This window comes from Perna viridis, chromosome 7, assembly GCF_037379345.1.
Source record: "Perna viridis isolate PV_CMFRI_1.1 ecotype Kerala chromosome 7, ASM3737934v1, whole genome shotgun sequence".
Classification (NCBI taxonomy): Eukaryota; Metazoa; Mollusca; class Bivalvia; order Mytilida; family Mytilidae; genus Perna; species Perna viridis.
Window position 1 is genome coordinate 26,216,714 of NC_142451.1, and position 273,398 is coordinate 26,490,111.

General features: G+C 32.2%; 11 protein-coding genes and 1 long non-coding RNA gene across 25 annotated transcripts; 6 read left to right on the forward strand and 6 right to left on the reverse strand.

Annotated features, from left to right (window-relative positions):
• The first annotated feature begins 58,898 nt into the window (after positions 1–58,898).
• LOC148612026 (uncharacterized) lies at positions 58,899–66,115 on the forward strand. Its single transcript, XM_088593112.1, has 2 exons — positions 58,899–59,496; positions 65,342–66,115. Exons 1-2 carry the CDS (start codon positions 59,070–59,072, stop codon positions 65,839–65,841), a joined length of 927 nt encoding a protein of 308 aa, XP_088449238.1. The 5' UTR covers positions 58,899–59,069; the 3' UTR covers positions 65,842–66,115.
• A 27,031-nt stretch (positions 66,116–93,146) lies between these two features.
• LOC148612027 (intraflagellar transport protein 54-like) lies at positions 93,147–114,261 on the reverse strand. Of its 8 annotated transcripts, XM_088593113.1 has the most exons (17): positions 113,984–114,261; positions 113,047–113,115; positions 112,323–112,371; positions 111,732–111,844; positions 110,996–111,094; positions 110,109–110,402; positions 109,288–109,842; positions 107,057–107,119; positions 106,088–106,151; positions 104,835–104,861; positions 103,024–103,105; positions 102,351–102,437; positions 101,696–101,807; positions 100,529–100,549; positions 98,426–98,542; positions 97,861–98,084; positions 93,147–96,843 (listed from the first exon to the last, which is right to left on the reverse strand). In XM_088593113.1, exons 1-17 carry the CDS (start codon positions 114,110–114,112, stop codon positions 96,687–96,689), a joined length of 2,262 nt encoding a protein of 753 aa, XP_088449239.1. In that variant the 5' UTR covers positions 114,113–114,261; the 3' UTR covers positions 93,147–96,686. The 8 variants fall into 8 exon arrangements, with proteins under 8 accessions (XP_088449239.1, XP_088449243.1, XP_088449241.1 ...); XM_088593117.1 differs by lacking the exon at positions 109,288–109,842; XM_088593115.1 differs by lacking the exon at positions 104,835–104,861.
• A 26-nt stretch (positions 114,262–114,287) lies between these two features.
• LOC148612028 (uncharacterized) lies at positions 114,288–118,300 on the forward strand. Its single transcript, XM_088593122.1, has 2 exons — positions 114,288–114,369; positions 117,037–118,300. The coding sequence occupies exon 2, from the start codon at positions 117,062–117,064 to the stop codon at positions 117,968–117,970; it is 909 nt and encodes a 302-aa protein (XP_088449248.1). The 5' UTR covers positions 114,288–114,369; positions 117,037–117,061; the 3' UTR covers positions 117,971–118,300.
• A 4,768-nt stretch (positions 118,301–123,068) lies between these two features.
• LOC148612029 (serine hydroxymethyltransferase, mitochondrial-like) lies at positions 123,069–144,956 on the forward strand. Of its 2 annotated transcripts, XM_088593129.1 has the most exons (13): positions 123,103–123,120; positions 123,995–124,017; positions 128,692–128,841; positions 129,975–130,054; positions 131,027–131,227; positions 133,133–133,214; positions 134,112–134,234; positions 134,945–135,084; positions 135,756–135,918; positions 138,281–138,380; positions 139,979–140,134; positions 140,574–140,681; positions 141,414–144,956. In XM_088593129.1, the coding sequence occupies exons 4-13, from the start codon at positions 129,996–129,998 to the stop codon at positions 141,539–141,541; spliced, it is 1,260 nt and encodes a 419-aa protein (XP_088449255.1). In that variant the 5' UTR covers positions 123,103–123,120; positions 123,995–124,017; positions 128,692–128,841; positions 129,975–129,995; the 3' UTR covers positions 141,542–144,956. The 2 variants fall into 2 exon arrangements, with proteins under 2 accessions (XP_088449254.1, XP_088449255.1); XM_088593128.1 differs by lacking the exon at positions 123,995–124,017 and having other exon boundaries at positions 123,069–123,120.
• A 1,751-nt stretch (positions 144,957–146,707) lies between these two features.
• On the reverse strand, positions 146,708–153,320 carry LOC148612030 (GATA zinc finger domain-containing protein 1-like). The gene is made up of 4 exons (XM_088593131.1): positions 152,901–153,320; positions 150,091–150,153; positions 149,418–149,598; positions 146,708–148,754 (listed from the first exon to the last, which is right to left on the reverse strand). The coding sequence occupies exons 1-4, from the start codon at positions 153,198–153,200 to the stop codon at positions 148,441–148,443; spliced, it is 858 nt and encodes a 285-aa protein (XP_088449257.1). The 5' UTR covers positions 153,201–153,320; the 3' UTR covers positions 146,708–148,440.
• Positions 153,321–154,882: 1,562 nt separating this feature from the next.
• Positions 154,883–200,806, reverse strand: LOC148612031 (uncharacterized). 5 transcript variants are annotated; one of them, XM_088593123.1, is made up of 9 exons: positions 200,722–200,806; positions 198,533–198,620; positions 181,031–182,750; positions 166,820–167,412; positions 163,404–163,509; positions 161,268–161,359; positions 160,196–160,342; positions 159,484–159,565; positions 154,883–158,108 (listed from the first exon to the last, which is right to left on the reverse strand). In XM_088593123.1, the coding sequence occupies exons 3-9, from the start codon at positions 182,673–182,675 to the stop codon at positions 157,918–157,920; spliced, it is 2,856 nt and encodes a 951-aa protein (XP_088449249.1). In that variant the 5' UTR covers positions 182,676–182,750; positions 198,533–198,620; positions 200,722–200,806; the 3' UTR covers positions 154,883–157,917. The 5 variants fall into 5 exon arrangements, with proteins under 5 accessions (XP_088449249.1, XP_088449250.1, XP_088449252.1 ...); XM_088593124.1 differs by lacking the exons at positions 198,533–198,620; positions 200,722–200,806 and adding an exon at positions 191,109–191,601; XM_088593126.1 differs by lacking the exons at positions 198,533–198,620; positions 200,722–200,806 and adding an exon at positions 187,062–187,091.
• Positions 200,807–204,177: 3,371 nt separating this feature from the next.
• On the forward strand, positions 204,178–208,091 carry LOC148612032 (uncharacterized). The gene is made up of 3 exons (XR_015924298.1): positions 204,178–204,255; positions 205,840–205,947; positions 206,853–208,091. It is a non-coding gene; the product is annotated as an uncharacterized LOC148612032 (long non-coding RNA).
• Positions 208,092–214,148: 6,057 nt separating this feature from the next.
• Positions 214,149–230,273, reverse strand: LOC148612033 (sialin-like). 2 transcript variants are annotated; one of them, XM_088593133.1, is made up of 11 exons: positions 229,841–230,273; positions 229,370–229,622; positions 225,713–226,032; positions 225,089–225,322; positions 222,653–222,740; positions 222,378–222,473; positions 221,381–221,517; positions 220,576–220,725; positions 219,578–219,710; positions 218,240–218,481; positions 214,149–216,957 (listed from the first exon to the last, which is right to left on the reverse strand). In XM_088593133.1, the coding sequence occupies exons 2-11, from the start codon at positions 229,608–229,610 to the stop codon at positions 216,763–216,765; spliced, it is 1,836 nt and encodes a 611-aa protein (XP_088449259.1). In that variant the 5' UTR covers positions 229,611–229,622; positions 229,841–230,273; the 3' UTR covers positions 214,149–216,762. The 2 variants fall into 2 exon arrangements, with proteins under 2 accessions (XP_088449259.1, XP_088449258.1); XM_088593132.1 differs by having other exon boundaries at positions 229,370–229,666; positions 229,841–230,272.
• Positions 230,274–234,828: 4,555 nt separating this feature from the next.
• Positions 234,829–239,089, reverse strand: LOC148612034 (glutathione peroxidase-like). Its single transcript, XM_088593134.1, has 3 exons — positions 238,703–239,089; positions 237,799–237,942; positions 234,829–235,718 (listed from the first exon to the last, which is right to left on the reverse strand). Exons 2-3 carry the CDS (start codon positions 237,910–237,912, stop codon positions 235,491–235,493), a joined length of 342 nt encoding a protein of 113 aa, XP_088449260.1. The 5' UTR covers positions 237,913–237,942; positions 238,703–239,089; the 3' UTR covers positions 234,829–235,490.
• Positions 239,090–241,271: 2,182 nt separating this feature from the next.
• On the reverse strand, positions 241,272–244,234 carry LOC148612035 (glutathione peroxidase 6-like). The gene is made up of 3 exons (XM_088593135.1): positions 243,901–244,234; positions 242,859–243,002; positions 241,272–241,768 (listed from the first exon to the last, which is right to left on the reverse strand). Exons 1-3 carry the CDS (start codon positions 243,931–243,933, stop codon positions 241,556–241,558), a joined length of 390 nt encoding a protein of 129 aa, XP_088449261.1. The 5' UTR covers positions 243,934–244,234; the 3' UTR covers positions 241,272–241,555.
• Positions 244,235–254,396: 10,162 nt separating this feature from the next.
• On the forward strand, positions 254,397–260,840 carry LOC148612036 (uncharacterized). The gene is made up of 3 exons (XM_088593136.1): positions 254,397–254,544; positions 256,909–257,229; positions 258,418–260,840. Exons 2-3 carry the CDS (start codon positions 257,071–257,073, stop codon positions 259,105–259,107), a joined length of 849 nt encoding a protein of 282 aa, XP_088449262.1. The 5' UTR covers positions 254,397–254,544; positions 256,909–257,070; the 3' UTR covers positions 259,108–260,840.
• Positions 260,841–262,989: 2,149 nt separating this feature from the next.
• On the forward strand, positions 262,990–265,294 carry LOC148612037 (uncharacterized). The gene is made up of 3 exons (XM_088595440.1): positions 262,990–263,179; positions 263,673–263,992; positions 264,408–265,294. Exons 1-3 carry the CDS (start codon positions 263,170–263,172, stop codon positions 265,128–265,130), a joined length of 1,053 nt encoding a protein of 350 aa, XP_088451566.1. The 5' UTR covers positions 262,990–263,169; the 3' UTR covers positions 265,131–265,294.
• Positions 265,295–273,398: the final 8,104 nt, after the last annotated feature.

Sequence of the window (273,398 nt, forward strand, 5' to 3'; positions counted from 1 at the left end):
TTGTAACAAAAATAAATGTGATGATTAACCACTTGAATTATACCCCTACAAACAAAATTTGGGGTGGTATGTAGGAATCACCCCGTCTGCCGGTTCGTCCGTCCGTTTGTAAACATTTTTGTAAGTGCATCTCCTCACAAACCGCATAAGAGATTTGATGAAATTTTATAGGAAGGCTTTGCATGATATGTAGATATGCACGAAGCAATAAATTTACAGCCAGAGCTCTCAAATGAGATGTTAATAAACTTAATATTAACATCAATAGTTATCTCCCTTAATTTTGAATTCTACAGTACATTCTATACAATTTTTATCTTCTAAGATGAAAAGCCACATGTTAATTTCTGTTTAAGAGCAGTGCTCCAGGTCCCCCACCTCGCAACAAAAGTAAAATTTAATGTAATATTATTTCCTTACCCCATAAGCTTTCGACTGTTCAAGTATGTTGAAATTCTATGAAGGCGTACAAAAGCCCCGGAAACCAAATTTTGCCCCCATTATTTTATTTTGTTAAGTACGTGTGACCTTGACCTCTAACCTACTGGCCTTAAATTCAATAGGTGCATTCCTTACCCCATAAGCCTGCAACTGTTTAAGTTTGGTGAAATTCTATAAAGGTGTGCAAAAGAAACTACCCGGAAACCAATTTTGCAACAAAATTATATCTTTTAAGTCCGTACGAAAGAGTAATCAAGGGAACCAAGTTTCTAGCGGAAATCAAAAGAAAGTTATCCAGCAACAAAGACCAATCATGGAAAACAGACATACACGACAAAGAACATTAAGTAACTAAAATAATACATACAAAGTAACAAAAGCTTGACCTTTCACCTACTGACCTTTTATTCAATAGGTGTCTTTCTTACCTCATAAGCCTTCAACTATCCAAGTTTGATGAAGTTCTGTGAAGGCGTTCAAAAGTTACACTCCGGACACCAAATTTCATCTCAAAAATTCTTTTTCATGAAGTCCGTATATATGACCTTGATCTTTATTCTACATATTTCAAATTCAAAAGGTGTCTTTCTTAACTCCTAAGCCTTCAACTATCCAAGTTTGATAAAACTCTGTGAAGGTTACGCTTCGGAAACCAAATTTCATCTAGAAAAAATCTTTTTCACGAAGTCCATGCGACCTTAACTTTCAACCTCTTGACCTCAAAATCAATAGGTGTCGTCTTTCCCTAAAAAAACCTGGTGAAATTCTATGAAGGTGTTTAAAAGTTACGCTCCGGAAACCAAATTTCATCTCAAAAATTCTTTTCCATGAAGGCCATGGGACATTGACTTTAAAACTACTGACCTCGAATTCAAAAGGTGTCTTTCTTAACCCATAAGCCTTCAACTGTCCTGGTTTGGTGAAGGCTTATGGGTTAAGCCTTCACGAAGTCCATGTGACCTTGACTTTCAACCTTTTGACCTCAAAATCAGTAGGTGTCTTCTTTACCTCAACCTTCAACTTTTTTTTTAGTTTGTAGAAATTCTATGAAGACGTTCAAAAGTTACTCTTTGGAAACCCATTTTGGACGGACGCGGACGATGCCGAATTCTTTACTCCCCCGCTTTCTGGGAAGGCGGGAGACAAAAATATGTAGGCTTTCCAACCATGAATCATATTTTGCATGATTTTTAGCTGGAGTACTACTTGTACTTCTAAGTTGGACGAAAAGCACTCTTGTGATTTAGCTGGTGACAAGAGTAAAAGATGTAACTTATATTTTGAATTTTGTTTGTTTAAGGACTTGGCTGGTGACAAGAGTAAAAATGTGAATTATATACATGAGTTTGGTTTGTTTAAGGTTTTCATCTTACTGTTCTAGAATATAGCCTATTGCTGAACCTGAAGCATCACATGTTGGAATAAATGGTTTTGTCATATCCAGTAGAGCCAAAATTGGTTCAGAAACCAACGAATCCCTCAATTGCTCAAACGAGTTCTGACACTTTTTGTCCAAATGAATTCCTCGCCTTTCTGAAATAGATTGTTTAATGGAACTGCTATTTTTGAGTTATTGAGAATGAAACGTCTATAAGTTTTGGTGTTTCTGTCCAACCAGTAGAAGGTATGGATAAAACAGCTAAACAACATATTGACAATTTGATTGATAGATTGAAAATTGTTACTTGAAAAAGTATTGCAAAAACATCAGTCGAGAATTCCCAAAAATAAATATAAAACCAGATATGATAAAAAGGCCAAGGCTCCAAAATTTAGAAGTGATGATTATGTAATATTACAGTCAATGAAAGTTCCAAAAGGTCTGTCACCAAAATTGTACCCAAAATGGGATGGATCATTTTACGTTATAAATGTAAGACTTTTATTTCTAAAATATCAAGTTTAATTCCATGTTATTTAGGCCAATAAACAAAACCAATCACATCTTGTACTCAGAACTAAATTTGCTTATTAATTTGGTTTGAATTAACAAAGTTCCAATTAAAACAAGGTGACTTCTAACCTCTAATCACTACTTATGGTTCAATTCTATGTATTTAGCCGTCTAACCTCTTATCGGTACTTGTGGTTCATTTCTATGCATTAAGCCGTCTAACCTTTTGTCGGTACTTGTGGTTCATTTCTATGCTTTTGGCCGAACAGACCTGTCATGTACTTTCGATTTTCTAGTTGTCTACAAATGTTAGACGCATAATAAACCATTTAATGTTAAGCTAGGTAGGAATCCCATATGAAATTAATAAAAATCATCTATCCTAGAAAGGAAAACATATATAAAGGGGTGTTCTGAGTACTAATCGAAAGAGCTGTCTTCACATTTCATGCGGATGCGCATATACAAAAAAAGGGGCAGTAATTTCGATAAAGAAAAGATTTCCAGGCTATTAATTGCTCATTTTAGTCAAACTTTACACAAACGTATACACTAAAGGGTGACCAAACCCAAAACCATCCTGATAATTCCGTGCACGGTTGTCGCCTAGTGCCATCAGAAGGAAATGACAAAAAAAAAATAAAAAAATAAAAAAATAAATAAATAAAACTTTGCTTAGACGGTGATATATTCATTTTCATAATGCAATTTTCCCTGTTATGGTGTCAGTATGCTGTCTGTTGTTATTGCTGTTTGTAATAATCTATATCAGTGTCTATGTACCATTTTGTAGCACTTGAGCTATAGCCAATCAACTGAGAATTAATTGTTGCTAGTTTCTTCAACATTTTAATTTTTACCCCAACAATCAATAACGGCATGGGATTAAGGGTCCCATTAAAAGGGTAGTACGTGGTATTCAAACATACAAATTATTTGGTATTGCATTAACAGCCTGACAAATTCAGGAAAAAAAACTGTAAATTGTCCTAGCATGCTAAGATGTAATATTGATTTATTGCTTGTGCCAAAACCTGTAAACTGATTTTAGTTTCAAATTCTGCTTTTCAAAATTTTTGAATGGAATATTTTTTTGAGAGTTCTATTCAAGTTTTTAACCCTCTTTCATAAGCTGTCGCTCGGTGTTAAATAATCGAATATAAATGCCGTACCCATATTAAAATGAGTACAAATCTACCCCCGGAAGACATTATTTCTTTTCTAATATGACAAATACGGTGACAGAAATTTCCCTAGGCATAACCAAAATAACGGCTGTTCCGTTTAACCTCCCCCGTATGGAAGTTGGATTAAATTTGTATATTTATGTAATCGTACGTCTTAAATGTGTGTATTTATATAATTGATTTCAATTAGATAACCTCTCATCCGTTAAATCTTTATACTTTATTTCTGCTAAACCTATGTAGAAACATTGGGGCTGGGGGAGTCTCATCACGATTCACGAGTTGATTTTTTTTGTCAATCATGATTCACAGAAAATAAATTCCATGATAACGGATCACGAAAATATAAAAAGAGTATCCCCAATTAATCTTGATATTAGAGATTCAGAAGCTGGTTGTTTGTGTTGTTGGTTCAATTAAGCTACAATCAAATCTATTACTGGCTCATTACTTGTTTACGTGTGGAATTCTCCCAGGTTCTAAATTAAATCGCGCCACTTCAACTTTTTAAGCCAAGAAAGGCAACTCAATGGAACTCTTTATTTCCGTAATGGAAAAAAATCACGAGAACGAAATATACGTCTCAATCACGAAGAACGAACATAAAACTTCAATGAAAACGATTCACGAACAATGCACTTTCATCACGAATCACGAAAATAAATCTGTAGAAAAACGGATCATGATAGCGAAAATGCGCCGATCACGAAGAACGAAAATAATCCATCGGGCCCCTCATCAATCAATCTATCTATCTATCTATCTATCTATGTATCTATCTATGTATCTATCTATGTTGCTTTTAATGTATGTTAGATTCATTAAAATTATCCATGGCAAAGTTTTAAGAAGCACTAATGAGTTCTATTTTTTCCTTGTTTTTCCTTGTTTTTCCTCTAAAAGGTAAAATGTTCTTGTCATAATTCTTTCAAGAGGAACTATAAAATGATTGCTGTTGTTATTATTTAACTTTATGAAATATTATCTCGAAGTCTGACTTTGTTGAACTTATTGGTACAAAGTGCACTGAAAGCTTTGCACTTGCCATTGTTGTGTACTAGTTGACTGAACTTGAACTGATAGATATTATGAACATTGCAAGCTGACATTTTAGCTACAATTGATAACATTTCTTAATAATTATCCGAATTCGATAATTTATGATTATTGAAACAAGTGCATTATATTAAACAAAACAAAAAGTTGTAATTAAAATAATCAGGTGTGTTTTTATAACTATTTAAAAAAAATAATAATAAATTATATTGCCAAAACTTAAAGCATTTTATTTCAAATATGAAATTCAATATTTACCTTCAAAAAAGAGAGAAATATTTTTTAATCTTTATTGCTTTAACGTACTATTAATTTTTATTGCTAAATTAGAAAAAATACATATTCCATCCTACATTTTAAAAAAGTTAATAAAATTATATTGCAAAACATGAAACAATTTTATTTCAAATATAAAATTCAATATTTACCTTTGAAAAAGAGAGAAATATCTTTATTGCTTTAATGTGCCATGAATTTTCATTGCTAAAACAGGAAAATACATATTTCATCCAACATTTTTAATTGGAAAAGGTAAAATACAGTTAAATTCAAAAATCGAACCCTTTGGAGGACCCCGTGAAGGATGTCTTTCGCAATGCTATGATGCCATGTAAATTTTTGTGTAATATTTTAAAGATGAATTAATTGTCATTCGTAATCAGAATGGTGAATTTAATCAAAATGTAAATACGTTTGAAGTCGACTCTGGTTCTTTTATTATATCTTATCCCTTTTTACAATTTGGCGATATTATTTGAGGGAAAAAAATCAAACGAACGATATATAACTTTATTCAGCACATGCGTACTTTGATTCGTTACTAAAACTGATCTAAAAATCAAACAAATATTCGATTTATCAAAGAACCATTTTATTAGACATGCGACTTTTTGTGTTTATATAATTATGTGGGAGTGTAGTGTATAGGGTAGAAAAATCAAAACTTTGAACGGGTTTGAAAGATACCACATGGGCATGTAAGTAATCAAGCACTTCAAGCGATTTTTTTACACTTTTTTTCAAAAGCTTTGATACAAAAAATAATTAAGATTTTTCAGGCTATCAAAAACTACATTTACTGAAGTGGAAGCTTGTCTATGAGTGGTGGGTCACAATTCGATCCCATATTTGAATGCCGACAGTTCATTAAAATATGTTCTCCTCACAGGACATATATGTTATAGATTAAAAGTAAGATTTCTGCAAACATGAATTCTTATTCATTTTGGAAAGTGAGACGACCTACATATACATGGTAATAACCAGCATGTATATAAAGCTGAAGACAAAGAAAACAAAACAGCACATAAAACCAAACCAAACAAAAAAAAAAAAAACTAAAAAAGCTAGAATACTTGCAATGGTTTAAACAAAAAAATGACAGGGACATCTGATGCTTCAGAGGGGTAAAAATTTCCCGCTCCACTAGTGGCACCAATCTCATTTCAAGTGAGTAAAATCTGATAAGTGTCATTTTCGGTGGGTTGTCAATCCGGTAAGCCGTGAATTCTAATCGAAAATATCTTGTTTCATTTAAGAAATAGAAACTTCATGTCGGTAAATCAAATAGTGATTATACAATGTTTCATACTGGATCTGCAAAATGTACCAACAAACCTCTTTCAAATTTTTTAACTTCTATACTCACAGCCGTCAAAGAGGGTCTGCAGTCCTATCACAACACTTGTTACTCCCGTAGTGGTATTAATTCAATGTGGATCCTGAAAAATTCGAAAGATCTTTTGGAGACAATCAGTTCAAGACTATTATCTGAATATAATAGCATTAAAACCTATGATTTTTCAACACTGTATACTTCTATTCCCCATACTCAATTAAAATCCCGACTTAAAAACATTATACATCGTTGTTTTTCCAAAAAAAGATGGTACACCTAGATACAAATATATAGTTCTTGGTAGAGATTCCTAATACTTTGTAAGAAATAATTCCAAATCATCTTCAAAATATACAGAGGAAGATGTTTACAAAATGCTGGAATTTTTAATCGACAACATATTTGTCCAGTGTGGTGGACGTGTTTTTCAACAAACAGTCGGCATTCCAATGGGAACAAATTGTGCTCCTTTACTTGCTGACATATTCCTTCACTCTTATGAGGCTGACTTTATAGCTGATCTGATCCGAAAGAAAGAATATCGTTTGGCTAGATCCTATAATCTCAGTTTCCGCTATATAGATGACGTATTATCTTTAAACAATCCTAATTTCGGGGATATGATACATCGCATCTACCCAAAAGAACTAGAGATAAAAGATACTACAGACACTGTGAAGTCAGCCTCATATCTTGACCTACACTTAGAAATCGATGGTAAAGGAAAACTATTGACCAAATTTTACGACAAACGTGATGACTTTTCATTCAGAATTGTCAACTTTCCTTTCATCTGTGGCAACATCCCTTCGGCTCATGCGTATGGAGTGTTCATATCACAACTCATACGTTTTGCCAGAGCTTGCCGAAACTACGCAGACTTTTTGCATCGCGCTAGAACTCTAACAAATAGGCTTCTGGAACAGGATTATGTTCCTACAAGATTGAAGTCATCACTACAGAAGTTTTATGGTCGTCATCATGAACTCGCGGATCGTTATGGTGTATCCATCAGCACCATGAAAACAGATTTATTCAACGGGTCATAGTTTTCCTTTCCTCGTTTGTCTACCCCGGACTTGACTTTTTATGAACAACTCGGCGGGTGTTTCTAGAAAAGCAGAGGACGTTTACCCTACCGGTGCACCTGGTCCATGCTTCTAGTTTTTAGTGGAGTCCGAGTTGCTCATTTACTTTTGTTGCTTTGTATGTATGGTTTTGGTTACTTTATGTTCTTTGTTGTGTATGTCTGTTTTCCACGTCTGGTCTTTGTCCCTGGATTACATTCTTTTGATTACCGCTATAACCTTGGTTCCCTTGATTACTCTTACAACCATAAAACTGCTATAATGATAACATCTACAAAGGTTGAGGCCATTCTTCTCTTAGAAGCTTAATTCTAAGTACCCTCTCCCTGCAGGAGAATATTAGTGTACAAATCTCATGCACAACAATAAGGCACCGACCATTTTTATATTGAGGGGGGGGGGCTAGGATATTTTTGAAAAAAAAATATTAATTTCACCTTGAAGAAAGATAAAAAAAACATTTTTGCTGTAGCAAGAAAAAAATTAATGAAGTTCCTTAATGGTAGAAAAAAAATGTAATCTGTTTTTCATAAAAAAATAAGTTTAGGTAGAAAAAAAATTAAAAAAGAAAAAGAAAGGAAAGGAGAAGAATCCCATGTAAATATAGTGAATGTACCATAAACTGCCATTCAACATGTTATATTATGTATGAAGAAGTATGTAATAAATGTCTTTGATATTAAAATTTTACAGTTTATAGTCGAAAAATTCATAATGTTATAATGAACAACTAAATGGATATCAATATCCAGTGACTTTTGTGTTATATTAATCCAGTTTGTTAAACAAACTATTAGAAAGATGCAATAAATACACGAACTGTCACTAAACATTATAACCAATTTAGATTTTATCTCCACAATAGAGAAAAGATAAGAATACCACGCCGTCCGATTATTTCCCGTTGTGGAAATTGCATAGACTTCTTGACTATTTTTTGCTACCTATAGTTAAAGACCAAGGAACTTATGTACGAGACAGCTTGGAACTTTTACAGTTTCTAAATGACAAGAAATTTCCTATGTACTTATGACATGACAAGCATGTATACAAGCATGTTCAGTAATGAACCAATTAAGGCGGCTGAAAACGTTCACTTTGAAATGAAAAAAGAAGTCTATGCTATACTTTTGAGCAATAAGAACTTACTTCTAATATTATAATTTGTTCTATTAGAATTAGTTCTTAATGCGTTGTGCAATGAGGATAGTCCCTAGCCCTGCCATATGTGACATACAAGCGTAAAACTTATTAACTTTATGGTTGAAAAGTTCCCAAACAAGCACAACATAATTAGCTTCGATATGGTGGCTTTATTGTCTTTAATGGGTCTTTTGATCAACTTCAAATGTTATTTAACATCGTTAATAAGAACCTGAACTACTCAAATTTACTTATACGTTATCTAAGTCCACAGTACATTTCTTAGAGAAAGTGCAATTAAATCCAAATGGAATAGGGTCAAACCTTACAACACTTAAGACTTAATAGTAGTCCAATGTGCCTAATGCACAATCTCAAAAGTTTTAATTCATTAAAAAGTTACTCGACTGCAAAATATACAGATTGTGCTGCCCACTAGCGGAGCGTGTGCTTTCAGACTTAAAGTCAATAAAAAAATTTAATAATAAGTTATTAACATTTGTAACAAATTGTATCCAACATTTTACACACAATCTCGTATTTGGTACGAAAACACTAGTCTTTTATAATTAATGACCCTGAATACTCTCAACTATTAGAACCACCACTAAAGCACACTCTGGTCAAACCTTTATAATGCACGTCTTTCATGAAAATTAAACTATAAATGTTATTCAATAGCACTTTTTTATCTGTTGAAGATAAAATCATCACATGTATATACCCTTCTTTATACATGCATCCTTTACATAATACAATTAATTACAAAACTAGATATGATCTGAAACCAATGCAACGTTTGTGAAATATACTCGTGATATGTGTATATGTATTACAAATTACATTCGATTTCACTTAACTATGATTTTTCATCCGCCGATGAAACTTTTCTTCCTTAAGACTGCCTCAGTGATTGCAAGCTGGAGCGTGGAGACATTATACGAAACCGGAAAAGCTGCCCAGGCTGCAATAGAAATGGAACGCTACAACCTTGATATTTTGGGACGACGTTAGATGGACATCTTCTGGAGCGGTCATGCTATCTTCAGGGCAAACTCTACTGTACTCTGGACCGCCAAACGAGGACGGTAACCATCAACATGGAGTAGAAATCTCACTCAACATGAAGGCCAAATCATCATTCATCGAATGGAATCCTGTGAGTGAAAGATTTATAGTGGCAAGATTTATGTCAAAGATACAAAAAATATAACACTCATTCAATGCTACGCTCCTACCAACGTAGCAGAGGAAGAAGACAAAGAAGAGTTTTAAAGCCAGCTCCAAGCAACCCTATATTTATACTTTAAGCCTCTTGATTGTAACGGGTGACATGAATGCCAAAGTTTGAAAAAATAACACAGGTTGAGAACTCATCACGGGGAAGGAATGAATTGGTAACATCAACGAAAATGGAATGCATATTTTTGCTCCCAGAACGATTTGGTCATAGGAGGTACGACACTCCAACTCCCTAACAAGGATATATACAAAACAACCCGGGTATCTCCAGAGATGAAAACTAGAAACCAGATAGACCACATTACAGTCGGCAGGAGATAGAGAAAGAGACACCGCTAGAGCTTATCGAGGTGCTGATATAGCATCCGATCATCTACTTGTGGTGGCTAAATTTAAGATCAAGATAGCCTTGTTATTTAGACAAGATCAAATTAGAAGGCGAAAGTATAACTTAAGGAAGAGGCGTAGTTGACAAACAATGGGAAAGGGTAAAAGCCACATATAACAACACATGCCAAGAAGAGCTCAAAGAAGGAATACAAGCCATGGTTATCTGACGATACAATCGAGACAACTGAGCATCATACGGGTAGGTCTGTCAAGATATAACTTGACCAGGTCAAGACAAGATTGCAGAAAGAATGGTTGACGAGCGAACATATAAGCATTAAAAAGAAGTAAAGAGAAAGGACTTGACAGGATAAAAGAACCTACATAAAAAAAAACTCGCTTCAAAACCAAAGAATGCAATGGGCAGATATGACACGAAAACTGCGTGCAACATCACACGACAACTGGCAGGTAAAAAGACAAACACATCAAAACCAGTGAAAGACAAAGATGTGATAACACACCTAGATCGACCACTTTTAAATGGAGAAGATATATCAGATGCTTCTGATCTACCTCCAGGAGAAGACCTTGATGTTGATACTGGCCCAATCTCGAAAGATGAAATCATAAAAGCCCTACGAATAAGGACTGGAAAAGTCCAAGGACCGAACCAAATTTCCACCTGAGGTCTTCAAGATCAACCATGAAAAACCTACAACATCTCGAATGATTAATTGATCGTTGGGGTTAAACGCCCGAGCAGCAATATTTCATCTATTCTTTTGACACTCGGACCAGCACCTTGCATGACCTGTTTGAAAACATCTGGGAAACAGTGGAAATCCCTTAGGAGTGGAGTTTAAGCTCCATCATTATGCTTCCAAAGAAGGGCAACCTGCTTTTCTAGAAACACCCGCCGAGGTGTTCATTAAAAGTCAAGTCCGGGGTAGACAAACGAGGAAAGGAAAACTATGACCCGTTGAATAAATCAGTTTTCATGTGCAGATGAATACATCATAACGATCCACGAGTTCATGATGACGACCATTAAACTTCTGTAGTGATGACTTCAATCTTGTAGCAACATAACCCTGTTCCAGAAACCTATTTGTTAGAGTTCTAGCGCGATACAAAAAGTCTGCGTAGTTTCGGCAAGCTCTGGCATAACGTATGAGTTGTTATACCCAGGTGCTGAAGGGATGTTACCACAGATGAAAGGAAAGTTGACAATTCTGAATGAAAAGTCATCACGTTTGTCGTAAATTTTGGTTAATAGTTTTCCTTTACCATCGAAAAGTGTAGGTCAAGATACGAGGCTGACTTCACAGTGTCTGTAGAAATCATTTATCTCAAGGTCTTTGGGGTAGATGCGATGTATCGAATTCCCGAAATTAGGATTGTTTAAAGATAATACATCATCTATATAGCGGAAACTGAGATTAAATGATCTAGCCAAACGATATTCTTTCTTTCGGATCAGATCAGCTATAAAGTCAGCCTCATGTAAGTGAAGGAATAGGTCAGCAAGTGAAGGAGCACAATTTGTTCCCATTGGAATGCCGACCGTTTGTTGAAAAACACGTCCACCACACTGGACAAATATGTTGTCGATTAAAAATTCCAGCATTTTGTAAACATCTCCCTCTGTACAATTGTAAGGTGATTTGGAATTATTTCTTACAAAGTATGAGGAACCTATACCAAGAACTATATATTTGTTCATAAGTGTACCATCTTTTTGGGAAAACAACGATGTATAATGTTTTTAAGTCGGGATTTTAATTGAGTATGGGGAATAGAAGTATACAGTGTTGAAAAATCATAGGTTTTAATGCTATTATATTCAGATAATAGTCTTGAGCTGATTGTCTCCAAAAGATATTTCGAATTTATCACGATCTACATTGAATTAATACCACTACGGGAGTAACAAGTGTTGTGGTAGGACTGCAGACCCTCTTTGACAGTTGTGAGTATAGAAGTTAAAAGTTTTGAAAAGGTTTGTTGGTACATTTTGCAGATCCAGATATGAAACGTTGTTTGTATGGATTTTTGTGGAGTTTCGGAATCCAGTACATAGACGCTAAATCACAATCATCGTCCTTGATAGAGAGACCAAAAGAGGATAGCACAGACTTATGGTTTTCCACAATCTTTCCTTTGGAGAGTGTGGTAGCAGTATAGGTCTTATCACTGATATTATTTTTTACGTCTACATCTGATAATAAACATTGGATGTAAAACGTTTTGCAGACAAAAACCATGTTGTTTTGGGCTTTGTCTGCTGGTACGGCAACATATTTGTCATGTATAGTAGAAAATGTTTTTGTTACATCGGGGTCTTTGAAAACCGATGTAGCCTTGACACTCATTGACCTACTTAAAACTTTCATTCGTTTCAAAATTAAAGACCTCACGGCCTTTGACCACTCTGACCTAGAATCAATGTCTTTTTGTTTTCGCTTTATCCATTTTTTTGCATAGTCCTCGACGACATCCATAAGAACTTTAGTTATAATTCCAATTTTAGGAGCGCGGTTCACGGTCTTGGGACCTTTAGAAAGGATATTACGCAGAGATTCGTTTTCGATGATGGTTAAAAATCTTCCGTAACGAAGTGTGAATTCAGAAAAAAAAGACACTCAACATACTAGCGGTGGATGGATTTCTACAGAAAACTGAAATATTTACAAAGAAATAGGATAGATGCAATTAATTGAAAAGTAATTTACTATATTATTTGTATATTAGACAAATATATAAAACATATGTTCGTTTTACTGCCTTCCGGTCCTCAAACAAAGGGCGATGTATTAATTACTAGCCAAGCTCTGAAACAGCGTCTAACATTTAAAATTCAATGTACAAGAGAGAAAACGAACGACTGCCAGTGCGTGGAGCCTGTGTATTAGATTCCTTAATACTTACCCATAAAGCCACTTGAGTACTTAAATAAGATCGCCGAAATCGAAATGTATCATCAAATTATTAGCACCAATACTTATTTTAAACACAATGAGGTATAATATTTTTTATATAAGTTGTTGAAAAAATCCTTTGAGGAATTTTTGAATTGCAAAGATGTTTTTAAAAAATCTCAAGTGTACAATGTAATTGAAATTTTACAGTATTGAAAAGAGTAATCAAGGGAACCAAGATTCTAGCGGAAATCAAAAGAATGCAATCTATTGAGGGATAAAGACAGAAACACACAACAAAGGACATTAAATAAAACAAAACAAAAAACAAAACAAAACAAAAAAAACAAAACAAAAAAAAAACCACGTGCAAAGAAACAAAAGTAAATGAGCAACCTTAATTCCATTAAAACACTAAGTATACACCAAATGCACATGAATGGTAAGCGTCCTCTGGTTTTCTGGACATCCGCCGAGTTGCGCATGAAATGTCACGTTCGGGGTAGACGAAAGAGGAAAGGATTACTATGACACGGTGATCAAATCAGTTTTCGTGGCGCAGATGGATACCCCGTAATGATCCATGTTCTCATGTTGCAGGAACACAATCCATGAGTTCATTACATCCGTCTATGTATAAATGCTGTGCGCTTAATTGTAACTGTATAGTGCACCCTAACCCTGTTCAAGAAGGCTTGTTGTAAGATGTCGACCACACTAAAAATAGCATGCGTAATTACGGCAATTTATGTCATAACGAATTAGGTGTGATATGGAAACTTCTTTTCAGGATAAACAAAAACATAAGTATTGTTCTGCACTACATGATGTTACATGTAGCTATTACTTTAGCAATTACTTCAAGTTTGTAAAATATCCTAATGTTATGTATTATGAACACGATGACATGATAAAAATGAACACAAATATAATTTGAAAAGATGAACAATTGTGTTTAAACATAATATAAGTGTTAATTCAAAAGGTATGGCGGCGTTAATTTCACTAAGGTATAGATACAATTAATTTGGCTAACATCCTCCATCACAAAAACGTCACGAACAAAATTCCCACGTATTTCAAAGACAAATAAATACCAATTATTTCATATTCCTATACTTCACCTATCGCCTCCAAAATTTTCAATTATAAAAGGCTATTGCAGAACCTCTAGATTAAGGACTTCAAGGCTAAACCACCTGTTTGTTCTTGCTCCATTCAAATATGGCCCTTCCGATCACGTCATTACGGGAAATTTAAACATTATCGAAACAAATCTTTCGTAAGGCCCTTTTTAAAGGTCCCAAGTGCCGTGAAACACTCTCCATAAATTGGAATTATAACTTCAAAAGTTCTTATGGATGCCGTAGAAGACTACGCAAGAAAATGAATAAAAGATAAAACGAGAACAAGATGACATTGATCCTCTGTCAGAGTGGTTAAAGGCCGTGAGGTCTTTAATTTTGAAACGAATGAAAGTTTTACAAAATGCTGGAATTTTTAATCGACAACATATTTGTCCAGTGTGGTGGGCGTGTTTTTCAACAAACAGTCGGCATTCCAATGGGAACAAATTGTGCTCCTTTACTTGCTGACCTATTCCTTCACTCTTATGAGGCTGACCTTATAGCTGATCTGATCCGAAAGAAAGAATATCGTTTGGCTAGATCCTTCAATCTCAGTTTCCGCTATATAGATGATGTATTATCTTTAAATAATCCTAATTTCGGGGATTTGATACATCGCATCTACCCCAAAGAACTTGAGATAAAGGATACTACATACACTGTGAAGTCAACCTCATATCTTGACCTACTTAGAAATCGGTGATAAAGGAAAACTATTGACCAATCTTTACGACAAACGTGATGACTTTTCATTCAGAATTCAACTTTTTTTCATCTGTGGCAACATCCCTTCGGCTCCTGCGTATGGTGTGTTCATATCACAACTAATACGTTATGCCAAAGCTTGCCGAAACTACACAGACTTTTTGTATCGTGCTAGGACTTTAACAAATAGGCTTCTGGAACAGGGTTATGTTGCTACAAGTTTGAAGTCATCACTACAGAAGTTTAATGGTCGTCATCATGAACTCGTGGATCGTTATGGTGTATCCATCAGCACCATGAAAACTGATTTATTCAACAGGTCATAGTTTTCCTTTCCTCGTTTGTCTACCCCGGACTTGACTTTTTATGAGCAACTCGGCGGGTGTTTCTAGAAAAGCAGAGGACGCTTACCCTACTGGTGCACCTGGTCCATGCTCCCAGGTTTTAGTGGAGTCCGACTTGCTCATTTACTTTTGTTACATTGTATGTATGGTTTTAGTTACTTTATGTTCTTTGTTGTGTGTGTCTGTTTTCCATGTCTGTCCCTGGATTGCATTCTTCTGATTACCGCTATAACCTTGGTTCCTTCGATTACTCTTTAAGTAAGTCAATGAGTTTCCAAGGCTACATTTCAAAGACCCCGATGTAGCAAAAACATTATCCACTATACATGACAAATATGTTGTCATACCAGCAGACAAAGCCCAAAACAAGATTGTTTTTGTCTGCAAAACGTTTTACATCCAACGTTTACTATCAGATGTAGACGTAGAAAATAATAGCAGTGATAAGATCTATACTGTTACCACACAAGAAAGAGATTGGGGAAAACCATAAATCTATGCTATCCTCCTTGTCTTGTAAGACTGGTGTCCCCAGATGGGAATCCTAGCACGTTCACGTCTTGTTTGGACAGTGCCCCGACCATCCAACAAAGTGTACCCTATCGCACGTTCATTCTGCTGACCATCTATTCCAGTACAAAATTTCGGAGTATTTCAAATTAATCAAAACATGCCCTATCACTTCAAGTGATGTATTTGACTTCAACGATGACGAACCACATTGTACTCTATCAAAATGTGGAATTAAAAATTGCAAAAAATGCAAATAACCGACTCTTTCTTCCCTAGTACCCTTACGAACAAAACCTTTCACACAAGAAGTCATGTGACTTAAGTTGCAAATCGACGAACTTAAACTAAGGACTAGAATGCAACTTATGCAGTCTAGTATGTATCGGTGAAACACAAAAACAGACGAATGTGCGGTCATCGTTTGGGATTTATTACCACAAAATTTCCAAGAGTTTATCAACGTATTAATCAAAGGATCATTCAATCCTCTCTATGAAAGTTCGTATTCTGGCTATCACAGGGAAAGAGAGAAATACTGAATACTCACACTAGGTATTGCAATATCTTACGGGTGAAATGACAACATCAAAAGTATAGGAAACCTTTTAAACAAATATGTAATAGAAAATCATAATGTGATGAATTTATTTTACAAAATCCCAGACTGATAAGGAGTCATGACAATCGTCACTATACATCACATAAGATGCATGTCTCCATAGATGGTCTTGTTCCTTTTATACAAAAACATCTTGGACTTCATCAATGGACTCTCCATATATATATTTATTTTAAGCCTACACAAACTGTACAAAATAAGTCTTGACACACCTGTTTCTGAACCCACTTCATCCTTCTACAGACTTGTGGCCATCAATTTGGATATTGGTTAGCACAGACTCTTTAAACAAGTTTGTGTTAAAGGTCAAGATGAAGAAATGTTATCATTTCCTCCATTACTTGCTAAAAACTTTCAATTCAAATATGGTCCTTCCGGTCACGTCTTTACGGGAAATTTAACATCATCGAAACGCATCTCTCCGTAAGATCCTATCTAAAGGTCCCAAGTACCGTGAACCATGCTCCATGAATTGAAATTTTAACTTTAAAGATCTTATGGATGCCGTAGAAGACTACAAAAGTAAATTGATAAAACGAGAGCAAGAAGACATTGATTCTCTGTCAGAGTGGGTAGAGGCTGTGAAAGAGTAATCAAGGGAATTAAGATTCTAGCGGAAATCAAAATAATGTAATCCAGAGACAAAGACCAGATATGGAAAACAGACACACACAACAAACAATATAAAGTAACTAAAAAATACATACAAAATAACAAAAGTAAATGAGCCACTCGGACTTCACTAAAAACTAGGATCATGGACCAGGTACAACGGTAGGGTAAGTGTCTTCTGCTTTTCTAGCAACACCCACCGAGTTAAGTCTAATTTTGAAACGTATGGAAGTATTATGTAGGTGAATGAGTGTCAGTGCTACATCAGTTTTCAAAGACACCGATGTAGCAAAAACATTGGCTGCTGAACATGACAAATATGTTATCGTACCAGCAGACAAAGACCAAAACAACATTGTTTTTTTCTGCGAAACAAATTACATTCAATGTTTATTATTATCAGAGGTAGATGCAGAAAATAATAACACTAATAAGACATTTACTGCTACTTCACTCTCCAAAGAAGAGATAGTGGAAAACCATAAATCTGTGCTTTCCCTGATGATTGTGATCTACCGTCTATATACTCGATTCCTAAACTCCACAAGTATCCATATAAACAAAGCTATATAGCTATATACTCACAAATGTAAAATAGGGTTCTCAGTCCTATCATGACACTTGTTCCTCCAGTAGTGGTATTAATTCAATGTTCATCCTGAAATCGAAGGAACTCCTGGAAACTCTCAATTCAAGATTATTATCAAAATACAATAGCATTAAAACTATAATTTACAATTCTTTATACTTCTTTTCACAATACTCAGTTAAAATCCCGACTCAAAAACATTACCCATCGTTGTTACTACAAAGAAGACCGTATACCTAGAAACAAGTATGTAGTTCTTGGTAGAGATTCTTCATACTTTGTAAAAATAATTCCAGATCATTTTTCAAATATACCGCAGAAGATGTTTTCAAAATGATGGAATGATTGACAATAAATAGTCCTATATTTGACAACTTTCGTCATCTCATATATCTTTAAGTGCTTGAAATTAAAGACACCTGTATCTTTAGGTCTCCCCGTGCAGATATTGAAACTAGTAAAGCTTTTAACTGAATATGTAAAAGGAAGTGTGCTTTTGGTTTTCTTGATCTTCAAGTTATATACTGTTACAATTTATTCTGTGGACTACATTGTGTTTGTAGATCATCTCTGTTTATTTATTTTCACGCTATCTGGTCATGTCTTTGGATTCTTACGTCTTCAGTTAGTTCTTCGGTTTTGATGCTTCGGTATTTTACGTTGATGATTTAAATAAAATTTCAAGGAGGCTGCAACATATCTAATGGCGAAATGTTGTAGATACGAGACAAAAATGGCATTTAATTGAATAATTAAGTATGAATTATTCTCTTAAAGTTCATTTTTTTGAGAACATTAAAATAACAGAACTAAGGTGATTCAAAATCTTTGACATTTTGGAGAAACAGAATAAATAAAACAATTAAAAAAACAAATTCTTGTCCTATGTAAAAGCTATCGTAGGGGAAGAGAGGAATACTAGATACACATACTAAGTACTGCATTACCTTACGGGTGCAATAAAAATATCAAATGTAAAGGAATAATTTAAAGGAGATAGACCTAGCGTAACTCTTACAAATTATTGGGTTTGTATTTAGCATTTTACTACAGTCTCATGTAAGCATCACAGTACCTTGGGCTAATTTCATTCTATTTCAAATGAAAGCTTGATTCGCTAGGGTGCAAATGAATATAATTAAACATAATACTGATTTCAAGAGTTATGTCCCTTTCCCTAGGTCTACCTCCTGAGATCAATATACTAACAATGTAAATGTGATGAATTACTACGACAATATTCGCCAATATACATTTGCTAAGATACATGATGCCTCCTTAGATGGTCTTCCTTTCAAATATATAAAAGCCTCTTGGACTTCATCACGTTCAAACTAAACTCTACTTTATATCTTTCACTTTGATACACCCCCTTTACAAAACAAGTCTGGACACTTCAGTTACTGATCCATTATACAGACTTGTGGCGATCATTTTGTATACTGGTTTCCACTCTTTAACCCAGTTCGTGTTAACGGTCAAGATGAAGAAAAAAGTTCATTACTTCTACTACCTTAGTCAACAGAGGTATAGATGCGGTTAATTAGGCTAACATCATTTAAACGTCACGAACAAAATTCCGCCGTAATTCAAAAATAAATCAATACCGATTATTTCGTATTCCTATACTTTTCCTACTTATCCAAAACTTTCAATTAAAAAAAGTATAACTACAGGACCTCGAAATTCCATAAATTGGAATTATAACTTTTAAGTTTTTATGGATGAAGTGAAGGACTGTGCAAGAAAATGGATAAAACGAGAACAAGAAGACACTGTTTCACTATCAGAGTGGATAATGGCTCTGATAGCTTTAAGTTTGAAACGTATGAGAATTTTCAGTAGGTCAATGAGTGTCAATGTTACATTATTTTTCAAAGACACCGATACAGCCAAAAACATTGTCTGATACGCATGACACATACGTTGTCGTGCCAGCAGACCAAGATAACAACATTGTCTGCTAGAAACATTAAATCCAATGCTTGTTATCGGAGATAGATGTAGAAAATAATAGCAGTAATAAGACATATATTGCTACCAAACTCTCCAAAGAAGAGATAGTGGAAAACCATAAATCCGAGCTATCCTCCTTTGGTCTTTCTACCAAAGACGATGTTGTGATCTACCGTCTATGTAGTTGATTCCTTAACTCCACATGAAACGATACAAACAACGCCCCATAGATGAATCTGCCAAATGAACCAGCAAACCCCTTTCAAAGCTTCTATACTCACATATGTTAAAGGGGTTTTCCAGTCTTACCACGACTTTCGTTACTTCCGAAGTGGTATGCATCCAATGTTGATCTTGAAAAAAAAAACTCAAATGATCTTCTTTAAAGCCTCTATGTAAGATTATTAATAGAGTACAACAGCATCAAGACATACATTCTCAGTGAAATCCTGACTCAAAAACAGAATACATCGTTGCTACTCCAGAAACGATGGTACACCAATATACTGATACATAGTACTTAATAGAGATTGCTCATACTTTACGAAAAAACGATTCTAAATCATCTTCTACATGTATCAAAGGAGATGTTTGCAGAATGCTGGAATCTTTGATTTGTATTTGCATTTGTCTAGTGTGGATGTCAAGTTTTCAACAAACAGTTGACATTCCAGTTGAAACAAATTATATTCCTCTTCTCGCTGACCTATTCCTTTACTCAAATGAGACTGACTTTGCAGTTCCAGTTGTTCCGGTGGTGTAATATCTATTTGGTCAGATTTCTTTTGGACTTGACTTGAATATGTACCATCGGAACAGTGTTCTGTAGTATTGTTTTTACCTTTATTTATAGCTAATCTGATAAAAAAAAGAAGGAACATCCATTGGCAATATCCTTTAATCTCAGTTTCCGATATATAGAGGACTAATTATCGTTAGACAATTCTAATTTCGTGACTTTTACACATCGCATCTACCCCAAAGAACTAGAGATAAAAAGATACTACAGACACAGCCTTATATCTTGACCTTCACTTAGAGATCGATTGTAAAGGAAAACTATAGACCAAACTATACGACAAACGCGACTACTTTTCATTCCGTATTGTCAATCTTCCTTTCGTATTCGGCAACATTCCTTCGACACTTGTCCATGGAATTTTTATATCTCAATTCATAAGTTATGCCAGAGCTTGGCGTAAAGAATTTATACGCACTTACTTGACCAGATTAAATTAAAATATAAAGAACAGATGGCGTTCCAGACGAAAGTAGTGTAAATGACCAATTCTGCTCAAAAACCTCTGTAACAAATATCGATGGGAAGTTTTCAGAGCATTATATGCTTACATTACCTTTCCTGTGTCAAACATGATCCGATAGAGCAGTGATCTAAATATAGTCGTCATATTCTGGGATGTATGTATGATAATTATTTGTATATATATACAACATACGAGGAGGAATCACCTGGCCAGAAAAAGTTACATTTTACAAAGCTTAGATGACCAAGTGCATGGACTTAGTGCAAGTAGTGCAAGCAAGGTTACCATAAATGTCACATGTAAAAACAATCTATCTTGTGAGGTGGCTAAAATTAAAAATCAATATGAATAATGAATTTTGTGAACAATAGCCACGTTTAAATGTAAAAATACTCACCATAACCCTATTTTCAACTGCTTTTCGTTTAAGCAATTTTCATCTTGAACTAGATACATATCTCATAATGTTTAAGATCAGTTTTGAAGGGCAACTTGTCTCTGTGGTAGGGATTGACAGTTTTATCTTCAATACTTTTTGCCCCTGACGAAGACCGTAAGGCCGAAAATTTGGGCTCACATTTATCAATTTGTTTATATGTTTTATTCATATTTTATTTGTATTTAGTTCCTTTTTTACATTTTAAACGTGGATTTCGTTCAAAATTCATTATTCCTAAATGTCACAGTTGTACGATTTTGTGTATAGTCTCACATATTTAGATCGCTGCCTTTAAAATATTCTCTAATGTTTAACACGAGTTACTTTTCTTTCAATATAAAAAAATACTTACAATTGATCGAATGATTAATTTTTTTATATGAGCATAGGGCTAAATATAAGAACTTTAAGCAGTCGTCGAAGTCGTCAAAATGTTAAAAAAAATCTTGAAAGAACATAATGTTTCCATCTACATATGCTTTAATGTCGCAATTGAAATCTAGTTTTGACATAACTTGAAGAATAAACAAAAGAAAAACAAACAAAAAATAAGGTCTTCAATGAACGACGAGGAAATCTTCATACCACAGTGCTGACTGCAGCTGGCCCCAAAAATTCATTATACACAGGTACAGCAAAATAAGTCATATCTACTGAAAGAGACATTTGGTGTATGTAATCCATCAATTTTAGCAAACAAAAAATGAGGTATGATCAGAGTGTTTTTGTTTTTTGATTTGGTTTTGTTAAACAGATAGTCCTTTTTACCACATAATTGTAGAGACGATTTTTGACACAAAGTCTTTTTATTTTCATGGAAGTGCATGGTTAAAATATTTTGTCCTTAAAACGTATTCTGCATTTTCGAAATATTTTGTTCAAAAAATTTCAACTACCACAACTTTCATTTGCATACAGAATCAGATGCTTAAGTTCTTTTATTTACATAGCTAGACGTTAAAATTATACTCTCAAGGTTTGAAGTCCTAATTGAAAACATTTGTAAATATTTCTTTTAAGACACAAGTATTATTGAAGGCACAAAGGCTATTACTAGTATCGCTATGAGATGTGATAATAAACATTATGAAAAAAAACAATTTGATTCACTATTTAGCAGATCAATGTTCTCAATCGTTTTAATAGATAAAGTATCCGATAGGGTCAAAAGATTTCAACCTTTTCAGAAATTTACAATCTGAAATCTCAGTGTAATTACTTGACTGATGCTAACGATATTACTAATGAATGGCACAAGCCTCCAATTATGTTCTTCTCGTTGCCAATATTCTGAAACAATTACTCTCAAGTCTTGATTAATTCATCAGGTTATAGACAAGGCACCTTTTAATTTTCTAACAATTTAGACTTATTTGTTCACTATCACATTGACAATTCTAGCTTGTCATCTCGTCTCTCTAACTGCGCAAGTAATTATCGGTAATGGTTCGTTGCTATTTTAGATTCCTCAGAGGACACTGAAATAGAGAAAGGTCCATATAGACTAATTGACAGAAAAAAGCAACGATGTAACTAGAAACATTGAGATTATCAGAGAAATTAAACCACACGAGTTTTGGATGTGTTAGAGCTATCTGTTCACACTGGTGTCATTAAAGAGTAAAGGTGATGAAAATTCAGCTGATTTATTTTAATTTGGTAAACATTTTATAGATTCTAATTGATTATTCTGTGTATAACCTTGTTTTTTATATCACACATTCTAAGATAATCAAAGGAACTAAGAAAATTAAAAGAATAAATTCCAAGGATAACGGCTCGACAAACACAACAAATAACACAAAATAACTAAGTAACACTCACAAATAAACAAAAGTAAATTAATAACCCGGACTTCAGTAAAAACTGGGAGCATGGACAAGGTGCACGGGTAGGATAAGCATTCTCTGCTTTTCAAGAAAACACCCTCTGAATTCCTCATAAAATGTCACGTACAGGGTAGACGAAAGAGGAAAAGAAAACTATGACAAGGTGAACAAAGTGATTCTCATGGTGCAGATGGATACACAATAACGATCCACGAGTTCAAGATGAGACCATAAAACTTCTGTAGTGATGCCTGTATTCTTGTAGCAACATAACTCTGTTCCAGAAGCCTGATTGTAAGAAGTCGAGCACGAGACTAAAGGCCGACAACCTCTGGCATAACATATGAGGTGTGATATGACTACTCCTTTTGCAGACAGGAATATGGAAAACTTATTATTCTAAATGTTATATTTGTGAAATATCCTGATATGTTATCTATTATAAATTGTAATGAACAAAGATAAATCTGCAAATATGAAACAAATGCGGGTTAACCTGACATGAATTTTGATTGAAAGCTGCTTTAGCTGTCATTTTCGTAAATCTTTTTTCCTGTTGAAATATGTCTAAACTGAATTATTTCTACTAAATTGTACCTTTTCTGTATAGTTTCATTTGATATCCACAAATAATAAAATGCATTAAATACATGAAATTGGTATCGATAAATATATTGTCTTGCCAGACAAAAAGTCGACCCAGATAAAATTCGTATGCATATAACTTCTGGTTACCTTAATCAGCTCATGTGCTGTAAGAGTAATTCCTAAAAAAAAACAATCTGATTGTAAGACGAATGTGGTTAATCAACGGCAAGGAAGACCCGTTTCTTTGACGGACTCAAGTCGTACAAAAAAGTCGACTGCAACGCAAGGATCCTTTTGGTATTTACGTACAGTGATATAATGTGGCACAAATATCGACATTTATTCCTTCAATTGCATTACTAAAAACTTAGTTCTTTGACTTAGTGGTCTAGGGCGCTGAACTTAGTGCAGGCGGTGTTGCCATAGATGTCACAGCGGTAAATAATAAATTTTAGTTGGATTTATGATTTTGTGTATACTTTTCAATTTTGTGTCGTATGTTTCATTTTAACGCCCTTGTTGTCTTGGTTTTCACGGCTATATTTTTTCCACGTTACCTGTTTGAAACATCATCCAATGGACGCCAAGGAAATGGTTCTTGGTGAAGAGTTTGATGTAGATGATTGTTGTATCAAGTATGCTCAGTTTAAATGGTAAAACATAAGATGATGTGATAGTTGATAGCAATAGTAATTTAGTTTTGCAATCTAATGCAATGATGATGATAGTGATAATTATGATAATGATGAGAAGAATTATGATAAAAAAAAAAAAACAATCGACAACGACTATTTGAAAACGAATTTTCATTATTTACCTATATTATACCTTGATAATTTCTCTATGAATTAAGTAGCACTCCAGCTAAGGATCATGCAAAATGTGATTCATGGCTAAAACGCCTACATATTTTTATTGTTGATATTTTGTTTGAAATGTCATAGTAAACAGAAATCAACATGTGGTTTTTCATATCACCCGTGGTCTTAGGAAATAAAAATTATATAGATTACACTGTAAGTTTCAAAATTAAGGGAGATAACTCTGTAAATGGTGCTCAAATACAATAGAATCTACTGTATTTTCAATGTTGATTATCTCCTAAGAGCAGGCAGATCTGAATGAATAATTACACATTTCATAGTATAGACCTATAAAACAACTTAATTACAAAGATAAAAATATGTAGCCTTTTTTGGGGTGTGTCACATTTTTCAGATTTTGCATGATTCTTACAAAGACAGCTACTGAAGTTCTTTCTTTGTCACGATATACAATCTTCCTGTTTTGGAACACATTTTGTGTTTGTTTGAAAGAAACAATAGTCAAATTTAAGCCTGTTAGATTTGGAGATTAAAATATATGTTCATACTAAAGAATAGATTTCCCTGAAGAGAATGAACAATTAAGCAGGTGGTGATTTCCTCATACATAGTTTTTAACAACATCATTACCAAATAATTGATCTATCATTTATTGAATTTTTCATTTTTCTGAAACTGTACAGAATTATTTACAAAATATAAAAGTGTCTTGCAGTTTGATTCAAAAAAATATTTTACAGCTAAACAATTAGTTTGATACTAAACTAATCATACTTATGGTTGACTGATTAGACTTTGCCATTTTCAACATGGTTTATCCATGGTTGGTTGCTATCCTGTGGATGATCCTGCCGGGAAATCATCTTTGTTTCATTACTCCTCGATTCAACTCATTCATTTGATGAACTATTGTGGTAGACTAATGGTCAAAATAAATACTGCATATCACAATAATGGCAATAAATCTTCTTACCTAATCTCTTCGTTAAATAGTATCAGTTTTCTAGATACACGATTTTATATTGGGTTATCATTTCATTGATACTGATGGCATTGCAAACCAATTAGAGAGAAGAACTATGAATTCGAGAGGTGGGGACTGCAATATGATACGCCTGCAACGATATTATTAAAAGTGTAGGTAATCTTTCCAATCCTTGCTGTAGTTCTGTGAATGTAATATCGCTAGCACAGTCTTGGACATAATTGTTATAACCCTCCATCCATGGACGACATATATATTTATGGTTTGCCACTATAGATGAACAAATCACAGCGTATTCATCACAATAGCACGATGATATACACCTTACCTCTTTCAAAATTAAATTTTGTATAAAGATTCGCTTGGATATAAATTGGTTTTCATCTTCCTACATATTGAAAAACACAAGAACCATTGGCAGAAACCCAAAATGAAACAGAGACGTTCATTCTTGAAAGAAAACTTTGCTAATTAAAAGGCATTGCATGAATTCCATCCTGATGACCTTGAATTCAAACCATTGAATACGTGTGTTCCTCTTCGCCCTTTATCTATAATCTTACTGGACATATCATAAAAGATGACCTTAGTATAAGATATTCATGTAAAAGGTAAAAAATATCTATAGCTTCAGCATATCCACTGGAAACATTTATCGGGAATTAGATTGAAGCAGTTAAGGAACATGTAAGAAATTGGACTTTAGAGAAAAAGACGAGACCGAGCACCTTTTTATTGGCTAACGTTTATAAAATTTACTCAAGCGAATTATGCACCTTAAAAAACTAGAACCTTATTAGCAGATCCAAATTATCGTCGTTGTAGCAGACAAAGCTCCTGACAACATATTATTTTTATTTATTATAAGTGACTATACGTTGACTGTTCTTTCAAGGGAATTGGACCTTTGGCAACAAAGCATATCCCTTAACAGGACATAATGAACATTCTTTGGTATTTTAGGTGAAAAAATATGGCTCTCCTATCTTTCTATTGGATACTGAAACTTCATACAGGAGTGTCTTTCTTCTTGCAGCCTAACAGTATGTGTGAATTATGATTATCTAGGAGTACTTGCATTTGATCAACCAAGATGATTCTTTTAAAAATTAAAGAAACAACTGATACATCTTTTTCGGCTTTTTACTTAGACTTTACCCTATAAATAGATCATACAGAAAAACCTGAGATCGGAACTGTATTACAAGCATGACAATTTTAGACTTTCCAATTGTAAACTTTCCATTTCTAAGTGGCAATATACGGTCTTTCTTTGTAGAATAAGGATACTATTAAATGAGCGTAGTAAGATAAGGCAAATATCGTCAGGCAGATCGCACGTCTTACCGGACTGTACTCAGTTGCAAAGTGACGGTTATCATTGATTGAGCAGGACGTCTTTACATTTCCAGAGCACCTGATGTTGCTCCCATTTATTTTTCAGGAATTGATATTGCAAATGCTTTATTTTTTTTTGTGTACTACTAGTTTTTGTTCACCTTATCTTCCATTGTCCTTTCAGTTTGATGCTTCTGTATTTTTGTCGATATTTATCTAATATGAAATTATGTTGGTCCGTACTCACAAATAACAGGTGGCATTTTAGTTGCTTTATGATTGAAATGATCCGCTCGAATCGTTGATTCTCTTTATTTTTGTACTCTGGACTCATCAAACTACATTCGTGTTGTCGTCCAATGTATTTTGAATATTCCACAAATTTCACTTTTTACTGCCTTATTTGAAAGTTAAGTATAGATTGGATGCTCAAGAAAGCCTCCGTAAGGAACTTTGGAACTCAAACCCCAGAAAACAAAGATAGGACAAAGATAACGGAGAATAAAATGAAAACAAAAACAGAATACAAAAACAGAAAACAAAACAGAAAACTTAAAGTAATCGGGACACAGTTGCACTTTTAAAACTTAAGACTTGGAGACGGTTAATCGTAAAGAAAAGGATTTTTTTCTGTATATGTCACCAAGTTCACTTCACATTTTGAGTAGTGAAGAAAAGTAGGGAAAACGACGAAGCTATTAAAAACATTCTTATTCAAGAGACGGGAACAACTCACTGTTCGACAAATTCAAAATGACGATCGTAGAAATTGCAATTATATTCTTTAAATTAACATCCTTTTTCAAAGCATATCTGAACAGAAACACTGTATACAAAATGTTAGAGGCGGAAAGTTATCAAATATAATATGAGTTAAGAAGAAAAACTCCATTTGCACGTAACAGTTAGATTATCTAAATCGTTGTAAAATCTTTGCCCCCACCCCCCTCTAAATAAGTTAAATTTTCGATTAAAACCTAGAATATGCACCCTTTGCTACATTTTCACGTCATATGATATTGTTGCTGAATGATAGATTTTTCAAATGTAACGATAAAGCATACTGAATATTTATATGTAGATTTAGATATCGCTAACCAAATGGTCGAAATGAATATCCGAAAAGTTTTATCCATAAATAAACTCGTTTACACTTATACTACGAAAACGTAGCACAGTGCGTCCAATTATTTGTACCGCAGTACTTATGTTTATATACCCGGTATATCAATTTTACAGAATAATCGTGTAAAACCGTCCATGATTTGGTTCCATAACAACAAACATTGTCCTTGACTGGCATGGAAAACCGTTTTTTTTTTTTTAATACTTCATAGAAAATTTATGAGTAAAATTCGGAAACCAAAAACCTAAAAAATAATTAAAGCAAAATATTAGTAGAGTGTGATGTCATTTTAACACCGTGTTTTCTTCCTCGACACCATCAGAAGTTGTCCTTTATCCTCAATCGTATAAATACATATTGCGATGCTGTTTGCACTCTAGTTCCTTATATATTACAATGCAGAAAAGGAATCTGAATTAACCTTGGAATTACCAGTTACTAGAGGACGCTTATCCTACCGGTGCACCTGGTCCATGCTCCCAGTTTTTAGCGGAGTTCGGGTTGCTCATTTACTTTTGTTACTTTGTATGTATGATTTTAGTTACTTTATGTTCTTTGTTTGTATGTCTATTTTCCATGTCGGATCTTTGTCCCTGGATTAGATTCTTTTGATTACCACTATAACTTTTGTTCCCTTGATTACTCTTTCATATTAAATTCAGACACTGCTCGTGGTAAATAGATTCATGATGTCGAAAAACCCATGGGCCAGACAATGCTTTTTGGTCTACATATGCTATATTCTGATATGACAATAGTCCTTTCTGAATTCAGATCAGTATTTTTGAGAAATCTACACTAAAATGAACCAAATCAAACCACATCAAGAACGATAACTCTTGCCAAGTGCTTATTTTATGTACAATGAATGTAAATTTTATTTCAACAGCGCAACCCTCGAATAAAAAAAAACTAAGACCGGTTATGTGATCTATAACGGTTTGTGAACAAGAAATCAAACTGAGTTCCTTGGGGTTTTTTGACATGCATGAATCACTTCCTCTCTGATTTTTTTTTATAAAGACTGCCGCTGAAGTAGGTAGCAGTCTTCATAAAAACCAGACAGGAGGTGATTCTTGTATGTCAAAACCTACGGAATTTACTTATTTTTCTTATTCAGTATCACTTACCATGACAACATAACCAGTCTAATATTTTTATTTGCGCTTTTGAAAAAAGAAATTTCATAGATTGTACATGCATGAAATTAGCACTTGGCAAGAGTTATCGTTCTAGATTTGGTTTGATTTGATCAATTTCAGTGGGAGATTAAAGTGTAGGTTTCTAAAAAAGCACAGATCTAGATACAGAAAGGCCTTTTGTCACGGAAAAATATAGCATATGTAGACCAAAAAAGCATCGTTTGTTCCGTGTTTTTTCTACACCATGAATCACCTTACCATAGACTGTGTCTGAATTTTATATGGACTGGTACTTCAATGTCTTCCACTAAGATTATGCCAAGAACAAAACATTACAAGATTTGGTGGTGAAGGATGTAGTTACCATAATGAAGTATGCAAATAATCCCAAGGAAATATATAGGAAAACTTCTGACAGGCATATATTACCTTCAATAAATCATGTGTCGTCAATACGTAACATGTTAATTGTACCATTTAATTGTACTAAGATCAAACTCTCTCGACACTCATTACCATGTCAAATGATATCTACATGGCTTATTTCCCTTCCCCTGCATAACGAATTAGCCAGTAATGTTACTTGATAAAGTTAGGGGCAAAATAGATGGCGAGGAACTCGTTACCATAAAGAGGAAGTCGTAAATCCCAGATCTAACCCGTAATAATAATTATTGTATCTGATATTGTCAATTATCAGAATTAATTCGAGTGTAATTATACGAAAGGAAATAATATTCTAATGTCGACATTTACTACGTAATCGGGTTTTTACTGCGAGAATGGAAGTACTATCATAATGAGCGTAAAGGGGAGTTAATTTCAATATGAAAGGGATTTCCCTTTATGTGGTTAGATCGATTATTGCCGGGTTTGATTAGGCAGACATTACGGCGTTGTAGAAAAATGAAATTAATATAACGGCTGTGACGAGTTGTGCTGGTGGATTTGCATAACGCATTTAATGTGAATTTTTCGTTTTTCGTCGTTTTACCATAAGTTGATTGAACGCATAATAGAAAATGAATTTAATGCCGTTATAACAGTCGTTGATTGATATTAGGCAACAGCGGTTGATTTTATTTTTGACTAATAAGTAATCTCTAAAGATTATAGATATGCATTGATAACTAGTATTTATATAACGGTGGTTTCAAATGCAGTGGGCGTGTTTAGAGAGAGATAAGATCATTGTAATTTAATATTATATCAATACATATATATGTATTCTCATTTTATTTTAAGATCGAACTTAATTTTCACACAAACATTTTTTTTCCGTTTTGCACCAACGACTCACCGACATACTAATATGAAAATGTCTCTATTTTTTGGCAGATGGTCTAATTTGTAAGAACATGTAGGTGACCGACAAAACAAAGTTACATTCTTTCTTTTTTCTCATTCCATCGCCATTGTTGTTTTTTTTAAAAAGTTTGCTAACACTTAGAAAGACTCTTTAGTTTGTCTTTTTATCTTTGAGGAGACATGGTTTCTCAATAAGCTGTGATTTTTTCTTTACCTTTCAAATTTGACCATTTGAATTACAAACTTACTTTATCATAAAGTACACTTATTCTAAATTTTTTTACTTTTTAGTTTTTTATACGATTTGGGGTGGGGGTTTGCAAGAAACACGGAAAGGCGTTTTATCGAAAACTTTTTTAAATCGCAATTTGAATGAACAAATGAGAATTGAAGCATTTGTATATTTCATTTCGTACAATGGAGTCAGTTATCAATGATTTAGTAAAATTCTGACTAATGTCCGTCAAATATTCCTACAAAATTTTAATCCGCATTAATTTAACGAGTTTTTGTTTTGTCCAACAAAATACTTTTATGACGATTAATCACTTTTACAGCCAGGTATGGCATAAAGGTTATGAAATCTTAATAATGATTATTGCCGTGCTGAGAGTTAGGTTTGTGATGCACTTAACTCAAATAAACTACACGATCTGTCATTTGACTAACTATTAATTTCACTAAAAACGTCGATTTTTAAGTCTCAGTGTTATATTTGAGCTAATTATATTTGACAAATTATTAACCTTTTCACCATTCAATTTAGACCTCTTTTTGTAACTCATCTTTTAATAGGATCTGTTAATTATATACCACTCATAAGGAACAGTTCATTTAATTCACGTAATCGATTTTGGCTGAAAATTTTACTGTTAAAATGTATAAAACCATCAAAGGCGTGACCAGAATCCTACAACTGCCATTTTGTGATCAATCATTAGAAAGGATTTTCCAATAGTTTCACTTGGATGATTGAAACTAATATTTCTAAGCTAATTGAAGGATCAGATTGATTTAATTGGCGTCAGTTTATTATTTTAATCAGGTTTCTTAACGCTTCAACTTGCTGACTTCAGCCGTGATTATAAACGATATTTATATCATAACCAAACTGTGAGAAATCAACCACTTTTATCATAATATCCGAACGAGTTTCCGATCCCAATGTCCGAACGAGTATCTACATGTTGCTGTGAGGTTTGGTAGTGGGACAACATATGCAAAACAATGATATAAACGTATGCTTTTTTGTTTTCCAAGACTTTTGAACTACTGTCTGTATTTTTTTTTACATTTGTCAATAAGGTCTTTTACGTCAAATTTGTTTCTGTCTTTCGTTTTGTGATCGAAAAAAGTTAAGAATGTTTGGCTATTTTGCCATTTTGTTTTACATAAAGACAATTTGACGGTTCTGTAATAAACATATTTCTTTTATATATCAAAAAGTTATTAAATACAGTGCAACATACATATCGCTCAACTGATATTATTATCATAAAAATAGTTTTCGATTGATTTGATAACAGTTGAATTCGCAATACAGATAGAACACGTGGAGGAACATGCCAAAACACAATAAGAACAAACGGCAAAGAACTGATTGAACAACATAAAAAATATGAGGTTTAGACAGAAAAACTGTATGAACAGCACTAAACTTCAGGGTTAAACTCAGATTCTTCGGATATCTGAGCAGTTCCTTCTTCTTGCAAAAAAAAAAGCTTTCACCCGACTTGTAAGTTATATTCATTTATATTGAAACATATATGCTTATGTGTATTTGAAAATAGGCTATAAGAATTAAACTTATATCAAAACATATGTATAAACTCGAAAACTAGTTATCTAAGAAGTCCTTTCACTATTTCATTTATAAATTGACCATTTCATTTCTGTTTATTTTAGAGATACGTCACAAGACTGATCGAACTAGTTTAATTTCTAATTATTTTTCTTGAAATTGTGAGTGTACTACTCGTAATTAACACAAATTAACTAGCATTCTAATTTTATATCCTGCATGTTAGTGAACACTTGTAGGTTACAACTTACTTGCTTATAAAATGTATAAGATTACATTTTAACAATACCTATCTTTATATTTATTTAACTATCAATCTTGGTACATAAATAGTGGCATGTTGTGATGAATGGAACTGATTCCGTAAAAGCGTGTGTGTGGTTCTTGCACTCGAGAATCTTTTTTATATCATATTTATAACAAATTAGCAGAAAATGCAAATAAATACAATAAGGTTATTTACTTTTTGTTGTTGTTTCATAAATTTTCATAAATTACATTTTGGAAATGTTACATACACAGGAATTCCTTTGTATGCTGGTAAATTCCAACTAAGTGTCCTATATTTTTATGAATTTTTTATTATAACACTTTTTGAAGGAGTAAGCTCTCATCAGCAGCATTGGAATGAAACATAAAAATTCGTTATTCAAATATAAATTCTTTATAAGAGGTATTCAAAACCCAAAATATCGAAATAAGAAGCCAAATCTAACACTGATAAGCTATACCCAGTTCATTTGAAGGAATGAAGCCTCAATTTTATAAGTTTTTTTCAGGTTATACAATATTGGAAATATATGTAAGTAATCTATGAAAGAAATCAGACAGAGTAGTCTGACTCCTGGACTGGTGAATAAATATTGACATTAGTCAAAATAATCATACAGATTAAATTGATTAAAATGAAAAACTGCTAGAACCATCATAACGAATATGTTACTGTAAATGAAATTAAGATATCGACTTAAGTTTTACAAAATTTTAGTATGTTGATGCTAGTCTAAAAATGAATTTTACTTTTATAGCGTCAAAAGTCTTTTTTGATGAACTAAGTTATATTAGTTTAAAAAATATTCTTTAAGATTGTTCATGTTCAGACTTGCAGACAGTTTTTTTTAACATTGAAGTCATGTCCTGTCACTTGTCTAGATAGAACTGACTCAATGTGCATTTTTTTTTAATCCATTCGTATTCCTTTTCGTGTGCATTTTTTGACGTTACACCTAAATTGCTAAGTTTCATGGGTACTTAGGCAAAGAATAATTAGAATTCAAATCAACACTACGCTTAAATCTTGGTACAGTGTTAAAGCAAACACGTAGCAGCTGGATTATCCATATACTTTACGGCAAACAATTTTGATATCGTGCAACTGCTTGAGTCTCTTAAACTTGTAATTCCCTATCTAGTAAGTAAATATTTAAGTCATTGTTATGAAATTACGAACTACGTTTTCTGTTCAATAATTATTTCTTTTCCTCAGGAATGTTAGACTTATTTTAAAACCAGATTTGTCTTGTAAGTTTATTTGGAGAACAGTTTTGCATTTGCATACTCATCCTGACGAACAATTATATTTCAGGCACTAAAATAAATTTTCGGTTAAAAAAGCAACCTAGATGATAACATCAAACTTTAACTCTAATAAGTAACTTAATTATGTCTTTCAAATTTTCGGAGGTCTTTAAAACACGTACTTGTTTTTTTTATTTTTTATAAATGTTAATCGAAACAAAACGTTTTAGATTTATTTAGTCTGTGGATGTAAAATGATATGGTGTTTATTTCTAAAACAGAACAAACAAAATATATATAAATAATTTCCGACGATATACAACTGGAATCCAAAGATTTCATGACGTCTGTGTGAGTTGAAAATTGTTGAAATCTTATATCAAAATATAATGTAATTACCAGCCGTTTTTAATATTTATATGTATTAATCAATTTCATTATCACGAAATTCAAAACATTTATTCAGAGATTTGTTTTTCACACGATAGAACATCGTCTATCTTTTGATGCATTTGATTTTGGACACTTGTTGTACAACAAGTAGTTTTTACCATGATCTTCCTATGTCTCATGTTTTTAATGATGCTGACGAGAAATTATCCTTGAAATATTTTTACAGCATGCAAAGATATGTTTTAAATAGAAACATTTAGCCGGGATGCACTCGTGTAAATAGAGTTTTATAGAATGATGAATGTCAGTCGACCAGGCGGTCGGGGAAAATGTTTTTGTAACAGTTTTATCACACCTACTAGATGTTTAGTATTAAACTTCAGTATGTGATGCCATATCGTGAGGTCTGATTTCAGGATTGTCGCACTTTCTATTTACGGCAACCCGGTCGTTACTGTCTTTGACCAATATTTCTATTTTGGTTTAACTGTCAAATTGAATTACCATGTAAAAATGGTCCATTGATTAATATTTTGATTAAATTTATTGTTGGTAATAAGACACAATAACAAAAATACACAAAACAATATAAATAAGGATATCCCTATCAGTACACCAAACTCTGTTGTCGTTTATAGATTATGACTCAAAAGGACAGTAGGGTTTTTTTATGAGTGTTTCCTTTAGTGACTGTTGTTGTTTGCTCCTCCATCATTTGCTGTTTTTGATTGATGATGAAATTTTTGTTAATTTATAAATATCAATCATTGAGTTAAAAATTTAATTAAGTTATTTCTTATTCCTCTTTGGTTTCAAAAAGTCAATCACTCTTTTTTGCATTAATTTTGCATTAATGCACTGTGTGTGAAACAAATTGCAAACGAATCAGGCGCTAACAATGAAAAAAAAAGATTTTTTCGGGATTTTTTATCATAAAGAGCACAGTATACATGCTATTTCTAATTTTGGCAATATAATAAAATATTGCTTCTGGTATGGAGTACTCTAATCATTATAAATACGATAAATGCTGTGTACTGATCTTTGAGCTTTTTGATATGGTTGATACCAACATTTTATGCTTGATTTAATTTGTAAGCATCAGGGTAGGGTCACTTTAGATGATATTCTTTGTAAAGTAGGTACAACTTTTTGAATGACCCTTAATTGCTTTTTAGTAATCATATGTGATAGTTGCGTTAATGGTGCACATCAACATAAAACAACGGGAGTCCTACTTGACAAACATTTTCATTAATATTGCGAACGCTCCTAGTGTACAATGATTTTTTACGATTCTGCCAATCCTACATCATACATATACAAACTTCGATATGTTATGTATGTTATTCACACGTTTCAAGGAGTAATAGTAGCATCAAATATAAAGGAAGATCTAAATCGAAAAATAATTGTATACAAGTACTCAAAACCCAAACTATCGAAATAAAAAGCCAAATCAATCATCGAGAGATTCTACCATGAAGCTGGGATTATCAAATTTACCATACAAACATCTATGTCGTCGTATGAAGCTTTGTACAAATAGCTGTATTGTATTCTAATTGTCCAGTTAACTTATCTTTGTGTACTTTTTGGTTATTTTGAGTTGTATATTGTTTGTTCATCTTGTTTTGATTTTGGCATTCCCGTTGTTGGCATGTAGAAGATTTTCCTCTTTGTTTGCACTTCATAACAGTTAAAAAATGTATGCTTTTGTATTCATAATATAGTTAAAATGTGTAGTTTGAAGGTCAGTTTATCAAAGCTATCCAAAATTGCTCCTTATACAGAACATCTCAGAATAAATTATAGTATGGAAATTTTAGCATGATATCTAAATATTAATCAGTATAGACGACATAATTTATGTCGCCTCTAACGAGCTGAACGAAACAAAAACTTGTTTCACATATTTCGTGGATCGTTATGGTGTATCCATCAGCACCATGAGAACTGATTTATTCGACGGATCATAGTTTTCCTTCCCTCGTTTGTCTACCCCGGGCTTGACTTTTTATGAGCAACTCGGCGGGTGTTTCTAGAAAAGCAGAGGACGCTTACCCTACCGGTGCACCTGGTCCATGCTCCCAGTTTTTAGTGGAGTCCGAGTTGCTTATTTACTTTTGTTACTTTGTATGTATGATTTTAGTTACTTTATGTTCTTTGTTGTGTATGTCTGTTTTCCATGTCTGGTCTTTGTCCCTGGATTACATTCTTTTGATTACCGCTATAACCTCGGTTCCCTTGATTACTCTTTCATAGAAGTTAAACATATAAAGTAACATATTATTAAATATATTATCAATTTTTTTTCTTTTTTTTGTAAAGAAACTGTACATTTTAAAATATTTACACTACAGCTGTATAAAAATATTTTGATTTTGATTTTTTTTTTATATTCATGCACGAGAGACGATATCACCAAATGATAAGAAGGTATGAATTCAATTCAACAGTGATCATTGAAAGAGAGTTTAAAAGTGACACCACAGAGACATTGAGTTTAGATAGAGTTAGCTCTATTTTCAGACATATCAATAGGTATCCTAGAAAACAAATAACAAATTTGTGACGTTTCCTAAGGCTTGGGCGTCGCCAAGGTTAATTGCTTCGCTTTGTTTTTTCTGCTAAGTGGAAAATGATATGTAACTAAACTGAGGCAGATGAATTGCCTATAGGGTATGTAAGTCTTGTCATGTGACCCCTTGATTTCACGAGAATGAGTCCTAGTCTACCATTCAAAAGCATAGAGATTTGTCATTTAGAGAGCGTTGATTTCAGTGTTAAGAGCAAAAACTTTATGTGTAAAAATATCGATAAAAATGACTATAAAATAACTATTTCTATATAAATGTGGTAAGAAAATACATAAACAGAAGATTTTGCATTGTTATACAGCGTTTCAAGTACCCGGAAGTAAACAATAAAATACAGATCGGTCTTCGGTTTTCAATACATTCCACATCGGAAATTCCAGTAAAGAAAATGAAACCAGAACGAGACTTACATACCTTATTCAAAGATAATTTTAAAGTCCTGTATCAGTTTGTAGAAATCTGAAAGCAATACTATTTATTTTTTTTAAATATACGTATGATGTGATCAACAACACAACGTTCGCTTTAAGTTTGGTAATATAGAAGCTTATTTATCTTTAGATGCTCTATGCTACATTTGAATTTTGCAAATTTGAATATGACTTTATAGCAGGTATTGTTTTTTTTTCTCTTCTTTTGAGCGTATCATTATGTAAAATTGTTTGTTTTAACATTTCTTGTGGGTTAAATTAAATTCGATCACAATCAATGTCATCGGTGCATGTGTGGGAGTTTTATTTAAAAAAAATTTAAAAGACGTTTGATTTATCTAATTATACTGTCTTTGATTCGAGCGAAAATCCAAAGAATATATTCAAATTGTAAAGACTAGAAAAGGAAAATAGACAAACACACACACACACACACACACACACACACACACACACACACAACAAAGAATATGAAGAAACCCATAGAGCATGTAAAAAGAAACAGATGTATAATAAGCAAATCGGACTCTATTGTCGGACTCTGAAAACTGGGATCATAAACTTTTACGTAATGGTCATTCTTACTATTGATAAATACGATAAACATAATCGATAAATAATGTGGCGATCAATGATGTTCTTTATTCAAAGTTTGAAACATGATATTGCCTTGTACAAATATCACTATACTTGGTATGGGAGCAATATTTATTCCTATATTCATAATTTTTATTTCATGTAGACACAAAAAGGTCAACCCGTCTGATCCAGGTGCAGAAAGGACTGTCTGAACGACCTAATTCTTATACATTTGTTACGTAATGTTCGATTTTGCCCCCCAAAAAAGTGTCCAACAGTAATTGGATGACACGTTTTAAAAAACAATGGAAACATTTTTGTATTAACTTTTAAATGAATTTCTGGATTTCTTTTTGAAATACGAACAAAGCACTATTGATCCAGTAATGTGTTGCTTCAATACTAACGTACTAAGTACTCTGAGTAAAAACCAACATGTAAATTATAAGTCTTTAAAAATAAAACATTCATTAAAAAAATCGTTCAAGTTAATCGCATAACTAAATAGTCAATGCATCAAACACTGCATGTTATTTTAATAAAAAGAGGTTAATTTACATGCAGGGTAAACATATGTTCAGTGATACATCTGTGCTAAGTACTTTTTTTGCGTACGCATTTTTGTGTTCAACATTCGCCGTATTTTCCAAATACAGAGAATTTTTCTTAACCTAACTCCTTTTATACTTTAAAATTGGTTTGGTAATACAGGTGTTTCGTTTACCAAGGTTCAAAACACATTTAAACTGATTAATTAATATAAAGGGACTTTAAAAAGTATCTGGTTTGACCAGGTTTTCGGATTATTCATGGTAAGGTTTAGATACATTTCACTTGTCAGTCGGTTTATATATCTCTTTATACTAGTACATGTCGGTAAACTTATTTTTGTCTTTAATTATTAAATCTACAAATGGAGATCGCTCGTAGTAACAAAAAAAAATTCATTAGACCCGGATCTTCATTTTCTTTGCAAAATTGCAAACAGATAACTTAACTTTTTGTAATTCATATATATATATCAATATAATGTTAGCAATTTTTTTTCATATTCTCGGGAAAAACGGGCATTTGAGCACATACGTTACTGCATCTTGAAAGACAAAAAAGATATCGGCAAAACATTACCGCACCTCACAACAGAAACCAAAATTCAAGTATATATATACATGCAATGTAGACAACAGATAAAAATACAATTACATATGTAAAACTGCGGATAGAGAAAGCAAGACAGTTACACAGAAAAATAAAGTTCTTGGAAATTGAACTGTTACAAATAGAAAAAAGAGGTGACATCAGGTGGAACGATAAGCATGACATGCTCTCTACCGGCTTTAGATACTGATTGACTAAAGTTATCAAAATATATATATATACGTACGAAATTACTCATATATCTTAATAAGTTTTAAACACATTATACTTATTCATATTATATAACATATAATGTCATATATATACAGTTTGCACAGAATCAGAAAATCAAGCCAAACACTGCAAAGAATTTTATTTATTTTAATTCATATTTGAGGTCAAGTGTAATTGAAGTGTAACCAACCACTTAACATAAATGGCGTCGTTTTAGCGGCTTTTGACGGATACATTAAAATGATAAATATTGAGTCTAGTCTTGCTGTTTAAATGGACCGATTCTGAACATTTTAAAGGATTAGGCAGCTTTGAAGTAATTGAATCTTCGTTCTCCCGAGTAAATTTGGAAGTATGAATCAATTACAATATCAGCGGGTGTTTTATATACCTCTCATATTTACTATCTCATTATAAACTGCTTATTTTTCCGATTTGTTTGAAAAATATATTTAAATCTATTTTCAAACGTAGTCTTATGTTTTAAAACAAACGAACTATCATATAGTAAAGAATGCATTGTTGTCTGTAAAGATGTTTAATTCATATCCAATACATATGTCCACAGGAACAACTGCCACGTATATTTTAAAACATATGGAAACAGATGTTTATGACCGATATGGGATCCACACATAGAAATTAATTGTTTTCATACATAAAGACCTATGCTAGTCAAATAATCACCATATGATATTTATTTACTTGTTTTGCGTGAATCATTTGTTTGTCCCAAACATGTGTTTTCCTTTGTTTTTAATAGTGGTCTTAACCCTATGAAAAACGCTAGAGAAACAGTGTTTCGAGCGTTTTTCACTTAAAATGAAAAACAAATGTTTCAATTTTTCCTGTGTATATATTAACTATACATCAGAGAACATTACACATAGTGCGACTATTGTCTTCGTATTTTAATTACGGGCGTCTTTATCTACAGTGATATAACCGATTGGAAATTCAAGGGGCCAATGGTGGGAAAAACGAAACCTAAAAAGAAAATAATAATATGAGAGCACATAATTTTTCCCAAAACTGTAGCTTTAAGTATTAAGAAGTTTAGTGCTCCTTCTTTAGAAATTAAAAAAAATCTTTAATAAAATTACCCGAATAAGGCCAATTTTCTAGAGGATTAATTTAAATACGTAACAACCCATTAAGACACAAAAAGAAACTCAAATCAAGCAATGCTAAAATGTTCAAATGCACATACAAAATACAAAATACCTGTTATTTGAATATTACAAATCTAAGTATGTTGTACATGTGTAGTCATTAACAGCATTTGAACTAATACAGAAGTAGATGTAAATTCAAAATAAAGTGTTTATAAGAAGTACTGACAAACAAAAACATTGAAACAGGAAGCCAAGCCTAGCAGTGATACTTTCTGTAGTGAGCAATACGAGGAATGAAGCCTCCGTGTTTTAGGTGTTTCAAAACAAATTGCGGGACATTTTGAAAATAACTTGCGAATACTTTTCTAAGAATAACTCTATTACACCTTTTAAGTCTTAAAAGAAAATACTTAAACTTATTTATACTTACATACATAAATATTTACTGTTTAATTATTGGCAAAAGTGGGATGATTCGATCTACATACACATATTTGATATGTTTGAAATTCAGATTATATCATCCATTTTTTTTCATGGAATGTTTATAAGAAGACAGATCTATGTGCATGGAATGTTGAATCGTGAAACAAGTAAATATTGATACATATAATAAATTCTGTTTTACTTCAAGTATTTATTGGCCAAAAGATGCTTGGAAATGACGCCTACCGTACGCAATGCATTCACATACTGGTCGAGGGGAAGTTGTTAATTCATTTTTTCCCTCAATTGTGGAGAGCAATAAAACATCTCGAGAAGCATATAATGTATTACTATTTTAATCAATGAAACATTTAGTAAATAATTTGTAGATATGTTAAACATTGTCAATTATTACATATTTATACAGATTACTCCATATCCATTTATCGCATTTGCAAACAAGGATCACGTGATTTACATGTGTAAGAGTGTTTCGTGCTCAATATATGTGAATTTAGTTTTATGTAAAATTCAAATGAATATATCATTTACTATTGTGATTTTCACGTAAAATTGACTATTCACTATAAAAACCAGTTTACGAAGATCTTAATTTCTTTTTATACATCAATCGTGTAAAAATGTCTTATATGTGTTATCAGTGGAAATTAATAAATTGTCTTCTGCTACTCGCTCACATGTTAGTTCACTCTTGTCGGACTGTCTTTTAGCTGGTCCTATTCAAATGACGGAATGTAGTTTAAAAAGATCCTTCGATCTCAGTTTCTACTACATAAATGACGTTTTGTCTTGAAATATTCATAGATGCAGTTATGTCCACCAATACGTCATTTCATAACAGCTGGGTCGATGCCACTTCTTGTGGACCAAAGTTCCCCGGGGTATTCTCCATCCAATGAATTAGACTTGTCTGACTAAGAATTATATAAAATTTTATTTATCATACTTACTCAAATTTGCAGTATTACAAATGTCAAAATACCTGACAAAAACACTAAGGCTTCCATCCTTGTATTGCACATGGTAGAACATGTTGATTTTGGCTTCCATATTCGATGGTTGTGGTTTTGTGTACATCTTATGTACTATTTATCCAATAAAATTGATTATAATGCTGCTGGTTAGAGCACGTGAATAGCATATCAGAATTTGCAATATATATGGTTTGTACTTTTTTCATTCCTTGCATTGCATATGGTAGACCCTCTCGGTGATGGATTTAGCTTCCTCTTTCGATAGATTTGGTTATGAGTACTTCTTGTATACAACTAATGTTTTGATTATGATCTTCCTACATATTTTATTTTAATGCTGCCGATGAGAAGTTACTCCTTGAAACACGTGTACAGCATATCGAAATTTACAATATATAAAAATCTGGTACTTTTTGCATTTTACTTTAAGACTTGTCGAAATTACGCGGACTTTTTACCGTGTTATTTGTTTTTACAATTAAGCCTCCGGAACATTGATATATTGATACAAGATTATCACGAAGTCTTGTGTTGTGGTCGTCATCACAAACTTACTCGTTGATCATTTTGATATATCCATCTGCACCATGACAACCGATTTATTTAGGTGACATAGTTTTCCTCTTCCATCTACCCCCGGATGTGAAATTTTATTAACAACTCCATGGGTGTTTCTAGCACAACGGACAAAGCTTGCCCTTCAGGGACACCCAGGCATTGATCCTAGTGTTTATTGAGTTTGTGTTGATTATTTTTATTTCTTTTTCTATGTGTGTGTTATTTTGGTTACTTCATGTACTTGTTATGCGTGTCTTTGTGTTTTGTCCAGTCTTTATTGCTGCATTATGCTCTTTTTTATTACCGTTCAAAATTTCCTTTCTCCACAAGTGAGCATTGATTGTAGTTTTTGGTGCAGTTTATTTGATAATTAATATTGATTGAAAAGTAACTATCACGAATAGGAACATGATGTGTGTTTGTTGTTTTAAGTAGCAATATTTATTACAATCAGACAGGAGGTGATTCATGTATGTCAAAAACCCACCAAATTCAGTTTTATTTCTTGTTCAGAAACTGTTATAGATCACATAACCAGTCTTTGTTTTTATCTAGAGTTTGCGCTTTTGAGATAAAATTTATATAGATTGTACATGAAATAAGCACTTGCAAAAGTTATCGTTCTTGATTTGATTTGATTTGGTTGATTTTAGTGGGAGATTAAAGTGTAATTTTCTCAAAAGTACAGATCTAAATACAGAAAAGACTATTGTCAATTAAATATATGGTATATGTAAACCAAAAAAGCATCGTCTGATCCATGGGTTTCTTTACACCATGAATCACCATACCATGGGTAGTGTCTGAAATTTTTATATGGACTGGTACTTAATATTTGTTTCTCCTGTGATTTTATATTCTAAGCCATTGCCATTTGAGCATTTGATGTCATTATAACAACAGTTTCCCTAGATATCCAAAGAAATCTATTATGGATTTAGTAATTTTTTTATATGGGTATTTGTATTGACTTTTCATGACAGTATATTTGGAACACCTTTCTTCATATATATAAGTATTGTTACATTAAGTCAATGAAAAGCGCTTCTCGCTTTTTGTATACAAACCAAGTTGTATTAGACCTGAAGTCAACATATAACAACTCGTATTGACACAATTAGGGCAATCCCCTGGCAACATTTACACTGCAGTCTCATCTCATTAGTGAAACAGGCTGTACCATATGTGTTTCTTCCACAAAACCTATGATTATTATGCACAGGTTGGCTGACTTGAAAACATTTTACCCCCATCTGGACTATTATCTTCTCGACATTACGTCTGAAAATTGCAAAGAATTTCAAAACAAAGCATTTTACTAATATAGATGTGACGTGCCAATTTAATCGCTCCTAATTGTTTTGACTTCCGCGAGCGATATGTGCATGGTTAGTAGTTTTGAATGGAAATTTATGCAGGGATAAAAACATGTCTGCTGGTTACTGCCATACTGAAATCATTCTCTGTGTGTCATCTTCATAAATTTAAATCTTTCCTGTGACGATTTTGACAATGTGAACAGGTTGAATTGAAGGCTGAATTTATTTTCTTAAGTAATTACAATATCTTATGTTTCTTACCTAAAATTACCCTGTCTCGCATAGTGTTAATCATTTGGCTTTTGTTTCGACGTGTTAATCATATTTTTTTCATGTAATACTTTATTACATCTACCACTGGGATGACATCATTAGCATATGTCTAATTTACAGATAACGGAAAGCTCATCTGACTTGTCTCCAAACTGTTGCACGAGAAATAAATTGCTGTTTTAATAGTAAAAATCAAGTCGATCAGAATCTGTAAAAGGAGAGTTTTGAAAGTTGTTTCACATATGCACATATGTACCATACTTAATTATCTGTGACCGAGAATGAAACATTTGCCAAGATTGATGTATACGTTAATTAGACATGAATGATCAAATTGCAATGGTTGAATGGTTGTCTCTTTGACACAACAACCCTTAGAAACTGCAGAAAGCAGCTAAAGGCAGTCGATTTGCCTTAAATGGTGAGAACATTTACACACCATAAATCTTCCTTTGACTCACCCCATAGGAAATAATACCAGCTCAGTGAAATTAACCTGAAACTAAATCAAAAACATATTTAGAAAATTAACTTTAACAGATGTTCCTGACGAGACAGGCACAAAAGCAACGGGGTTATTTGATGGGACCAGAACTGCTTCTACCTCTAGCAAACTTAAAATATTTTATACATAAAAATACGATAAAACTCAATTCAAAAGAAACCTATTCCATTGTAAAGGAGTAATCAAGGGAACCAAGGTTATAGCGGTAATCAAAAGAATGTAACCTAGGGACAAAGACCAGACATGGAAAACAGACATACATAACTAAGAACATAAAGTAACTAAAATCGTACATACAAAATAACAAAGGCAAATGAGAAATACGGACTCCACTAAAAACTGGGAGCATGAACCAGGTGCACCTGTAGGGTAAGCGTCCTCTGCTTTTCTAGAAACACACGCCGAGTTGCTTATAAAAAGTCAAGTCCGGGGTAGACAAACGAGGAAAGGAAAACTATGACCCGTTGAATAAATCAGTTTTCATGGTGCTGATGGATATAAAATTAGGAAACATATCAAACTAAGCACAAACCAATTAAAAATAAACAGAGGACTACTAGGTATTACTGACATGCTAGCTCTAGACCTCTAGAATTGATCGAAAGTTTACGCCTGAATGAAACACCTAATCATAATGCTTCTTAATTTAGGGTTTAGTTTAATGATGTAATAAGTATATCATAAATGCAAAAACAGTCATGCCAAAGATTATGCTGTTAAACAAAATTTTCAAATAACTTAAATCTGATATTTTATGCGACTTTTTTTAGTGAATTTCTTGTTCGGATTACTGCAAGTTAAACTCGTTAAGCATTGATTTCATATGAACAATATTTGCCTATTTTAATGAATAATACAGGGTAAGCATTGTAAACAATTTCAAAATATCAAAAAATGTACCTTGCCTAATTTTGATGCAAAGCTCAACGGCGATAATCAGTTTTCATTTTTAAAATGCCGATGCCTTCTGTTAAAAAACACGTTCACCACACTGGATAAACATGTTGTCGTTAAGAATATCCAGCATTTTCACATCATCTTAGAAAATCATTAACAAATAAGAAACTCTGCCAAGTGTCACGTATTTGGATTTAGGTGTTTAAACTTTTTCTTGTAACAAGACATACAATATTTTGAATCGGGATTTCAATTAAGCACGGGAAAAGGTAGTACAAAAGAGCATAATCATGGTTTTAAGGCTATTACATTACGGATATAATCTAGCGTCTCAGTATTAGTATTACCTACTTTTTTAAATTTTCAACTTCTAAGTATTCAGTATGCTTGCACTTTAATAACATTTTTCATAATACACCGATAGTTTTTTTTCGCAGATTCCTCGACCAACCTGTTTTATGACTTCTGAGAACAAAGGATATAGTTATGCTTACTGTTGTACGCATTGTACATGTGGTAATCTGACATATAGCTTGTTTCAATTTCATGTTAAAGAAAAGAAAAAAAAAGAAATGGGTAGATAGATGCAGGATAATGTGTATATTTTCAAATTTCAATCTTTGAATCGTCCAGAATTCGTAATAACTTAGCGGTATTTTGAGCCACACAGGTTGTCTCCAAAGACACTTGTGGTGACAAATCCAAATCTCCCATCTTTAAGATTTAAAGTATTAACTTCAAGCTATTTTGTGAATCAACTGCCAACTCTATCTTTTGTGTCATCTTTCTAACCGCTAGCCTCAAATTCTTTATCCCTTCATGAAAGTTCCATTATAGAAAGGTAGTCCAAATCTCAACCACCCCCTTGCAACCCTCTTCCTTTTTACTGACATATCAATAGCTGAATAAATAAGATGAGAATTGCAAGGTCAGAGGAAAATTGGATTCAGAGAAAGGGTTGTCACTGGAAAACAAAGAGAATATTGGTGTTCCAATGAACATTAAAATTTTCGTATGAATATTATTTTCCTGATAAATTTTCTATGTCGTATTTAGGTACTAATTCAGCTACTTTTATTGCACTAGAACAAGAATTAAACCCGAACAAAACAGTTTTGTCTGGTAAAATCAAAAAGCGTTGCTAAAAAAGGCAATCCTTGTGTTTTCTTAAAAAAAATATTATTTTTCGTTGGCTGTTCAACAAATCTTCACATGAATCTACATTTAAATAAAAATATTCTTTTACAAACACATTAATAATATAACAATAAAATATTCAACAAAATTTCATTTGAACATACATGTATGTCAGTCGCCCCATTTTACATTCAATGGGTTAAATACTAATAATACATAGTATTGAAATGTATTTCTCATTTTTCTGTTCCGTTATACCTGTATTTTGAAATATATTTTTGTTCCAGAAGAGCAGAGAGGCAATGCAATTCTAACAAGAATGCTACGCGTAGCCATATGTCCCCCGCCGCTGTAGAAAGAGTTGAATTACAAATGTTTGACACTTGTATAAATAGCAGATTCAAAACTTATGTGCTTTCATAAGTCCATGTGGCGATTCAAGCAGGCATTCCAAAACAACAACGATGACAACAAAATGATTTGACTTATCCAAGAACAACTGGGTCCCATCCATATAAAAGCAACTTGGAAGCAAGAGATGATATACTTACCTTCAGCTACTATGTGAAAGATATAATCTTCTACTGGCACCTCTTCATACAACAACAAAAAATTCGCAAAAAAAAGTGAAAAATGAACAAAGTCCCAAAACGCCCATAAAACTTGACGAATCAAAATGGCAGTTGAGTATAATGAACTACATATGATGACAAACAAATTCCGTTCAGTGGTTTCTGGTTTTTATACCATTTGTGTACGTAAAAATGTTGGCTATGTCCAAGAAGTACATGCTCCTGATAATTATTATTATTTACAATTCAACAATGAACAAGTTTTAGATTTCCTATCAAGTCAATAAATCATGCACACTACAATAAGTATTTTTAATGTTTAACTTTATGTAATGTGATAATATGTTGAGCATTGCAGAGGATGCAAATGTATTAAACTTATAATGATACATATATTCATTGATTTCAGGTGCATTCAGTTTTATCCATTACTTCAAATTGTATAACGTGTTAGTTTAGGCAAAAACTATTTTTATTATTCCATACATGACTTTTTATGAGCAACTCGGCTTACCCTACCGGTGCACCTGGTCCATGCTCCCAGTTTTTAATGGAGTCCGAGTTGCTCATTTGCTTTTGTTACTTTGTATGTCTAATTTTATTTACTTTATGTTCTTTGTTGTGTATGTCTATTTTCCATGTCTGGTCTTTGTCCCTGGATTACATTCTTTTGATTACCGCTGTAACCCTGGTTCCCTTGATTACTCTTTCATGATTTAATATTTCTTCCATAAAACAATGTAGATTTTCCATTAAAATTTTCTTCTTAAGCTGCTGATGACAGAAACATTTTGCGCTGTGTAATACATTTGATATTTTATTAAATAGCATTATAACAATAAAGTTGAAAAAGATAGCACTTTCCGTATATCCGTCATACCCTTCATTTCGTTTATTATAAAGCTAAGACAGCGTAGCTTCGAGGATAAAATTTTACTGCCTTCGATGAGATAAACCACAAAAATCCCCAAAAATATGTCATAACTCAGTGTTAACCAATCAAACGCATGATATGAGTGACGATCAGCTGACTGTTCCTATTTGGTGTAATTGCAGTTTCCGTATTAAGAATATATACTTTATATTTTGCCTACGTGTGGTAATTATGACCGACTGAGGGATTTCTTAATGTCCTTGTATTGGTTATTACTTTTTTTTAAATATGGAAGAAATGTTGCCCCCGGTCGTACCCTCTCTTACTCCCTTTCTCTCTACATCGTAAAGCAGTATTCGCATCAGTTTATTTTAATGGCGAAGTTTCTTACCTTTAAGAGCAGTTAACAAGTTTTCGACTTTATACATCTTTGTACTATTTACAACACATTAGTCAAAATATTTTCTATTAAATGAAACGTTGGGACCTCGCGGTACCCCTGTCCATCCGTTAAAACAATCAGATGGAGGGGTTATATAAGTTTACACTATGAGTAATATCTTGATATATATATATATACATTTTATATATTTTTGGTATTATATCTCCTAATATTTCGTGTGATGTACGATTTAAAGAGAGATACTAGATTTGTTAAATATAAATCTAACTGTATTCCTTCGGACAATTGCATATTAGCATACACCCTATAATTATTTTAATTATAGGTCTCTGATACTAGAATATTCCTATTTTTCACGTTCAGCTGTTGAGTGTAGATTCTCTGCACCAATATAGATGAGTCTAAAACAATTTTAATAGGGGTGTTTATCATTTCTTACAATCAAATTGATGGTTATGCGTGTTTCATTGTTTCTCATTTTTATGAATTTAAAAGAAAATAATTTGAAGATTAAATAAACAATAAAGTGTTCTACGAACAGTGTAAATGCAGTTTAGATTGTTCAACATTGTAAGTCATCGGTCACCTATATGTTAGACTAACCCAATCTTTCGCGGGAAATTAGTGTCGTCATTGCCTGAGAAGATGATGTTACGGGAAAATTATGCAAGTTATTTTATTATTCAAAATGTGTTTAGTTTTGCTAGAAATAAAAGTTTTAGGTCTTACATTGTTCTACAAGGCAGGGGGTTAATTAAGTCATTACAAGGATTTATTTCCATTTAATATAAACATTAACTATCAAGCAGACATTTTTTTATAAACAAGCATTCATAAAATACCAAAAATTCTCCACATATTGGTGCCATTTACTAGAAGCAATTGAGTGACCCAGATTCGCAAGCCTTAATTAATAACAGCATTTGAAGAGTACATGTATTATTTTCCTCTCTGTACATGTATATACAAAAAAAGAGCTCTGAATAGCCTTAATTACTCAACTGGTAATGTTAGAAATCTCGTAACTATTTTATTTATTCCCGCAGAAAGTTCCAGCAGAAATTATTTTTTTCACCTTACAGTGGCCTTTCCTAATACACTCGACATTTTTTAATATCCAAATTGCCCTATCATAGGAATCATATTATCAACTGAATGGGTTTTCTATCTATGCATGAAGCTACAGCATGAACTACAAGTATTATGCATGGTTTTCAAGATAAAAAGTTGAAGAACCCTGTCTTTGTTCATACAATTTCACAACAACAACACACAATTTCTTGAAAACTCTTCCACAAATTTTGATAAAACTTGATTGTGTTTTTATTCGACTTAGAAAAACTTACTGTCACATAATGATTTGACACTGTTTTCTGGTCAAATTCTCATCCTGTTTCAATGCAATCAAAATTCAAAGCTGTATCAATCTTGAATATAGTGTCCGTACTTGCCCAGTCCCTACTTTTTCAAGGTCAACCTTGCGGACATATGAAGCTGTCATAGAAGACGTATTTTACTGTTTTATGGGATTTTCTATTTTTAATTTTTAGGGTGTGTAGTTATCATTATGATACCAGGTCATTTGAGTAGAAGTTAATCCTGACATAGAGTTCTACAGAGGTATGTTTCCTATTATACTAGGGCACTTTCATATTTTCAATCAATTAAATTGAAGTACATTTTGAACTAAATTTAACCATATAATACTAATTATATTTTTTAATTATATATTATGTATTACTTTCAAAACATTTGTAGTAATATTACCAGTCCAATTGGCACCGAGTGCATGGTGAATTTATAACACAATACTGCTTAAGGAGGTAGACCTAGGGTAAGGGACATAACTGTTGAAATCATTGATATGTTTGTATCATATAGAATTTCACCAAAGCCTATCAAGCTTTCATTTGAAACCGAATGAAATCAGTCCAAGTCACTTTGATGCTTACATAAGGTTGATGTAAAATACTGAATACAAACGTTCCAATGATTTGTAAGAGTTGTGTCTCTTTCCCTAGGTCTACCTCCTTAAAATCTCAACACAAAACTACGACATACATGTACGACTCATGGTCACAACGTTTACACATTCAATTGTTATAGAACAATATACCATCTTACACTAATTTTATCATTTATTTTGCTGTCTCCAGTACTGAGGAAATGCACAGGAAATTGTTGCTTGAAATAAATTATTGCTTGTAAGTAGTTTCTTTGCGTTCTTTCTCCTAAAGATACAAAATGTCAGGAAATGGCACCAACTTTATCGGCTTGATTTTATGCACAAGTATGTAGGAAAAGTTCTAATACATGTAATTTCATGTAATCTATAACAACTATGCAGTTTCCTTTCAGAGTTTCAGAGTTGTGGGACTTAAAAATTCAGTACAAAAAATATCCTTATTCAACGTACTGATAGAAACCGCACTCTTAGTTTCTGTTAAACAAAAAAAAAAAACATTTATAGGGTCCAGATTTAGAGCAACAAACCTACATCAAGCGAAATGGTCAACCCTTAACATTACATAGCAAAGTTCATGTAAGCATACCCTCGGAAAAGAAGCATTGTAATGTATATGTATATAACTTGTCTCATATAATATATAAATCTAAATCGTAGTTTCTGAGGAATAGGACTTAACTCTAAAGAAAAAAAAGTAGAGGAAATATCCTCAATTATTTTATCCCCAATTTTAGTGGGGGTTATAGTGATAGAGGTGTCCATCCTTCCTTCCTTCTTTTAGGGAGAGGAGTTCCCATATCTTAATCTTACTCCTCCTACACCACTCTTACAGAAACCCTTATAAAAGAAGTATTGGATTTACACCCCCCCCGGCATCAATTGCTATAAAATACCACCACATTTTGTGTTCTACTCATTGCAAACACATTCAATACAAAAGGTATTTGTTCTTCGGGCAATCCCAGTATACATTCATACTTGCCCATAGGGCAATACCAGTCTGTGTCCCTGTGTCCACACTTGTACGACAATGACAATATTGATCCATTACCTTGAGCGCATACAACACCTTTTTTATATTTAGAGTATTTTCATTCAGTTTTTATGAAACTTTTTTCCATAAGCGGTTGGTATTTATAACTTGGATTTTCATCTTTTTCGTTAATATTTAGGTATCAGAGTTACTGTAGCTAGCAAAATTATATATAATACGTATAGCGAAAAAGAACAATATCTACATTACATACAAATGAAATATCATATGTATTAATTAAAGTTTTCAGGAAATAAATTCATGATTTAAAAATATCGGTTGATTTCCTTCCGCCATCAAGTTTATGCATTTTAACAGAAATATTTTCCCAGCAGAAATTATGATGGTCCACAGTTTTACTTTATTTAGCCAAAAAAAAAAAAACAATAATTCAAAGGTATAGCTAAGTTCCAATCCTGTACTTTCTATTCAATTACACGTTTCTTCACTTTTTTCCGATAAGCAGATACCCTACTAGGGTGTTTATTCTACCTTTTCTATCTTTGAATACGGAAATGTTTATAGCAAGTTCGAAAACTATTTGACAATTTTATAATTTAACTGAAAAAATGTTGCATTGAACTAAGCTGGTTAAGTGTATTAAATCTATTTAAAACAGTGTTAATATATAGACGTCTTATTTACAATGCTTATTATTAGTTTAAGGCTAACAGATACAAACATGAAAATTATCATTCCTTGTATTGCACATGGTAGAGTCTCTCGGTGATTGAATTGGCTTTCTATTTCGAAAGCTTTTATTTTTAATAATTCTTGAATACAATTAATTTTCGAATTAAGATCTTCCTATATATTTGATTCTAATGCTGGTGATGAGAGGTTATTGTTTGAAACACGTGTACAGCATATCTAAATTTGCAATAGATATGATTGATATTTTTGTATTTACATCAAAACTAACGTACGTTTACTGTACTTGCACATCGATTTTAGCTATTTGATAGGTTACATAACACTAGTATGTATACGTAACAACTCAATAAAAATACTTTGACTTTCTTTTAGATTGTGGAAACTCTTAACGATAAGGAAAGTATGATTTTTAATACCTGCAGAATAATGTTGTATTTACATAATTTCCAAAAATATGAGCAAAAAAACCAAAAAAAAAAGAAAGAAAATGGTGGTCTTTCTTTGCCTATGTTGTCTATTGTAATTTTCTACAGATTTTGTGTTTAGGGTGCACTATACAGTTACATTAAGGCGCACCAAGTTAACCCGGTCAAATTTTGTAAAATTTAAATTAAAAGTTGAATTTTGTTGAATATATTGTTTAAATGTAGTTAAGCATTTATACATAGACAGATGTAGTATATATATGTAATGGTAAACAGGTGTAATTTAATGGAAGAATGGTATCCGGAACGTTTCAGTCCCCTGCCGTATTAAGTTCTCTCCTCAGCATCAGATGGCTGATTTTCAAAATACCATAATTCGCACGAACTTTTGGAACTAAAATTGTGAAAGAATGCATCGAAAAGGGTCTCATTATTTTTACCCTTTTCCCACCTTCTCCATGCATGCTTTCATCCTGTGGTAGTGTCTAAGTGCCTGATATTTTATAAAACATAGTAATTGGCTGTTAGTTTTGGAAAGGCACCCCTAATTTGTACTAAAACTCAGTAATATTTTTTTCAGTATGTTACCATGGCTACTGGATTTTATAACAATAATCACTAAATTACTTATAAATGACTTGAACCTCTACACATCAAGGATTTAAAAAATATGCATTTTTATGACAAAACACTAGAAATTTCTGTGCGGACTGCCTCAAAACAGCTTTATTTCAACAAAATGAGACCAAATTTTCAGAAATGACCTAACTGTATTGTACTACCTTTGGAGTGATACTTATAGACTTTAAAAAAATCCGTTCCAGTTAAAAAAATAAAATGTTCATGTAAAAGCTTGAAATTTATGACATCAAACGTTTTTAGTATTTTTCTTCGCTGTTTTAATAATTGAAAACGAAGATTTTATCGAATTTTGACATGTAAATGTTTAGGGCCTAACTCAGCTAGTGCTTCATTTATATTTTGGCAGACGGCAGAAATCTTTCAAATACATTAAATATGACTTCTTATAGGTCAACAAAGAGGGGGTAGTCTCATTGTTTACACTACCCATTAACCCTGTCAATTTATTGCGAAGATCTGATTGTTTATTTAAATTTTTTCTACCTATTACTGTGTGAGTGTAATTTTTCAGCTTTTAAATTTGCAATAAATACTTCAAAATAGGATTATATATATATATATATATATACACAATGGTTACATGACTTAAAATGAGCATAAATTTTTAATTAGATAATAATGTATGGTAAAAATGATTAGTATCAGGTAAAAACTGAAAGATTAAAGCAGGGGATATAAAGCATCTGTTGTTGCAGAGTTGTTTGTGTTTGGATACCGCATCTTTGAGCACGGAAAACAGATAAAAGGGTTGCAAATGAAACTTATTCTGTAAACCGGTAATGAAGATCATTAGCTTTTGCTCAATAATTACTCGTCATTTAGAAACATCAGAGTCTACTTCTGAATTAATAAACAAAAGTACACTTAGCTTGTATCCTTTCGTTTAAACTGTTATTTTATAATAAGCAACTACTGGCTTCAATTTTAAGGTGACTTGATTGAGTCTATGTTCAGTCATTTGAAACCTCTAACAGCCGTCACTCTCAGTGTGCAGTAAGAGACTCCTATTTTGACATAATGAAACTTCATTAAAATTCTTCCACGTGGCTAAATGTGGCATAGGTCTTTTCAATAGAGTGAAATTAACGCAAATATGGCATTCAAATTTCAAAGTGAAGGATGGCAATATAATTTGATTGATAAATATTATAATAACAGGATAATGACATATCAATCAAGATGATGCTGTGTTCGTCCAATTAACCCCCATTCTAACACACTAGATGATCACTAATTGTAAAGTTTTGAAAAATAAAGTCAGTCAATTAAATAGTAATCATGGAGAATTATATCCACAGATAACAGGCAACTTAAATGCTTTTGATTTTTTTTCTCACATTTTCAAAAATTTAACGCAAATATTGTAAACAAGATTTAATTGCAAAACAATTAATCATATTTTGGGAACGCTTAAAAACAATATAGGTGACCATATACACTAAAAAAGACAAACGTAAATAAACCAAATCAAGGAAAGACAGATTATAAATACAAAAGTACCTACAAAATGAAGTTAAAAATATACTTTTAATACAATTGATGTGGAAACCTCAAGTCATATTAACAGAGCCAAATGCATAGTCGAGTTTCCACGTTTTATGAGATCCTTGGCTGTTGTTTCTAGACAGGCAAAGGATACTTACCCTACCTGTGCATCTGGTTCATGCTCCCGGTCTTTTTTTTTATTTGCTAATTTTAGTCCTAGTTGCTAATTTACTTTTGTTTCCTTGTGCGTGTTTTCAAATAAACAAAAATGCATATATGATAAGACAAAAACCATTTGATTAACGGGGCTATGGATTTTTTTTCAAAAAAAGTTTTGTTTCATATTTTTGGTGAACAAAAACATTAAAATGATTGCTTCCTAATTACATGCATATGAGTGAATTTAAAAACTGAATGAAGTTATTGATTTTCGATTGTTACATGTATGTATTAGAAATAGAAACGGTAGCAAATTTTGTTTGAATAAAGTGTCACTGAATCGTGAAACATTCAGGTCAAAGTTTAAAACCATGCACATTCCTTTAAAATATGTTTGAACCGACGCGTGCCGGTCATTCTGTGATAATTACTTCGATGAGATGATCCTAAGACAGCCATTTAGTCGTCCTAAAATTAGGATGAAAATTGCGACTCGTCTTAACTTATGAAGGCTTCGTGAACACCACTTAGGACAGAGACGATCCTAAGATAGCCTTAAGACACGTCTTATCCCTAAGATAGCTTCGAGAAACCCACCCCTGTTTTCCGTGTCTGGTCTTTGTCCCTGGATTACATTCTTTTGATTACCGCTATAACCTTGGTGCCCTTGATTACTCTATCACTTCAGGACTACTGTCTACCTAGAATGTGTTTAAATTTACTATTTTTTCTAGTTTAAAATGTGTTTATATTCAGATTTTGTGTTTAAAGTTTCATATTTTCTCCTTACTTTGTTCAAAATCAATTTCTTGTGGTAAGATTTGTCTTGTTGAAAAGAAAAACAACTGTGGTTTAATTGTAGTATTCGGTTCTTGGTTGTCATTTTGTACTTATGTAAGAGTCTGGGGTTAACAAAACATTGAATTTAAATCTTTTATTATTAGTAATATTTTTTCTGGTTTTGTTTATTTGTTAGTGTGCCTGATTGATTGACTGGCTTTGTTTTTTTTTTTTATATATTTTTGTTTTTGTTTTGGTTTGTTTTCATTAAAATGAATTAATTTTACACGTAACTTTATATGATAGGCACTGTTGTTTTATCCTAAACAATATGTTCTCTCTTACATACTATATATCTACACATCAAGAAATTTTATATTCCCAATTGCGTTGAAGGGTTCAGGTAGACACTATTGGATTTATTTATGAAAAATCGAATGTTACTTTAAAACTGTAGTTATACACTAAATGATATTAAAGCGATATCACAAAATGTTAATAAATGTGTTGAAAAATTCTCCATTCAGATAATTTCCCGTATAATGAAAATTAGAACATGTAGATTATGCACATTGCGATATTATTGTGAAATATGCTTATATGCTTCTTCATATTTTTGTATTTAAGTACTTTCTTGTCTAAGAATCAGGCATATATAAGGTATGGCACATGGAGAAAAAAAACAGAGATTTTATTGCATTAATTATCCAAATATTTATACTTTATAAGCTCCAGAAATTATCATGGAAGTGTTTGTAAAGTTTGCCTTTTTTAAGATATTGATAGGTTAAATTTAGTTGAAATGCATAATGGAAAAATGGCGGGAAATTTTTTCTGTACTTTTTCCCTATATAACCAATTAAGAATATCGACGTCACAGATGTTTCATGCTCAAATTAAATATCATATCGTGGTTAACTAGATGTATTGAATATATTTGAGGCAAAAAAGACCAGAATGATGTGCCATTTATTTATTGCCTGATTCCAACACAGAATGGTACTTAATTAGTTGAAAGGTTTTATACACAGTTCTCTTTTGAAAATTGTTAATAAGGTTCGAAATAAGGTAGCTGTTTTTAGGTATGCGTATAAAATGAAACGTGATTGATACTTGTTTCTCTATGTGATTAAGGGACATATCGTAAGTATTCTAAAAAAAAAAAAACGTTTTAAGACATGTTTTAAGACAATCGTTTGAAAGACGTCTGAATTCAAGGCCAAGGTCAAGTTGAACGAATCAATATAATTTTCAAACATGATTGTATGAAAAACAATGTTTTTGGATATCATTATTATAATAAAATATTTTCTTAAAAGTTTTAGTAAGTTTTCGCATTGATTACTGTTTTATTTTGTAAAAACATTTATGCATTAATAAAAATATTTTGATACATCATCTTCAAATGTGTTGAACTTATAAATGGCCAGGTGAATTCCAAATAACAAGCGGAGATGAATATAATTCAAAAAGCAATCATTGAATACGTATTTAAATACAGAATTATGTTCTGATCAAGTGAACACTATACTCAGACACCTTGTTGTTGACTACATTAGCGACCTTTCGTAAGTTAGAGTCTTTTTGAAAATACAACTTTGGACTACAATGTAAATATAGATATAAATGTAAATATAAATATATGTAAAGATATAATGCAGAAAACTATATTTAAAAGCAGTTTTTTGTCATTACATTGGTGGTGTCCTTATTGTATGACTTATGATGAACCATGATTCTCAACCCCGTTTGGGAAGAATTGGGATTGATTTTACATTCGATGGGGACATACATTTTTGTAGATTTAAACTGGTCTGGAGCTGGTATGTCAGTTAAAAATTGCCTGAAGTCCTTAGTTTGTACATTTGTGTAATTCATATCCAGTTTCTTTACTTCCGATGTAACACAGAACTCAGACTATTTTCAACTGATTTTAAGGTTTGTTTAATTGTGTAATATTTTTCCAGAGTGGCCAGACTTTAAAGGGGAGAGTTGTGATTACTTTAACCCCGCCGCAAGTCATGATTTCTGGCCTCCTTATGTCTTGTTTCATCTTCACCTTTAGTTTATTTCTTTCGCGATTCTTTCGCTGATCCTGTATATAATGATGTTTTGGGACCGGCTGCATCCTGCCTTATGGTATGAGAATTTTCTCGTCTTTCAATGAAGACCAATGAGTGGCTTTGGGCTGACATTTTCATCCCAGTGGGTTTGCTGTCTTTTTGACATATACACCATGCCTATTCTCGTTATATTGTATAACAACGCATCCAAAACTTAGAATTCCCTTTTAAGAAAGAACACCCATATTTTGGTTTAAACAGGTTTCCATTTTTTATGAGTTTCAGTTACAGTGCCTTTTATCAGGTCGTTTTTCTTTCCTTTTTTTTTTTGTCATTCCCCAAGATATTAAGGTTTTATTTTATGATACCGTTTCAGATTTTTATTAAAACTTAGCAAAACTGTGATTTTATGTTGTGTTTATATCTTGACTTCTTTCTTTACGTTTTAAATAAGGTCAGATAAAATTAAATAAACAAAAATTTCCTATTTGCTTTTCCTAAATATGTATAAATAGTATCCGTTCAAAATCTTTTAAAATAACAGAAGTATATTCCTTTCTAGTAATTTTTAAAATGAGTATTTCTATGCAACATCTGCATGTTCATTCCTCTAATATTGCATAATGTGACGATTCAATAAGTTGTTAATCTTTTGTCTTATTTTCTTTTACATGATATTTTACTATATTTTGTGTTTTATTTGTTTGGGTTTTTTGGCTTAATTTTTAGGAATCTTTTTTCTCACAAAAGCGATAATTAATTGCTCGGTAATGTTTGTTTATATGCAGATTTTTGTTACCATAGTTTATCATCTCGAAAGGAAATTTAGTTTTAAATATTTCAATAAGTCAATATTTCCTGTAGTTACACAATCGTTGTAAAGATCAAGCATTAATCTGATAAATAACAAACGCGTCAATCAATGTAGCTTCTTTTTATACTTCTTATTTATATATTCATTGTAATAAATAATAATAATAATAAAGTATAAATCAGAAATATATATCGTTATGTGTGTTTTGATGGTTTTGTTTGTTTGGTTTTTTTTCCGAATACTTATAAATTCAAAAGGCTATGTATAACAACGTATGTCTACACTTTTAAGTGTAACTTCCCGTCATTAATAAAAATTTAAATTAAAGCAATGAACTGAAATGAGCAATGAATTAAATTTGACCTCTAAACAGTTGTAAATTTACAAACCATTAATTTCGCACATTATCGGCGTAATATCGCTATATATTGTAAAAATTTGTCAGTTAAAGGCAAGTACTTAAATCCTTTTATCAGTAAATTTTATTCCTCTTTGTTTTAACTCTACCTGTTGGTTCAGTTTATAATTTTCCGCAGGCATTTTGTTCAGTAGCAAAGGTGTTCACCTTCCAGTTGTTCAATCTCTGCATTTCATTAAGATAATCTTGTCTCATAAAATGGTATTGTATGGAAAAGCATTCAGTCCAACATTTATCTTAATTACTCTCACTTGATTTCATCTTTGGACCAACAGTAAAATTGAACAGTACACCTAAACCAATGAAAACATTTTATTGACCCATACAAATGAGCAAAAGGGAGGGATTTAACCTAGGAACGTGTTCGGAACCAATAGGATTACAGACTATAATTAAATTTCTGTCACAGATTCAATCGAATCCTAATTTGTGGCATAATACACAAAGTAATTTAAGAATGATATATATGATATTCCCCCACTCCTTTCAATTAAATTAACCTGTGAAGATCAAAACATATTATTGTTGACACTGGACATTTCTACATACACCTTGTGTTTTATCTAGTCTATCATTCAAGTGTTTACTCTTGGGACTTTCAACTACAGATAACTGCAATAGGATTTGGAAAATAATGTCTTCAATGCAGCGACCTGGAATAGGGTCTTTTTCTATCGATTCGTTGATGGCACCGACAGCCGTGGCATCGCGATATGGACCTTTGTTTTGCAATTCAGGATATTTCTTAATGCCACCGACCACGGCAATGACAGGTTTCGCACCAACAAGCCAGTCTTCAGATTCTCCGTTCAATTATCAAAACTTTACCACAGAACAATTTCTAGCAGCAAGAGCTCAGCAATTTGGATTAGCACATTTTCCTAACCCATACGGTCTACCAAGTATGAATCCAATGGCACCATTCACTGGGATGAACTTAAAATCAAAACTTTCGCCAGAAACAAGAGATAGATCACCGACGCCGACGGGAAAGTTGTCTTCAGAGGATACCAGAGCAGACTCTCGTGATACATATGATAGGTGCTCACCGTTAAGCACAGGTATACTATTTAGTAATTTGATGTTATAAATTATCATAATATTGTTGTCGAAAAACATTACTCTGTCACTGGGTAGGCATCGAAACCAGTTGTGCAAGAAGTATCAAAAAGTTGCTTTTTTTAAATTTGAATTGGGGTTTAATTTCTTATAATCGTTTATATGTTACCATTTTATAAACTTTACGGGTCTACACTAAGCACATTCACTATGCGGATTAAAATTGCTTCAAATATGCTAAAAATCGTTCATTTTAATACATTATTTTTTTATTAATATTCTTAAAAATAATGGTAAGAGAATATTTTTTACTTTCTATTAATAAAATACTTTTCTTATTTGGGTCTTCTCTATAGTATCCAACTTTTCAATGTTAATGGTATATTCGTATAATTGAAAGCATTAGGAATGATATATAAAAAAAATAATTATAATATTTACTGTAAATTTTACCTTCAAATTTTATATTGAGTGCATTTATACAATTTATGAAACATACACATTTTTATACACGTTCTTTGTCATTTGTGTGTATGATTTTAGACTTGCATTTGTAAGTTCGCTAACAAGAATTTACAGGAACCACATTTTTGGTTATATGATTTTAAAACAACGGTTAATCCTTTTGGGGATTCTTTCAATCCGTTTTTTAAGAGATCGAAATGTCATTTCACATGAATGAAACAGAATATATATTTTCCAATAACCGTCCGCATTTTGTGTGGTCAAATATCACGTAGCCACAGAAACCTTCTCATCAAAAGATGGATTCTAAATAATAAAAAGAAAGTCCACTTCGGGTTGAGTGAGACAAAATGACGGGGCGTTTAGTACAAGATTGATCTAACAAACGTTGCTTTCAAAACTTTGAAACTTGTTTACTTAGAACCAGCACGTTGGCGTCTTGTAAATTCAGATTTAATGAATTCCAATGGAGAATGTGGGTAAAAGAAAAATCCGTAATTTCACAGTCCTGCATCCGATTTGACCCCTTAACTACTGTACTCTTACGAACAATGGAGAAATTAATTTTTTACGACAAGAAAACTGCAGAAATGTGTAATCTTTACTGCTTGAACGCTTCAAAATAGTGGTAGAAACTGACTTTCTTTAATTTATTCAAAGCATCTTTCAAAATTGTCAGTCGGATATTTACAACGTAAATTTCTTGTGGTGTCAAGATGGCGCGCTTATTAACAGTTCTGTGCATATATTTACAAACATTTTAGAATAGATTGTACAAATCTAAATTTTCCTATGGTTGAACTGTACAAATAAATAAAATTATGAAGTTTTTTGTTGAATCCTAATAGCATTGACGGATTTTGTCCTGGGCATATTATAATTTTTCCTTCTGAAATTTGTCTTTATATAAACTGCCGAGAACAGAATTATTTAAAGAGATATATAACATCTCTGTGAATCAATAATTTATTTAAAGCCTTGTTTGGAGATTATCGTAGATATTCAATAAATTGTCATAACTATATTTTAAATTTTACTTTAACGAATACACAAATATGAGGGAATAATATTACAAACAAAACCAACTTATAAAATCATCATCATCCAGATAATGAATTTTGCATTTTGTATCAGATAAATCATTATATTATTTGATATACTATACTGGTCATCATGTTAATCCCTTTCTTCGTGCATTTAAATATACATTCTGATTTTTTGGTATTTGCATGAAATTGCATGTAATTTTAAAGATTAAATTTTTCGGAAAGTGAATGTAATACAAAAATACCAATGATAAACATATTATGAAGTCCACTATACTGTACACTTGTTTCAATGAGTAACTTCTCATCACCAGCATTAAAAAAAAAAAAAAACATAGGAAGTTCAAGATCTAAGAACAAAATAATACTCAAATCCCAAAATACTGAATTGTTTAATGTTTTCTAACATTTACTAATAATACCAATATTTTTTTAAATTTTTTTATTTATTTTTTTTAAATTTTTTTTTTATTTTTTTGTGAATTGAGTAACTTCATATTTTAATCGCGTATTGTCAATATACTTGTGGCATATATAGAAATCCTGAGCAAGAAGGACGTGGGCCAACTTGTAAATGTTGTGGTCCTCCTCCCCTTTCCCGTCATGCACTACCCGAATGGTGGATTGATTCTAACATGATGTTCTAATAATTTTATTGTTCACAAATTTAGAAGTGTAAAATACGTCAAATATTCCAGAAACTTATGTGATTTGTTTTCTGTGTACAAGAACAGTCTTTCATCTGTAGTGTTGTTGAAGCTCGACAAAAACATTCAAATATTATTTTACCATTTAAGTGATCATCAAAGAAAACTGATTCGTCATAATATGGCTTCTCGTGTTGAAAGACTTTAAGATTAAGTTTTGAATCACTGTTAGCATTAAATAATAGTCCATTTTATTTTACCGAAACCCTGTCATCTTTCCACCTGATTTGTTTCTATCTATGACTGAGCAACATATGTTAAGATGGTTTCCCCATTACTATAACATGGGACAAAACAGTCATGTTTTAGTATCATCAAATCTCAATTTTACAAACTTTTAACACTTACAGTTGACGGCTTTGTAGATGTTAGGCTATATGATCTCGTACCATTCGTTTTTGCAATTTTACGAATTTTTTGAAAGGTTTTTGATTTTATGTTGAGCAACAAATTATTTTGTGGTTCAGCGTTAAATAAATACAAGTCTGTTTCGTGTGTTTGGAAAAATAATCCAGATTTTTTAGAATTATGTTGGAATTACATACTCATGAATAAAACTAAATATTCGGGTATCGAAATGTGTAATGTGTTTCCAGGAAGTTCAACTCAGGTAAGGGGCGAAAATGTAATTAATGCCAAGAGAAGGAAGGGAAGGCAAGAAAATTTGAAGATTTCATGCAAAATATATTCCCAAGTTTAGGTGGGGAGGGGTGTAAGTCCGGTACGCCTTTCATTGGATCTGCACCTGTCTTGATTACATCGACAAAGGTAAGGTAATGCGAACGCGATGATACACTGAAATAACTTTAAAATAATAAAACTGACGTTCTTTATCATGTTAACCAAGCCTTAACACCAAAACATATTTTCGCTGAATTTATATATCATCTAAATATTTTTATAGAAATATAACGACGCATTACAATTTTTTAAATGTTGTTTTAAATCAAGAGTTCCGTACAGATATATTCCGATGAAATGGTTGGGAATCAGATAAATGTTCTGTAATAGATTTTTTCATTAAATTTTATATCTTAGAGGCGTTACAAACATTCTGGTAAGTAATTTTAAAGTGAAATTCGGATTCTTTAATTGTAAAGAGTAAATAATATATGCGAACACTTCAACAATTTCACTCCCCGTCATCACTTTCCCCTTCATTTTCATGTAACGAGTTGGGAACAAAATGAGTAATTCTTGAAGCTCGCCATTAAATATACATTTCAGAAGCCTTGATCAGATCGGTTATTTCTGAATATTAAACTTAATTTCGCACAAAATAAGTGAGGTGTTATTACATATATTCATTTCAAGATTAAAGGATATTTTATACGAAACGATATTCATGTCATCCTTTGATTTTTACGGTCTTAATTTTGGTCAATCTATTTTACCAATCAAATTCATCGTAGCATAGCAATCAATTCCTCTCGATTGAATAAGTTTACACGAAACATTTCCAGGTTGGAAGCCACCAAAACGCATATGTTTTATGCAGAGTAACACCGTATGGCGCTTGGTATAGCCTGAAGGTCTATTTTTAATTTATTTTAAATGTTACTAAAAGGGTAAATATTATCAGAATAGGAAAATCGATGTGTTTTATATTTAGATGCCAAATAGCTCGCCTGTTCAGCGCTCATAATTTGCAGCGCGCTGATTAACTATTTGAATATTCATTGGCGTATTGTGCAGCTGTGGCGATTTTCTAGCGAATATCGTCCCAATAAGGATTTGTTCCGCTATAATAATAATAATAAAAAAGAAACAATACTTGATTTTATGCAATTGAAATTGTAATATTATATTTGTTGACTATTACCGAATGGTCGCTGAAGGAATCGAGTTCAGTTTGTTCTACAAAAAAAAAATATAATTGATAAATTATTATTACTTATCACTCTATTCATTCAATATTGCGCAATAATTTTATTTCGATTTTCCCACAAGATTTACTTTTAACAGTATGCTTCTAAGTTTTTCACTTTTAAACCACATGTCTTCCTTTAAAACCATAACTTTTGATTACCGCTATAACCTTGGTTCCCTTGATTACTCTTAGAGCAACCTAAAAGAAAGAAACTTAAAAATGCGCAAACATTATTTTACCTTCAAATTTGAATCGGTCTCCGTAATAGTAGCTGTGGGTGGCAGTTAATCAGTTGGGTGGACTTCATTTAGAGCGTTAATTACATGCTATCCAACAATAAAACCCATTTAAAATGTACTTCGATCTTAAATGAAATACGGGCGCCAGATTATTTTCACGCCATTTTTGTGCATATTCCAACCGAAAGGTGGTGTAGCATTTTTATATAACATTTTACTAGTCAAATGCAGGAACGTTTTATTACTTTTTCGTTTAAAATAAAATAAGGATTTACACCACATCTGGTAATGTTAATTATAAGATACCTTAATTTAATGAAACTGATATCATTCGAAAATTAAGGGGCGGAGATCTTCACTGCCAGATTTTGTCAAAATTTGAATGAGACTGACAAGCCAATGTCCTCGTAACAGACAGAAATGTTTACTTAAGGGCATTAGCAAATTCAATAAAAACAAAATTAGGAACTACATTAAAGAAAGATTTGTGACAATAGAGTCTGATATTGCCTTAAACGCAGTAGAGAGCGATTTGTTATGCAACATCGTTTTGTTGGAAACAGTAAGAAATGTACAAACTTGGGGTGAACCCGATTAATTTTCATTGTCAGTTTCTGCTGGGTCATATACAGAAAACATATCAACTACTAAATAAAAATAAAATGTTAATTTATTTCAGTGAATCTAACAAAACATGGACATGCCCTTATGTTTAGAAACTTCACATTAGAATATTGCCAGCCCTTGGGTACTTTAATTACACGTTAAGAACTGTCTACTATCAAACTCTGGAATTTGTCGAACCCATTGACTGCTTCAGAATCTTTTAGGCATAAATCTACACATGAAATTTTATGGAAATATCCTATCTACTGAATGTATACTGTATCTGGAAAACATACGTGTTATGGCTTAGTGTTTTATATATATTACTCGTGGAACTATCATTCAATATAGAAGTCAGACACTGCCAATGGCAGATGATACAAGGCGTAGAAAACCCAACCAAACAAACGCCATATGCCATATTTCAAAGTACATGTACTCTAACGTCAACCAACCAAACAAAGTCGCTAATTCTTGCAAAATGCCAATTTCATACACACATAAATATATCTAAACATTTTTATCTAAAAATTCAACAACCGAATGAATAACTAATACAGGTCACGTGATCTGTAACTGCTCCTGAATCAAGCTAAATTGAACTGAAAATGCACAAAATACCGCCAGTCTGATTTTTAAAGGACCACTATTTAAACCCTAAATTGCCCGAAAGACTCATTATATTCCCAAATACAACTGATATACACATTACTAAAGCGATTATTTTAGAGAGTGAAGATACGTTACACCTCACTTTAGAATAGTCGCCCTATCTTTATATAAACACATTCTGCATTTTTAAAATTATTTCCTATTTTTTAATCATATACAATACATAAAATGATATTTGTTTAAGTGGAACAAAATTTGAAATCCCTTCCCTCTTAATTAAAGATATTTTATTTAACTTTCAGATAGCTGCAGTAACCGTTTATTAAAGCACAAAGATTCTGATTGTGAGATAGACGATAATTCGTGTGATGAAAAAGATATCGACGTTGATTCTGATGACGCCAACGCTTCCTCTGCAGAACTAAAAGCATCACAAATAACCGCGACCGGAAATGATTCGGTTAATGTAAAATCCAGACGAAGACGGACAGCATTCACTAGTGAACAATTGCTAGAACTAGAAAAAGAATTCCACAGTAAAAAGTATCTATCGTTGACAGAGAGATCTCATATAGCTCATAATCTAAAACTGAGCGAAGTACAAGTGAAAATATGGTTTCAAAATCGACGTGCAAAATGGAAGCGTGTAAAGGCTGGAATGGTGCATGGTAGAACCGGAAATGACATGCCAAACAAACCAAAAATTGTTGTTCCTATTCCAGTTCATGTAAATAGACTAGCCATACGCAGTCAGCATCAACAATACGAAAAAACTCTTAAACAGACCTCACCAAGCACGTGACTAAAACAAAACTAACCAGGCACGTGACATTATGCGTGGAATTCAGCATTGATTCCAAAGTTCTTGTGAACATAGGAAGGATTTTAACGAAGTTGCTCCAGAGCAGTAATACAAACTTACTTTTTATGGGTAATATACAGGGCGGGTAACTGATATTTTATTTCAGATGAGGGATAGATTTACATGTAATGTTAATGTATAATTACTCTGACACTTTGTTGTGTTACATATTCAGTTGAAGCTAATAATTATAAATAAATGATAGTTGAAATTCTTTGCTTATACCCACTCTGCGTAGGAAAATGAATGATATTTAGTTTTTTAGTAATCTTTTCTATAATCATTTAGTAAAGAATCGGACAGACTAGTGTTTTGACATTATTGCAAAAATATCTGAAAAGAGAGGTTTGATAGCGTCTGTAATTCTTACTATCCTAATTTCCTAAATTGATCTAACAATGGTTTATCAGCTTTGGTACAACGAACACCAATAGGGAAACTAATACATCAATAAATCTGGACTGGCCACAAGAGACAACAGTAGCTGTACCTTTTTGTACATAAGAAAGTCCGCAACAAACATCGATAAATTCACACTGTAATTAATCGGTCAAATTCTATCCTGAGCTGGTAGAATTTTACACCTGTTTCCATGTGTGGGTTTATAGGTGAAATCATCTATTGAAGCATCATTAACAAATGTTGAACCATTTTTTTTTAATGTTTCTTAATGCTTTTGTGAGTTTTGGAACAGATTGAATGAATTGTAAACGTTTAGTCAAAACGTTAAAAATACTGGGATGAGTAACAGTATGATTTGTATCCTTAACACAAAAATCGCCTGATTTAATTACAAGGAACTAAAATTCTCTGTTTAATCTCATCATATAAAGGAGAAATCTGCCTAATAAAAATATGGTATAACAAGGTACTGTAAAATTTATAGAGAAAAAAATGAATTCAATCTATGGGTTTTAAAGCTTAAAAAACTTACACTTAATTAAAAAAAAATGAGTTTTTATACTGAACTTCTGTGTATATTATATTTTCTTAATGTTCGAAACCGGTGACACAATTTGACATTTTACTAGTAATTGCAAATAGATCGATTCATTCGTTTCTGCAGATACTGCTACGATGAAATGTTCCCAGTAAAAAGGGGGAAATTTTAATCACTTTTAAGAATTCTTTGGGAACTAATATTAAGCTGCATTGATTATCCTGAAGTTTTATGTTGGTGTACATCCATATGACCTTTTCAATAGTATCTTCTTTAACGCGTGGGGGGCATTATCTAAATTCTGTGAAGTTGCTCATCCGGAATCTAATAGACTTAGACATCATAAAAGTAATAAATATTTCAAAAGAAATATGTTATCCTCTTTCTTTCGATATTAAATATATTTCATGACAAATAAGCGACGGTTAATTTTGACAAGAAAGGGAGTTAACTGCATTTATCGGATCAGTGAGTAGTCACAAAACCATGGCGTCAAGTATCCAGATAGCTCCGTCCGCCGTTTGTACTGTTGTCATTATGGATGCAGCTCTCCGAGTACGGCTAGGGTTAAATCCAGCAATTAATAAAAGAGTTAAATAACCATATGTTAATGAAAATCTAATTTAAAAGGCGGGTCGACTACGAGGATTGAATATTTACCACAGACCACAAAAGAAGCCCTTAGTTTAATTCTTGACTACGAGAAATCAAGTTATTTCCCGTATTTTTGTCCGTTGTGATGTTGTGATTCTTGCTCTTAAACTTTAAACAGAAGGATAGAATTATCAGCGATGAAACGATGAAACATAATAAAAGTATAAAATTAAGGATCAAAACCAATGAAAACGGTGGATATAACAACGAAGACAGTATGAAAAAACACTACACGTGTCACAAATTTTGTTTTGTTTTGTAAAAAGTTACATTCATTAAAAAAATATGAAGCCCAGGGTGGGTTTACGGGTAGAGAAATCATCATTTGAAATAGAAACATCGAATGTTCATCGTCAACGTCATTGATGACATGACATTATGAGTGGATAACAGACTTATGAAAATGGGTACGCGTATTTTTATAGAAAATCTAAATGGTTAAGTGCAACAGATATATCAAATCTCTTCCAGACAGCAAAATTCAGCGAAACCACGCCAATTTGTACCTTTAAATACATGTATGACACAGTGATAAATATAATATTATATACAGTAACACTATTCGAAATTCACTCTCTACAGCATTATAGGAATTTGAAATACTTTCAATAGACAAATTTAGGGGACAACCTCGAAAAGGTGATAATAAATATTCTAGTCTACGCCTCCGAAGATAAATGCAAATTCTGAGCACCAATCTCGAGTCCAAAATACAGTAAAAAATTGGTCGGAAATAATTTCTTCTAATCTGCAAAATTTCGAAAATAAATATTCTGTCTGGCCGCACAAATTTTAACTGCCCTTGAGATACAAGTGGTTATCCCCTAATAAAATTTGTTTTCTTATGTATTAGGGGCAATACTATAGTGCCCCTTCATCGTTCGCTTTCAATTGCGATGCATTTTAATTATTTACCAGCTTTAGTCCCATTGCACTATCAAAGAGGGGCGGTCTCGCTGTTTTACCTGACGAAGTAACTGTGTCAGAAGCATCCTTACAAATTGAAAGTCGTGAAATATTCGTCATTGAGCCCTAAAATAAAGTGCGAGTTTAGAATACGAAAACTCTACTATATGATGCAGGATTGGACGGGATAGTACCACGACTGAAAAGAAGATGATGATTTTAAAACTTTTCGATTATTACCGATTTCGTTAACAAGCTTCTTAACTTACACCGATAAGCCTTCGTTCACATATCTTTATCGTAAGTGTTTTTTTTTCAATTTTTTTATTTTATTTTATTTTTTTTTGGGGGGGGGGAGGGGGCACACTTGACGGTGAAAATGTTGACGACTCGAGGCTTGTACATTGATAAGATGTTTATCTATTTCGTTACAGGCTAAAATTTTCATTTCCACAAATAAAATGATATTTATGAAAGTAACGTTTAACGTGTTAGATTGAAATTTGTTCAATTCAATTCTGAGCGCAAATGAATAACATTTGTATAACACTCAGCCAACCGAATAAAATACAAGTAAACTGCAGCGGAACAACTATCAAAGGAACCTCGAGTCTCAACTTAAAATTTGCCAAGTTTCTTCAGAAAATTCACCGAACCATGTTCTAGAACACGGTGAATATGCTTTTTTACTTCAGAACCGTTTTATATATGCATAACGATAGCTGAATCACCAATCAGGAGTCTGTTGTTGTGTAACTAAGCATTGCATCATTTGCCTGCAATCATCGTGGATAATTTATCAAAGTTTGTTATAGCTATTTACCTTCTTCTTGGGGGCATAGTGGTTTCTGGTTCCACTCCAGCCAACAAAGACTAGGCACCATGTAAATTCAGTGCATCAACTTCTGATAGTTTCAGAAATGTCTCCTCCAAGACTCAATTTAATTAGGTAGCGCTGTTATAAGCTTAAATTTTAACTATAAATCAATATGTGGAAGTCTTCTTGTATTAGTTTCAACAAGTCTTTGTCTGCAGTATGTCTCTGGCATCTAATCCTTTGATCAGGAATATCGACATCGTCTACAAGACGCGATTTGATTGGCCAATTGCTATAGAGGGAAGTTAACAAAAGAATTAATTTCACTTAGCTTTGCTTGTTTTCCGTTCCCGTGCGTCTATCGTCATAGGGAAATGGAACCAGCAACAATTATAGAAATGTAGTTATTGGCTGTGCCTTTGTCAGAATAAGCTAATTTCGATCATTAAAATTGAATCACAATATAATTATACTAGTAACTATTGCGAAAGAATGAGATTCATAGTCATAAGAAACATTCTGGAAATATGACTTATGTAATAGTAATAATGAATTATTTTGACTTCAATTATTATGATCCTCTTCGAAACTTATTCGTAATAAAACTAAACTAAACTAAAAAGAATGTTTAAATGAGATAAGAATCATCACAGCAATTCTAATATTCCAAAAAGATGCCTGTTTTATAAAAAGGGAGATACTGCGCATGATCTACTAGAAAGTCGTACCAACTATACTTTTAAAGCGGTAGCTCAACGCCAGAGTATAGTCATCAAAATGAATATTTTTTTTTTCAATACGAAAATTAATGGATTCCTAAAATTCAAAGCAAGATGTCTACATGAAAGTAATGTGAGGTAGAGACGAAATCGTCTCACACATGGTACAAACTATTATAAAGTAGTTGCATTTCAAATTCCAAATCATTCTCATAAAGTGTAAGAGTATGAGCAATAAGATAGGCGTACAGACAGCAGTTGAATGTCCTCAAATTTTCAATTTCAAGTGATCTGATTGGTCGAAACATGACTTCTAAAGGCAAAGTGGCAATACCGAAGTTTTAAACAAGGGGAAACATTACCGATAATACTTATAAAAAAACGGAGGGAAAAAATGCAGAACACATATGAACTAAAACATACAGCACGAACTCCTACTAACAAATACCCTCTCGTTCTACAGCGGAAATTCCGGAAAGAAAAATGAAACTAGAGCCCTATACACCCGGCGTGCTTTTGTTATTTTTTTTTCAAATCAATGTAGTGTTTATAACACGACAATTAGAAATGTGTTATTTCACAAAAATGAAAACAAAATCATTTATAAATTATTTAAGTGCTCCATATGTATATGCAAGCAATAATACAATTTCTATACTGGTATGAACTGTAACTGGCATTCGATGGTTGCTGATAAGTATTTAACAGGAACTAAGAATTACATGCCAACACACTACCATGTATAACTGTAATTATATAATTATGTACATTTTCAATACCTTGCTTCGATCATGAATGCCGTGTTGCGGAAAATTAGGATCGTTGTAATATTGTCCAAAGAGCTTAAGGCATGTCCATCGTAAAATTTTATGAAAAGGCCCTAAGCAGTTTACAAGCGATTTAAACAATCATGAATAGAAGGTAATTTTAAAAACAGCAGGAATTTTTTTAATTTATGAATAAAATAATAATTGACATTACATCATAAAGAAACAAGTAATAATTTTCATGAATAGAAAATCAACTTCAATCTATAACTCTACTGCTCTATATAATGGTGCACAATGAACTGAGGAATGCAACGACACAATGTGAAGGGAACTCAGATATATTCGATTAAGCAAAAAAATTAAGGATTATTGTTAGTATTTTTTTTACGTCGACTGAATAATGCCCCAGTGGTTATTTTCTGGATGAAGCAAACAAGCGTATGAATCGCATGCAAGCAAAATATTTTTTTTTATTTCTAAGATTAAAAATAAAGGGCATTCTTACCATAACATTTCTGAATCGATTGCATACATACGCAATCACATTGTTGTTCTTTTCACTGGAAAACATGTTAAAACCAGAAAATTATCCTACCATTTACAATTATTACGGTAATTTAGAGTGAAAGGAACATTGATGACGACAATAACCACTAACTACCAAAAAGCAAACCAAAAATGCCGTCTTATAAAACAATGAAGGGCGTAGGAGACATTTTTACCATTAATCATTAACTTATAAATGGCTTATCAAGCGATGATAACAAGTATCATTACCAGTTGGTCATTTTACTAATGTGACAACAATCATGATAAAATATCTCAGCCACGGGATATTTTCAATATGGTATGGCAGCATAGCAATAAACACTCGTGTGACCGAGCGATTATCAGATTCACCCAGACGCGAAAGGATGACATCAGAACGTTTTCCATATTTAACGCTTTAGGTCGTTCGATAAGGCTAATAAATTGGAAATAACAGGTATAACTGTTGGATAGTGGCTTGATTGCAGTCCATCTTGACACATACAGAAATAGCTAGACATAAAGTAACCTGGTCAGAGAATTACGCCCAAGAGGATTAAGCAAATGAAACAATGAAATGATACATTGTTATTTAACAGTTCACTGACTGCACTCTCAAACTGACAATAGTATTTGAAATAAGAAAGTAATATTAGTATCTAGAAAGTGACATTTCCCAAAACGACATCATTTTAAAAAATCTATTGACTGTTTCATAATACGAGTGTATTATGAAGGGTAATAACAATACCATCGAACTGATAAAAAAGTCTAGGCAATAGTCAAAAGGAACAGTCAAAGGGAAATTTTATATAACAAATGGCAATATCTTATAGAAAGGGTAGTTTCCTTAAACCCGGTTTTATAGCGCACTAAACTTCCAGCTTCCTTCTATAACGGTTAATCATTTCCGGTATATTTCTACACAAACGGGCGGCATGAAAGTCACCAGTCAAGAAGATCAAAGAAGACACGCGTTCTCTAACAAATCTTGAACTTTGTGGTAAGACGCGTCAAGTTCAAGATAAAAATATTATCATACAAATAACAAACTACAGATAATTAATTTGTTGACACTTTGGAAATTCGCCATCTATAAGAAGTCAGAAGCTCTGACATACTTTAACAACTGAGAATTATCAACACCATATGCAAGGAAAGCTGGTGTATTACTGCACAGAAAAGGGAAGATATAAATTTAGAATTAGAATCACTAGTTTGTCATATATTTTTGTACTGAGATGACTACTGTAATCAAATTAGAGTGACGCAGGGAAAGCTTTTAATATTCAGCACGAATTAATAGAAACCTTAAATAAGGTTATGTTATATAGTGAAATTATGTCTATTACACGTTACTATAAATATATTTCTGAGTTTACACCAGTTGCACGATTCTCACAAAAACTTGAAGTTTTTGTTGACGTCGTACTTATTTATTTTGTTTATTTCTCATGCAAGGATTCTACGGATGCATTTACCTATGAACAATATGATAGCACATTCAATATCAATATTACAATAAATATGGTCATGAAAAATTCAATTCCAACTATCAAATACATTATTACGAGTTTTATGCTTAAATTACAGTTCCTAAAAAACATACAAGCAATATCCTCCCCTCCTAAAATCAAACGAAAAAAAAACTGAATTAAGGAGGTAGACCTAGGGTAAGGGACACAACTTTAAAATCATTGGAACGTTTGCATTCAGAATTTTACATCAATCTCATGTAAGCATCGAAGTAACTTGGACTGATTTCATTCTCTTTCAAATGAAGGCCTGATAGGGTTTGGTAAAATTGAAATTGAAACATACATATCACTGATTTCAAGTTATTTTCCTTACCCTAGGTCTACCTCCTTAAATGAATAAATAAAATTAACAATATTCTTTGGATTCTTTAATATAAAAAATGTTATATTAACAGGTATTATTATTACAGGTACCACTAAAACAAATGTTTGAATAAATCTTCAAAAAATATGTAGAAGATTCTTTGTCCATCTCCTACAATAAGTAAATCTTGTTTTTCATTTGAGTCTCCAGTTACATTTATCTTTAGTATTCATTATATGTATTAGAGATGACTGAACTTCATTTTTAACAGATAATTGCTTTTATCGGTTTAATATTATGTAGTCTAACCTCACCGATCACCCATTACATTACATATTGTGAATGATTCGTTTGCAAAATGATAGATTTAAATCATATTTGTCGTGTCAGAGGGGAAAACAATATCAGACAAATTAATATACCCCTTATAGTCACGTCATTCAGTTAACAACTTAATCCTTATGCTTAAAGAAGTGAATTTCGTTTGACAGAACGTGTTTGTAACACCTGGGAAGCACATCATCTTAATCCCGCACTGAATGACAGGTACGCGGTAAATTTGGGGATAATTATTTAAACTTCGTGTTGAAATTTCTTTAAATACACGACCATGTAATTTGACTCCTGATAAAATGCTTGATGTCAACTTGGAGGACCAAAAGCCTACTTTGCCGAAATTCTAAAGAGGAATTTTCACACATATCAACCACTTGAGTCCTAATTAAGAACTAGATCACTGTCCACTTGAACGAAAGGCAACATAATGATAAATAAACTTAACTTGAGTGGGGTAAACGATATCATATTTAATTACGATCGTGCTGGCTCATATTGCGAACCTATTTACTATGGTACGATTATTAAGGCGGGAAAATAACTAGTCCTATGTCTACCCTAAATTAGACCCGACAGACTAATTAAAAACCAATAATACGCAAAGCTTTTTCTTTAAACAACCGATTAAATCAGTCTTAAAAGTGCCTTTGACCTTTCGGTCTCCGATGGTAAAGCTCACTCATATTTGGTTTCTTTGCGTTTGTTTTTGATTGAAATAAATATTTGTTGTTTCATGCCCCTTTCTTGTTCCCTAGATATGCAACTTCTCTTTTTAAAGTAATTTGCCTTGCTTTGCCATATGAATTATTAATATTATTAATCTGTCTGAACTATGTTTGACAACATGGTTTGCAGATGGTGTCAAAATTGATAATAAAAATCTTGTCATTATAGACTATTTAGAAACATACAGAGACTTTTCACTTTCATTCTTTCAACAAAACATATAAATATATATGAAATCGAAACTTACGATTAACATAATGATTTTTACATTCGAATTGTAAATTTCCCTTTTCCTACTGGAAACATACCAATACCTCTTGTATATGAAGGCTATATTCACAGTTGATTGGATACTGTCTTGTCTGTGATATGAATACTGACTTTCTGAGTAAAGCAATAATACTGATAAGATTCTAAGACGGGGAATGTTTAGCAATTGTTTACGTTTTTATGGCCGCTATCACAAGTTGATTTACCGATAAGAAGTGTTTATCTCACAGATGAGAGAAGAAACCTTCAGTTAAAATTTATGTCATCTTGCATTGGCAACCCATCGAACTTAAGGCTTTCCGGATTGTACTTATTTGCAATATGATGGGTGCCGCAGGTCGAGTAGAACATGCTTACTCTTCTGGAGCACCTGATGCCATTCCTGTGTTCATTTTGAAGTTCCTGGTGCTGTCTTGCTTCCTTTATGCATAGTTTTTTTTTTATATATAATTGTATTTTATGTCGTTGTCTACTTTGTGTATGTAGAAGGATTCTGTTTTCTGTTTCACGTTTAGGCTATGTTTTGGGGTTTTTGATAATTCTGATATTTTGTCTGGCTAGTGACAGATACCTACGTGTACATTACGTATTCTGATATGCGAAAAACGTCCTCCTCATTTCTTCAATTATATTTCTATCGTTCTATGAGAATTGCTGATTTAAATTTGAGGATTGCATTTTCAATGATAATTATACAAGATAATACGATTTTTTTGCAAATCTAAGAGTATAAGATATACAAAATATCAATTAAATAAATAAGCGATTTTATATCAGCTTAACAGATATGTGGATTGTCGTCCCCAATGCATGAAATCATGAACGTTGCCCGATTGAGATGCACACTTTGAATGCGTCTTATCTGTTGTTATTGTCAATGCAGTTGTTGAAATTAATATATTTGTACCATTTAGTCCGTAGCCAACTGTTGTAGTCTTTCAATTTTCTGCATTGAAAATAAAAAATGTCCCTTCACAAACACTTAACATTTCTGCATAAAAATCTTAGAAAAAAAGCCTTTTAAAAGGAAGCTAGTTCTATCTTGGAAATGAAGAAGACCTGCACCTTTCAACCCAACTTAATTTATAATTTCCATAAAAGTATCGTCTGCCGACTGGCTTTGGCGCCATCACCAAGGAAGAGCAAAAAGCAAGCTCAGCAGCAGACGACTGATCGATAGTCATTAATTTGAAATTAGAATAGTCCATTGTATAAATTATACACTTTTATTGAATGCGATCGACCTTTTGCTGAGATTATTGAAATAAGTTTTTTTTAACATTTTTTATGAATGGTTTCTATTGGCGATTGGCATTGTTGCGCGTGACGAAAGCCAAAACCCTGTGTATGATAATTGGTAATTTCTCAGTCAGACATACTGCAGCGTAATGATGGTTTAAAAGAAGCGTGCGTTGAATATGCCTGGACGAGAGCAGTAAATAGCTTTATTTGCATGTATCCTTTTACATATTCTAGAAGATTGAAATTAATTGATTAGTTCTGATCAAGTATGAGATTTGCAATTACACTTGGAGCCACCAAGTAAAACATACAAGTGTCATAACCGTTTTTTTTTTCATGTGTTTTGGATAATGGTGGTTTAAATGAAGTTTCGTTTTTTTAAAGTTGTTTTGATATTTATCATCTACCATCAAATGCATCAGCACTTTTAACTAACTTCACATTTGAATGACTAATATAGTTATTGGATAATTCCGTCATAATGCATTTATTACTCTTAGCCTTCCTTCGCTGTTAGATCTTTCTTGGTTTTTACAATTGACTGCGCAAAATAATCAGCAAAGTCCAATTTCTAACGAGAGCAAAATTGTCCTTTTCAAATTACTACAAAAACAGGATATAAATTGCGCGACAGGTAGACGACACTTAGGCGCGAGGCATGTGGATTTCAAACGACCATAATCTCCAAATATGAAAATATTCTTTGGAACATTTTATTTAAATTTCTTAATATATGATGATTAACTTTGAAGTTAAATTTTTGAGTATAAGGTGTAAATACATTTAGATAATTTTCTCTCGGCATGGAAGCAAATATAAACTTATACATCCCACAAATATTGTTCAAAATTTCTTGACTGGATAATATGGCTACTATTAAACTGCATGCTTATAATTTGTCAAAAATTATTCCGAATTATTAATATACTAGTTATTGATGGGAATCAAATTAAGTCGGAAATTCTCATAATTGATAAGGTATAGTATATTTTAGAAGTTATTAATAAAGTCTTTTGATCTTTGAAGCATCAAATATACTTTCGTTAACATAAATACATAAATAAATTTGACTTTCTGCTTAAATAAATGACTTTTAAGTCTGTCGCAGACGACGATGAAACTTTTTTTTTAGAATTGTCTATTTCAGTTCTGTTAACGAGACAAAATTATAGAAAAAATCGCCAATAATGAGATTTGTGTTTGCTTTGATAGTTCCCGATGCCTGTTCTGGTTACTTAGTACCATCAACGACTTCAAAACATATTTTGTGTTTATATTAAACATTAGTGAAATATGATACCTTACCTCCGACCGAGTTCAAATTTGATATTCTATATATTTGAGTTACATATCAATTTTATCTTCATTGAAAATTCTATAAGTTTGTTGTTATTGTTTTAATTTGTTAAAAATTAATGTACTGCATTTTTTAAACTTACCATAGAAAATTGTCGATTTTATGCTATGTCTTTTTTTCTATTAATGTACATAATTATTTTGTGTCGGAATTTAATTTAATTCGATTTCATAAACATTGAAATGTGATTTTAATGTTTCGAAAAGTTTAATTAATAAAGATGGTAAAAAAACTATTCTCTCATTTAAAGAATAAAACATATTGCAAGTTAACGCTACCGATCTTAACTGCATTCTAAACAAAGTTTTAATACAAACACTAATCAAAATTATCATTCCAAATACAAACTATACACATATATATAAGGGTCTGAACAATTCCCAACGATCTTAGAACTTTCAAATTTGCGATGCTAATTTTTGGTCGTTCCCTCCGTGGGACTCGAACTCGTACCGCTGTGACATCTATGGCAACACCGCTTGTACAAAGTCCAGCGCTTTAGACCACTCGACCAGCTAGGATATATATATATATATATATGTATTCGAAACATGAATGGTATATACATTAATGGATTATTTATATAGTTTATGCAAGATTTTTTTTAGCTATTATCAATTGAATCATCAATTTTCCGGCATTAATATTTTGCCTTTTAGTCAAATATGAACGACAGTTGGTCTCGATAAACATGCAACATTTAAAACTCTGTATGCTAAATATATATACAAGCGGGAAAGCGTGAAGACAGGCTACAGTAAGCAAATCTTTTTTGTCAGAACATCTTGTCAATATGTTACAAATTGTAGATTTAAATATTCATCAAACATCAGACGATTTTAAAAATCATATGCTTAAGTCTGGTTTCGTAGAAATGTTCGAATGGGTAATTCTTATTGTCGTTTTATGGTAAATCATGTAAATAATTGCAGAATACTGTTCGATTAAAGGTATTCAGACTTTCTCGGACATAATATGGGATTAACTATAGATCATTTATCTTAGATTGCAAAGTAGTGTTGTCCTAAGAAAAAAATATAAGAAATGGTTATTTCTCAACTTTTCGGTTTTTACAAAAATCTCGTATATGTCGTGGTTTTAGTAGTTATAATAAATTTGAATATATTGATTATTTTTCGATCAAATCAAAATAGTTATTTCTAATTTAAATAAGTTTTTAAATATCATTGTGTGTTTAATTTTATAACTACAGTTTCATATGCTTCAAAATTAATTTATCAGTTTAAATGAATGGTATTTGAATACGCGTACAAATGATGATAAGAGGTCAGGCTATTGCAAACAACTGGGTGAGACTATATTTCAATTAAAAAAATAAGGATGCTATTTTATTTAGTGATGACTATCCTTAAACTGTAGACTTAAGACATATTCGACCACATGAATTAGAACTAAAAGATATTCTTTAAAAACGCCCTTGTCCCGGAAAATTACTAATAGATTAAAGAATTGTATCACAATTAGTCCCGTATCAAGCATCATTCAGGACTTTCTTTTTTTTAACTTTGTTTCCATGAAAGAATTCATGCTGAAGTCTTCGGTAGTTTTTGCATTGGTTTTGTTTATTTTTTGTTTTTTGATTTTGTTGTTTGTTGTTTTTGTTTCTTGTGTTTTGTTTTGTGTGTTCATTCATTTATTTTATTTGTTTAAAGCACTCAGTTTACCGTTAACTTGATAAGTTAATTCAATGTATATATATACAAGGGAAGGCAAATATATATATATATATATATATATATATATATATATATATATATATATATATATATATATATATATATTTGCCTTCCCTTGTTTTATGTGGCATTGTGCGTATGAAAAAAGGGTGCGGTTGTTGGATGTTTTCGATTCCTTTAATTTCAGTATTACAATTCATCTTATTTAATATGCCAATGTTCAAAAAAGGAACTTTGTCACTAAGATATATTATATATATATATATATTATAGATCTTTGATTTGGTCTTTTCTTCAGAAACATATTATTTTAAAACAAATAATAAATGAGTGCTATTTAACGAGAATCGGAATTGGAATAATATCCAGGGTTTCGCCTAGAATTTAAGAAATTTAAGCGGTATTTTGAATCGTTACTTTTGGAAAGTTTGATTGGTAATAACACTTTCCAACTAACCCAAAATCTAGTGTATATGCTCACTGTATTTGTAAGGTTAGTGTGAATGTTCTATCAGCTATTGTCAATCAGTTTTATAATTATTGTTTTCAACAGACATTGTGTCAAGCTTTAATCTTTTAAATGTGCATTATTTTATCCATCATGTGTTTTTAAAAAGGGGATTACATCAAAGCTAACATGTAGTCTGTATAAAACAGGGATTATGGCTATATTTCAACTGAGCCTTTACCATTAAATCGTTATTCCGTTGGCAATAATCTTGTAATTCAAACAATCCTCTATCATTACCATTATTGTTATATATCAGTCTATTATTATGACCAAGATATCTTATAATTCTTGGAAATAATGATTGAATTGTAAGTAAAGCATGCAACAGTAAAGATAGCATGAAAGCAAGTATGAGTAAGTGAAGCCTTTAGTCAATACAGCGATTTAAGTTCCTTCAAATTCAGATAATGAAGTGCGTACAAAATGTGACGGGAAGAGAGCGTGAAGCAGAAAACAACAATATTCAACAGTTTTTTAATGTACACAACAGATTGACAATATGTTACTAACATGGTACTGTACTTCACATCTCAACGCTCAGGAGACCACCATACAATCATAAAATTGTGAATATTGTTTATTTTTAAAAAAAATAAAGAGGGTATATCTTATGACCACCATACAATACAAAAGTAGTATTACAAATCTGGTCCTAATTTTGAACAACAATAAAGGTCTCTAAGATTCATCGAAACTTTATCATCAAGCAATTTCATTGCAAACTTTCTATGCATATAAAACGATCACTTTTAATTGAATTCGTCTTTCCTAAGGATTTTTTACTTTTTACTATTGTGACCACACAACCATCTGAACGCATTTTGAACATACTATATTATGGCTAAATAGTATTCAAAAACAAATGATTTTTACAAAGGCTGCTACTTAATGTTTTTTGAATCAAGCTTTTGTATGTTTTAAGTTCGGACGTTTCTGTTAAGATGGTCTTCGGTCAATTTCGATAGCATTCCTGGTTGTATCCTAATATCATGTTATGTAATATGTTATAGTGGTTTTTGGGGGATTTATCTTAGGAAGGTTTTGACCACCTCATCCCTGTTTTATGATTCAAGTGATTTATCTTAGGAAGGTTTTGACCACCTCATCCCTGTTTTGTGATTCAAGGGATTTATCTTAGGAAAGTTTTGACCACCTTACCCCTGTTTTATGATTCAAGGGATTTATCTTAGGAAAGTTTTGACAGCCTCACCTCTGTTTTATGATTCAAGGGATTTATCTCAGGAAAGTTTTGACCACCTCATCCGTGTTTTTATGATTCAAGCATAATTAAGATGAAAGGTTACTCAGGAATTTTATTCGAAGTTGAAGCGTTACAAATTTATAAAGGTATAACTTTCAAAAGTAATCAAGGGAACCAAGGTTCTAGTGGTAATCAAAAGAATGTATTCCAGGGACAAAGACCAGACATGGAAAACAGACATACACAACAAAGAACATAAAGTAACTAAAATAATACATACAAAGTAACAAAGGATGTTTTAAACATATGCTGCATATCTTTAAACAAATGTTTTAAGCATAGTATAAGCTTTGAAACATTGTATGTTTAAATTGTGTCTGTCATTCGATGAAGACGTTTTTACATTCGTTTTTTTTTTTATTATTATTATTATTATTTTAGTCTTTTGGCCATTGTGTGAATTCATCTTTTAAATACCATATGCAGGATTCGTTCTGTATAAAGCGGAAATTGCTTTGCAATTTTAACAGCTATTATGAGTACCAGTATTTCCAAAAAAAATTCAAAACTAAATTTAAAAGTGTTATATTTCTTAAGAAATCGACGTAAAATATAACAAATATTTTTCAGCATTAATAGAGTGTTAAACCTTTTTTTTTTAATTTTTCTGTACTAATACATAATAAAATTAAATCTTTCGTGTTCATCCAAAGCAGTAGGCGTGTTAAACTACAACACAAACAACTACAACACAAACACTGTATTTAATAGTGGTTATACGTATGATGTTGTAGCAATACCGAAAGAACATTGAGGGAAATCCTTTGACAAGAAAACATTGGTGGCATCGAGATAGACAGCACATATTTGAAAATAATAGAACCAAAATTACACACACAGAAAGCAAACAGCACAAAATTTACAAAACATCCGGGATGAACTCGTAAGTTCCGGAAGGTAAGCAGTGCTTGCTTCTCGCAAGAAGCCCATTGTGATGCTTGTTTAATGAGAGGTTCAATTTGAGGTCTACGGAGTTAAAATATATATATATATAGCTATATATCTTCCGACTATGATTTTCTGATGAGCCTAGCATGAATATCAAATAATATGCGTCTCATTTCTGTTGTTCTCGTACAATTAGCAGATTCGTCCATGAATCGCTAGTTTACGTTCGATGATGCACATGCACAAAATTTCCAAATGAGTTCAAATATGATGTAATTGCATGTGTTTGATAAAAAAAAAGCACTCAGTTAATCGCTCTTTTTCTAGAAAATATACATAAATCTTTCATAACTGACATGATCTTTTAAATACAATGTATCATTTTACACAACAATATCTTTGTTCATTTGAATTATCAAATAAAACGAATTAATTCAAGACTTATGGATATTGCTTTTGTTTTATTTTGTTATGTTCATTTATTTTGTTGTTTAGTCATAATCTTTATTTATCTCTTTTTAGTCAAACAAAGTGTTACAAATGCAAATTATTCCTGTATATACTAGGAAGACAATACGACAAAAGGACATGAAAAACACTGAAAAATCTACAGATCTGCAATTCTAGTTTTTACAAAAAATGTCTATATTAATTAAATAAATATTTCAATCCGCTCTTTGGTGTGAGTATGGATTTCAAAATGGAAATCACCATCCAAACATTTATATTTTGTAAAATTTATAGCTTTTGGCTTCTTAAAATTCATTAGTTTCAAAAAGAGTTTTTTTTCATTCTAAATAATATCATTGGCATCGTTTTCAAAATATGATTTAATATATGAATGAAATTTTATCCAACGTTTCAATTTTATTAACATTCAATACTGTAATACTGTTATTTCTAATATTCAGGAATAATTTAATTTCAAAAGTAACACGGTTTCTGATTGGGTCAACAAATTTCGTTTACCATCTCATAGACAGAGTTATGTAATGACTGTTACGTCATTAAACTTTTTTAATGATTTACTCCTTGAATTTTAGAACTTAAATTAAATTATAAGGACTGACTGTTATATTTATCGGTCCATCTGAATTAACCCCAATGCCTGTGGTACATACATTAAAATAACCTGCTACGCACATTATTAAGGGTGTACCACGTGATCGAAGTTATTTCTTCATAGACCAAAAAAATATGACAATCTTCTTTTAAAAATTTCTCATATTTATCTAATGTATTGATATACTACGATTCTGGTAATCTAAAGCATGTAAAACGATAGAAAATCAATTGCAGGATACATTTATTATGTGATACTATGAATAAATTAAGTTTTGCTTCGAACATAAACATCGAACAACACAAAAATGTTAAAAATAAGTTCTAATAAACTGTGATGGTCTTTATTTGTCTTTATGGTTTATATCTGAATGGTAGGCGAAATTCTAATCAACATTTCCTAAAATGAATATGTGTTAGGAAAATGTTAAATAGTGGGAATATTCCATGTCACTTAATAGAAAAAAGGCGTTTATTTTTAAATTGTTTTTATAATTGGTTTCTCTATATGTTTGTGCAATTTTTCACCCATAGCTTTGATTCTTGACCCTTAATTTGTCAATCAACATTTAGCAACAAAGAAATTATATTCCAACAAAATTAAGTTGATCGAAAAAAATTATGTCGGTATCATTTCATTGACTCAATTAAACCAGAGACGTCAAACAGTAGTAATATCATCTCTGTGACAATGACAATGTTAATTGAAGCACCATTTTTAACAATAAAGGCCAGTTGAAAAAAAAACACTTCGTTAATTCTTATAGCACTTATAGAAGCTGATTCTTATTTGAATTATTTCTTTTGTCCTGTTAAAGAAGAAGTGTACAACTTGATTTTACATTTTATGTGATTTCTTTATAATAATTGAAAAGTTTACTAATTATACCAATCCTTTGCTTGAAAGGAACTAGAAACAGATTTGTCATTATGTGGCCTTAGCCTTGTTATATCCTTGACAAGATAGCTTAATATCACTACAAATTGTAGCCGTTTCTGTGAAATCACCCAAATGGAAATTGAATGCAATCTGTCCTAATAAAATATGAAGCTTTCATCACGAAGAGAGCAGCTTCAATACAGAGTTTCAATAAACGTACAAAGCAAGCTTGACAGCGACAAAATTGTCCAACAATTATTTTCCTTTTCATTTGATTACTTCAAATAGCCGCTCAATTCCAATATCATTTTCGTTGATGGAAAATTGCCATTTTAATACATTTCATTGACTCAGTAGTGTGAATAATGACCATATATAGTTATCAACCAGTGAGGTTATTATATTTCTTTGAAAATTAAAACGGATTTGTAATTTACTGATTTTTACATCAAATATCTGATGAATAGATTTATTTCTTTGATTTAGACTAAGTTTTCGTCAATGTGATTATTTATATGTCTTTTTTAGAAATATATGTTAAAAATGCAAATTACTTTTTAATGAACCTGTTCTAAAGTTAATGCTGGTAATCTTAATATATTGGTTCTTATGTTTATATTTTAAAATATATTTACTTCCATTTATTTATAGTTTTTGTTAAATTTCTTTATAATAAATTTAATATTCTATTGTTAGAAGAAATATAAGTTGATTATTGCCTTTTCAAGTTAATCGCTGTGGTGATAATTAAGCTAAGCTACGGTCTTTTCAATTTACTTAAAAACCATATATAATTATAGATAGTGCACTTTGGCTTTCCATAAATGAGTTTATATCATTAAAACAATGATTAAGGTAAAACAATTTACTTGAAATACTTAATACTCACACACTGACTACCAATTTGTTGCAAGGATTATCAAGCTGTTTTCAAAACATATCATTGATATTTAAATAATTTCTTTGAAATAGCCCATAATTTTATTATGTTATTGCCAATTGCAATTATTGGTGTCAAAAATTTTCTTGTAATCTCAAAAGGCAGCTTGTATATTTCATATTTTTCATTTTTCTGAGATTTTCATAACAATTTAAGTAAGGGTAATTCTTGCATCAAAGAAAACCAAGTTCCTCCCAGTCCTCTTTCATCCATGCATTAATTTGATGTAACTTTGTTTTCTTCTTCAAGTCACCTACAATAATATTTCATTTCTTTCGCTCAATTAGGTAGCAAAAATAATGGCAACGGAGTTTCTTTAACTATATATCGTAGTAGGTGGGACTTCCATTATAAGAAAGCTTTGCTCTAAAAGATCAAAAAGCTAGTATTACACAGCAAATACGTTTTGTCAACGAGCAATTTGTTTTATGAGCAATTAGAATAGATTTCCATCGTTTAATCTTTGCCTCTTCAAAGTAGTAAATGTTCTCAAAAAGAACAAAAGAAACCAGGCAAATTAGCGGAAATTGAGAAAATGACAGACAAATTATGGTAACTGTAAGATCTCTGATGAATAAAGAATGCATCATAGCTTCATCTGGAGATATTTTTACTCGTAAGATGCATTCAAAATCAGAATTTTCCGCTGATTATTTTTGTAAACGACGTTGTAACGAGGTGCCGATGTTTAAACTGTAATCAGGTATAAGTTAAGGCGATTTCACTGTGCACTTTTTGTGTAATTACTTTGCATAATACATCAGCTTGAGATAACATAACAGAAAATTTATGTAAAGTATATGGTATTAGTTGAACAAAAACTAAAAAGAAAGTACATCTAAGTCAACCATCAGAAAAATCCCACATTTTAAATCTCAGCAGGATGCAGCTTACTCGTTTCTCCACTTCAATTACCATTTATAGATTATTTGAAATTACTTATCTTATTTGGAATATACCATGCACTTTTATAGATATATATTACAATTGGGTACATCCGTGTCCTGCTGCAAGTTGGATATATAAAGCAATTTAAATTTCAAAAAAATAATAATTAGTAAAATGTTTTATAGATTTGTTGTTTCAGTGTTAGTTTTTGTTCATCTTATTTATTTTGAAAACATTATTGTGAGGGTAAAACAATATTTTGTTAAATAAATAAATGACTATAATATAATATTGCAAGTTTTGATAAGCTTCAGCAGCATTAGTATATAAAACATAGGATGATTTTAAATAAAGATATAATTGGATATATTCTAATAACCCTAAATTGTAATACTGGGTAACGAGCACTAGTTCGGTTACCGTTCAAATCGTTTTATTTTATAGATCACCAAAAAAGAATGTTTTTTGCATGTTTACTGCAAGTTTTCCTGCTAAATGTAGTAACTTTCCATGCTCTGTAGTGTGTTGAATTTTCATACATCTAAACTAATAGAAGATTCAAAGGGAAATACACATGACGGTTGAATAAAACCTTAATTTTCACAGCTAAGTTTTCAGTGGGGTTTATTTGCACTTTAACACAAAGGTCTTGGTGTTAATACAGAACTTTGGGAGTGCAATTGCTTATTGTATTGGTTTCCGCAAGAGGCCATCGTAACATAAATATTTCTATTAGTTTTGGTTGCATAACTGTCGAATTTTGCAATAGAAATGGTTTTGCTTCAATACCTAATGTTTGCATGTTTTGATATTCAGAACATTGTCCGGAAATGATGGAAACAGATCCCATTCGAGGTTGTATGGTGACAAAGAATATCGCAAGCCTTTATGTCTTTTTTTTTTTTAATTTGTACTTTATAAAACTCCATTATCCATATTTTGCTTGCTGTTGTAATATCTGCCACCGCAGCATGGGTTATAACCCTAAATATGAACATAAGTGTACTGTTTACTACGCTTATTATACCCCCTTCCAAAAAGAAAAAAAAACGGGGAAAAAAGCAATTTCCTTGATCTTGAGACCTCCGATTGCCGGATAATAATTTTTGTTACTTATTATGAAAAGAGGGGAAATTGAACGTTTGACAGCTTAAAACATGAACTATTACTACAGCTAAAAAGTGTTTACAAGAATCTTGATTCCCTTTATTACTCTTACATATACAAACATTTACTTTCTATTATCAAATATATTTTGTATCTATGCTCCAGGTTTGGATATAGGTGAGGGATCCGGTGTTTGCATGAATCTTTCGTTTTGCTGGAAATATTGTGGATTTTTGTGCAAACCTTAAATAGTTTTGGATATTGGTGAGGGATCCGGTGTTTGCATTAACATTTCGTTTTGCTGGAGAATATCGTGGATTTTTGTACAAACCTTAAACAAATGATAGACTGGAAAACAACCCCTCCCCCCCCCCCAAAAAAAATCAAAACATTTGAACACAACCCTTTTCAAGACCGGCTCCTGTATCGCTGCAATTGGAATTTTATATGTATCTCATTCTGTTGACAATTAAACTCACATTTTTTTAGTTTTTATTCTAATACGGATTTAATTGTTCTATTATATGATAGCAGCATTTTCTTGCAAATCAATTTAGAAAAAAAAAATACTCATCCAAATACATTTGCGCATGTGCAACGGTAAATTCGCACTTATAAGTATAAATTTTCATATGCGTGCAAACACACACGCGTGAGTAAATGCGTTTACACGGACGAATTTGCTTTCGTATATAAATTTGCATATGTAAATATATTAACACATATGTAAATTTGGTAATGAGATTGGGATATATATGACTACAGAGATTTTCTGGTAAATGTACATTTGATAACAAAAATATTGGTCAAATGGTGATATAGATTTAAAGACTCCACTTACTGTATTCGTGATTGATTAAATTAAGTGACTTTCAACTCCACAAAAAACCCACTACATCTTATGTTATGTAGTCTTTTAACTACAGTATCTAATTTGACAATACATCATGTGATAATTTCTAAAAAATCATAAAATGCTTTCCATACAACGAAGTTGGACAGATACTCTAGTTTTAGTAAAGTCTATACCATATTGCTATATTTTTATTTTCATAAATCTGTCGGATTATACAAGTGTTTCACTCTGTATACATTCATTTTAGTTCCAACTTTCATTTTTTCCTCTTTTCTATTTCGAAATTAATATAAATTATTCTTAAACAGTTCCGTACAAAGGGAAACTATCCTTACTAAGCATAATGAAATGAAAGTGAAAACATCGAAAGATGCAAAAAAAAAATGTTACAATCGAGGTCAGTACTTTTGTCCCTTTTCTGATCTGTCTGTTATAAACGATTTTATATCGTCTGTTGTTCTCTAAATTTACATGCTTTCTGGATTGTTTTGGTTGTTGAGATGTAAACGTCGTAATTATCTTGGAGAAAATCTTGGAAATCATTAAGCGAAAAAAATAAATGCAATGAAATTCAAAAATATTATTGTTAGCACATATATCCACTTCGCAAACAGACACCATAAAAACCACTATGACTTAAAGCTTACTTTTTATTTACGTTATACAAAAAAAACAACTGTATTTTCACTATTATGTTTACAATATCGGTTTTACAATCATAAGTTCCGGTCCTGCCTTGTTACATCATAACTGTGCCTCAAATGTTTATTCCTAATTCTGTAAAACTTGGCATAGTTCTAGAACAAATCGAGAAATTGATCAATACCTGTAACCTACGGGATGAACAAATGGTGCACTTAGTCAACGCTCCCAGTTTTTAGGGGAGTCCAGGTTGCTCATTAGGGCTCCCAAAACAAAGTTTAAGAACCTTATTTATTTTGCACTGTTTCTTTCTTCCCAACATTTTGTTCACTGGGATCTCAGAAACCATAAGGCGGAATCTAGCGAAACTTTGTACCACCTGAAGTTGTGCCCAAGCGTATGTCGTCTATTGCCTTGGATACCGACTTTCCCGCCAAAAAATATTAATTCTCCGATTTGGATCACATTTGGTTTTAAGGGCAAAAATACATGGCGAGTGATTTTTTTGTGTTTCGAGAAGATTCAAAAGTCGCCGTTTTTTGCAAAAATTTCAAAATCCTCTGATTTAAATGAAATTTGGTTTTTATGGTAAATATGACACGGCGAGAGCAAAAATTATGTTTTGAGAAGATTATTAAGTGGCTCTTGTCATGGCACCTGATTTTCCCGCCAAAATTTCAAAATGCTCCAGTTTGAATGAAATTTGTTTTTTAGGTGGGATATTGATATGCAGAATCCAAATATTTAATTTTCAAGTTTATTTCGTGTCACAGATAAGGTCAGTTTTAACAGCCCTTCGTGATAATCATCTCTTGTTTACTCTTGCTTCTATATGCCTTTTATTTTGGTTATTTCATGTTTTTTGTATTGTGTCTATTTTCTTTGTCTAGACATTATCCCTAGATTATATTATTTTTATTACAGGTCATTGGTCTTGTATTTAAGTAAGAGACCACTCCGTATCGAATACCAGACTTCTTTTTTAAGTTTTTGTTTCAATTTAAAAACTTCGTTGTATAAAATCTCAAACATGTTAGTTTTTGTCAACGGCTTGTCTGTTTACCAAAATACAAATCTCCTATTAATAAAATCATTATCAAGATTTTTAAACATTTTATTGTTCCATTGAAGTCGTCGGCCTCAGCATCAAAAGATACCTTGGAGTTGACTTTTATGATCACCTCGGCGGGTGTCTCTAGAAAAGTAGAGGACGCCTGCCCTAGTACACCTGGTCCATGCTTCCAGTTTTTAGTGGAATCCGAATTGTTCATTTACTTTTGTTACTTTGCATTCATTATTTTAGTTATTTTATGTTCTTTGTTGTGTGTTTCTGTCGTCCCTGGACTGCATTCGTTTGATTTCCACAAGAATCTTGATTCCCTTGATTACTCTCATCATATTAGTAATTAGTCACTATATAACTTCAACTAACTGCAACTCATAAAAATAAATGTGTATGGTTTTTTTGTTAACGACAATTCAATTTCAATTCAATTTGTTTCCCATATGCGTAACTTTTGATTTTTTGATATGTGCATAATAATCACCTACACACTTGATTTTGGAACTCCAACCCCGTAATTAGATTACGAAATATATTGTCGAAATCTGGCTACTTAGTTTTCTTTTAATTCGGTGGGTTCAGTTCGGCCATGTTACACTTGATTTATTCATACCTTGTATTTCGATACTTTGGATTTTAAAATCATTGTGCCTCTGTAAGGACTTCAACAGCAAGTATAACCCACAAAAATACAAGCCCCTTCAAATTTCATCCCGGGAACAAAATACAAAAATCTACTACACCATACCCATTAGAATCATATATTTCTACATATAAATGTAAATCCACTATAATATTTCGCTCTATATACCGTCTAAAGCATTGTACAGAAGAAAACGTTTCCATTGTTTTATGACTTAATTATTGCTTTTAATAAACGTGTTCTATGTTTTCATGCCTTCTCTGAGAACCGATTGTTCAACGCGTCTCAGTTTTCCTTTCCTCTTTCGACTACCCCAAACGATTTTTTTATGAGCAGCTCAGCATTTATTTATTCTAATGCTGCTGATGAGATGTTTCTCCTTCAAACACGTGTATTTGCAATATAAATATATATATATATGATAGGTATCTCTGTATTTACTATCAATGGTGACAGATTGTTAACAATACATGATACAATACGTGGTCTTTTTTACATATTCACATTTCCTGTTTATTCGACTTTTTTTATTTGGAAATTCGTTCAGAATGCGCGTCATTTGTTGCACAAAAACACGTTTCATCTCATACAAAACATCAACCCTTTTAATGTATTGTAATAGGCAAACAAATTTTCCAATTTTATAGGCGTTTTATTTTAAAGTTGTGAAAAAGCCATAAAAAATGTTTAGCTTCTTCCATCACGCTGCACTGCATTTGTGCTAAGCCTTTTGAAATAAGTGCATTTGTAACACTACATAATCGTCGTTCGAGTTTTGCTTTAAAGGTCAAAAGGACCTTGTCTTTAAGTAGGACTTTTTTTGTAGATCGGTTATTTATTTGTTTGTTTGTTTGCATGTTGTTTTCGTTATTTTTGTATGTCAAGAATTATTCAAAGTTGACCAAAGAAGAAATCGCCATGAGATGAAAGAAGGCAAACAAGTTGCAGCTGAAAGAAATGTCGCATGTGATTTTCGATTTAACATGGTGATTTTATAACTCTTGGACAAATGCCGGAATTGTGACAGATAAAAACTACTGTACAAAATATGCCATTGAAAAACATATTCAGTATAAGTATATAATGAAAGCAATTACTATAACAGAGTTTAGATATTTTGATTATGGTTTGAGCAATTTTCAGTAGGGCATGAATCTTATAAGATAAAACATTTTTCATGGTTTTAAATATACTTGCATTTTTGCGCTTGTCCCAATGCAAGATATATCTTGTTTCGTTTTCGCTTTCAGTTTACTTTATGTAGCCGGAGTATAAAGAGGCAACTATTTCGCTGTACTTGTGTATAATGTTGTTTCGCGTCCAGCTGCAGCCTGCCAAATGATGTTAGGGTTTTTTCAAGTCGTTCACTAAAGATCCATGGTTGGCGTTGAACTAACCCGGTGAGATTGTGTCTTTGACATATTCACCATATCCATTTTTGTTATATTTTGACCTTGTAGAAATAATAGATGCTACAGACAGGGGTAATCTTTAGCACTAATATTAGCCAATTCTTTTTAAAATCATATGTTTTAAAATTGACAAAATTCGTGGTATTAAATTAATCAATAACACATCACAATTATAAAGATAATTGTGGTAGAATTTGTACTCGAAAACTTGTATCAAAGGAGGCAACATTGATTACTATTAGGTTAAGGCCTTATAAAACTAGCTTAACCCCATCGCAGACATGCGTCTGTCCACAGTCAGATCTATTCATTATTGTGTTTACGTGTCGTTATTTGGCTCTTTAGTTTGATTTTCACTAAGTGTCATGGTTCTCTTACTATCGATTTTATTACTTTTGTTTCCGGAGCCATTCGAAGCTGACTTAAAAGTGTGTGTGATTTCTGTGAGTAATTATATTTTTATAAAGGGTATATACGGAGCCCTATTTGTCTCACAGAGATAAGATATTGTAATTTAAAAAGATCAGCGCTGTAAATTCAAAGTCCAGCGCTGTAGATTAAAAGTCCAGCGTTTGAATCTCCAGCGCTGGACTTTTAATCTACAGCGCTGGACTTTAAACAAATCATCAGCACTGGACTTTTCATCTACAGCTCTGGATTTTTAATCTACAGCGTTGGCGTTTTAATCTTCAGGGCTGGACTTTAAATCTTCAGCGGTGGACTTTGAATCTACAGCGCTGGACTTTTTAAATTACAATCTCTTATCTCTGTGAGGCCAACAGGGCTCCGTAGGTATACGATAGCGCATTTTTTGCGTTTCACCATATCTGTTCCTTTTTCTATACATCAGATTAAATTAATGTCAAAATTACTGAAAACACTGAGGCTTCATTCCATGTAATGAAAATGGTAGAACTTCTTTGTGATGGATTTGGCTTCCTATTTTGATAGTTTTGGTTTTAAGTACTTCTTGATTGCAATAACTTTTGGATTTAGATCTTATGATGTATTTGATTTTAATTCTACCGATGAGAGGTTACACGTGAATAGCATATCGAAATTTGCAATCGGTATTTTGTATTTTGTCCATCTAAATATCTTACCAAAACAAGCAGAAAAAGAAAGTTCTCGACAAATTTAACAATAACATAGATTTTAGCAAGAGTCACCTCCCTTTTCTTTCAACAATTGTTAGGAAATTTAAGTGTTTATTTCTTTTTTAAGTTTCCCGATTCTGGACAGTATTGTTGATTTTGTTCCGTTGATACTTAGGTTATAACATAGCAAATATAGTCAAACATCTTTCGTTAGAATTTATTTTAGCCAGACCTTATTAATAAATTCCGCTTTTAAAATTTGACTCTTCAGGCTAAAAACCACTAATTCCACTTCCCATAGGCTTCTATGCTAATTTCACAATATTCAATGGCTTCTCTGGACTTTACCTTAACTTTAACCTGCAGAGGACTATATATCAGCATGATTCTACATATGTCAGCTCACAATCCTCAGAATGGCATGTGGGGTTAGCAGACTTGCAGTGAAGTACTGGTCACCGGAAGTGAAGGGTCTATAAATAGCATGGGAAATCCCAGTGTTTTCACAAGATAGGGGTATATTTAAAAATCATTGTTGAGATTAGGCTTCACATCACAAGAAGCAAAATGCACCTATAAAATGTACAGAAATGTTTTTCCTGTCAGAAACTGTTTAAATTTTTTAAATAAGATGAGGACTTTTTTCACAGCACTATGAGGAACAGGGGTAATTTCTGCGTAGGACTATTTTTGCGTACGTTCCAAATGCTCATTGGTTGAATTGGTGGTCTGTAACCTAAATTCATGCAAAGTCCTTGGCGTCTTTACTCCCTAATCGAAACGCATATGATATTGCTTAAAAAAAAATCTATAGATTGTTCACATATTTTGCGTTCATTAAAATCTGACACTTAATAACTAATACGAGCAAAACGGACTAGTTATGAAATATAAATAAGATTGTGCTTCCGTGAGAATAAGACAATTTTTCTACTTTTCTAGTCAATGTCTTACTGAACGAGAAATCAATGGTTACAACACTGAAAGCGAAACCGATAGCCAACAATCCAAGGGCAGAAAAATAAGTAGAAGTAGACAGAAATATCAAAAATATTCAGAAATCAAATAAAAATCTTACAGAAAAACTAGAAGTGTTTTATCAGGGTTCCCTTGAATACTCAACCATAGTTTAATCCCAGCAGAGTGTTAATATAAAGGTAGTTTAATATATAATAAAAACTAAGAATATAATTCATATTTCAACAATAGTTTATTGAAAAAATATACAAATGTCAATGACATATGGACGGATGTTTAAATCCTGAGACCTAACAACATATCTGAACAACAGTTAAGACTTCAAAAACAATTTTTCCTCCTAATAGGAAAGTTCTGTGTATCTAGGCATAAATATTTTATATCACATTATGGGTAAGTTTAGTTCTTATAGCCAAAAGATAATTTTAATACCTTCTATTGGCAAACTTTAATACATGTATCTCTTTATAATTTTTCTGATGAAGACATTTTTTTAACATGTTTTGAAACATACCATGAATTGAATAGGTCAAAAATCCTACCAGGCCTGGAAAATAAAATGGTTCTGTATTCATTCCTACCACTCATATTTTTTTTATTTTAAGTACCTCTCTGTCTAAGAATCAGACAAAGTGTATATAAGGTGTGGCACATGAAGGAAAAAAACACAGAGATTTTATTAACCAATTAATTTTACCTGATAACCATCAGAAATAACCATCAAAGTGTTTGTAAAATTTGCCTTTTTAAGATATTGATAGGTCAAATTCAGTTGAAATGCACTATGGAAAAATGGCGGGAATATTTTCCCACACTATTTCCATATATTAGCAGTAAAAAATATCTACGTCACAGATGCTTCAGGATAAACTTAAAAAGCTATTTGGTTGTTTTCTAGATGTACTGAATACATTTTAGGCAAAAATGACTAAATTGGGGGAAATGATGTGCCCCCCCACCATTGCCGGACTTTTACACAGAATGGTACTTAAAACAAACTAACCTGGATTAACAAGGGAGTATGTCTGGTATGATAGTTCAAATGTATATTTTTGTAACCAGTTAAATATTTACTGTAGATTTAAAGCACAACAGGAGATTCATTCAAAAATGGCATGCAGAGAAAAATAAAATTCCTGCAATAAAATTATTATACAGAAAAAGAAAGTTATTCTATTGTTGATGTTTAATGCAACTTGTATATTTAATAATTATCATACTTAATTGATGATTATTTTTCAGTGTATGCCGTTTCAAATAAGCCAAACTTTAGTATACTGTAAATTCAGAATTGTTTACAATTTTTGCAAACTTCTTTTCAAAATTTGATTTCAGTTCCGTGACATTATACTTATGACCTGTATACACGATCAAGCTTGCCGTCACAATTTTTGTCTAAGTTTTCCTTGACAAAGTTTTTTCCATCATGTAAACCTGTATCAAAAACTCTGACTAAAAAATTTTGATGTACTTTGACATACTTTTATGCAATAGAACTCCATCCTATTTTTGAATTAATTTTGATGCACTTTGATTGAATTTATCCCATCAAATGGGATTTTACGGAATGTAAATAAAAAATGAAGGGCATGTGCTAGATTTCTTTCTAATCAATATGACAGATTTCAGTTATGGAACTTTGATCGTGTATACAGCCAACTTTGACAAAGTTTCTGTCAAAAACTTATTAGAAATTTAATAACAATTTTTGATCATGTAAATGAAGCTTTAAATAGTGGTAACTAAGAATTTTCCCGAAGTCCTTGGAACAACTTGAACTGTGATCACAACTTATCGACATTATAAAAATAACATAAACATTATTACAATTTCTGGATTTACAGTAGTTAACACCGAAAACGAGGGTTACAAATACTTACATGAAAAACTTGCTGTGAAATATTGAAAATGGCATATTTTGAACAGTGCAAGGTCAATTTCAATGAAAAAGCTAAAGAGTACAACAAAACAAATCAGATCTCTTTCTATCTATCACAACACAAAAAAAATACATTTGAAATATAAAAAAAAAGCAGCAACAAAGAAATGTTGACATTTGACCTTCTACTAATTTAATGTAATGGTTAAGAATTTATTTGGTGCAATAATCATAAATAAGTATGTATACATTCCAATACATTGATTATTGATAGGACTTCATTACAGTAAAACCTGTCTATGCCATACCCCTTATAAAGTGTACAATTTGTCCAGTTATGACAGGTTTTTGATATATCCAGGTTCTGAATACATTTAAAATTATATGAAATGACACTCAAATGCATCTGATTTAGACAGGTTTGCTCTGTCCAAAGTTTGGTTTAGACAGGTCTCAATGTATCATAATGCAGCGCTATAGACATTTAACAGTCTTTGACAAAATAAACTGATACATTTCAATAATCTTCCTATATGGCCTAGGTCACTGACACTACATGGTATTTTTTCATTCAATGCATTAAATTAGCATTTCATTTTAAAATGTTACTAAGTATTAATTATTCACACAGGCAATGACTGAGTTTCCTAGAGATTATCAAAAAGCAGAAGGAAAGCAGCTTAAATGAGGAATTTTAACTGCTTTAAAACTGACAACCTTTGTATAACTGGACTCACCAACACACTTGTTGTATGCTTTACATCGCAATAAATAGTATATAGCTATCTTACAATTCATAAGTCATATTTAAATCACTGACACTCACTCTCAAACATGCTCGGAATGTAGTATAAAAAAGTTTCACTTCTACAAAGTTACAGATTTCAACTTTCTTCAAACGAAATTGGAATGATCATAAAAAGAATTCACACACACACACACACACACTTATGCCATCTGAACATAAAGAATATTCATTCTTTCAAGAGAATTGATACATGATATGAACACTTTTCTAAGGGAGAGACAGAGCTGATGTAAATGTTGAATAACCTCAATATAATGTAAAAAATAGCAATACAAATACTGCCACTCGAAATTCTTTTTAAATCTATGGTAAACGACAGGAAATTTTTTATGCATGTTTTTGGTTAATTTATTTGAAGCATTGAATATTGTTGATAACAATTTTACAAATTCTTCCAGTGATTATTCTACAGTGACATCAAAATGTCTTATTGAAAACCTTTACAAAAAAGGTGGAGATAAGTAGATACTAGCATTTATAACACCTCACATACATGTACATAACCACTTCAAATCAATCTGATTACTCTTACAATCAATTAACTAATCTCTTGATAACTACAGTCTTATAAAATGCATTACTTCAATACCCAAAATTGTGCTTACTACTGAATTTTAAACATTTCTCATAAATGCACATTTAAGACTGGGCAAAGAAACTTCATTGATTTAAAACAAAGTTTATGTCTTGCAGTAAAAGCTAATTAATATAATGCCAATCAGATACAATGTAAAAAATAGGATTCAGTGACTGAAAAATCAATATACACGAAATTTCAAGTTCTGGTTTTGTTCACGATATTTTTTATAATCTGGCAGATGTTTTTGTATCATTGCAATTAAAGTATGTCAATTTAAAAGAAAAAACTGTCAATGAATAGAGTATCCCCATTTTATTTACACAAGTAGATCACCGATTGCAAACTGCTCGTCTAAAGTCGTTATTAATAGTAAAAGTGTGTCAGCTATAAAGAATGGTTAAGTTTTTGGTCCAAAATTAATTGTTTAGGACCGTAGCTGGCAAATAATATCATGCATAGCATTTACCACACATACAAACAAAATTTTCATGATCTAGTTACACTTTGTAGTAATTTTTCTACTTTCTGGTCATTTTTAGAAATGTTCGCTTTAGTAGCAGCGATAAGATCTAACTGGTCTTTAATAGCCTGGTCAACTTCTGCTAACTGAGCTTTCAGTGGTTCAACCGCTTTGTCTGTCACTCTGTAAATATAGATAAGATAAATATGAGACCTTGTAGTATGTTTTTAACTAAAAATTTTTTTTTTAAAGTTTTAGATTTTTATTACTGTAATTATTGCTGCATGATTCTTCTGTATTTCATAGAACAGACTGAATTCTTTTTTTTTATTTGTAATTTGTAAATTATTGAGCAGCAGAAAGGGTAATCAAGGGAACTAAGATTCTAGCCAAAATCAAAAGAATGTAATCCATGGACAAAGACCAGACATGGTAAACAGACACATGTAACAAAGAACACAAAATAACCAAAATAATACATACAAAGTAACAAAAGTATATGACTCCACTCAAAACTGGGAGCATGAACCAGGTGCAGCAGTAGGATAAGTGTTCTATGCTTTTCTAGAAAAAACCGCCGAGTTGCTCATAAAAAGTCATGTCTGAGGTAGATAAACGAGGAAAAGAAAACTAAGACATGTTGAACAAATCAGTTATCATGATGCAGATGGATACACTGTATCTATTGGCAACAGAAGTCTATTTGTAAGAAGTCTAGTGCAATACAAAAAGTTTGCATAGTTATGCCAAGCTAAAAGATAGAACATTCTATATTGCAACAGCTAAAGGGCATCCCTAGAATAACTTGATGCATTATCAATATAATTTAATGTTGCTCATCACAAAACATGAATAAAATAAATAAATACAGATTCATGTTCAATATAATCAGAAACTCCTTGTCAAATTACATGAAATATAAAGATAGCATGCACTGTATTACAGGTATGATTTAAGTCAGCTTGAAAAAAAAAAAAAAAAAAGTAATCCACAATCGGAAGTATTGAATTAACTATAAAAACAGGTTACAACTTTAATGTTCTGAATAAAGTAAAAACAGAAATCCGTTTTAAAAAAGCAAAAAATCATGCCTGAAATTACCAAACTTTGCCCTGGACCCCATTTTTATGTTTTTGAATACAGTTTAGAACAAGTTTTAGTAACGACACTTAAAACAGAGATTGACACAATGATATCTACCCTCTCTCTCTTTTCAAGTCCATCTGGTGTTGTTGGTTTTCCTTTTTCCATCGTTCTAATTCTTTCTGCATGGAATCTAAGTCTTCTTGAACATAGTCCATAATTTTACCAAGTGGGTTAGCACTACGTGTAAGAGTTTGTATAGATGATCGTAATTTATCTACTTCCTTTTGAACGTGTTCACGTTGCTTTCTACGCTGAGCATCTGTCATCCCAGTTCTCTCCTAAAATAAGCAAAATATTTCTTGACATATTTTTTTTTTCTAACTCTGATATTGTTATCCCACTTCTCTTCTAAATTAAGCAAAACATTTCTTGACATATATTTTTTTCTAACTCTGATATTGTTATCCCACTTCTCTTCTAAATTAAGCAAAATATTTCTTGACATATATTTTTTTCTAACTCTGATATTGTTATCCCACTCCTCTTCTAAATTAAGCAAAACATTTTTGCAGTTTCATAGATTGATTATCATTTTAAGTTAAAATTCAATTTCACAGGTACTGTTTATCTTATCACCACAAAAAACTGATATATTTACAGTATAACTTTCAATACATACGATTTCTGTTTTCTTGGTTTGTTGAGGGCCTTCTATTTCCTTCTTTGACTCCAGAATATTCTTTACAAGTCCTCCATGGTCTTCATCATCTCCTTCATCAGCAGGTCTAGAAAAAGCCTAAAAATAAACCATACATTCAAATAAGAACACAAACATTACATTGAATCTTACATCAGTTTGAGATAAAATAAAAATGGAAAAGTGAAATGCTGTCACCCATCTCCACGAGTCACATGAAGAAATAGTTCCATACCACAAGTTTACTGCAATATGTATGTTTTATTTCCATATATCACAATAGTAAATAGTGTGATTAGATATATTTTTTTTCAAGCTCTATCTCAATCTTCATACATATATTATGGCAAAGTTAATGGTTTTTGTCAATTACTATTATAATACAGAGAAACCTGTCTCCACCACACCCCCTTTGGACTGTATAATATAACGTTTAGACTGGTGTTCAGTTTACACAGGTTCAAAATACATTTAATCTCCTATAAAAAAGACTTCAATGAGTGTCTGGTTTAGACATGTTTGGAAATAATTCAAGGTTTGGTTTAGACCATCCTCCTAAGTCAGGGTTTTGAGTCCACCTTTGCCCCCTCAAACCCCAGACATCACTCATTCAAATTAAGCGGTTATCATCCTGCGCCATCTAGTGAGTTACCTAAATTTAACTTGGATCCAACATCCAATCAAATCACTTGTAACATGAACTCTTTGTCATAACTTACAAAATGGCTACACATCATGTTTATTTTTTTTTTCATTAAAGACTCTAGCATAATCTACAGTTATCATTTTCGCTCATATTGAATCATTTGTAACATCTTACAACTATTAGTTACTATATTGGATCGTCCATTACCTCATGTTATTGTTTATCTTTCCACTAAGTCACTGATGTTATATGTTAAATCGATTTTCATTGGTGCTTCTTACCCACAGAAATAACTAATCGGAATTGGCTGGATTATACCCACTAAATAAGAATGAGTGATGTCAGGGGTTTTAGACAGCGAAGGTGGACTCAAAACCCTGACTTGGGAGGATGGGTGTATACAGGATTTTGAATTATTCAAGGTTTGGTTTAGACATGTTTCAGTGTAGATTGTGTTGAAAGCATAAATGTTATATTTGACAGAGTTATTTCTGTTTACAAAGACAAATTAGTTAGTACTACCTAAATTGTAGATTTCAAGAAGAATACAAAGTCCCAACAACAACCTTGTTCAAAAATAGGGAAGAATTATCATTATCAGTTATACTGGAAGATTTTTTTAAAAGTATTTTGTAAGCAGGGAAGAGGTACAAGAAACAATGGTGGAAGCAAGAATTGGCAAAATTGGAAGTAAATGAACAGTAAAATAAAATATAGTTACATAAAAAAGTAGAAATCTGTGAATTGGCAGAAAAATCACATCCCTGGGTAGATATAGTTTCATTTCTTTTTGAAAGTTAATGGTATTTTCCTCTGTGCTTTATTTTATGATAAGCAAGTTAGTATTGCTTCATAAAATAAACTTTTTTGTTAGTATTTAAGTAAGAGAGATGGCAAAATGCAGTTTGAATTTAAACAAGATTATAAGTATGGCATATCGCAACACCAGCTTATGGAAAACAAATGGACTATAACTTTCTAAAAAAATTCACTCATCCAACTAGATTTTTTAATAAGTCTGGAAATCATGTGTGATAGACTGATGGACAAAGAGTAAACCTATACATTTTTCCCCAAAGCATGTAGAGGACGAACAATTAACAAGCATTTTCAATTAAATTCGTTTAAAAAAAATATTTCAAGCAATATTTTTGCATATAATAGTAGTATTGTCATCATAATTTATAACTTTCATTGTTTTTAAAGAAAAAAAAAGCAAAGAATGAAAGTGTTACATCATGTATCAAAATGTAAACAACAAAAAATGCAAAAGAGAAAGAAGAGACTAAGCAATAAACTAAAATGGGGAAAAACCGAAGGTATATATAAATATACATGGTTAAAATATCTGGATTGATGTTTCTAGGAATACTATGTTAAAACTATGCTATAAAAGGTGTAAAATAAAAGGGTTTATACAACATAGAGTCAAGATTTACCCCAACTGGTTCTGCTTCTTCCTAGAGGAAAAATATTGACAGCATTCATAGAAAGTTTGATGGAAGTATTTCATTTACTGACTTATAAAAATCAGACAGGAGGTGATTCATGCAAAAACACAAAAAATACATTTTTCTTTCTTATTCACAAACAGTCATGGACCATAAAACCAGTAATAGTTTGTAATAAGGCTGTTTGCAATTGGGGAATATAAATATATAGATTGTATATGTGAAGTTGGAACTTTGCAAGAGTTATCATTTGAATCATTGAATGTATGGTTCTCCCCAAAATGCATATCAGTTTACTAAAAAGGCCATAGTTTACTCAAGTAAAAATATAGCATATGAAGACAAACAAAAAACTTTATTTGCTTGGTGGATTTTTCTCAACCATGAATCACCTCTACCATTGGCAGTGCCTGAATTTTTTAAGGATAGTTACTTTAAAAAAACTTCAGTATATGACAAAATCTAAGAAAATTGGTATGTTGTACATTAAATAACAATAAAATCCATCAGCTGATCCACCTCAACATGTTCTCAGACTGCCAGTTCAGAATTTAAATATACACGACAGCCAAAATTTCATTTTCATCTTAGTTCTTACAGAACCTATTGTTGACTCTTATGTTTGAAAAGAGTTTCTATTACAAAACTTTTCTTCTGTATAACATCTGTGCAAGTTTTGCTTGATGTTGTAGTATATTCATGGCTATTTATCTTTATTTTTGGGGCAAGATTTTATACATCATTTTTAGGACATGGCCAATTAACAGAATGTCACTTTTGAAAATTTCTACAGAAATTTATCTCAACATATCATTTGGCTCTATGATGTTAGCGGGTATACTAAGTGCCATTAACTGTCAACAAATTTATTTTCATGGATATTTATTTTCACAGTTTACGATGTCAATCCATTTTAGCAGTCTAACACATTCTAAAAGATACACTGTATTATAAAGAGTTGATTTATTTTCAGTTTTTTCTTGCTTGCACAAGTAACAAAAATAAACCACTTGTAAAAAAAAGTCAATAATGTGTGTAATGAATAGTATTTGAATAACTTTCCAGCATTAGACAAGTTCATGACAAATGGTTTTATCCACAACATTTTTCTTTCTTTCTTGGATATTCACATAAACTCTTCATAATTTAACTTACCTCATGCTCAGTTGGAGGGGGTGCTGTTTCTTCCACAACAAATGTTTCATCTTCATCTTCAGAGTTTTTCCCATCATCAACAATCACATTGGCAGGTTTGCCACTGCCAAGTCTATAAACAAATTTGATAAATATCACAATGTGGGCACATTTTATTATCAATTGGTCAATCGGCATCAAATGGTTTGTACAATATTAGTGAAGCATAAGTTCAACGGCATTTAGTTTTTAAATGTAATCTCATTCATTGAAGCAATTTAACCACACACATTTCCAATTGAATTTAACAAACTAGTCAAGTAATTAGCTTGCCTTTACAATCATGTGTTAACTTTGCCACTTACACAGTGACAATTGATACAAAGTCATTATTATTATTAATACATATTGTGTGCATTTAATGAAGAATCTATAACAGCTGAAATAGGATCAGATCTTTTTTTTTGAAATATAAAGTTATTTAAAGACTAGAGATTTTCTTTTGATGAGTTTCATTGTCAAATATTCACACTCTACCACATTTTCAACAATAATAAAAAAAACATCATTTCAGAATCTGCAATAACCCTTTGACATATTTTTTTTCTAGTGCTTACTTTCATACTATCTCCATTTTTTAAACAAAATTATTGCTCTAACTACCATCAAGGATTACCTCATAGCAGGTTCATTCTCAACCATAGTCTGTTCTTTTCTTCTGGGTGGTGCTGGTCTGGCACTACTAGGTCTACCCATCTTTCTCCTGGAGAAAGTTCAAGATGAAAACTTTTACAACAGTTGCTAGTATACATGTACCAAACAATACTGAAACATTTTAATTGACTTTTCCACAGAAAACTGACTTAAAAAGATTTGTATAATAGTAAGGTAGGGTAAAATGTAAAAACAATTGGGGGTAACATAAACATACCTGTTGACCCTCCCATATTAGGGGGAGACTCCCACAAAATCACTGAAATATTTAGAATCTCCCACATAAAAATGTCAGATTTGTGGGAGACATTGGCTACAATTACTACATTTGGTGCGAAAATTACCAAGGAACTGAATTTTTACATTAAAATTGCTTTTTACGTAAAAAAATCTCACACCAGAGGCAGTGTCAGAGGGGAAGATTCTTTCACATGAACTGTTGCAAAGGTCAACAAGTATGCATGATCTATAACCTTCATTGAATGAGTTCTTTATACAACATGTACTAATGATCAATAATTTCTATTCTGTTGTAAAAAAAACTATATATTAATCGAAGTGAAATGGTCCTTTTCTAAGTATGTTCAATATCACTTAGAGCCATCAAATATACACTGAAGTTACTGATTACATACGAAGCTGCTACTTGGGGAGGAAGATCTGCTTCACCAACAGAGGGCTCTGTTGAAGCCTGTATTTCTCTCTTAGGCTCATCCTCTGAAATGAAAGGACATGAACATTTTCACTGCTGTAAATTTAGCATGTAACCTTAAATCATGAATAAAATACATAAATTTAACTATTTATTGCCCTGACTCCCATTTCATGAAACATTGGCATGATTAAAGTACACATTACTCAAGCAAAAGTTACAAGAATTGCAAGCATGTTAGCTAGTGACTGTTTCATGAAATAGAGGTCAGGACACCGAACATGAGCTTACATGAGTCTGAGATAATCATTTATTTTTGTTTCTTTATACATGTTATTTGGGATAATTCATGTACTTTGTTGTGTGTGTCTATTTTCCCTGTCTAGTTGTTGTCATTGGGTTATATTCTTATAATTTCCATTTAAATCATGGTTCCCTTGATTTTTCTTGCAATAGGTATTCCTTTTATCAAAATGTGGTCAAATATAAAATGAATCCAATACTTTACTTTTACTCTAGAAGATTTTTGGTAGATAATTTGTAATGCATGTGTCACAAATAATATTTACAGAGTTCCAAATAAGCATCGCCCTTTGCATGCAAATTTCATGATGGGCAAGTCCAACTCAAACAGAGCTTTTTCTTTTCTTATTTCTATCCCTGTTTACTAAACTGATCTCATAAATCATAAGATAAATCAAATTATGTGCACCAAGCATGCTATGTACAACATCAACAAGTGAGTTTTTTTTTTGGTTTAGTGAACATCAAAAATGTCTCCCAAGATGAACAAGTAATCCATGCAACCTTTTTATTGGAGAGAACAAGGGACTACCTTAGAATACAAACATTACTAAATCATTTCTGAAAAATATCTAATTGGTTATATTACAACTCCTCAAATACTTCAATTCACATATATTTTATAGTCGTAATCAATCATTATAGAATTATAAAATTGTATTTTCTAAACCATTTTTCTTTTAATTTCCCACATGGAAATTTAATATGGTCTTCTCTATTTTGTTTCTCTCAATATATAAAAAAGCAATGCAAAACAAAATCAGCAACATATTAAGTTAATGTGTCTTTTCAATAAAAATCAATATATGTATGAAAATATACAAAGCAATTGGTCACATAAGCTATTTCAACTATATTAAAGACCTTCTGTATATATAAGGAGTAAAATAGCCAGTAAGAAAGAGAACAGTCATATGACAGTATTTGTTAATGAAGAATCTAAACTATTCTATGAAAAACAACATGCAATTCTATACTACAGGACTGTTTGGGAGTTTTTTTTTTTACAGAAGAGAATTAGAAATTGTGTACACAATTCTACCACCCCTAAAATAACATGAAAAACAATTATTACTGATAAAGAAAAACAGAAATTTTAACACCTGTTTAATATTTCCCTAAAAGAAACTTCGGAAGCCTGCAAGGGAAGGAAATCAAGTCCTATCCAAGTTTGGTAATATTCAATAGATAATAATAGACAAACAGACTATGAAGGAAAAAAAAACTACTAAATTATTAGATGTTGTAGTCAAACCACTTCTATTTGAACACAAATTTGATGGGTGGTTGTTTTTAAAACAGTTAGCCTTAACAATGAAATAAAATAATTAAAATTGTATGCATGGTGGGGTCAAATAAAAAGTACCTCCCAACCCCTATACTTTATTTCTGGAGTTGCCTTTAGCATATTTGAATGATCATTACAAAACTTGGAAAGACTATCAAATCTAAAAATCTACGACATCGAATGTGACTGGATAAATGACATACCTTCGTCACTTGAAGCATGGTGGCGTCCTGTGAATGGGGCAAAATAAATATGCCAAACATTAGCAAATAAACAGGCTAAATTGTGATGAAGCAGCTAATTAGCTAGTGTGAACAAGGTCTACGGGACAAGGAATCAAGCACATGTCAATATTGGACGGTAATATCATATTTAAAATCAAATATTATCAGTACTGAACAGTTATTTACAGCAAGTGATACAGTTTTCAGAGAATAGAGTTTGTCTTACCTTGATAGAATGACAATCACGTGATGAAGTCTTTAAGGAAGTTATTTGGACAATTAACAAGGAGGTTTAAACTGTTTATCATTTCATAGGTATTTGATCTAAGTATGATAGACAGTTTACTTCTCTTTGTCAATGTATAGTTAACTACCTAAGATATTTCATCAGGTAAAGGTCATTCAATTAATGGAAGACCAATTCCATTCTGTGAATATAACTATAGTACTTGCTGTATTATTACAAAATATTAAGTCATACTTGTCTCTTAAAGGACAGTTTATTTAGTTCAAGCCTATTCATGGTATAACAAAATGATATCTCTCTAGTGTAGAAAACAAATTGACAGTGATCACTATACACTTGTTACTTTTGTTGACATCAAAGTTCTCATCACAGACATGCAATGAGGTAAAATTGAGAATTCAAGGAAACTATGTGTCACACCATGCAAAGGGAAACTCTATTTTTAGACAAATAAGTACACTAATATCCAATGGTTTTAACAAATAAAATAGCCATATATTAAATTGGAAAATTAAGAGCAAAACTCATTTATAAAGGAAACCATATGGTCAAAATATTAACAAAGTTGTCTAAGATGAAGTTGGTTGATTCTGTCTGAAATTCAATTCCTCAATACCTACATAAAACTTCTGTCAAAAAATCAAGTGACACTGATAAGAAGTTGCAAAAAAACTTTGATGTAAGTTGTTAACAGACAGACAGACAGACATCATGATCACTAAAGCTAAAAAAAAAGTCTTTGTATGATCAAGTATAAAAAAAAAAAAAAACCTGTTTAAATTGTTTTCCATCTCTTATTTGCCATTTCTTTAGATTCATATAAAGAGTAGAGACTGAATTACAATTTCTACAAAGTGAAGACTTGAGTGTGATCTGTTTATTAACTCTTTGTCAGTAACTGTGTAAAAATAAAAAAAGAACTAAAAATAAAACACTGCAAACGAAGAAGCAAAAATAAATTATACTTTGAGATGAATGTACCCACCTTCACGTCTTCGACGAGAACCTTTAGCTGATGTTGGCCGAGCTACTCTCTGTGTCTGTTCAGGCTGCAATTAAAACAAGGCAAAAAATTAATTTCTGTTTCAGAAGATCAAAGCAGGATCTACAACCAGCAAGCTGAATGGGTGCCCTCCCATTTTTCATTTAAATTTGCTGAAATGAAAGAAAATCACTGATGCGTGAGAGTATGTACACACCCTATCTTTGGTCAGTCAGTGTGCAGTTTCATTCTTCAGTTTCTGAATCTGCCCCTGATTTCAGCATTAAATGGTCTGTTTACTGTAGTTTTAATTGTAGTGTAATTCTTTTATCAGTATAATTTCTCAAGTTAAGCTTCTTTTGGTTGGCGGAGTAAAGAATTCATGGATTTCTTTTTTTCAGCAGGAAATAGTCATTTTATTAGTGGTTTGACAGATTTAGAAAAAAAACCAAATATATTTAAGAAATAAATCAAGGAATTCCATTAATCATTGTTTTACTATGGGCTGGCTATTTACCGATATATCACACTGTTTTACCCCGAGCAAGGGGTTAAATAACCAACATTAATGGCCAGCCCGTGGTAAAACAATAATAAAATGGCGTTTCAGTGATTTATTTTTGATTCTAATATGACAACTCTCTTCACATTTTTAATAGAAGCAGCCTATGTGTTGCATGAAATGTTGGTCATGTGTTCATCCCTTTTTTACCAAGGCTGTGTCCTAAAGAGCTTTGAAGCATGTCATATTAGAATAATACATAGTGTACCTCACAATCAAAAATTTATTCACTGTATCTAGTTCTAATGAAGTATGTTTCAGAGCAAGTAACCTTAATCTATCAAGAATAACAATTTATCAAATCCGCATTCAATATAGAACTTCTTAGAGCTTTCATGGTTTACACCAAAATCAAATAAAAATGAATATTTGGGCTTATCAATTATGATGACTTTCATCCTCTAATATACCTCTGCAGTTTCACCATTCATCAGACCAGGTTCATTTTCTTTTCCAGCTTCTTCATCTTTTTGCTGAAAAAATTTCAAAAATGAATAAACAGTAATAATTTATATTTCAAATACTGTAATATGTAAGAATCAGACAAAATTGAAAAATAACTAATCATGATAAATGAAAAAAATAATGAATCATGATAAATGAAAAAAATAATGAATCATGATAAATGAAAAAATAATGAATCATGATAAATGAAAAATAATGAATCATGATAAATGTAAAAATAATGAATCATGATAAACGGGAAAAAAAAAAACAAACATGCATTTGACAATGTGGGTACATAGTACATGTACATGGCTCATTGAAGACGAATTGACGATTTGTTTACATGTATCTTAGAAGTGTCAGAGGGTGCAGAAAAACGAGTTCAAAGTTACAGTAGAATGATCAGGGGAAATTGAGTTATCTCCCTTTGATGATGAATTTGCAATGATTTTTATTATTGTTTATACCTTATAAGATGAAACTTAAAAAAAAGGCTTGTGTGGTCTTTTTATCATCATGATTCATCTACTGCCTGATTCTTCCAGAGAATAGTACTTCTAAATACCAGCTTAATCTTGACAATTTTCTTTCTAGCTTTATTATCATGGCAACTCAGCAAGAAATCACTTGGTTTGAAAGTTCAAGTGAATAAGAAAACTTTTTTGTTTTTGTTATTTTGTTATAAAAACATAACATTATGGTAACTGCTTGAAATTATTATAATTCTTTCAATATCAAACTCGTACTTTGTTCCAGTACTAGTTGCATAATAAACTGTATTTTATACTACTTTTTTTTCATTTCAAGACGAATAAGTTTTCACTCTTAAAAAACTTCTAATAGAATCACATACTTTTAAAATCATAAATAAGTTGTAAAAAAGTGAAATTCCCATGCATAATATCTTAAAACATGCAACATTCAATAGGAAGCATTTAGTCAACAGTATTTTTTTTCATATAGTGACCAACTAATCGCACTGGCATTAGTATGGAATAAAAGCCATGGTCCTATTTCTAAAAAAAACAGTAACAGTCTTGTTTTTAATGTTTAGGCTTGGTCAAACAAAATGTCATTAGGATTTCCACTTAAAATGCATCTGTTGGCTGCATGTATAGGATATTGTGTTAATACAAATAAACAAAAAAAAAATCATAATAAGGATGAGCATGACATGAGTAAAACTCCAATATATTAACAGACATTCTTCTGCAAAACAAAAATTGTGTACTTCAAATTTAAGATAATCTATTAGATTGATACCCATACAATTATTAACTGTTATAGTTACCATCATTTATTTTACAACTGATTTTAGAAATACATTGTAATTCTATAGTTAACATCATTTCGAAGTCCAGCAAAAAATACAAATATGTTACTCAATTGTACCAATGCAGTGAGGTAACAGTAAACTTTGCAGAGTATAGTTCTTTTTCTTTAATTGACTGACCATTCCCCAATAGAATGTATGAGGTATTTAAGGAGGTAGACCTAGGGTAAGGGACACTCTTACAAATCATTGCAAGGTTTGTATTCAGCATTTGACATCAATCTCATGTAAGCATCAAAGTAACTTGGATTGATTTCATACTGTTTCAAAAGAAAGCTTGAAAGACTTAGGTCAAATTGAATATGATACAAACGTATCACTGATTTCAAGTTATTTCCTTTACCCTCTGTCTACCTCCTTAAATGGACAATTATCAAGGAGATTTAATCTCTTTCTTCATTTCATCAGTATTTTAACCTAAATTTGAAAGAAAGAAATTGTAGTGTAATTCTTTTGTCAGTATAATTTCTCAAGTTAAGCTTCTTTTGGTTGGCGGTTTTCAATTGTCCAGTTTGTTACCATAGGAAGTTCATTAGCTGATTGTCATTTAAGCAAGGGAAGACCAAGACTATTCTGCGAAATTAACTACATTACTTGCTGTAAAATGTAAGTAGAAGCCAATGAACAAGTATTTACATGTTTTGCAGACATTAAGAATGCCAATGCAAGTGATGTTGAGTAAAGAATAAATGTTTATATCAAATTATTCAGTATAAAAATATAATGAGAAGAGTCAATCAACTAAAAGATATTAGTATGAATAGTGAATAAATACCAACACAAAAGCATGTAAAATATAAAACCAAATAAAGAAAATATAAACTGGAAATTCCAACAGATAAACTTGGTCAGTGAACTCACTGTTGGCCAAACTAGGAGATTTTCATTTGAAGACCTTTTCCTGCCTTTACTTTTCACTGGGGAGACAGGATAATCCTGTAAGGATTCTTTACTTCTCCTTTTTCCTTGACGTGATTTAGGAGGACCCCTGTGTCCATCTTTATCCAGTTTAACAGGGATCTTAGAGGGTTTAGGAGGACTCGGGCTACTCTCAGAATCTGGTTTTCTCATAGCCATTCTACTTTTGGTCCCTGATTTTCTTTTCTTGTTTTTAACTTGCACAAAATCATCAGAAATTTCATTGCTATCAGCATCAGGTTTCTTCTCCATCAAAACTTTGTCATCACCAGATATACTGTCTGTAATAACTTCAATATTTCTGTTAGGCCTAGGTCTAGCAGCTCTTGGTCTGTTGGCCCGTGCGGTCTTCTGACCTTCATTTAATTTAGCACCAGGATCTTCAGCATAACCTTCCTTTAAGTCTGTACTGGAACACGAGGTTCCTCCTGAATCATCTGCCACCAAAAACTCAGCAAATGTATCCAAGTTTGTGGTAGGTATTTGTTGCTGGGATTTCTTATCAAAGGGAGATATGATGACAGGTGTTAGTAATGAACAAGACAAAATAGGGAACTCCACTTTTTTATTTCTTAATGAAACACTTAATTAATACTGATCACGGGTGAAAACATTACTTATAAGTTACAAAAATAAAAATGACAAAAACCACAAAAGAGTAGAGGTGCCAAAAATGCAGTTTGATTTTAATGGTATGATAAAATAGAGTGAAGTTAGTAGTACATGTATCTAAAGCTGATGAAGAGCTGTTATTGATATCTTACCCTTCGTCTCCGTTCTCTCTCTTTTTCTCTTTCCCTGTGTCTCTCTTCTTTATCCTTATCTCTATCTCTATGTTTGTCCTCTTTATCTCTATGTCTATCCTCCTTGTCCCTGTGTCTATCTTCTTTGTCTCTGTGTCTATCTTCTCTCTCTCTGTCTCTACTTTTCTCTCTTCTATCATCTCGGTCCCTCGATTTGTCCTTGTCTCTTCTGTCTCTTCTTTCATCTTTTTCTCGTCTGTCTTTCTTCTCCTCTCGGTCCTCTTTTTCACGTTTTCTGTCATCTTTTTCTCTGCCCTAATCAATACATTAACAAATAAAAGACAACTGGGATTTTAATCAACCCTACTGATTTTTAACACAATGTCAATTATTTTTACTTGGTAAATTTCAAAATTCTAAGTAGTAAAACCCTAAGCTTGATAATTATAGTTGTCACATAATGAGTGGCTTTGTCTTTTTTAAATTTCAAGAACTATCCTCATCCAACTTAAGCTTGAGTAAAGCCAAACTCATAAATTTTTCATTTTAAGTGTAAGCATTGATAAAAGCATTATGAAAAGCGTCCAGTTAATTATTTATCCGTAAGATCCAATAATATACTTTTTAACTCCGCTCCATAACGATAACTTCAGTTTCATGGTTTTGTAAGTTTATTGAAACTTTATTTGAGTAAGAAAATATGTATTCAGTACAACAGATGTGACAAGAATCTATACTCCGGTCACTTCTGCTTCCTATTATCTATATGTTACTATGATACAACATGATAGGTCACAGATGTGTCGACAAGTTTCGAGATACTATTAAACACATAATTTTATGCCAATATTTATCACACAATTTGAAGTATGTCCTACCATAGTTATTAACTTATTTATGAATCAAACCTCTTTTTTTCTGTCATCTCTAGACTTTTCTTTCTTTGGTTCTTCAGCTGTATCTCCAGCTTTATTCAATACTTTATCAACGACAGAACCATTATCTACCTGTAGACAAAAGAGATTGTTTATTGTAATACCACAAGTAGGTAGAAATATTGATCTTTTTAGATCTAATTTGTTTCAACTTGTCTAATACACATTCTTACATGATGTGGTTCTAGACCATAGCTATGGTAAAATGTGACAAACATATGACCAACAGCATAGACACATGATAAGTCTTATTATGATGGTTATAGAAAAGTTTTTACTGAATTTTTCTGACATCATGATAGAATTTCACTCCACAAAGGCAAAAAATTTGTGTGACACATAGGCTGCGTCTTTTCATTAACATGAAGAAGCAAGTCTTTTTAGAATCAAAATATTTCATGGAGACACCATTATATCATTGTTTTACCACAGACTAGCCATTTGTCATAATTTTACCTCAAGCGCTGGGTAAAATAAGGTGACATAAATGCCCAACCAATGAAAATCAGGCAACTTAAAAATCCAACTAAAGGAACCTTTACTAATATTTTTTTACCTTTACATTCTAAATGTAGTATTTCATACATTCCTTGATAAATCTAATTATTGCATTTCTGATGAATTTGTTAATTTTGCTAAGATCACAATATAACAAATTCTCACTGTTCATAACTTTCTACTAATATTTAATTATCTTAACTGGACTTACATTTGCATTAATGGCTGATGCTAATGCCTGGAGAAACTCATTTGTCTTGTCTGGCTCATGTCCAGCAACTATTTTGGCTGGTTTCACTGATAAAGATCGTTTGGTTGCTATTGCTGTAAAAATGTGTACATCAGAATAATTTTTAAAGTCAAAGTTGTGAATTGTCATTAAACATATAACATTTGTATTAAAAAGTTTGGTACTTGAGTGAAATTCATAAATTCATAACTCTACAACCCAACATGTTATGACAATCAAAGTTCTATACTTGTCAGTCACGAATAAGGTACTTTCCTCTCATACCTTATCTGGGAAAGTGTTGAAGAACTTTCAATTACACTTGGAATGAAACATTTATTAGTTCAGGCTAGAACTAAAGAAACAACAGAATAACTGTCTTAACATAGTCCTTGGTTTTATCCATTACCCCAGTAATTGGGACAAATTGAATAAGTTACCACAAACCAGGAAAAGTTTTTACTTATTTCTCCCTCTAGTCTAGGCCCTGGACAAGCATGAAAAATTTTCAGGTAGAATTTATGGAAAATATTATAAACCAGGAGTGAGCCATCACAGCATATTGATACTTACACACCATATCTATTGCTTTCTGAAGAAATGCTACTTTACTATCTCTGTCCTGATAAAAAAATAAAAACAAACATCATAAACAAAAGAGTTACATATTTATTTTTCCCCAGTATACAGTATCAATAGGTTTGATGTTTTTTTTTTAAATATAAATTTCACTGACTATATTATAAATTGTATTAACAAGTGAAAATACAAGTACAATTTATATCATCATACATTCTTTACTGAAGTTAAAAAATTATATGTTTACACTAATACAAAGTTCAAAAGTGGGTCATCGTGTACAAAGTTTCCACTTTCAGTTTATGAAAACTACACTTACATAAAATAAGTTGTTTTATTTATATAATAAGAAACTGAGGTAAAACTGAGGTAGAATTGTAGAACTAAATTTAAATAAGGTAATTTACATATACAATCTACCAGAGGAAATCTTAAGAAGGTGGGTAGGTAATGGCTTCTACTAGTGAATGTAGTTTGCAAAGGAGTCAATCTAACATGATAATCTTGTATGCTCCTAAAGTGATTTGAATTACAGAGAAGTCCAAAATTTAAAATATGATATACTAATAAGCCACTAATAAATTTCTGCAAGATGGTAGATATTCTGATTAGTGCACATTTACTTCTAAGCCAATCAGATTTTAGCAGAAGTCAGGTAAGAGTGATGCACAGTGAGTATTGTTAATAATTTTCCTAAATGTTATCATATATGTCATACCTTAACATTTTCTGAGTTCATTTCTGCTTCTGTAAATAAGCCTTTCATAAAACCTGTAGTCTTTATAACCTAAAATTACAAAGTAAAAACATACATTGTATATCACTCTATATCCAAAACTGTGAAACTAATAAGGCATCCCATTCAATGAAAGATAATTGTAGAAAAAAAAACAACAGATCAGAGGCCACGGAAAACAAACAAACTGACTGTAATGCATGTTAAAGGACTTTGACAACATCCGATGGGAGTAGAAACAGCTTGAATGACTCAAAAACACAAAATTTAATTTTATTTCAGAGACTACTAATGACTGAGTAATGCCAGACAATTCAGCCCAAACACTTTATGGACCACTGTAATATTGAGTGTATTACATGTACATTGTAGGACAATTCAAACTCTATATATCATTACTATTTAAACTGCATTGGTAGGTACGTGTAATATGTAAATAGAAATAATGTAACAGGTCTGATGAAATGAAATGGGGAGTTTATGTTTCATTTCACCAGTCTCATATTATGCTATCATGTAAATATATGTGAAGATATTGGATTGAAAATATTGGTTCTACTGTCATAATACTACATTTGGGACAAAAGAGTGTGCACATACTTATCATATATAGCTTTGGATTCAAGTGTAATTTTCAATTTGATGCAGATAATGCAATGCCTATGGCCAATCCAGATTTAATAGCATGACTTAGTGCTACAAATATATACATTGCGCAATTATTCTGTCTTTTGATAAAAAAAAATTTCATGTATTCTGTGACTCAACTAATTTTAAAATAAGACTGACAAGTGAAGATTAAATGTACACTGACATTGTAACTACAGTGCCAGATTTATGGTAGAAATGAGCAATGAGCTATCTCATATTCACGTGGCTTTATATTTGCTAAAGGTCATTACTGAATCAAACTGCTTACCGAAGTCATAATGTCATGCAAGAATCTGAATGGAGGTTTCCCTAAAAGTTTATCTGTAAGAGGAGGCTTCTTGATGATTTTTCCCAAAGTATCTTGGGTTTTCTTCATTATTTTTGGATCAAGCGACATTTTGAAGCTATGTCTGTGCGTCAAGTCGTTCTTTAAAAAGAAAATGATCAGTACATTTTCATCTATCCACAATAGGATTCAGAAAACAACAATTATGCCAAATTCTTCAGTACTATTCAAACCCAGGCGTACGGAATTCTATCCCAATATGCATTTCTTCCGGAAGCAAAATTTATCAACTTCCGATAAATTAGTTGACTGGTTGTCATTAACGACACAGTGGAAAGAGGCGCCTAAGGGTAGCAAATAGTTCTTGGGTATGTCAAATAGTTGAAAGATATATATAATTTCAGATCTAAAAATATTTCATGTAATTTTGGCTTTTATACTAAGAAGAAAATAAAATAAAAAAGAAATCTAGGTAAATAAAAAATATATATTATCATATATACTAACTCATATTTTGAATTTTCCAACTTATGTCAAAGTCAAATTTTATGATAGTTTTCACAAAAAAAAAAAAGAAAAGAAAAGAAGATATATCTAAATGTTCAAAATGTTTTTTAGTTACATTTCATGATAATTCGATATTGATCTAGCTTCACCTGCAATTAATTCAGTCATTTTTATTTTTATTTTTAACAAGATATTTTTTAGATTATCGGTATATTGCATAATTACAAACAATTGCTCTACAAAACTTTTCCGAATACAGAAATAAAAACATAAAACATGTTTTTAAAATTCCAAAAATTATAAGCCCTCATCAATTGCTTTAATTTAAATTAGTCACAACTGGTTTAACTGCAGCGGATCCAGGGATTGGAATTGAAAAAAAATGTTATCTTTATATAAAATTGCAGCGAGGAGTAAGTGATAGCATGAAACCACCTTTAAATATCTTTAAATATTCTTTAAATAGCTTATCCATGAACTGCGATTCATAACAGTAGAAAAACAAATGAGAGATGCACAATTAGTCCCCACTGGAATACCAACAATTTTTCTATACAGCGTATTACCAAATCGAATTAAAATATTGTCAATTAAAAAAATTCAAACATTGATCATATCTATCATCAATAAGTTTATGTTTCAGCGTTGTATATATACAAAACAAATGTAGATAGAAATGCCATATTACTATCAACAGAATCACACGAAAGTTATGAAGTCGATCGAATACCTAAAATGAATTTTCAACACTGCAATAATTAGTAACAAAGTTTTTGATAATGGTTAAAGTAGAGGTTAAAAAATTAGAAATATTAGAAGATGAAATAAAACATGATTTGAACGGCTTTTTGTGAAGTTTTGGTATCCAGTATGAAGTCGGAACGGTCATGTGATCAGTGTTAGTACAAAGCGAATGATTTTATGAATTTGAAAGTACTCGAGTTAGTTATTTCGTTACAAAGCACTTATGTATAATAACTACATTATTAGCCGTTTTCTCCGTCGACGCAAAAAATAGTTCTTTTCTTATTCTAGAAATTTGTAGTTGAGTGTCAAATGACATACACAGTTCTTTTTGTGATGTTCAACTCATTCATCCACTATACTCTTGATTTTATTGGTGGCATTGTGCAGTGATCTTTGATCTGCATTTTCTCTCCTCACTCATTGTTTGCCATGAAAAAGTGAGCGAACTAAGGTAAAATGGGTTATTTACTTTAGAACTACCGCTTCTCCATCATCACTGCTTCTTGAAAGCGAAGTATTTCATTAATTCGCAATGTGCAGATGCGTAGCACCTATATCTCGACTGGCACGACAGGGAGGACTTCTTGCTGTGTTTGAACTTATTAGCAATTACCGAATAACATATCCTTCTATTTTATTTTTAACAATTAAAGATCGATGTGTTACAAAATATTTGTCAAGGGAAAAAAAACCTAGAAAGTTGTAAATGACCACAATGGTCCAGACTTTGGGCAGGCATTTCCGATTGAATTGACAGGTTAAACTCCGGTTATACCAGTATAGCCCGTTAAGACCATCCGCTTTTAGTACAATACAATACATACGGGTAGAATAAAACGGTCATATCGGCAAAGAATTGTAAAATCAGTGGTCAAATCAGTACAAAAATATGATTTTTTTAATAGGTAAAATGCAATTAAAATAACAAGTAGAACAAAGAAGACACGGACTTCAAAATAACTCCTGATATTTGTGGAAGACTGCACCGTGTCAAGTTCATAATGAAAATAAGAAGTACGAAAAATATGTTTTTGATACTTTGAAAATCCATCGACTATTGTTTGTTTGTCAGAAACAATAAAATTTTCAATAAGATCTGGATATCGGAAATATAATAGATTTAAGCAGAGTATGAGACATATTATTTTCTTATAACCTAAAGTCTCTGGTGACACATATGGCGTATCTGTGAGAAAGGCGTCATACCCTTTTTGAAATACCCGAAAATAGTGAATATCAAGCTCAGTTGTTGACTATTTGACATATTCACCATATCTGTTCTCCTTATATGTTTACTAAACCGTTTCGAAAAATAAGTTAAGGGACAAACCGAATATTTCATCATACATTTAATAATTATTGACCAGGCAGCTGGTCGTAAAACATACAAAGCGGTGTGCGTGCCCTAGGTTATCTTCAATTAAATTTTTTTCTGTATTCCTTTCCGATAATAATTACCAAGCAAAAAGACAAAACTTGAAGCTTCTGAAATATGAAACATAGTAGTGCAAAGATTTTTCCACAGTTTAATAAATGATCAAACAAGTTTCTTAGGAAAATAAAACAAAAAGCCAAAGAAAAAAATACGTACACAGACGCATTAATTATCAAGTTTTTACGAAGCATGTCGCTCGAAAGTCCTATCAAAAAGCGTGTATGTGTATGAATGAATGGTTTATCAAAGTACAAGCTGTATCTGACAACAATTTGTCTCTCATACTTGAATATTGAAACTTAGCTGCCACTGACTTCTTATATATTATAAGTATCCTCTTTTTCAGCTCATGGAAACTTAATTTATACTTAATGTTGCGAATGCCAGAAAACCGAACCGACAGACACTCTTCCCGTGTCGTATCTTTCCAGTGTGGCGATGAAGCTAACATGGCTAGTACCTCTTCAGAACAAACGCGCTCCACGACTGCGAATCCCGACAACTTGTTTGTCCAAACAAACCACGCTAATTTCTTACAAGCGATGGAAATATTACCAACAGTCAATACAAACGTTCAAAATCCTTCACAGTCAAAGGAGAATGTTTTAAGTATAGTTGTGCCAAGATCAAGAGCATCGTCGGCAGCGTCGTCGTGGAATAGCATCGTTGATCATCGCGGTGAACCCCTAGAAAAGCACAGATGCACGGAATGTCGGATGTGTTATGTTAGGAGATCTTATCTGATAAGACATGTAATGGGAAAGCATGGTTCACAAAGGTGCTGTTTGAAGTGCATGCAATTGTTTGATTCAGAGAAAGAATTGAACCAACATATGTTGGACTTCCATTCTCGAAACATTTGTAATGTATGTGGAGGAGTATTTCCTACTAGATTTGAACTGAAAAAGCACATCAATACACACCGAGATTCCAAAGAAAAGCTTTTCAAATGTCCGTTTACAAAATGTACTTATTCCCACAATAGTTTCCAATACTTCGAGTACCATATTAATAAACACCGAGAGAGGAGACCGTTTTGCTGTGGAAAATGTAAAAAGGAGTTCAGTTCCAGATATATGTTTAATAGGCATGTTAAGGTGTGTATTGGTGACTTTGGAAAATGTCCGAAATGTGACAAAGAATTCACCAATGATAGCACTCTTTATGACCACATTCAGGCATGTCACATTAAGAGAATATATGTTTGTCCACATGAAGATTGTCACAACACGTACAAATGGAGGGCCTCGTTGTCAAGACATTTAACCAATAAACACTAAGTAGAAATAACTTTTAGAGCGTTTTCTTCATTGTCATGTGTCCTTTAAGCTTAAAACAGTTTTAAAATATTTCATGTTATATATATCGCAAACAGAGTATACCGCCAAATAAATTGGACGACTTTTGGAGTTAGTTTTACAATTGTCGGTCACTTAACTGGTTTGTGGGAGCAAAGCAAATCTCTATGATTTAATCTCAAGGTGGTCAATAAAACACTTTTTGATGTAAGCTGTTTGAATTCCAATATTTATCAAGAATTTCGAAATACTAAGTACTGAGTGATGTATTGAAAATTAAATATATGAATTGAAGTGTCATGCTTTTTTTAACATTTGGTGTTTATTTCTATGTGGTCGTTTATTTAAAAAAAAAAGACTATCTGTCTGTAACTTTTGGAGGGATGGAGCCAAGGTTTATAGACTCAACGACATGCAAAACTAACGTGTGAAGATCTCGTGCACCACAATACAAGACAGAGCATATTAACACTTCCAAATACGATTGCAGCCGATGTAGAACTGGTGCAAAATAAAAAAAATATACATTTCACTCAATAAATAAAGATATACTTGTAGCCAGATTGAAATCTACTATTTATAAGCCCGCGACACCCTTCATGCGTACAGAAACTATATTTTCTGATTCAGTAGACCCTGCTAGGCTATTCACATAGAGCATGTTAATATATTGTTTTCGTGTACTACGGATTGAAATATGACATTTCAATTATCTGTCCTCGTTTTGTTGATTTATTGATTGTTGGGGTTTAACGCCCGGGCAGCAATATTTCAGCTATATTCAGGCAAAGAAAGGGATGATAAAATGAACATGAAATGATGATGATAATATGAAAAAAGGGATGGGACACTAGGGTAATAGGGTCGACAAATTTTGATTGCCACAAGAAAAAGAAAGGGACGTATAGGGTCGGGCAATTTAGCCTCCTGTGGCGGAGCGCAAAGGTTCCTACTCCTATCTGATACCACAGCAGGGTTCTTTAACGTGCGAGGAACGTGGCATCTTTCCAAACACGGTGCACCACTATGGTTTGCGGTCAGGTTTTCCGTATTATAGCCTGACAACCCCAGCATGTAACACGCCAGGGGTACCCCATTCCCCCAGATGGGGCACACATCCAAGTTGCTCTGTGGGCAGAGCGCCTAGCCCCCGGCTAGGTTTCTGAGCACTATTTAGTCGCCTTTTACGACAAGCTTCGCGCTGCGGCAGGCCTATTCTTTTGACACCCGGACCTGCACGGGGCGTCCTCGTTTCGCAGTCTTTACCCTTTGTCCTTGTTTTAAATGATCATGACTCTTCAGAATATTCAGTTGAAATAGTTAAACACTAATTGAAACAAACATTAGCAAATACACTTATATTATTAACAAGTATATAGCAAAACACACTTACTTTTTCTATATGACAGACATACATATTCGTAAAATTGCTCAAATTAGAAATAAAGACATGCTTCTGCCTTCAGAAAGTATAATCAGTGAATGGACCAAAGTTACCCAAGTTACAATGAAAGGCGAAAAAAAGGACCGCGTTCTTTAATTGACTTTTTTCATAATCATCGGCATTTTTCTTAACTTTTTTCCGTCAAATAAAAGGCAAAAAAAAATAAAATGGAATAGTACCTGCAAAAACAAAATAAAGGTTTATCAATACCGTTAAGTGCAAGTGAAATATTTTCAACTTCAACTGCTTGTAGCACAAATCAACATTGTGAAATCAATACGACAAAACTCATGGGCACTATCTTCAAAATCTAATAGGTTTAAGCTTAGATATGCATAATATTTTTTAAGTAACATTTTAGTCGTTGACTAGATAATACAGGGATGGATCCAGACACTTGAAAGAAGAGGCGCCGGCCGGGGTTCCTCACTAAAAGGGGATGCTAATCCATTATTTGCCATTTCTTTTCAATTTCAAACATGAAAATGACAAATTTTCCAATGAAAGGGAGAGGGGTGCCACCCACATGCACCACCTCAATATGGCACTGTAATATAGAGTGCAATAACAGGGACTTCTTCAAATTTTTATCTTTAATTTGGCACATTCATCAAAATCCATCCACTGGTTCTTACAATCTAAGCAAAGTTACCTTATTTTTATGGTATATACATCTATACTATGAGAACTGATTTCTTACCTCTGGCTTGTGTGTGACATTTTATGAACAATTGTTGTTACTAGAAAAAGCAGACTGGACGCTTACTCTACCGGTGACCTGTTCCAAACTCCATAATCCCAGTTTTTAGCGGAACCCCGACAGTTGCCCTTAGACTCTTTCGTGCTAAGTGGGTGAGCATGCTCAATATATATACTTCCGCGAGGTAGGGCTAAGGTAGAACAACAAAATTTTCCTCGCTGAAGTTTAATAAGGTAATTGAAAAATTCTGTCGGTTTCCTAATTCACAATTAGTACAAAAGGGTCTATAAAAGAGTTCTTTGTGATGTCATCACTTACCCGTGGTTTGGTATAGATTTTTTCTCTCTCATTGTACTATTGTTTTTCTTTTTTTCCATTGTCTTGTAAAATCTAATTCAAAATTGTTTTTTTTTAATACTCATAATTAATTTATGCATGCCCTCAATGTTCTAATTCATGTATTGTATATTATTGTTGGGAGAAGACTTCATAAGTTGGTAAAACTTGTGTCCTATCCCTTTGGTAGAGTTAACAAATAAAATTGTTGTAAACTAAACTATAGATCATCCTCCCAAGTCAGAGTTTTGAGTCCACCCTCGCTCCCTTAAACCTTCATATTTAGCGGGTATCGTCCAGCGCCATCTAGTGAAAAAAAACCCAAAAAACAAAAACAAAACACCAGGTGCATGGGGCATCAACATTAAATCATCATAACTTTTTCATTTTTTAAGATAATTGAAAAATTCTTGTGGTTCCCTAAACTGCAAATAAAACTCTTTTTATCCATGGAATTGGTAAATTAATGTTCTGTAACTGGACTATATGAGTATAAAATTACTATTATAATTTTATGTGAAAATAAAGAGTTATAAATTCACATATCTGAATTATTTTATCTCAATGAAATATTTTACAGAACTAGAATTGGATTTGAAATAATAAAGTAATGATACGTTTTGAAAGAGTAATCAAAGGAACCAAGGTTTTAGGTTACAGGCCACCAATTCAATACTCCTACGCATAAATTACCCCTGTACCTCATAGTGCTGTGAAAAAAGTTCTCATTTCATTTAAAAATTTTAAATAGTTTCTGAAAGGAAAAACACTTCTGTACATTTTAAAGGTGCATTTTGCTTCTCGTGATGTGAAGCCTCATCTCCATAATGATTTCTAAATATACCCTTATCTTGAGAAAACACTGGGATTTCCCATGCTATTTATAGACCCTTCACTTCCGGTGACCAGTACTGCACTGCAAGTCTGCTAACCCAACATGCCATTCTGATATATGTAGAATCATGCTGATATATATAGTCCTCTGTAGGTTAAAGTTAAGGTAAAGTCCAGAGAAGCCATTGAATATTGTGAATTTAGCATAGAAGCCTATGGGAAGTGGAATTAGTGGTTTCTAGTCTTATAGCGGTAATCAAAAGAATGCATTCCAGAGACAATGACCAGACATGGAAAACAGACATACACAACAAAGAACATAAAGTAACTAAAATCATACATACAAAATAACAAAAGTAAATGAGCAACTCGGACCACTAAAAACTGGGATCATGGACCAGGTGCACCGGTAGGGTAAGCGTCCTCTGCTTTTCTAGAAACACCCACCAAGTTGCTCATAAAAAGTCAAGTACGGGGTAGACAAACGAGGAAAGGAAAACTATGAACCGTTGAATAAATCAGTTTTCATGGTGCAGATGGATACACCATAACGATCCACGAGTTCATAATGACGACCATAAAACTTCTGTAGTGATGACTTCAATCTTGTAGCAACATAACCCTGTTCCAGATGCCTATTTATTAGAGTTCTAGCGCGGTAGAAAAAGTCTGCGTAGTTTCGGCAAGCTCTGGCATAACGTATGAGTTGTGATATGAACACTCCATACGCAGGTGCTGAAGGGATGTTGCCACAGATGAAGGGAAAGTTGACAATTCTGAATGAAAAGTCATCACGTTTGTCGTAAAGGTTGGTCAATTCTTTACCATCGATTTCTAAGTGTACGTCAAGATATGAGGCTGACTTTACAGTGTCTGTAGTATCCTTTATCTCAAGTTCTTTGGGGTAGATGCGATGTATCAAATCCCCAAAATTAGGATTGTTTAAAGATAATACGTCCTCTATATAGCGGAAACTGAGATTAAAGGATCTAGCCAAATGATATTCTTTCTTTCGGATCAAATCAGCTATAAAGTCAGCCTCATGAGAGTGAAGGAATGGGTCAGCAAGTAAAGGAGCACAATTTGTTCCCATTGGAATGCCGACCGTTTGTTGAAAAACATGTCCACGTGACCACACTGGACAAATATGTTGTCGATTAAAAATTTTAGCATTTTGTAAACATCTGGGATTCTAATCATGCAATTGTCAATACTTTATTTAGCTATTTATTTGCCAACCAATTTGACACTTAATGCTATGCAAATTAGTGAATATAACATCACTAATAAGATTGGCGAACTCTCCTATTTACTTTTTTCCTTTGTATACGTGTTGTTTTTAGTCAAATTTCATGTTCTTTTATGTGTATGTGTGTCTGTTTCCCTAACTGTCTAGACTATAAATCAGTCGAATGCATTTTCATTTTTTATTTCTTGTCGAAGCTTGGTTCCCTTGATTACCCATTCAATAGAGAAATTGGCTAATAAACAGCCAAAATAGCATTGCCGTGTTCTATTATTATTTTTGTATGTAGTATTACGTATTAGGGACTGTTCTCCGGCTGCTCCAATAGATAGTCAGTAAATAATTCGTTTGCAAATTATCCTTTCTACCATTTCATTAGCATTAATTCTTATCTCCAAACCTGACACTACTAATATACAGACGAAAATTATTATTTTCAGGTTAAAACACATACCATGCAGTGCCCAGCGAAACTTTTTCTCCGGGTTCGGGCTTCTGTTGGAGATTGTGCTGAGTTTTACACACTCCTTAGGGTCAAAGTTGAAAAGATGTTGGCGAGGAAAATTTCAGTTGTAAGTTAATTTTTGAAATTACTTTGATTTGCGCATCTTTATAACTTGGCTAATACTTGATTTTGTTGAACTTATGCACATGAAAAGCGTTATTATTACTTCATTCTGTCAAAAAAATCAAGTAACTGTTGTTGGTATTTGCATGAATGGAACGAGGTCAAAGTGTGGAAATTTTCCCACGTCAAATAAAATATTTGGTCTAAATTTTACTGTTGCACTTCTCTTTTACCTACGTTCATTCTTATAATTCAAAGTCTGATGTTTTTTTATATGCGCTGTTGTGTCATATGATATCCAATTATTTCCTTGTATGAGAATGACGTTAAAGTGAGAAAAAAGGGGGGTGCCATTGATGTAACTTGCATCATGCATGTGTACAGTTATACAACAGTGAACACGTGTTGCACCATGTTGACTTGAACATTATAAGTTTTTTTCTCTGTACATGTATGAAAGTACTTTTCTGAAACTGCATTAAAAATTCTTTCTTTTCATCCTAAATCTGCTCAAATTGAACTATATAAATTTAGGATATGTTATGTAAATTTCATAATTTTATATCAAAGGAGAGAGTTTTAGGCCTAAAGTTCTAGGAATAATCAATTTGTGTAATTGCTAAAAAAATATGTTGGAGTATTTTTTGGGTATGTTAATTCTTGAAGCGAAATCACAGTTTTTACTTGGCTAATTCAGGTTTAATGAAAATCAATTGTCAACAGGTGTAGAAAACATCCCACAAGGTATATTTGTAATAATGAGTATAAATACACATGCTTAAATGTATTACTAATTTGATTTTATGCTACTTAGTTCATTTATATAGAAGAACTGTAATATACAATTGTGTATTGCTTTTGTTTTTTACCTTTTCAAGGTCAAAATTTGTGTACATAGACTGTAAGTAAAGTTTTTAACTCCTCCTTATAAATTCTAAGAAATAAATAGTGTTATTACATGTAAATAAGCTTTATCAATTGCATTTGGTAATGACACTCCAAGTTAAAAAACTTCATATACATGTATAGAAAAATAACTGTACAATAGACATTAAGTAATCTTTTTGGTATACATGTACATGTCTATGTATGCACATGAGCAATTAAATGAAATACTTGAAGATAAGTTTTCTTTAAATTGTAAGACAACTGATTTTTTTCCAAAAATTACATCATAGTCCTTTCCTTCAATATTCTCAACAACTAGCTTGAATACTAGGGGTCTGTATAGGATTTAACAAGCTGGAAACAAGAAAAGTACACATCATTTCTCTGGCCTGAATCAGTTTTTACTAGCCCTGGGCTTCAGGCTAGTAGCTAAGGACAAGCACTGACTTCAAATGTCAAACATTTGTTTAAAGCCAAAAAAAAATATGACTGTTTCGGGTTTCCCGACCGACCCTAATTTTTTTCTCCCAACCCTAATACATTTTTTCTCCAAAATTAACAAAATCGGTAATTTTCGCCAATTTCAGGTATAATATGGATCATTTCCGGTAAAACCTAAAGTGTATTTAAAACCAGGTCACAATAGCATTTGAATAGGAGACTAATGATGATGAGCACAATGGAAGCCTTGAGTATTGTGGCACTAAAATATAATAAATGCTGTCACCAAGAAAGCAAATCTCTTGTGTCAGCACTTCCAAATAGACTGATTGTACTTATGGAGCTTTTTGAGCTCTATCATGAAGAAGTTGACAGAAAAACATTTACAATAACTGTTGCCACTTATTTTACGGTAGCAGACATACATATGTACATCTATAACATACAGGTCAGACATTCTTCATACTCAAGGTTTAATAAAACAAATGAATGAAACATTTTGATGACACTTTATTCATATAAATATGCATTTTTCACTCTGTCTTTCAAAAAATACATCAATGAACAGAGAAATTTGTAACTTTTTAAAGTATATTTGGAGGTAATATTTAAAAATACAGTGTACTTATATTTTGTTTAAAATTCCTACAAAAAAAGTAAGTGTATTGTAATAAAAGACATGATTAATAGTTGTGTATGTTAAGAATTAAACTTTCTACTTAAAGCCATACACTCTCATGGCTTAAACATGATGCTATTTTACAAATATAGGCTCAACTTTAGTCGAGAAAAAATAAAATGAAAATGCCTACCTACATGTACCTACCCTATTTTTGGAAGGAATGTAACCCTAAACAGACATTTTTTTGGCCTAATGTACTGTAGCAATGGCTTCTTCTCTCAGATTAAAGATTTGAATAAATGTAACTGGACTAGCGGAGTACTCTTTTTACCTCTGTTGATAGAGCTAACTCAGCTTAGTTATATTGTTCATTTTTTTTCAAAACTTCTATCAATTATTTTGAGGAAAAATATGTGTTTTATACTGAAAAATGGAAACTAAAATATGTATTAATAGTATATTTGTATCAATTTAGTACTAAAAGCCACAAACATTTTTGGCTTTTAGTACCAAGACTTTCCTAAGTTGGGAAAATTTAACACCTTCTGGGAAGTGTAAAGGTAGAAACAAAATTGGGAAACTTTCACTAGGGGAAACAGCCTTATATGGCAGTAATAAAAGGCATACTTATATCACTGATGGCTAACACTGCCAGGGGTCCTGGGTTCAATACACATTTGTACTGTTAAGAGTTTCGTAGGGTGCATGGACAATTTTTTTGCATATTTGTGTTTTTGAGTGAAAGCACTTGTATGATCGAATTAAGGGGTAATCATTACACTCTCATTAAATGGTGGAGGCACGAGACCGCAATTAATTTTCAAGTGCATTTCAATATACACATTTGAGCAGATTAAAAAAATTCCACCGGCGCAAACTGAATAAAACTTCTCTGGCCTAAAGATATGTACAAACAGGATTTTTTATATAAATTGTAGAAAATTTTACCATCATTTTCTGAAATTAATACATATAATTCGGAGATGGGGTAAACATGACAAATGAACTGAGTTAAAAGTCCTAAATTTTAACCTTCTTCCACTGAACCAAATCACAACTTTTAGTCAGAATTGATTAATGAAAAAAAATCCCATGTAATTTTAACTTATTTTCTACCAATTAGAGGCAAAACTTCAGCAAATAAGTTTCCAGTAAAAATATGAAAAAATGTGGAAGGTACCTACTACCAAAGTTGGAACTATATTCGTATACAACGAAAACCAAGGGGAATTAATTGTGTTCTCGTACCTGGATTGGATGGTCCAATCACTGTCAATATTTAGAAAAAAAAATAGGTAGATTTATGCAGGCATTAAGTATGTATTTTACAGTTCAAGTTGAATAGTCTATTAAAGTCTCACCATATACATTCATATAAAACACGATAACAATAAGAGATAAAACATACAAATTGAAATGCATGAGCCATTCATTACAACATAATATGAAATGCAATAAAATTACATCAGTTATATTATATAACTTAAATCCTGTTACAATATCCATATTATGTATTTTAAAATATGACTTGATTACCTGTGATAACTGATAAAGCTTAAATAGCTTATATCCAATGAGGTCCCTTGTTTAAAAATACAAAAAATGAAATAATTTATGAATAAAACTCAGGTTATAGACATATAAATTAATTTGAGATAAATACTGTAATCTGATTGGTTAAAATAATTTTGTTGTATTAAATATTAGTTGTAATTGTAACAATAAAAATATACATACAACCAATTTTGCAATATGTCACATAAATCTTTTTACATTACTAAATCATTATTTCTCTATTTCTGGCATTTTCTTCTATAAATTTCTTAACTGCAGATTTAAATGTAGATTTGTTGATAATATTCTTTCTGGTCAGTGGGAAGTTGCTTTAATTATGTATAGCATTATAAGAAAGACTGTTGGTTGGAATGTTTAGAACAGAATAATTGATGTATGTTTGTTTGTTGGGGTTTAACGTCCGAGCAGCAATATTTCAGCTATATTCAGACGAGAGAATAATTGAAATTTGAAGCACTGTGAAAGTATTTGAACTATTGTTTGTGGGGTACCGATTTTCTTGGATGAGCCAGACCACGAAATTTAGTTCCCTATGAAAAGAAGGTTCTAATTGATGTGTATACTGAAAACCTCAAAACCACAAATTCAAGAATCCACAAACTTGTGTGTCTTCCCTATTTCATGAATATTGATATCTACAAATTAAAGTATTTTCTCAGTACTTATAATTAAACTCAAAATTTCCACAAAGATATATAGGAGTTTTACATTGAAAAATATTAAATACATGTAATTAATTAAGTCTTAGGTGGCTGACTCTATCGATTACATTTAATATATTTATTTTGTTTAAAAAAATCACAATCAATTTGATGTCTTTGATCAAGGCCAAGAATAAACCTCACAACTTGTAATTTTCGTACCCTCCCTTTCCCCACATACGTTGTATGTTACTCTATATTAATAAGTAATTAAATAGTGTGCTACAAAGTGAAAGACTACTTTGAAAAAAAAACTCTTTTTGACAGAGCACAGCAAATCCAATTTTGTCTGATATTGATACAGCATTCTTGCATGGAAATAGGGGTGTAACGATTTCACTTCTTCACAATCTGATACTTTTTCTGTTTCTTTGCCGGTGACACTTTCCGTATCACAATTTTTAAGACTGGTTTTTAATGTGATACATGTATTACATTCTAGTTTAAACTTTTGTAAAAAAAAAATACAATTGTGGCATACAGTGTAAAAGTTCTTCCTTGTTCTTATTAAACAAAAAATGCTGAGAGAAATGTACTATCTTTCTTATTGAAAGATCTCATTCCATTCTATCAATTTTTTGCTTAAGAATTTATGGAAGTTATACATGTAACCCCATGAGAAATTGAAGGTAAAGCCCTATGAAATTTCAAGGACTAATATTTAAAACCTTTTATCTGGATATTGATCTGATTACACTCCATTCACTTTTTGTGCTGCTCTGAAGGCTAATCAAGTGGTTGTCCCCAATCAAGGCTTGTTTTCCATTAACCGTAAAGAAAAAAACTTGCCCTAATTCTACTTCTGGTTTGTTTGGTTCATCAACTGAGACGAACCATTGGGTATGAACCAATAACGGAACAGGAATCTGTGGTTCAAGTGGCTACTAATGGTGATCAGACTTGGACTTCTACACATCCGCTTACTAATTTAAGAAGGTAACCGTAGGATAAGGGACATAACTCTTGAAACCAGTGATATGTTTGTATCATATTCAATTTCATGAAAGCCTATTAACCTTTTATTTGAACTGGAACGAAATCAGTCCTAGTTACTTTAATGCTTACATTGTACTTGAGGTTGATTTACCAATAAAATGCTGACTACAAACATTTCAAAGATTTGTTAAAGTTGTGTCCCTAACCCAACTCTACCTCCTTAAATACATATTAACTGCAAAATTCCAATGATGAAGGCTGCTATTAAACTTTGCTAACTTGTCATTAAAAAATAATTGAGTACAATCTGCTAAGATGGCTAATTCATGCTCCCTTGTGCATCTTGTTTATTTTTGATACATTTAGTTACATTGTACATGACACAGTGCCACATGTATTTGTTAAATTTCAGCTTTTCAGAAAGCCTCTTCCTTTGAGGAACAACCTTCGTTTATTGTGGACTGGAAATGAACCACTGGCAGAAGATGATCCAGAGATACTCCAAATTATCAAAAATGAAAAGAATCGTCAGATTAAAGGTCTTGAGCTCATAGCTTCAGAGGTAAGTTGTATGTGCTGTTAAAGGTTCAAACCACGATATACATGACTTGATTTGAAAGGCAATGGACTTTAAGTCACTTATCCTTTAAAGTAGGAAAAAAAATATATTAATATTTAATTACTTTTTTGCTAAAACTTTAAATGGTCCTGTAAGAAAAATATCTAACAATCTGATCTTTAATAGAAAGATATTGTACATATTTCAAATGTATGATGTTACATGCAGTGTTCTCCCCCAGGGCCATTTCAGCATCATGGCAATGTGATGATATTTTGATTTGACGTGATACTATCTGTACAGATTTTTCTATGGATAATGTTACAAATGTGATGCTACAATTTCAAAGGAAAAGTTCTCCTTTACCTGGATGCTATTTGGATTTTCTAGAGAAAACACTGACATGTTTTATATATAAAAAAGATGTAGTGCTCTTGTTTGTCAAGAACAGTAGACATTTTATTTAGTGCATTGGTCATGCATGATTTGTTTTAAGATTGATTTATTGGGGAAACCTTAAAACATCTAAGCTGTATGTTTTTTTCTGGTGATGATGAATTGTTTGGTTGAATTTGTCATTTTTTATGTTTCTGCTTGAATACCATTTGTAGGTTTTACATATTTTTTGTGCTAGCAATAAATGTTTAGAAATACATGTATTGCTTTGATTTTAAAATGCTCAATGCTGCATGAACATATTACATAACTGTTTAGAATACTGACAACATGTACATGTATGTAATGCATTTTAACTGATGTAAAATTAAAAAAATGTCCACCTTTCTTTTATAACTAAAACTGTAATTAGATAGGGTAGTTGGTAACTGTATTAGTAAGCACTTGTTACATACATGTACATGTATGTGGGTAATATACCTGTTTATTAAAGTATTTTGTCTAATGATTCTACATAAAAGGTCCCAGAAAGAAAACATTGAAAGATGTTTATTATTTTGTTCTGATAAAATGTTAATGATTTGCAGCAATGACAGATGTAGTGAGGTGAAAATGTCAACTCAGAAGAAAAGATTTTGGCCCTTAAAAACAATATTTAGAACACTGTATCATTATAACAGTACATACATGTATGATGTACTTGTATACATGTATTCAACTCATATGTATTTGTTATGTAGAATTTCACAAGTCGTGCAGTGATGGAAGTGCTTGGCTCTTGTCTGACCAATAAATACTCTGAGGGATATCCTGGAGCAAGGTTTATAACAATTTACATTAGATTGAATTTAAATTTAAGTTCACAATTCCTTTTGAAAACTACCATTCCAAGTCAGCTTACTGGTACTTATTGAGGAATATAATGATGTTTCTTCAATGTTTTCAATTATAAAATGATTTTAGTGAAAGAACTGTTGTATGATAGAATGTATCTTCTAGTTATTTGTCTTGTTTTACAGCTAGTTGAAATAGACCAATAGTTCCAATATCAGTACAAATTTAGGTATGCTATTGAGTAATTTAAATAGCTATTTAGATAGAAATCTGTCCTACATTATACCAATGTGTCCTACTTAACTACTGCAGAACACCTGTGTGATCTTTTGGATACTGTCTTTGTAGTTTGAATGGTTGTCATTGTTATGATGGTGGACCACAAATTTAAAGGTTAGTGTTATCATAATTGACAGCTATTCAAAATTAAAAGACAGTGTCCAGAAGATCATACAGTTGTTCAGTGGTAGTTAAGTAGAACACATTGGTATAATGTAAAGCAGATTTCTGCCTAGAGAGCTATTTAAATTACTCAATAAGCTAGCTAGATTTGTGTTGAAATTGGAACTGGTCTATTTCAACTAGTTGTAATATTAATGTAAGACAAACTCAACCTGATTTTTTTTTATTTTTTAACTCTTTTATTTCATGTGTTATGTGTAGTTGGGACCAAAAAATGACAGTTAATCTCAAATTCTTGTTCTGATTTGAACAATTTGAAAAAAAAAAATGTTTATTTAAAGATGAAAATATATTCTAATTACTAGTCTAAGATGTTCCCTTTCTATTTCTGTCCAAGATACTAAGGCAATATAGCAATAGAAAAGTTAAGTGTAAACTAAAGAAGAACTGGGAAAAGAATTACATTGTAGCTGAAATTATTGGTCTAAAACTTACTTGTACAATCTGCATCTGTGTGTATAAAATGTAACTGAACAAATCTTATCTCCCTTTCCAGATACTATGGTGGTAACATGTTTATTGATGACATAGAAACACTGTGCCAGAAGAGAGCTTTACAACTATTTAAGCTTGATCCAGAAAAATGGGGAGTCAATGTTCAGCCATACTCTGGTAGTCCTGCTAACTTTGAAGTGTTTACAGGTCTATTACAACCCCATGACAGAATTATGGGGTTAGATCTACCAGATGGTGGACAGTAAGTTTACATGCAAAATATAATACTGTTGATCTTGGTTTTTATACCCCTACCCACAAACAAAGTCTGGTGGTACATACGAATTACCTGTCTGTCTGTCCGTCTGTCCACATTTTTTGTAAATGCAACTTCTAAATCATACAAGGGATTTTGTTGCAATTTTATAGGTTGGTTAGGCATCATATGTAGATTTCCATGAAGAAATATAGTTAGTGTCAGGAGATTCCAAAGGGAGACAATTGAACTTACGGTAATGCAACAAGTACTACATTTAGCTGCAGTAGGGGTGGGGGTGGGGGTTGGGTACTTTCTTTGTGAGCTTTCTCTTGTACTTCTAGTTTTTGTGGGTATCAATTGTTTTGATTGATGGGAAAAAGGCAATTGTCAGGTACATAAATTTGTGTTTCATGGGTCAATATAATTAAAATGTATGAGAGATTATTCCTAATTTCCATTATAATTTTTGTTAAATTCACTTCGATGTTAATTTTACAGTATCATTTTATCTAAAAAAATATTGTTATTATATACCCCCACACAATAAGTGGGTGGTTTATAAAAATCCCCTTGTCAGTACATCATTCCATCCCTCCCCTATCTGATTATCATTGCAAATATCTTGGTTCCCAATAGATGGATTCATTTTAAATTTGGTTTGTGGCTTATATACATTTTTTGCATATGGGGCATACATTGGAAGCAATGTTTTGGTACTGTCTGATATCAACTGCTTGTACTAGTTGGCAAGAGGACATGTGCAACTTCGTATTTTTTTGGGTCAATTTATTTATGTCTTTCACAATACAAATATATAAAAGGTGTTCAATTAGATAGAAGTAATTTCTATTCTAGTCAAACTATTATATTCATGATACATCTGCTTGAGGATCAGGTTCCTTGTTTTCATTACCCTATTCTATTAGTAAAAAAATTCAGACACAATTGCTACTTTATTGTTATTGGAAAGTAGTAAGAGACAAGAAGTATGGCAAGCATTACTTTTATGGACACTTTAAGTGAAGGGAAGTTGAAAAAAATAGGAGGGATGAGCATTATTCTTGTGATCCATTTCTGGTTCATACTAACATTACGTAATTTCCACTACTGAATGGAGGGCAGTTAAATAAAACAGTAAAGACTTGAAGGGGTAACAGGATGTCTGTTGAGGTATCATGGCTTCTGCCATCATGACAGTGGAAAGATACAGTCAGGGATTGAACATCTAAGTAACTTTATTTAGAATAATGTTCATTTTATAGATGTAATTAAGCATTGGATTTTTACTTTCGTGGTTCCAGACTACCTATTAATGTACAAAATTGGTTTCCAATTAATAATGAAACCACAAAAGTCTATCAAATGGTCTGTCAATGACATCAGCAACAGATTATAGAAGTAAAGCAAATGCATATATGGTATATGTAGACAGCCAATACATGGAAGGTGTTATAATATGTACATGTACACATCACATCATATCTAATGCATGGTTTAGGTACATGGACATGTACACATCACATCACATCACAGCTCATACATGGTATAGGATCATGTACATGTACACATCGTAGCTCTCACATGGTAGATATATATACATGTACACATCATAGCTCACACATGGTAGATATATATACATGTACACATCGTAGCTCACACATGGTAGATTTATGTACATGTACACATAGCTCACACATGGTAGGTATATGTACATGTACACATCATAGCTCACACATGGTAGGTATATGTACATGTGCACACCACAGCTCACACATAGTAGATATATATACATGTACATATTTTAGCTCACACATGGTAGGTATATGTACATGTACACACCACTGCTCATACATGTATGGTACATGTACATATCACAGATAATATAGGATATTTGTATTTAAATTTCAGTTTAACTCATGGATTTATGACAGACGCCAAAAGAATATCTGCCACATCTATTTATTTTGAATCAATGCCATACAGAATAAATGTAAGTGTTTTTTATAAGGTTTCATCAAGTTAATTTGTAGATTCTCATCCCCACCCGCCCCTACTCAAAAGGACTCTCCCCAATTTTTTTTGTTTTTGATTTTTTTACTGTGGTTCAAATTTCCGGATTTCTTTTCTGTCCATAACTGTCACGACAAGTATATGTTTACAGAATATTTTGATATTTTTCGGCAGATCTCAGGATGATTTTTGTTGTTAGTTGCATTATAAGGACAATTAAAGAAATAAAGCCCTGGTATAGCACAAACATAACCGAAAGTACACATTTCCAGGAGTTCTTCAATGAATATGTCAGTGGGAATGAGATTTTGCAAAAAAAATAAAATAAAATAAAATCCTCCCACCCGCCCCATTTTTTTTAGTTGCTGGTGGATGAGAATTTACAACTTAACTTGTGGCCTAATTGAATTGAAAAATAGTGTAGTAATTTATATTTGAAATTTCCATACAATTTTAAATGTAGAATAAATGTGTGTGTAAAGATTTTTTTTGATTAAAGGTTTTAGTATTTATTAAATACTTGGCTAGTACTGTGTATAACAGTGTATTTGGCATTTACTCAGATACTTATCATGCGAAAATGAATAGTACTGTTTGGGTAGTTACTATTTTTTGCTAATTAGAAAACCTTACAAAAACTATGTATTCTGTTTTAAGACTGGGTTAATTGATTATAAAGCTATGAGGGCCACTGCAAGAATATTCCGTCCAAAGATCCTCATTGCTGGAACAACTGCTTACAAAAACTATGTATTCGTTTTTAGCCAAAGACTGGGTCAATTGATTATGAAGCTATGAGGTCCTCTGCAAGATTATTCCATCCAAAGATCCTCATTGCTGGAACAACTGCTTACAAAAACTATGTATTCTTTTTTAGCCAAAGACTGGGTTAATTGATTATGAAGCTATGAGGTCCTCTGCAAGATTATTCCGACCAAAGATCCTCATTGCTGGAACAACTGCTTACTCTAGGTTACTGGACTACAAGACATACAGAGAGGTAAAATATACAAGAAGGAATGGAGAAAGGGAAACATCTTAATGTCTATTTAAATTTTTTAGGCCAAACAAAATAATTGTCTTGTTTCATGTTTACTAGGAAGAACACGAATAGGGTATATAGGTAGGGAAATTATTATTTTATTTCTCAAAAATAATTTACATTGAGTTAATGTGGAAACAGTCTAGACATTAACAATGCTTGAGCCAAAATTGCCATAAAATCTTTAGGGTAGGCACAAAAAATGAATAAGGTAGGGTAGCAGGAAACAGACATAATATTTTTTTTACCTGTCTTGTAACGTGAGAACAAATTTATATGTTTATCTAGTCACTCATTGGTTGGTGACTTACTCTGAACTTTGGTCATGTAATGTGACTAGCATGTGCAAATTTTAGTAATTTGGAAGATTTTTTGTTACTTGGTATTAATTTTAGTGGTTTTTGCCTTTCCCGTTGAAATGTGAAATTTCCATTACTAATTATAGAGATGCTCCTGAAATCTCCATGAACTAACGAATTTCAACAAATCTAAAAAAAACTTGCATCCTGGACAAATGTATTTTTACAGTATGTAAGACTTGGAAGTGGTGTTAATCGTGCTCCATTAAAAAATTGAAAATTACATATTTGACAGAACCTGTAGGTTATCAGTTTTACGATAATTTGATTGTCTCCCTTATCTAACGGATTGTAATTATTGTTTTGTAGATTTGTGACGAAGTCAAAGCAGTGATGTTAGCTGATATGTCACATATATCAGGACTTGTAGCTGCTGGTATCATTCCAAGTCCATTTGATTATTCTGATATAGTTACCACCACTACTCACAAAACACTTAGGGGACCAAGGTATAATTAAATTAAATAAGCCAGGAAATGTTTTGTGAAGACTGTCTTTGTTGTATTTGTTCTTAAGGTAGATTTTTTGAAAATAAATATTCATAGAATTTATTGACCAAGGTATTATTACATTTATGTATAGCAGATTAAGAAATTACCTGACTGTGAATCAAGTCTTACAAACATTGCCAACTAAAGTATGAATACACTAAATATGGTACCAATTAAGTACCACTCCACTTAAGAGTTATGCAAAATGTGATTCATGGTTAGAAAGCTTACATATTTTTATTTTTGATATTTCGTTTAAATTTTTATAGTGAACAGAAATTAACATGTGGCTTTTCATATAACACTTGTTCGTAGGAGGTGAAAATTATATAGAATGTACTGTTGACTCCAAATTTAAGGGAGATAACTCTGTAAGTGATACTAAAATACAATAGAAACTATTGTATTCTCAAAGTGGATTATCTCCTATGGGCAGACAGATTGGAATTAAAATGTCTTTTGATCGCCTTACCATTTATTTTTGCATAGATCTGGAATGATGTTCTACCATAAAGATGTGAAATGTCTTTTGATAACCTTACCATTCATTTTTGCATAGATCTGGAATGATTTTCTACCATAAAGGTGTGAAATGTCTTTTGATAACCTTACCATTTATTTATGCATAGGTCTGGAATGATTTTCTACCGTAAAGGTGTTAAAGGTGTTGATAAGAAAGGGAAGGAGATAATGTATGACTATGAGAGACGTATCAACAGTGGTGTGTTCCCTGCCTTACAAGGAGGTCCACATCAACACCAGATAGGAGCTGTAGCTGTTGCTCTTAGACAGGTTCAATTTTCTCTTTCTTGTTTTTCAACCTCGTGCAAAGCAGTTGGTATATATTGATCAAGCTGTCAAGCCATTTGTCCATTTGTTCATTTGTTTGTCTGTCTGTCCCAAGTTCCCATTCACAACTCATTAAAAAAATGGAATTTGATGAAACTTATAAACTGTTCATCACATGATGACATTGCACACCTTTTTTGTTTGAACTCCATCTTTATCATCTTTTGGATTTCTATTTGGTTTGTGGAGAAGGGGAGTGGAAAATATTTCCTACCAGTATTCTTGTTTTTATTTTAGTCCTTTTTTACTTATGTAGGAGTCTTGGTTGAGCATTTACATTGTTTGATTATATCTTGTACTTAATTATAAAATGAAAGTAAGTTGATGTGACACAGACACCCTTTTTGCCAACTTTTTCAAAAATATATGACATGCATTTCATAATTCATAGTTTTTTTATACCTAGAACATGTATGCACTATAACGAGGGACCTCATTTTTAGCTCACCCGGCCAAAGGCTATTGCCATCACTTGGCATCCGTCGTCGTCATCCGTTAACAATTTTTAAAAAATCTTCTCCTCTGACACTACTGAGAGGAATTATATAATACTTTGCACAGACGTTCCTTAGGATATCTTGCACAAAGTGTTTGTTTAGATTTTGATCTGTCAAAAAACATGGCTGCCGTTACTAAAAATAGAACATAGGGATCAGATTGTAGTTTTTTGCATATATCTCCAAAAGCGTTAGGTTTAGCCAATTTCAGACAAAGTAAAAGTGTTCAGCATAATGAGATCTATCTGTGTTCAAATTTTCATTGTAATCTGTTTAGCCATTTAGAAGTTATTGCCCTTTTTCGTTGTTTTTTTTTTGCTATTTTTGATGTTATTTCTTTCAAAAATCTTATCTGACACTATTTGACCAACTGCAACCAAACTTTGTATGAATATCTTTTGGGTATCTTGCACAAAAGTTATGTTCAGATTTTTGATCCATCAAAAAACATAGCCACCATTACTAAAAATAGAACATAGGGGTCAGACTGTAGATTTTCGATTATATATCTCCAAAACCATTAGGTTTAGCCAAATCTGACTGCGGGTAAAAGTGTTCAGCATGATGAAATCTATCTGTGGTAAAATTTTCATTTTTATCTGTTAAGCCATGTATTGATCCTTGTAAGTCCTACCAAAGTCTTCTTGGGTAAAAATTATTAGTAAACTTCTTGTTAAATTTATTGCCTTTGAAAGACAAAATTTAACCAGGTGAGTGATTCAGACTCATGGGAGCTTCTTGTTTAGCTACCTGGCCAACAGCCATGTGAGCTATTGCCATTACTTTGTGTCTTTGCCATCGTCAATCTTAACAATTTTTCAAAACGGTTTTCCTCTGACACTACTTACCCAATAAGAACCAAACTTAATATGCATGTTCCGTTTGGTGTCCTGCATAGAACTGAATTGGGGATTTTTTATCCATTGGAAAACATGGCCACAATTACTAAAAATAGAACATATGGGTCAGAAAGAATTTTTTCTCATACATCTCCAAAACCGTTAGGTTTAACAAAATTCTGACTTGGGGTAAAATTGTTCAGCTTGTTGAGGTCTATCTGATCTATTTTATCATGTACCGTAAATTTGTTAAGCTCTTTTGGAGTTATTGCCCGTTTTCAATGGTTTTTTTTTGGCTATGTTATTACATGTACTCTAAAAAAAATCTTCTTTGAAACTACTTGACCAGTTTGAACCAAACTTGGTATGAAATTTTTCTCATATATCTCCAAAACTGTAAGGTTTAGCCAAATTCTTTCAGCTGCTGAATGGATCCTTATTATAAGGCCTACAGGAGACTGCAGGGATTAAAGTTGTCAGACAAGTTCTTGTTAGTGCCCTTGAAAGGTGATAAATAATGTTTTTTTACAGGTTTAGGCAATACCTTGGAAACAATGATAGGTAGAAAGAAACTTTCCATTGCTGAAATGATCCTAATGAGAAGGCTACATGGGATCATAGTTGTTGGTCAATATTGCCCATGAAAGGAGAAAAATTATGTTTTTGCAGTTTTCAGCCCATTTCTTGAAAACCATAGTAAATATAAAAAATCTTTCAGTGGATGAAATAATAGTTATTTTAAGTCATACCAAAGTCTGAGTCAAAATTGTCAGACAACACGCTTGTTATTGCCCTTGAAAGGCGAAACATGTACAGGTGAGCAATGCAGACTCCTGGGAGCCTCTTGTTCATTAATTAAAATGCATTTACACAAAACACTAAAAACCCAGAATAACCACCAATTTGTTTTGGTTGTTTGGAAAAATTTGAAAGAGCAGTAAGATCCTGTATGTAGAACGTCTTTTCTAGGCCATGAGTCCTGAGTTTGTTGACTACCAGAAACAAGTGGTTAAGAATGCCCAAGTTATGGCTGAAGAACTACTTAAAAAAGGCTATGATGTTGTCTCAGGTGGGTTGTGACATCTTATGTAAACTTGGCAAATTAAGGTTTTCTTTAAATCTTGTTCATATTATCACCCAAGTTCAATCAAAATATAAGAACACATTTTTTCTTCTTGTTTACCAAGGAAACTATGGTTTACCATTCTGTTCATCTGTCTGTTAATAATAAAACTCTTTGACCAATTTTTTTTTTTTTTAGGTGGGGAGGGATACAATGTAAGCATGAAAGGAATCTCCTTCTAGTTTTAATTTTTTTTATCATGGTTTGGTTTACAAGTTTTAATACCTAACAAGAGGAGAATAATTGAATAATTCATTATAAAGATTGAATAACCAAAATGTGATCACGAGTGCCATAGAACACCTAGATTAAATGAGTGTGCAGAACTTGTTCACCAGTTAAATCTGATTGCGTTCTTGGTACATGTTATATTTTGGTTATTCACTCTTTCCTATTAAGTAGCACTCCAGCTAAGGATCATGCAAAATGTGATTCATGGGTAAAAAGCCTACATATTTTTATTTTTGATGTTTTGTTTAAAATGCCATAGTTAACAGAAATAAACATGTGGTTTTTCATATAACCTGTGCTCTTAGGAAATAAAAATTCTGTAAATGGCACTCAAATACAATATAATCTATTGTATTTTCAATGTCGATTATCTAAGAGCAGGCATATTTGAATGAATAATTACACATTTCATAGTATAGACCCATAAAACAACTTAATTACAACAATAAAAATATGTAGCCTTTTTGGGATGCATCACATTTTTCTGATTTTGCATGATTCTTACAGATACTTAATTATTCTATTTATTGTATAGATTTTTGCCATTATTTGTTGCTATTTTCAAGGTAAATTTTTAATTCTGTGAATAGCAGATTGATATTTATGTTGTGACGTTTTATGACATTTTGGCTGGAGAAAGTCTGACAGTGTAATTACTGAATTTATTAACGAAAAATTTTGTACATAGAACATTCAGTAAATCACTACTATCTATATAATAATGGGCATATATTGGTAAATTAATTTGACCATTCTTCTTCCTCCCTTGATGCCATAAAATATCAGTAATTTCCAAATGACATCGATGATAATAAATCCTGTTTTGAACATCTCAGAAGCGTCTCATCTCACCCTATTAAGCTCACTGTGATATTTTTGTCTTAACTTTATAATTTGATATGCTTTTATTGAGCATTTTTCTATATGATAGTTTTCAAATATAAATAGAAAAATCAATATAAACAAGAGTTGTATAGGATTGGTGCATATGTAGCAAAGTTTTACTTGCAAAAACTGAAAAACTGCTGTAGGAAGATTTCTGGTTTGATCAGCAGAAATAGAACTAGCTCCTATGCTCATACTGTGGAGGTACTTTAATTCGTGGAAACCAATTTTCGTGGATTGGGAAAGAAACACAAGTTTGTGAATTCTTAAATTCGTGGTCATGAGGTTTTCAGTATACGCATCAATGAGATTCTCCTTTTCATTGGGAACCAAATTTCGTGGTTTGGCCTACCCACAAAACAATGAATATTGGTACCTTACAAACAACGGTACTTTCACAGTATATAAGATATGTGTCGTCTTTGTAGGTGGCACTGACAATCATCTAGTACTGGTAGATCTGAGGCCAAAAGGAACTGATGGTGTCAGGGTTGACAGAATCTTAGAATTGGTTGAGATCTCTGTCAATAAGAACACATGTGCTGGAGACAAAAGTGCAGTGACACCAGGTGGACTACGTCTAGGTGAGCAATCAAAATATTTTGATTTCCATATGTTTTTTTTACTCCAATTTATGTGAAATCAAAATAAAACTGCATATGGTATACTAATATTAAAGAAACTAAGCCTCAAAAGAACGTGTCTAGTGTAGTACTTGAATAAAAAATTAGAAAATGTGTACTCCCATTCATCGAGTGGATGGTACAATTGAATCACCTTGTCTATCCAGCATTTGGTCTGTCTGTCAGAATTTTATCTTAATTTCCTCAGCTCCCAGTAATTGGAATGGTTTCAAATTTGATGTTTGGCTTTTAATAGATAAGGTTTTATTGTTAGTGTTTTTGGGTGATGTCCAATTTTATCTTCCTATAAAAATTTTGGTTTGCCTAGCACGACAATGTGTACCATTTCCTGTTCGTGTTCATGGTTTAAAATACTTATTATATAGAATTTTGTGAACAGGTGCTCCATCACTGACATCTCGAGGACTAAAGGAAGATGATTTTAGGAAAGTTATGGATTTCCTTGACCAGGGTGTTAGTATATGTCTGGAAGCTCAGAAACAGACCAGTAAGTTTAAAACAATTAATTTTAATGTATTTATTTTAAGATTTCAGGTTTTCTGGATTTTTGTTTGGGATATTAATTTTAAATGATTTTCAAAGAACAATTAGTGTTTCATTGTGTGTCAAAATTTCTTTATTTTTATTTTCACACTAGTCTGAAAAGAAGCAAATACTGATAAATCACAAAAGATATTAAGTTTAGCGTATGAATTATATTTTCTGACATTCTGCTACTACCATTTGTTTCTGTTTTATTTACCAATCTAAACATTTGCAGATATTTTTAAACAGATTTTGTTTACATTTTTTTCTCCTCCACTTTTTGTAAAATTATGGGTGATGGACAACAATCTCATTAAAATTTGACATCTTTCCTGATGTTTATTTACAAGCCTGAAGACTTTGAATTGGTTATATATATATATATATATTTTTATAGTATACATGTACATGTACCTCAGATTTACCAAAATCTGCTTTTCAGATGTCCTTCTCTAATCATGCCTGTTGGTGAAGTTCATATTAATGTTAAATATATAAGTTTTGTAATTATTTAAATTTTTCAAGAAATAGCTGATAAATGGAAAATAACAAGAAAGATCTTACATGACAATATTTGCAATTGACATGAATAGCTTTTAAGTGATATGTAAATTGTTGAGTCAATACCACCCATGTAAAAGCATGCATTCACCACTTAAAATATTGTTAACAACAACATCTTTTTTATTTCTAGAAACCTTGAAAGAATTCAAAGAGTTTGTTGTGAAAGATGCTGGCATCAAGAAACAATTAGGGGATCTCAGGGCTCAAGTTGAACAGTTTGCTGGAGGTTTTCCAATGCCTGGTCTTTCTGAAACATAACTTGACCTTAACTTAAGACTTTAACTATCGAGCATTAAATGGTCAGGGAAGGGACAAAGAACTGTACAAATTGGCACACAGGCTGAAATAATCAGTTTTAATTATGTCTACACTATAATTAGGGTTTTATGTGCTCACTTCTTTGTGAAAATTGAAACTTTTGTGATTCATTCAGTTTTCATGTGTGTACATTGGACAATACTTGATTTTAAACGCAAGTGAATAACTGGCAAGTTGACCTTGCCTTTAATTTTTTGTACTAACCGATGTAATGCCAAAAGTGTAAGAAATCTTTCTTTAAGGAGGTAGACCTATGGTAAGGGATGTAACTCTTTAAATCAGTGATATATTTGTATCATCTTCAATTCACCAAAGCCTTTCAAGCTTTCATTTGAAGCTGAATAAAATCAATCCAAGTTAATTAGATGCTTACTTAATATTGATGTGAAATACTCAATGCAAACGTTCCAATGATTTTTATGAGTTATGTCCCTTACCCTAGGTCTACCTCCTTAATTTACAATTTAATATATGAAGGTGTACCTTTGATCCAATTTGCAAATTCTAGTCAAGGAAGAGATTTTTTTTTCAGAAACGGAGACTAAGAACTTGTTTTCATTTGTTACACTAGTTTTATAAGTAGCTCTGATTATTGTTAGTATCAAAAGTTTTATAGTGTATTGATTATAATCAGGTTATGTATTAAATGTGTGCCAAAACCAAGTTGTGTAATTAATGCTACGAAATATACACATTTATACATTGTAAGGCCAATTGAAAAAAATGTATGTTTAGGGTTTCCCTGTTTTATGGCCATTTTGGCTGAAGCATCAATGAACTGTAGATTTCTCCCCCATTCACTGAAGTTTAATAAATATTGTTAAAAGAAAAGAGAAATCCTTAGCGACTTACCCGTTTTTTTAAGGTATGAAATTCTAAATAGACGTTTTCCTTTTGGCCTTATGAAATTTCCCATCTAAGAATATATTCCTCTTAAGTTTGTACCAGGTAATAATTTTTTTTTGTTTTTGACATTTTGGTTTTACAATTGTTAAGGTTTGCATAGTTTTGTTGATAATGTGTTTGTATTTAATGTCATCAAATGGTTTTCCAGTTCATCATGGAAAAAAAGTTTTTTTTTTAATGCGAGATGTTTTTATTTTTAAATTCTGTGTCATTTCATACTTTTGAAAATTCTAACTCATCTACATATCAGCTATATTCACCAGTGAAAACAAAATACCATTGGACCAACAGACATGTCTGATAAAATTCCTTCGGTCTTTTAAAAGTGTTGTTTTTTTTTTAGTTGCCCAAATAGAAGAAAAGTTCAAAATGTGAGATTGGGTCTGGTAATCTCTTAGCAATTCTATATATACTGTATTCCCATCTGTATTGTTTTGGATACAAACACGGTTTAATAGTGGCATTAGGAATTAAGTTTTGTTTTACCATTTAGATTACATCTTAAATCTTTTTTGTTTTAAGAACTAACTTTATTTAAGTAGAGACATTTTTAATTTTGTTGAAAATGTTTGGGTACTTTAATAAAAAATGAAAGTATTTAATTTCTGAGGATACAAAGGATTGTCATATTCTTACAGCAAATATTGTAGTAAACTTCATGAAATAGAGTTAGTTGGTCTTCCCTTGATTGTATGACCATTATCTGATGAAATATCTTAGGTAGTTAACTTGGGGAATTGACTAGAAGATTTAAATTTTCTATCAAACATCAATTTAAATACTTATGAAATGATAGAAATTCAAGTCTCCTTTTTGATTGTCCAGTAAACTACCTTAGACGTGATTGTCATTCAATCAAGGAAACACCAACTCTTCTCTGTGAAGTTAACTGTATTACTGGCTGTAAAATTTATCTTGCAATGAATTGACAGAATATTTTGCTTATTACTTCTTAAGGTGTGTATTTTACTGCCAGTTTTCAGAGCCAAGTATTTCTTAAGGTTTTTGTATAATAATTAGTTTAATTTTGGGGTGAATGGTATTTCTATTATTCTTTGTATATTCATTCTTTTTAGTATAGTTTCTTGTTTTTATATGTAGCTCAGAACTGGATTGATCTCAAGTATTATCTGTTTTAGATCTTAACTATTAATGTTTTTGAGAGTAAAAAATATAAGAATGGAATCGGTAGACTGACCATTTTTACCTAGAAGTTGATTTGGCATTAATTTCTGGTCTTTTTTTAAAATGCATCATTTGATAGTACAATATATCTGTGTCATAGTTGTATTGTTTCAAAGTTTATTCAATAGCTTTTCTGAAATATTGTAATGAATCTCAATTTTGGTCATTTACAAATAATTTGTTTATAATTAGTCAATATAAAGTCATTTTAAGTTACAGTTTACATGGTTTTTTGTTTACATTTGTAATTTTGCCTGGAAATCTGTATTTTTAGTTTTTTCTTTTCATTTAATTTTTTTACTGTCTAAATTACTTGGCTTACTTTTACTTTCAATGTTGATTCACGTTAACAATCATAGTAATAGAAACCAAATGAAATTTCTTATCAGCACATTTTATTTTGAACCCAAAGCTCCACATTAAAAAAAAAATGGATGTGTATTACTAAAATTAAATGTTTTACCTCCGCTAAACTAACTGTTTTTCTAGGCTTGATTTATTTCTATGGCATTTGTGAAAGATCTGTTTTTTTGTTGATTTTTTTTAATGCATTTTATTTTTTCTTATGTTAGCATATTACAATTGAGATTAGAAAACATTTGGCTTGAAATATTCATTGCTTAGGTTGGTCTGTGATGACGAATGACTTATTAGTTCCTGTGACACGAAGCATAATTTTGTCCATTGCTAAGAACATACATGTTGGTCTCTATCTGTTTACAATGATGAATGATTTTGGATGCCAGTCTTTTTAAGAATCGGGCAGTTGATGAAACATAGTATGGAAAAATCCACCATTTTGAAAGTTTAATTCGACTACGCAAGATCAGAATCAAGAAAAAAAGATAAGAATTTCCATGTCATTTTGGTATATTGAGTTATAATTTGATTGAAATGCAGTGAAAATGAAAATTTCAAGGGCAGATTACTCTGTCAATAACCTTATTTTTCTAACATTCTATTGAAAAATTTCTGAACAAAACCAGAGATGCAGAGATCAAATAACTGTCTTTTCAAATAGAGAAAGCATCCTTGAGTGAAATTATATTTTCAGATCGGTGGGATGTTGACATGCATGTTTCTGATTTTTCCAATTTTGCCTGATTCTTACAAATACTTACACTTAATTTGTTTTGCATTACTTGAAAACTGATGATTACTATCACTATCCTACAAGTAATTTTTTTGTTTGGTGATGTTTAGTTTGATTCTTTTTTTTTTTGAGTTTCCACTGTATTGAAAAATAAAGCTATGCCAAATTACATTAACTTGTTATGGTTTTTTATCTTGTGCAAGTACAGGTAAACCTGTCCTAAATAAACTGTGAAGACCTGCCTGAACCAGGTGCTTTTTTGAACAATTCTTATAAATTTAGGTTCAATAAAAGCGAAGAAGACTTTGTTCAGTTTTTCGTATATTTATCTGGATGCATCATTCAATGTTCAATACATGATCTCATATAGGGTCTGTTAGTCTCATTCTAGTTTCATTTTCCTTACAGGAATTTAGATGTAGAATGTATTGAAATCCGAAGACCGATCTGCATTTTATTGTTTACTTCCGGGATCTTGAAACACTGTATTACAATGCAAACTCTGCTATTTTCCGCTTTTCTTAACACTATTATCATGTGGAAATAGATATTTGTCATTTTTATTGGTATTTTTACATGAAAATACTGGTATGTTTTGCTTTTATATACTGAATCCAACCCTCTGAAAATGACAAATCTCTAAGCATTTGAATGGTAGACAAGGACCCATTCTTGTGAAACCACGGAGTCACATGACAAGACTTACAAACTATACAGAAACAATGTAACAATGACTGTTAAGTTAAAAGGCAGAAAATAACATTACTAATTTTACCAAACTTAATGGTATTAATTACATTAAAGAAAGAAAAAAAAAACATTTTCATATCAGTTTAAATGCATATTGAACCTGACAAAAAACCCAACTAATTTACAGTCCAGAAGGAGTCTACTTTATACAGGTTATAACATATACATTATAGCCAAGAGGGTGATGGAGCAATTTGTTAGCCTGAAACAATCAGTCACCCGGTGGCATAGCCAAGGGTGGCAATGTACTTTTAAAAAGTAACAAACTCTCTGTCACCCTCTAAGCTATGTTATTTATTTAATTACATATACTGAATGTTCCATTGTTCTTTCTTTTTCAATGTAAGCCCTAACAATCAGTTTTGTATGTTTTTCTTTATTTTCTTCATTTAAATTGTTTTATTTTCTTTCAAGTTTGCATTCATTTGAAACTGTTTACATAGACTGCGGATCACACTCCATTTTTTACCTTTATACCTTTTCTCTCCTCACAAACATAAATGTCAATATGATGGTATTTTTCTTGTTTTAAGTTTTTTTCTATATAATTATTCAATCCAACTGTTACCATAGGTCTTTACAATGCAGAATTCATGACAACCAAAAACAAAAAAGGTCATGCCTAGTGTAAATTTCTCATTTGAACGCTTTCTGTTCAAGTTCCAATCTCATTCATTTTAATTTGACAATACAATTAAACATGTTTGGGAACAGATTTGTAGTAGATTTGGCATCGTAATCGTAAGTTATTGAAATAGACGTTGTGCAAATTAATTCTCCTTCAAACATAAAACTGACCAATATTGAACTGGTACCCAAGTTTTACTGGAACCAGTTAAGCTTTCCACAAGAGGGTAATAGACAAAAATCTATCATTCTCTGAACCATGTGATAGAGCACAATATTACCCTTGTATTTAACCAATCAAAATTCAGCAAATTGACATGAAGTATAATAAACTGTATTACTGGGCAGGACTTGACATTTCTGGCAAATGTGTTTTGGAATACCTGGTATTGCTGCCTATCTGTTCATCCACATTTCATATGACATTTTTGAAAAATGTTTAATCGGCAACTTAATCACTTTTTTTTTAGTGTTCTGGGAACCTAAAAAGGATGGACACATTACAAGCCACCATGAAGCTATATATCAAATATAAAAAAAAAAAATTAACAGAGAGTAAATTTAATATTATGCTAAGAAAGTGTGAATGGACAAGGTAATAGCTGTTCCTCCAATTATTACTGGGTTACTGTAAATGTATTAATTTTCGTAGTTACTAATTGTCGAGTATTCTGTCAAGTGAACATATTCGTGGGTATCAATTTTCGCTGATTCAAAAAATGATAAGCCCTATATAGTGTTAAAAATCAATTTTACAGATACTGTTTTTATACTTACCGTGAAAATAGCGAAAATCAGTACCACCGTGAATACTAACACTTTTACAGTATTACTAATTTTACATTGCAGTTTAGTAATGGATTATAATTGTAACATATTTCTTCATAAAAAATGATATACAAGTAATACAAATTATATTGTATTGTAAAAATATTTAAATAGTACACTCCCCCCCCCAAAAAAAAAAATGCTTTCACAGAGTTGTAAAGTTAACATCAAGAAATAGATTTGGTGTACCTGTTAACCTTTGTGACAGTAGAGGATTCTCGCCAGTGTCAGTCTCATTTGGGAGATTTAACGAAAAAGAAATTTTTAAGGTAAAAATGCCATTTTTAAGTATTGTTCTCAGAAAATACATCAATTTAAACCAAAAACATACCACAACTTGTATATTTGATGTGGGAATTTCTTGATTTTTCGTTGATTTTGTTGAAGTCTCCCTCCTAATGTGGTAGGGTAAACAGGTATGGATTTGGCCATCACTTTACTAATCGACAATCACTTGATAAATCATCTCTGACAGGAAATTTACTGGACTACTGACAAGAAAATTAACTTAGATTAAAATACCAACATGTAAGAAAAGACTGAAAGTTGATAGTTGATTTTTAAGTTATCATGTAGCACTCCAGATAAGACTCGTGCAAAATGTGATTCATGGTTGGAAAGCCTAAATATTTTTATTTTTGATATTTTGTTTGAAATATATAAGTAAACAGACATTAACATGTGGTTTTTCATATAACCCTTGGTCTTAGAAGAAAAAAATATATTTAGAATGTACGGAAGAATTGAAAATTAAGGGAAATAACTCTGTAAACAACACTAAAATACATTACAAAATAGAAACTGTTTGATTTTCAACTTGGATTATCTCCTAAGAGCAAACAGGTTGGCATGAATAATTATACACTTCATCATATAGCCCTATAAAGCAACATGATATCAAAAATGAAAATTTGTAGCCTTTTTTGGGGTGTATCACATATTACAGAATTTGCATGATTCTTACAAAGACTACTACTTAACCAACTACATTTAATCAAGTGATGGTCATTCAATAAATGGAAAGCCAACACTATTCACTAAAGTTAACAATATTGTTTGCTTTGTAACATTCTTAATATATCATTGTATTAAAGGGATGAGCCTAACTGACAAAACTTCCTATTCAATTTCTTACCATCAATCGTAACTTCAGAGGTAATCAGACAAAACTCAGCTTATTACTACACAAAAATATTAGTCACAATACTTTTTTTTTATCTTCTTCTAGCACTGGATTTGCCATTCAATACTTTGATTGCATGCAACTGTTTGGTAATGTAATATTTTTAAATGAGAATTATGTACATGATGCATATGATACAATACTATAGGATTCAATACCTCTTACATCTAAAGTTCATATAATATTGTTACATTTTAGAAACATAATACAATGTAATGTCAGACAAAAATTGATGAATGATAGTGACGTAAAAGCAATGGATTTGTATCATGAATCAGTGACTTCCATTTTTTCTACTTTCTCTACTTTTTCAGTAGTCTTTTTCTCTGTTTTCTTTTCTTTCGTCTTTGTAGTTTTGGGAGCCTCTGGCAGTTTTTCTTTCTTGACAGGTATAACATTGAACACTTCATCAATAGATTGTAAAGGTTTTATCAAGTTTTCTGTAGCAGTCCAAATGTAACACAGGTCAGGTTTCTGTGATACTGTTGGGTATGGTCCATTCATACACTTAAAATATTCTGAGGGAGCATGGCAAACAAACTCCATGTATTCCATACTTCTTGGCAAATCTTCTTCTGGACCTAGAATGTAATAAGAATAATTTTACAATGCCTGTAACTGTAATAGATAACCCTTGTCCCTAATACAGTTATGCCTTTAAATTTATTGACACAATCAAGTATTTATAGGAATTTATCATATATTTAGATTAAAATATTATTTTTCTTGTACATGCATAAGTGTTTGTTTCGACTCTATATCGTCTACCCTATATCACACCCTTTCTTAGAACATACTTGAAGTATGGTTAACATATAACATGGTGGCCCTTGGGGTGATATAGGAGTCTCAGGTTGATACATCATCATGACATGTGATACAGATTTTGACATGTAATATTCAGTATATATCTTGAGGCCAAGGAATTTATTTCAGTAAACTGTTACTGACCTGAACTGTACCAGCTGTATACTATATGATTGAACAGAGAGCCTCCCTGGTCTGTTTCTATTCCTTATCTTATTCTTTTATTTAACTGATCCGGAAATAAAACACACATCATATAAAGAGGAATAACTCCTAACTTTTTTAGTTGTATAATACTTCAAGATGTTCAAATGTTTTTATTTTTCATCACGAAGTCTGCCACAAATAGAGCAAAATTCAAATCACTGCGACAATAACCACATATACAGTAACATTTGATGTACTTAACTTAAATAAGGATAAGAACCAATACAAACCAAGAATATATGTAGTGGGATCAAATTTGCCAGAAACACTGCTCTGGGTAGGTAGTAACCAGGATATAACCGCTGATTTCTCATTATACTGGTCCTGCATAAAACCTCTGATCTGAGCATAATATACAGACAAGTCATGGTCTACCAGTGATACAATATCTCCAACCTGATAATATATCCCCTGCAAAATTAAATAACAAAATCAAATCATAAAGTTGCACACATTGTCATACAAAGTATAGCCACCACCCTATACATAACAAATTTGAAATCAATTCATCAATTGAGACTTGTGATTTGGACAGACAAATTGATAAGGTGACACCGATATACTGCCACTAATATTTTTTTTTCAGTTGATTATGGAGCACTGCTTCAACTCAACCATCAAAGATGTTAGTGTGCTAGTCCTTTACCCAAGTTAACCACTGTTATGGTGTTCAATTTTTCTAAAAGCCACATATCAATTTGCTGTAATACTAGGAAAATTCCAAACATTGTTTTTTTTTTTTTGAATCCCAGTGTAATTGGCTTCATTTGTTACATAATTTGCATTTTAGTTCACTAAAATAGTATCTCAATCACTTTTATATAGTTTAAAAAGACATTTAATAAAAAGAAAAAGTACATCATGACTTCAACACTCATTTTCTGGCAGAATTGTAAAACTTACATCATGAAATACACTGTCTCCTGTAATAACTGTTGCAACAGCTGTTGGTGCTTTCAATGGTTGCTATTTAAAAAAAAACAACAACAACAAAACAGTTAAAAGAAACAATCCTTTCAATAGTCAAACAATAAAACAGTTAAAAGAAATTATTGGTAGAAAACAAAATACTGAATGATATATGCGCCTGTCCCAGGTCAGGAATTTCTAGCCTTTGCATGTCTTGTTTCGTTTCGCTGTACCTGTGTATAATTTTGTTTTGGGACCAGCCTCAGCCTGTCCCATGGTGTGAGGGTTTCCTTGTCGTTCATAGATGACCCATGGGTGGCCTTAATATGATATTTTTTATCCCGGTGGGGTTGTTATCTCTCTGACATATTCGCCATATCCATTCTCCTTATATTGTAGAAGTCACAATTAAGGGAGATAATCACAATTAAGGGAGATAACCTGCAAGTTGTATTTTGTATGGTTTGATTAACTGAGGTTTTATGTCCAATGGCACAAAACTGAATGCAAATTATCAGCAGTGCTCGCCTTTAGCCACTAGCCCTAATCCCGGGGCTAGTAAAAATTAATTCGGGCTAGTGAAATGATATGTACATTTCTTGTTTTGGGCTAGTTGAATCCTATATGGTCCTCTATTATTTGGGCTAGTTGTTGAGAATTTTGAAGGAAAGGACTATTAGTTGGACAGATCCTACTTTGTACTTGTCCAACACACTGAACCAGATTTATTTTTGTTCTAGCTCACAAAAGCAACAGTCTACATGTAAGCTATCATCCACTGGCATACTCTAATCCGACTCTGTGCTGGTTAGTCATAACTACAATTATGTCCAAGTGTACATGTAGCTCCTGTGACATGTTCTGTGTAGCTGTGGCTTGCTATTGAACAGTGGGTAAAAGGTCAAGAGACAGAGACTTGGTCATTCCTATAGTACTTTTAAATTTAACAAGAGTACATGCATGATAAGTTAATTCCTATGTAATTAAAAACTGCCACAGAAGTTGTTTCAAATCAAATTTTTAAATGCTATTAGAACCAGATTCATACAGCCAATTCTAGTTAGCAATTAATTGTATATTTCAATATCCAGTTGTACAATAGTTTTTTTTTTTAAAAATCATCCAGTCTCAGTCTGTCTATCAACAGTACTTGTACAAGACTTTTTTAAACAAATTCTCTTATAATTGTAATAAGATATACATGTATATGTGTATATACCAGAAGATGTACATGTACATGAAAGTAAATATTTGCCATTTTACATGTTTATACATTGTACAAGACTCCCTAATTCATGTTACATAAATTTGTAGTTGATCACTTCATTTTAAGTGCATGATTTTTATATGACCAGAAAAAAATTGCTTTTGTATATTGGTATGGTGCTGTTTTCATTGTACATAGATACTTGGTTCTCATATGATAACATTAGTTGTGGTTGACCAAAGAGTATGAAATTTTTAGATGATTTTACTAACCACTAAAGGTTTATATATTTCATATGGAGTTTGTGGCCATTACCATCTGAGAATAAGAGGCCAAAAATAGTATAAATGGGTATTTTATCAAAACCCATGCAGAATGTTTGTTTTTTGTATTATTTTAATCATTTCTTTTTTATTGTGCTCTTTATTTAAATTGTGTAACAAATGTATTGGCAGATTTGATTGGTTTTGGACCGTTTTTGAGTTATAATGGGTCAAAGGGGCCACCATCCCCAAAAAATCAACTTTTTTTATTTTGGGTTTGAATTCAAAATTTTTTTTATTGGATACCTTGTGAAAAATCTCTACCAAAATTATTCAATCAGATAACAAATATCTCTTCAGGCTTTTAAGTTATAAGGGATCAAAAGGACCACACCCAAAAAAATCAGCATTTTTATTTCTTGTGGGATTTTGAAAATTATGATGTTTTTTTTTGTTTTTTTTTTAATTTTGAAAACTCCACATCGGATTTTCTATTGTTCGCTTTCCAGTAAAATAGGGTTATAATGCCTAATTTCACTTAAGGGAACTACCAATATATATAAGGAAATTTGTAGCATTACCCAGTGTACAATATTACCAGAGACCTGTAATTAAAGAGATAAGAAACTTGTTAATTAGTCAGTTATCAATTAAATTATCACATGGTGTATAACAAGATTTCCTGATCTTTCCCCTTATTTCTTTAACTACTTTTTCCCATTTTGATAAAATTATCTGAAATTAATTGTAGCAGACACAAAGAAGACGTAAAACTGGGAATCTGAAGATTTTATTCAATTATCTTTAAAAACAAAAAATGTTGTGATAGGTTAAAGTGAAAATTATGAAATTTTCCTTTTCGAAAAAATCGGGGGTAGGTAATTTGTTTTCAAAACTTCCTGTTTTGTTTGTTTTGGGAGAAAGAAAACTGAAATTTGAGCATGAAGCTATGATATTGTCAAATGGGAAACTGGTTTTATTTCAATATTCATGACACTTTTTTTTTAGTTATGATCATTTAAAGTCAAGTTGTCATTGTCGATTGATTAAGTATGAGATCACATTTTCCGCCATGTGTTAATGTGAGATTTCAGTTTGTTGTAAATCTCTTTAATTACAAGTCTATTATATTCCTAAAATTCCTTTTCAAATTACAAATGTACATGTACAGGACATTTACTGTTTAAGATTGACACAATGGTTAAGTTTACATGCAAAAACGAATTCTTCACTACAGTAACAGTGGTTCCTCTCATATTTCTCCAATGTGAGTTAGGTATTCTAAAGTAAAGTAAGGGCTTAGGCCCAACTTTCATTTGTAATTATTTGCTTACACTTTTTTTGAAAATGACACGACGACTTCTACCCTTTGTGGCCAAGGCTTTTGTTGCAGATATAAACTTATGCTTCGATGGCTTGATTCTCGAACTCTTTCTCAGTGTTGGGCCATTACCATTGCCAGTTGTTTTCATAATAGATGCTACTCCATTTTGCCCGCCGTTTGACTGGTTTCCATTTTCATTTTGTTTATTGTAACAAGAATTACAGATAGGATCGCCACTAGCTGCCCTTCTCCAGAGAGTTGAAACATTTGCTTCGCATGAAATACAAATTGGCTTTGCTCCAAGCGGCATTCTAAGCCTCGAGAACGTTACAATGATTTACAATCTGCAAGTGAAATAGACAAAGCTGAAATCGGAAATCGAGTGAAAAAAATCATTGATATCATGAATCTACTTCACATTGAAACGTTGAAGCTCCTTTGACAAAACGCTTGGACGACAAAGACAACAAAGCTTAAAGGGACACTCTAAAAAATGTTGAATTCGAGAACATATTTAAGTGAAGCGTATCTATTCACTTCACCCCTTTATGTTGCCAATGATGACACCAGTAGTAATCTATTCAATTAATACTTTATTAAGATATTTATTTAGATCTAGGGAGAAATAACTTTGATTACAGTGAACAAAATTCCATGTTGAATATGGTGAATTATAAATAATGATAGATGAGTTTTTATTCATAGCTCAATTAAAAGTACATTTATAACTCATTCATCAATATTGAAATTTCATTTATTTATATCTTTAATACATTTACAAATATTTTAGAACCTTCAAGGAGCAACAATTTGAATTTTATGTTGTGGGGCTGGGGCTGGGACTAGGATGATCCTGCCTTTGTATTTCAAAATTCATCCTAGCCCCCTATAGAAATGAAATGATACTTTCCTAGTTTATATTTATTCTCAATATAGCAGATGGATTCCATATACATGTAAATACAAAGTTGAAAACATAGGGCACTTGTGATACTCAGCTTGCATAAAATATTATAAACTCATGTTGAGTACAAATATTCTGTGAGACCCAAACCTTTTGTGACAGAAGAATCTGTTCAGTTTACACAGGTTCAAATTGCATATATACTTGTATACATATTCAAAGAAAGATCTGTCATATCAGTTCGGTTTAGAAAAGAGTTTTGGTTTATTTAGGGTTTGGTCTAAACAGAGTGCATTGTATATAAATAGTATATGAACACTTCATTAGGTCATACCTAGAGATGCCTACCATCAGATATTACACTGCTATTTTCCAGGATTATTTACTTTTTTTTCAAAGTATCAGTTTTAGTGTTACAAGTTCCATGGATGAAAAATTATAACCAAATGTATACATTTTAGATGAACGTTATACAATGTGCTTCTTACATAAAGGCAAGCATGATGTAGGTCAGCAATACATGTGTATTTTCAACCTTTTAACTTTCATTCACACTTTTTCAATAGTTATCAATATCAAGGCCATTTAAAATATGCCAAATGACATACCATTTGTCATAGATTATCTTCATATTTCTCCGGACTTTCATGGAGCAACACATCAGGCAACTTGCAAGTAACAGGAACTGCTCATCTCTTGGAACTCGAATTCACCCTTGTGGAGTTTGTGCTTTTCGATTTTATGTGTAATTTTGAATTCATTAGTGTTGTGGGAATAGTAACCATTTTTGTGTTTACTGCTTTGTTTTGTCCATGAAAATCCCCATATTTGAATCCTCTAGTTCATAAAGCTAAACCCTCTGCAAAAATAATTTTCCATTTTTTGACTGTCTTAGAATATTTGTACATGCACTTTAATTCATGGTGTTTGTAAAAATTGGTTCGTTCATAGATTTTTAAATTTGTAGACTTCATTATAGTATCTTAAAAACAGAATGCTAATGTTTCACACAGAAAACATCTACCAGTGTGTGAAATGAAAACCAGAATAGATGGTGCCACTCACAGTTAGACAAAAGACAAACAATATAACATCTTTCATTTATTTTTTGTTCATTAACAGGCACAATAGTTTTTACCATTTTATAGAAACATTTCTTAACAATATTTCTACATAACAATGTACAAGTTTTGTACACAGTGTCATTTGTTTAACAAGGTGTTACATCTTGTAACTGTACTGTATGTACAGAATGAACTATGGTCGATGTCTGGTGTAGTACCACTAATAATGCAAAACTCTTAAGTTTCATGGCATCAGAATCATGCATTGTTAAAGATGTTGAAACAAAAAATAATACAATTGTGCATTTACTTGTTAAAAACAAAAAGCTGTGGATGAATTTTCAATAGCAATTTATGTTTTCCCAGTATGAATGGCAAGTAATATGAATTCATTATTTTTTTTGCCTTGATACATTCTGACCCCAACTATTAACAAGGGCCAGGTTTGTTTCCATGAATGTACCCTCTATACCAATATGAACACATCTGTCTTTCAGTCAAGCAGCTTTTTGTTTTATCAACATTCTTTTAGACTATAGACACTACAAGGCATTAACAAATTCATCATAACAAATGCAAAAGCAAAATGGTTCAATCCATTTCTTATACTGGTCCAGTCAATTTCTTATACCGTACAATTAAGTAAACCATCTCAACATCAATCTTTGTGGTGTTATAGTAAGCAGCTAAACAAAAAATCATATTAGCATTCAGTGTTCACAACTGAAACCATAGCTCATTAAATTGACTGAATAAAACAGATAGCATTATCTCAAAATTACCATTTTGATAATGCATGTTTTACAAACAAAAAACGAAAAAAAAAAAAAAATGGTAGGCAAAAAAATATTGCAACAAAAATGCTCATCATTGACATTGACAAATAAATTAATGGCTGTTACAATGTACACACGAGATAAAATGAGATTCATGAAGAACAATGACAACAGAACTGTATCAGAAAAGAAATTAAAGAAGATTCAGGGTTGTCATCCAAATATGAATAGAAACCAAAGTCTTGGGTAGTGATGACATCAAACTGATGTCAGTTTAAAGAAATTAATATTGTTAACATGGTCCCACGTCATAAAACATTTTGGAAATGCATTTGACAGATAAATTGCCTTATTGACCTGTTTTCTTTCATGTCGTTTCAATACAGATACCTTCATTTTCCTTCAGATAACTACATGACTTTCATGTGTACTGACTCGAAAACATTCAATATCAGTTTCAACAAAACAAGTCTGAAAAGCAGTTAAACCCATATGTAATAATTCTATGGTATTTTTTTCTATGTTTTCTTTCTTATCATGTATGAACACATCTTACTATACCTTTTGAATGAATGAACTACAAACCTTTTCAACGAAAATGCAAAAAAGTGAGCAAATATGACATTTTACTCAATAAATGAAAAGGAATGTTTGCACCTGTTTAAATCTATGATATGAGAAACATAATGAAGATACCATGTAATTTTTTAGATGTTAGGATATAAAAATTATTGCTAAATAGGTTACACATTTAAAATCCTGATTCTGATAACTTGATCACTAAAAATTCAAACATCATTACAGGAATGGTACTAATAAAATATAATCTTAAATGAAGAAACACATAAATTTGATTTTTTCGCTATCTGTCTTAATGTGACAAGTTCTGAAAACTTCTGTTATTAATTCCATATATCGTACTGAGAAATTGTGATACAATTACATTTATCTAAAAACATACTTAAAACATGCATGTTTTTTCAAACAAACAAAAACAACCAAACATAGAAAAAGTAATGATATTTTTCATTTATTTAAGAGCTCTGGCCTGGATTTCATAAAAAAAAGCCTCAAATTGAGAATTTCCTCAAGTCCTGTATTTTTCCTGATATCTTCAATTTCCAGTTATCTGATTCGTTGAAATTTGAGTTGAGGAAGGATTTGAGAAAAATCCCAACTTGAGATTTTTTATGAAACTAGACCCTGATACTGAAGCTTGCATAAAAACCAAAATGCAAGTTTAACATAAAATGGAAATTTTCAATAAGCGAAGCCTTGAAAATGATCTAAAAAGAAGAGCCATCTAAAACGTAAGAGTGAATACATGTTAAAAAAGCACAACATCTTCATAAAAGTCTTCACCTTTGTTTTCTAGACTAAAACATTATTTTCTTTAAATCATAACTGGAAAATATTTATTAATAATAAGCCTACAACATACATCTTATTGTTACAAAGGTTGTACATGAAATAATCACTGACTGTATAAACACTATCTTCAATGAAGTTTATGAATGTAACTCTAGACTTCTCCCAAATGAGAACATTTGAACACAGTAATCAAAGATGATTTTTAAAGGAGGAAGTCCTAGGGCAAGGGAAATAACTCTTGAAATCATATGTTTGTATCATATTCAATTTCAATAAAGCCTATCAAGGTTTCATTTGAAAAAGAATGAAATCAGTCCAAGTTACTCTGATGCTTACACAAAAATGCTGAATACAAACTTTCACATGATTTGTAAGAGTTGTGTTCCTTACCCTAGGTCTTCCTCTCTAAATGAAAATCTTGACACAAATTAAAGTATTCCATCCAAAATTTAGTTAATATGCGCTAAAAGTCACCTTGAATATATCTTTAACAGAACCAGTGGACATTGATTCACTTGTTTGATTCAAATTCACAAAAAAATTTAAAAAAAAAAAACAAAAAACAAAACACAACTGTTCTACCTTAATACAAAGTTTCCAAGAATTTCTTGACTATTTTCAATTAACAGTAAGTCTGAATATGCACACATACAACATGTTTGAGCAGTTGCTATACAAGAATTTCTAAAACATGCAACCGATCTGAATGTTCCAATTAATAAAATTACACAGACTGTAAGATCTCAAGAAGAAAAAGAATGAAGAATTGAATACAAAAGTTCAGACAGAATAATTTCAGTAAAAATTAAATCTATCCGCACACATATCACAACTTTTTAAAACTTTTGTGTAGTTACTTAAAAATATAATATCAATAAATAATTTATTATATAAGCACTAGAATCAATAGTTCTATTTATCAGGAACATAAATTTCTATTTCTTGAGAATTGTTCTGTTGTTTTTTCTTCATTGCAGCTCGCTTTTCAGCCATCATTTTCTTCCTGGCATCATCCCGTGCTTTGGCAGCTAACTTCATTCTCTCTGTTCTTTCAGGCGAAGACTCAGGTGTTTCTTTAGTTTTTGATACCCTTCTTCGTGCACCTGAAATACAGCAACATAGATTAAAATTACAATCTGTTATCTCCCTTTGACCACAAATCTCTATTGACTTCTAAAACACTGTTAAATACTTCTCCATCTAAGAATCAGGCAATAAATATATAAGGTGTGGCACATGAAGGAAAAAAAAGCACTTAGATTTTATTGCATTAACCAAGTATTCATACCCAATAACCTCCAGAAATAACCATCAAAGTATATGTAAAATTTGCCTTTTTAGGATATTGACAGGTCAAATTTAGTTGAAATGCACTTTGGAAAAATGGTGTGAAAAATTTCCTGTGCCTTTTCCTTATAAAAGCAGTAAAAAAATATCTACCTCATAGATGCTTCAGGATAAATTTAAATAGCTTTTCAGTTGTTTGCGAGATGTATTGAACATATTTGAGGCAAAAAGACCAAATTGTGTAATATGATGTGCCACCCAGTGCCCGATTCTTACACAGAATGGTAATTAAAGCTTTAGGGCTTTTTTTTTATTTAATATAAAATAAGAGCAGATGACACATCCAGTGTTTTGTCATTAGACATGTTAATAACAATGGCAAGTAAAATATATTACACAAGAGTAGCTGTCTGCAATATGTGCAGTAGTAGGGGCAAGACATCAAAACTTATATATAAGTATATAATATATATTATTAATAGGACAATATATCTCCTAAGTTTTAATATTGTTTCCAGCAAAGAAAATATTTTGTCTTCCATTGATTACATGACTATTAAACGGTTTAAATTATTTCTGTACTGAAGATGGTGAAATTTCAACATGCGAGCTACATTGTATAGTGAAGATGCTAAAATTTTAATTTTACCATTGAGAGTGGAAAAACAGCTCGATTCAAGAATAAGCTTATGAAGAATTATTTATGCCCATGATATCTGTAAAAACTTTATCAAGAGGCTCCCAGGAGCCTGAAACGTCCACCTAGTTAGTTTTGTCTTTCATGGGCAATAATCTAACAAGGAATCGTCCGACAATTTTGACTCAATGAAGACTTTGGTAGGACTTATCATAAGGATCATTTCATCAATGAAAGTTTCTTTTTATCTACTACAGTTTTTTGGCTGAAATTTGCTAAAATCATGATTTTTCGCCCTTCAAGGACATTAACTCTATCAAGGAGTCATCCAACAACTGTGATCCCATGCATTATCATAAGATCACTTCAGCAATGGAAAGTTTTAGTGGTGGAGCCCTGATAACATTAAAAATGGCAAAAAAACATAGAAAAAGGACAAAAGCTCCAACAAGTCTATATGAAATTACAAGAAAATATCAAGACAGATAGATCTCATCATTTTAAACACTTTCAACTTGTCAAATTAGGATAAACCTAATGTTTATGAGACTTACCTGGGGTACCAGATGGTGTACTGGCATTACTAAGGTTAACACTTCCAGACTTTGGACTAGAACTAACAGAACTTTCTCTTGACTGAAAAAAAAAAGTTTTCATCTTTAAAATCATTCAAAAACACAGCAGATTCACATTTTAATGGAAATATAATTCTTAGATATGAACTGATATGAAAAAGAGCTTCGATCTTGTATCAAGATCAATAAACAATTTAACATTTTTTTCTGTTTTTCTAAATTTTTAAATTGAAATGTCTAGGACATAAACATGATTCTACAATATTTGACATGAAGTGCTAACTGTGTTACAAATACTGAGAAATCTGTGTAAATCAAACTCCTTTGAATTGAAGAATTTGTTTACTTCAGACAGGCGTTCAGTTAATTCAGGTTAAAAAACATATAAACTTGAAGGGACTTAAACAAGTGACAGGTTTAGACAGGTTTTTTTTAATTGATTGGTTTAGACAGATTTTTAAATGATTAGTTTAGACAGGTTTTTTTTTTTCAGGACTTGGTTTAGAGTTTTCTTTTTCAGGTATTGGATTAGAATTATTTTCATGGATTGATTTAGACAGGTTTTTTTTTCAACTGATTTGTTTAAAAAGGTTTTTTTTAATTGATTAGTTTAGACAGGTTTTTTTGGGAATTGGTTTAGACAGGTTTCACAGTAAAACAATACAGACTTAATACACTTTTTCATACTTACATGCATACATAATTCTTTCCACCCATTCTGTCGTATCAATTCTAATTCAGTGAACATTTCTTCTACATTATCTACTTGAATTTTGATCATATCCCAGAAACCTTGTAAATCTGCCCATTTGAGAATTTTACCATCTACAGTTGGATTCTGTAAGAAATGATCAAGTTCATTAAAAATAATGCTATTACGCTAACTGAGGAAGGACCTACCGCAGCATGTCTGATTCAGCTTAAATAAATAAGATTTTGCAGAATATAATTGACAGATAAAAATATTTGTGTATTTAAGCAGTTGAAGATAACTTAAGCATGTTAAGGGGAGTTTTCTTCATATTTCAAATATCTGACACTCAAAACACAGAAAACATGAAGTGATGTGACACTGACACAAATTATGCCAATTATTCATTTTGCACAAATTCAATAACAAAAATGTTTTCCTCTAAAACAATTTTTGATATTTTGGGTAATTTTGACCATCTTATTGCCCATGTCACTTTAGCTTTGTTGTTGACCTTAACAATAATTATAACTCCTGTTTGAAGATTTGCTTGCTAATTATTTATATATATTATCTATCATATAAACTGCATTATATACCTTCTAAAATTTGATTGAGTAGGAACTTATTTCCACACAAATGTTTTCATGATCATGTTCTTTTACCTCTGTTTCTAAATACAAATTAAGTAGCTGTCTTTGTAAGAATCATGCAAAATCTGAAAAATGTAATACACCCCAAAAAAGGCTACATATTTTTATTTTTGTAATTAAGTTGTTTTGTGGGTCTATATTATGAGATGTACAATTATTCATTCAAATCTGACTGCTCTTAGGTGATAATCAACATTAAAAGTCCAATAGATTCTATTGTATTTGAGTGTCACAGAGTTATCTCCCTTACCATTTTTCTCCTATGAACACAGGTTATATGAAAAACCACATGTTAATCTTAGTTTACTAAAGCATTTTAAACAAGATATCAAAAATAAAAATATGTAGGCTTTCCAACCATGTATCACATTTTGCATGATTCTTATATGGAGTGCTACTTAACATGTCTGGAATCTTACCATATGTTCATAACATAAATCTTCAAACTGTTTAAACTTTTGGGTTACTAGTAAATTAGCTTTTCCTATGGCTGCCCTGATTTTTCCACTGGCTACAAAAGGTAAAAGAAATAGAATAAAAGTATTGACAAGACAAAATAATTGCATTCTGGAAACAGAACAAACTGGTGGCTATTTAAGAATTATTAATGTCTATCAAAATGATATCGGAGTTTAGCCCTGTTTTTTTTTTTTTTTTGTGCAAAATCTGTAGGACACAGTGATACAGTGATAATATTTCCTGATGTAACCCCAGACTCAGTAATAACTCCATTATTCTGATTCATTTATACAATGCATATCAATTGCCCTAACAAACAACTTCAACCTTGCCAGATTTTCTGTTTTTAATACAACGATGCATACATATTTGAAAGATCAATATGGAATGCAAAAATCAATGGCGAATCAATTAGGGTTAATAAATTGTTTAATCAAACCTTAGGCATCAGTTAATATCATGAAACAACAACAAATACTTCCTGAAGTGGTTACTGTTTGGAAACAAGGTCTGCGTGAGTGAACAAAAATCTTAAGTTTTTCTTTTTGTTATTTCCGCCAAACATGCTGAATGTTTAATTACTGTTGAAGTACTTTTGTTTGTGGGGTACCAATTTCGTTGTTTTTGTGGGGGGTCCGGATCATGAAATTAGGTTCCTAACAAAAAGGAGATTCCCACTGATGGCACGAGACCGCAATTAATTTTCAAGTGCATTTCAATATACACATTTGAGCAGATTAAAAAAATTCCACCAGCGCAAACTGAATAGAACTTCTCTGGCCTAAAGATATGTACAAACAGGATTTTATATATAAATTGTAGAAAATTTTACCATCACTTTCTGAAATTAATACAACGAAAACCAAGGGGAATTAATTGTGTTCTAGTACCTGATGTGTATACTGAAAACCTAAAACCGTTAATTCAAGAATCTACAAACTTGTATATCTTCCCTATTCCATGAAAATTGGTATCCATGAAGTATTTTCACAGTATGTGGTTGTAATCAGAGTGAAAAATTGATCTATTATGAAGAACAAAATTATGTTTATTCAATTTGCCATCACATTAAAAATTTTCCATATATTTATTATTCATAAAGTGATTGATGCAATTACCAAAAGAAAAGGTCTATAACAACTGTTACAAAGAAAATCATTATACAATTTTATCTGTATTTATACAAATGCTTTTGTATACATTTTACCATATTTCATTTCAAAACATACAAGTGTATGATGAAAAACAATTTCAGCAAAAATACATGTAATCACAAAGAGTATGGCATGTTTGTCGCAACATACTGTACTAAAGTAGCTTGGTCTCAATTTGTAAAAAAAAACAACTAACGATTACACAGCCTTATCAATGACATTACAGAAAGAAGCTAAAACCATAAAAATCAATAGATGTACTAATTTTCTCTATAGGACATTACTCTGGCACCAAGATTCTTTCAATAATATCCAGGGCACAATAACTAATACACAATTTTCTTACTGAAATATGAACATTACTCAGTATAATTGTTTCTGTATGTGAATCACTTTCAGATGTCAGTGTGTAGGAAAAGGTTTCCTATGTAATAGTAAATGTTCATGAAAAACCTTTCTCGACTAATGCATCATAATTAATGAGCATAGTCATGCTTTAATGGGTCAAAAATACATTAAAAAGATACTGGTACACTAGTATATATAGTAACCAAAGATTTTAGTATTGTTTGATAACATACATTGATTCTATATCAGATGCAGAAATTCCAAAAAAGGAGGGGTCCAGATCATTTCTAATTATGTAAATGAATGACTGAACAGCTAAAGATGTTAAAGAAAACTAGAGATATATTTCACAGGTTTTAGAAAATCTGACTATTTATCAAAGAAAAACATTGAATTTCTAGTATTAGTGGCACAGCACCATATCTTGGCTTCTAAAGAGCATAAACCTTTCAGCCATGAGTACCATAATCTTATTCTTTATAATGTAATTGATTTGAAGTAAATGTTTTTATACAATTTAGCAACTTCCAAGACAGATTTGAGTTAGACACCTAATATGGAGTATATTTCATGTATTTTGAGTCTAAAACTTACCATCTTCAGGTATATCTTGACAGTACAGGTCTGCCTCCATCTGTCTACATAGAGACATCAATCTGTTCTCTTCTGTTCTTGTTACATTCAAGTAATATTCACCATCCTACCAAAAACAATATAGAAAGGCTTTCAATGAGATGTCAAGCCACAGATGTAAGCTTACAGGTAAAATTTTAGCTGCAGCAAAGTTGCAATATCTTTTAAGTAGCTGTCTTTGTAAGAATCATGCAAAATCTGAAAAATATGATACACCCCAAAAAAGGCTACATATTTTTATTTTTGTAATTAAGTTGTGTTATGGGTGTAAATTATGAAATGTGTATTTATTAATTCTGATCTGTCAGCTCTTAGGGGATAATCAACATTGAAAATCCAGTAGATTCTATTGTATTTGAGTGTCATTTACATAGTTATCTCCCTTAATTTTGAAATCTACAGTGCATTCTATATAATTTTTATCTCCTATGAGCACGGGTTATATGAAAAACCAAATATAAATTTCTGTTTACTAAAGCATTTTAAACAAAATATCAAAAATAAAAATATGTAGGCTTTCCAACCGTGTATCATATTTTGCATGATTCTTAGCTGGAGTGCTACTAAAAATATCTTCTAAAAGCCTAGTACATATACATGTAGTATGATTTGTCGGATACAATTCCTCTTAGTGAGTATATGACAGATCATACATGTAACTAGTATACATGTACATGCTTACTAAAGGATTTTTTTGTTATCATGATTTGTTGCATGATTCTCTCCATTTCCTATGACATGTCATTGGTAACCTTTGGGATCACCAAATCAATATGGAGCATGTGCACTGGGTTGTCATATATGAAAAAAAATTGTATGAAATTTTTTTTATGTATAATTGTGCTGTGTATACTGGGCTTAACATGTAATACATGTAAAAGTATGGCAGTCTAACAAGGCTGTGGTATAAATAAATGTTAAAATAGAAAATTATTCTTTCCTGTCAGTAGATTTCTGATTGTGTCTCAATTGTAATGCATATGTAACATGCAGATAAAATATAAAACAATTTGCCTGTCTTTTGGATAACATCCAACCTAAATATGACCAATATACTCAACTTTCTTTCATTCAAAAACATATCAACTTATACATCTAAAATAAGAGATTTGCCCAATCAGCAAAAAGTGGGGGCTTTTTTTTTGCTCCAAAATTTACCAAAATAAGACCATGACATAAAAACAGTGAAAAATACAATACTTTGACTATACATAAAGCAACCAAAAAATATAAAAATAAAAGGTTAACTAATGTAAATAATTAACTTGGACTGCACTAAAACAATACATAATTTAGTCTATACAAGTACTGGGTATATATTACATGTATAACTCTTCTATGGTCCAGTGAGTAAGATGTCACTGACTTGTTTAAATTCACCATGAAATTCTTAATTGCTAATGCAGATGCATGTATTCTACTTTTTGTGATATTAACTGCCCTAACTTTCATTTATTAACAAGGCTGATCTAAAAACATTCAGATCTGCACTTCTGTTTATAATATTTTGTACATGAACATGTAGTTTAATACCATCTTGAAAACCATTGCACCAAGCTAGATTAATCGTTACTAAAGCAGATCTTTTTTTTTTTAAATTCCCTAGAATACCCCCAAGTAAAAATCTCTGCTCAGGATTAGGATTGTTGCCAAACATTGAAGAAAATATGTTGTATACTAGTCAATAAAATACGTATAATTTATCTGGATTTTGTATATTGTATTTGGCAATGAAAGACTTCTTAAGTAGCTGTCTTTGTAAGAATCATGCAAAATCTGAAAAATGTGATACACACCAAAAAGGCTACAAATTTTTATTTTTGTAATTAGTTTTATGGGTTTATATTATGAAATATGTAATTACATGTATACATTCAAATCTGCCTGCTCTTAAGAGATAATCAACATTGAAAATCCAATAGATTTATTGTATTCGAGAGCAATTTATAAATTTACAATGTATTCTATGTAATTTTTATCTTTTAAGAACACAACTTACATAAAAAAAACGAATGTTAATTTCTATTCACTACAGCAATTCAAAAATATCAAAGATATCCAAAATAAAAATATGTAGGCTTTTCACCCATGAATAAAATTTTGCATGATTCTTATCTGGAGTGCTACTTAAGTACAATGCTTGATTTATGTAGTGAGGCAGTAGATAAAAAATTAATCATTCAACAGTCCAAACAAGGTAATTTTTACCATGAAACCCAGTACATTGATATACATGACCTGTACTTTTACCCAGTTTTATCGATACAGTATCAACATGATCAAAGCCATTATTAAATGCAATATAGCTCTCTTGGCGGTTTTGGTTTCATATATATTAATTCACAGACAGAGCTTTGGGTGTTCTCTTGGCATTGGCCCTTATCCTTGATGAAAGATTTAAATCAGCTGTATAACACAGTTCAAGGATGGGAAATCAAAGAATCAGTTAGTGATATTTCTCACTTACCCAGTACACGTTCATAGTACTGGATACTTTTTTTTTTAATAATTTCCTTGAAACACAAATGTGTTTAAAACTCCCTTCTCTTAATGTGTTATCAATATGAAACATAAGATTTTTGTTCCAGACACTAAAGCTAAAGACATTGGTTGCATTTTTATGTTCTAAATTACCTACCAAGTACTTTTACGAAGCTTACATGAATGTAAATTTTATTTGTTTCAAGAACTTCAAAGCTGAGTATCCATGATTTAGGTAAAATCTGTGACAATGCTTTACCCATGTTATGGAAATAAGTTGGGTATTCAGTTGAGTAGTTTGGTGTAAGGTAATATTATAGTATAATTGCGTAAGGTTTTCCGTATTGGCTTTGTTATTGCTCCTCGGCTAACTATATATGACATTACCTACACCTCAGTCCAATATGGCTAGCCGAGGACCAAAAACTCAGCAATATGAAAAACCTTATGCAAGTATACCTTTATTGAATAACTAATCCAATACGTTATATTTGCCTAGACCAATATGGATTTTGACCACACCAAAATGACATATTGGACGGGGTAAAAGCCCTACTGGAAGGCTATATCCCATACTGGCACAATTTCGTTTTTTGTATTGTATTGGCAGTTTTGATAATATTTAGGCTAATATTCGAACGTTAGTAATAACATGCCATACCCGTTTTGGATAACCAGTTCAGTATTTAAGGTAATCTTTTGTGCTTGGGTCACCACTTGGATTTTTTTAGTGATCTTACCTGCTTGAGTCACCAGTTGGATATTTCAGTGAAATATAATACAATATCTTACCTGCTTGAGTCACCAGTTGGATATTTCAGAGAAATATAATACAATATCTTACCTGCTTGAGTCCCCAGTTGGATATTTCAGTGAAATATAATACAATATCTTACCTGTTTTGGGTCACCAGTTGGGTATTTTGATGAATCCAGTACAGAATGTCCATTCGCTACACTAGAATTTACAATACTTGAAACTTGTCTATTCGATCTATTATACACTAAAGGCTGTGGTCGTATTAATCCAAATTCTGAATTAGAACTAATACTAGTCCGCTGAACAGGGGAGATAACCTTTGCCATTTCTGGAGACATAGGATCTGAGCGTAACGACGAAGTACTAGAATATGGTGACCTTGCGTCCTTTTTCACTTTATATGAACTATATTGGCTATAACGTCCGTATCCACTGACTGAACAACTAAGTTTTAGATAGGATGGAATCTTTGAATACTCAGGTAACACTATTTCGGCACTGTCAGCCAGCTTTGGCATATCTGGATAGTCCACATTTTGTTTGGTTGTTGCAGGAGTACTGGTAATTAGAGGGTTTAATGCTGACTCTGAGAGTGAATGATCTCTCTTATGACTTGACAGGAGTTGAGTTTCAGATTTATCTGAGAGATTCTCCTGAGTACTACTGAACACAACTTTACTGGGTGTGGTCACGTCCCTACTCCCTTCAGCAAGGATTGATGGATCACTACCTGAAAAGATATAAAAAAGTGCATTACAGTTTATTGTAGTATTAAAAACAAACAGCAAAATAAAAGTCTTCATGATAAAGACAGTAATCTTCAGATTTCTCAAGGTACAGTACTAGTATTTCTGGGGGGAAAAACAGAATTATAGAAATACAGAACTATGCACTACAATAACAAGAAGTCCCAGAAACTTCGTTAGGGCAACTTATGTCCAGAGTTGATAAATAAACATTCTGTTCATTTGTGTAAATATTCATACCAAAATATTTGCTAACCTGGTGAATAAATGGACTTCACATTGCACAAATAACACAATCTAGTATACTAACATAGAGTTCACCAATTTAAATTAAAATTCCACACTTTTACCTGTAGATAACAATAGATTATCTGTGTGAGGGCTACCCTTTATCAGGCTACATGTCTATACATGGTCAATTAATTAAACACTATAAACTAGATAGGTATGAATGTCACATTATAATTGAAATGGATGTCAGTGTTCCTTGTCAAAGTTTTATGTTTCTGTTTTACAAATTAATATAGCCATCTTGGCAGTTGTCACATGAATTCTTATGGAGTAAAGTTTTAAAAGTGCATTCTGCATCATAAATAGGAAACTTAAGCCACCTTGCTATAATTCTGGTACAAACAGGGTTCGTGACCCTTCCCTACCCTGATGCATAACATAAAAAAACCTAACTTCAACCACGGGTGGCCTTACTTCATAGAATAAACCAGCCTGTTGGAACTTTGTAAATAGACACACTATAAAGTTCGAATAATATTCAGATCATTTTGAGTTTTTACAGAATTCACAAAGTTGGTACAGTCTACAGCTTAAGAGACAAATTGGCTCAGCTCAACATGATAGAAAAAAATCAATCAAACTTTTCCATAATAAATGGTGCACATCTTCAATATGTTTATAAACACTGTGCAAAGTTTGAATAAAATTGGTTAAATACTTCTTGAGTTACAGATTACATAATGTATGAATCCTTTAAGTTTGAGGGATGGTTGGAGTTAAGCAGCTACTAGATCTGCTTTAACTTTTGGTGAGGCAGTTAAAAACAAACAGTATTGTGTGAGTAGAGCAACCATAAGGAAAGTTTTCTTATACAGACCTGAACACTTCACTAACATCTTCATAAACAATGTCAACCTGGGACCATCTGTTCTCAAATGAGTAATAATAATCAAAACAGATACAATATCCCCCAGGCAGTGACCTTATCATCAAAGGTCAAATAACACATAATGCACTTACATCCTGTAGGCTAATATCTGTCAAACAAGCTGCACATAGAGTGCATATTTTACATGTTTTATAACCTTTGAGTACACTCATTAATGTTTAGTCATATAATACAGTTGGGAAAATATTCATTGAGTTACTACACAGTTCCATTTCAATCGGGATGTCACTGATACAGGTACATGTATACTTTGTATTGGCTGTTGACAGGAAGTCATTGCATTATTTTATGTAATATATATACAGAATCATTTGTATCATGGTATATTGTAATTATCTATTGACATAAAATTTATCCTTTATTTTGTCAAAATCATTATAGTACAGCTATGTAATATGGGTGATGCAAGATGCAATTTTGGTCGGAACTACTGTTCACGATGTCAGTTGGGAATATCATTGCGACAACTTCCACAAAATGAATGGAACAGGACATTTAGTAAATTTCGTAAAAATAATTCCAAATTTCATGGTTCCTGGAAAATTTTAAATGGTTCACAGGTTTTTGAATTCCTGGTATAAACAATGTGGATCATATGAATTGAAACAGAAGCTGTTTGTTGGGTATCACATCTCATGGTTTCCATTAACCAGAAAATCCACAAAAAGTTGTACCTCCACAAACTAAAGGATGTCTCCAGTATGACATTTATAGGGATCATTTCTTCTATGATATAAATTATTTTTTTGTGGTTTTTCATTTTCAATAAACACATTACATCATTTTTAAAATGCAGGCAGAGGACAGTTGCACACACTGGTATCATTAGGAACAGAGTTTTGTAGTGATACTGGTGTGTGTTAAACTATCTCAATGTGATAGTTGTACCAACATATAATGCAAGTCTTAACCAAACCTCCTTAGACTTAAAATTTGTTCTGTTTAGGCAGATGTTCAGTTTGCTTTGGTTCAAAATCCATTTAAGGATGTAGACCTAGGATAAGGGATACAACTTTTACAAATCATTGTAACGTTTGTATTCACCACTTTACATCAATCGCATTTAAGCATCAAAGTAATTGGACTGATTTCAATCTGTTTCAAATGAAAGCTTGATAGGCTTTGGTGAAATAGAATATATACCACTGATTTCAAGAGTTGTCCCTTACCCAAAGTCTACCTCTTTAAACTGATACAAGGAAACTTGTGAACAGTTTAGATACAAGTTTTTTTTATATTTTAAAGGGTTCTTGTAAACAGATTGTACTGTAATTTGTATGTATCAGGTAAGATCTTTTTTTCTCTACTGCTTGAAGGTAATTTCCTTCTTGTTTCTCGTTCATTGCTTTATTAATCTTGCAAACACCAAGTATCTCTAAATCATTTTCACATTTACTTCATGGTTGCCAATTTATTTTTTCCAAAGTAAAAATAAGTTGTTTTAGAAACCTTTTTGATTTTAATCAAACTTTAGAAAGAAGACATAGAAAAGAAGTTTGCTTGACAATGACATCACATAAAGAATCTGATGAACTGAACTCTGAAAAGGGTTGACAGCTACAACTATGGCCCATTCTGCATGAGAACCCTGGCACACAATATACTGTAGACCATCAGTCATTACCTACCCTGAACCAAACTAATGGATAACAAACAATGATTGTGTGATAGTCAAAACCCTACCTTGAAATCAGCCAAAATATCTTGAAGTATGAATCAGCTGAACAAAATGGGTTAGTTTGTCCTTATTCAGTAGGTGTTTAAGTATATTATTCATATGATGTGAATACAAACTACTGATATACATCAAGGTAATTAAATGATACATAATTGGTTTTAATAAATACCCTATTTCAACACATATTGTTGATATGCACTTTTGAAATTTAAAATTTCATACTGAAGGGTTTAAATTCTCTAAACAGGATTATTTTGCATTGCAAGGAGTTGGACAAAAGATGTATTTATGAGCCACCTATAAAGAGATTTTTGGCTGCATTATATCAGTAATCTGCTTACATTACAAAAACACAAACCACACAATGTTAGCCAAATTTATATCCATAAATTCACTAATTGTGCTCATTGTCAAAGTTAAAAGAATGATGGAATTTCTGATCAGTTATGATATCAAACTATAGAACTGTTTCAGCATGATTTGACACCAGAACTTTTGTCCACTTCCATACAATAACAGACAAGTGACCTCGACATGTTTCATGGGGGAGATTAAACCTTGCATCTTGCTACCAATAATAAACCAGATTCCCTGACTCATATAAATCTGCAGAAAAAAAGAGGCATATCAAGTCAGATAGTTATCTTCCATGCATTTAATAGACATAATGATTAGTTATGATTTATAGATATTCACTCACACAAAGCTGAAGTTCAATGTATGCTACATCAGTGTAGCGCATGTTCATTATTGGCAGTGATTATAAAAACAACAGTGTTCTGAGACTTTTTATAAATTAATTTGCAAATAAAATTTACTTTCCCACTGTTCCAACTTATCAAATACATTCAGACTTTTCTATTTGCTGAAGGGAAAGTGGAACAGGACTTTCCCACACCAAAATTGCACTTGCCCCAGGTGACAGGAAAGTAGAATCTCTGAACTGCCATATTAAGAAGGATTAAAATGTTAAAAATTTATCACATTTTATGCAAATCATACTCTTTAAACAGACCCCCTTTAATGCATGTGATTAAAAAGGTATCAAAAGGAACTAAAATATATAAACACCATAAATATACCTTGTTTAGAAATATTCTGTACACAAAAAGATGACATCACAGCACAAGATGTTAAAGTCAACTAGAATTTTTAACTGTATGAATCCTATTTGAACTCTTGATTGACATTCAATATAATATTTCCTATTTTATTTATGTGACAGGAAGTCACTTACAAGAAATACTTAACTAAGAACAGGCTATGTACTTTTTCAGAACATTAACGATGATGACTTCGTTGTGAAAAATGCATTCCTTACTGAAGTACCCAAAAATTTCCCATCTCAAAGAACCACCAGGTCAGTCTGGGAAAAGTCATGTGATATGTATACAGCGAAACCTGCCTAAAATCTGTCTAAATCAATTTAAAACCACCAAGTCATGTGATAGTTACTTTCTATACAGTGAAACATGTCCAAAATGAACCATGAAAATTCCTAAAATTTGTCTAAATCAGAAACCTTAATATCATTTCACATGTACTTTGAACCTTGGTAAACCCAACCCCCATCTAAACCGAACCAAACTAGAAGACAAAACATGGTTCAGAATAGACACGTTTCATTGTAATTGTCATGAAATAATTTTCCAGCACAGACAGTGACAAACCTAGTTATTTCTATCTTCTTACAGTAATCAAAGATCAAAGGAATAAAATATGGCTGTTATACATAGGTTAACACTACCATGCCATGTGCTTATGCAAGAATAGCGAAGAGGATAAGAATAAGTAAAGTTACAAGTATAACATGGATAAAACTGTGCAATGTAAAAAGATCAGAAACTAATGGCATTTCAAAATCAGTGGCAGAAAAGGAGTGGGTTCTAGATGTTGGAACTCCCTTGTGTTGGAAAATTATATTAACTTTTGTACTGAAGTTGGGCAAAAATGAGAAATTATAGCCTGGAACCCCCCTTTTTACATTATAACTTTCTGGATCTGTGCCTGAAAACAGTTACTGGATTCAGACTATTTCTGATGTTATTAACCACCTCCATGCTATGCTCTTGGCACAAAATCTTTCAGATAAATATTACAAAAAAATGCTGTCAGTCTTTTGAATGAAGTTGTATTAAAAATCTTTTTTAGGATCTGCTTCTCTAAAAATAAGATGCAAATCTACAAGAACATTTTTTTCTCATTCTGAATAAAAATTCATATGTATCTGTAGTTATCAGTCAAAGGTATTAATAAGTACCGTTTTCCTAAATCAGACAGCTCAATTTATTCTGATAACAAGTGTTTGAAAAATGAAAACTTGAATAATGACACATTACTTACTTTTTCTTGTTCTTGTACACCCCTTTACAGAATATATCTAGAATTCCAACACATAATGGAAAAAATCTATCTGATTTTTCAATTAATAATCATTTTTTTGTACACTAACATATTATCCAGACAAGCAATGGGAATGAACAGATGTAAGTTTGGATACCAGTTAACTGAATTTGATCTGGTTTCCTGGCTCAATCAAGGTAAGAAATCAGCAGGTGAGAATGATGAGTCAACATCTGTGTTCAAATCAATATACACACTGTCAATATCAATGCTTGATTGGTAATCAAAAATGAAAAGTATTGCAGGTACTCAAATGGAAGAAAAAAGAAACAATTATCTAAGAAAAATTGTCTTTGATTAATGGACTATATGAATGGACAACCCTTCAATTGCCCAGCATCTTAGGAACCCAATATGACTGGTATAACACACAATGAAAATTGTTCTACTACTGTGTATAGACTTATCCTATTTTTATTAAGAACACACAGTTTTTCCAGACTTTTGTAAATTCAGCATATTGTTTTCCTTTTCATTTTGGTAAAAGACGTGATTTCTTTAAGACATAGTAAAGAAAATCTACATATTTAATGGATTAGTTACCATAATTAATGTGGTTTTTTTTTCTCTAAATTGCAAAATTAACTAAAATGACAAAATTCCTTACAGAATATCTTTCTATTAACTTCGGTACAAAGATATCCCTCAGTACAAATAAACACAGTTCTTCCAGACTACACAATTCCTATCTAGACATATCTAGAAGAACATAAATTAAGTTTCAGACATGTTCAAACCTTCTACAGACCAATCTAAAATCTTTTTACAACTTGAATAAAACCTTGAAATTAAAAAAATCAATACAATGGAATGTTAAAAGTAATAGAAAATATAAACACTAAAAGAAATATACATGTACATGTATCTCACAATTTTTTTTTAATTTTAAGGACTAGATATTTGTAATTGCTAGAATCAGTTACTTCTGTAAGTGGAGATCTAGGAACTACATTTCTAATTACATTTTTTCACCTGAAAATTAAAATTACAGTTTTCAGATTCCATTCCTTAACATACAGCCACACTAACCTGATAGCATGGAATTCTCCAATAAATTATATATCATTGATTTTTTTATAAACAGGATTAAAATGACTCAGATCACTGGCAAACTCTGATTATTTCTCAGGAACTTAAGTTCAAGTAGTTCTAGATATGTCAGATATTACCATATCTAACTGGAATTTTTTCTACTGGACAAATAAAAAGCCTACAATAATGACAATTTATTACTATTTATGTGACCTTAGAAGGTATTTCATGATCACTTAGTTGAGATCAAAGTTATAGTAACACTTCCCACAAAAAAAGCCAATCACTGCAAGGAACAAGGAACTAAGCTATGGTAAGTGTCTCATAATATTCTCAAACATTTACATAGCTAAGTTTCGTGTCAAGAGTCATGTACATCTTATGTGACAGCCAATTAAGAATGATTCAGAGGGTTTTACCAGGAAACTAATGTACAGACTGGTTCTCCTATGCCCTTAGCATGTTTTTCATCAGTAACTAACATGATATAACATTTGTCTACCATATTGCCCTTGTAACATATAGAGAGCCCCAGGGTGCTTACTCTGTCTGCTTCCTGTCTGTTTAATCAAGTTCTTGTATTTATCAACGACATACTAACTTTACTGAAGGACAGAGAGAAATGGAATTATTTTTCTTTCCACCTCACTTAAACATGAGGATAATGACCATAATTTTCAACATTATCTGCTTGAAACCAAAACATTGTTGAAGGAATAAAATTATTTCAAATTTCTTTATAAATATTTCAAATTTTCCACTTTTTGCCATTTGATAAATGGACTTTCCTTCTTTGGACTACTGCCTGGAGTTTTCACCTATTTGTTCATTAATTTTGTTATTAGCCTATTTTTATCTAAGGACAGAACTATCACTTACAAATTTCAATGACAATTTTCATTTCCATGCAATTTTTTTTCTTATTTAACAGTTAAGTTATTTGTCTAAAGAGACTAACAACTGTTGTAAGGCTTTACTTTAATTATACTTTATACCAACCAAAGTATGAATATCACAATACCTTAAAATAAAATTCATTCATTAATAGCCATTTCTATTCCACAAGTCCTTCTCTATTTCAAAAACTTCTAGCATGATTTAATGTATTACACTCTTTCATATAAGAAAGCAAATATTGATACAAGTCAAGCTTGTTTTAAATTATGCAAAATGTTCCAATATATCTTTAATTTCAATTTACCTGAAGTCATTGTGAAAGTTCTTATCAGAAAAAGTCCTTTAATGAATAAATCCTTAAATTGCCATTCCAAACCACTGTTTATAAACACAGCTGGGTTTTGACATGAACGTGTTGGTTCTAAGACCTTTTATCAGGAGACTTCAACAGGAATCCATTGAATAGAAGGTTCCGTATAAATATATAGACCTCCACCTAATCACTGTACAATATCTCACCATTCAGACCTAGTCATCTATGAACATGACCCTTATATTTTATAAAGTGTAGACATATAGTTTTTAAAACCCTACTGTTTAGAATATTTTGAATTTATTCCAATTGTTGAAATCAAGTTCTAAGTTTAATTGTAGATATAATCTGTAGATAGTTAAAGATCACTAATTATCGGGGACACTGTCATTGAAATAAAAAATATATTAAACACACAATATGTTTTAAGACAGTCAAATGCACTTGAAACGGAACATTAAAAAAAGCACGAAATTCTAAAATACAACTTTCTGTCCAATGTAGCCATACAATGTATTTTACTTTACATTTACAATATAAATATATATTCTTAAGTGCATGACTAAGGACAAGAAATCTTTTTCTTTTTCAATACTGGAATTTGAGGGAACATTCTACTGAATTCCATCAAGGCATAGAAACCTCATTCACCCAGCAGTAAGATTTCAAGTTCCCAAACCAGGCACTGAACAGATCAAGAACAATGAAGGTGTTTGACATTTCCTAATCTTGCATTTCCTAGTGATGTTTGATTCCTTGCTTCACTTTTAAAACAGAAAGTTGTGATTAGAAGCCAATTCATACTGACTGCCCTGTTTGCTACTATTCCTATGTATTTACAAGTCATAAATTGTAACTTTACAAACATAGCATGATTATCTCATCTGAAGGTGAGATAAGAAAATCTCACATGGCTAAAAATAGAAATATTCTGGTCTCAAAAGTGATGAAACTTTTTCACTTTAATATCCCAAAGTTGTGAGCTCTAAAAGCAAGCTAGCCAAGTATAGAAAATCAAGTGTAAAAAAAGCCCCAATTCTTATTCAAATTCAACAGAACAGCAACACTATCAAATACAAGGATAAAATCCATACTAACCACACTTCATGCTGTAACAAGTGCCTTTTCCTGAATAATTGTAACATAAATTCCAAATAACTAAATCCAATATTTAAGTGGGTTAAGCTAGCCAACAAAATAGCATAAAATGCTTTCCAATTACAAACTGAAACATTTTAGTTGGAATGCCCATTTTCCCTATGACTCCATTTGTCAACCTCAGTATTTATTTTTAGAATCTCCTAGAAATATTGATTTGCAGCACATGGCAATAAAAATGATTAGCATGATGGGGGTACCATGAGGGAATTCATGATAAAGGGCATGCCACAATATGTTACAAATATATACATATTATATACTGTTTATGTTTATATATCAAGTTAAAATTAGAAGTTCATGTAAACTGCTACATACTACATTAATTCTATTCAGGACAAATGTGATGACTTTAGTGGGGGGGGAGAACATTTAATATTAGGGAGGGGAGCTTGGAAGATTTCTTCGGATCACAATTTCATTTTCACTGTGTACATGGGGAAAATATTTTATTTTTTACATCAATCCAATCAAATTATCTATATTCATATATGTAAAAGCAATATATTCAGATCAGAATGATTAGAAGGATCAAAATATATTGTTCTCTTCCATCTTTAAAATCAAATTATTTATTTTCAAAAAGGTCCGACTCAAAATATTTATCTCTTTCTCTTCCAAAAAAAAGGAATTCTTACTTACTACATCTGATGGGAAGTGTTTGGTGTTAATACACACATTTCAAACTGTTAAAACTACATCGTTACAGGAAATACATTATGAACATGTACATATGAATAATCAAAATCCTGGCTGAATTAGAGAAGTGTAAAACAGCTGACTAAGTTAACTCGAAACACTTGACTATCAAGAGAATAAGAAATTGTATACACTTACAAACACTAAGATTACCTCTCCCACACTTTGTGCGAAGAACATGCAACTTGAAGAATTTACATTTACAATATAAAAATCTTTTTAACTACGTGTACATAAACAAAAATATACAAAGAAACGAAAGAGAGAAAACCAATCAATTTTGTAAGAGAAATACAAAAATGTGATTATCTAAAAAATCAAACTAAAACAAAATACTAAATTTTTACATTTACCTTTGACCTAGAAAATTAACAATCCCAAACTACACAAAACAAAGAATAGAAACAAACATGCTGAACACAGATTTTTCTCCAACCACCAATCCTATCGTAACGTTCAAATTAATCACTAGTATATACCTATTCAAACTTTGAACAGATTATATTTACATACCAAGCTTTAAAAATTTATATCCTGTGAAACTATTAAATGTATTAAAATAACTTCCTTCACCAGTTTCACTACATGAATATTTTTGAATGGTGTGGTGTATATATCCTAGGGTGATTCATATGAGTGATAGCTTTATCTGTTTCATTTTTACCGGTACATCATTTCATATTTCAAAACATATCATCAAAGGAGTGTGTATATAGAAAAATATAATTAATTCTGCCCACAATGTATTTTTAAGATGACATTGTACAATGTTTTATAAGTAATATATGGGTTCAAAAACATTCACAGAAGCATAAATGCCTTTTTCATAGTTTGTTAGATGCATGACATTGCATTTTCACACTGTAGTAACAGAACATTTTGACTGTTTTCTTGGTTACTACTTTTAAAACAGTTTGTGAGATACATGACAATGCAGTTCTTTAAGTTTTCAATTATATTAGAATGGTATTGGGCCAAAATGTATTGTTAATACTACAAATTGAACTACCTCACTGAACATAATACTTTAGGTAAACAGAATATTATTTCAGTCTAAAAAGACTCGAGTTTCATCGCACGGGCAGATCCAGAGGATTCTAGGGATTGGGACCCCTTTTGTTGAAAAAGTTGTCAATTTCTTGAAAGTTTGAGCAAAAATGGGCAAGCTGTTGAATAGTATGGAGCACCCTCCCCAAATTTTGTGAAGAACCTTTCTGGAAACACGCTACATTTTTCACAACCTCTGGATCCTCCCTTGTAATTGGCTAGTCTGATGAAACTTTTCCTTCCTCCTCAATTAGAACATTACATTATATAAATCCTTGTCTTAGTAGGGGGAGGTTATTAAGAGGACTTAGTACAAGAACATTTTCATGATACTAACAAAACAGACATCATATTAGTTATCAAAAAAGAAACTTGACATGTTTTCTCTAAGTTAATTCTCAAAGAAGCACTTGTCAAATAGTTCAGCATGTTCTCCAAATAAAGTTTATCAAATGTTAAGAAAACATTACAACTTACCCAGGGCAGTCTGAATGAAAAATCCTATTTGATGCATGTGGATTCCTTTACTGTTTAACACTTTAGTGACCCTATCACCTAATTTTGTCATTATTCTCTTTAGAATATGATAAAATCTTTAAATTCTCTCAAATCCTGGTAATCTTACGCAATACAAAACACATGTACACGTATAATCTTATCTAACTTTGCCAAAGCAAAATATTAAAATCCTCCTTATCCTTTTTAAAGGGGTAATATCAACATAAGTTTAAACTGATAGGGCCAATTAAGGTCATGTCAATCAACTAATTACTTCACAGTGTCATAACATGAATTAAATACAAGTATTGACATGACCAGATATGTATTTATCTAATTAATTATATTTGTGTAAATAATTAATTATAATTGTGTTTATATATATGATATTAACACTCATGTCTAAATTATTGTCACTTAAAAATAATAAAAATATGCCACACATTACAAAAGCATATGTTCAAGAAACTAAAAAAAAAGACAAAAAAAACTTTTATTTCTAACACTTATTTACTAGTAATGAAAAGTAAAATACATGTACAATTTTGTATTTTTCTGTGTATTTACTTTATAACATGATAGTATTTCTATTCACGAGGTAATAAAAGTTGTATATACATAAGTACACTATGTATTTGTATTACTCATGATAGAACCAACATTTGAATTGGAGTTATCTCTCTTACTATCGATAGTGAATTAACTTAACTACACTGTGATTCACAGGCTTGTTACAAGTACCTCTATATCATATATATATGAAAAATAAAATATATGAAATTAACCTCTCTGATAATGCCACTACCAATTTCCACTCTCCCATAATAATTAGTAGATTTGCTATCAGAGGGATACATGCAATCAATAAACTTTTTCATATATTCTTTAATATAAAGCGAGGGACTTGTAGCAAGTCTATGTGGTACATGAAGATCCAAATTTTACAGGGTCTCCTTATGTAGAGGTTGGATTGCTTTCATCAATATGTTACGCATAAAAATATTGTAGACAAAAACATATTTGACATGCAGTGAGTTTGTCAACTTTTTTGGGTTACCTATGAATAAAAAATCTTTGTATTTTGAATTCAGTTACCTCCATTTAAGATGGAAAGCAAAAAATTCGAACGGCAGCATTTTTTTAGAAACTAGAATGAAATACTATTATTTTTGCAATACTTCTATAACACAACTGTTTGTCTAAAAAAATGAATTATTTACCAGCTTTTACCCACTATTTATCAGCACAGGAGGAACCAAGAATCAAATTAAAATCATATAATCATAACAGAAAATAAAATTAAATTATGGACAATTGAATGTACAAAAATGGACAAAAAGTAAAATTCAGTCTTTGACAATACAAATATTTCGACCACATTTCTTGTAACACATTGTTTTGTGACTTTAAGACAGCATACATGTACCAGAGAATGGTAGAAAGGGGGTGGGGGTTGGAAAGTATGGGCCAAACATAGGGGACTGTCAAGAAGCTGGTATAAGATCATCAATAGTAGAAGACCATTGGTGCTGCCATACATGAGAGGAGGCCTAACCAGCTGAAAGTAAGTATATTGAAATAAAAGTTTCACCTAAGTCAAAGGGCAAATAACTCCTGTCAACATTCACACAGAATAGAGATGGTATTCCCTTCATTGAATGACCATTACCTGGTGAACTTCCTTAAATATTTGACTGGACAACTTACAAAGAGACTTTAGCTTTCTATCAATCCATAGATGCCAGTTTTTAAATCTGTGTCTGATGGAAAGTTTAAATCTCCTGACTGTCCAGTTAAATACCTATGTCATTTCATCAGGTCATGGCCATTCAGTCAAAACTATATTCTCTGAAGTTACCTACGCCACTCGCTGTAACACAAAAAGGTTTGAAAATAGTTAAACATCTGCCTAAATCTCTGCAGCACAATACTGAAAACATTTCTTTTCTAATGATGAATTGTTGTAAACTTCAGAAAATGATAGTAGACACACAGAATTACATAATACATGAATCAGACCATCATAATCTATGTATAGCTCAAATCCTGGTTGTTATGGATAAGTGTAAGATGTCTGAAAGAATGTCTTTAATAATACAAGTCTTGATAAAAATATCCTTTTTACTGCAAAATTCTGTAAAGGGGAGGGCATATGGTCCTGTCAAGTGTTATTGATTTACACTTTAAATGTCTATGTACAATGACTGATACACACAAGGTTAAATTTGCTTCTTTCAGCAGTTTTTAGAATGATTTGAAAGGACTGTACAAGATTAAAGCTATTTAATACATTATCGGGTGATAAATAAACACTGACAAATTATTGTACACATACTAAGCCATTCCACATCTATTGTACATATTTTATTCTAAGCTTCTTCATGCTTAATCTTACAGTAAGTTAAATTAAACAAACCTCATCTCCATTCAATTAAAATCACCAATTAGATACCTATATTCAGCAAGTATAGAATCATTCTGGATACGTCTGAGAAATTAATTTGTCTGTATGAATAGACTATTCCTCAGCACCAAAGACATATTAAAGCTACCATGATTCGATTGATTTTTTTTTGTGCAAGCAAACTGAACATCAAGCTACTGAATAATAGCAACTTACAATTTTATTTTTGTTAGATTGTTTCAAACAGAGTAAAATTCCAGCATAATATTTTGAAACATGATATAAAAGCTTACCTGTAAAGCTGACATCCAATGAACAGTCACCTATAGACTCATCAGCTGATGTCACAGAGGGCATGGTTTTCTCTCGAGTCCCCTGTGATTCTTTGGGTGATTCTGAGAGTTTGACTGTAGGCTGGTCCCTTGGTTTTTCATTACTAGGTGGAGGGGATCTAGATTTTTGTTCTCTGTATCTTTGACCAGGCTCTCTGGTATATTGAACTGGGTCTCTGTTTTCAACATCTCTATACCTTTGACCAGGCTCTTGGGTATACTGGACTGGTTCTCTGTTTTCAACCTCTCTGTTTCTATGACCAGGTTCTCTGGTATATTGAACCGCTTCTCTGTTCTCTACCTCTTTGTATCTTCGTCCTGGTTCCCTAGTATATCGAAGAGGCTCTTTATTTTCACTCCCTCTTGACCAAGCCCTTGGGCTTGGTGATTCTATCTTGATTTCAATTTTAGCAGCAGGATGTGAGGCTTTAACAGCCTGTGGTTTATTCTGACCATCAGAATAGCGCTCACTTTCTCCTTGTCTATCTTTAAATCTGTTATAAACTTCTTTGTCAGACATATTGTTATGCTCTATAGATCGTAATATCCTCTCGTTGGATGGACTAGTTCTAAATCCACCATCAGTATCATCATTTTCTTCTTTTGACCTTGAACTAGACGACTTTGACCTTGGCCTCTTTAGCAATTTCATGAATGAATTTCTCACTTTACTACGAGAAAAATTAGAACTTGTTTCAGACTCTTGACTGTTTTTACTATTAAGACTTGTTTTTGAACCTCGCTCTTTTCGTTGTTTGCGTGATGTTCTTGGTGACATCCTTCGGAAGAAGTTACTGATACTTCCACTGATAGTTCTTTTATGTGGAGTTAGTTTGTTACTATTTGTTTCTTCTCTAGAAGGTAGAGAATTTGACCTTTCTGACCTTAATCCAATATCATGAGGTGCTGAAGCATATCTTTCATCTACAACATTATCAGCAAGTTGTCTTATTTCTGGTGAGTAATGATCATGAATTGCTTTCCTGTAACTAATAGTTCTATCATTTTCGTAGTCTTTACTCAAAACATGTTTTGGTGGACTCCTTTGTTTAGGTAAGCGGCCATTAGGAGCACCATTCTTTACATTATCATGACTTTTCCTAGGAGGATCAGAAGGAAACAAAGTGTCAACATCATCCTTATCAGGAGATGAATATTCCTTCACGATCATTTCAGACATTTCACGGATGCGCGATTGATAGTCCACACTTTTATTAGCCATATCGTCTTCGCCTGACAACCTCTGAACTTCGTATGAATTTGAACGTCTCACGGTAACAACAGAATCATATGTCACATGTTTAGGATGATTCTTTCGTGTTGATGGACTTTTAGAACGACTCCTAATAGATTTGAGACTAGGTATTGTAGTAGTAGGACTGGTAGATCTACTTCTATCCCGTCTCTCAAGAGAAGTTACTGCACTAAAGCTTGTTCTGTAAGGTTGAGGTACCCTATTTAATATCTCGTCCTCTCCAGGGCCGAATTCTCGGCAAGGAGACAACTGACGATTTGGACTTTTCCCTCTTGTTATTCGATCAGCTATAACATGAGAATCTTTACTTAGTCTATGATCTAACACAGATTGTGGTGATAATGTATCCATTGTGTCCTATTCTGGTTATTACAGGTGTGGACACAACAGATTAATATGGTAGACACAGCCATTTTGGTTGGTTTTCTACAAAGAGAAATTAAATAATGTCAACATAAAACTAAATCATAACAATAAAAGATGATAATTCTATTCTAAATGAAAATGTGTTCATGTATATAAAACTTACATAGATCTACAAATGTCACCTGTAAAATTAAAAACTTATCTAAACCATTAGGCAACACCTTAAAGTAAAAATTCCACTTGTTTTCCAAACATTCCTCAATTTCTGGTATAACTAATACTACCAGAAATAAAAAAAAAACAAGATAATTATAATACGGTAATATTTTAGCCACCAAGTCTATATCTGGTCCATTAATGAAAGGGTTATTAAACAATCAAACGCCTATACCTGTCAGAGGCAAAAATATCAAAACCTTGTAATACAGTATTTAGAACAGTAGAGTGACTTTGTCTACAGGAAATAATAGTGTAATCTCTCCATTATCAAGGTATTGTTTACACCTGTTGATGACTAACCAGGTATATCAATGGTTTCTATTACATATCAAATGTACTGGGAATTAAAAAAACACTTTTAAATAATATTTGTATTTTGAGGAGAGAACAGGCTTTAAAAATACAATATCACACTAAAGAGGTCAGTTTATTCATACTCTCACTGCCTACCAATGCCCATCAATCTCTTGTCCCATACTTTCACCTTAGGCAAAAAATTAAAACATTTTTACTCTTGCAAAGCTGATGTAATGGACATATATCTCTATTTAAAAAAAAAATAAATATCAAGTGTGATAAGTTTTCAATTGACCAAGTGACTACAAGATTGTAACAAAGAAGACATCTTGACCATACCAATGTTAACCACCTCATAAGTCATAACCACTTGGGCTAAAACTTAAAATTATTTGTTTGCCAAGGTCTGATAAACTTCTTAAAAATTTCTCTATTGAAGTTTTAATTGGTGAAATATTATCAAACTTTTTTTTATTTTCCAGATTTTTTATATTACCTGTACGTATAATTTTTTATATCATTTCAAAAGCTGTTTCATTCTTATTGCTAGATGTAAACACAAAATTAAAAGAAATAATGGCAGCATTACTGTTATACACATTTTCATATTAATCTATTAAAAGTGATTTCAGAAAAAAAAATATTTACATGTACCTTCTTACCAACCCAATAGTTTTTTAGCACATGGGCTATGACAAACAAATATATTTTTAAGTCTGGCCTTACATCCTCCTACACATGGGGGCAGTTCTTCTCAACATGAATAATCATAGATGTGTGAAATATAAATTATTTAAGCAACATATTGCATGTGATGTAATCCAATCAATACCAGACAAGACATTATATTAAATTCTGGGTGTGGTAACGATTTATATCCTAATGTCATACTTTTCCTCTAACTTTTGAAAGTTACTAATTGACAGAACTTTCTTCCACCATGATACAGCAGATACCTCTGAGATGACTTAAGGCTGTTAACAGTCCCAATACATCATACTAAAGTCAGGTAACAATCTACATCTACCTGAACTTTCTTCTACCATGATACAGCAGAAAAATGCATGTTACATAAATTTAAAATCTGCTTCAAGCAGGTTCCTAACTAAAAATATTTTCCAGATTCTAATAGTCCTTCATCAATTTTAGTTATAGCTTGTTTACTGTAGAAGTACCAATTTTCGTATATTTGGTGGGTATGGTAAACCACAAAATTTGATTCCTAACTTAAAGGATTATTTACTTTCAATTATTTTGACAGTATCATCAAAACCACAAATTCAGGAATCCACTTGTGATTTTCCCCCAAACCGCAAAAATTGATACCCAAATTATGAATACTTTCACAGTAGAACATTTCATTCTATGGAGGAAGGGGGGGGGGGTGGTTGTCATAACCCATCAAACACCCATGCTTTGGGTAAAGTATATCTTTTAATTTCTTACTGTTTTGATCAACTGTACCCTCAATAACAGGAGAATTGTTTTTACTTCATGAAAATGTGCCTTTTAATTCCTGTCATCCATGAACATCCTTTTTTCTAGTGTGTCATATACATGTGACTTAAATAAAAGTAATTTATATTATCAAATGCTGAATGAATTTACACACAATAATGATTTCCATGCACAATATCTATACTATCTATTGAATGAAAGTCATTATTCAACAAAAGTTAAATAAAATAAAAAATTTTGTTTACAACTAATCATCATATGATTTACAAAAATGTGTGCTTACCACCAATGCTGAACAATTCACAGAATCCTTGAGCATATAAAAAATTCCCACACCTAAGTAGCAGAAGCACTATCTGATAATAACCCATTCATAAAAACAATTCAGAAATAGATTTTCATACCAAACAATTCTAATATGTCAATATACACAGAAGCTTTGACCCAAAATACCACAAAGCCAAGCCGCTCTAAGGACAATAGGCCAGTTATATCTTGAATCTATAAGATTATGAAATTTTACAAAGGATAAAAGTCATTTAAATATCCAGCAATTCCAAGTGTTTGTCTTTTTATTTGTCAAATTGTGTACCTTTAGTATTATCACACTTGGGTGTAAATTCATTCAGCTACTTTCTGTCTGAGTTTAACTGCTCGGACTTATTTCTCGACCAGTTAATAAATTTGGCAAGCGAAAGAGAAATTGTATCTTTATGTGTAAACTTTCATCCCCAACCAATAAAAGCTTGATCTAAAGTGGATGAAGCTTTTAGTAATGGTTAAATAGCTGTCTTTGTAAAAATCATGCAAAATCTGAAAAATGTGATACACCCAAAAAAGGCTACATATTTTTATTTTTGTAATTAAGTTGTTTTATGGGTCTATACTATGAAATGTGTAATTATTCATTCCAATCTACTTGCTCTTAAGAGATAATCAACATTGAAAATCCAATAGATTCTATTGTATTTGAGTGTCATTTACAGTTATCTCCCTTTCTTTTGAAATTTACAGTGCATTCTATATAATTTTTATCTCTTATGAACACGGGTTATATGAAAAACTGAATGTTAATTTCTGTTTACCATGGCATTTCAAACAAAATATCAAAAATAAAAATATGTAGACTTTTTACCCATGAATCACATTTTGCATGATTCTTAACTAGAGTGCTACTTAAAATTACACTTGCTTACATTGGTTGATAAAATTTCAATGACAAAACTATATACATGCATGTACATACAGAGAGATAATGGAAAAAGAATATAAGTAGATATTCCCAAATCAACCGAATATGTGTATATTTCTTAACTAATTTTGAAGCAAAATTCTTTAGAAATGGTGGGATTAAGTATCCTATAACAGTTTCCAGCTACATGTAACTTACATGTAAATATATAGGCTGCCTTAGATGTTTTACAAAAAATGGAAAAAAGGGCATCATTGGAACATTAAGTGACATACCACAACATAAAGGTGAAATAAAGGGGATGGCATATGTTCAAAATGGTGGAACTCAAAAACTACATATTGGATTTTGCTAAAAATTTAACTTAACCAGTATTTCATAGTACTAAACAACTGCAAAGTTTTCCAAAAACAAAAAATCATTGACAGACAGAAACTTTTTTGGAGAGGGTCACATAATACCATATGTGGCAGGGTATTAGACTACTCCAATGGAAACATTTGATAAGATTTTAATGAAAACATACTTTTATAGAAGATCACGGTTTTTATTCCAAGTTGCTATGATAGAATCCTGGTTTATATCTGCTATATCTACCAGTGATTTCCAAAGATATTCATAATTTGAAGGAGCTATTTTCAGCCCCTTGCATTCCAAACCTCTGATCCATTACATTAGGCAAAGAGTCTTTCTTAACATGTATATACAATTTTACAAATTACACATCTTATTTGCACTAACTGCAACAATAACATGTATAATAACTCATTTTATACCAGTCTATATTTTAAGATTGTAGACTTGCTTGTGTGTATATGTACATTCATTCAAGGCAAAATTTGTAAGTAAAATGATCAAAAAACTTATTCAGAAATTTATAAGCTGTCCATTAAATACACGTCTTTTGGGGTAAATTGGTCAACTTCTATATTTACACATTTATTAATAAATAAGATACCAAAACATTATTTCAGGTAATTACCCAAGATAAATAATCAAATCATACCTGGACTACATACATGTAAACAACAGTGTCATAGGTAAAAACAAAATTAACAGTAACTTCAAGCTCAGGATGAAAAAGTACAAGTCTTACCTCTAAAAATAGAATTTACCAGAAATTGAAGACTACACTTTTTCCTGTGAGAAACGTGTAATGATAAAAAAATGATTCAATAATGAATTACATCTACTAGTCTACATACCTATTACCTTCTAACCTGAAACCCACTGGTCATATATCAAAAGGGCATGTTGTAAAGCATGGACTTGAGAATGTATATAACATAAAAACTTTGAACATAAAAAATACACCATGAACAAATTGATGAACAAAGAAACATAGAGTAAAACAATTCATAATGTGCACTATATTGTCCCAGGAAACCAACTCATGCCCAACTGATGAAAAAAGTCAATACAAATGCTAATGTCAATAACAATAATTGGTCATCAAAAATTAATATACTTCCTTACATGCCATGTAGTACATATAAATTTGTAATAATGCACTCAAAAGTCTTCAAACTGTAACATCAATGCATACACAAACCATTTTGACCAATCCATGTTTTCTGATAGGCCAAAGGGTAACAACAAAAATGCCACAAATATTTGGGATACCTTTAAAGACAATCAGCTGATAATTAAATGTACTTACTGTAAAGTCAAACCTCTATAAAAATAGTAACCATGGTTTAAATATATACAAATTCAGCTTTACCCAACTGGAGACAGGGGTTTCGTAGGTCAGTTCCAGCCACAAGCCCAAAGCATATGTACAAAATGTACTAGCCTGAACCATAAATTTCGATATTTGTATTCAGTAGGTATTAGTCGGCTTCATTTTATATCATATTGATAAAATGATTTTATATCTGATTTGATACATGTACTAGCATTTTCATTGGACTACAAAGTTCACATGGCATGCATTATCCTATAGAGCATGAACATGTATTTTTTTTAGTTTTATTTTTTCCAGATATTTGTTAGTCCGACATGATCTTGACCAGTATGATGTAACATTGTACATCCAATCACTCATGGGGTTTTCGTGACAGAAATACTTTTGCTAACAATCATGCCAAAGAAGGTGATGAGACATTAGAAAATTCCTGCTGTAGCTATTTCAAAAACGAAAAAGAGAGCATGAATAGTACATGAAGTGATACACATGTACCTACATGTACCACAGAATTTTGAAAAAAATTGGGGACAGCAAAATGTTCAAAATGGTGTAACTCAAAAAAAATTTCATTTTAGATTTTGCTGAAAAATTAATTTAACCTGTATTTTATGGTACTTAACAACTGAGTAAAGTTTTTGAAAAATCCATTGACCATGTGTTGACATCTTTCAGGAAAGTAGAACTGACTTCAACACCAATAATGCTTTGGCATTTATTGACAAATACCAGACATCTTGGCTTGCAGACATCTCAGATCATGACCACTTGACCTGTAGTCCAGACTATTTGGGTTGTGGATAAAATATTTTCTGGAACTTGTATAAATTCAATAATCAATGAATTTATTGTATAAATAGTTTAGTAAATAACTTTGCAAAAAATGGGAATCTTAGAATATCAATGACGTTCACTGTGAATTATTAACCAGCTAATACCATGAATGCATCATAGATAGAATAAAATGCAAAGAAGAACAAACTCAATATAAAACTTCATAATTACTCTAATGACACAAATTTTCAAACAAACTCTTAAAAGTTGTATCGGTTTGAACATTCTCAATGCATACTGAGCAGTCATGATCTGAGATTTCTGCAGGCCAAGATTTCAGGGCCCCTTATTGACATTTCAGTCATAACACTGTCCCTTAGGCAGTAACCATAACATTAAAGCCAACAAAATAGTTAATGGTAACTATTACATAACAAAAACTAAGGCAAAGGGCCAGTGGTTGGTCACTAAATTTTCAAAATATTCCATCTTTTAATGTGAAGTCTCAAAGTACAGATGGTATTCAACAACTGGTTAAGAAACAACTCACATGAAATAAAATTATTCTATGCAAAATGATAGGTGTAGAATAATTAATTATAATGGCCAGTCTAATCAAAGTATGACTTCAGGGTTATACACAATAAAATTATTGCATATTTTTATTACTGAATAAATGAAAACATTATTACAATATTAAGTTTACACTTGAATGGACAGATAGAATACATTCAAATATGCAATTCAAGTTTGAAGATGACAGACCACACATTCAAGCAAATCTAGACTCTTCTTAATTAGATATTAATAGAAAAGAAGTTTTTACATGTAAGAATCGTGTAGAAGATGATGGTTAATGGTTTGAAGACAGTATTCATGGATCATTTGGATGACATTACATGGTTTGAAGACAGTATTCATGGATCATTTGGATGACATTACATGTATACGATCATGTTTTGAAATCAAGGAACCAGAATTTGAACAGTAAATTTCAAAGAATAAAACACAAGGATACGGCAACTAGACAGGGAAAATAGATGCACACAACAAAGATCATGAAATAACCAAGATAACATGTACAAAAACAAAAGTAAATGTGCAGGGACCAGGTGCACTGGTAGGGTAAGTCTCCTTTGCTTTTTTGGGTTTGACGAAAGAGGAAAGGAAAATTAAGATACAGTGAACAAATCATTTCTCATGGTAAAGATGAATACACCATTGAAGTATAACTAAAATTAAAAGTCAACCAAACAGACAAATAATTACATTGTATGTTCAAAGAGGTAGACCTAGGGACATACATGTATCTCTTGAAATCAGTGATATGTTTGTATCATATTCAATTTCACCAAAGCCTTTCAAGCTTTCCTTTGAAACAGAATGAAATTAGTCCAAGTTACTTTGATGCTTACATCAGATAGATGTAAAATGCTGAATACAAACTTTCACACGATTTGTAAGAATTATGTCCCTTACCCTATGTCTCCCTCCTTCACTAACCATCTTTCAAAGGCTATTATTATAGCCATTGTTGATTATAGACATTACAGCTGCTCCTGCCACATCCTTTAACTTACTACTAAGAAATTCAGTAAACAGATAGTTGATACAAGACCATGAAGAAGTTACCCAAAACATACTTCATATTATTTCAATGGAAGTTCCTAATACATGTACATGGAAAACATCAATTCATGGGACAGACATAAATAAACTCACACAAACGGAAAAAATAAACTTACAACCATAGAAGTTCAAAGGCAGCTAAGTTATGAAATTAACAATAATCTAAAATCTGCAGATTCAATTTGTCAAAATCATAACATCTCTGGTTGGAGTACATCAAAGTCAGCATAAACTTTGTTCATTATTGAGCCAATTATAACTTCAACTTGGAAAAAAGATGAATGAAATTTTCACTTGGAAATCTTCCAATTTCTACACATTACTTCACTAAAACTGCTCCTTGTAAATCAAGTCAATATCCCAACCTTTAACAAGCTATATATCACTTCTCTATCATAATTAGATTGATTCTTATAGAAACAGTGTAATTACTGCCACATACTGTGATAATTAGGGGGGTGATGATTATGAATATTGCTAATCTCAAAGGGCCATAACTCACCAACAAGGAATTCTAAATATTAGCCCTACCAGATGCCAATGTTTTTTTTTCATGTAACCTTGTGATTATCTTGTCTTTGGAATACTTCTCATAACTGCATAATTATCTTGCTATCCTATGATTTCTGAGATAATGATGGTCAGGTTGTGAGGAAAAAATTCCTCTTTGATCACTATACCATGCTGTTATGCTCAGTATGATGGAATATGTACAGAACATGTATGATGTACATGTATATGGCCCTGAATGCAACTGTTTCCATTCAGAATTGAAGAAAGTATAAAGTGTATGCATTGTACTGCAATTATTGAGTGTGCACATCCATTGTTATATGTCAAATGAAAAGCAGATTTAGGACTGGCCAACTGGGTGAGAGATCACCAATATTTTAGAAAATGTTAGAAAATGAAAGAAAATCACTAAACCATGAGAGTGCATGTCCTCACTTAGGTCAGTCATCATGCCCACCCTTTCTTTAATTATTGTATCCACCTCCTGTAAAATGCCTCTAAGCATAGGATATTTCATACAAAAAAATCACAACTTATATATACCCTCAAAAACGATACAATTATACCTCAAGGACACTTACCCATGTCTGCATTCTGCTGAAGATGATCAGGATAAGTGATAAACCATGGAAACAAATAATGAACTCACCTTGAAAGAGATACATTTGCTCAACAATTGGAAATCCATTTTATATAAAATATCAATAATTCCACAAAAGGCAAATTGTGTTTTCCAGTATGTGCACTTTACATTGATCAATATATCACATAAAAGTCGTAAGAAACACAATATAGATATAGCTATACAGGTGTACACCTAAGTAACGAGATGCTGTAGATTCCTGGTAGATGCTGATAAACAGTAATTTTCAAATAATTATTTCATCCTAAGCAAAGTACCACAGAAATATTAATTTGATTAAAAACAAACAACCAACAGTCACAGGTAGAGAGTCTTCAGTAAATTATCAATATTACATCTGAAAATTGTTTTCTTTTTGGCACTGCTATTCAGCTGATGAGTCTATAAGTAATCATTTGGCTACACAGAGAAAACAGATTGGCTAGGAAGATACTTTCAACAACACAAGTTACCAAGAATAAATCAGACAAGATGAGCTATCTAGAAAACTGTAGCTAATGAAAATATCATATTCCAGGTTGCATCCTTCAAAATTACAGCATCTATGAAATAATAGAGTGTAAAATTCTCTCTAAATCGAAGGATCAATACTTTGCCCAGCTGTTGAGAAAATAAGAATGTTAATAATTCAAATTGAGGTCCCCAGGGGGAAACAACAATACACTTCCTTCACATTTCATTAGCTTCCCAGCATGGTCATTTTTAATAACTCTGAACAGGACAATTTAACCAGTATTGATGGCCCTTTTATGTATTTGGCAGTCATTATACAAAGTTTAATCTTTATTAACATCAATACAGATTTACCAGTTCAACTAACCCAAGATAGACAACTCTACATTCTCAATAGTATACATTTGTACATGTACATGTATTCAAATCACTTTTTTATAGTGGAGTTTGATTTGCTTCTTTATTTTTGTTTTTACATGCATGTTATTGTGGTTACTTCATAATTTTGTATGTGCTTGCCTGGATTAAGTTCCTTATCAGGTCTCAATCTTGTATTCTTTACCCCATTGGCTTCTATAGTATACCTAAAATTTTCATGATTTTTAAAAAATAGACAAGGGGTTTCAATCTAACTTTTGACCATGTTTTTCAATTAAGGAAATGTCAAAAATAATTTTAGGTCCATTTTAGGAAAAAAGGTACAAACTTTGGTACACCAGGACAGGTCAAACTAAAAATAAACTTTTTCTACTTTCACTTTTACTTTTAGTTCATAAAATAGACCCCTTTTCTGAAGCATTATTTTTCATGAAAATACTGTTTTTCCTCAAGAACAAGTTTTTTGTGTCATAGCTTGATATTTACCCTGTACTTTTGATACAAAATGACAGTTACTTGCCAAGAAACAAAAACAAGAAAAGGCAAAAGGAAGCGCACTATATTTTTTAGCCTCCATGTTTTGACGTATACCCGCTCAGGAATATGTAATACAAGACTGATACCTTAATATTACTGCTCAAATCCTACTTGACATTGATTTCACTATCAAATCATAAACTCTTATTATAATTGAATCGATATGAAAATAATATTCTGTTAAAAAATTTATGCCCTCAATATAATGCAGTAGTTTATTCTGTACCAAATGTGTATGGCATTGCAATGCAGAAATTAAGAAAAATATTTGGAAAGAAAACATCATACATACAATAAACATGAAAAAAAAAACCAATTTAACAATACTTTTCTAAAATTGAAGTTGGAAGCAACTTGTACAATGACATTGGAGCTGTATCTGTAATATAAAATTTCAAGGAGAGTGAATCATTAACAGTATCTGTGAGCTACATTGTACATGTATACCAACATATACACAACAGAAAATAAGCCAGATGCAAGAAGCCCTACAAATGAATGAATCATGAACCAAATTGCATTTACAATACATGTCAATTGGTTGTTTTTCTTTGAGGGTGTAACAAAAAGTGAAAACTATGCTATCAATCAAAAAGAAAGTGAAACAGGAACAGCTGTCAGCATGTATCACCTGGTTCAGGGAAGGAACTAATGACTGAGCCAATGCATTCTTACTGATATACTGACATAGACAATTTACCAGTGCTGCTTTTATCTGCTGAACATGCACCCTGACAACATGAATGAATACTTAGTAATACATGTAGAACCAAGTTGTCCTTCCTCTTTCAGGGGTTAACTACTTATTTTTCCAACTACATCAAATTATTTGAACTACAAGTTTGTGATTAATTTTTTTGTGTTTTACCCATTTTAACCCTAAACCTCTTTAAAAAAGGTAAAAAGAGTTAAGACTACCTTCAGGATCTTGGAAGAAAATGCACAATTAATACATACAACACTGTATACATGTATAATAGTCTATACACATATATATGTACAATTTTGATTTTGGACATATTCATCAAGCTTGTATACAGTGTACATGTAAAGAAGACAATGTTGTGTTTTAGATATATGTATGTCAGTGGACTGTAAAGTATAGTCTCTCTTAACATATTTATGGCTATGTATAATTATATCAATGAAGTTCTTATTTACAAAATTGTGTTTCAAGGGAGACCATGCATGGGTTAATACTGTATAACATGGAAGATCACAATTATTAGTTTCTGTAAGAATCAGGCAGTTGGTGAAAAGTTTGTATCACCAGAATCAAGGAATAAAGGTATGACTGTCCATATTATTTTGGTAAAATGAGTAATAATTTCACTGAAATGCACTGCAAATGAACATTTCAAGTGCAGATAACTCCATCAAAAACCTCAATTTCCTAACATTCTAACCCAGTGATGCAGAGGTCAAGTAGGGTCATTTCAAATAAAGAAGACTTCTTTGAGTGAGAGTACATGTATATTGTAATATCGTTGCATGTTTCAGATTTTCTAATTTTTCCTGATTATTTTATAAACTTGTACTCAATATCTTGAATCTACAGGTCATAAGAGTGCCACTGATATATATATATATAGTTGGGACAAGTACACACACAACATTGAAACTTAATACAGCTTTGAATTTTGATTATGATAAGATATTTGACATAGGATAAGTATTTGACCGGAATTGAAGTGGTCACTTCTTGGCCTCTCATTCATAATAGTCGAAACCGCCAAAATCAATCCTAACCTTCCTTTATAGGTATGACATCTTATGGTATAATTTCAAAGCCATCAATTCCCTTTTACTGAAGTAACATGTATTATGCAGAAATCAGAAAAAAACTTGTTTCTGGCCCCTTATTCTTACTTGGCCTCAGTCACAACCCCTAAAATCAATCCCAGTCTTCTTTTTGTGATAAGACACCTTGTAATACAATATCTAAGAGTTTCATTCACTTTTACTCAAGTTATTGTCCTGACATACAGAAAATGCATGTTTCAGGCCCCTTTTGGCCCTTCACTCAAAATAAGATCAAGTTCTAAACCCCAAAATCTATCCCAGACTTCCTTTAATTGTATGCTACCTAGTAAAACATTGTACTATTTCAGAGATCCATTAACAAATAGTTAAGTTATTGTCTGGACATAAGGAAAATGCTTGTTTCTAGCCCCCATTTTTGGCTCCTAATTTCTAAAACATTCAAGTCTTCACCGTCGAAATCAAAACCAGTCTGCTCGTTGTGGTATTGACTATTGTATTGTGGAACAATTTATTTTGAGTTATATACTGTAAATATATTAATTTTCACTCTTTCCACAATGGACTAAAAAAAGAAAACATGAAAAATTGTACCTACCAAATTGGTTTTTTAAAACTACACATGTATATAACACAAATAATTTTTTACACCATAAAAATTGATACCCGAAAATATGCTCACTTGACAGAATCCGCAAAAATTATTATGTTAACAGTAGTTAAACTCTATGAAATGCTCAATTTTGGCCCACAATTCTATAACAGTTGGGACTATAACCCCCAAAATCAATACTCTAAGAAATGCTCAATTTTGGCCCACAATTCTATAACAGTTGGGACTATAACCCCCAAAATCAATACCAACCTTCCTTTTGTGATCTGGAACCTTGTTATAAAATTTTTTATTCAATCAACTAATGTTTAAGTTACTGCACAAAAACCGAGTGTCTATGGACGAATGGAAACGACGTCACCGACGACAACGCCATACCATTATACAACTGCAAATTTTTTGTTGTTGTATAAAAAATACATATGCACCTTTTTTTTATTTACTGAATTTAATATATGTATTCTGGTGTTTTAAAACAGTTTTATAAGGCTACTGCATAACTTGAAAATGGACTTTCAATTCAAAAACTGAAGAAATGTACATTCTAGTCAATTATGAATCAAATTGAGCTACTTAGCCATAGTTTTCAGTTTACTCACGTGCTGAGGAATGTTGAATTAGTAAACTTTTCTTGGAAAAAATTCAAGTTCTAATTGCCTTCATATTTCAAAGTGAAGAAAACTGCATTTAATTTAATTATAATTAACTTCCTAAATACATCTTCATTGATCATCTGTATTGCATATCAAAAGTTTCACAACCATTACTGTGTTAAAGTGGAAATGGTAAAATACTTCAATTCAGAGGTACATGCAATAGATAAAAGGTATACAGGCAGACAGACAACATGATCACTATCCCTTAGTAGCTCATTCTTTATGAAAATAACCTGAATAAAAAAAAAACTGTCTTTTGTGTGAATATAATTTTGCTCTCGCCTTTTACAGGTTTGGCTATGACTACACATGCATATGTACTACACACATGTAGTATTCTTTCTATCGTTATATGTCTTTGCAGACATTCCAATTTGAATAGATTAGGAAAATAATCACACTTAGTTCCCAAAAGAATTAGAGTGCCTCCAATTGAAATACAAATAATGTATCAAATAAACAACTGATCCATGAATGCATGGCATGCCCATCCCCACCTGGGAGCAAACTGAATAATAGCTACTTACATGTATACTGAAGAAAAAATTTATCCTCAAAAAAAGTATACAGACCTTAAGACATCATAACTACAAACCCTAACACATTATTTAAGTTCACAGAAATTCCAACTAAAGTCTCTAGAGAGCCTGAAATGCTCACCTGGTCAAAAACAGTCTTTTTAGCTATTTAAAGCAATAACTCAAAATTGGACTCATGATCCTACTGTAAAAAAGCATCTAGTGAGAAGATTTTCAAAGTTGGAAATGCAAAACTAGGCAAAATTTCCATTTACAGGGCAATACCTCAAACATCTATAGAAATTTTGACATAGATGTACATGTAGATCCACTTCACCATGCTGATCAATTTTACCCTATCAGACATGTACAAGTAGGTCCACTTCATCATGCTGATCAATTTTACCCTATCAGACATGTACATGTAGGTCCATCTCACCATGCTGATCAATATAACCCTATTTCACCATGCTGATCAATTTTTTTACCCTATCGGATTTAAGCTTACCCCATTGTTTTTTGAGTTAATTCCAAAAATCTTTAATCTGACCCCTATGTTCCAATTTTAGTAATGGTGGCCATGTTTTTCCCCACCCACAGATTGTTAAAGATATTCGAAAGAATATTCAAGCCAAGTTTAGTTTCAATTCATATTACAATGTAGTTTAGGAGGAGAAAACTTGCAAAGTTGGAAATGTAAAATTCAGGAAAAAAATCCACTTCAGGGCCCAGAACTCAAATATATGTCAAAAGATCTTTATGAAAATTTCGCAAAGGTCAACCTCATGAAGATGAACAATCTTACTCCTGCCAGATTTTAGCTAAATCAAATTGTTTATAAGATATTTGCAAAATTCTGCAATTTGACCCTATTTTAGTAATGGTGGACATATTTTTTACCAGATCAATAATCTCCACAAAAACCTCCTAAAATCTTGAAATTATAAATGACTTTTGTAAGCCTAGTCATAAGGGACTGAAAACTTTTGTAGTAGAGATTTTTTGTATCCATGACTATTTTCAAGATAAGAACTTAAAGAGCAAAAATTAATAAAATTTGATATCTTTTATGTAAGGGTATCCTCATTCAAGAAAACATTTCCAACCATATAACTACACGTAACTAAAACACACAAACCAAAACAAGTACATGTATACAAATAAAAAAAATATCATTTTTTTCCACAAATGCAGGTTTCTAATCAAGGATGGTCTGAATTCCATAAATTACCTTATCAAAAGGACCTTTGAGATGGTGATTCTCTTCATGTTGGTTCTTCACATAGATATACATGTGCATGTACAAAATATACATGTATCTGTATATGGTTTACAAAGAGGTATTTTCAAAGAATTTACTATTGGATATAAAGCTCAACTGTTTCTCTTGGACCTGTGATTCAGCTACTTTGAGCCCTTGTTTAGAGGACTGAAATATCATTTTGGTCCCCCACAAAAAAAGAACATGCTACATCTGGAAATTAACATTTTCTCTGATACGTCAAAACTGAAACTCTTTAACAGATGTGTACTATCTGTGCATCTGTGTGGCTCTAAATGCCAGAGAATGACAGAAAAAAATATTCAACAAACTTTCTGTCTTTCATAACAACTGCAGTAAGAGGATATCTGATAATGAAAATATTTTGGCTAGATAAAATCTTCAATGTAGACCTGTACAGAATTATAACAACGATCAAAGACACGGAGACTTAACTGATACAAAAGAGATGATAATGGCTTGATCATGTTCTTTGCAAACCACCAGAAGACATGATTATGAAGGGCCCAAGATGGACTCCTGAAGGGGGAAGGAAGAGAAGACTTAAATAAAGATTGTGTTGAACCATTGAGAGAGAAACGGTGGAAAGAGGATACACCAGGGGTACCACTGTCATTGAGGGGAAAGCCAACAACAGAGGAAAGTGGAAGAAGCTTGTCCTCGCCCTATAGCAGGCCTTTCCTTCAAAATTCTCAATGACTAGCCCGAATAATAGACGACTGTATAGGATTCAATTAACCCGAAACAAGAAATGTACACATTAATTCACTAGCCCAAATCAATTTTCACTAGCTTGGAGCTTCAAGTGGCTAAAGGCAAGCACTGCCACAGAAAAAGGAACATACATGTATATGGTGAAATGCAACAAATGGACTATCTTATAACCCCATAAAAATAGCAAATACATGTACTTACAAACATCACAAAAAGATCTTCAATAACTGTAAACATACCTTCAAGTAAGCTATGAATGGCCCCGACAACAAAAGTAACAAAATCCACAATAACAGAACAATGACACTCCTCCAAATAAAACTAAAAAGACAAATAATGACACGGAGACACATTAATGGCCAATATTGACTTAAGTAGAAATCCATATCCAAAATATATAACAATCGAAAGGCACCATATACTTTAAGAAATCAACTATGTGCCTTAAAAAACATGCCTAAAATATAACAGATTACATGTAGAAATTGATCCCTAAATGTCTATATTGTAATACTCACCGGTAAATGTATTTACTAGTTTTGAATATTTATCTATTCTTTATCCTTTCTACCCACAATCTACACCAAATACATGTAACTGTCAAATCTGAATAAAATAAAATAAAACGATTCATTGTACCCAGAGAGTCATGAGACATTCTAAGACAATGATTAATAAAATGCTTCACAGAGTGCAGCTAGATACACCTACAGAAGTCAAATCCTGAATAGATAAGGCAAATATGGACACAAAATTCAAGCTACATGATGGAAGATAATATCTTTCCCAGATTAGAAGTGGTCAAATAACTTAAATACTTGCAATAAGACTTTAAAAAGATAACATGAACAGACAGAAAGACAAAAAGCCATCTATAAATCTTAGAACTTTGTTTCTGTATTTGTAAGGTATGATAAAAAAATCAAAAGACTTCGATCAAAAAAAATGAACAATGCACAATGTCATGATATATATATATATCAAATTTGCGATGCAAATTTTTGGTCGTTCCCTCCGCGGGACTCGAACTCGTACCGCTGTGACATCTATGGCAACACCGCCTGCACAATATCAAAAGGGACCTTACACTTATAGAAATAAACCACCAAACTAAGTTTCAAGAAAATTGCTTAAACATTTTTAGGTTACTGTGAAAATACATGTATGAAATCTTCACATTTTTTATGACTACAGTCCCATAATTAAAAAATGAAAAGTCAAAAATTTATCAATAAAAATTGAAATGGGGCTTTCATCAATATAAAGAAACAAGTTTCATTGAAGTCGCTAAACAGGTTTTTGAGCTATAGTCTGAAAACAGAAAACCACTCAATATTTTAACAAATAAAGTCCCATAACACAAAAACAAAAAAGAGGCTCCCAGGAGCCTGAACCACTCACCTGGTTAAATTTTGTTTTTCAATGGCAATAAATTTAACAAAAAGTTTTCTAACAAATTTGACTCGAGAAGACTTGGGTAGGACTTATCATAAGGATCATTTCAGCAATTGAAAGTTTCCACCTCTTATAACTTTCAAGATTTTGGCTGAAAACTGTGAAAAAAAAGAAAAAAGTTAGTTTTCATCTTTCACAGGCAATAACTCTTACAAGCAGTCATCTGACAACTTTGATCCCAAAAGACTTTAGTATGCCTCATAATGCGGATCATTTCACCAAATTTTGGGATGTTTTAGCCTCTAGTAACAAGCTTTGGTTTTCTCAAAATACACATGAAATATTGGCATCAGTGAGGTTGACAATTAAGCCTTGCCAGCAGAGTTTCAGCCCAGGGACCATCTTCCCAGACTATGCAGGAAGGAAGTGTGAACTAAGGTTCCAAACACAATCATTATATAATTGTTAAGTGTTTAAAGGCCCTAACTAAATTATTACAAAATCATGCAAATGTTTATTAATTTTCTGAAGTTCTGAAAATGATAAAAGCTACAATGGAAGGTAATTGAAGGGGCTAATATCCCACTGTGTTGTGGTGTGAGCCATATTTTTTCACAAAATTCAGCCAGCTGATATAGCAGAGAGAATCCAATGTGGCAGGGGAAAAAATATCCAGGATTCTTTCACAAGCGCTGATTTGTAGGGGGCCCAGTAATTGATTGTTGGTATTTAACGCCCAAGCAGCAATGTATCAGCTATATCTGGGCGATGAACATAAAATGGATGATAAAATGAGCATGATACATGTATGATGAGGTATTGAAAAATGGGAAGGGAAACGAAGATAAAAGGGTAAACAAATTTTGATTGCCACTTGAAATATGGAGAGGGGGTAGGGTTGGGCAATCTAGCCTCTTGCGGCAGATCTCAAAGGTTTCTACCCCAACTGAATACTACAGAAGGGGCTTTAATGTGTGAGGAACGTGGCATCTTTCCCAACATGTACCACTATTTACAGTATACCTGAATTACATGTACATACATTTTTGCTCTCTGCACCCTAGCCCCCACTTTAAACGACAAGCTTAGCTATACTGTGGGCCTATTCTTTCGACACCCGGACCTGCATGGGGCGATAGACATTTGAACATGTTGAATATACTGCATTGACCACTAAGACTATGCATTGGCAATTGCATTGCGACTCATTCCGTCATGGGCTGTAAACTTGTGATTAAATTTTAAGAAACATTTCGACGACTACTGAATAATCGTAATACTCATTTAGTGGTCAGGTTTTGGGTAACATTACCTTAAATAATCTAAGAAACAAAAATGTAAACAAAAGACTGTGAATGCCGTTTGAATGAACTTGTTGTTCTCTATCGCGCCCGGTGCAGGTAATTTAACACTACCTCATCCCGTGTACGTATTCAAATATCGCGTTAACCTATCTAAAACATACATAGAAATTTTTATTTAAAGTAGAATACATGTATAAGTTTATCTGTAACAGAGCTCTGTAGATTTTTTTTAAAATCCACATTAAGGACAATAACTTCATATATAATTTTATTAAAACATGTCTACCGACATAGTTTTTTTTTGACGGCGTTTCAAAGAACTAATAAAAATATCGAAATTTACCTGTAGAAATCAATAATATGCGCAGGAAATTTATTGGAACTGGTCAACATCTGATTCACTGTTCATTGAATATCTCATGCTAATTGCAATAACAATTATATCATTTTAGGGACTTATCGTTTTTTGTTTTTTTTTTCGTTGTTTTTTTTTTTTTTTTTTCGTTTTTTTTTACTGACAGCTAGGGGTGATGGGGATATTTTTTTTCTGTAGAAATTGAAAAAAGGGGCATCCATTTTTTATGAAGATAATTGCAAACAGAAGATTCACTGTGTTATTAATTGTATGTGGTTATAGTTACAAGGTTTGGCCAAAGGACAATATTGGTGTAGGAATTCTAGTACAAATCGTTATGAAAAAAAAACAACAGAAATTACAGATGAGAGTGATAAGGAAAATCAGAGTCATAAAAAGGGGGATGATATTGATGCATAGGCGTTAAGTTCCCGCTTTTTGCCGGAGCCTCCCGTTATTCAGTGAAAAAATTAACAGTCCCGTGCTTATATGATCGCCTATCAAAGCTGGCAATTTAGCCAGATTTGTGAGAAGAAAAAAAATCCCTGTTTACTTCATTTTCAGTAAAATCATATGAATTTGCTCAATTCTTAAAACATATGTCACTGAAACAAAAACTTTGCAAAAATTACTTGCATGTGATAACTCGTTCGGGGAGGAAAGTAGGGACCTGGAATAAATAAATAATTTTAAAAACAAGAAGAGTATATTTCATGTAAATGAAATTTTCCAAAAAATAGGGGTTTTACATTTTGCAGAAGAACTAGAGGGGGTTATCATACAATGAATTACCCCCCAAACATGTCTGGTCTGCCTACCCCCTTTACAGGCACTATAAATTATCTTTGGTTACGCAATATGACAGATGAGTTCTAGTGCATTTATCTTCTTAGCAGGACCTCTAGTTGGGTTCTTGAGCGGTTTGTCTTGGCATGGTTTTTTTTTCTTTAATAACCAGCGTTTAATTTGGAGGAGGTCCGTTTTCAATGGTCAGAAATAAGGAGTCCCCTACCAGTTCAAAATGATAAGGCTCTTAAAGATCTTTCTTTAATCTTTTAATTGGTAGTATATTCAAAGGGCAAAATAAACAGTCAGAAATACCCAATTATATAACATCTAACTGGAGTATAGTTTTTGAAAAATGGAAAGTGTGATATTTCGATCTTTCTCAAGACACCTGGTACATTTATTTAAATATTAATTATTTCATCGTTATTCAAATCATATAAAAACAGCTATTGCCATTCAGCAGATTTTCTCTTTTATTGGATATTTATTTCATTTTAATAATTGCAACAGCTAATTTTCACACATCCTCAATTACAAATCAACATAAATAACCCTTACACAGGTCTAATAGGCACTTATTTTGAACCGGGAAAGTATTAACAGTCCTCTTCTTCCCTAAAAAAGAAGTTGTTGTCATTTTCAAATATTTCATCTTTAATTTGGTACATACCTCATCGAAATTCATCCAGTGTTGTTCACAAATACTCTTAGCAAAGGTCCTTTATATATACACTCCTTGTTTCAACAGAGAAATTTGAGAAAATTAGCTAACAAAAAATAGTCATATAGCAAAGGCAACGATATATATGCTCCCTAGTATAGGCATTTTTTTTTTTAAATTAAAGCATTAAAAGGGATTCCGATCCCCCTAGGACCCTCCCCTCTGGATCCGTCACTGTGAATTATCACAGGCACTTGGTACAAGGAATTGATTCCCCCACCTTTTTTTCTCGACAACCATCATTTCCGTCTGATTCGTTGATTTGATTAAAAATCGTCCTGATCGTTCAAGGCTTCATTCCCCTTTTTATTTTTTTTAAATTGAGACCAGTCAAATTATCAATAGCCATGTTAGACTTATCCAGCGGGGACTTTAAAATGTGCACGTCCCTTTGATCATCTCATGAACTTTAACACGAACATGATGATTTCTTTCTACAAGATCATTGACCTGGCCTGTAATCGAATTTAAATTTTATTACAAATCAAAGATTAGATTTGAGCATTTAGTTTTTATAATATTAGACTAGAAGTTAAGTTTCTGAATGCTATATACGTTTCATGCCGTTTAGTGTCACCGTTTTACCATAGAACTAATTAATTGCAGGTCAATAGTTATACACTCGCTGGACCATCCAATATATTATATGTAAAAGACGATAAATGTCGTTTATTCCAAAAATGTTATTTTTTATCACTGTGAAGTCAGCCTCATATCTTGACCTACACTTAGAAATCGATGGTAAAGGAAAACTATTGACCAAACTTTACGACAAACGTGATGACTTTTCATTCAGAATTGTCAACTTTCCTTTCATCTGTGGCAACATCCCTTCAGCACCTGCGTATGGAGTGTTCATATCACAACTCATATGTTATGCCAGAGCTTGCCGAAACTACGCAGACTTTTTGTATCGCGCTAGAACTCTAACAAATAGGCTTCTGGAACAGGGTTATGTTGCTACAAGATTGAAGTCATCACTACAGAAGTTTTATGGTCGTCATCATGAACTCGTGGATCGTTATAGTGTATCCATCAGCACCATGAAAACTGATTTATTCAACGGGTCATAGTTTTCCTTTCGTCGTTTGTCTACCCCGGACTTGACTTTTTATGAGCAACTCGGCGGGTGTTTCTAGGAAAGCAGAGGACGCTTATCCTACCGGTGCACCTGGTCAATGCTCCCAGTTTTTAGTGGAGTCCGGATTGCTCATTTCCTTTTGTTACTTTGTATGTATGATTTTAGTTATTTTATGTTCTTTGTTATGTATGTCTGTTTTCCATGTCTGGTCTTTGTCCCTGGATTACATTCTTTTGATTACCGCTATAACCTTGGTTCCCTTGATTACTCTTTCAATCACAGTAGTTGATTTATATGCTCCTGTATGGGCCCTGTATTTGTAAAATGAAATAATGAAATATTCTTTAATGTTCTGTTGAACATGTAATCACGTTGGTTAAATTACGTAAAATCTTCACGGGACAAACCCGAAAATACATGCCAGGTTTTAACCAATTTACTGGTACCCAAATTAAAACTCTAGTGCCTAAGCTCGCTATAGAAAATTTGATTTTTTATCATAAACAGTTTTGAAGGTCACGTTTATTCGGCATGTAAAGACGATATGGAAGGTCAATCTTTTACCATCAGAAGAACATAAAGATTGAAGAAATAAGGTATGCGTTGATTTACTCATTCTATATTTTACGTTTACATTTATTGATACATTAACCGATGGAAAACTGAATTTGATCTGAGTTAGTGAATTACAGTAGGAATGGTCATTGAATAACCTACATGTACGTTTACGTAAACGTGTGAATGTTCATTGAACTTGCAGCATTAAACATAACGATAAAATTACTGGTATCGGAGTTAAACGGTAGTCGATAGTTAATTGTTTACTAAAACACAGTGGTCTGACATTAGTTTTTTTCGCAGACATCTCAAAAACCGTTATGTTTAGTCAATTCTGACATAGGTTGAAGTGTTTAGCACGATGAGCTCTATCTGTGGTGAAATTTTCATGATAATATGATAAGCCATGTTGGAGTTAGGTCTTTTTTCAATGGGTTTTTGCTCTTTTTAATGTTTTCTCTTTTAAAAATCTTCTCGTCTGACATTACTTGACCAATTGGAACCAGATTTGTTATGAATGTTCCTCAGGGTATTTAGCATAGAACTGATACCAGAATGTTTGATTGGTCGAAAATTATGGCCGCTGTTACTACAAATAGAACAAAGGGGTCAGACATGTTTTTCACATTATCTCCTAAACCATGAGGTTTATATAAATTCTTTCAATTGCAGTAATGATATCATAAGGCCTGCAAAAGTCTGCAAGGAATCAAAGTTGACGAATGACTCCTTGTTAGAGTTCTTGCCCTTGAAAGGTGAAAAATAATGTTTTTAGCAGTTTTCAGCCAATATCTTGAAAACTATAATGCAATATAGAGTAAAAAGAAACTTTTAAATGATGAAATGATCCTTATGATAAGTCCTACCATAGTCTTCATTGAGTCAAAATTGTCAGACAACTCTTTGTTATTGCCCTCTAAAATTATTTCTTTCAAAAGTATTGCGAAGACAACTTGGTGGGATGCATTTCGTCAACTTTTCAATAGATGTCCTATTATGGTAACTTTCTATCCAAATTTCATCTGTACGGTATCAAAGTAAACTAGGGTAAACTTTCAATTGATTATGATAATTTTTTATCTGAAGTTCATGTTCATTGGAGTCAACAGCATTTTTCCAAACATGACCGCTGTAAAATTTAAAAATAGCGAAAAATTACGTAGAAATCAATAGGAACTACTTGGCCATTTGTGCTAAAAAATCACCTCGGGTGCAGAAAGGAAAAATTTCTTCTTGAAAAAATTGCTGGAATTGTAGTTATACATGTCTCAAAGCAGTTCTGTCTATTTGGTAGCGCTAATAAATTTGGTTAGATATCAGTAGAAGTAAAGAACAATAACTCAATAATTTTGGCCATTTCCGCTACACTATGCCAATTTGTACTCCAATGTAAATTGTCCATTTTTGTTGTGATTCATATATAGTACTTACTCATCTTGTGATGGCTACTCTATTTAAAAAATGTGAACTATTGCAAAATTTTTGTTAGTTTACTTGGCATTTTTTCTTTTTTCCTGCTACTTAAAATACCACTGACATGGTCACATCTCTGACGTGTTTTAGTTTACATTTGTCTTGTATATACTTTATGTTTGAATGAAATAAATACTATTTTTTCATAGATCCATCATAAGCAACACAAGAAAATGAGTACCGTCCTACGTCTTAACAGAAATTATACACAGTCTTTCTTCTCTTCCAAGTCAGGATTGTCATTGTACAAACTGACAGTAAGTATGAAGTATCTTCTATGTAGAATATACTAGGGATTGAATTTCAGAATTTAATCCACCAGCTAAATTTAGCAAGTACTAAAAATTTACACTCGCTAAATTTAAGGTTTTTTGGGTTATTTCTGGACTTTACCTATATGACATCTAGAAGTCCACTAGCAAATTCTAGCAAGTGGAAATAATTTCGTCTTGCATTTAGCAAGTATTTCCCCTTGAATTTGACCACTGTATATAATTTAAAATGTTTGTATTTATAATCAATCACAGAGCTAGAAATAGTGGCCTGTCCGCCAACCAGAGACTGGCTATTTTTTGGCAAGGCTGGCAAATTTTAACAAAAATCTATATAGCCATATACATGTAGTAAATATATTGAAAAAAATTGTATATAGGACTGGCTAGATTTTGAGTGAGTTTCCTACCCTGTCTATCATTAATGTAGAATAATGTGGACATCAGTGATTCTGTAACATTGAAAACTGTACATGTATACTGTAAACTTTACATACAGTCGTTATAGATTTTGTGCACAATGTAAAATGATATACAACTATAAGATGACAACATTAACCATTGGTGTTTAAAGTCTGTAAATCATTGATAATTTATAGTATCATAAAACAAAACAGTCATCATATGTTAAGGGTTTGTAGGGTAGCAGGAAACAGACAGTATGTTTTTTTTGTTGGTTTAAAAGCTAAAGCAAACTGTGTACAATCTACAGTGCATGTACATGTAGTACAGTATTAATGTTGAAAATTGTAGGCTTATTATACATTTATGTGCATATATGTACATACACATCTACCTTAAATTTATGACATTAGATATAAATATTCTGGTATACATTCCATCTTTTTTGTACAGCTGAACAGATCTATATTTTGTACTATCTTTTATAGGGCAAAGATGGAGCTGGAAAACCAGTTAGACTAGTGTCAAGATCTGCACTTTTGGCTGCCATGTGTGGAATAAGCATGTCTCTCTTCTGTACCAGTCAGTTATCAGAAAAACCTTCAAACTGTTCATTAGTTGCCAAACTGAAGTAGCACTGCCTCACATAGAAGACCTTGTACTGATAGTGAAGAGTTATTCATGTTAAATTCGTACTAGCAATGCATTTATGATAACTTATTCATTTTTGAACAGAGGTTTACCTACTTCATGTAATGACATTGTTAAGTTTTATTTTCTTCAGGTCCTTTATTTTAAAAGAAAAGCTTAATCATTTGGTCTGTCAATACATATGAATTGAAATACTGTGACAATGTGAAATTATTTTAACTCACCAATGGAATATGTAGATAATATGGTACATGTAATGTTACATTCTAGTAGGGCACCTGTGATAAGTTATACAGTGTACATATATGTCATTCTGAAACAAAATCCCACATCTATTTTAATGTTTATATATTTAAAAGAAATCCAAAGGTGATGATGGGAAAAGTACATGTAAGTTGTATTTTACTTCAGTACAATATAGAAAGGTGGATTTTTTTTTAGTTTCCTTATAGTGCCATACTAGTTATGCCCCTTGGAGTAGGATATCTGCAGTAAATACTTATATGTATACATTTTATACATTAATAAATGTTTAATCTCGACCTACTAAGAGAAGAATTTTGTAAAGCAGATTATTATTAGGTAACTATTATAATTTTGTTGATCAAACTTACAAAGGCTGATCCTACTTTGTTTATGATAGTTCCAAATGGTTTAAATCACTTATTCTGTTTTATGTTTTTCGACCTTGCTCATTGGTGTTAATTTATAAAACCTTCCATTTACAAAGAAATAATGCCAGTGTTGATTTATTTATTTTAATCATTGTTTGATATCGTATGTGTGTGAATATTTTATTTTCGGTTCACACTTTTAATATGTAACTAAATAGAGGTTCTATTTAATATATGCTGGAATGTATAGATTGCTAAAGTGTAAGTACTTAAGATAAAAAAAATCTGGTGTTTTCATGTTCAAAATTTGTACAACATGGTTGTATGTAAAAGAAGAAGAGGAACAATTTAAAGCATGTCAAAGGAATGTATTGTATACCATCTGAATATTGAATTGTGAACTTAAATATATACACATTGTGTTATATTTTTTTAAGTTAATTTATAAAAAATATGATCTTACTTTGTTGTTCTATTTAATGAAATGGTTCACTAAAATATGTTTAGGATGGTGCACTGATACAAACAGATTTATTCTTATGATAAATCATGTGACATAGTCCTAATAGACTCTCATAAATGTCACATTGTGTCCCCGGTTTCAAATCCAGAATTTGCTGCGTTATGAAATATTGGAAACGGTTCAGAATACTTATTTCTGAAGATTTAATGTTAGTCCATGTTTCACAACCATATATTACAGAAGGTAACACTACGGAATTATCGAGCCTAAACTGTCTGATGAGATACACATTTGTTTACGTGTTGTCAATTTTATATTGCTTGCTGTGGTTTTATAATTACATGTGGTCATTTTGTATTTACGCTATGTAGGAACATCTTTACATTATGTCGTTTTGACTTTACGTTCTGTCGTTTTATGATTACGTTATGTCAACATATATTTACGTTATGTGCATTCATCTTTACGTGCTGTGGTTTTCTTATAACGTGAGGTCGTTTCATCTTTACGTTATGTCGATCTCTAAATACTTTATGTGCATTTTTTTTTCTTTACGTGCAGTGATTTCTTCTTTACGTGATGACAAAAATTTCATGATGATGTGTGACCCGGAACTTTTCGATCCGGTGTAAACTTCAAATATTTCCGTAAAAGGCAAAATAGACGTCACAACGCCGATTAGAAAAATGCTGAACGATATATACTTGGGTAGTCTATCCAGTCACCCTACAGTGTGTATTCTATAGTAAAAATAGCTTATTTGTTATTTACGTTCAATATTATCACAATTGTTACACCTGGGACACTGTTGATGACTTGTGGCGATTTTCGTAGTCAGAATATCTTTTTTAAATTCCAAAAACATGGGAATTTCGGCTCCCGCGAAAATTTGCTTAAAATCGACCTTACAATTATTGCGTGACTAAATTTATTTTCTACATTAATAAACCACCATAACTAATTTTCAAGAAAGAATTTTCAAAAAAAATAAAAAATATTACTCCTACCCCTAGAAAACTGGTCTCGTATCAAACATAATTTTCATTCACATTATACCGACACTGTGAAACTCATATTTTAGGCATTCTTAATTAAGATTATGATTTATTCAACATATCTGATCAATTCAGGCGTTTGAATTTCTTTAAGAATTTTCCCTTTTTATGAAAAAAAACCACATTATTGTCGCCTACGCTTTTGAGATTAACAAATATGTTGGATGCATCGATAATGAAAGCAATCGCCCGCAACATGCCCAGTGCATGCCGTTTATATGTTAAAAATTAACATTTTGGTTCATGTTGAGGTTTTTTTTTTCATGGGTAGGGGTGGTAATTTTTGCACCAACTTACTTGGAAAAGTTCAAATATTAATTACCTGGCCGATTTGAAAGCTTAGACACTACAAATGTACTGTATCACATAAAAGCTTGTTCAAACTACGGTATTCTGAAAAAAAGATAATAACGGGTGATATAGAAGACATTCTTAAATTCTGAAAATTCTACTTCTTACGATCTTATAGTAATTGTAATCCTATGAAAAAAATCACACGCCTGAATTGTTCAGATATTTTGGGCAAATAATTATCTTTTATTTTATGAAGCATAAAATATGAGTTTCACAGTGTCAGTATGCTGTGAATGAGAATTATGCTTGATACTGATACCAGTTTTTTCGGGATGGTGTAAAATTTTAAAACATTTAAAAAAATCTTTCTTGAAAATCAGTTAATGGTGGTTTATTAATTCAGGAAATTTAATTTCTATCGAATGATTCAAAATTTGAGACTTTTAGTCGAGTAATATCTTGTAGAATCGAAGTTATGCGACTTTTTAAGGGAATATTGAAATTCCCATTTTTGCGGTTTTTATTTTTTTTATTATTTTTTTTGTTTTGGTTTTATAAATTCTGACTACGAAAATCGCCACAAGTCACCAACAGAATCCAAGAAGTATCAGTTGTGAATATGCCGAACATAAATAACAAATACTAGTTAGCCATTTTTTACTGAAGAATAAATACTCTAGGGGTTTTGACATTAAAAACTATGTCAATTTCAGCGATTTCAATGAGACAGAGTTCCATTGTATTCATTTTGATACAAAACCCAAGTGTTACCGCAACTTTCTTGGTACCATTGTAAAGCTGCGACATTTGGCAGCATATTGATACATACATATGTGAATTTACTTCGTTTTGCAGAAAAAAAGAAGTTAGAAGTATAAAAAACGTAAACAAGATGCTTCAATGACCCTAAATAGCCCACCTACTTATTTTTTTATTTTTTTTTTCAAGGACAACAAGTCTAACTTTAAGGAGCTGTCCAACAATTTTGACTCAATGAACACTTTGGTAGGACTTATCAGAAGGATCCTTTTATCAATTGAAAGTTTCATTCTATGTATTATAGTTTTCAAAATATTGGCTGAAAACTGCTAAAAACATACCTTTTTTGGCTTTCAAGGGCAAAAAAATTAACAAGGAGTCACCCAACAAGTTTGATCCCCAAAAACATTTGTAGGTCGTGTCATAAGGACCATTTCAACAATTTAAAGTTTTATTCTATCTACCATAGTTTTCAAGATATTGGCCAAATTCTGTAAAAAAAAATTAATCTTTTTTCACCTTTCAAGTGCAATAACTCTAACAAGGAAACGTCTGACAACTATTTTCTCCCTGGAGACTTTAGTAAACCTTATAATAAGGATCATTTCAGCAATAAAAAGAATTCGGCAAAACCTAACGGTTTTGGAGATATATGCAAAAAACTATTGTCTGACCCCTAAGTACTATTATTAGTAACGGCGGCCATGTTTTTCCACGAAAAAAAAACCCATTTCAGTTCTATGGAGGATACCACAAGAAACATTCATATCAAGTTTGGTTCTAATTGGTTAAGTAGTTTCAGAGGAGAAGAGTTTTGTATAATTGTTAACGACGACGGGCGGCGACGGACACCAAGTGATGGCAATAATTCACATGGTCTTGGGACAGGTGAGCTAAAAAATGATTTTTGCTTCAACGAGGTATAAAAAGTAGCCAAAAATACAAAAAAGTATTGTTCGACCACCGAGAACAATGCGATTCAGCAATATACGTAAGAAATGGACCATTTCTAACTAACTAAGGGAGTTTTTAACGCCCTTGACTACCCGGTCGGGTCTCGCCGAATTTTAAATATTCGTTTTGGATTTTGTCATGCCCTGGGGCTTTTTTGAGCTTTAAATTTGATATCACTTCACGGACTTCTTCCTCTGTTATTACACCACCAGGTAAGACTTCAAATTTGCCACAAGATGTTTTAAAATATCAAAGTATTTAGTTTCAATTTCACTATTTCTAATTTCTAATTTCTAAAGTTATTGTCAAATATTTCACCACTATGTCCACTATATACGTTTTCATAATATGACGCAAAAGCATTTGAGACGGATTCTGGGGTATTGCATAATTTATCGTTATAGACGTTCTTTGAATATATATTTGACCTCTTTCGTAAATTTACCATTTTAAAGACTTCCAGAACATACGGATGTCATATTCTGCAAACGTTTTCAAGTCATCATAGCACTTTTGATCGAAATACTCGCATGCAGATAATTGTTTATTTCTAAAGTCATATTTTGCAGTTTTATAGTTCTTATAATTATCAAATCGCGTACCGCGAGGTCGGACCTCGGAAATCCATATCCAACGCATCATACGTTCTTTCTTGTGTGCTTCTTTCACGCCGTTTGCCCAAGATGGTTTGGTCTTAAGATTAAAACCATTTTTCGGAATGGTTAAGTCAGTAGCGTCATTTATAGTAGATACAAACGCGTCATATCCAGAGTCAATGTCAATATTACTATTTAATAGTTTTCCTTTCCTCTTTTGCCTACCCCGGATTTGACTTTTTATGAGCAACTCGGCGGGTGTTTCTAGAAAAGCAGAGGACGCTTACCCTACCGGTGCACCTGGTCTATTCTCCCAGTTTTTAGTGGAGTCCGAGTTGCTCATTTGCTTTTGTTATTTTGTATGTATGATTTTAGTTACTTTATGTTCTTTGTTGTGTATGTTTTCCATGTCTGGTCTTTGTCCCTGGATTACATTCTTTTGATTGCCGCTATAACCTTGGTTCCCTTGATTACTCTTTCAATTTCTCTGGATAGTGATTTCAACTGTTCGCTAAGGTATAATTGGCATTGCACAGTCCCTAATTGCGTAAGGTTTTCCATATTTGCTGACTTATTATTTTTCGGCTAGCCTCGAACCAATAACTAAGCCAATATGGAAACCTTAATAATACTATGGAAGTGTCTGTCCCAACTTACCGTGGTTTCCACTTGAACTTTTCGGATTTTACCTTGGTATTGCCACTTGATGTACTTTTTAGCCCACCTGGCCTAAAGAAAGGAGCGTTCGTTTATCGTGCGTTTGCTCAGAGTTTAGGTACGGGATTTAGCTGTCCAATACGTCAAATTGGACTGGTTAAAATCCATATTGACATAGCTTATTGGACTAGTTAGTCAATAATGGTATGATTGCGTAAGATTCCATGTTGCTTGTAAAAATGTTTTTCTTTTTTCATTTGTGTAATCATAAACTTTCAGTATTGGCCGAGTTATCGGCCAGAAATATTGGACTTAAGCTACGCCTCAGTCCAATATCGCTAGCTTCGGTCCAATAACTAAGCCAATATGACAAACCTTACGCAATAATACTATAATATTTTCTGATATTAAAAGAATGATTTTCCAATATTGCAAAATATTGATTTTTGTCCATTTGGCTATTACGGAGAAATTTGACTATTTTTTCCTCCATTTTTAGCATACTGCACTTAGCCTTTTTCTGTCATCTCATGTAAAAGACAGTATACCTACTTAGTGTTTACAACCTGTAACTCAAAAAGAATTATACTTTGCAATACTATCCAAACTACTTGCAATATTTAGTTTTTGTTATTTTTTTTTTGCGCGCGCACGAGTTTAATTTGGATTCCCAAAATGGCATTTAGCAATTCTTTTGGTTTTGAATTCAAGAGTTCCTTGCTTATGAATCATTTTTTTGAATCCTGAACTTCCTATATATATTACAGGTTTATACCAAGAGACGTTATCCCTTGGAACACGTGTACAGCATACCGAAATTTGCAACACTTATATCATTGGTATTCTTGTATTTACATATTTGTTGCATTATATAAAATGTAATCACGGTGTTAATTATGCGCTCGCAAGGATGCATACAATGTCGTGTTCAATATTGCAAATTGTTTTTACACAATGTTGTCGATTAAAAAACGACACTCTAAAAATTATTATTATTTTTTTAATTTCTGGTTATATTTTGATTTTTTTTTCATTTGATTCCTTGTGGAAATCTCTAGTACCCAGTTTTTTCAATCAGTATTGGAATATTTAAATTCCCTCTTTTAAAATAACAAGGGGTCAAAGGGCTAATAACTTTAAAAAAAATACCATATCCTTAAAATTTTATATCTGATATAAATGATTTTTTTTTCTTTAAATGGGAATGTTCCTCTTTACAATGACATTAAGAAGTATGGTAGCAAATTTACCCTATCATTAATCATTCTGGAAATTATGGGACTCAAAAGTGATTCATGAAAGCACCATGGAATCAGTACTTTTTACTTAAATAGAATTTCAAAATATTGCGTAATATTGTCTCCAAACCAGTTGTTGTGTCCATTACGATCTGTAAGTTCAAGGTGTTTAAGTATGTCAAAAGCAAATATTGTGTCCACACTTGTCCCAAGTGAACAGATTTCAACTGACTGTGGTCGTATCACGCTGCGATCAGCGAAGCTTTTCATTATTTACACAGTGCTGGTAATTTTGCTTTCTAAAGAACAAAATGAAGTCACACGCGTTGTCGTGTTGGGTATACAACCATTTATACAAGAAGCTGATATCGGACATCAACCAAAAATCTCTTACAGCATAGGTCCAATCTATATAGCCAAATTTGAAATCAAGCCATCTATTGGCAGTCGAGATAATTGCAACGATGTTTAGACGGACAAGCTGATTCCAATATACTACCCACTCGTCACAGTACTCATTTATTTGGTAAAAATATCTGGTCATTTATAAAAATAAGGGGTTTACAAGCATTTATGAAGGAAAACAGGATCGTCTACAATAAAACAAGCACCAATGCTTTGGAAAAAAGCCCGTTTTAACAAGCTGTAACAAAATAAATATTATGCATTAACAAATATACACAATATGACAGGAGAACAGGGTCCCTTACATACTACATGTACTACAGTCACACTCCATTATTACATCCAGTTAGTGCTACCCGTTTCTGATACAATCACCCGTTTTCAAAATAAATTTCACTGCAACATTCTCACACTAACCACTTTAGAGTTACTGTTGTACTAATCACATTACATGTACTTCTACGTTCGTCAATTTACAATATTCAAAGTCTACAGCGTGTGCTCCATTTCACTTTTACCGCTACATTCACCACAATTTGTATCGCTTACGATACAATCACTCCATTTTTACCACCACGTTCGCACCACTTTTACCACCACGTTTGCACCACTTTTACCGCCGCATTCCATTATCACTTAATTCTTACCGTTACAATAACCACTTTACATTTATTCCACCAATATGTAGTTACTGCAACATCAACCACCTTAATTTTACTGTTACACTCACCACTTTATATTTTATTTACTTCACATTTACTGCTATACTCACCACTTTACATATTCACTGCTACATTTGCTTACTGACTACGATACATTTACTTCTACAGTCACCACTTTACTTTCACTGCTGCACTCACCACTTAACATATGTACTGTTACATTTGCTCATTTACTATTGCCACTAATGCTACATACTCCCACCATTCACTTGTGCTGTTCTTCTAGCTAGCACCGATTGCCTACTATTGATCCACTTCGTATATTTTTTTTTCCATTACGTAAACAATCTCTGATTCAATCGCAAAACTGAAATCACTTGTTCCTCACATTAAAAACAAAAGTTACATTAATTAAACACACTTAATACATCGCTACTTTCATCCATTTAACCAATCAGTGCTGCACATGTTGGGCACTGTTACGACTAAAGCTAAATCCCCACCTAGATTGTACTGTTACAATCAGCACCACATACTCTAGCAATGGCAAGCTATTTTCTGACTTGGTGCCGCAGATAAACTGCAGGAGTATACCTCCTGACTCCTGGGCCCTGTTGAACAACATATCTCAAATTGAGGGTTTCCTCAAATAGTTCCCCAACTACTATTCGAACCAATCAGCTATGTTAAAGTCTGAAACTTGAGGAAAATCTATGTTGAAACCGGGTAGATCATGGAATTCTTTTGCACACTTCTAACAATTTAAAGTTATTCACTTCTTAAGTAACTAGTTACACTGTTACACACATGCATTCGAATTACTTAGATAAAAACATGCATTCTAACATGACGTGCTTCAAAGCTCTTTAGACCACAACCATGGTAAAAAAGTGAAAAAACACATGACCAACATTTCGTGAAAAACACAGGCTGCGTCTATTAAAACAAATACGAGGAAACTAGTCTTATAAGATATAACTCAAGTTTATCATTGTTTTACCACGGGCTGGCCATTTATCATTGTTTTACCACGGGTTAGCCATTTATCATTGTTTTACCACGGGCTTGCCATTTATGTCATTATTTAAAACAATGCGACATAAAAGGCCAACCCGTGGTAAAACCATGATAAAACGCAGCTTGCGTGATATACTTCTTAACTCGTCTATATACTATAGAACTGAACCTTCCATTCTCAAAATATTAAGGCGGATCTAGTGAGAGAGTGGTTCCAGGCCATTAGTTGCCTAGTTTTGCCAAACTTTTGCACGGGATGTACAATTAATTTTTTTTCAAAAAGTGGATTCCAGAGGTTGGACCCCATTGTATTGCGGGGGTTAAATTCATTTTCTTTTATAAATTTGCTGAACATTTGTCCCGTTCGTCGAGCATTCAGATCGATGGCAACAGCGGAAGTAATTGACACTTATAGGGCGATATAACAGCCACAATTGGTCCCAACATTTCTGTAAAATATCTGATTTGTGTTTTTGTAACAAGTTACTTTGACGTAGTTATAACGTCCTAATAAAGGGTACATTGTCGGAGTTGATGAAATTTCTTCGAAAATCTCTTAATTTACATTGTTTTTAGGGAAAAAAATAGTAACCTCCAGATTTTGCAACAAACAACTTACTTTCATATTTATGTATAATAATTTTAACTATAAAAGACTAAATAACAGCATTTTTTATGAATTTTTCAAGAGAATATATATTAAGTTCCAAAATTCATGATGCCGTCTCCAAAATTTAGTGTTATAAATTTCAAGCAAAGATGTAACAACAAGAGTTCAAATGCACAAATTTTCAGGACAGTAGAAAGTAATTTAATTTTGGGGCCATATTGAGCCTTTATAGCCACCACCCTAATAAGTCCATTCTTATTTCTTATAAATTTACTTTGCGCTGCGTATTCGTTCTTTGCGCCTGTCAAATCTGACAGACGAGTTTCCTTTTACCAGTTAGTTTGCTAAATTCGTCATAGTGTAAGAGCATCATTTTGAAATACGCCAGACATTGGTACAGTTATCTCATAAATACTACATCAATCACAATACCACATTGTTAGACTGAGCCTCAGGGTCTTCCTCTTTAATATTCTCTAATTCTTGGTCTTTACTCTGATCGTGGTATTCTGCCCACGACTGGACTTCTCCTTTAGCTAAGATAATATACGCTATAGCACCGATACAATAAACACCGGCGGCTATATAAAAAGCTATTCGCCACTCCTCTTGTGTTTTCTGAAGAAAAAAGGAGAACTCCAATTAAAGAAACATGTCGATTTGACCCAAGGACACAATACATATACACATGGCACGCGAAATTAACCAAAACCTTGTTATCTATAGGATAACACTGTTACGCATGATGATTAAATTCCGCTTTCTATGGGTTAGCGAGCGTTATCTATGGGTTAGCGGTTTGCTAACCCATAGACAGCGGAATTTAATTATCGATCACAAGTGATATTGAGAGTTACAGTCTGTTAACCCATAGATAACAGGTTATCCCATAACGGGGTTTTGGTTAATTTCGCGTGCCATATTTACAATACATGTGTATTGCCAAAAAATATCAAATTCATTTGACGAGCTTTAGGAACAATCAGATCGACAGGTTTCACGAACTAATGTCTGTTTCGAAGCGAGTAGAAATAAATACATTTATATTTTCGGCAATGTTCATGTCTTGTTTTTATACTGCAACCACGTTTTTAAAATAAATCATGCGAAAATTTTCCCAAATAGTTTATTTTTTTCTGTAATCTTTTGAACGCAGCGTCGGTGAGGGCACCTTTGAATTTGTTACCTGTTTCCTGTTTTTGACGTTGTTCATAACTGAAAAGGTAACAGGAGACGATATTATGCAGTGGGGGGATATAGCTTTTGGTTTTACGACACCCTTAATTGTAAAGCAGCTTAAATGCCGGATAAATGTTTTAGCAGTAGATATGGTGAACAAGCCTAGACTGGCTCATGCATATTAGTAGCTTTGACGTTGCTTTTAATGAAAACTGAGGGGAATGCCGGGGTTAGATCTTGAAATTCTATGTACATAGATAAATGGACATATCATGTTTCAAATGGAGCGTTTAAATGAAGATTTCCTCAAATAAAGAAGATATTTAAGCGCAACGGGTTTTGAATTACATGTAGATTTCGGGGTAATACTTCAGTTAACAAAAGGAACCTATGAAGTCAATCTTCTGCGCAGAGAAGGTATTCGATATTTCAAAACTTTACACATCTGCTACACTCAATGCTTAACCCTAACCCTTCAGCATGCAGGTTAGAACAGTACACCAACAACAGCTTCGCGAATTTTTAATGAGTAGTGCTCATGCCCTGTGAATTTATTTACATCCTGTATAGCTAGCGAAGTGATATATTAAAATCGTATTTAGCGGTTTATAGGTCTGTGGAGGAAATTGTTTTGAAGCGTCTCTTGCTACATATGGATCGAAGTGCCTATGATGAATTTTGAAAGTTAAACGAAAGCAGACATGACTGAATTACAACTCACATGTTTTGTAATAGCCCCAACAACGTACGGAGCTATTATACCAGGAACACTAGCACCCATGTTAGTTATACCAAATATAGTCCCAGCATATTTAGGGCCTATATCTCCATGGTTTACAAAGAATGAGCTAAACTGAAAACCACAGAATGCTAGAGATAATGTCAAAAGTACCACAGCTAAAGTTTGTTGGAAACAGTCCATAAATCCAAGAATTACAAGGAACAGGGCTGGAATAAACATTCCTGAAAATAAAAAAAAAATAAAAATAAATGTAGACGTACATGTGTCAATGTTAGCAGTAGCACTGCTTTAATTGTGAAGCAATATGTTTGTGAATTTATATAATGTAAACTATACATACATTTTTATATACCGAAATTATCTGATAATAAAAAGTGCAGGAGGAAGTCCGCATTAGTCTTAGGTTTGTTGTGAAAAGTAGTTTTACATATACACAGAGTGCTAGCGGCTTCTGTGTGAATTTGCTTGTTTGTGTTTGTTTGACATCAATATTTAATATTCTCTATCAAAGGGACTATTGTGTTTATTTCCCATAGACGAATCGGATGCAGTCACTACTGTATAGCAATTAAAACCCAGGACATTAACATGCTGTAATGCCGTTTTAAAGCACTTTATGTATACCACATGGTTATATTTTAACCAATCAAAACAGCTCATTGTCTGATATGAAATACACAGGTTTATTGCATATCAATACTAAGTTCTAACATTCTATTGTTGGATATGTAGAATTTAAAAGTATTGAAAGTAACCGGTCTGCTTATCTGGCATCAAGACGGTCAATACCAAAAAATCGGACCGCTACTTAGTGGTGAGTTATTTCCCTTATTTAACGCATCAGGACGACAAAAATATATCAGACAATAAATTAATCATAAAATACAGGAGAAATGAAGAATGAGTAACGAACAAACAAACAAACAAAAACAAACAAAAACCAAAACCAAAACCAAAAAAAAAAAAGAAAAAAAAAAGCAAAGTTTTGAACACGCAAAAGTTTCGCGTTATTATGCGAAAGTTTCGCGTTATTACGTTTAAGTTTGGCAAAGTTACATATAGATTCTCCTTAAATGTCTCGAGGGGATTATAAGACTTCTCCACTCGAAATAGTTAAATTCTAGATTTCAACCCACGAGCTTCAGCTAAATCTAAAATTTAACATCGAGAGTGGAGAAATCTTGTAATCACCGAGAAAATTAAAGGAAAATCTGTTTTTTTTCCATGAAATCTGTAGAAAACTCGGAAATGTAAAGTGGCGGTAAAAGTCATGCAGAATCACTGCCCGGTGGTTGAAGGTAAGTAATCTTTCATTACCTATACTACAGCACAGTTTGCGAGTAGCACTTATTGACAATATTTCTTTCGATATAAAGTAATCTGCAAAGATTCCCGACATTATGATAAACACCCAAAATGCAAGGTATGGTATCATTGAGAATACACCATTCTGAAAATAGAAAGACATATGACGTTCTTGCAATTCTTGCAATATGTTGATTTAAGATAAGTAATCATTAATTGGCTAATAACACAGAACAGATCCAAAAGTTTTGAAAATGAGAGTTACAGTAATTCATTTGCCCAAAATTTTGCGCGAAATCAACAAAATTTCCAAAAGGGGGTTATCCCGGACTTTCAGCTGTACTAACTCGAAACAAGTTTTCATTGTCCAAGAGCGTTTATATGGGAGGGGGTGGGTGAACACGGCGAACATCCCCTAAAATTGGGAATTTGAATGCTACCCTAGCAATTTTCTTGCCACTTGTCTTTTAAGTATCATTCTGTTTAAGTCAGGCAATGGACGGCACATCATATTTCTAAATTTGGACTTTTTTGCCTCAAATATATTCAATACATCTAAAAAAAAAACAACAGAAAAGCTATTTAAATTTATTCTGAAGCATCTCTGACATAGATATCGCCCCCATTTTTTCCATAGTGCATTTCAACTAAATCTGACCTTTCAATATCTTAAAAAGGCAAATTTACAAACACTTTGATGGTTAGTACTGGAGGTTATCGGGTACAAATACTTGTTTAATGCAATAAAATCTCTGTGTTTTCTTTCCTTCATGTGTCACACCTTATACATATTTTGCCTGATTCTTAGACGGGGAAGTACTTTATTTATTTCTTCCTTCAAAATGAAAACCTGGAACTGCCATTTTCTCCTTCCTCTCCACTTTACGTTCTATCTGCTGTATGATTTTTTTTTAAAATTAGATCGGATCAAACATATTTACATTCTAGCATAGCATTCCCAATCTAATATACTACACATAATTGTTAGAGGAGAAAAAAAACACACTTACAGATTTAATATCAAATTTCAAAACCTCCTTCATATAAGTCGGCATCTGAGTCAATAGCATATAGGCACCATAGTTACCACATGCGTTGGCAATCAGTATAGCCCAAACAGCCCCGGATGATAGAATGCTTCCCCAAGGCCTCGGAGCTTTCTATAAAATTCAAACACAATAATAAAAGCGAGGATATCATGGTACATTTAACTTCATGGAAAAAAAACAACAAACAATACAATGATAGATACGTGATAGACTATACAATGATAGATACGTGATAGACTATACAAAAATGATAGATACGTGATAGACTATACAAAAATGATAGATACGTGATAGACTATACAATGATAGATACGTGATAGACTATACAATGATCGATACGTGATAGACTATAAAAAATATACCATTATCTCCATGAATTATCACAACTAGTCTGACTTTTAATACTCAATTAAACGAGTTCATTTTCATTAAACCACACATGATGATTATGTCTGTGACCCCCCAAAAAACAAACAAAACAAACAACAAACAAAAAAAAAACCAAAACAAACAAAAAAACAAAACAAAACAAAACAAAACAACCCCCCCAAAAAAAACCCCAAACAAACAAACAAACAAAAACCAAAAAAACAAAACAGAACAAAACAAAACAAAAAACAACAAAAAACCAGCTTCGTTTTCAATAGCTCAACAATTTTGAACGCTTGTTAACATACACATTTTAATGAAATCTTTACTTTCGTCATATTTTTCGTTGCACACATTGCTATGATTATACATCAAAACCACGAGCACACAGAATTACCTTACTATATTGTCCGTCTTTATCGCCCAACGAGTTCAGTATGTATGTTTTCTCTGCATCAGTTATGCTAGGCATTATATCAGGACTATCTCGGACGTAGAAAAACCAAACACAACACCATATACAAGACACAGTGCCTAAAAAAGATCAAAATGTAGCAGATTCACTCAAAGCAAACAAATACGTGCATTTCAATACAAGTAATCTATAGAAAGTAGTTTGATGGGCCCAAAAATGAATTAATTTAAGGGGAGGATACACAGCGAGGGATGCAACTCCATTTGTTTTGTAACATTCTTATCTTAAATTTAAAACATAAAACGTGTGGTTAAAATTTCTTTTAATTTATATTTTATTCTTCTTTTATAAAAGTAACCAGTGATTTAAATTTCAAGAAATTTAAAGAAGCTACGTAAATAATTTTGAAGAAGATGTCAGGTACCGCCTTAATGTAGCAGCTAATATGAGGACGGCAGTGGCATTAAGTGAGAGCGAAGTATGAAGTCCAAGGCATAAAGTATTAGGTTCCCTTCATGCCATTCAAAATTTTGCCATTTTTGTTTAGGGTTATTTCATCAGTAATTAATGGGAGACAGCAAATGACATTTCAAGTATTTGTTAAAGTATCGGAAGAACAGTTTCGGGTTCGGCGAAGAATGCAAGGTTTTATAATAAGATTCTTCTAATTAAATCGTAAGTAGGTTTTTTTTTATCAAATGCTAGAATAATTCCGAATAAATAACATAGTCTTTAAACGTTTTCGCTTGCTGGCATTTTTACTATTTCTGAATGGATCGCAGTGTAGTAGACGAATTTCTATACATAATAAAGCAAAAGCGAGCTTTTAGCTCACACATTGCTAATATTAATAAAAAAAAAATCTATTTATTTTTAGTCGTTTTTCAAGTTACAAAATAAAACTTTAAAGATGGAGGAAATGGACAAAAATCAAACAAATTCACATAATTGCATTTACTTCAATATGAACAATACCTACCTAGAGTATAGAATATAGACGGCCAACCACCGTCAAAACCATAGGCACACAAGAGACTTCCAATAGGAAAAGCTAAAGCATTGCCTAATTGACAACCTGCAATTGAAAATGAAAATACTTCGGATACATAAAATTACGCCCCTTTTGTTGTAACATACTAACCTATTAGCAGAGTAAATGATAAATAGGAAGGCCATCTAGCAGTTCATTAACAAAAATTAAAAAATCAATTCCCCCGCGCTAAATTCAAACTTTGATTTCCAACCCAGCCATACCTCCAAATGAGAAACCAACAAGTCTACTTCTTTCTTCTGGAGGCGACCATTTTGCCCACAACACTTGTGCTCCAGGATACATTGTTGCCTGCAAGTAAAACATGAATGAGACATTTATTTTTTCTTGGCTGAAACACAGTTTCTTCATGCTAAGGTATAGTTATATTGGTATCAAAGAGTGTGTAAATGTTTGAAATCGTTAATAGAGTGTACTTTTGGTGTAGACGGTGCTGTCTTACTGAAAAGAGGGTTATTTTGGCAGGTATATAATTTGGCGATTTTTAAGTAGGAAGGTATACGAATAAGATAAGCAATTAAGTCCAGAGTAAAAAAATTCGAAATTTAATTTGGCGATTTTAGAAAGGCCGCTAAAATACGCAAAATTACAAGCTATAAAGTATATTTGATTCCAACGTCCTTCGATCACTTCCTCATAATATATTTGCTGTCATAAAACACATATTTAACAGTAAAAAACAAAATCTATGTGTTTTCCCCATTTGACAGACCTGAACTATTTATTTGATCAGGTTTACACTGGTCTTATTCAGCCATTTTTGTCAACTTCTGGACTCCTCTAGTTTTATCAATTCCATAGCATTATATATTTTTTTGCACAGTGACCCCCAATTTTCTTCTCATAATTTCATTAAATACATATGAAAATTTTATATTTGGAAAGTTTTTATGAAATGCTTGTTATTTCTTAAGTGTTTTTAATAGATAAAACCTACTAAGACAAAAATTAAAAAAAAAAACAAAAAACAAAAACAAAAAAAACTTGAGAAACCTATTCCCGCCCAAATTTTTGTATGCATACTAATTTAAAAAAAAAAAAGAGCACGCAGATCCATCTATTTTTTTTCTTATATAATAATTGTTCTAACGTGACAGATCTTTGATATTTCACAATCCTTTGAAAGTTGTGTTATTCTTAAATAGAGCATTGAACATCCTTAATTGTGCTTCAGCTTCCGTACAAGAAACAAAAATTTGCTCGGGTTTATTTTCGTCTTTTAGAATACGATAACCTATGTAACATCGAAGAAGCTGTTCATGTAAAACCTATGATATGGGTGGTACAACAAACAAAATGTAAGTATGTAATTTTTTTTTTAAATCGACAATAGATGGCTCAGAAAATGGTTTTTAAGTCCCACAACAAGGCCAACCAAATTTTCACACAAAAAATTAAAGTGTTATCTCCCCTTTTCAATGAATTTCATTGCTTCCTTTGTAATTTAGTTCTCTTACAGGGGCGGAACCAGTCACGATGTAAAAGATGGGTGCCAGCCGGGGTTCCTCGGAAAAAGGAGAGGTGCTAAGATATACTCTGGGTCCGCCACTGCTCTTAGATGAATTGTTGCAGTTAATTGAAAACCAACATTCAACTTTGAGAAAGGATGCATTTGTAATATAAAATCGATGAAAACTGTTTTGAAAATGAAAGGACTTCGGCCATTTTCCCGAGGATTTTGACCACATGTAATATGTGTCCACAGTTTTTCATTGGAGCCTTTGCAAAAAAAAAAAACAACTAAGTAATGGTCCCAAAAAATGCAAATTTGTGAAAATTAATATAGATGAAAAATACACAAATTTGCAACAAAAGGAATTGAATTTTCGACATTTTTGGTCTAAACTGAACACTTTGGGTTGGCAATTCCCATAGAAGCACCACTGCAACCACCACAGTGTATAATTTTTTGCGTAGAATGATTTAAGAAAAACACATTTTCTATTAGCACAACAGGGTATGTAATGTGTTTTTATATGGAAAAGTTACTTTTTTGCTAAAATATAAAACACTGGAACAGTAAATGTCATGTAGCTTATTACGAAATATTAATCATGTAGTATCCGTAGCCCAACTACTCTGCATTGGTTCATAGTTGAATGTTTTGACTCGAGGTTAGGTTTTTGCGGAAAAAAGTCCGAGAGTGAAATTACCAAATTTATTTCACAGTGGGAATTGTCGAAATTTTTTACATTTGGATCATTCGGTAAATCACTGCCATCTAACTTGTTCCGCGTACGAGTCGAATCTCACTGCGTGCTTGGCACAAGTGATCATATTTTGGTTATTCACGATAACTAATTGATTATCCTATTTATTATATAGAGTTCCTCGATTATTCGTTGCTATTTTCAACATAAATTTCAAATTTTGTGAACGGCGGATTGATTTCAATGTTGTGAAGTTATGGTGCGAGAGTGAAATTACCGAATTTATTTCACAGTGTGAATTATCGAAATTTATTTCACCGAGAACATTCGATAAAACACTGCTATCTATATAATAATATCATTTACTTGTTAGAACTTAACAATGAACAAAATACCGGGAAAGTTGACCCAAGTCCTATGTCATTGGACATTTATTATTTAAATTTTGTTTTCATATAAAGAAGTCAAGATTGCTGCGACATGACATACCTCACCGACCCCAATAAAGACTCGACATATCACGAGGAGATATGGGCTGACACGTGCACATATAGGAGTTAGCAACGTCAAAATGGAAACGAGACCCATGCCAAGTGTGATAATAATCCGAGGTCCGAATCTCTCAGCTAACCATCCGCCTGGAATTTGTAGAGCTGTATAGCCCCAGAAAAATGCCCCTAGGATAAGACCTTGTAATTCCTTATTCCAGAAAAATTCACCTTCCTAGAAAAGAATTAAAAGTAGGTAATCAATAACGAAATATGTATTGCAAATAAACTAAAGATTTCAATAAAAACTTATGGTTCTTAATGGAAACATTTTAAGATGCATATTAAATTACCTGCATACCACATAAAGTAATATTAAATATAAGGACTAAATAACGCAACCGCTGTTCGAGTCCTGGTTCTTTCGAATTCCTTTTTATAAATAAGAAGCTAAAAGGCATAGTTTCGCACTAAACACTATAGTCTTCTCAGTTGTATTAGTTTTGCTTTCCTATATATCTCTGTTCTTTTGATTTTTTACCAACATCCTTACACCTGACCAACAAAAAAACTTTGATCAAATGACAACAGTTGGAGCTTAGTAGCATTGCCAAGTTATACTTACTATATGATGGTTGGAGGAAGACACTGGGCATAGTTTGGTAGACGATGGCTGTGTCGTACTCAGCAAACCACCGTCTGTTGTTCTCTCGCCAGCAACGTGAATGTATGATTTGTTATCATGAAATGTGAAATTGGGCAGATAGTTAGTTGTATTTGAACTCGTGATGTTGTTGTCCGTTTTTACATTTCCACCCGAATTATGTTGATCGGTCACCATGCATACTATAGCGATGCTAAGGTTCACTCGCTGGGCATATAGAACAAAAAATCCCATAAAACACACTACAGACAGCATAAGGCGTTTAGACGTCCACCATGGTACTGAAAGTATATTGAAAAACGGACATTGTACGATATGGCCTTGTGATATGTTGATCTGAACTCTGTGGAGGATAGGACTCAGCTTGGAATAAGTGCATTACAACGCTGTTTTAATGATGCCCCTTTTATAAATGACATGGACATTCTTTTTCAACGTTGGCGAAACAAATTGCATGTGGAAAATGATTATAAATGGAATTGAAAATTTTGAAACAGAAAAAAATCCTGTTTTCGACAAATTATGATCTAACCTTTCTTTATTTTCATTTTATAATTTGATATATATCTGAGACCACACCTGATTAAAATTTGACATATTCATTAATTCCGAGGCAAATATCATAGAAGTTAGGAAAAATATGTATTGTAACAATTGTATCTTGGCAATTTTTCAACGAATCATAATTTTTTTTACTATTTTTTTTTTCAAAATTTATATTTATAGTGTCTGATCCAAAAGGGGAGGGATTCCGTATAGTTTGACTCCCCATTTTTGTTAGAAAATTTTGTGCAAAGGAGGTAATAAAAGCATGTAACATCCCTCTCCCTGGTCCCTTTACAATTAGGACCACTTGAAAATTTTTTTTTTTCATTAATATCATTTCCTCATAGCAACATCGTAATTTCGACATTGCTATATCATAATTTTGACATACAATGTCGTAATCTCGACAAAGTTACATGCATATTGTTATTACGATACTACTTTATCGAAATTACGGCATAACTTAAACGTAATTTCGACATAGGATGTAGACATTTCGACATATATTTATCGTAATTCCGACAAAACATTTTTTTCAAGTGATTTTAAACGGCTTCCGTAGTAAACTGCCTACGACGCGGAAGTGTAATAGTAGTCAGGCAATCGATGTGTATTCTTATGAAATAACATTTAATTATACCCCTGTTGAATATCACGTACGTCGCTAAAGACAATCCTTAAAAAAGACGTCTGTGTAGAACACAATTATGCGTGCATATTATCAATAATCAACACTCCTTCCTTGGTTAATAACAAACAGGAATGACATCTGATATTGATAAATATTATTTCAACCTGTCTTGTTTCGATGAAAATAATTGAAACGAAAATTAAACATTTACACTTCATGCCCACTATATTAGGAAACGGCCATTAACTGAGGAGGAAGGGACTGGTAAATTTTGTGGGGTCGAAAGTTTCTATTTCAACCACATCGGAGTAAGATTTTTTATTCACTGTATAAAGTATCAAGACTAAGATCAGAAAATTTATTTATTTCCTAGTAGGTGTAGGCCAGGTATTTTATTTCAACTTTTCATGGCTAGAATATTTATTTCCGCAAAAACCGCCAGCCGACACCACCAGAATCAAATGTTCGCCCTTTTACAAGCATTCAATCATTGCCCATTTGGAATCATTAATTGATGTTACTTACTCGAGTCCCTCCAATAAAACAGATGGCACGATCAGTTTTATATTTTTGCCACCATTTTTGTAGACTCCAGTATATATTTAAAATGTCCTATTAATAATTAACTGATTGTTCTTTGCAGCCTCTTTAAACGGCTTAAACTTTCAGTCCCAATATTTGTCATTTCTTAATATGATAATCAGGGATTGATCCAGATGCTTTTGAGGGTCCTAACACAACACTTGTTACTCCCGTAGTGGTATTAATTCAATGTGGATCCTGAAAAATTCGAAAGATTTTTTGGAGACAATTAGTTCAAGACTATTATCTGAATATAATAGCATTAAAACCTATGATTTTTCAACACTGTATACTTCTATTCCCCATACTCAGTTAAAATCCCGACTTAAAAACATTATACATCGTTGTTTTTTCAAAAAAGATGGTACACCTAGATACAAATATATAGTTCTTGGTAGAGATTCCTCATACTTTGTAAGAAATAATTCCAAATCATCTTCCAAATATACAGAGAAGATGTTTACAAAATGCTTGAAATTTTAATCGAAACATATTTGTCTAATGTGGTGGACGTGTTTTTCAGCAAACGGTCGGCATTCCAATGGGAACAAATTATGCTTACTTACTTTCTGACCTATTCCTTTACTCTTATGAGGCTGACTTTATAGCTGATCTGATCAAAAAGAAAGACTATCGTTTGGCTAGATCCTTCAATCTCAGTTTCCGTTATATAGATGACGTATAATCTTTAAACAATCCTAATTTCGGGTATTTGATACATCACATCTACCCAAAAGAACTTGAGATAAAGGATACTAAAGACACTGTGAAGTCAGCCTCATATCTTGACCTACACTTAGAAATCAATGGTAAAGGAAAACTATTGACCAAACTGTACGATAAACCTGATGACTTTTCATTCAGAATTGTCAACTTTCCTTTCATCTGTGGCAACATCCCTTCAGCACCTTCGTATGGAGTGTTCATATCACAACTCATACGTTATGCCAGAGCTTGCCGAAACTACACAGACTTTTTGTATCGCGCTAGAACTCTAACAAATAGGCTTCTGGAACAGGGTTATGTTGCTACAAGATTGAAGTCATCACTACAGAAGTTTTATGGTCGTCATCATGAACTCGTGGATCGTTATGGTGTATCCATCTGCACCATGAAAACTGATTTATTCAACAGGTCATAGTTTTCCTTTCCTCGTTTGTTTACCCCGGACTTGACTTTTTATGAGCAACTCAGCGGGTGTTTCTAGAAAAGCAGAGGACGCTTACCCTACCGGTGCACCTGGTCCATGCTCCAATATTTTAGTGGAGTCCGAGTTGCTCATTTGCTTTTGTTACTTTGTGTGTATGATTTCAGTTACTTTATGTTCTTTGTTGTGTATAACTGTTTTCCATGTCTGGGCTTTGTCCCTGGATTACATTCTTTTGATTACCGCTATAACCTTGGTTCCCTTGATTACTCTTTGAAAAGGGGGGGAGGGTGCCAGCCAGGGTTCCTCGCACAACAGAGGGATGCTAGGACACCACTTGCCATTTTTTTGTCAAGTTTACACATGCAAATGAGAAATTTTCCAATCGCCAAGCACCCCTCTGTATCTGCCTCCAATAATAACCGATGGAGTGTATTATTCACACACGGAATAAGAGAAAAAAATGAAAAATGATTTTTTTATTACAACTAGCAAATAATGGAAGGAAATCTGAATGTAAATATTCATTGCATTGACAGCTCGAGTACTTTGGGAAAAAGACTATTACCAGCCCAAAGGATTCAATAATAAAGTATTCCCATTTAAAAGATTTTTTTGTCCTAAAAAAGGGGGAGGGTATCCAAACCTTTCTCTATCGTATCAAATGAGAATTAATGAGGATATGCTAATTAGATTAAACGGGAATCAATACCTCCTTTTTTGCTGTGTGCATCTTTCGCTCCAAGTACTATGGAACTAAAGGAGTCGACATGAGGTAGACCAAGACTAGACTGTCGTCGGTAGGAAAGACGTCGGTGTAAACTACCGCTTCCCAAACTCTGTCTGCTTCTTTCAGAATCAGTGCGGGTTCTCTGTTTCCGTAACAACCTTGTTTTAGGAGAAGGAATTCCTCCGTGGATTAGTTCAGGCGTTTTTGTTGTCTTTTCTGTCATTTCAATGTCTTACTGCAGTATGAATATGTGTAACATTTTCTAAATAACAGTGACTTCTGGAAGAAAATAAGCAGAAGTATACACAACCTATATGCATTTAAGTAAAATGAGAAAAAAAAAAACTTTTTAAAAAATCGAATTCTTTTTTTAAACACAACAAACAATATTTCATGAGCTATAATTGATAAGAGAAGGAAGTAAGGAAATAAAAAAAAGTTAAACATGATTACCTTGTATTTATTTTATCTATACACCAATAACAGAATGGTACAATTCCTGTAAAATAAATGTCTTTTATACTCCCACACTGACCAACCGTGAAATATAAGCTGATATTTCGTCACTATTAGAAATCGAAGGAATCCAATAATTTCCCTTTAACCGAACGCGCCTTCAACCGCGATATTCCTGATGAAACTATATCAAAACGTAGCCTGACACTGTATAGTGAAATTTTACAATAGACAATATTCAATCAAGGTCGAGAAAGGACATTGCAACCTTCATCCTTAGAATCAAATAATCGATATTTCTCAGGAATGGCTCACATCGGTCATGAAGGTGACATAATTAATTGATATATGCACGACTAATTATCATTAGTGCAAATTAAATTATAATTGCGCACTAATCCCAATAACTACCAAGTATAAACCACAATTTTTTTATAAATCAGCCGACGGATGCATGTTAATTAACTGTTTCCGATTTAAAGGCGTTCAATGAACGCGGTGTAAAATGTTTATTATAATCTAGAGATCGAGATCTTCAAGAATTCGTACATGGCTGTAACAAACCAGTACCTTGCTTTTAAAAAACCACCTTTACCCTAGCCGGGATTAAATTGATAAAAAAAAAAACACACAACCAAACAATACATTTGTACTAAGTTTTGGTTTCGGTCTAGACACAGGCTAAATGTTTCCGTACGATACCAGGGTAAAAACTCCGAACTTCTATTTAAATTTACATAAGAACACTGTCATTTCTTTTTCGATTCTTTTCGCAATACTGCATATAAATAGAATATGAAAGAAAAACCTTTCTAAAAATATTTTACGACTAGATTTCTATTTGAAATCAACAGTGATTTACTTTTAAAATATATGCAAAGGATGCAGTTTTATCATTTAATTTTCAATGCCTATTCAGAACATGTATATTTGATTTACCAAGTATTTGGTAAACTATTTCAAAATAATGTTAAGATCTTAAAGGAATATTTCGTTCAGTACAAGTACATTTAAAGGGATGCTGACCTTCATGTTATTATGGGTTTTTGTTGTGTGGTGTTTACGCCAATATATCGATAACCACGTATTTATTACATAATTGAATAACAGTTTGATTACCATATTTGTAGGAGTGTGAAGGTTAAGTGGCAAATATTTTAAATCCTTAAAAGGTGGAAGTAGCTTGACAACCTTGTATCTAAAGTTAGATGCTGTTTCAGCAATTTTACTTTTCTGGCTTACAACCCTTGCTTAAGTACAGCATCCTCTGATGAATTTCCTAATGTTGTTTAAGGACAAGTGACAAAGGTATTTTAACTCTCTATCATACTTAAATTGAATTACACGAGAAACGATAGATAAAGATAAAGGTCCATGGGCTGGGAGGGTCCACCGTGCATCTCCGCTGTGATTATCATGTACCTTTATATCTCCTTTTAACGAACCAATTTGTTGCCAAAGAATATTCTCAGATTCTATTTCAGTATTAGTCTATATCTGTACCTGTCTTGGTCAAAAAGCCAAGATTTTTGTGACACAATTGTTCGAGAGTCTAAGCCTTACTGGGACTTCATGTGGTCATATATATAGGCATTATCATGTAGTCCAATGTCTCAGCTTTACAATGGTACCAAGAAAGGTGCGGGTACACTTAGGGTTTTGGAGTAAAATAAAAAAAACTGTACCCCTATCCCACCGAAAAATCACTTAAATTAACATTTTTCAATGTCAAAAGGCCAAGAGTATTCATGCTTCAGTAAAAAAATGGCTTCAATTAAAAAAATGTCTGTACTGTGAACGACAGAACATAAATTATGTTCACGGAGTAATAGCCGTGTGAAATTTCTTCATGTGCTGCTTTTCACCTATTATTTTAATGTTAAAAGGTATGCCATTAAGAAATTTAGGTCAGCACCAAGAAATACCCGTTTTAGATATGATATGTCCAAATTCATACCTTTTTTTTTTATCACTTTCTACTTCGTTTTCATCATACAATACAAGAGCACACTGTCATCTTTTTAAGTGTAGAACGTTTTGCCACTTTATAGGTATATGCCTTTTTCCCCTGGTAAAAAGTTGCATTCCATATTCTAGAATTAATGTATCAAGTTACATACTTGAACGATATAACGGAAACAGCGTGTCCGAAGGGTCGATGTAACGTCTGAGACCGCTAACATTGAGTGGACAATCCAAAGGGTCAATGTGACGTCTGAGACCGCTAACATTAAGTGGACAATGCGAAGTTTTGTTTTAATTGTAATGGAAGCGACTTTAATCTGTTTAAACGTACACGTGGTTTTGCTATTATCACGTGATTATCATATCGTTATGGATATAAATAGTAGTGAGCTGAGCTCGGTGTTTTACCGTTAACTGTTGAGTCTCTGTATTTTTACATATGCTTAATGTGTTTGAAAACGAGATTGAGTTAATTACACATGAGTAACAATCGTCGCAATGATTGGTCAATTCAGTAGGCATTTAGTATTTAAACGAGTTCATCGGCGCGGTTTATCGCTTCTTCTATGGATACCCATTCTTGTGTGCAGCACACCGTCTCTACGCTGTAAGACTGTTACAGTCTACACGTTCTTTCCTCTTAACTTATCTATGGTTATGCCGTTTTCTCATAGGAATGTAACATTCCGAGAGAATACTTTGGTTTAGATTTATTCGGACCTTTCGGCTTCTTTATACGCAAATTTATCATGAAATTATTTATATTTATGGTTTTCTGTCGAGCTACAATTATGGTGCAGTGAACAAATGTTAGAGTGTTAGTCAGTCACTTCCAGTTGCATTGTCATACCAGTTAATTTTTAAGTTATTAAGCGTTATGCATTTATAAGCGATATGCACCATTGTTTTATATCAAAGGCTTTGTACTTGGTCAATTAAACTATGTGTTTCTAGTGGAGTTTTCATTTAGACAGTGTTACAGTTACAGAGCCCAGTGCACGAACGTACCACACAACAGGGTGTCTAAATAAGGTTATTTAGTCTGAATATAAGTAGTTGAAATAGACACGTAAAATCTAGAAAAGCGAGTACATTAGTAAATGTTCGAACATTTTCCATCATTTATTAAAAGAATAACACACTACTTATATGGTTAGATTGGTATCGCTGTTTTCTTAGTCAGATTTCAAAGTGTTAACTGGCCATTTTCACTGAGAAACTTGCACATACAGCAGACTCCCGTTACATAATTTATCAAACTTTCATTCTATTTTACAATGTCTTTTGTGTCTGTCTCTCCTTAGGAAATCTGTGTTTAAATTCTAATCTAACCATCGTTTTCCTGGTTTCCCCTCTATTATTAACCTGAAACCCTTTTTGTCGACTAACCAATCCGTCTGAGTGTTATGTTTGCTGTTTTGTATTTATTTTTGCCACGCAGTTTGCTAATGGTAAAACTATAATATAAGGTGATGAGTATAAACGATTCACCCACTGATACTTACAAAGATTAATACAGGTGAGCATGTAATTCTTCAACCTTGAATGTGTGTCCATATTTGTCCCCATTGTTTAGGGTTCGACGTCTGCGGGCGTACCAAGCTCTCAGCAGAAAAAGGACGTCAGACAGGACAGTCGTTTTATAATTTAATTTTGAGTTGATATATGACCATTATTTGACCTAAATTTGTCAGGCATCCTTTTCTGACGTCGCTAAATCGTCTCAAAACGACGTTGTTTTGACGTCTTTTTTAGTTTTTGGTCGCAACATCTCAAATGCGTCCTGGGCCCGGTTTCATAAAAAAAGTTCTTAAGTTGAGTTTTTCCTCAAATATTCAATTTCAAGTGATCTGATTGGGCGAAATTTTAGTTGAGGAAGGATTGGAGGAAAATCTCACTTTGAGATGTTTTATGAAATCACATACTGAGCACGTGTGATCATAGTTTGGTTATTCACGATAACCAATTGATTGTCCTATTTATTATATAGATAACCATCGTTCATTGCTATTTTCCACATAAAATTCACTGATATGACAAAATTCAACAAAACTGAACTTCATTATTTTTTTCAAGTCTCATTTCCGATAAGAAAAATAAAGGGAATCAGGATTAAAGAGTTAATCAAAAGTAACACAATCCAGGGACGACGACCAGACAGAGAACACGACCCAGGGACGACGACCAAACAGAAAACTCAATCCAGGGACGACGACCACACAGAAAACACAATCCGGAGACGACGATCTGATAAGGAAAATAGACAAAAATTGCTACGAGCAACAAGTGGACAATATGGTAGAGTTTCTCCTCGACAACATATTTGGCACTTTTGGAGGGGCCTTTTTTTCAACAAAAGTATTGGCATTCCAATGGGCACTAATTGTGCTCCTCTCAAAGCTGATCCGTTTCTTACGAATCGGAGTTCCATCAAAGTCTTGTGAAAGACAAACAGGTTTAAGCAGCTAGATCCTTCATTTACTGTTCATATCTTCTGTACTGTTTTGACTACTGGTTTTACTGATTTTGACTGATGGCAATTTGATGCTGCCCATTTGTGGTGACATATACCGGATAAATGAACCGTAATGGAAGCGGAATGTTTAGCCCGCTATAATACCTGGCATACCCCTTTCATTTTGAAATGCCTATACCAAGTCTAGCCCGCTATAATACCTGGCATACCCCTTTCATTTTGAAATGCCTATACCAAGTCAAGACCATTGCGGTGGTTTTCAAACCTTCCGGTTTTTGCCCTAATATTGCCATTTGTTATACGAACAGTTCCTTTGGACTATTTGTTTTTACTACTGCCTAGATTTGATCAGTTTGGTAACCAAACAAAACGCACGTGGAAACAAAGATAAAACAGCACCCAAAGTTGAGGAAAAAATGGAGGCATGGACCAGGGGCACCATTAAGGTAAGCGTCCCCTGCTTTTCAAGAGACACCCACCGAGCTTCTCATTGAATGAGCTGTAAAGGTATTTCAAATATTGAGTAATGATTACAATATGATACTTAATGAATTATGCAGTTTATTCAAACAGACATAGCAACACAGAATAGCTGTTGAATGCACTAAACATACTATTGGTATTGTAAGTTCCAGACAATCACACAGTGTCGCTGTTTATTGATTGTCCTTCATTCTGTCTGCCATCATCATAGCAACATGGAATGGATGATAATTTTCATGATAAGGCATAAAATTCATATGCCAGATAAATGGTCAATGTCATAACATCACTAACTGAAATATCAAATGGTACTCTATCACGCTGTATTTGAGATGTGGTAGATGAATTCATCAAACGAAATATTTTTTTATCTGATTTCGAAATGAGATGAAAGTTTAATCTTAGTTTATCTAATTGCTAATGTGCCAGTTAATCTGCCTCTTGTTAAAGTGTAACGCATTACTATCGGAGTGTATCAATAATAAAAAAAAAACAAAAACAAAAACAAAAACAAAAACAAAAATCAAACAAACAAACAAACAAAAAAAAAAAAAAAAAAAAAAAAAAAACATTAACAAACAAAAAAAAAATAATAATAAATTGAAAAAAATCAACACGATTAGTTATCAATTATTTTTGAATATCAATTTTGTGCCATGAATAAACTTAGTCAGACTATAAAAAAATCAGCTACGGAAGAGAAAGTTTAGAAATGAAAAAAAATTAACCAAAAACATCTTTTTGCCCATGTGAAGAGCTTGCTTTTACAGATAAGGCAGATACAATATCATCTCTGATTTGGTAAGGCTGTTGTTTGGGGTGGTAGCGGGAAACGATTCGCCCATCACGACCCACCAGAAATTTGTCGAAGTTCCAATGGACATCGTTGACCTCCATAGGACTATAGAATGTAAGGACCCTGAAGAAGTTGTCAATAGGTGGACAGTATTTCTGCAAATACATTAAGACAAACCTTTTCAAAATGACTTTATGACTAAATTAGAAGCACGTGCGCACAGAGCAGCATTATTTGTTAGTATAGGTATCACCCATATTTGAACATAGCTTGACATTAACTTAAGGAGGTAGACCTAGGGTAAGGGACACAACTCTTAAAAAATCATTGGAACTTTCGTATTCAGCATTTTACATCAATCTCACGTAAACATAAAAATAACTTGAATTGGGATTGATTTCATTCTGTTTCAAATGAAAGCTTGATAGGCTTTGGTGAAATTGAATATGATATAAACATATCACTGATTTCAAGAGTTATGCCCCTTTCCCTAGGTCTACTTCCTTAATTGACGTATGAATAAAACCTGAAGTACCAAAAAGACAAAAAAAGTAAAGTTATGTAAAAACGGAGAATTTATCAAAAAATCTTTTTTGAGCACATAATAAATGTTACCTATAAAATTGTGCTACTTCAGAATATTTTCTCAAACATGATAGTGAAACTTGTCTAAACCGAACTCCGAGTATGTGTTTTGAAACTTGGAAAACCAATCACTTGTCTAAATAGAACCGATTTTTAAGTGTCAGTCTCTGTAAGAATCAGGCAGTGGGTGAAACATAGTATGATAAAACCAACCATTTTGAAAGTTTAATTTAATTATTTGCACCATCAGAAAAAAGGGAAAAAAGATTTTCCATATCATGTTGGTAAATTGACTTTTAATTTCATCCAAATGCACTGAAAATGAACATTTCAAAGGCAGATAACTCAGACAAAAACTTCATTTTCCTAACATTCAATTGAAAATTTTCTGAGCAAATCTGCGATGCAGAAATCAAATAATGGTCCTTTTAAATAGAGAAAGCATCCTTGAGAGAAATTATATCGTCAGATCGGTTGGGTTTTTCACATGCATGTTTCTGATTTTTTCCATTTTGCCCGACTTATTACACTTAAGGTTTTAAGTCCAAAAGGGGTTCGGTTTAGACAGGTTCCACTGTATGTGGCATGTCAACTGTTGACGCTTTTACATAGTTTTATCTTATATTTATAAAACACGTAGAAAAGTATTCTGCAGAGTAACTTGCAGAAAAATGACCAGTTTGACGGATCACAAACAAACATTTATTTTGGTTGAGCAAATACTGAGATTTTGCTGAGTGAGAATGCAGTATAAAGGTAGACCAAGTTTGCGTGAAACATTAAAAAAATCGTTTAGGTATTTCGGTATCGTTTTCAATTGTAAATTGTTTGTTCACATCAGTTATCTATTAGTTGACTTTAGATCTTTCCTATAATAACGGTCAACCTCTCTCTGTCAAAGTAATTTCAAATTTGTATTTTTTTGCAAAAGACCAATAAAAAGCCATTAAAAAACAAAAAAAAAAAAAAACATAATTGAAATCGTTGCGACGCTAATAATAGTAACGTATTCTTTATTGTTAGAATTATCTGTGAACAAATATAACTATCAAGTTCTTATACTGCACAGAAGGTATCTAGATATCTAGATAAAAATAAAATTGCATTGTCATTCACGGGATGGATAGGAAAAAACAACTTTTTTTATTGCTTCATGAAAGACAACTAAATTTTCATGACTTGTGTTATAGCCTTGCGTCATAAAGGGCAACGGTAAAGTTTCCTTATCCTTCGTCTACCCCGGACTTGACTATTTATGAACAAGTAGACGGGTGTTTCTAGAAAAGCAGAGGACACTTACCCTACCGGTGCACCTGGTCCATGCTCCCATTTTTAGTGGAATTCGAGTTGTTCATTTACTTTTGTTACCTTGTGTGTATTATTTTGGTTATTCTATGTTTTTGTTGTGTTTGTTTTACATGTCTGTCTAGTCTTTGTCCCTGGATTACATTCTTTTGATTTCCGCTATAACCTTGGTTCATTTGATTACTTTCTGCATAGTTTACGCTTTGTGTACTTTGCAATGATCTTATTAGGAAAGATTTACATCTTTACCTCCTCATAATTTGAGGTTATCTTGCATCCTCAATCATTATATAAAAACTGACAACTGCAATTAAAACATGTTTACAAAAACCTCAAAACACTGACCTTCAGGTAGATGTAAATTGGATGGGCATATTGCCCATTGACGTCGATCTTTTCCGTCAATGGAAAGGCGGGAACAAAGCCACCACCGGGGCGAACGTATTTTATACCATTCATGATTTCCGTGCCGTTCCATCCGGGTTCTTCCTGAAATGTTATAGGTTTACGATTACCAGATGTTGCGATTTACAGCACAAATTAGTGATTTCATTAGGAATTGATATGTGCGTTATGCATGGCACACGTCGTATATTGAATGTTATATAAGTACATGATAACCTAAATCATCTGATCGGTGCATTACTTGTATTCATTTCTATGCATATTCTTTATCAATTGAATACTATTGAAGTCGCATGTTTTTTTTTGTTTTTTTAGAAAGACATCTATTATCTTTACATTAAGTTAAAATTTCATTTCCAATATCGATTTTTTTTTAGAAATCTTATGTGATTGTTCCATGACAAGATTGAGTTATCCTTCTTAGCACCTGTTTGCATAAAAATCTGTTAGATGCATTGCCGCTTTTTGTTTTACGCCATAAATGTAACTATTGCTCCATGTATTCCCTGAATGTACGATCTAATTCCTGTTCAGACGACTTTAATTTATCAACCAAACTGATTTGAGCATTCATGATAGTTGAATTCAATATTTAATGGGAAACCCAAAGGATTCTGGGAAGTTAAACTTCCAAACTAGAAGACACATATATCGTTTACTCGTCACGGGTCATATTGGATTCTTGTTCGTCTTATATTTGATTGTCAATGCATTTCAGTCGAAACATGTAAGTAGCATTATCCTTTACACCAGATCTAAAATTATGAAACTCTTTTCCTTCATTCAAAACCTTCCCTTCATCAATGGCTATTCTCATTGTTATGTCAAAATCTTAAAATCTTACCTTATTGAACTGATTACAAGGAACTCCAAAAACCTGTAGTCCTTGTCCTCCAAGCTCATTTTGAAGTGCATTCAGACCATAGTACTGAGGGGTCTTACCTCAGTAAGTGGCAACGTTTACGAAAAGCAGGACTTTTCCACGATAGTCAGACATATTCAATGTCTTTTGTAAATGGACGTCCCGAATAGTAAAATCGTAAATGGTCGATGATGAGTTTTTGGGCTGATCACACATTTTCATCTGACCATAAGAAAGTTGGACTACAGTAAAAAATGAAGCTAGCCATAGGGCCCATGGCGGTGCCCTAGAGGCCATTGTTCGATCTTTCTATAGAAAGCGACGAACCACGTACTTCCTATATGTAACTCGTTAATAAACTGATAGTGCAAGTACTATCACAATGTTCTTATAGCCCTGCAAGATTGTTAGATCACACTAGACCTTCACTAGATAAGAACTTAGTCTTGAATTTGGACAATATCATACGACTGATCAAACTGACGTAACTTGATCCTATTTTATGACCTCTAATATGAGATGATATATACACTTGGATCTCTGAATTTTTAGATGAAAGGTACTTTTATTCCAATACTTTATGAAATATACCTCACCTAAAACATTTGTGTAAATGCTAGTTGAAAATTTCGATCTTTCATATGACAATTATTGCATTCTGATTCAAAAGTAGTAAAAAAATTAGAGGCCAATCATTCTTAAAAAATGTAAATCAAAAACAAGAAAACAGAACTAATAACTTTAAAATGATTTCACTTAGACTTGCTACAAGTCTCTGTAATATATGGGTTCTTTTGAATTAATATCAAATATTTATTCATTATCTATCTGCATAGCGAATACCTAACAGTATCTTGTGTAATATGAAGTCTACATTTCACCAAAGAATATAACTATGCAAAGCTTCAAGGATGGTTAAATGCAATTTTATTTTTGTCACCTTTAAAGTTAAAATTTGTCAAAAGCAATTTTGCATCTATCTTTAACATACGAAATTTTAGGTGATAATAAAAATAAAAATGACATTTCTGCTGAAAACTAAGTGGTCCTAAATTAAAGCCAGGGTGTATAAAAAATCATTTCGAAAGAACAAAAGCATCGGCATGCACACTCTTTTTGCAACAAAATTTTGCACACTGCGTCGTGCTAAGAATACCCCAACTCAACAATTTCAGTCAAAGCTGGGAAAGTGATCATGTATACGCCATATACTAAACATCTAAACGTTTCTTTTAATAGAAGCTGAGGAATCTGTTACGAAAATATGGCAAGCCAAAGTGGACAAAAATGAGCATTTTCTAATATTAAAAAAATGATTTTTTTAATATTACAAATTCATTTTCTAATATTACAAATTGGATTTCTTATATCACAAAACACTTTTTAAATATTAAAAATTCAATTAAATTTCTAATATTAAAAAAAAAAACTATTTTTGAATATTGACGATTTTTTAATATTAGACAATTATTTTGTAATATTAAAAAATGTGACTGATTTTCTAATATTTCAAATTCATACAAAACACTTTTTTAATATTAAAAATTCAATTAAATTTCGAATAATAAAAAGCTATTTTTGAATATTGACGATTTTTTAGTATTAGAAAATTATTTTGTAATATTAAAAAAATGTGACTGATTTTTTAATATTACAAATTCATTTTCTAATATTACAAATTCATTTTCTAATATTACAAATTCAATTTGTAACATTACAAAATGTATGATATTTTATAATATTACTAAATCAGGAATTTGTAATATTAGAAAAGGAATTTTTAATATTAGAAAATGAATGTATAATATCAGAAAATGAATTTGTAATATTAGAAAATAAGTATTTTCTAATATTAAAAAAATGATTTTTTTTAATATTACAAATTCATTTTCTAATATTACAAATTAGATTTCTAATATCATAAAACACTTATTTAATATTAAAAAGTCAATTGAATTTCTAACATTAAAAAACGATTTTTTTAATATAAGAAATTGATTTTCTAATATTGGAAAATGGATTTGTTGTATTCAGTTACGATTTTTTAATTTTAGAAAATCATTTTGTAATATTAAAAATGTGACTCATTTTCTGATATAACAAATTTATTTTCTAATATTACAAATTCAAATTGTAATATAACAAAAATGTGTGATATTTTATAATATTCCTAAATCAGGAATTTGTAATATTAGAAAATGAATTTTTTAATACTATAAATTGAATTTCTAATATAAAAAAATCTTTTCTATAAATAAAAAATCTTTTCCAGTATTAAAAAAATCTTTTCCAGTATTAAAAAAATCTTTTCTAATATTAAAAAAAAATGATTTTGTAATATTAAAAATTCATTTTCTAATATTACAAAATATTGATTTTTGTCCACTTTGGCTTGCCATACGAAAATTTTCATTATGTACCACCTGAAAAATTAATGTCGATCGGTAAAGAGGAAGTAGATGAACAAGGAAGCTGAAAAGGGGAGGCACGGTACAAGTTATTTTGCAGAAGCAATCTGTTAAATAAGTGTAATATCGAGACATCAAACTACTTATAGTGTTAGCTTTTTTATTCTTCATGATCAGTTACATATATGTCTGATTTGAATTCTAGATCACCGTTCCTGGCGAAACAAAGAATGCACAATTTGCTTCGTCTGAAAATGGTATCATCTGCATTCTACAGTGTTACTGTTTATGAATGCAGATTCATATATTCTAAAAAAAATCAGTCAGATACACGACTTTAAAATATAAATTTGATAAAATATTATGTAATTCATGTAAGCTACAATTTAAGGTAAATTGTCAATAGTCTTATACAAGATACAAAGTTTTATCCAACGGCTGGACCGTTTATTCGACTTTTCTTCAGTTCGACGGAAATGTCGCTTTGAATGTCTGCAGGTTCAACAAGGACATTATATCTTTTGACAGGCCTTCCATCTCGACCAATCAGAATCTTTTCAAAGTTCCACCTGATATCACGGAAGTCGACTGGATTCCAGTTGATCCCATAGATCTGGTATGATGTTGGGTTACAGTAGCCCTACAAAGTGCATTTGATGTATCTTATTGATAAAATATTGAATATTGTACGGAAATAGAACATTTGTACACATATATATGATATGAAATGACCTAGAAATTGCTTCTTGGTATAAGTGCCAAAAATAACAGAAACTTAATAATTTTGTAGGCAGATTTTTGTGCGAGATATTTTCATAAAAAATACATGCACGGCATTGTACGTATTTGGCCCCTGTTTTCAAGAAAATCATTCATTTTGAGGTTTAAATGAATGAGCAAGTTTGATTAACATTTTTTTAAAATTCAGAACCAAATTCAGAAAATCAATCATCCAACTAACTGCTAGTATGCCTATTACCTTAAAGTTCTTCTCGGTCTAAAAATCAGGGAAAATGCACATGAATAAAAAAAAAAACGCTGAGAATTTTTTGGCATCATCCGAGCATTTATACCTCACAAACCTCCAGAAAAGAAGTGTTTGTAAAATTTGCTTTTTTAAGTAAATTTAATTGAAATGCACGATAGAAAAATGGCGGGAAAATTTTACATCACTTTTTCTTAATATAAACAATAGAAAAATATTAATTTCATAGATACTTCAGAATAAATTTAGTTAGCCTTTTTGTTGTTTTCTAGAATGTATTGAACATGTTTTAGGCGTAAAAGACCAAATTGAGAGAAATGATGTATCACTCATTGCCCGATTCTTACACAGAATGATACTTAAAATATTTACTTCATAAACCAAATGTGAGCCTTATTGATAATAATGATGTTTGAAAAAAAAATTTGTGGAATAAAAGTCGGCCATATGCTAATTACTAAGACACAAAATATATTATTTCATATCAGAAAAGATTAAGCTATTCTGATTGGTTAAAATATGGTCCTTTGGTTTCCATTAATGTGCGTTAAACAATGATCTCTTTAGATTCTTTTATGAAATAACCACAATAGTTGCTTATCGATATACTGACTGCCTTTGGGAATTAAGTGATATTGCCTTCACCATTGATGATGCCCTCGCCTACGGCTCTATATATAAGCAACTATTGTATAAGTAAAGGAAACACACAAAGGTTCAATTGGAGTCATTATTGTTGTGTTACCTTGAGATAAGAGTACAACGGATGTTGATATTGTCCATTGATATCTACTTTCTCTGTCAGTGGGAAATTAGGAACAAAACCAAATCCGGGACGGACATGTGTTATTCCATTCATTATTTCTGTACTGTTTGCACCAGGTTCTTGCTAAACACATAAGATACATTATATGACATCTCAATGTTTATTTCCTTCAAATAATAAAGGGAAATGCAACAATGTAGCAGATGTCCTAGAAATACATGTAGCTAGTCTGTTGCCGCAATGTGAAGTCGTTTTTCTTTTTATTCATTTGTATTTTTCATGGTTTTGTGGCTGGCGGATATGTACGATTGTCTTCATTCCAGGTGCCGGGTTTTAAGAGCTGACAAAAATGAGTCTTCTCAACGAAGGAGAAGTTTTCCCATCTATTGTTGGGGTAGTTTTCTACTAGCAATTTTCCCCACATATTTTATTTTACTTTTGCCGGGACGACTCCGTAAAATATCTCTATCAGAAATTTAAAATGTAAAACACAGCCTCCTTTTAAAAAAATTTAACACCACTAACAGGCTGTCCGGCACCTTTTGGAAAATATAAGGGTTAGTTTTAGGGCTACTAAATCTAAAAATAAGAAATTTTAGGGTTAATTTTGAGCCAAAATTTTTACGACAAAAAAGTAACAAACAATGAGAGAATTTTCGATCTTTCACGTATTTTTGTATCACTGATTATCTGCCATGAAGAAAAAACATTTACAAACTATTAGGATGCACTCTCTTAATTAAAAACCAAGCAGCCATTCAAACAAAAACTGCAAGGATAATTTTCGAAACTCCTGAGACGGCATTGAATTAATAACAATTTACAAATTCATATGAAAAATATAGGAATTCCCTTAGAATTTCAAGATTTTTAAAGGAATTTAGCCAAACTGAAAAAAAGATTAGGATTTTTTTCTAGAAATTTCAGGGCCACTAGAGAGCCTGCTGGTAGTATAAGTGTAACAAGCAGAAAAATAAAAGAAATAAACAGAACTGTACTTTCCAATGCTGATCAAACTCACGTAATGGAACTGGTTACATGGAACGCCAACCATCTGGAAGTCGTTATTATTTGTCTGTAGTGCATTCAATCCATGGTACTGGTACGTGTGTCCTCAGTAGGTCGCCACGTTAACAATCAGTACTACCTTTCCTTTATAGTCTCCAAAGTCTATCGTCCCATTCTTATGGACGTTCTGCATTTGAAAATCATAGATTGTTCCATTGTCACTACTTGGAACATGGCAAAGCCCAACTCCATTACTCTGTCCTTTAATTGGAGACAAAACTGCCACAACGGCAGCTAGGAACAACTGCCAGTCCCTCATGACGGAAGAAAGACTGAAAGATGAGGATATTTCTTTATTTATGTGATTCTGATGAAGGTCATTCGATTAGGACGTACCAAATTTTTTCTGTTTATATCAGCCTTACCAACTTTTCGAATTTTGATAACTTGAGTTTATTAAATACTTCAAACCAACTAATCATAGTGAGCAATTTATATGTGCTTAGTTCATTTTGCGATCAAGAAAGAAACGCGAAAACAATCACCGCCATTAAGACTCTTTGTAATGGAAGACACGACAAAGATTGTGTTAGTCTTTAAAATTAAATAGAAGCGAAATCGAATTGATATCATGAAGCGCGAAATAGCTATTTGCGAAAATAAATTGGTCTAAAATATGATAACCAACATCAAATGACTTGAGAATACTTTAAACTACAAGTAGTTGCTTTATTTTTTATATTATTTCCTTTAAATCGATAATTGCGAAGAACAAAACAAAATAATATAGATGGCCTATTGGATTCTTTCAGTGTCTTGCATTCGAGGATATGTCGGATTGACACAGAGATAAACTCTTATGGTTAAAGAGATAAAAGAATTTTGTTTGTCATGTCGATGTTCCATAAGAGTACTTAACTATATGCTGACACGTGTCATTACATTTGTATTAATAGTCTCCTAGCTTAGATGTGTACTGAAGGAAATACTTCATATACAAAATTTAAGGACTATCCTCTGTAAAATTCAGGCAAAAATACAAAACTAATAAACAAACACAAGTCCTTCGATGTCATATTATAATACCACCACTACCATCAATAATATTATAATACCACCACCACCACAATAATATTATAATACCCCCACCCCACCACCACCACCACCACCAATAATATTATAATACCACCATCACCACCAATAATATTATAATACCACCACCACCATCACCACCAATAATATTATAATACCACCACCACCACCACCACCAATAATATTATAATACCACCACAACCACCAATAATATTATAATACCACTACCACCACCGATAATATTACAATACCACTACCACCGATAATATTATAAAAATGATAACAAAACTGAACAATATTATATTTTATTCCCATAAAATCAGAAGAAACATGTGAAGATACACCAAAACTTTAAAAGATGTTTGCTTACCAGTTCTACTCAGAGTATTTTGCAATTACTGCATTCACACAAAAAAATCTTCATTATCATGACACATGTTACATGACAATTGTAGATTTTTTTTTAAATTTCTTTTGAACCAAGTAACACATTGTATTCTAATAAGTATCAAATAGCTCTGTCGTTTAAATTGTTTGTAGTTGAAATAATCTATATAAACCCACATTCCCTAAATTTTTGACAGTTGTTTTCGTATTATTTCTATCTTAAATTTTAATATATTTTAGTATCAATCCGACAGCAAAAATACCATAGCGTCAATAATGGGACAATTAAGATACACCGAAATCCAAATACTTGACCTAAATGTACATGTGAAATCGGGAAACAAAGACGAACTACACAAACAATGTGGCGAACACCACTACATATACTGCAGATAAAAACCGAAGATAAAATCCGCCCCGTGTTCCGGAAGGATAAGCATGACATGTATGACATGACAATTATGCAGCTCCCCGACACGTTGTCAAAACAGTCACAAAATATGATATTGGTGGAGCATAATCCAAAATAGAGTAATTCATTCGATCATTAAAAAATCTACATTTCAGTATGAACGAGATCACTATTGGTTTTGAACTTGATAGCATATAGCAAGATATTATACAAAAATAAACTGACACACCGTAAATAATTTTCTTTAAAGTTTCAAAGGAAACGAAATGTACCTCTGTCTAATTGCAACGATCTCATATGATTAGTATGATTGGAAACTATAATTGAGAAAATTTTGTAGTGAGTCATATGAGTTAGATCTTTTGACATACTTTATTGTAGCCCACGACACATTATATAAAAGGAGCTGCACCACTGCAACTGGTAAGTATCAAGTTCGACAAGTTGTCAATTCGGTAAGGCGTAGAATACAACCAAAGTTATCTTGTCTCGTCTGTGAGACAGTAACTTCATATCGGTCAATCAAATGAAGATAACCTATGTGTTGTTATGTAGGATAGAGAATCAAATTAATGATACATGTCACAACAAATCAATATTATACAAACGTCTCAGAATGTGATGACTCTATTCGCTACTTCGCTCCATCGGATCAAATTGATACAGGGACGATGAAGTAAGCATAGAAGGGTATGAAAAATTCTGATATTCATTAAAAAGGGAGATGACTTACATTTTGTGCAAAATTTGGTTGCTTTCTTAGGAAACTTTAAAAAATCATTTTCTTAGCCCTCAATTGTAAAATAAAAAATGTACATTTTGTACTATGGGACTTACATACGATATAAACATTACATTGGAATAAAAAAAATCAAAAAATCAAAAAAAAAATTACCATGTGCCATCCATATCATAGGAAATACCTGGTTTCTTAACGGGCAGTCTCTAAGACTGAGTAATGGCACTTGACTGAACAATGTCATAAATTGTTTGTATATAACAGCCCTAGGGGAATGTCTAGTTTATGCAAGGTGTTTTTGCTTCGGATTGCACATTTGAATCTTGATATTGAATTCACATTTCGCACGTCTTCACTTAAATTGTTCCATTCTCTTATAGCAGATGGTATGAATGATTCACTAGTTGATGATAATCTACAAAAGGGTAATAAAATATCCGATCCATTTCGTAGCGGATAGACTGTTGTACTCTGAACAAAGTCGTTACTTTGTGGTTCAGTGGTTACTTGACAATCGAAACACTTCTTAATTATCTCCTCAACCATTGAATTCATTGTTGGAAACCAGTATTTTTCTCTCAACATTTGCTTTGTTTTTGTCATACTGAAATGTCCAATTTTATGCGCAGCTTTAATCACTTTCTCTTGCAGGGTCATGGGCACACAGCTATCTGATTGAGTCTAAATACTAGTCCTTTTGCCACGTAAAGTTCATGTCTAAGATGATAATAAGACACTTTGGTCCTATTTTTCCTGTTTCTTTCCCAATCACTTTTCTGAATAATGTCCTTTAATTTAAGTAATTTAAGTCGGTTTCATCTTGTAATTATTCTATGCGTGGCGGTAACTTGATTGTAGTTTTATTGAACATTGGAATCAACGGTTTACGTGCTGTAATTATCTTGAATTTCGGTGCTCCTAGCACCGAAAAATGTTGAATCTGTTCTTAGCCCATCTTATTGACAACGCATCTTTTTCTGTTTGACTGTATCTCTTTTCTGTATCGGACATAGAGCGACTAATGAAATGCACAGGTTGTAATCCTTACTCAGTTTTTTGGAATTATCCTGCTGACAATCCTTCATTGAAACTTGCTTCGCAACACACTTCTATCGGTCTTGTCCGATTGAATAACACCATTGTAATCTCATTTGTTATTCTGTCTTTGAGCTCCTCGAATGCTGAATTATCTTCACGTCCTCATTTGAACTTCGTATCTTTGTGAGTTAGTTTTCTCAGCGGTGCAGTAAGTAACGAATATCTTGGTATGAATTTCGATAAGTAGCCAATCATACCTAACAAACTGCTGACTGCTTCCTTTGATTCAGGTGCTTTTGCTTCCTTTACGGCTCTCGCTTTCTCTTATGTAGGTTTCAATCCATCCTTAGTACATTTGTAACGATAAAACTCCAAATCGTCCACTCCGAATTCGCACTTTTCTCTGTTTAGTGTTATACCAAAGTCTTTTGCTCTTTGAAGTACTTCTCTCAGTGTCTTGTTGTGTTCATCAATGTTAATTCCACCAATCAGTATATCGTCCCTCTGGTTCAAACAATTCGGTATATCTCCAAATATGTTATACTTCTGTTCATCAAACAAATCTTGTGAACACTTACCTCCAAATATAAGTCTCTTTGGTCGCATATTTCCCCACGGCGTAATAAACGTTGCCACTTCTCTAGACTCTGGACCCATCATCAACTGATGATATCCTTGTCTTAAATTCATTTTTGAGAATATTTTGCACTCGTGAAATTTGTAAATAAGATCCTTTACTACTGGACTTTGTGTGATTTTAATCCTCTCCATGTATTTATTCGGTATCCTCAAGTCGACTCACGCTCTTATCATATGTGATTCTAGTTTGTCTTGATCTACTCTGCTGAATTTTAGTTTTGGTACGACGACCAAAGGTGAACACCACTGAACAGGTGTACCTTGCGGAACTTCTTCGAATATGTCTGACTCTATTCTTTAAACCATTGCTTTAACGGCTTTTGTATGTAGTAATATGGTACTCGTCTATGCTTTTGTGCCACCGGCGCAACTCCTGGTTTCATGTTGAATTTCACGTATAATTCACTGTCATTTTTAGTATCTCTTATAGTTCCAATTCCATCAAATACACTATTGAATTCATCTAATATCTGTGTAATTTCTGCTTTCTCACTTTCAATTACAAGCATCACATCTACTTTCTCTTTTGTCACTTTCATGTCATTAGGTTTTGCAAAAGATCCATCCGGTCGTATTTCCATCATTCCTAACTTCTGTAAAGTTGAGCAACAGCGGTGAATTTATTCTACCCCGAATAACAATAAACTTTTTTTTTCCATTCCACATGTTGCATTTCGTACAATTGTTATGAATTCTCCTTTTAGAAGAAGTGAGTTCTGTAATATACTTAGCACTGTCTTACTTTTGTGTCCTGAAAGCTTCCTTAGATTTGAAAAAAATGATGTTCGTCCATAAATTCACATCTGCACCTCAAGGTTCAACCTTCATTTCTACATCTCCTAAATGAATCTGAACTGTTTTCTCATTGTCACGTTTCCTACTAACGGCTTCCATTTTTTCAATTTTCGCAACATACTTAACGGTTCTATCAAAGTAATCATCATCGTACTGATCAGAATCCTCACTGCTGATGTCGACAGTTTTTCTTACTCGCCCTCGATGTCTTTTCTGGAAACCTTTCTTTTGATTTTGCTAAGATTTTTGCCTGTTTGTTTCGCAATCGACACATTGACTCAAAATGGTTCTTTATTCCGCAACATCTACACTCTTTTCCATATGCTGGACACTTTCTACTTTCATGACGGAATCCACAATAATTGCACAATATACGCGTTGTTTGATTATGTCTTTGTCTGTTACCAAACTTTCTTTCCAATCTCCCATTTATGTTGTTCTCTACTTTGTATACAACTGAATTTGATTCTTCAATTCTCATTTCTTTCATCTGTAAATTAGTGTCCTCTACTTGTGCACTTTCCTCTATGAATCGATCTAGATTCCATCCTTTACTAATAGCTTTTCTTATAAGATCTTTGTTGTCTAAATTCTGGATACATTGCTCTAGAATTCTTTCTTCTGTTGTTTCCCCGAATTCACAATCATTTGCTCTTTCCCTCAGTCTTGTAACATAACAGCAAATTGTTTCATCTCTTTCCGGCTTCATCTTTGAAAACACATATCTATAGAGGTGTTATTCTTTTTCGGAAGAAAGTATTTGTTTAGCTTATTTCTTAATACATGGTATTCATTCATTCTCTCTCCTGGTTCATCATTTAAACTCTTTTCTAGACGGGTGATTTTTTCTCCACAAATCAATATGGCATCTTTCTTATCTTCAGCATTTGTGATTCTGAAATATCTGAACTCACGTTCTATAGCTTCTAGCCAGTCTTCCCATCGCTTTTCAGTCGATAATGTGTCACTCCCTTGGGTAAACGACAGAGTTCTCAAGTTCCTTGTCTCCGTCACTACTGTTATTCTTTGCGGGTCGCCGCGATCCATTTTCGTCGTTCTGGTTTTTATCTATATCTCTCCTGATTCGATTCTGCTTTTAACGTCCGTTTAACAACTTCCTCCCGTCAAATATTTTAGTTTCTCATCAATTTTTTCATCCTCGTCGCAAATGAAACATCATAGGAAACACAGGATTTGCAGTAGTACTTTTAATAATAGCTGACTCAACTCAATATACAAGAATGCCGTAACAACAAAACGTAATAGACAAAGTGCAAATGTGTGTACGGTGAGTTGGCGGAATATTTCATGGATACTACAGCACACCCCTTGCACCCCTATGGGTCCGCCATCTTATATAATATATGTATTTGAGAAGGAGGTAAACGAGACATTGGGAGATGCAGCCGGCGGTTTCACCAAAAAGCAAGCTGATTTGTCTGTTATTTGTGGGCAGCATGTGATTCAAAGGGCACACGATTTTTATATGACTGCAACAAAACATCTTTGTAAAACTGCCTATGATTCAAAATGCGTACGTAGGATTTTCCGTTCCATTTTCCGTTTTCCGATTCGATCAATATAAACCGTAATCGATATTTCAAACCAGTAAAAGAGAACAGCAAAATTCACCAGGTGTTTTCTACGGAACTAGAAGCAATAAAAATTAGAAAGTTGTCCTGCTACACATGTAAAAAATGTTTAAACACAGATTAGAACGAATGTATGAATGTTGACCAAATTGGCAACTTTTCTATTTTAAACTTCTGATCAGGAATAAGAAGTGTATATATTTGCTGATGACATCGAACACCTTTACGACCTTGTGTCGAATAGAACACATTTGCCGTTAAAGCAGACGCAGTTAATCTTCCTTATTATCTTGTTAAAACCAGCAACCAAATGTTGGTTCTTAGAAAAGAATCAATAGGTAGGGGATAATCTGTCTTCCCGGAACAGAAATAATACACGGATATTATTTCGGCATGGTGAACGAAATTCCATTAGAACAAAAACAGATAAAACGTATCCATGCTATTCGTTTCGGCGCTATCTGTAGTGTATATACATGTATGTTAGGAGCTAGAACTGGGTGACGATAGATCAGTTTCTATTGACGATTATATACTGTGCTGCCTTGCCGAGTGAGGGATCGATTAAAATTTTGATAGCGGTTAATTTTTTTCATGGTTGTGTTTATTTAAATGGAGATTAAAGGCAGCTATTGACTGTTACTATGGTTAATTTGATTCATACTCATTCTCCAAAAAAGTCCGTTTGAAAAAGTATGTTGTGCACAGACACAGGGCCATATTACAAAATTAATGGTATAAAAAATTATCAAGACAAATCATCAAAAAGCCCCCTTCTGAATAACAAACACATGCAATCGTAAATATAAAAATAAATTCAGGTAGTGAACACGAAAGAAAAGCCTCGCAGATGGCCAATTAAAAAAAAAGAAAACAAAAAGATGAAAACGTTAGTACTTTGGTGGAGTCAACTTAGTACGCGACGTTATTTGAGGCGAACACAATTCCTTAAAACAAAAACAAACGGATAAGGTAAAATACAACAAATGCTCTATCGTATGACCTAAATCCATAAAATCAACAGACAACGAAAGAAATAAATCCACAGAAAACAGAAGGAAGATAACTATTCCAAATAAAACTGATAAACGTATCAATGTGACAGGCGCATAAATTTGGGGTGGGTTAAATAAGTTTTATAAGGCCATTACCACCCCCTTCAATGTAAGGTCAATAATGAACTGAAAAATCAAACAACCACGCCATCAACTTCATTCACTAATACATCATCACGAAACACCTTAAAAAAACCATATGGAATACAATAAGGGATCCGCTACCAGCTTTAGAAATAATCGGTCACTACAATTTCTGTGGACTGGATTTGGAGTACTAACGTCAAAAACTAAATCGGTAAGATTTTATGTGGTGCATTACTCAAAAAATGAATTATTTTTTTACGAAGGAAACCCATTAAAGGTAGAATGTCTCAGGGAGTTAGCCTTTACCAATAAATCTATTAATGGTAGTCAATAAACCCAACGGGTTTTGTTTGGAAGATGTTATGTGCTGTCTAAACTATATTTCCGTAAAAAACCTGGATAATCATTACCATTTTTAGAAATCTGATCTTTTCATTTTAACAAGAGATGATAGTTTTAAAAAGAAAAAAATTGTATTTCATTTACTTTTTTGTTACAATATCGTTTTTATTATATTTTTATCGACCATACCATTTTTTTCAATCTCCAACTCACACGCTTTGCGTTTCATTGATTCTCTTTCGGGTTCAGCTTATTTTGTACTTGTCATAATTGTTCTCCCTTTTTTGTCAATTGACATTCAATGAGTAGCACCATAGATGTCTTTCAATGAAGGAACAGGAACTGCTTGCCTTAACGGAACACCTGAATCAAACCAGGTTTTTAGTTCGGTATATCATATTCATTTTTGGGCATTGTGTAGTTTCTCTGTGCTATTTGACGTCTTCTTCGTCTGTACAGTTTATTGTTTTAATATTCAATCGTGAATATTGTCGGTAGTGTTCTTTTTCTAACTTCATGTCGGCATTATTTGTTTGATTGACAGGGTAATGCTGACCACCAGTTAAGGCCTTCAATCCAAACATTCGCCACAATGTCTTAACTGACCAATACCTAGTGTCAGTTTCCAATTGATTTGTCGTCAATTTGATATGCTACCTCTTCTGCAGGACATTGAAACAGTAATGGGCAGCTGATTGTTTTGCAAGAAACATCAACTGATCACACTTATGCAGAGTAATATTCGATCATTATTTTAGTTCCTTTTTGTTATATCCGACTTGTTCTGAATTTTTTTAATGTTTTGTCCTTGATCTACTTAACTGACACTTCTGTGGTCCAATATTTTTGTCTGAATGGTTGTGAAATTTGATATCTGATATATTTCATTTTTCTCATCACGGTTCACAGGTGAAGTTTGATAAAATATCACTGTTTAATTTGGCGCCACGAACATTTTGAGTATGTAATTCAAGATATGCGCTTTTTAAAAGGTCAACATCAAGGAATCCGTTTTTGTGTTTAGTAGCACCTTTTGTAAGTATCATGCAAATTCTGTAATATGCAATACAACCCAAAAAGGCTAAACATTTTCCGTTTTTATTCAGTTGTTTTATTGGTCTATATGGAGAAATGTATAATTATCCATTCCCACCTGTCTGTTCTTATGCGATAAATTACGTTGAAAATTCAACAATTTCTCGTGTATTTGAGTGATATTTGCAGAGTTATCTCCCTTAATTTGAACCTTTATAGTTTATATTTCCTATGAAAAGATGTTATATAAAAAACTGCTAAAAATTTCTGTTTACTTAAAAATTTCAAACAAAATATCGAAAATAAAAATATGCAGGCTTTCCAAATATGAATCACATTTTGCATGATTCTTAGTTGGAGTACCATTTAAACTTAATTTCTTTTATCAAAGGAGTTCAGATGAATTGAAATTAGTTTAAATCGGTCTAAAATATATACAAGGTATCCGCTATACAATATTGTACTCATTCAAATCGTTATGCTTTTATTCACATATAGGTTCTTTATAACGAGATGTTAGGCTAAGATACGATAGGAAAGTTTACATATACGTCCTAAAATCAGGAGTTTCTGGCCTCTGTATGTCTTGTTGCATTTTCACCTTACGTTTATTTTTTATGTTACTGGAATACGTAGGTCAACTCTTTCACTATACCTGTGTATAATGTTGCCTGAGGGTTTCCTAGTCGTTCATTGAAGATTTCGTTTTCACCTTCAGTTTTGTTATGATACTAGAGTATAGTGGTCAACTCTTTCACTGTATCTGTGTATAAGGATGTTTTTGGGCCAGCTACAACCTGCCCAGTGTTATGAAGGTTTTCTCGTCGTTCATTGAAGACTCATTCGGGGCCTCGAGCTGACATTTTTTAATCCTGTGACGTTTTTGTCTCTTTGACATATACACTATACATATTCGCGATATATTTGATATTTTCTTGAAGTGGATCATATCGCATTACATTAATTGAGACAATTTAACTTATAGTAAAATGCAGTTTACTCAGTTTACATTAAAGTAAATAAATCTTGCTCTATATACAAAAGCAGACAATATTTTTATAAATTAGAGGGAAAAGAATGTAATATTTCATAAGACCTCCAGCATCGTCTATCGCATTTATTGTTTTTTTCTTTCGAGAATTAGTTATAAAAGTTTATCTTGTATGGGTTTCAAGATGTATACATATGGAGGACAATTCCTGTATTTTGGTCGACTTATCCATCAAAATCAATTTATCTTGCATAAAACTATAGACCATGAGAGCTTGTACATTTGCCAATGTTTAAATGGCACAAATAAGTGTAATTGCACTTGATTGTCAAAAATATGTATATTGATTATTTCCAGCAAGTATTTAAGGCGATGGATTATGCTTTGGATTTACAGGTACATCTATAATACGACAACCACCTAGCCAACCAACAACAGCGAAAATGTCTGGTGGTAAGTGATTTTGATACTTGATTATTTTCAGAGGAAAATTATTTATTTATTTATTTACTTTAAAAAGCGCCTACACGTAGACAAACTACAAACAAATAGTTGTTAATTTTTTGAAATACTTTCAATTAGTTTTTTCCCGATGCTGCAAATACATCGCAACTTGTTTTAACCTTGCCTTCTTAGGACTTTAGCAACTCCAATATGTGCTCTCTTGATACCTTGATGCTAAACACCTTTAGGGACACATTAGCATTAGTACAGACAAAGACGAGCAGTTATTTTTTTTTATTAAAATAAGGCGTCCAATTCCGTACAAATAATGAAATTAAAAACGGTCTTAACTAATTTTGTTGATATTTTTAAAAGTCTTACCAAATTAGACAAAACTAACTTCACATACTCAAATGGAATCAATTCAAATTTAAATACAATTCTTCCAGTATCTAATGATTTATAAAGCAAACTCAGAAGAAAAACTCTTTATTTGATTGTTTCGTATTTTTGCATAAACATAACTATACTCGGCGTCACATAAATAACATACTGTTAAAATTTGAATAAAAATATTTTCTACGACTTTATTGACACCAACCGCCGTTTAAATTGTCTTAAATGACTTGCTCATTCGTTTAGCCAAACAGCTTCTCAAAAACAAGTCGCTTATTAGCTTAAATCATGCGTAACAAATCCTTACGGGAAAATCCCATACTAATATCCGCCATGTTGGTTTTTACGGGACGATTTGTTTACAAACGAAGTGCGTAAGTTCCCGTCGAACTCCGGTGACAATCGTCTGCTTGATCAACTTCTCGGTATTATACGTTGTTCGCGTAAAATAAATCCGAGATATCCGAAATAACGCCGAATTGCATTCTGGGTTCTTCGGTTTTTGGACAAACCATTTAAACGTAAACAACATCTCCTAGCAACCCGATCACTGTAAACATGGCCGACTTTTTACAATGTAAATATTGCCACCTAGAATTAAAATCTGACCGGAATTTAACGATTCAATGTTTAGGGAGAAGCCGTTTGGCTAAACGAATGAGCAAGTCATTTAAGACAATTTAAACGACGGTAGGTGTCAATAAAGTCGTAGAAAATATTTTTATTCAAATTTTAACAGTATGTTATTTATGTGACGCCGACTATATTTATTGTCTTGATTGTCAATTGACATGGATATTGTTGTTTTCCTCGAGAAAAGCAGAGGCCGCTGACCTTACCTGGTTCATGCTCCCAGTTTTTTACTGGAGACCGAGTTGGTCATTAGCTTTTGTTACTTTGTACTTATTATTTTGAATATTTTATGTTCTTTGTTGTGTGTTTCTGTTTTCCATATCTGGTCTTTGTCCCTGGAATACATTTTGTTGATTCCCCTAGTTCTCAGTTCCCTTAAATACTCTGTCGACCAGGGTAAAGATTGATCATATTGTTTTGTAAGTAAAGAAGTCCATACAAATTACCGTGCAATATATCCTTATATTTACATGGAACCTATAAATCATTTTCGTGTATCGATATATCGATATATCGGTACATTGATATACGCTGTTTTTGCCGATACATCGATAAAGAACTGAGAAGTTATGATATTATATAGATAAAAGTATTTCAATACTTATAAGGCAGGTTTAACCTGTTACAGGACGAAACTGTAAACTTGAAACAGCTTTATTGATAATAATGCCACATATATATATATCAAAAGTTCGATAACGTCCTTTGGAGCCACTCATATGTGGGCCAACATATCACAACAACAAATCACGAATAAATGATGGCTTATAAACATGGCTTTGGGCATTTGTTCATTTAAAATGGTATGTTAAATTTTCTGCGATAAAGACTATAGTTGTTTTGTTTTTAATGAAGAAGATACGAAACTACTAATATTTATATCATGTATTGCAGTTTGTTTTATTATTCGAAACTATTCGACCATTTTGGGTACACTAAATTTAGGAAACGCACAAAAAAAAAAAAAAAAAAAAAAAAAAATAAAAAAAGAAGTTCAAATTTGAAATTTTGTGTTTCTGTTTTACACCTCAAGGTTGTATAATTTCATGGAAGGAGGAGCTGACACACAGGATACCTTCCTGATCTGTTTGTTGTGATTTTTTTAATTGGAAGTTGATTTATATGGCAACTATGGCATCACCGCAATTTTCATGCTAAATTGTAAACCCAAACAACAATTATAATATATTAGCTAAATCTATATATGATCAGTTTGCAAAAACAAACAAACCAAAATAAATAAATAAATAAATAAATAAATATAAAAAAAGAAACAAACAAACCAAAAATATGAAAACAAAGGAAGAAAGATAACATATTTAGAAACAAAAAATATTTTTTTAGATTGCGACAATATATCACAGAAAGGCATCCACAAAAAAGGAATTGTTTTCTACACAGTTTGTGGGAGAAATAATAAGACAAGTTAGCTGCGGTAAGGATGTCGTGACACAGTTCATCGCATCGAAAGCAATACCAGATGAAGACAAAAAGCGATTAGCAGACATGAGGGTTTTTGACGAAAAAATGAAATTCGTTCTTAAAATAATTACTGAGAGATGCAATAAGAAAGATCTTAAACCATTTAGATCTTTTATTGATATTCTTGCCAGTACTAAAAATGTTGAGTTGTCAAAGCAGCTTGATAGAATCTACAAAGAACGGGTAAACTTATTCTTAAGTGTTATGTTGCTACAAGATTAAAGTCATCACTACAAATGTTTTATTGTCATCATGAACTTGTGGATCGTTATGGTGTATCCATCTGCACCATGAAAACTGATTTGTTCAACGTGTCATAGTTTTCCTCTCCTCCTTCCTACCCAAAACGACTTTTTATGTGCAGCTCGGCGGGTGTTTCTAGAAAAGCAGAGCACGCTTACCCTACCGGTGCATATGGTCATGCGCCCAGTTTTTAATGGAGTCCGAGTTGCTCATTTACCTTGTTTGTATTATTTTGGTAATTTTATATTCTTTGTTGTGTTTGTCTGTTTTCCATGTCTGTTAATTTCCTCTAGAATCTAGGTTCTTTCGATTACTCTTTAAAATTATCTCTATTCGATTCATTTTTGACTTTTGTTTGTTGTAAGGAAACTTCACCCTTTTACCCTCAAAGATCTTGGATGGTAAATATCTTAAACAGCCAATCATTTTTCGTTATTTACTATACTCGGCGTCACATAAATAACATACTGTTAAAATTTGAATAAAAATATTTTCTACGACTTTATTGACACCTACCGTCGTTTAAATTGTCTTAAATGACTTGCCCATTCGTTTAGCCAAACGGCTTCTCCCTAAACATTGAATCGTTAAATTCCGGTCAGATTTTAATTCTCGGTGCCAATATTTACATTGTAAAAAGTCGGCCATGTTTACAATGATCAGGTTGCTAGGAGATGTTGTTTACGTTTAAATGGTTTGTCCAAAAACCGAAGAACCCAGAATGCATTTCGGCGTTATTTCGGATATCTCGGATTTATATTACGCAAACAACGTACAATACCGTATACAATCATATTTTAAAAATATCATTCAACCAATTACATTTTCATTATCATTACCATTTACTTTTTTAGCTTTGTACGTATTATTGTGATTATTTTATGTTGTTTGTTGTGTTTTTATGTTTTCCATGTCTGGTCGTTGTCCCTCGATTACATTCGTTTGATTTCCGCTTGAATCTAGGTTCCCTTGATTACTCTTTCATGGACGGTGAGAAAAAAGAATAGTTAAACGAATACAAGTGGATTATAGTTTGCTGATATTAAACGTTTGTCAATTGATTGTAACGTCATCGAAATCGAAAATACATTCATTAACTTTAATTTACAATTATAATTCCTTTTACAGGAGCATTCCATCAATATATTGGATAGCCTCTCAAGAGCGCATACTTTTGTAGACAAACGACAAGGAGAGATCGATCGACTCAAAACAATATTAGCGAAAAAAGAGAACGAAATTATAACCTTGAAAAAAGAACAAGAACGACTAAGAGATGCATTGAAGGCGACAAATGACGATCATGAAAAGAAACTCTTACTTACTAAAGAAAAATCACAAACAGAAATTATTGAGAAGGAGCAGAGAATTCTTTCCCTTGGTACTGAAGTAGATGAACTTTTGAAGAAAAAAGAGAAACTGGAATGTGAAATCAATGAAAAGATAGCTATTATAGAGAGGCAAGAAAACGAACTTATTCGAAAAGAGTACGAGTTGCAGAATGCAATAAATGAGAGTAATAAATTGCGTTCAAAATTAGATAATCTAGAAGCAAACTTAACGAGTTATGACAAAGAAAAGGAACTAGCATCCGAAGAAGTAGAAAATCTGAAGTCTAAAATTTCCAAAAAAGAGAATGAAATCGAGAAGTTACGAAAAGAGCAGTTAATAAGTATGGCCGATGCGGAGGAAGTGTTTAACAAAATTTTAGACACTAAGGTGAAAGATGCTTTAGAAAATATGCTTGATGCCAAGTTTGCTAAATATTTACCTACGTATACTAACGCCCAGTCTGCCCTCCGGGAACACAAGCAGTAAAATTGAAAGACCTGTAAGAATGTATTTAATTCAAATATATATAATTCACACTTGTTTAAAATATGTTTATACATTGTCATTGATTTAAATGTAAGATAGAACGTGTTGAAAACAATGATTTTTTTCAGGTTTTGTTATTAACATGTTTGTTTAAATCAGTTTACTTATTTTTCATAGGCGAAAATGTTACATGTAATTTGGGAATATACACTAATAAACAAACTGTCAATAGCACACCAAGGTTGGCACAGCTCGGTAACATATTCTTGTCCTACAGAAATTAGGTAAATAGAAAACTCAGAACTGAGCTTGTCAATAACATAAATGGACTTGATACTTTCAAAACCTTACCAAAATGTGAACAGTTAATTCAACTTGTGAAATATTTTCCCAGACAAACTTCAAATTTTATTTTAAAAGCTTATTGTAAGCGTAGACAGTTCATTTACTCAAAATGATTTTTTTTTCTGTTGTTTTACTTTGCTTGAAATTGTATATAGATAAAGCTAATTTAAGTGACTTATAGGTCCAGTGGGCCGGGTGTATCTTATTTCATGTTAAAATTATTGTTTGTTAGTTTGATTTTGTACACATGTCACTATAATAAATAATTACTTACTTACTTACTTACTTAGAAAAAGCCAATTAAGTTTTTTCAATAGCGTATGGCTAGTAGAATGAAATATTTCATTATCAGTAAAAACATTTTAAAAAGTCATATAAATATATATTAATATTGTTTAAGATAGAACAGTTTTACCCCTCGTAAGTATTTTATAAACAGGGAATGTATGTTCCACGTAGTCACATTTGTTCTGCTTTGTTCTAGTATTTCAATCTTTCGTGTTTTTAATAATTAAATACGAAACAAAACGATAATTCTAACATTCATTTTTTTGTGTGTGCAAAAATTAATGTATTTTATACCTTTTAATGTTCCTTTACAGGTTTTAAACCATAAACGTCGTTCACATGATTTTGATGTAAACATATGAAAATAAATGTACAGTTTATAACATTTACAGAAGCCGTGGGATAAATTATCAATATTCATACAATCTATAAATGAAGATGAAGTTATACTGATGGTACAAGAGTAATCAAGTGAACCAAGGTTATAGCGGTAATCAAAAGAATGTAATCCAGGGACAAAGACCAGACATGGAAAGCAGACATATACAACAAAGAACATAAAGTAACTAAAATCATACATAAAAAAATAACAAAAGCAATAGGAGAAATCCTTACCCAAAACAAACATGGGAAAATATCCGCAAAAACAAACTGTCTCGTAATTTTATAATGACCTTTGCTTATGATTTTAGATTAGGTGTTAACTTTTATTTCATTTTTATTCCTCTCTCACAATCCTAGTATAGATTTGCCAGTACATTTCCAATTTTATTAATATCATACTTTCATGTTCTATATCCGAAAAAATGAAGTTATTTTCCAAACTTGACGTTATAACATTGTATAACCCCTTGGTCATCTTGAGCTGTTACCACTTAGCATAAGTTCTGTGTTGTAATGTAGGGGATCTGTTCGTACCATGTCTTACACATTCTTAATTCAGACTCTCAGCATACCAATTGTGAAATGTAAACACTGTATGCTGGAAAAGTGGGTATACTGTTGGATAACATGTACAGTGTAAATATATTTTATCATGAATTCATATTTTTTGTTTAGAAGAAACTATTATATCCTAAATTAAGAAGTAAATAAAATATCCAGTATCTTATTGTTAACATTTTATGCCTGTCAAAATATGACTAAGTAATCATAAAACATTTCTTGCCAAAAATAGCATAACGTATCCCAAGGCTTTGAATTTAATCTAAACGAACATAAAAGATCGTGTAGAAGATCAGAATGAACATACTTAATATTTCATCTTATGTACACACATAACCCTTGAACATTTCAATAAATCAGTTTTAATCCATGCATATGAAATATTTATATAGGTATTTATCCACTTTTCAAATTCTAACATGTCATTCAAATGTACCTATAATTATTTATTTTTACAAGTATGTAAATTGAAAAAAAATCTTGTATTCGGTTGATTTCAGACAGAAAAGACAATGCCTTAGATATAAGTCAATTAGAATTAAATTAATTAATAAAAATGTTATATAAACACACGTTGAAGTAGAGTAAAATCTACGTATATCGAAAACCTGTCTAATTCAGCAACATGTAGAAGTCCATTTATATAAGTTTAAATGTATTGTCAGCTTTGATATACCGAACACCTGTCTGAATATAACAAAACAAATTTAAAAGCTTAAAAGGGTTCGGTGTAGATAGGTATTACTATAGTTCATTTAAATAATACTTATCTTCTTTTATCGCTATTTTGTTTAAAATTTAGAATGAAAATTATCGCTTGTTTCTATGTCCCTGCGTGACATACAAACAGCAGCGTAGGAATATTTGACGACACAAATAGCAGTCTGTTTGTTTACTGCGTATGAAATAATGTCTAATTTGTGGTAATATTTTCTAGTCTACAATGAAAAATGGTTAAAGACAGTAACGTACCCGATTAGAATGAATATATCTCAAAATTATTGCATAAATTTTAAACGCGTCTGTCATAATTAAAGCTGCATTAGCTGCCAAATTTATTCCGTTCTTGATTACACTGAATTTGGCTGATTGAATGAAATACGTTTGTAGTAATGCAATTGAAGCAATAAATGTCGATAACACAAACAGAATATTGTGAAAACAACGTTTTTTTTAATCAAAGAAGATCGATAGGTCTGATCTAATTATTTTTCGCCATTACTTCCGAAAATTGCCGAAAGGACATTTACCTGGTTAAAAATGCTTCAACCTTGGTAAAAAATAACAATAAGCAATACACAGGTAAGCACGTGTCTTGTTTTCATTTCATTTCATCTATTTTTTGATTATATCTCAAATAAATAATAATCATATTTGAGTCGCATTATATCACAATACGTAAATTCCAAAAGGATCCTAGCGTTGTATTCGAACTTCTTTCTTTTACAGCTTGAGTCCGTCGGTCTTCCTTGCCGTTGAATAACCACTTTCGCTTCTTTGCAATCAGATTTGTTATTAAAGAAGCAACCTTTACAGCACATGCGCGGATTAAGGTCACCAGAAGTCACATGCTTACGATCTAGGTCGATTTTTTGTCTTGCAAGACAATAAATATATAGACACCTATTTCATCCATGTAATGCATATTTTTTGTGGATATAAAATGAAATTGTACAAGAAAAGTTACAATTTAGTAGAAATAATTCAAATTTCATAAGAAACAAAAATTTACGAAAATGACAGCTAATGCAGCTTTAACCGATTTTTGTTAAAAAAATATGTATCACAGCTCCGCAACATACGTCACGTCACGTAGCACGTCGCGAAAGGATATTTTGCAGCGCTTATAAAACTTGAATATTTAGGTCAAGGAAACTGACAACAAAAGAAAATTAAAACCTTACAATTTAGCAAAACAGCGATAAACAGATTATTAAATATTATTTCAAATCGCAGGAGTTTCTCGTGCTCGACGAGATAGCACGAGAAACTCACTCTCTCGTTGAAAAAAATATATTAAATAATCTAATATTCATAATAAAGAAGATTGTGATTTATCTTTATTTAGTTATCTATATTTTATAAATGGCAGTACTAAGAACATTTAAATGAAAGGTTAGATACTAAATGTATAACCAAACCTACCAAAGTCATAACTTTTCATTTTTTAAACAAAAACAGGAACTTTTAATTCTTTAGAAATAGTCTACAAAAATCAGACAGATGAAATTTAAAACCTCATATGTTGTCTTAAATTAGGAAGTATATACATGAACTAAACCATTTAAATCAAGATAAAAAAAGATTAGCTGATATCATTCTTTGGAATTAAGCACATCTACATTTTGACGGGACCTTTGGTTTATAGTGTATAATCATTATCTTTTTATCTGCAGTACTGTACTACAGTATCTTTTTTTATCACACAGATTTGCAAATTATGAAAAAGGAAAGCAATATCTATGCTAAAACATATTCGTAACTATGGCTGAAGGTAAGTTTGATTGCTGTATATATATTTTAAACCTGCTTTTGTGTTATGTGTCTCCAGCCCGAAAAGATCATACATGTGAAATAAATTTCTTTCAAATCTCGACGATCAAACGACTAATATATTGAAAATGTAAGGGAAACGGTATGATATTCGTATTCTGACATAATTGCATCATATCGTATAATATTAAAATTATACAGAATGTGCAGTTTATTATATTCAAGATAATTTCAAAAGGATTTTTCATATAGTTGAAAACGACAATGTTAAAAATTAAATTTCAGTACAATTTTCAGTACTGAATTAAAATTCAGATTTCAAAAATAAATTGTATGCAAGAAATGCCGAAAACCAAAATTTTAGTTCTGAGTATGCGCACGGAATAACTAAATTGATAAGTCCGTAAGTGTCATAAAGTTTTTTACCACCTTTTTATATATCATTTTCATTGACCTTTCCGATCAGTGATATTTCACAGTATTAAACTTGGCAGATTCAAGCGACTATCAACCATACGACTTAGCAGACAAACAGTTATTTTCAAAACAGTTTCAAGAAGAGATGCTTTTTAGAGTGGTAGGCGTCAACGATGTTGTTCAAAAGTTTGTCGACTCAAAATCAATTACAAGAAATGAGAATGCAAGGCTGAAGGAAAATAAAGTTGCTGATTCGAAGTTAAAATACATGATCAAAGTTATCAACGACAGGTGCAATATAAATGACCTTTCGGCATTAAAAAGTTTTATATCAGCACTGGAGGAGACAAGAAATATAGAATTGGCGAAACAGTTGAAATTAATTTATGACGAAAGGGTAAATAGATGTGTAAAATGTATATTTATTCAATTATACAAAGAAACAAGTTGCTTTACTGACTAAAATTTCAACAAGGATACATAACATTTTAGTTCTGATAATGACACTTTCATTGGATCTTTCAAGTGTATCTTATATTAACCAGTATTTTATATCTTGCCGAAAATAATGGAATCCTTTTTATAATCAGAATAATATCTGACTTAAGCATCAGTGGAAAATGTACATTGAAAGAATAATGCATGAAATAATTAATATACAAAAAAGTAAAACACAAAATATAAACGTGCAATGCATTATAGTTATAAAAAATCTTCAAAATTGTTTGTACAGTTTGCATGTTTTTGTTTATTAAGAAATGCATTTTAAGAAGTTCCTTTCTTGCTTCAGCATTTAATTTTCTTTCCCTTAGGAAAATGCCATCGGGATAAAGACTAGACTTACCAAGGAAAAAGATACTGTAGAAAATCTCAAAAAGGAAATAGACCGACTTTGCAACCTGCTGAGGGAGAAAGAAAGGGAATTAGATAGCACTAGAGAAGATAAAATACGGCTGATTGAACGCTCAAAGCTAACAGAAGCGGAATTAAAGGCACAAATGCATATTACCAAGAAAGATCTTCAAACCAAAATTTTTGATAAAGAAAAACAGATTGAAAATATCAGGACAGAACTAGGTGACATTTTGATGAAGAAAAATGACTTGGAAAAAGAGGTTCATGAGAAAACATATGTTATTGATTACAGAGAAAAACAACTTGAAGAAAAAGAAAATGAACTGCAAATTGCCATAAATGAAAGTAATATTTTGCGATTAGAAATCGAAAACCTTCGAGCAAAGTATTCTGGGAGAGTCGCACAGCAAACAAAAAAGCTTTCAAAAGAAATTGAAGATTTGGAGGAAGAAATAGCGAAAAAAGAGATATGCATTATGAAATTGAGACAAAACCAAACAATGTCTAGAACTGAAGTTGAAGAAGAGTTGAGGAAAATCTATAACGAGCAAGCTGTCAAACTTGACGAACAAGCTGCTATCATTAAAGCCCAAAATGACAATATTCAGCAGCAAAACGATAAAATAGATCAATTAATGTCTGCCGTCGGAAACCTTGTACAGATTGTAAGCAAAAATTAGAAGTGACTGGTTTGTAATCTTGAACTCTACTGTATACAAGCCTATTATGATTTTCTACACGTTCACAAATACTATTATACCATTCAAGGTAATTAAATGCAGCAACATTATAAGATCAAAATACTTATAAAATTCAGATTTCAAAAATAAAATGTATACAAGAAGTGCTCAAAATCAAAATCATTGAAAAAGGGAACAAATACAAGCTAAACTATTTTAGCCCCATGTTTTATATCAGGAAAAGGAGCTTCAGTGTTTTATAAGTTTAGAAGTTTCTGCTGTGGTAAATTTCAGAAAACATTTTATTTGATATATTGTTCGTGGTTAAACAAGTCGGGCTACTAGATTGATGAATACCTGGGGGATCTTTGGTCCATCAGCCATGGCGCTTTTCTTTTCTTATAAATGTTTTTATACAAACCGACTTCTTGTCCAAAAATTCAGCAGTGGGATTATTCAAATACGTAAGTATATCAAAACATAACCTTATCGGGAACACGTGAACCAGAGACAATCTATATACTCAGTGGAGCAAACCAAAAAAAAAAAACAAACAAACAAACAAACAAACAAAAAACAAAAAAGAAAAAACAACCCCTTGAACATCAGCAATACGAATTCCAAAAAAAGTGGGAGTGACATCGTATCTCCGGAAGGGTAAACATTTCCTGCTCCGCCAGCGACATCCACCATATTGCAAGTGAACAAAAAATGGTAATAAACTAACAACAATAGTGAATCTCCCCGACACGTGTCAAACACATTCACACGGGGCGAATTAATTCATTTCAACAAAGTATCATGATGCAAACGTGGAAGCAGTGGAAACATATCCGAAATCGACAAAATACGATTAAGGTAACAAAATAAATTACAGTTAAACAATGATTGTACAAACAAATATTAGCTTGGGTGTTTTTGAAATTACTCAGACTTTTTATACCGCGCTAGAATTCTAACCAACAGGGTTCTGGAACAGGGTTATGTTGCTACAAGATTGAAGTCATCATACAGAAGTTTTATGGTCGTCATCATGAACTCGTCGATCTTTATGGTGTATCTATCTGCGCTATGAAAACTGTTTTATCCAACGGGTTATAGTTTTCCTTTCCTCGTTTGTCTACACCGGACTTGATTTTTTATGAGAAACTCGGAGGGTGATTCTAGAAAAGCAGAGGACGCATACCCTGCCGGTGCACCTGGTCCATGCTCCCAGTTTTTAGTGGTCCCAGTTGCTCATTTGCTTTTGTTAGTTTGTATGTATGATTTTTGTTACTTTATGTTCTTTGTGGTGTATGTCTGTTTTCCATGCCTGGGGTTTGTCCCTGGATTACATTCTTTTGATTACCGCTATAACCTTGGTTTCCTTGAATATTCTTTCAAACAAAATACATGAAGAAAAGTGATCATTTTGCTTCGATTTCATGCCATGCAAATCTTCACAAGAAATGTAAATTGGAATAGAATGAATTCAGATAATCATGATGATAACCTTAATAACGTTATAAACATACTAATTATGACCTTTAACACAAATAAGTAAATGTATATTACTATATGAAGTATACATTTAAATATTTGTCCAATTGATCGAAGTCACAAAAGACATTAAACAACTTTACATGCACTAAATTTGACATTTAATTCATATAAGATATGTTGTAAAAAAAGATATCTAAAGCGGAAAGAAGAGATCATGCAAGGTTGTATAAAGCATACAGAAATGAATAGGCTAAAATAGACACCTCACCGGTAAGTTTCTTTGTGGAATACCAAGTGAGCAAGTAATCCGATATTAACTTACATAAGCTTGGTAATACACTACGTTTTTGCAGACCGTAGCATACAACAATCAACACCAATACTGCTTAGAATCTGGTTTTATATTTTTTTTTCATTTACGATATCATTTTGAGTTCATCATTAATAAATAGAGGAAGTTGTACCAGAGTACGTTTTGAGATAAAATTCATTTTATTATGTTTAACAGAACGACCAGTTCGAGACGTCTACAAGTCGGAATATTTAAAACATTATTAACTGAGTGCTTTCTCAACATTAATTTTTTAAATCTAAATTTCAATGCAGAACACGTATTTTCTGTTGGTGATGATTTTATTTAGTTAGAATAAATTTCAAATTCAGTCTAACGACTCTTTAATGTTTTAGAGGCGTTTTATATCACTGCTGGTGGACCAAGGATCTCCGTGGGTATTCACCAACCCAGAGGTATGGGTTGCTTGACTCCGACTTTTTTCAGATTTTATTCATCATATTTATCAAAATTTTACAATATTACAAATTTCAAAATGCCTAAAAAACTTGGGCTTCATTCCTTGTATTCACATGGTAGAACTTTGCAGTGATGTATTTGGCTTCCTTTTTTGATAATGTTGGTTTTGAGTACTTCTTGTATACAATGTTTTTGGATTAAAATTTTCCTATATATTTGGTTCTTATGCTGCTAATGAGAGGAAACACATATACAGCATATATAATTTGCAATATATATTATTGGTATTTTAGATCATGAATATCAGAGAAAGTATTGAATTTATACGTGCTACTTATAGATAAGTATAATGAAGTTTATTATATGTTTGAGAATATCATCTGGCGAATGTTTGGTAAGATATTTCTCATCTGTTGTTTTCTTATAACATTATGGTAACCAACATATTTTCTTAGTCTTTGAATTGATATTCTTAAACTGGGGCAGGTGATGCATTCACCATGCTTCCATTACTGAGAGACCTCTCCGTCTATTTAATCTCGCTATTGAATTTAAATAAGCGATAAACTAAATAGCAAGGGGATACTTATTATGAAAATGCAAAATAGAGAATGAAATAATTTCGTCTTAATCGATTATTTGAAGAAAAAAAACAACTCTCGCACTAGACTTCATTTGGTATGGAAACATTATAATAACTATCAACATTGTTAGAAACAAAGCTGTTATGATCTTTGACAGCACTCGTATTCCTTTAAGTCCGTTGAAATCGGTAAATAATAACCAGATCATTGAAGGCGAGGCGTATACATTCGATTTGGTCTAATTCTCTAACTTCATTATTGAAAATAAACATTCCTAAAAATTAAACATTTATAAATACGGTAAATGTCGTATTCAATTCAAAAAGGAGTCAATAACATGTAAAATGTTTCTACAGCATTTGGCAAGACAGCACAAACCGCTGAGAGGTATAACTTGGTGATTTAGCATTGATTTAACATGATACCGGTTCTTGTACTAGCCAGGCCAAATTTAAAGAGATCACCAGATGAATATAATATTTAAACTTGTTCTAGTCGTTAACAGGCCGCTGTAATTAAATAAATAAATACGATGAACTATTTCAAAACCTACATGTAAATTTCCGAGGTACTTGGTTCCACCGGTAAGTATAACACATCATGATCCAACACAGGACCAAGTTTAATCTTGCAAGATTCCGTTAAAACAATAAAGTTGTACTTCCATTTATAAAAATACAACCTTTGTAATATTTCGTTAAAATCTGTTATTGTGAGAATGACGCATGGATGGATGCACAGGGTTTATTTTCGTTAAGATAAATGAAACAACAAAATTACCGAACCCTAATAGGTTTCATAATCAAGTCAAGTCCAAAACAAATCTTGCAAAATAGATATTACACCACCGGAGCAGCTGGTACCGCAATGGTCCTGACTTGGTACAGTCACTTCAAACAAAATGGTGGGTTAAATGCAAAAAGTACCAGTTTTATATATTGTAAATTTAGATATGCTGTACACGTGTTTCCAGTAGTAACCTCTCATCAGCAGAAAATCAAATGTGTAGGAAGATCATTATCAAAATATTACTCGTATACAAGAAGTACTCAAAAACAAAACTATCGAAAGAGGAAGCCAAATCCATCACAGAGCGTTTCTATTATATGCAATGCAAGGAAGTTTTTTTTACGTACTTTAAATCCGGAATACTGGAATATTCAATAAATACGGTAGATAAAATATGATATAATTCGGGGCCAGACAAGTCTGACTACTGGATTGAATACCCTCGGGGACCTCAGGTCCACCAGCATCGGTATCGACCCAGTGATTCTTAAATACAAAAATATCAGTTTTAATAAATCGTAAATTTCGATATGCTGTACACGTGTATCAAGGAGTAACCACTCATCAGCAGCATTAAAATCAATTGTGTAGGAAGATCATTATCAAAATTAAATCTATGTTTTACAGCGCTAAACCATTAAAACCTCTTCCATTGCGGGGTGACTATACCAGTGGGGGACACATCAGCAAATAGAACAATTTCCAACCAAAAAAAAAAAAAAAAAAATCACTACTCATTGTTTTAGATGAAACTGAGTATTTTTAAACCAAAGACTGATATATAAAAATGAAATTCAGGAGTCTGTTACGCAGATATTTATGGCGTTCAATGAAATAAGAGTAATTAGTACTTGCTCTAGCGTAGCGAATCAATGGTGAAATATAAACATCATATGCAGGAGATGGAGGAATATTGCAGCGCAGGTAATGAAAATATATGATATTAAAATTAAAGTCGTCTCTTTAATCATAAATAAATAAAATGCAGCACATGGTGTTTCAGAAGTCTCCATTACCCCGAGCTCTTGTGGATATATTGACGGTAACCATTTACCAAAAGAAGGATTTAGCATCTTTTAAATTTTTATTTTTTACGAGGTTCTGAACAAATTCAGTCTCGTATGAATATAAAGACGGACATATAGAAGGATGTCTGCACAACCTCTATATTGTTGAACATAGTAGTGTCCATCATCTTGTTTTATGATAAAATTATACAAGTATATTTCATCATATCTAAATCTTTAGCCTTAGATGCCGAACCTTGCACGCCATTTACAATGATTCGTTATTCGAGTTTTCTCCACTGCTACAGAGAGATACATGTTTATTCTTTTCTATCTTTTTTTTTGGGGGGGGGGGCGGTTTCAGCAAAATTGTGTTTCTTGATTTTATTGACAGGCGAACGTCATATCCATTTAATCTGAATCCACAACAAAATACACGATGTTTAATTTTAGACTAGATAGAAATTAAAATATCTCAGCAATAAAGGTCTCACTTTATCTACAGTAATTAGACCGCCTAAACCTGCCAAGGAATTTTGACCCTGACTAAAGTAAGATTGTTTTATTTCGAAAAAGAATTTCATAATTTCCTTGATAACTAAAGACTTATTTTTAGTTGATTTAAAGCAAAAAGAGGTAAAACACTATAAGAACTAACAAACGACCTGATATTTGTTATTACTCTCTTGATAACCGAAATTTAAAATTATTAAGTACGTAATAAGATCTTGGTTTATTATTGAACACGAATTTAAAAGAGAATAAAATACATTTGAAGAAATTACGAACTACATTGAAATGTCAAGTTTATTTAGAAAAATAGTAATTCGTGACCTAGAGACTATAAAATAATCATTAAAGAACTTCAGTGTACCTTCTCTACAGACGAACGTTCGCCCAACAAAACATACCGAGATTTTTACAAGTCCAAAATAATTTGTCCGGCTTTGTGTGTGGTATGTCTTGGAATTAAAAGCCTGCAGGACAGCTTATCATTACGAACAGACAATTACTATGACTAAAAAATGTCGTTACCATATCGCACATATACTGAGGGACATATAGCTAACCCATGACAATCATTCATATGTTTTTGCTATGGCTCGGTCAGGGAATAAGAAAATTACTTAACGTAATCGAGGTCAGCACATAGGCAACTGAGGCAATCTAGACTAATGAGACTGTCGTCATCGTTGTCAATAGATACTTTGCCCTCCAATCAATTACTCGAACTTAAGTGAACTGATAAATAAATAAAGCTGCATTAATAGGTTACTAACTGCAAAATAAAGGTTGAAAATGATTTTCCCTTGAAATTAGGAACCAGGAAAAGACCTGAGGCTTTTAAGAATCAAAATAGAAAATCATAAGATTTCATGTGACTTGAGTTCAATTTGGTTTATAGGTTTTTATTAAAAGTTCGTATGTCATTAATATAGAAAATGTACAAAAGGGCCCTTTCGGATCTACATTTTTATACAAATCCCGAATAGCAGTAAAATAATTAGGATGAAGCTCATACAAAGTACCTACGTTTGTACATGTATTTACAGAAATTCTGAACGGTTTTTATGATAAAAAATTATGGAAGGTCTGGATAAATTTTGTTGTTGATGAAAATGTGAAAAGTTTATTATCCTAATTAATACGGATTGTTGAATTAAAATGGAAAAAGTTTGAAGAACGAATGAATTTTATGGCTTTTTGAACCTTATTTAAAGCAGTATCTGTAATTCAGAATAATGTTTTCTCCTTGTATGGTAAGAAATGTTTGAATTAGATTTTTATTTATGGCTGTGAAAATATACTTTATTTTTAAATGTACTTTTATCCGAACATTATTCTTTATATTGGTTATCATAGACTCTTTGATAAAAACACACAAGGACCGTAGAATTCACAAAACTTAATACTAAAACTCGCAACATCTGCAAGTGAAATCTCGACTCAAAACTCAACAACATTGTACATTTTTTCTATTCCAAGTAAGATGGAAAACCCAGATAAAAAAATAAAGGACATAGAATAATATCATATTTCGTCAAACTGAATCTGATTCAGCTTCTAAAATGATCGAAAAGATGCTGTCAAAAAGTTTGTTTGAATTCCTTATTGACCGCGTATTTTGTAGTGAACTTGTATCCCAGCAGACCCATGGGAATAACTTTGTCCCTTTGCTTGCCGCTTTTTTCTTTGACTCTTATAAGGCAAAAACTATAGAGGAGAACAGAAAACTACCCCAACCTTGGTCCGCCATTCCAGTTTTATGAAAAGTTGGGTGTGTTTATTATTTTTTTTCAGTTTTTGTGTGTATTATTTTAGGTAATGGCTTCTGTCACAAACAAAATTATGAGTCAAATCAACGTAGTCTGTATCTATATTTTTTAGGTAGAAATTTAACTGAAATTTATAACGAAAGTTTTGACGTGCCTCAATCATCTCTTGTCTGATTCCTTCTGTTTAAAGACTGCTTCGAAAATATTCAAGTTTGTAATGAATTCACATAAGATACAATTATTTAAATATATATTTGTCGGATCATTCGTTTTGCTTTTATTATTAAACGCAAATGATTAATTATATACTGTGAAAGTACTTATATTCGTAGTTATCAATTTTCGTTATTAAGGGGAAAAGCACTAGATCATGTATTCTCGAATTCGTGGTTTCGATGATCCTGTCATAAAATTGAATGTAAATAATCCTTTTATTTGGGAATCAAATTTCGTGGTTTACCTTACCAACGAAATCAACGAAAATTGGTACCTTACGAACAATAGTACTTTTACAGTATCATACCTTTTATCCTCAAAACAACTCCTTAAACAATGTATACTTAAAACCGTTCAAATTGAAACGCGGTTTTAAATGTTATCTTAGTTTACATAAACGTTCGTGTTCAAGAGCAAAATGAACGTATTTAAAATTCCATTTTATACAAGCACAGAACACTTGAAAATTATAATAATTTTTTTTATATTTTTATAACTGTTACACTTGTTAGGCAGTTAAGCAATGAAATTACTGGTAGTTTCTAATAGATGTATCCGTTTTACAGTGTTCACTTTAGATTAGTAAACGGTCAATTTCGAGTTATTAAAAACAAACATTGTAATTAAGATATAATATAGAAATACTCTTTTTATTTCATGACTCTGATGAATTATAAAAAAACAATTGCATAAACTAGGAGGACGTACGAATTATTTCTATTTGCTACAAAATGCAGGAAACTCTAATGTCAGTTTTTCAGAACCTCGTTAATTACAGATGATTGAATTTATCATAAACTCTAACTATAAAGATGACAATCTATTTGTCGAGTTTTGTTGAACTTTAGCTTAAATTGTGCTCACTTTGTTGTTTTATATTACAACCTTTACGCTGATGACTAATAAATTGTTTATTTACATAATCTTTTCTCTGAATGAACTTGATTGGCGACATTGTCCATTGCAATATGACAAGTCACCCCCTAGTAACGATTTGTTTTTTCTACTTCTCTTTCATCGGACATGATCTTTAATGATAAATACGCTGAGGGTCTACGTCAGTTTATTCATGTATTAAGTTGGGTTCGTACTTCATATGTATAAGTGTATTCTTTAGTTCATTTGTGTTTTTTCTTAATTTTTTGGTCCATGGATTTCAATCG

Coding starts and splice junctions, on each gene's coding strand:
- LOC148612030 (XM_088593131.1), bottom strand. CDS start 153,200: ATGCCGCTTGGAGCAAAGCCAATTTGTATTTCATGCGAAGCAAATGTT. Junction 150,154..152,900: donor GTGTCATTTTCAAAAAAAGT/GTAAGCAAATAA, acceptor TTTTTTAAATAG/CAACCATTGAAAGCACCAAC. Junction 149,599..150,090: donor GAGACAGTGTATTTCATGAT/GTAAGTTTTACA, acceptor TTAATTTTGCAG/GGGATATATTATCAGGTTGG.
- LOC148612035 (XM_088593135.1), bottom strand. CDS start 243,933: ATGGTTGGCGTTCCATGTAACCAGTTCCATTAC. Junction 243,003..243,900: donor CATGTAACCAGTTCCATTAC/GTGAGTTTGATC, acceptor TTATGTGTTTAG/CAAGAACCTGGTGCAAACAG. Junction 241,769..242,858: donor CGTTGTACTCTTATCTCAAG/GTAACACAACAA, acceptor TGCACTTTGTAG/GGCTACTGTAACCCAACATC.
- LOC148612028 (XM_088593122.1), top strand. CDS start 117,062: ATGTTGCGAATGCCAGAAAACCGAACCGACAGACACTCTTCCCGTGTC.
- LOC148612036 (XM_088593136.1), top strand. CDS start 257,071: ATGAGGGTTTTTGACGAAAAAATGAAATTCGTTCTTAAAATAATTACT. Junction 257,230..258,417: donor ATAGAATCTACAAAGAACGG/GTAAACTTATTC, acceptor TTCCTTTTACAG/GAGCATTCCATCAATATATT.
- LOC148612037 (XM_088595440.1), top strand. Junction 263,993..264,407: donor AATTAATTTATGACGAAAGG/GTAAATAGATGT, acceptor TCTTTCCCTTAG/GAAAATGCCATCGGGATAAA.
- LOC148612033 (XM_088593133.1), bottom strand. CDS start 229,610: ATGACAGAAAAGACAACAAAAACGCCTGAACTAATCCACGGAGGAATT. Junction 220,726..221,380: donor AAGACGGACAATATAGTAAG/GTAATTCTGTGT, acceptor TGAATTTTATAG/AAAGCTCCGAGGCCTTGGGG. Junction 216,958..218,239: donor TTGGGGCTATTACAAAACAT/GTGAGTTGTAAT, acceptor TTTTTTCTTCAG/AAAACACAAGAGGAGTGGCG.
- LOC148612026 (XM_088593112.1), top strand. CDS start 59,070: ATGTCTTCAATGCAGCGACCTGGAATAGGGTCTTTTTCTATCGATTCG. Junction 59,497..65,341: donor GTGCTCACCGTTAAGCACAG/GTATACTATTTA, acceptor TTTAACTTTCAG/ATAGCTGCAGTAACCGTTTA.
- LOC148612031 (XM_088593123.1), bottom strand. CDS start 182,675: ATGGATACATTATCACCACAATCTGTGTTAGATCATAGACTAAGTAAA. Junction 163,510..166,819: donor CAACTGGTGACCCAAAACAG/GTAAGATATTGT, acceptor TGTTTTTGGTAG/GATGGTGAATATTACTTGAA. Junction 159,566..160,195: donor GGAAAGAATTATGTATGCAT/GTAAGTATGAAA, acceptor TTTTTTTTTCAG/TCAAGAGAAAGTTCTGTTAG.
- LOC148612034 (XM_088593134.1), bottom strand. CDS start 237,912: ATGAATGGTATAAAATACGTTCGCCCCGGTGGTGGCTTTGTTCCCGCC. Junction 235,719..237,798: donor CAATTTACATCTACCTGAAG/GTCAGTGTTTTG, acceptor ATGTATTTGCAG/AAATACTGTCCACCTATTGA.
- LOC148612029 (XM_088593128.1), top strand. CDS start 123,097: ATGTTGGCGAGGAAAATTTCAGTT. Junction 135,919..138,280: donor TAGCTGTTGCTCTTAGACAG/GTTCAATTTTCT, acceptor CGTCTTTTCTAG/GCCATGAGTCCTGAGTTTGT. Junction 138,381..139,978: donor AGGCTATGATGTTGTCTCAG/GTGGGTTGTGAC, acceptor TCGTCTTTGTAG/GTGGCACTGACAATCATCTA.
- LOC148612027 (XM_088593113.1), bottom strand. CDS start 114,112: ATGTCGCTTGATCCAAAAATAATGAAGAAAACCCAAGATACTTTGGGA. Junction 113,116..113,983: donor TGCATGACATTATGACTTCG/GTAAGCAGTTTG, acceptor TTGTAATTTTAG/GTTATAAAGACTACAGGTTT. Junction 110,403..110,995: donor GAGATGACAGAAAAAAAGAG/GTTTGATTCATA, acceptor TGTATTGATTAG/GGCAGAGAAAAAGATGACAG.